The sequence below is a fragment of the Battus philenor genome, unplaced genomic scaffold (assembly GCF_028537555.1).
Source record: "Battus philenor isolate CCGP_79_NKW_IND1 unplaced genomic scaffold, ilBatPhil1.0.hap1 SCAF_26, whole genome shotgun sequence".
Taxonomy (NCBI): domain Eukaryota; kingdom Metazoa; phylum Arthropoda; class Insecta; order Lepidoptera; family Papilionidae; genus Battus; species Battus philenor.
In genome coordinates, this window is record NW_027181689.1 from 2,999,844 (window position 1) to 3,247,157 (window position 247,314).

The 247,314-nt window shown below is 32.7% G+C and overlaps 1 protein-coding gene across 1 annotated transcript; it reads right to left on the minus strand.

Annotated features, from left to right (window-relative positions):
- Window positions 1-40,481: 40,481 nt before the first annotated feature.
- Window positions 40,482-157,239, minus strand: LOC137925125 (zinc finger protein rotund-like). Its single transcript, XM_068768508.1, has 6 exons — window positions 156,965-157,239; window positions 91,108-91,204; window positions 87,851-87,978; window positions 42,738-42,858; window positions 41,825-41,967; window positions 40,482-40,553 (listed from the first exon to the last, which is right to left on the minus strand). Exons 1-6 carry the CDS (start codon window positions 157,142-157,144, stop codon window positions 40,482-40,484), a joined length of 741 nt encoding a protein of 246 aa, XP_068624609.1. The 5' UTR covers window positions 157,145-157,239.
- Between the last annotated feature and the right edge of the window lie 90,075 nt (window positions 157,240-247,314).

Below are 247,314 nucleotides of genomic sequence, written 5' to 3' on the forward strand. Positions count from 1 at the left end.
AGGATTAGTACGGCGACGAGAAATTAATTTGAATGTCAACTTTTTTGATTCTTAATTTTTGTTTTTATACAAAGTTTATCAAAATATAGCATGAGCTTAAAAGGATGGAAGAGGACAAAACCATAGATAAACATAGAGTCGTCTGTTATTTAATATCTCGTGTGCGTCTTGTCAATGTCGTTATCCCGTCTTCACAATCAGCCTTTATGTGATAGTCTTCTGCCTTAGATTTCCAATAGAACTGGTTAGAAGCGGTCTCACACCGGTGATCATCTGTACATCTTATGGCTGAAGGTTCTACGCTGCTCTCACAGATGTAGTCTGCACTTCAGAACCTCAACTACCGCCTTATCGTTCACATACTATGGGTGGTGACTATCATTTTCACATTATTATTTATAATCCAATAATAGCCGGTTAAATCAAAACTCGGCAGTCTCAGCCAAGCAAGAATAGGTATAATATATATAACTATTGAGTGACAGTCCAGACAGGTAAAGAAGAACCTCGAGAGGATCGAAAAATGGTAAGCTTAGCTTGGATTTGCTGTAAATGCTAAAATAGCATTAACCATTAAATGCATGACTTTTATTTTTACTTTAAATAAATATATATCTTGCAGATACAGATGTAAACTACAATGCAGGGAGAAAGAATATGTATACACACACACACCTTTATATATATATATATATATATATATATATATATATATATATATAAATATATATAATATTTCTTATACTTTTTTAATAAAAAACCTTATGTTGCCGATATACAACACTATGCATTTACTTTTAAGTGTTACAACTCATTTTACTCATTCTATGTCAAAGTGGTATGTTGCATTTTTTCAACATTATGCGTTTAAGGGTTAATATGCTACTATTTATATTTTATATATCTGTATATTAGGGAGACCGGAAAGTAATGTCGTTTCTGTCGATTTATTTAACAGAAAAACGGAATGATTTTTACTGCTTCAGCATTGAAAATTTGTACACTGGCAAAAGGTTGTTGATAACGAATGTGAATTTATTTATTATTTAGAATATCAAAAATAAAAACTTGTCAAAAATTTAGTCGTGTGATTTTAACTAAAAGATACGACATTACTTTCCGGTCCCCCTATAAGAGATTTTATCTATATACCTTCTCATCGTGATATCTCTTGAACCATTAGGCTTAGACATTTTAAATATAGGTAGAAATATTCCGTTTTCCTTTCAAAAGTAAGTTTAGACCTTATATTGTCAAATATCATCCTCACTTATTATATAAGTACTGATTTATTCGATTTTCAATTTGTTATTGACATCCGTTTACAGATCAAATCTTTCCTGTCTGTCGCGTTCATTGACATTCAGTTTTTTTTTTTAAATAAAGTAACGACGATGTCTTGAGTCTAGGCCAGTGATAAAAATATATTCGGAAAATATAGTTTATATGAGCTTAAGATGTTTATAAGATTTTAATTTAAATTATTATATCCGTTTGTCATTGAGCTACATTTAGATTTGTAATAAACGTCTCATTATTATTATGAAACAATATAAATAAACATATATTATCATACATTATAACTACATTTAATCCATCTGACCTTTTTTATTTTAGATTGGATAAATATTATACATAGTGATTAATTGAAACTAAACTTCCTGGAGTAATAATTAAAGAGATATTAATTATTTCATTATATATTTCTAATATTTAATACATTCATTATTTTTATTTAAATTCATTTATTATTATACTGATTATTAAAGAAAAGAAAGAAAGTTGTCGGCTAAAAGTTTTAGAGCCTTTACAACTGTTTACAATCACTTTATACAAAGTGATCACTTTCAAATTTAACAGTAATGCAATGGGTCAATAAATTCTGGCAATACAAAGCTGCAGGGACGTATAGTAAAAAATAATTAATTTTATTATGTAGTAAACCGAATTTTAAAATCGCTTTTTCTTTATCTTTGGCCAGAATAAAAATAAAAATATGTACCTAATACCTTTTAATATATATATAAATTAACTATAAGAAAAATAACTGTATAATGCGACCGAGCCTTTGAGAGCCACCATCCACTTGTTGTGAAGGTGTCTAAACTAAATATTTTTTCAGCAACGTTTATAAATTTCATTCACTTTCTGCCTTTTATCTAATTTTTATCTAATTTAGTACTATAAGTCGTTTCAGTCCATAGAAGCCCTCTGCAATGCATAGGCTCTAAAGATATATATGGGAGATATACCATAATCGCCACGGTTGTCTTGTGGGTTGGCGATTGCAGTGTGGTATTATGGTACGCACAGGACGCTGCTACCAATCCTCTGGAAACTCATTTGAGAGCAGTGGCAGTCATATATAAGATTGTATCCAAGGAATCGAACCAGTGATAAACAATCGCGAATCTCAAATCTTCACCTCGGGAATACCACTATTCAATATTATAAGTGAAGACAAAACTGTTTACATTATTACTAATGTATTTCAGTATTCCTTTTTTGTTATTAAGATATTAAATTAAAATTATAACAATTACTTTAAAATACGTATTATTTTATTTTGAAACGTGACAGATAAATATATTTTAACTATACGAAATATATCAAAGCACCTACCGCTTCGTTGAAATATAATAAAACAGATCAAAACACGCATGATTAAAATGTATAGTTTAATAATGAAGTACGTATGACGTAAATATTGTGCAAGGCGATACCCTGCCAAGATGTCACGTGACCTATTATACGTGATGTAACTGTCTTTGAAATCTTTACTATGACATACATCATATTATCTATATGAAGTGAGTACTTTAAAATATGTTATATCAATTTATTTATTTTTCATTAAAATGCGACAGACTAATATCTTCTGTCAGTATAACGTCTGCACAGACAGATAGTAAACATTAATTTTAATATTTAGTAATCTGAATTACGAAAACGATTTTTCTTACTGTGTTACTATTACGATATATGTTATTTCTGAAATCATTATTAGGGAATATGCTGTCCATAAAAGTGTTTTAAATTTATGCATTTTTAATGTCTAATATATAGGAATAAATCGTATTTAATCTCTGGCTTAACCAAATTTGAGAACTTCATCGATTTCGTTCGTTTCGTTCCTCTTTTATGTATAAGTTCTTCAATACTCTGTAGAAGGGTTGAAGTTTTAGCCTACAGCTGCCCACTACAAGGCATAGAACTACACTAAAGTTTCATGTTTTACAATGAAACATTTATTGAGAATATACAGTATTAAATTCCAGATTGAATCTTTGAATTGATTTGGTGTTCCTGTATTTATTAAATAAATATGTAATAAATTCTTTACAGAACTAGATATATTGGTCACGTGTCTTCATATTCTCTTCTTTTTTCAGCCGATAGAGGCTTCAAAGTATAAGAATAATAAGGTTTCCTACAAAGATATCTATGGCTGGGGGTGGAGGGGGGGGGGTGCGATATATCATAATCGCCACGCTTGGTAGGGAGGTATGAGATCGCAGTGTGGAATTATGGTACGCAGAGGACGCAGCTGCTCGTCCTCTGGAAATTCGTTTGTGAACAGTCGCAATCCTATGTCATTAGTGCATAGTGTGAATTATATAGGATTGTATCCCTGAAATCGAATCCGCGGTATTACGATTGCAAGTTTTAGTCCTTTACCCCTGAGCTACCACTGCTCAATTCTGCTTTCGCTTTGTTTATGTACTACGTTAATTTCTTTCCGCGGTCTATATTTATAATTTTTTTATTAATTTACTTCAAATTAAATCAATTAATAAAGTGCTTATACCAAAACATGTAATAATAATTTATTTCTTGTATTGGAATTCGGCAGTTCAATAACTGCTTGCAGTACGAAGTCTGGCAACAGCTAGTTACTCATACAAATATGTCAATTATTAATAATAGACTATTAAAAATTAAGTGTAGTAAAAAGTGATAAATTAAGGTTTAACTTTAAAAATAAGCGATGAGTGATAGTTGGTTTCAACTTAAAATTTTGTGACAATCACGTTATATCGTACAGCGCTGATTATCATCGAATATGAAGAAACATTATTATACCGAATTCTGGTATAAATGTCCTTGTCTTATTTACTTTTTTGTTAAAATAAAGTTATAATTTTTATATTACTTTATATATATTTAGCCTCACACAAACAGTATTCGCGAAGAAGTGGATGGCTCATAATGACCGCTCGAAAAGCTTTCAGCCACAAGAGCCGTCATATGCACGAGCGATGTGCTCCGCCAACTTCAAACGAGCAATTCTTCGGGCTACATCGATGACCTTGGTTCTTCTTTCAATGCTCTATGGACGCCTCTAAAAATTGACGTAAATTAATTCGTATCAAGTATCGACGCCCGTCATCTATTGGCATGGAAGACTGAGCAATTATGATTATCTATATTAAATGATATTAATGTATATCTGTTCGTCATTTATCCAATGATGTCATAACACCGAACTACAGCCGAACCCGGGCAACTTGTTTATATTTAAAGGCGGGACTTAACTGTGGAAATGTTTGGAGAACTATTTCAAAGGCCGACAATCACACCGAATCGTTGTTTAAATTTAATCAATAAACATTTCGATGGAACTTATCAATATTTATTGGTTCGTTATTCCTGTTCCAAGCTGATGTACGTATGAAGGTATCGGACTGTACGTGGTACTGTACTGGTACTGTACGTGTAGGTAGAAGTCAATGTGAGTGTGCGATTAGGGATAGCAGCGTGGAGTACTTGGCGATTGAAGGTGTGATCCGGTTCCTACCACGGATCGTCCTCGCTGTAGGCGGTCGTAGAAGCGGCAAAACGAAAAAAAAAATGGATGTTTACAGAAAATGATTACCCAAATAGGTACTGCCGTAAATTTTTAAAATTCGAAGTAACAGTTAAAAATTGATTATTGTTATATATTTTTTTAAGTAATATTTTTATTGCTGCAAAGGACGGCCATAAGGTGAAAAAAGGTGAACAAATGGTCTTGTTAAGATGGTCGGAAAATACTGTATGTAAGCTGCGTCAAGGAACGAAGCCTATGAATAGCAATGGCTGAAATTAAGATGGTGATGAAAAAGTAATGGTAATTGTAGTGACATGTAATACGAAGCGTTTTCGCTAGAATACTTCACACATAAATTATTTAGTTAGTGCATCATTCTAGATTTTCTATTGAATTACTTCTCTTTGATCATCTATTAAATTCATCATTAGCTTTTTTATTTTCTATACTTCAAGGTTATTAATATTATAATATGATATGACAAGGAAACTGCTCATTTGGTATGGGATGATACAAGATACAATGAAACCCAAATTTCCTATCGACCAATGATTTTACGATATACTAAATAATTTCGGAGCGTACTGGATAAAATATTCAGTAGTAAATGAGTTATTTTAATTAGTAACTATTTCATTTCATATAGCTTCAAGGCAGAAGACAATTTTTAAAGAGCTTGTGTGTATTAAAAGTAGTCAATACATTTCAAGCGAACGAACAAAGATTCTTCGCTTGCTGCCTGTAACGCTACGGTGTGACATGCAGCCAGCTGATGATGACAGATGCTTGACGGCTGAGAGTATTATTTTGAATGATTTTCCTGCACAGGTACCAGCATAGATCGTGAGGTCAGGCCCGACCTGTGCTTGGCCAAAAACGTGTTGATAGGGCGACCACATTAATATAACTTCTGTAATAGAAAACGTCACGATGTATCTAGAATTTTATAGACTTTTACTAAGGGTAAATATATTTTAAGCATGCTCTATCTCTAATATATTCATTAATATTAAATTTCATAGATAATTATTTAAATTACTTGCTTAATAATATATGTGAATTAAAACAGTAAAAATAAAATAATTCATATAATTAAAGTAATATAAGTGGCGGTGAAGATCCACGTGTCTACTTCGATGCCGAGGGAAATGTAAGCCAGTTGTCATATAGTCATCGTCGCTTTAGTCCATAGACGTCCACTGCATAGGCCTCCTCCTAATATATCTATGTGGGATATAATATGATCGCCAAGTTTTGGTAGACGTGTTTGCGATAACCGTGTGGTATTACGGCACGCAGAGGGTTTATTTGTTAGAAATAGAAATCCAATATAATCAATGCACAAAGTGTGAATTACAAAAATTTTATCAAAGGAATTGAATCTGCGACCTACGATCGCAAATTAGTACTAGGCCGCTGGGCATCTACCGTGTGTTGTGATCTATGTGTTGTATATTACATATGTAACTATTCTCGCACAAAATTTAAGACATCGGCTAACTTTCTGATGGCGTTCAAATTCAAATACAAACGCGCATTGACAATTTAGTTTTTTTTTTTTAATTTAAAAAGTATTGTTGACAAAGTGGCCGATACGGAGCGTTCTCATATGAAAGCTACGAAGTTCTTATGTGATCCGTATGAATAGAGGCAATCCGAGGCCATCGCTCTAAGCAGGTGACGTACGACTCATACAGAAGATCATAGGTACGTCTGTCACTTCCATGAGGCAGGCAGGGTAGCAGAATACTTCGTTTATGTATATAACTCGAGGTAATTGATGAAATTAGTAATCTAATGTTAAATAAATTATAGATAATGAAATAGGCCCCCCGATAGATTTACAATAAGCCTGATAAGAATCGGCTTGTGTCCAACGTTTTACAAAGAACTTAGCAGTCTCTCTACATTGTGTGTGGAACTATTGCGCTTGCTGGTCTGTGGTCTCCAGTTCATAAATATTAAGGCTCCAGTGACATTTGTTACAATTACTTTACAATATAAACATTACGTATTCACAATTATTTTGAAATGATTGTACTAAAATATATCTTAAACAGAAAAATTATATTTTAATTATTCAGAACGTACCAATTTATTTTTGGAATTTTATATTTTCTTACGTAAGTTAATTCGTTATAGGCGTAAAAGATTAAAGACGGGCATATTGGCTGCAAAAAGCTCTAAATGCTTTATACTGATTTACAATCACTGCGTAAAGTGATGACTCTGAAATATGTTATATTAATATTTTTTTAAATTGGAATGTAACAGTCCAGTAACTTCTGACAGTACAAAGTTTTCAGGGATAGTTTGTAAATATTAATTGTTTTTTAATAAATAAAATGCTTTTTGTTAATATTTTATCACTACGTAATTATTTTTTCCTTATGTTATTGATTTTCGGATAAGGTTTATTATACATTAATAGACAGCAAATGAGTTATAAATTTAACATTTGAAACTTTAACACATAACCAATCATCCTGTATATGATCTTCGATAGTAATCTAGAGCAAAGCTGGCACATAGGCACATGCGCAGCAAATTAACTTCGTCACCCTTACCATTGGGTACGGTAAAAATCTGTCTCAGTAATCAGAGGAAGTATGGACACCTCATCTTACCTAGCATGGAAGCACATATTACTACTAATGCCTACGCGTCAATCACTTTGATTGAACCGACAAAAACTTTGATTCATATTCATAACGCTTGTGTTAGGTACAGTCGGGGTAAAAAATGCTTATGTGATTTTATTTTGGTGATTTTTTCAGATTAAATTATCCTTTAAGGGATTTACAATATTTGAAGACCTGAGAAAAAGACGTTCAACAAAAACATAAGAAATATACTGAAGAAATCTAAATTTTTTAAAAGGATTGATTTATACATCAACTTTTATTGCACTTATTCGAATGATTAGGTCCACAAAACGAGCATTTCTTATCAAAAGTACTACAGGCATGGTATATTCATTGACAAAATGGTTATTGGCAAAATTTACATACGTACTTTTTTGGTGATAAGGCATTTTAAGCGACTTGTAAGACTGGCACCAGTTTCGTCGTGACTTACCGACTTAGGTGCGTACTATCACTAAATTGTTAGCTTACAATTAGTTTGTATCACTGTCTCCGATCATACTAGATAGAAGCGTTGCTGGAGTTTCTTCCGCCACTTCTTCTTTCAGCGCTAAAGCTTGCTGAAGAAGTAGTAACGTAAGCCAAGTATAGCTTCCGACCAAGTCGAGGGTCGGTCCACACGGACGCCGTGAGTGACAGCTCAAGCCGGGGTCCCCTCGTGGGTGCCCTTGGCCCTAATCACTCCATGGGGTGTTCATCGCAGCGATCTAAAAGCTCCGCGGCCTCCCAATCCAGTAAAACAGTAGCATGCAAGGGCTCGAGCCAATATTACCCCAGTAGCCTTCGTTACTTTAAAAGAGGTCTAGGCTAGGCCCACTCTGCGCTGTGGCTCCTTAAATCTGTAGAAACTGCTAATGTCATTTGGGCAGCGGTGAGAGTCATGCTGAAAATAAGTATATATAATCTGGTTTGAATATCGCCGCTTCTAGTAATGACATTAAGCTTCACAAAACAATTCGTTTCATGTGAAGGGGTAAAATTAAGTGTCATTATTTATAGACTTTGATTATTTTAAGATCTACAAAAAATCGAAACCCTAGATACCATAGCACTGTTTTACAGGCTGCCTTTATCTATCCAGTAAATGATTTTTTTAATTTTTAGTTTAATGGTAAAAAACACTTCAATAGGTACATTGTCAGATGAAATAGGTTGAAAGAAGATAAAAGAAATATAAAACTTATTAGTCGATCTGTCTATAATGCAAAAAATCTACTTAAAATATAATTTATGCTTTTGATAGAATACTTATTTATAATTATGTGCTATTATTATGACTTTTGGTACCAGGTATAAGACGAATTTTATTTCTGTAAAATCTCAGAACGTACACGATGAGAAGAAAGATCAAGATAGGTCTAATGATAGAAAACTTTCAGTAACAGACGGCATTGTAATGGTTAGTCTATCGACGCTAGGGAGCTACTTGTGAAATATTTATTACTTTTAAAAAAGAACAAAAATTCTTTTTTGTATTCTTATTTTAAAAATAATAGTGTATTTTTTTCCATAGTTTTACCAGTTTCCAGTTTTCACTCGTCGATAATACCCGCTTAGCACTAAGACACTGGGGCGCCCGAAAGCGCCTGACCACGGCTTGGTCGGATGCTATTTTTTGGTCAATATCACTACTACCACTTCCGAAAGCGTTAGCGCTAGGAGAAGTGGCGGAAGGAACCCCAGTCTATTCTAGTATGATATTAGGTTCCCGTCCCAGGTCAAAGTTATCGAATAGCAAATTATTTTATTAATGATAGATGCTGGAAGTCTATAGTAAAGCGTGTTCATATTTAACAAACCTTCCAGAAAGTTCTCTATCGAGTCTTATACCGACTGTTCATTATAACTTGTGTGCTTTTTGCCTCAATAGTACACAGTTAAATGTCCATATTCGCTAATACGATGTATTCGATTTGTTGCCGACGCGAGGCGCGAACAAAAAACCGCCTGTTTTCAAACGCGTTGGCAAATTAAAGAAAACATTATTGAATTTTTTTTTCTATTCACATACAAGACGTGTTACAGAAGTGGCACGGTGAGTTATGTGATCATCACGTAATTTATAAGATCGATTTGAGAATTGAATTCGTATATCGATTATTGATAATTCTAATCGATTTTTCAATTCGCATTGGTTTGTAAATTTGCAAATATACGTTTAAATAAGGTATTTAGTGAATAAATTTTTTGCGCTGAGCGTCCGTGAGTGTAGTGGTTTTCTTAATGGTTAATAAGCAAGTCGGAGGCAATTATTTCAAAAACCTGATCCAGGTTGTGGCTTTCGCTATCTCATTAGGGATCCCACCTTTCTCGCTGGTGTCACTGCTTGGCTTCGCCTCTCTCCCCGCGACTTATCTGTAATAACTGCATGTGTAGATTGCTTTATTATATAATAAAACTAGTCCCTGTGCTCTGCCTGCTTCGTGTGGCCCGTATTGCCTTTTTAGGTTGTTATTTCATAAAATCCATTCTTGGTTGGTAATTTTAATATGCCCAAAAAATATCCTGGAAAAGTTTTATGCCTGTAAGAGCTAAAGTTTTAAAATGTACTTTTATTAATGAACGACTGTTCAACCTCTCTTGTGGGTAAAATTTCGTAAAATTCAATCTTAGATGATCTCAACTCGCAATTTTCCTATAAAATTTCAAGTGTACCCCATACTTCCACAGATATCAGGAAAGTGTAAAAGCTTTATAGGGGTAAATGTATCTAATGAAGTTAGTATGAATCATTCACGAAAAGGTAAAACAATTCTGTTATCATTGTTTTTCCTCACAAACGGTGTTTTTCATAGAAAACGAAGCCTTTGTCATCTCTGAAACTATTGATTTTTTTGATTAGGTATATTATACGTTATAAAACAGCAAATGATACATTCACTTCTTTTTAGTTTTTACACCTATTTTCAATCACCATGTACATGGATCATTCGTTCAATGCAGTATTAATATTTGTAGAGAACTTGATTAACTCATTTAAATCGTTAAAAAAAAACTTAAAAATGTTATTGTTAAACTTTATCACTATACGATGTAAAAGTTTTAATACTAAACGCGATCACTACGTTTTGCTACTATTATTTTTCCTATTGTATACATACCATATATAAATTAAACAAAAAAAAAACATTCGCGCCATCTTACAACAATCAAATTAACCGTGCACAGATAAAAAAGTCCAGAAAAAAAATTAAAAACAAACCATAAAGTCAAACAGAGCTTTAATCGTTGTCAAACGAAAAAAAAACACGAATAAATTAAACGTCATAATAATAAAAAAAACATGTATATAACTGTCACCGTGACTCAGAAAAGATGGATTCCAATAAAAATCGTCCACAGAACACAAATATAGACACAATGACCCACTGTTATACGTAATAACCGAATTGGCATCGCGTTTTTTCGCTGCGTTTTAAAACAAAAAAACATGGCGGATTAGTAGAATGCGCGCAACGTAAGGAATTGTTACTTTTTGTCGAGTTGCGTGAATATGATAACGAAAGTTTCTTTATTTAATTTTTTTTGTGACATGTTACGACTAGGGTCACCATGTTTTATGAAGACGCGTTACTTTTATTTTGTCACTATATTTTAAATTCTTCGAAAATTATTACAAGAGAAATAATTAGAAGCTAAAATTGAAAATATGGTACAAAGATACGGATCATATTTTGTTTGTAGTAAAAATAAAAGAAAGCTTAAATAAATGATCTTTAATTATTAGTAGCAATTTTGTAAAACTATATACAAATAAGGATAAATAAAAAAGGATATATAAGATAAGATATAGGATAAGATTAACATTCGAAAAATATCTGGGTGTGTGATGTCGCTCGTTTAAAACGTAATAAATTTAAAAAGTTCGTTAAAAAACTTTCAAAAAATCTTGTAACAATGTCAAGAATTTTTGTGTGGTAGTCAAGATTGGAAACGAAACTTTTTGCTATTTATTTATTTTTATTTATTTAATTAATTCATTTACGTACACCAGCAGTAAAAACAAGTTAAAAGAACATTGTAAGTCGCTGTATAAATAAAGGTTGTTGTATGTGTTTCTTTATAGGTTCAATTAAAAATTTACTTCATACAATATTGTAACAAAGAAGTCAGACTACGTCAAAACAATAATAAAAAAAGATTGATGACTACAGTGTTCACACGTAAGAGGAAACCTCTGGCCTGCGACTTTAGACACCAAAAGACTCTTAATTTAAAAATGTTTCCACCAGCGCGCAATTTTCTTAAAGACTTTATGCGTAAAAATAGTCAATTAAAAATCTGTTATGGATGCAGTAAATTATTAGGATGATCTCTAAACATTATAAAAGAAGATGAGAAAGGTATAAAATAATACATAATATACATAACTTTTATATGTTTATCTCCATGTTTTTATAAACATGGTCACCCTAATATTCGAATAAAACCGATGTACGTAATCTGGTGCAAGTTATTTTTTTTGCTTTTACCGCAAAAAAATGAATTATAATTAGTTGTGTTGATTTATTGCAAGAGTTTCAAGTTCGAAATGTAATTTATAAGGTCATCCGGTCAACCTATGTTTATATTCTGTAGTCTTACGTTCGTGAATATTAAACTGGTTTTGTTTTTGAATATTTTTTTTACAACTTGAGACAAATTGATTAAATGACGAAGTTTAAGAAAAAAACGTCGATTTAGATGTTTCTATTTAATCATAAAAAATAACATAATCGAAAAATACGTGAACGAAAGAGATTTAAACACGTTTTTTTGAAACTAAGATAAATGAATGTTTCGTACATTTAAAAATCACCAAACGCTTTTGTCTACATATAACGCCATCGTTATTTCTGCCATAGATCGACGGCTACTGGACATATACTTCCATCAAAGTATTCCAATAACACTGGTTAGACTAGCATCACATGTTTCGGTGTCTTTCGACCAAGGTTGTGTTTCCACCTTGGTGAACATGATGCACTAATCTGTGATCACTCAAGTCGCTAGCGGCTATCAGCGTTATAGGCTTTCTCTCTGCCACTTCAACTTCTGGATCCGCTGGGTAGAGTCGGTCACATTCGTCTATAGATCTCTTTATTCCTGATTCAATTCCTTGGGAAATCCCGATCATGGTCCGTTGAGTGAACGTGAGTTTGTCAATGGGTTCGGTTTAGTCAGTCTTGTTTGTATTGGACTTGACGCCAATTTAGATCAGCTTAGCCAGACAGGATTTAACCCGAGACACTAGGAACCCTGTCAATGGGGTTAGAGTGATAGACGACGTTTCCTTGCCATAAGTCATTACTAGTAACACATACATATTAATAGTAGACTTTTATTTTAGTACACTGAGGAATATTGGGCGAAAATATGTTACGTAGTTTACCGAACGCTATTTAGCCGAGTTGAATTTGACAATGCAATGCTATACAATCCTGTTTTATATATTTAACAAGTCATTGTCATCATTTCAGCATTAGAACCTCATCTGTTGGACATCGGCCATCACCATAGATTTTTAATAGGACCGTTTGATAGATACCAAGAAGTAACAAGAATTTTTGTATTTTTTGAAACACGGCTTCAATTAACAAGTGATTATTACTATTTCAGCCGTGGGACTTCAACTGCAGGACATTGGCTTTCATCGTAGATTTCCTAAAGCACCGGTTAGAAGAATCTAGAGTCTTTCGACGACCTTAAAAAGGCCGTTTGTTCAATTAACAAGTATTTATTTAAGTAAGACCAGCACAAAGGCCCCTCGTCCCCGGCGACTATTTGTAGTGATGCTGTCGCGCATTTAGTAAACGCAGAAGCATTGCTATTAACGTGTTTTAGTCGTAATTCTAAGGCGCTTCAGTAGCGGTGTCAACGCGGTACTGTATCGACGAGTACTGTAGCAACGAGGACATAACAGGAATGACTAAACCGCGACTGAAGCGCGATTGTATCGTGTTTGCATTGCAACTAAATCGTTCGCCACTACACACACCTAACGACCGCTTCACGTTGCAACTGCATACAAAAAGTCGCCGGGGCGAAGGAGCCAAAGAAATAATAAAAATAATTGAATTAAAATCATATAAAAATCCTAAATGTACATATTTACGAATGGTCAATAAATCAAATTGTATTGAACGGCTAATATTAATTTGTGTAAAATAAATCATGCATGGAACAGGTAATGCTGTGTTTAATTTGATTGCATCCTAGCAAAGATTCAAGTTATAAAATAAAAAATAATAATTTGTGACCAGTTTTGACGTAATTACATCGCGAATTATCTGCGTCCACAGTTTCATTCGGCCGTGACGAAATTATTTTGGTTAGTTTGTGATTTGATTCAATTCATATGTGCGCACGCTTCCTTGTGTGGGTGAACTCGTAATATACGACATGTGTTTGTGTTGACGGATAAGTTTTGATTAAAAGAAACGATTTATATGAAATATATTTGCTTAATTTTTTTTGATTTAATAGCTTTCATAGCTAGAAGATCGCCGGAAGCTGGTCGCCATAGACAGAAATACAAAAGATTTTCTTAAGATCTTAAAAAATTTAGCGTAATTACATTTAGTTTGGGGTGTTTATATGAGATCTGTGACCAAAAAAGCACAGTGTATTAACAAGTTAGCAGGCCACAGATATCTGCTGGGATCAGTTAAGGATTGGAGACCACAGGCCGGCAATCAGAAGATTATGAGACGTAAGATGTTCATCCAAAAGGAGGACAGACAATATTGTTAATGTCTTCAGAATTCGCTGGATGCAGTTTACAATTCATCTATTTTGTTATTTGTAGCTGAACTTTTAACAAGCAGTGAACATTCTGCAGCTAAAATCATGATGTAAAATAAATGATAATCACAAAAAGGATTAAAATTATATCCGTTGTACTACATACATGAAACTTTTTGATTTCGTAGGAATAAAGAATGAACGTATTAAAGTGAAACTAATATAAAAAAATGTAACACATTGTGGTGTCTTGAAAAGTGTGATGTACGTTTTGTGACGGCATTTTTAATTTACTTATAACAATTTACATAAAAATTCGGGCGTATATATGAGTTATAAATTTTCAGGTTTATTGATAATTATTGTTTTGAATGTTTTTATACTAAAAAGCGTAGAGACGATTATGTTCATTGTTATATGTAATGTGATATGTATAACGATTTCAATATGAATTAAATAATTTTTTATCAGAGGTGTTTACTACTATTGTTAACCTTTTATTGGCGTTGATTCCGGGTTAAAAGCACCAGTTAAGGTAGGTCGGAGGCCTTGAGTTTAAAATCGGCTTATGGTACGCTTCGACTAATCGCCTCTGGTACGGCTTAGCGGAACCGATTACATCTGCCGTGGTCTTCTGGAATTCGTGTCTACAATATGATAATTTTTGGTAAATAGGTATTTTCATTTTTAATTAAAACATCTTTATTTACTTAAGAGTCTTTTCGTTTCAGCCTATAGACTCACTGTAAGGCATAGGTTTTCCTCAAAGTTATCTTTGGAGATATACCATAACCTCCACGAATGAAACTTGTTTGTGAGCAGTGGCAATTCAATATAATTAAAGCAAAAATAGAGAGTCGAACCTGCAACCTACGATTTAATATCTCAGTCTTCGACGGCTGAGCTACCATTTGTCTAGAGGTCTTTATGCTTAGCAAACTATTGTCATTACCTTTAAAAACCCATTTCAGTATTTTTAAATATTTAATCATAGAGTATTTGTGAATTATTCATTATATTAGAGACTAAATCACAATTAAACTGTTTCAAACATTCCAGCGCATCTTAAGTGAAATGTCTTTTACTTAAGTGCGATTTTAACGTAAGTTATATATTTGTTTTGTATTTATGGGAAACATACAATATTTTAACTTTTATAAGCTTTATGTCTAAGTTAAATTAAAATGTTTACATTTTTTATTCATAGATTTAAATTTGTATAAGTTAAACATGACAACACTCTTCTCTTGTGTCCTGTTTTCGCGGCCTGGCCTCCGCACCAAGTTTATTTTGCTTGATGATATTCTTACTATGAAATCAAACGATATATTGATGGTAATAATTTATGCATTTACAATAATTATAATAAATTAAAATGAAAATTGGGAACGAGAATGGCTATACTAAAATTGTAAAAATCTCTAATTTATTATTAAATTCAAAACATTAAAAATAAATTAACCAAAAAAGGTAGATAAATCTATAAAAGAATATTTAGATGACAACAATCTTTGGCAATGATGTCGCTTGATTATTTTGTTTTTATTAAGGCTATATGTAACGGCTTTCCTTTCGATATAACCTAGTTCTGAGGCTGTGATGATGACAAGGATGGGGTCATGTGTGGGACAGAGTCAAGGATATTACGGTGGTATCGTGGATGGTGTGCTTTTAGTGAGCTTTTGGCTCTTCTGAAAACTCCACAATTATTGCCTTTAGGAAGATTGAAACAACCTACCGGCGTGTTTCCAGAAAAAGGTTTCTTCTGGACAAGCGTGTACCATGTTAGACTTTGTTATCGCTTAAGATCAGGCGAGACAAAAAGCAAATGCTTCGCTTATAAAGTATAAAAGAAGGTATATAAAAGTATGGCGTGACATGATAGTAGTGTACATTTCTGTCTAATCAACTGCTCTTATATATAATCATCAACGAGAAATTAAATAACCTTGAGATTTAAAGTAAAACCAATTAACCTAAGCTATTTTTAAGTAACCATGCTTAAATAGATTGATTAAAATTAATTTTCATTTGACGCAGATTATAATAAATTTAATTTTATTTAATATTCAATTTCTACCCTGATTTAAAATCAATGTCCATCATAAATCAGACTATCGCATTATATAGGATACCTAGCAATAATTGCTTTCACTAAAAATCAGGTTTAGTAAATATAGTTTGACTTTTGATATTTGAGATACGAGGAGATGCAAATTAAAGCATGTTTGAAATATGGCACAAGATTATAATTTTGGTTTTGATGAATTAAAACTTAATTTAAGTTATGCAGATACCTTACCATTTAAAACTATTTTTGCTATGAGCTTTGGAATGAATTATACTCTGAATTTTATTATGAGATCAAACCCGAAATGAAGAGATTCGTAGAGGAACGATAGTGGTTGACATAGTTCACGTAACTTTATTTACACCAGTGTTTCCCAACGCAATGCCCACGCCCCACAGTAGGGAAATTGGATTATTAAGTGGTTCAATTCGAAAGTTGACTCGACACTAGTTTGACCGTTTCGCTTTAATATAAAAATATTTATGTTACGTAGGGGGTGTAAAATTTTTAGCAAGGTTTTTCATTGATCTAAGCTGTCATTTCAGCTGTAGAACGATCACAGCTGGACTAAGCTCATCCCCATAAATTCTCAATAGTGGGAAGCGGCTTGAATACAGTATTTTCCGAGGAGCTTAACAATGTTTGCCCACCTTGTGGGTGGACGTGTCACGCTGGACTTGCTGGACCATCTGTTCTATGCACAATATGTGCTGCAAATTGCCACTTCGAATTGTTATCCACTGATTTATATCGGTAATTTATATTTGTTTACCTCTCTTCATTCCTGCTTCGACTTCGTAAAGTAATCCTAGGTATAGCCGTGTCAATGACTCTCTGAACGACCGTGGGCTTGCTGATGAATCCCAGACGTGGTGAGGTATCACCATCATAATTAAAAAAATAATAATGATTTTAAAACGTATTTTTGTTACAATAAGATAATTTATTTGTAATTCTTCGCAGCTATGGTCATAAAACTATGAAATTCATGAAAAATATGTATATATATTTCTCTTTTAATTTACGCCAGACATTATATTCAGAATATTAAACACTTTAATAATTAATGTGCATAATAAATTTTGGTCGGTATACGTATAAGATAAGATAATCCGCATATATTTGTGACACGATGTTGAACACAGAATTTTATATTGCGAGTGTATGATAATTATTGCAACGTTCCATCATATTCCATTTACGTCTATGTAAGACTAGTGGCGAGCAAACATAAGAACAGCAGCGGGAACAGTGCTGCCAGTTGAATCAAACAAAAACAAACAAATGAAAACTTAACACCGCAGAGCTAAAGCAAACGCGGAAAGGCATAGCCGGAAAAACCTCCGAAGTAGGTAGCGATACTCGACGTCTAGAACGCGTCAGACTTTAAACTCGACAACAAAACGTTGCAAGCGCCACAATAACGCAACAATGTAATATCAATCTAACTATAACTGCGTATGGTTTAAAATTGCGCTTTGCTATACACAAAATAAGGCATTATAAAACATTGTGATGTAATACGTGTCCGCCACAAGGTCAACATAGACCGAAAATCAGGTTTCTCCCCCCCTCGCCTCCTCCCTTCCGTACGGCTCGGCAACTGTGCGCAAGCGCAGCGTCATGGGAGGCGCCGATGTGCGTGTCTGCGGCAACACCAAAATTAGAAATCTCTTATTGTTATTTTTATCTATTATATTTATTGTTTTATAATAGATGATTTAATGAGTATTTTAATATTTGTTATACCGAATACATAAGTAAAGGTCACGGAAAGTCGTTGAATGCAGGTAGCGCAAGACCTGTCATTGTCGTGATATTTGGAGGAGGTCTATACCTTATGCTTCTATCGACTGAAACGGTGATGATAATGACTTCTAGATGAGTTTTAATGCAGCACCTGTATCATGTCAAGCTATAACAAATGCACAGATGATATAATAATCGTGTTGGTTTAGTACGTCAGTGCACAAATATCTTTGATCTTTATATATGCAGCCATGGTAGGAGCATGCTGCTCGAGTCTGACTCTGTCAGAGGAGGTTAAAGACCGTTACATTACCAGAACTAGCACGGTGGTATAGGCAAGATATTAGACATTTAGTACTCCCTAAAGATATTTCTAATATCAAATGATTTTATCTAATATAAATTATAATCGCATCAGTATCCCTTTTCCTCCTTAAAATATTCGTTATTTTAGACTTGAATGGAATTTAGCATTTTAGAACATGCGTCGGATTTCCGTGTAGCAGAATTTCGATTTTTAAGTCATTAGATAACATCGTAAGCAATTTTTTTTCATCATTTAGTTTAAAAAACTTATATTACCACATTTAAGTATCACAATATTATTTATGCAGTATTTTAAAATGTATATATTTTTTTATGAAATATCATTTTTAATATTATAGCAATTCAGATCAATATATCAGATTTTATTTAAACACGTAAACAACTATACTATAGTAGTAAGGTACTTTCAATAATAATGTTTAATACCGTATTAAATCTCCAACAACTTGGCCGTTGGCGCCAAAAAAATACTTATCAGTCGTTCTATTAATTTTTTGAATCTTTTAATATAATGAGAGACTTGCCGGTGTAACGCACACTCGCCTATTCGGAATTCGTCAAAATACTCTTTGTCGACTGCCACATGGCTCGCGAGTCATTCTTCATACCTTCCCGTCGGTGTGGGTGTCCCGTCTGTGTTCAACACAATAGAGAAGATGCTGTATGAGCATGTGTGCGTTTCTGCGTCTGCGGCGCGGCGAACAAACTTTTTGTGTCGGTTTTTATTTTGGAATGCTATCAGTAAAATTAAGTAGCGATTGGAGTGTTTTATGTATTAATTTGCACTATAAATTTAACTATAAAGAATGCGTATCTCTTTTTTATATTTCTACAATAAATTATTTGGAAACGCAAAACATTAGTGGATAATAATATGGTTTCTAAATAATACAGTTAAAAAACAATACCACAATAAACTATATTTCAAAGATTAACTTCCAAATATCCATTATATTATTATACTCGATTCAGTCATATATAATATAAATGATCTGTAATTAATTTAAAAAAAAGAATTAAATCGAATAACTTTTCAATCAAATATGAATTGCAATGCTATGGCCATCTATCTAAATATGGAGGAACTAAGTTCAAGTTTCTAAAATTTGTCAACAGATGTCAGTGAGCGCGTTATAAATCAATAAGAATAAATATCATCGAACTTTTACGGTTCTATTGTGAGATATATTAATGTTTAAGCAGATAAATGAAATTTTAAAATTATTTCTACTTTACTTACTGAAAGATATGTCAGATTTCTGGTAGCTTACCTGAAATATAACAAACAAATAAATCAATTTTCAAATGTATATTCTAATGTCTTTTACGTATTTATTGAGTGATTTTTTGCAAACTTTTTTTTATTGCAATTATTTACGTTTACCCATAAGTTTTAATAAACTTGATGTAAAATATACATTAAACAATTAAAATGAAGCACCGAATATTGAATCCTAAAAAACTGGACTAATTTCATTATTAATTCATTGATAACTAGTTCTAAGTCGGATCTAAAGGGATGAAGTTTTATTTTTTTAATAAAATTTAATACAATATAATAGGCGAAGAAGAACTTTCACCTATAAACTTTATTTATCATTATAAAGAACGTATAAAGTTGATGACAAATTTGTTTATATGAAAGATATCTTTTAAATACACATGGTGTTTTAATAAAGTGTTCAGAAAATTCATCTAGCAAGGACATATTTTTATCTCGTTAATATTTCACCTTCGATCTTTATGTGGGCAGTTATAAAAATCGTAAAGATTGATAGCATCGAGCTACAAAAGATATTATTAAAAAAGTGTTATAGATCAGAGGATAAATAATGCTGAAAGGCGACTTGAAACATTACTTTTATTACTGAAAGCAAATGTCCAGTGTTAGACAAATTGCAACAGCTCTTGGTATCTGGTTTTTAACTTTAATTTTTAAAACGTATGTCATAGATACGGCGTTAAGTCATTGTGTTTCTTCAAAGAAATCGACGTTTCAGCCAATAGACGCCTATTGCGAGGCATAGACTTCTCGCAAATGTATCCTTGAAGGTATTTAATGGAATCAGGCGTTACCTTACGGAAGTCCATCCTAAGTAAGAAAAGGACTAATATTTAGCCACCTCCGCACATGCAGTGGTAGTTGTGCAACAAAGTGCACCGCCCGCCAGTCCCCTGATAAATGCGTATGCGGCAAACAATGCGAATTACACAACTGCCACCGTCAAATCACTCAACACGTGTTTCACCCCTCCACGGGGCATCTTCAGGAGTTATGTTACACCGATTAGTGCCAAACAGCACTAATCGGTGTAGCACGACTACCACTGCATGTGCGGAGGTGGCTAAATATTGGTCCTTTTCTTACATCTTTGAAAGGATTTATCATAATCGATATGCTTGGCAAGCGATTTGGCGCTTGCAGTGTGGTATAATGGTATGCAAAGGACGCTGCTGCCCATTCTTTGTAAACTTGTTTGTGAGCTGTGACAATCCTATACAATTAATGCAGAAAGTGTGAATTATATAATATCCCGGGAATCGGACGCTGGGCTACCACTGTTCATTGTAATAGCCTATTAGTATATAATTATTTTGTATAAAAATTACATTTTTAAATTTTATCGTTATATTTCTATACTGTGTCATTTATAATAAAATATGTTCTGTGCATACAATTGAAACAATAGTCTATAGACTACACGAATGTTTCTATAGCTTTTGGACGAATACAGCCTACCTATGTCATGATAATAATAAAAGCAAACATTAATTGAGGGCTCAGAACATACAAACACTCTTAAGGAACTTCTTTTCTTCGCGTGTAAAATGTCTAACCGGCATTCCCACCATATAGTTTAAAGAAGTCCATTTGCATACGCCGAATTATTAATTTCTTTGCTTTCCGTCTTTCTCAGCCCATTCACCCTACAAAACTTTGAATAGATTTAATACAATAAGATGCCATTAAAATAAAAGATTACGCTGTATCGTCAATTTGCATACCGTACATAGATTGTGAGAAAGGTGTCTCCCAAATAACGGCATTGGCCCTACATTTTTTTTTAATATATGAAAGCAGATCTAGACAATGCAAAAATTGTTTTTATGTTTATCGCTCTCCCATACAGGCGGTTTTTTACGTATTTGTTTTTTGCTTTTAACTTCGCACGGAGATTTGCATAGCCAGTTTGGTCGCCCTTCCTTATTTAGTTCGGCACGGTACTTTGCATATTAAAGTCTAAGACTGTCTTTTTGAGTATGTGTGTTTACTTTGGCCTTTATCTTTAAGACACCGGAATTTTTAATTTCGCTTATAAATTCTTGTGGGGTCAGGTTTTTTTTCTATGGGCATTGTATGAGAATTGTTAGTATCATTAGTGCCGCTTTTGCAATAGTGTGAGAGGATAGCATCGGGTCGGGAGAATTCGTAAGGTGAATAATTAAAGTTGTTCGGAACAAGAACTTTGTCCCCACAAACAATTTCTTTTGTATCTCTAATTGAATTCCGGTTTTGGTGCTCGTCATCGTTGATTATTCTTTGTTTGATGAATATTTAGGAGTGGATTTTTTTTATCTTCCCATTATATCAGTGTATGGAACAAAACATCTGCTTGGGTGCAATTAAAAAAAAATCGTGAGAACCCAGGGTAGAGAACGTTATAAATAATTAGCTGTATTGTTATTAATAAATTATTACACAGTGTTCGCAAAGTCATTTCTGATTTTTTTATCCAGGTTTTACAGCCCAAGTGGCACTTGCAGATTCGGAAGGTTTGAAGAGCAAAGCGTAAGCGCTTAAACCTCTGGTATCGAAGCACGAGAACTACTTAGGGAGCTTCGCCCTGAGTTGTTACATACTAGTTTCACTAACTCTCTTCATAGACTGGCTGGGCTCAAAGGTCAACTTAGACTGTCACTCGTTGACAATACACTTCTAGCATTCCGACTCCAGAGCGCCCGAGAACCTCAATTTGTTTTGTTGTTATTACCTGGCTAACATTATCACCGCTTTGAAAAGCGTTAGTCCTAAGAGAAGTTGCTGATAAAACAGCAACGCTTCTATTTAGCACGATCGTCGGTTGACGATCCCTGAGATACACGATCCTATCTTTATTCTGATAAGCTTGCTTGAATCAAACAAAATAGACAGCATTTTTTTTAATCTTGCGAAGTATAAAAATGATCTACATAATACTTAATTGCCAGTGATCAAATTTTGAGTGGGTTCCATAGTAGGTAACGGAAAGTTCCTGGTAGCACAAAACCGGAAATCGTCGTGATATTTGAGGAAGGCCTTGCACATCCGTCGGCTGACATGTTGATGAAAAAGTCATCGAGTGTTAAATAAAAACACATCAATGCGAATAAAAATATGATTGGGTTCATATTATGATAATGCAACAATAAACCAATTGCTCTTTTTGATCGCGCATGCATACCCTAACCCTTTGAAATATAATATTGTATTTCATCAATGGCAATAGTAGTGAGGGCTGTGTGGTGAAAATCATAACAGCTATTGATTTTTTATCGATAACAATAGTTGACTTTGACGCGTGCCCGATAATGATCTATACAATGGCTTAGTTTGAAACTGGATATATTTTTTTGCGACAACCACCGTTACGGTCGGCAACTCGCAGAAAAACTCTCTCGGTAATTGTCGCGTTTAGATTTAATAATTCGCTTCTCATTTTCTAGTTATTTTTTTATTAAACATCTATTTTACCACGGTAAACGGTTTGTTGAATGGTTTTATATTGAAGTGTCGTGTTAAGAGTTAGAATTCCATTTATTCTCTGTTATTAATTTATTCAGATCGCTTTGTATTATGATTATATAGCTTAATGTCACGTTAGATTGCAATTTGCGCAATCCTTTTTTTTTTCTAAAGTTGTATCTCTTTAGTTTCAATTGACTTTATTCTCTTCTTATATATTGTAGTTGTAAAAACAATATACACTATATGAATTATTTAGAAATTTCACAAATATGACTTTCATAACTAGTTCTACTTTACTTGTACTTTTAAAAAGTTTGCTATACCTATATTTTTATTACTCATCCGTGGTCTTTATAAAAGATAAACGATTTGTCTAATTTTAAACATTAAAAACTAAACGTGTTAGTTACAAACTAATGGTAAAATGATAAAAGAGCACTTCCTTGGTCTCTAAAATATTGTGTAGCATTTATTTATTCGTATTTATGTATTTCTGTATTTATATATAAGTATTTCGTATATATGTACGTGTGTATAGTAATGTATATATTTGTATGTATGTACATCCTAAACTGCCCTTTCATTCATGTCTCTCATCTCCATTCAAAGGTTATCTGGTGTAGATCGCCTTGAGCAATAAGACCGCCTTTTGTACCTCTTTATAAAATGTTTCTATTATCTTTTAGGTATTATTTATGGTGTACAAAAAAGTGTGAATAATAAAGCTCTCAAAAGTCCTCCCAATCCAGTAATATTGTAGCATATATATCTGAGCTGACGCTACCTAAGGAGACAAGAGATATTAGGCTAAGCATAGGAGGGCTACAAGAGATATTAGGCTAAGCATCCTCACCGCCCTGCCTCCTCGCACTCGCGTAATCTGCTAATGCCTTTTAGGCGGTGCAAGTCAGGTAAAAGAACTCTTAATAATTTAATAGAGAAGGCTGTATTAGGTTATCTCTATGAAAGCGAATCAGGAATGAGGAGCTCCGTAGACGAATGAAAGTAGCCTCATAGCCGAGTAGGCGGGCAAGTTGACACATCAACTGGCGAAATGATATGATAATGCAGTAGGCAGGTCATATGGCACGCAGAATTGATGTCTGAAAGGGTTTCTGCAGAAACCATGGACCAGCAAACGTAGCATTGAACGTCCACCCTAAAGACGGTAGATGGTAGGTGACCAGGAGTGGATGTTCTATGGCTGAAATAATGAAGATGATGATCCACCAAAATTGAAATCCATCACAAAGTTATCAATAAAAGCATAAACAGAGCCAACTGTCAAAGCTTCTACACATGCCAACGTTGGACGAAATATACGAGGGGATCGTACAATATACTTCGAGTACAGTGTAATGACGCTTTTCGTATAATTATGAGAAAAAAATCAGATACTCCAGCGCCAAGGGCGTGTTTGCCGACGCCAAGGTTTCTGATTACTGCGCAATCTTACGTTGTTGAGCAGCTAGTGCCTGAAATAGGCTATATAACATTATAACTGTGGTCGCGTGGGATGTGTACGAAAGTGGTGCTTTCTATCACCATATACCTACACAAGAGTGTAAACGGCAATAAACTACAACTATTTATGTTATTTATTCAATGATGTAGCATTATTTGTATTTGTATTAACTAGACCAATTTTTATTTTAATTATAATTATAATTCTGATAATAATTTAGTTAATAATATGGATTACAGTTGTATCACAAATATGGGAAGCTTCCTAAAATAAAAATAATTTAATTTATAAAAAAAAATGACTTACTTTTACTCATTTCTAGGTAAAATGAAAAAGCTTTAAATATTTCTTAATTAAAACCATTCGTTTGTTAATTTCAATCGAATGATTACACGAAATCGGATTTGCGATAATCCTTAAAAAGGAAATGTTAACCCTTCGATTGGCTTCAATGTGCCGTTTTGTCCGCCGCATTTGCCCTTCGATAATTCAATATATTATACGATTATTGGGTATTGATGCTTTGTATTCGGCGCCAAAGGGTTTAAGTGCCTCTTGTTATGGTTTCTTTGCATTATATCTAAATGTACTGTTTACTCGGGGCGTGTCGTCATATTCCTATGCTAATAGTTGGATCTATCCTATAGTTAAGATTTCTCATCTTAATCTTGTGTTTGGCCTTATGTATTGACGAAAAGATAGTCATCTTTGACGAACTAACATTTGCCATGTCAATATTTTGGATATATAATCTGATATGTTAGAATAAATCATAACTTGTTCACTCAAAAATTATCCCATTTTCCGTAAGTGCAAACTTTTGTAGGTTTTACAAACTCTTCACAACCGTTTAACTCAATGTTTCTTAAAATTTAAAAGCAGAAAATGAATGTCACCATGAATACTTGGTAATATCAATGTAGATGTTTCGCCGGCAACTAACAACAAAAGTTTTTAGTATCCAGAAACACAAAACCAACCTCGAACTATAGGTAACCGATTTGCAGAATGCAACAACAATCCATTTGATGGAAAAATATCCGAGTAGTTCATATTTTGGAAACTCTGGAAGTGCTTCCAAAAAGGATCCTTATATTCTTTTGTTAATATACTTAAATAAATTAAATATTGGTATTTACATAATAAGTAATGTAAGTATAAAATGCTGTTGCCTTACATGATCTTGTCTATTAATATTTTAAAATATGTTATTAGTTAGGTAATATACGTTATTAGTTAGGAAGGCCGTTTATTATAATTTTTTTATTAATATACCAAAGTCTAGTTAAAAGCTAGTATAACAATAGCCAGGCTGTGTGCGCATACAATAGTAAAACATATTTAAATTTGTACAATGTTATAAGAAACTTTAAGCAGTAGTAGCACAGCGGTAGAGCACTGTGACTTGCGATCATAGGTCGCGTGTTCGACTCCGATATATTTCTATCGATAAAATTTAATAATGTTTTTAATATAAAATAATTATTCGTTAATACGCCATGACAGTGAGTAGTGGTATTCCCATGTCCGATCCCCGAGATACAATCTTACATAATTCAAAATTTATTCATTAATTACATTGGATTGCCACTGCTCACAAATAAGTTTCCAGAGGATGGACACCAGCGTTCATTGGATAGTATAATACCGATTACGGTATCCAGAGAAATCACAATAATGGTAAATTTCCAATAGATATCTTAACGAGAGACCTATGCCTTGCAGTGAGCGATTCTGGAATGAAGCGACAAAGTGAAACTCTTAAAAATTTATGTTTTATCGTAAAAAATGTATACACATGCGTGAAAGTAAATTTGGGAATATTTATCCATCATTGATAAATTTATCTTCTTCCAACAAATGATTCTCACGGCATCTATTAGTTCAAACACATCCGTTTGCTAATCCCAACAATTTCCATAAACCTACATTCAGTTGGACCAAAATTTAGCAATGACAAATTACTTTAAGTGCCGCTTAGGTTCCTATTTGCGTTCTCACATACAAATTCTATCAGCCATCTGCCCTTATTACGGCCTTATGTTTTATTCAATAATTGACAGGCATTAGAATTATTATGCAAAGTAATCTACGGATACATTGTGATAGGCTATGTTGATGTAATACCATCAATCTGGAATTTTGATTTATGCCTAGATGCGGAAGGGTTGTGGGCAACATTAGTTTTGTCGATATCGATACATTTACTTTCTAAAATATTAATTACCAGTGCGATATTATTAGCTCCTCTAAATAAAAGTTTATATTTGTGTACTTATCAATCAATGTTTTATTTAATATTTAGGTAATATGATAAATAATTAAACACATTGCTAGGTAAAAATTATCGATTTTTCTTAAGGAATATATTTTTGATTTTTAATCGCACATCACTTTCTACCGGTTGGAAATTTGTGAGGGGTGTGTTAACGAATTTTAATATGTAATCATAGAAAAAAAAATTATAATTGAATATTTTAATTTGGGGCAATTTAAGTTTGCTATCAAAAAAATTGTCGATTTTATCGACGAATGTAGAAAAGAGTTGATCGTTCTTTCGTAATTTTTATCGAAAAGACGAGGTCATCACTAAATTGTATCATCATGATGGATTATCTCCCTTAAGACGTCATCACAATACCCGCTTCGCACCGCAACGCTTATTACCGAACAAATGCATTGTCATTCGTACGCTGTTTAACCTGCATGCACCCTTTACTATTTTTTGCACGTTCTCAAAGGGTTCGGCTTTGGTTTTTGGTGCGTGTCCGGAATCAAATATGGAGAATTATAGAATCTATATATCAAGGAGAATCATTTATTATATTACATTTATTTTGTGTACAAGACCACGGTGCACATATTCACCGGATATCCCAGTTTGTCAGTTTCAGTTGTAGGAAAGGATAGAGGATATTAATATTCCTTCGCTAGTTAGTCAAGAGAGACGACGCCAGATCTTTCTGGAGTACTACAGGAGGATAAACGGAACAGTAATAAAAAGGAATAAGACTTAAGTAAATAGAATAGAGATAAATATTTCATATAAATTGAAAACACGAAATGAAATTTGTGATATAAAAATATTACAGTATTCCGGAAGAAAGGCGAAGAAAGATAGAGGTTGTATAAAAGAAGGAGAACAGAGAAACGAATGAAAGATATCAAGAAAAGACAAAAGAGAGTTTTGAGAGCAAAATTTTTTAAGTAATAATCGTAAATAATGTCCTTGTTTACACATGGCAGGTAAGCACGAGAGGTTTCCAAAAACAAAACAAAATTTTTTTAATCTGTGAGACTTCCACAGCTGAACACGCCACTATAGATTTCGCAGAGAATTCTCTTGGAAGTCTAAGGTTGGTAGTTATCTGTACCCAGCAACTTTTGACGACCGCAACAAGGTGGTCTGTCTGTGGTCTCCACCCTAAGACACTAAAGCCCTGGCAGCCAATAGTCCCGTACCGCTGTCATGTAATGAGATACACGATACTGGCAATATATTTCTATTTCATGAGAATAAAAAAAATAATTTCCTCTAAGTACCTTGTCATATTATTTGTGGCTTTGAGTTCGACTTTTGATTAAATTGTAATTTATTTTAAAACAACTAATGTATCTTCAAGAATGACTTTTAAAGGGTCCTCTCGTTTGGACATTCGATTTTCTTTCCCTACTTACATTAACTGTTCTTGAAAACTGCTTCCACACTGCCTCTTGTCAGGTCAGTATAAAAGGTTTACTAACTTCTCGTTAACTGGTTTAGTTAAGTTTGTTGTTTATGTCATTGTCAAAAATATATTACAAAGACTACATATCTTTTTATAATACAGACAATCATATTTGACATATTGAAAGGGTATACACAACAAAATTGTTGACGTTGAGAATAAGCATCAAGACGATGGCCGGGTCTTCCCCTTTTTCTCGGCAACCGCAAAGCGCCTTATACTTCATCAAAACGATACTTCGAAAGGATTAAACAGACAACTTTTGTGTTTCAAGAAACCACATATAAACGGTTTGAAGCGACGAACCGCTTCAGAGATATTATTTTTGAACATCCTACAAATTTCTGTATTACAACCTTCATTTGTGAAACCAATAACAGGCGCCATACTTTCATATACCACCAGGAAATTTAATGAGATTTCCTCTTATTTAGATACGAACTTACTCTGCACGAGTTTTGTGATGAAAAGTAAACTAAGTCAAAAAAAATTATGTCCTTAAAATCATTTCTAATTCTTGTCATGTTATATGACATGCTATGAATTTACTATCTATAGCATTTGGCTAGGCGTTTGTTTCAACCCAAATTATTTTGAAGGAGGTTTTATGGCTCAAACTCGTCACGACTCGGTGCAAATTTATGAAAAAATAGCCCAAAAACTCGACTCATATCGTTCGCCAACCACCGTATTCGCCTGATTAGGGTCCGCGCAACTTCTTGTATTCAGCAAACTCAAAAGTCTAAAGTGGGGTCGCCATATTGATACAAATAAGGAGATAAAAACCCAATTGAGAAGGTTTTGAAGGTTATACCCGAAAAAGGCTATTCCGACAGTTTCGGGGACTGGAAAAAACGTTGGCAAAAGTGCATTTTATTGAACGGAGATTTCTTCAAAGGGGATGAAATTGTTTTGGAAGAATCAATAATGAATTTACATTTAATGTAACAACTTTTCCTGGTTTTTTGATCACATTATGAAGCTGTTTTTGGTGCAAATGAAGTAAAAATATCCGTGAAAATTTGTAATAAAGTGCTACCGAAACTATTGTACCGCGTCTTAGGTATGTACGCGGCGAGACGGGGGGATTATCGGCCGCTCCGTTCAATCAATCTGCCGGTAACGCTCGCTGTAGCGGCACATGCTCTATATTCTTCGGATCCTACCGCCGTGCTTTCCTAGGGCTTGAAACAGCGATTTCGGTAGCACTTTAGCTAATTATTGTTTTCTAATAATAGAAACACATAAATCTATCCTAGATTTAGGATTAAGTTAAGAATAACTATCTTCTAAGCATAGAATTGATAACGTAACTACTGTTCACAAATGGTGATACATATCACAAGACAACATATATAGAGATTAAAAATAAGAAATAACAAATCCGAATTTTTTGGATGGATTTTGATAAGACATTTCTTAGTATTTAGAACTATTAAGTGCTAATACAATAATTAATGTTATGTATATATTATTTATAACATTCAGCATTTTACACCTCTTTTTGAACAAAAAAACAGTTGAACTGCCTAATGCGGGTTTTCATGTACTTTAATTAATCGTTATGTAGCATTTTTATCTGTTTCACACATATTTGCTTTTCAATACATATTTAGTAAATTATTATTTATGCGTTAAAATTTAAATTCTTGAAAAAAAATTGTGACAGAAATAAGTACGTGTATATAATAAAATCCTATTTCTTAGTTTTACATCTATAATTAAAAGAAAATTATTAAATAAATTTTATTAAAGCGTTAAAGAGTTTTTAAATAATTAAAATATGTGGAACTTGGCTTGTTGATTCATTTACATGATTTTTATTATATTGTACGCATCAAAAATTGCTGAATTGAATTTGAAATTTACAACTATTGAGTTTCTAGCCTTCTACTCAGCAGGTAAACATTCAGAGGTGATAGCTTATTATTTATAATATTAAAATATTCGATAATTCAAAAGCGTTTGTATATGCCTACTTAAACAAACTTTTTTTTAATTTTAAATAAACTGAATCCCTGGATTCTTGCGCATTGAATCTGTGGTGGTTCCAAAAATGTTTTGATCTAAGCGTTCAGATCAAAATAGGTCAATTTTTTTTGTGACCATTTTTAAGTGTAATGTAGTTGTAAGAACAATAACTAAAACCAATACATGACAATTTGTATTAAAATATTGATAATTAAAAGCCTAACCATATGCGTGTAGGTTCGATAATTCAAAACAAATATGATATATGAAAACAGTGCGGGTTAATTTGAGTCAAGACGTTGCGGTCTGCGGTCGGAAAGGCACCCCGACCGACCCGAATTCGTTCTATGACAGAGGTCTTAACCAAAATTAAATTCGTAAGTAATGAATATGTTTACAAAGCTATCACAATGTAACTTTAAGTGTAGGCTGCCTTTACCGTTACAAAGTGTGTAGTAACATTTTCTTTTAAACCAATTATTATCTTTATACAGTTTACTTGATGCAGTTGTAGTGGGAATTTATTGGGTAACATAAAATACTTATACAAAATCGATAAATTAATAAATAAAATAAAGTTGATATGTACTAGTTATCTATTTGTGTGTGTGTGTTGTAATAGACCAATCATGTTATATTTTCCGATAGTGACTTGTTACTTCGCGGATGGCACTGTTTATATGCAGATATTAAAAATTTTCCAGCGCTTGCCCCAACGATCACCTTTTCGCATTAACATAATAAAGTACGTTATCCGTCACGATTCTCGAACACTAACTACACAATTGCACACTTCCGTTTTATAAATTCATTGTATTTATTGCGTTAAATTCTCGTTTCTTTTTTTTTTTGTTTCTCGCCCGTCAGTTTAATAAAGCGTTTTAAATTAACCACAAAGCTTGTCTTGATAAGCTGCGCTGTTTAACGGTCATAAGGGAAGATTAAATATGAAAACGTTGTTGCACGCTTGGTCTTACGTTCGGCCGCACGGTGGGGCCATTAAGTTAGATCCAAAAACCTTATATATCACGGTTTAACTACGATTTAAAATAGTGTAATTATTAAATAGATTATGATAGATCATTTTTTTTTAAAATGCAATTATTTACTATAGTCAAATAAACTGCTTGTTCTCTTTCTATTTTTTAGACGATCGCGACGATAACTGTTTCTGCGCTGTCTGCATCTAGCGGCTTCTCGTTACCTTTAACCATGTCGTGTCCTGTTATCTGATAAGGGGCCTATCAACGCTGCATCTACAGGATCGTGGCGATATGTCCCGCCTTCTGCCATATCATACCAGCAATTGTTTAAGATACGTCAGTGACATTTGTTTTATTTAGTGTATTTCCTAATTTGTGATACGATCTTGCAGCGAAACTCCGAGAATAAGTATCTCCAATGCTCCCTGGATGAGCCTGATGATTATGAATTTCATCGTAAGCGACCACGTCTCAAATCTGAATGACATCATTGGCAACAAATATTGGTAACAGACCTTCGGCCTTCACATATGGTGGTAATACTTGTTGGTGAGTATAAGTAATGACCTTTTTACGCAGTTGAATGTAAAAATATTTTAAAAGTGTGTTTGATGTATTTAAAATGTGCTGTTAAATATAGGTAATATTATATTCTATGCGAGAAATTTTTAATTAAGCTGGTATTCTTATGGTTGCGTTGCAATATATCTGTAATAATGTTTTGTTTGTCCGCAGAAACATTCAAAATTACTTAAAAAACAGTGATAGACACGGTGTTATTAAACAAAATAATAAAAGAATAAGCAAACATAAAACAACAAGTAATAAAAATAAGCCGTTTGCTCCTAATTTTCATCTCCAAATTAAAGAAATCGTTTATGACACAAGGTATACGCATGTACAGTAAAATTCCACAATCAATTTCGGATCTGCCACTGGAGATATTTAAAACCATTATTTTTTTTAAATGGCATATTATTATATTAAAGAACTATACTGATGTTAATGCGTGGAATTAAATGTTGTCGATGCTCATTCAGGAAGCTAATTATTGATAAGCACTGTTCATAAAACTATTTGTAAAGAGCAACTGTTGAGTTTCTCGCCGGTTCTTCTCAACAGAACTGCCTTCCGAGCCGGTGTAAGCTTTCTATAGGGATAACAATGCTGAACTTTTATATTAATTGATGATTCGGAATTGTAATAGCCTATTCGAATAAATAATATTTTGATTTTTGATTTATATTAGTGATATCAGCAAGACAGTAGTGGCGCACTCTTAAAAACCAAACGCGCTACTTAGGCTATTTCTTTGATATATAAATAAATAAAATTAAAAATTAATATTAACGAAATTCCTCTCGGAGGAATGCTGAGGAGGTGTTTATTAAAAAATAATGAATGTTTTCTAACTATTGCTCTTTTAGGTATAAAAGTTAGTAATTTTTTTTTTTGGCAAAGATATTAGTAATAATGGATTTTATGAAAATACACAAAAGACTGCGAGTAACGCGAAGCGGGTAAGAAGGTCCCTTTTCTAATTTTAAATAATTTATAAAAATGATTACATTTTAGTGGCCTCAATTATAATGCTTATTGTTCGGTGTCAACTTTTAATTGCAAGGAAGCGCGTGTGCGCAGGTACCACCTGCCACCGAGCAGTCGCATGCGTCGCTTCATTAAATGCATTTTTAATATCCTAACGGCGACAAAATTTGACGCGGCAAATATATTTAGCGTTGTTATTGAAGTGTTACCTAGTGTTAAAGTTTCATTCATAGTAATGTAGTGCAATGGTTGTCTAGAATACTTTCTATTTCATCTTTTGCATAGTTCATCCTATTTATTTTTCTATATTATAGTAATATACATTAAATAATAAATAAAAACTAGGTGGTAAGTTTAATATCCGGTTGGCGATATTTTTTGTGTATTGTAAAGTTTTAAAACATCGAGAGGAAACTGACTTATCGAAGAAGATAAATCTAAAACCAATCATCAATATTATAGATCAATCGGCAATACCTCTACGGAATTGGTTACTGCTTGTATATTATTTTTGAGAGGATATTTATGTCCCAGTGGAAAATTTACGGATGGATACTTTACGTGTGAGGTATGTATGAATGTATGTCATCGAAAGACGCAAGATTTCGTCCACGATATATACATATATAACTAGCATTTACTTCTTATTAATAGAGAAATAAATAAATAAAAAATGTTAGCCATTTCGCAAATTTGCCGCGCCGACTGTCCGCGGCGACGAGACGTACGACCGGAAGTGGACGTGATTTTCGTTTCGTGAAAAATTGACGACCATAAGTGCCCATCCAACTCACCGTCATACCAAAAACAAGCCAACCAAATTTTCGACTCTATTCCGAGAGCAATAAAATAGATTATACAACGCTTCAAATTGGACTATTCGAATACATTACTGATTTTCATAGAGCGCCTACAATTTTATATTTGCTAACGGCATGTTCGTTACCGCGTTGACTTAAGGTTCATTTTCAATTGATTTTGTTAATCATTCGGAGTTGAGTGCAAATGCAGGGTGCTTCATATAATGATAGGAATTTGCTTGATCGTTTGCGGAGTAGTGTGTGTTATTGAGCACATTTAGACTCTACAAAGTAGTCGGGGTGTTGATATAAGGGGTGAATACACCGGAAATTGTCACGTAATAACATTTGTCTATACTTTAATAAAGGACTGGCTAAACGCCATGGGTCGAAAAAGGTAAGGAAGGATAGGAACGTTAAAAAAATAAATGCGTAGAAGATTGTTAAAACTGCTTTTTTGTCTAAGCCGCCGCGACATGTATGCCGAAATATAATGACAGTAGACGCGTTGATGATTTCGAAATGTAGTGTTATAGAAAAATGCTGGGTTTTCCTAAACGTATTTAAAGTGACTATGTGCCCATCATCTACTAGTCTATAAAGTACACCTTCAGTATTTTGGTCACATTGCCCGCAAAGTGTTAAGAGTCTTATTCTCTCCCTACTCTCCCATATTCCACAATTTCTTCAATTTTTTTTTCTATTAGGCTTCATTTTAATCATCACACTTTCCGCAATTTTACATATACATTATTAATTTTCGTTTTACATAATTTCTATATTCAATTTACCATTGTTACATTTTTTTATGCAATACAAGCTTAAGTACAGTTAAAATCTTTAGTTATTATACTTATAACAATTGTTTTCACCACTATGTTGCTTAAATGTTACAATGTGTTATCCTATGGGAGGTACCTATCACTTTGTGAGAATAAAATGTAGTAAAGAAATATTAATACACCAACTATAACTACAGAATTTTTTTTTATATATTTATCTATCTGCCTCGTAACTTAATAATTTATTTAAGTATTTATTAGTCTGTTTTTTTTCTATATTTATTTATTAACAATCTTAGTAGTAGCGGACTTAACACCTTTAGCCTCTACCAGCCAACCCAAAGTTTTATTGTTGTAGCGAGCTATATCTTTCAGCGTCTGATAGTAGCTTCCTTTTTCGGACCGTTCCTTGGATAGACGGTAAACAACAAACGTATAAGAAAGATAATTGTAATTCCATTGCGGAGAAAATAGATAAATATAAACTTTTATCGACTTTAATGACGATAAGAAAAGTCTTGGTGTTTATTTAAGTCCGCGAATTCCGATTCGCGAGCCTAGAGTTCGGCGAAGCTGTAAAACCCATAAAGGTTAACAGCACATCACGGAATATAAAGAAAATCTTGTAATATACTGTTAAGAAGCTTTGACTTCGTACAATGGTGGCTGTGTTTTTTTTTTCGTCAAACATTTTGGCGTCGGGCGGCCATTTCAAACGGAAGACGCGCGGTCCAGGCGGGACTAAAAACTTTTTGTCGGTCAGGATCAATAGTATGACAATTTTTGGTATTTTTATGTATTAATTATTATATAAATACTATCTGATCCCGTAAACGTTGTTTTGTCATGTATGTTATTTCTAGGAAACATTTAAAAACAAATAAAAAATAGGGGTTGATCATATGGGGGTGAAAAGTTAGGGTTGTATGTATTTTTGTATGTTGTATCATAAAAAAAAAATTGTCAAAAAAAAATTAGAGGTGGAACACCCTTAACATTTAGGGGGATGGAAAATAGATGTCCGATTTTCCGCCCTGGCCGATATGGGCGCAAAGATTCACGAAAATCGGTCGAGCCGTTTCGGAGGAGTTCAATCACGCACACCGTAACACGAGAATTTTATATATTAGATCAATTAGTTTTGTTGATTCTTAAGAAACTATGGCGATAAACACGCGTTAAATCATAATAAGTATTTTTAGTAGTGCCAACTGAAAGCGGTCTGCTTTCTTGCCATCTATCCACCTTGTAGGGTGACTTCCTTTGCTACGCTTGTCTGCGGTTTCCATTCCAGAACTGTCCACTGCCACAACAACAAACAATATCGGGGCCTCGGTGGGCACAATGCACCACACAACCATCACTCGCCTACGTTCGATGGGCAGGAGAGGTCGGTGTCGCTCGCGACCACCGAGTAGTTCTTCGTAAATTCTGCATTACACTTTATTCATTACACTATACACCTATACGGACATCGTCCCTCATCGTGCGAACGTCTTCGATGTAACTAGAACAAAATCCACCAGGTCCACTGTTTCCGCGAGCTTAATATCAATGTATGACTCATTACATCAAATGCACTGCCAATTCAACTTGCTAGGCCACGGGCCTGGGCCACGTTGGTTACTTTCGTTCCTTATTCGATTTTGTAAAGAAATATCATGTAAAATTTTCATTTCTGGACTTCTGTTAGTTACGTCTACATCTAGTACAGAATGTAGGAGATTTAAAAAAAATATGAGAATAGTACTTTTGAGTAATAATAATTATATCATATATGCTAGAGATAAAAATGTAATATTTTTCTAAAACGAAATGTTTACGACATCTGTCCTGTCGGCGGTGCTCTAAAGCGTAGCATGCCGGCGGGGGAATGCGAAAATTTACACAATCGCAATAAGTATTAGCCGATAGGACTTTTTGTTCCGTCGTCTGTCCGTCCGGCAGCGACGTCCAAGATTTTTGCGATGACATTCCGCAGCTCCCGGTTTTGATTAGAAAGCCATGTGCCATCTCGTAGTAAGCGGTAGGACCGTTCGATTCAGGACTCTCGATTTTAGGTCGTAAAATTTTATTTCACTTATAAATTTACCTCGTTCTTTTTATTTTTTAATTAGAAAGGGACGGTTGCGGTATGGCCGGCGTCCGTTTTTATCTGGTTCTGGAAGCATCCGAGTGTTTTCGTGGAATTTCGGTATTCGCTGCCGCATCAGAATCGCTTTTAAATGCGACCTAGTTCCGATGTAGTGGATCTGGAGTATTTTTAATCGATCGTCAGCGATACTTTCTTTTTACAGGCCGATATGTGGACCTGCATCATTAGACTGCTACCGGTAATGTCTCTATGCTTCTCTTTTACCATTGTTTAAATAATATCTAACACGGTATAGTATTGAAAATATTTTAGAAATCACATTAGTTATTTTATTCAAATGGTGATTTTAATTTACATCGCATACATAGTTGATACGCAAATGCTAATGCTAAAACAGTAAAAAAGACATATTTCATGCATAAATTCAATTTAAAACCAACAAACCTTTACTAACCCAAATTATTACAGATGCATTTAAATATTTAAAAATGTAACTATCTCCAAAAAACAATAAAGGGTAATTTTTAGTTAAGGCGCCAAAATAGAATAATTAAGAGTTTATGTTAAATAAAATTAATAAATTTATGAAATAACTTCAATAATATAAGTTCTAGAATATAATATATCGTATATAGTAATCTTAATAGGAAAAGGGAATCTAGAGGCTGTCTGTTAGTTTTAACCATATTGCAGGTTGAATCCACATTACATGAAGATCAGAACACGTCATCACTTCACACAATTATCATCATCATTTCATCCGGAGTATGCCCACAGCTGGGCATATGCTTCGCTCATAGATTTAAAAAAGTACCAGTTGGAAGCAGTCTATATTTACGTTTCAAGACGACTCTAACAGAATAGTCTGTTCACCTTATAGATGTCCAGCGTTGGGCTTGCCGGTTCGCGAGCTCCATTCTAGAATCGGCCATCTGTTTTGCGTGCTCTTTGGCACGGCCACTGACACCTTAACTTGCCAATCCACTGGGCTATATTGGTTAATTTCGTTCTTCTATGGATTTTATCATTGTTGTTTCGATTGCATAAACGAATCACGACCATAGCTCTCTTTGTGGATCCTTGAGAGAATCCAAACTCGTTAATGAGGTCCTACATACAAACGATAGAGAAAAACATTTTAAAGAAAATGCATTGTTGTATGTACATACAGTAACAGACACTGAACTCTGGTGGTTGACCGCAGAACAGACCTCTCTGATAGGACTATGATTCGTTATTTTTAAATGTATATTTACCAATAGCGTTGAATTATTACTAAAAGCACATTGGAAAAGCATTCTACTAGAGTGAGACGTAACTATACTTGCACATGAGAGTAAGAGTGACGAACTTATTTTGTCATGAACAAGTGCTATTTCCAAATGACATGTAACTTTCGAGTCAGATTTTAACAATAGCTCATGTATCCTCTGGAAACTTGACTGATAAAACTCTTTGAAACGCCGTATTTTTAAATATAATAACTCCAGGCAAATATAATTACGTAAGAAATATACAAAGCGTTTAAAAAGCTAATAAACGTAATATATTACTTTGAATCAATTAAATACATATCTGGTGACTAATAAAACAAATAAAAAGGTAAACTTAAATTAAGAACAGGATACGATATCAAGTCGAGTGAAACTTCTCGAAGGTGTAAAAGCACATCAGTACACCTTACAAGGCGTTGCGAAGCGCTTAGCGAGTGAAGAATAAAATTAAAAAGGTAATATGTTAATGTTTAAGTTTTAATTAGACAATGCGTTAGTCCGCTAAACGTATTACGGTCGGCAAAAAAAAAACTAACGATAGAGAAATAATTGCGTTTTGTTCAGTGCACGCGAACTGTACGGTAGACAAAAAAATATCAGAAGATTTAATGCGTATTCAATTGTTTTATTGCAATAAATTATGTTTAGGTAAAAGATTGAACTTTTTATTGGATTCATTTTGTAAAAAAAGACTTATGTAAGAACACGTGAGTTGCACTATTTAAAGCAAGAAATAAGAAAATAGTAATTCCATTATCAGTTCTATTACAATTGGCAGGACAAAGAAACATGGCATGCCTTAGGGAGGCTCTTACCTGAAAGTTGTCTGTACATTAAATAAATAATTAAAATTCAAATTAAATAAAGCTTTATAATTATTATCAGAGCTATAACTAAAATAAAATTTTATTAAAAGGAAAAGAAATATGTCCTGGCTATGTGACAAATAAGAGTGGAAATTATAAGGGAAGATCTTAGTATAGTATTGTTCGAGAGAATATGAATGAGTACAATTTCTAGTAAATGAAGGGATAATCTCTTGATCACTGGAAAGAAAAATAGACAGCGACCACGAGGCCGTAGACCCATGCTGGTCCGAATCCTGCTGGATAACATAGTTGCCGAAGAAATACTAACCGCGGAAGAGTGGGACAGATAGCGTGATATAGAGCGCCACAAACATTTCAAAAAGCGTCACGTTCCTCAGCAGCGAGGGATATGGTTTATTTAGAAGGAAGAGATGATACTGCAACTTTATGAGAAAACAAGAAGACGGAAGAAAAGAATTCCAAACCTTTTTTCTAACGAGGTCAAGATTATAATAACGAGAGTGCTATTTGCATATTTACTTGAAGCGAATATTATAGAAAAGGCTTTTAAAAAACATTTTGCTAATCGTCCAATAAGACCGATCGAGCAAAAAGCCACTGAGGTCTTTAAGTCCAAGGTCGTTTATGAACATACTCTAGGAATGAAATAGACTTGGCTCCGAGAGACCTTGGCATGGGTTTACGTTTAGCATGATAGTTATGGTGTCCGTGAGTGCAAAGCTTGATCCGATCGTTTGCTAGTATTCCAGTCGGATTATCGGCAGAAATTCTTGATGATACCTTAATATAAGTTCAGTCGTTAACGTGGGTGAAAGAGACGGGAAAATACACGCACATCGCAATACTTTAAATCTTATAACTACCTACAAGTAACTTAAAGAAGCCGTCTCCATAATTTCTTAGCTTAAAAACACTAGTCAAATATGATACCGGTTATTCTATCTTTGATCATAATTGATAAAGTGGTTAGAACAAAAATAGAAAATAGCATTATTTCGTATAAAAATGTTTGTTTTTTAGTCCAATTCATGTACTTATAGTGGGTAATGCGTTCAAAAGTTATAAAACTTCAGTCGATATAATTAGAAGTTAAATGATTCCAACAAAAGGTTAAACATAAAAATGCTATAATATTAACGGTAATGAAGATGGAGTCATCAGTAGAAGGTTAGTCGTCATTAAACATAGGTAGTATAAAAAAGTCAATAATCAACATATAAGGTTTGAATGGAGGTTTTTAATTGCTTATATTTTAAATAAGCACGTCTGATAAATATGTATATAAATATATGTAATTATGAAGTATTTTCGTAATTAAGAAGTCCAAATTAATAAGTGGTAAGTAAATTAGGGAATAATTATGAACTACTAAATTTTTAACCTGGCGTTTGTTGTGGTTGCTTCTCATTGAAATCGCAAATTAATAATAATTACAAAAATATATTACTAAGTATGTAATGTTGGTAATTTTGTCGACAATCCTTAATAAAGATTATAAATTAAAATAAGAATTATTCTTTACATTTGAACCAATTACACATTTTATTTCTAATATAAATAATACAAGCTTGTGAAGTTTTTCTCGGAATATAATAAACTTTTGCACATGTAAAGAAACGCGCTGAATATGAAACTGTGAATTATTTTTTTTGTAGACCCTACATGACACAGTTGACGAATTGAATTTTGATGAGTGACAGCCGGAGTCGGCGTTCATTATCATTTTGCCGTCGGTCCGTTCGAGCGGCCATCTTTGGTTTTTGAGTCAGATTTTTGCCGCGCTTTTGTAAGCCACTTTTGGCGTCTATGATTGGCGATTTTTTTTTAAGAAATTTACACTTTATGTCGATAAATTCGGTATAACAAACCAAACCTTCAAACAGAAAAAATATTAAAGAAGGATTTGTATTTGATAGCGATTGGTGGTAGAAAGTAACTTATCAGCATTTGATGGCTAGTCCAAGTCCTCAGTGAGGCAAGGTGTGATGCTCGTGCCTGTCAACCAGTACAGCAAGTTGAAGGAGGTCTGCTTGCAATGCTTTTGCATTCATCTTCACTGAGTGGGCACCTTTTTTTGCTATCGGGAGGATGGGGAGGAGAAATCTTCCGGATGGACAGAATACCCTGCCCTCTAAGGGCAGGACAGGGTTTTGTCGGATTCCTACCCACTAAAACTCGACCTCTGTTCGATGCGGGAGACCGCGGTATCTCCTAGTTAGGATTCACCACGATGGGTTCGTCACGATGGCTGCAGACCTCATCGATCCAGCGTCCACCTTAGAAGCACAGACATCTCTTCCAACCTAACTTTTTGACCAATTTTAACCAATTTCATAAATAAACTGTTCGCTTTTGACAGTCCTAAATCCATAAAATTAGAGGTTATAAAAATTTCGCTATTACATCACTTGTGTAATCATTATTTCTATGACTAGGTCGTAGTAAATAATCATCATAGTTGTAAGATCAATAGATATATTTCTTAACCAGAGAACATAAGTTTCATACTGCACATATAAATAAAGAAGAAGATATAAGAGGAGTATCGGCCCAAATAAAACCGTGAACAAAAGAAGATAAATGTTTAAACATGAACTATTGGAGATAACGAGTTCGATTCTCGAAATGAGCATGCATAATGTCACGAGTTACACTAGATGAATGAAAGCATCAAGGGAAGACATGGCATATCCTTTAATTTAAAATCGTAAAGATGAATTTGTTTGTTTTTCTCATGTGAATTTTATTCATTGTAAATTTTTTTCTGTCTATTTCAGAGCAAACTCGTTTTCTATTTTCCATTGACATTGAAAATACTAACAAACAAGTTCTGGAATGGTCACTATTGTACTCCGCGAGCTGGAGAAGATAGGGAGCAAACAGCTTTTTGGCCTGAACCACTTTTTTGGTTTACAAGTTTGAAAACTCCATCAGGAGCCTTTGGACGAACTGCTATATCCTACTTAATTAGAGGATTTGGCTTGGCAAATCTACGTGAAGAATGTAGTTTACTGTAAATGTATATAAATTATTGCTTTTACTCTTATAGAACATTTGTGACATAGAGCATTCAAGAAGAAGGTGATGGATATTGCCGAATTAGTATTCTTTTATTTAAAACGTAAATGCCTCGTGCGTTTCCTTCCTAATAGATTATAGTTCTTTTTAATTACATCTTAGTAAGGAGTAAACAATCAGTAAATTTTTCAAATAATTAAGGACTTTGTTGATCCTCTATTACTTAATGTATGAATAAAAATTATTTTTACTAAAGAACTTAAATTAAACTAAGCGTACCTGAGGGCACATCTTGCAGTGATACTTCCTCGCGTGGGCATGTAGCGGCTGCAGCTTCGTGGGACCTTTGCCCAACGGCTGTGGGACCACCAGCAAGCCACTTCCAGCGTTGGTACCGCCCACTGGGGACGAAGACGATGACCCTGAAAGGAACGGGCCAGTTGGAAATGTTTGGTGATACTGAGTACATAAAAACAATTATTTCTTAATATGAATATAGTTAACGCATTTTTGTTCTAAATATACCGTTCATAGAAAAGAAGTTATTGTACATGAAAATCAGAGAAGCGCAGAGTTCAGACATTTCGAAAGTCTTGTATTCGGTTTTTAGTTCAGTTGATATGCTTATATTAATTTGGAAATTCATCAAATAAAGAGAAAAGTTAGACAGTTTTTCTTATGCAATTTGATGTTAATGTAAAACGAATACATGTTTATTCAATATACTCGTATACATATATATTATATTTGCAACATGAAACAGCTATATCGCTTACAGTTGTTAAGGTAATCTGGTAAAGAAAAATAATTTGAATCATCGTCATTCCAGCCGTAAGACGTCCACTATACGACGTAAGCCTCCCCCATACATTTAGAAACGGCTTGCATACAGCGTTTCCCTATAACAATGACAAGGTTCTCTGGATACTTCGTGTGTGAATGCTTTACAGTAAGTGAATATTATGCCAGCTGACAGCTGCTCATTGTAAGATCGCCACTATGAGCAGTCTGCTCGCATCTTTACACTTCCCGTGTCTATGACTACCATCGATCCACCTAAGGAGCCTTCTCACGTCACGTCGTTGAATAATGTTCCGAAACATAGATCTTTAAATGTGACACGGATATTTAAAAAGTATTAAATTGTAAGACCTACGTTACAACGAACTTACTATGCCTTCAAAATACTGACCTGACCGCCCCGGACCCAGCCCGGCGCCGTACAGCATCTGACTCATGGACTGATGGTGACCAAGACGGTCGTCCGTCTTCTGGTGACCACTGACCGTGCCGTCTCCCGTGCTCATCTTGGCCTGGAACACGGAATTTCATTATAAATCAAAGGTGCAAAGTACATCTCTCAATCTCAAGTATATCTGTGTGTATTAAATACAATTATAAATTAAAATAATCACTTCTACACCCATAAGTGACAGCTAGACATAGGTCTCCTAATAGATTTTCATAGGACCTGTATGAACCTCTCCATCTTGACGTGTATTCTGAACTGCGCTTGGCAATCCGTGGTCTCCATTTCAAAACCTTAAGGCCCCATTACCTATCTGCCAATTCTACGTGCCAATCCGCTGGAGCTTTGCCGATCACGTTCATCTACACATCTCCTCATTCCAGCTTCGATCGCTAAGATAAATCCTGCGCTTAGACCGTGGCTTGTTAAGTGACTGTGACTTTGCCAATGAGGTGCAGAGTGAATGATCACATACAATATCCTAGATTATGTATTTCAAGTTACTTCCTTTTTTGAGTTACAGTTACACCATATTAATTAACTATTGTAAATATGTCGTATGCCTGCGACAATAGTTTTTGAATACTAAAGTTATTAAGTTTTATATACACAATAGTTTTTACGTAGTTTTATATTCATTGTAGCATAATATTGTATCATACTAAACATTGTATTATAATAACCTTATTAGTAAGCGGAAATAACTGATAATGCGTTTACATTCTCAAGCATTATAATAGTACACCAGCACGAGATATGTACTGAATATTATAACTTTGTAACATAAGTGAGAGAAAGGTCATTGAGCTCTGAGCTACCTCTCAAGTACTTTTAATCACCCTAAACTGTTGGAATTGGGATGAAGAAGTGTTCGCCTGAATCGTAATTTTAAAATCTGGACGATGTTAGGGCGCCATTAAAAACAAACAAGACTTGAACGTATAAAAAAATAATCATAATAAATAGTTGACTTCAACTTAGTGAATAGTTTACGGTCTAAGTTACAAGCACCGTAACAAGCTAAAATAAAATTCGGATATATTAAACGTAAATTAAAAAAAAAAGGTACAGACAATAAAGTCTGTAGAACATAGATTCTAACAATAATAATAACAAAATATCCTAAGCCGTTGTTCGTCGGAAAATGTCATAAGATATTAATAATTATACGAAAGATACATTTGCGAAGCCTCAGGGAGTGGGCTTCGCTTTGATTTTCACCCGACATAAGCGAAAGGAAAAAATGTTAATAAATGGACTTAGAACAGGAATACTGTTGTGTGTAGTTGTGCGTGTTTATTATAAATATTAATACTAGTTAATAAGGAAATTAGTTTATATTATATATAGTTTATATTATATTTCATTTATTGCTTCTTTTAGAAAATATATCTCTATCTTCTATTATAAGCTTACCATGTTTATTATTATATACTTTGGAAGTTCCTTGATAACAGTTCGAATGTAGTTTTGAACCCGGAGCTGTGGTTGTAAGTTTACAGTCTTTAACCATTGTAAAAAGACCGACATTGCCCAGCGAATTGGCAAGTTGAAATCGCAATGAGTAAACTACATGGTGCATAGGAATGATAGCTTAGAAGCCTTAAGGTTCTGGAGTTAAGATCACGGAACTGCAATCTAGGATAAAGGATGTCAAGAAATGGTGATGATATCGATGAATCATTACAACACTTTGTAATTCGTACATTTTTAAATGCATATTAATTAGAATAATATTGAACAAAAATATCGATACTAAAATCCGTTACAAGTTTGACACTGGTAAAGAATCAACGCATGGGGCTGCAACTCGCAAATAACGAATGGGAGTTGAATAAAGGGTTGATTAACAGTAGTGGTCAGTTCGCCAACGCGGTGGAGATAAGAGCGGCTAAATCATCCGGAAGGATGCTGCCGAGTTATCTTAATAAGCGTCCCTAAGTAATGGGAAGGGCTGAGATTTATCTCGTCGCCGTTTAGCTAATTCCTTACAAGGTTTTTGATGCACTATTTTTTTAGTATACTTTGCTTACGTTTGTTGTTATGTTACCTATTTTTAAATTAAGATCATCAAACAAGCTTATGATAATGTTTTTTTTCTTGCAGCCAGTACTGTAGGTATAGGCCTCCTTCAAAGATCCAGTGACTTTCAGAGACTTTAATAATGTCGTCGGTCTACCTGGGGGGGGGGGGGGGGGCTGCCCACGCTGCGATGTGCACCGCCTACTGCCACTTAAGACGAACAATTCTTCAAGTCAGTGATCTATAAGGTATGAGACTCACGCGACTTCAAAAACTGGTTGATTGGTTGTATGTATAAGAGCTTTAAAAGGGTGTATAGTACGCCTTGTTTTAAAATCAATGTTATCACAAATAATAAATAACGTAATAATAATATAGTTAAAAAACCCTTAAATCGAATACTACATATTGAATTTATTTATTGTTTACTATCTACTCCTGGAAACTTTGTACAGCCAGAATTTGTTGCCTTAACGCAATGCAAGACAAAAAATGACTGTATTATGTTTCAGTGTAACTATTTTATACAGGTTGATGGAAAATAAGTTGAAAAGTATTAAAGTTTTTTGAGCTATAACATTTATCTCTTCAAAGCTATTGAACTTGTGAGTATATCTGTGAGGAATAAGACAAAAAAAAAACAAATTAAGGACTTTATTTCAAATCCTATTTTTTACATAAATAAAACAACAATTTAGTATTATTGAACTATCTCAAGTGGTAACTATCCTTAGTGGTGATGCATATGATACGAAGGAGGAGGAAGGAGGTATGTCATGGCTATGCTCTCGTCACGAATACTTTAAAGATATAGGTTATATAACATTTAATGTTAACATAAATATGGAATCCTCGGGAACGTGTTAACTCTAAACTGCGGAAGCGATGGTTTAAATTAAATTTCACATCCCGTCGCCAGAGGTCGCTATCTGCGCGAAATTAATTCGCAACGAGATCGGCATCGGGGGGTTGAAATAGTTTGTGATTTATCGCGTACTCTTCATTCGTTACATTAGTTTGTGAAATGGGTACCACGTTCACACGCAAATGTACCGAATTTCTATATGAAAATATTTCGTTAACTGATTAATATTGTAATAGACTATGGTCTTCGGAATTATAGTGGTGGGTACGTGAAACAAAGTCTAAGTCATCTGGTAGTTTTTTATTGTTAGAAAAAACTACTAGTATAGATCGATTCAAAGTTTTGATGTCAAATTAAAAAAGCGAGTTAAGAAATTAATGCCAAATTATCAAAAGACTGCAGTAACAGAATTTTATTGCTTTTTAGCCGAGAGACACCGAAGACCGTTCTTTCTCTACCGTATGGTGCGACTTCGCTACCTTATGTTGTTAGTCTACCTAGTGGCCAGTCTACTTACGAGGACGTAACGTACATTAGGAGCTACGGCTCTACCTTAGTAGTTATCTAACAACCTAGAAACGGCTAGATTAGGGCTTTGAATCTCTTAATCTTGAAACGAGTAACTTCAAACAGGTATGACACTCTTGAATCAAATGAATATCGTTTAGTCGTTACAAGTCCGGCATAATATTTTCATTAACACGAAATGGGATGGTAAATACTATATAAGATTTAAGTATGAGAAAAAAGGTGTTAAAAATTTACAATGTAACAGTATAAAAGTGTCTATAGGTTTTAATAAACACAAATGAAAAAAGTACATAAAAAACTATTGCTTATAGCATTAAATAAGTTGTACTAGTTTTACTATGATATATAATATTTGTATAATATTGATTTATAAAATAACAATACATTAAAACGTAACAAGGAGTCATGGCAAAAACCGCATTAAAGTTAGGGTGACAATAATTTAGTTAAGGAGGTCCGAGATAAATTAATAACGCACGGTTGGTCCGGGCAGCGTGGTCACTGAGTTATGACTGTTTCTCCTTTGGTCACATTAAAATATCGGTATTGAACTGCCCTTTGACTCGAACTGATTTCAGGCGGTGGATATATAGAACTGTAAGATTTATGGTGGCTGAGAGTTTATTTGATATGTGGTTCGTACGATCGTCTAGCGAATTTAGTTTTGAATATTTATAGCGTTTTACGTTTTATTAAAATTGAATGTGAAAATTTCTGTACCGAAGTACAAGTTTCGATCGCAACTTTGTAAAATGATTTAAATTAAATATATATATATATATATATATATATATAAATATATATATGTGTGTGTGTGTATGAATATTACAAGAAGTTACAGGTGTAAAAGCTTTAAAAGAATAAATATACCTAGGTAACATCATTTCTATCAATTAATGTATGGTATTGTTTTGCTGGCAGATCAGAAATGATGAGATCTACACAAAAACTAAGGTGACCGACTTGAAGTATTGGTCGTCTGAAATAGCTGAAGGTTTCTCGAGTGGCTACCAGGAGCCGGTAGACGCGACGTGGGATGGCCTCCCACTCGGTGGACCGAAGATATATTTAAGGTTCTGGGGAAGTCACTGCATGCGGGCATTGATTCTTTCCAAATTTATAATTCAATTATAAGAATTATGTCATCTATGTGACTACCATTTTGATTGCAATCTTCTAAGCAAGTGCGAAATTTTCAAACACTCGACGAAAAAGTGATGTTTTGGAGAGGCTGTGCATTGTAGTGGGTGTAATAAAGATAAATTAATAAATAAAAGAATAACATTTTTTTCCATATTAATGGTAATCTTGTGACTTTCAGCGCAGTATTATATATTTAATACGTAATAAAATCGTCGTTAGCCGCGGCTAAATCCGTAGGTATGTACCAATAAAGAGATTTCCAACCTAAAGCATTACGTAATAAACTGTAAATCTTGCGATATTCGACGAAATACTTTTATACTGTGTCGTAAAAGAAAAATATCTTGCGTCGACGTCTCGGCGTTGAGGAGAAATTCTTTAATACAGCGCCATCTATCGTGGCTAATGGCGAATTTTGACATAAACTACCGGGAACTTAGATGGACGTGTTTTGCTGTTTCAGTTTAAAGATTTAGGGGTGAAAGCGTTAGATGAAAGCACTTTTTAGTATTTTTACTTGCATAATCACGGTGCTTCGGTTAATATGTACGGAAATTTTGTATTTACACGAATTGCAAAGGGAATACAGTTGAAACATTTCAGTAGAAAGCATTGTATAAACATAGTTTCGTCAAATATGCTATTATATGAATCAGTCATTGAGCAGTAATTGATGCAGAGTATATTTATGTATATATCTTCATAGCCTTTGTACGTTTTGCTTTGCACGCACTGCTTTTTGTGGGTGCTATTTAAATTAGTTTTATTTTTTAAATCTGGTTGGACTAATGTCCGTCCGATCGTTCTTACTATTTGAAATAATTGAATTATTTTTAATTTTTTTCTTAATAGAATAAATCGAATAGATTACGGCTTTTGAACATAATATTCAAGATTATGGTATCGCCATTTTGCAAAAATGTGAACGAATATTTTGAAAAAAGAATCGACTTCTGTACATGTGGCCGAGATTGAATATACGGATATTTTTCTCTACAATTATTAAATCCCATTATTTAAAAGATTACTAGGGTGATTGGTTATAATTTTAAAAGATTTATAGTTGTATATGTCTACCACATATGGTAAGTTACAGTATGGTACGCTCTATCCGAAAATCAATATACGCAAAAATAATAAGTAACATTATGATAATGTAGTAAGATAGCATTTATAAGCTTACTATTAGTACATAGTAAAATTAATTATTATTTACTATCTAATCCTGCATACTTTGTACTACCAGAAATAATTGATCTATTACAATAGAAAAATCAATGCGAAATATTTCAGAGTAATCGCTTTATATAGGATGATCGGAAAATGGGTGTAAAAGTTTAAAGATTTTTGTTAATGAGCTATGTAGCCCTTTAAAGTTTTTATAACTGTAACCAATTATCATGTATAAAGAAAATAATTTTCGTACATTTTTTGTATTAATTTGATTTCAAAATGAAAAGATTTTATTACAAAATCAGCGAAGATGTTTTATTAGTAATATGTGTTCTAATCTAATATTTAATAATAAATTTTATATAATGATTAACTTAAGTTTATTGAAAATTAAAATTTTATACGAGATCCCATACCTTGCTATACATTCCGCAGACGATCGTAAAAAATTCCGAAAGTTATATCGTCGGAGTTAGAACTTGCCAATAAAACTACATTTATTACTTTTCTTTTAAAAAGTTTTCGCCCGTGTTATAATATTACGTATACACAACCTTCTAAGATATAGGTAAAAGCTAGCCTTCAAGTCTCGACTTAAATTATGGAGATACATGTATTTGCATACAGTTATATATGTTGAAGTTAAAGCAAGTTTTTCGTTAAAAAGAGTTTAGGATTTATATTTTTAGTAGACGTCTTTTTTAAAACTAACAATATCTAATCTCAAAATGTAACACCAGTTAAAACTGGTTGTTACTAGACATAACGAGTTGATCTAAAAAGAATGAGTTAAAACTGTTTCGATAGTTCATGCATAGAATCTTTCTCGTCTCTGGACACCTGTATAATCATGTTCTCGTATCGGCCATTGGACGTCCACAGTTGGACAAAGGACTCTTCCATAGAATTTTTCAATAGCAGCAGTTGTAGTCAAAGAGGTTATAGCTAAGAATAAACCATAAGCTTAAATACTCTTGGATAAGAAATGCAAATAACAATTATCAAAATAAGGAAATAAAATTTAATGAAAATAAAAAAATTGAAATAAAAAAATAAAATTATATAATTGTAATAAACATGAGTATATAATGTAATATTAAGCTATATAAAATTTGTGATTCATTGTAAATAGCGTGACTCACTGATAATAAAGATAATAAAGATACATAGACTGTAGTGATTGATGTTGTGATGAAAAGTGATGCGAAAAAGAAATGCGAAGAAAAAACGAAAATTATATAATGGTGTAAATGTTAAGGAATGAAAATGTAAAAAGAAAAATGTTAATAAAAAATAAAAACCCCTGTTCCCAACCAAATAGGGGTGAAAGCAGAGGTCTCCAGGAGGAATCGGAAGTTAGATATATAAACAAAAAGGGGCTGATTAAAAGCGGTCTGAATTCAGCGTCTCATAACTTTAACAAGAACCTTAAAGCTGCATAGGCTTTCTATTAGGCTGTTAGGATATGTATGCATACTGTAACTTAATCTTGGCAAACCGCTGGACTGGGGCAGTTACTGTCGTTCGTCTATGTATCTCATCAATCCTGATTCTTAGAAATCCATTAATAGGAACGAGGTTTAGACTAACCGCTCTTTACACTGGATCTCCTTAAAAGAACCTTCCGTCAAGGAAAAACCTTTTTAGTTAATACTTGCGACTTACCACTATTTTTAATGAAACTGTATATAGAACAGGTTCCAGTTATAACATACGTTAAATATATGCAACAAATAATAATAAAAAAGCTATTTAATAAACTATAGTAAAACATAATCTAAAGTATAATATACAAACAATTAACTGTGTTCATCAACTAAATCTATTTGCATTACAATCTATAGTGAATTGATAGTTATTATGCATAATAAAGGATAACTACAATCATCTTTACTATGGTCATTTTTATGTGAAGGATATCTCTGATCATGTTTCTTGAAATCTAAAGATTGATTACTCATTTTTGCGTTTCTCTCTTTAAAGAAACTGTGTATAGATGAACTGTGACCTTTCATATTAGAAATCTTGCATATTGATGACAATGCGATATTTTGTCTGCAGTATAAACCTCTCAGTATTCAACTTTAGGAATTGTCTTAAAAGATCTTAATTACAGTCAAGTTTATCTTGAACATTATGTTATTTGGAGATAGATGTTGGTTCGTTACACTATCAACGGGTTTCTCAAAAGAACTTTATTGATTTAATAAAAAATTACTATTCTATAGGAAACATATACCTAAAAAAAAAGAAATAATTAGGAATAAATGCGTAGTGAATTCATCTACGGTGTGGGAAGGCGTGCGAGTTAAAACAGCGAAATCTATCTACACGATGGGTTTAAACTTCTTTAAACCTGGCCAAGAGCCCCAAGCACCATATTCAGCCTGTCTTCCTATAACGCGGTGATCCCGCATTCGCGCTATATCTTTGGAATACTAAGAAGTTAAGTTTCTGTAATATTTATGTTGATCCTTAAATATATAACTAACATTGAAGATGTCTTTAATATATTTTTAAACATTATGTTAACAAATTAAGTTTAGCTATTTATAATATTTATACTTTTGACTGAAGATACCTTTTAAGTTCACTTTGTATGAAATAACTTTCACAGAAGAATTTATAAAATATATCATTTAATCATATACAATATCAGGAATTTGAATATAGCACGCAGTTAACAAAATAAAGATGCAGGTATAGAAATGTCTATCGCAGTTACGTGAGATATACTAAGCTTTCAGATTTATTATTACTTTTCTGTTAGATATGCTAAATCAATTGCCGTGTAGTATTAAAGAAATCTGTATAAATTTATCTTTCTAATATGAAATAGTAGGGTGTAAAACAGAGTGTATAAAAGACTTGTTTATAATAATACGGTGATATAGGGTTCTTTTATACAATATTCTATTTTACACCATATCTTTTTTCACCTTGTCATTACATGACTCATAATTCTAGTTATTAAACTGGCTATGCTATATAATTATGCCTTATTATGACGGCATAGGACTTTAAGATTCTGGAATAAAAATAGCGGACAGGCAAACGCGGCATTCGCAAACAAGGTGAATAGGAGACTCGGCGAAAGTCGATATTATTGTCCAAACTGCAACGTGTTCTTCTGTTTTAAACCATGTTTTAAGATTTATCACACAAAGTTGAATTATTAATTCTTTTTTTAAATTAACGATTCTCTTTTTTATTTTTCTTTGAAGTTTAAATTATGATTCATATTTGATTTATATTATAAATAAAAAACTTAAAAATAATTTGCTTTTTTGACCTAATTTTATAGAAAAACCGTTATATTAAGTGGTTGTCGGAAGACGCTGTTTGCATGTCGCTTCCAGCCAGTCCCATGGCAATTATCTAGGGTAGGCTTTAGTTCAGTAGTGGACGCCTTACACTAGAAATTATGATGGTGATGATATATAGAAAGTTTACAGCAAAAGGAACTAACCGCAATTTGTTTTAAAATTAGAAAAATGCAACAAAAAAATACCAACTAATCTATTGACTACGAAATTGAAAAAAAGCATAAGAAATGTGTAACAAATATGTATACAGTGTGCAACAAAAGTTTCGATCGCTACGACATACTAATGTACATCGCTCACCTCGTAACCTTGTTTGATGGCCATGGCGCCCCGTGGTCGAGACCACGCGGCGTATTCCAGGCCATCTTTCTGTTGGCAGTGCTGTTGAAGAAACACATTATTTACTTCTATTTTCACTTTAAAACACATTACACTAATTGGAACTATTTTATTTACAAGTCTTTAATTATGGATGTTTGGTTATAAAAGCTATAAATTTCTCAACAAGTGAGCTATACATTCAACCCTTTAAGGTTATATATTCTATATTTAACTGTCAATTAATTGTCCCGCATTTTATATTTATATACATTTTATATATCTTACTTAAAGATGTTTTATGTGAATGTACATAAAATTTAAACTTAGCTTAAATATAACCTTGAATATTGAAAATCTTTATTTAAAAAAAATCTTTAAAAAGAGTGAAAAGATCAAGTTTGTTAGGAGATACTGGGGCTTCTCCATAACACTAAAACGGTTCAAAAAAAGCATTAAGGCAGTTACATAAGGTTGGTTGTCTTAGCGTTTTGTATTCCCTCATAATCCTATGTGTTAGTGTACCAATTTTGGGAGGAGACGGAAATATATGTATACAATGTTTTGACCCGTATACATTTGTATTCAACCAAAAACCTGCGCCTTTAGTGTTGGTGAGTTATTTATATATGAAACTACTATTTCTAGTTTTCGTAGAAATACCAAAGTTTTTATTTAAAAACCCATCTGCAATATACACGTAATGTTTGTGAAGCTAACACAATAGCAATAATTCTCCATTATTGAAGATTCCTAATGCCCTATACGGGGCCGTTACAGTGGTATGGCGCATATATATATGTACGTATACTCATATATATGTCGGGAAAACGATTTTTATATCCATGACCCGGACAACATATAAAATGTTAGTCCTAAACTTATCCGCCATCCTTTTCCGACGTGAGATGAGTGAGCGAGAGGGTGTTATACACGTGTGACGCAGATACGTGCATGTATGTGGTACGTCGGCGTGCGAGAGGCGTGGAGACGACGTTATCTAATAAATCTGTTAATATTTTTAATTAAAATATTAAAACCTGATTAGTAAACCAGTGGTTACATATATCAAAAAGTTCATTCGTTATGCTTCTGTAAGTTTAAGGGGGTAGATATGTATATATCATTATTTATAGTTCAATTTATGACATTCACCTCAATAAAAAAAATCAAATAATTTTGTAGAACCTCATTATAATTTAAACGTAAATAATTTGAAGTTAAGAGGAACTTTATGAAGAATTGAAAAAAATAGACATGCACAATGTATTCATATCGAATAGATATTAATAATTGTATAAATAATTTAAGACATTTAACCAGTCAGCAAATATCATATTTTACATTTTACATGAGCTTTGCGAATTTAAATGAATAATAAAAAATTGTAAAGAAATAGAATTTTTTACTAAAGAAGATTTTTTTTATTTTTTGTATTTAAAGCAATATTTGGATTTTGTTTGTTCTTTATTTCAAAAAACTTTTTCATATAATTCAGATTTTTAAATACAAAATTTTTATCCACCTGTTATTCTTACTTCTCTTCATTTTCGTATTGTTGTTAAATCAATCTTATTATAAATAGCTTTCATAAAAAATTATATTTAAAATAAATATGTCTAAATCTTTCATATAATGTATAGACTCCACAGCGTTCTAGTTTCCAAGAAAAACTCGCGACGCCGTGTATTTTTCTTACGTCGCACGTGTGTGCGTCAACGTGTTCGTGTGTGTGGACGGGCGTGCATGTGTGCGTCCCACGTCTTCGGTAGTAAAATATTATGCTGTCGGGTCTAGAAATAACATTGTATAGGTAATCAATAACAGAACAATTTTTATGTTAGAACCTGAGTTTTCCGAGCGTCTGTGTGGTTACGAATTTAACTATAATACATCTTTACTTTAAATTTTAAGTGGATTTGCGTGCAATTGCCGATAGCACTTGTATTATTATCATAATTTCAACCGGACATACGATTCTTCCATATATTTCCAACAGCGTGGGTTGGAAGGTGCATCCAGGGTCCTCTGTACCACTTGCAGGTGGAAATACTACGTTGCGCTTGCCAATTCGTGGTCTCCTACCTACTGCCACTTGAACTTATTAATCCGCTGACTTATTTTCATTTGTCTACATGTACCCATATTTATAAAATTATATAGTAGAGAGAAATATATATAATAAAGTAACAGGATAAGACGTCACGAAACATAAAACGCGTGTTAACCAACCTAATTCCCATCGCTTACTAACTTGGGGCATAGTAAAGGGGTGGCAGTCTCTTTTACTTAATTATCACTAAAATAATATAAATTAATTTATTTTTTCTTTTTCAATGCGACCGGCCAATAACAGCTGCAGTGACAGATAATGAATATTAATTAATTTTTACATGCCATAATTCGAAATTTGAAAACTTCTTTTATTGATTATATTGTCATCACACTATTTATTATTTCTGAAATTATTGATTTTTGTACCAAGTACCATACATTAACCGCCAGCAAATGAGCTATATATCCAATAATTAAACCTTATAATTCTTTATTCAATCACCCTGTATAACACACGGAGAAAAAGAATGTTTTGACTGTTGAAAGCTAAGATTTTAATCATATAAATATATAGGTTTTGTTATGACATAACCCACTGCAGTGGTCGAAATAGCAATTACAATAATAACTTCTAATTAAGATTTTTCTTCTTAGCTGTATGTTTTTGGTAGAGCGGTTGTCAATACGCGGGTTGTTTCACATATTTTCCTACGTTCTCTACCGTTTCGATCTGTTGTCTTTCGCCACAATCACACTTGTTATAAGTCCGTTTAACTATCCGTCTGTTTATTAACTACTATCAGTATTATATCAGGAGATGCTTAAACTTACATATATTGCAATTGTCTCTAACAATATCTGTTTTAAAAAAAATAAGACGCATTATGAAGCAATTGGCACAGTTGTTTCATGCCATAGGCACCCATTGTAAGGCATTTCCCTCCCCTAAATAGATCCTGGGGGGTTATACCATAATCGCCACGATTGGCAGGAAGATTGACGATTGCAGTTTAGTATTATGGTACGCAGAAGATGCTGCTGTATCCCCTGGATACTTGTGAACAGTGACAATCCTATATAATTAATATATTCCAGGAATAGAATCCGCGACCTACGAAGTCTCAGTCATCCACCGCTAAGCTACCACTGCTCGTTCCATATGTATTGAGCTATATATAAAATTGTCAATACACTTTATTACGGTATTTAACTTGTAATTGATAAAGTTTCCTATAATTTGTAGTTATTCAAGTCACTAACATAGTTTACTGACAACATTATTTGTTTATATTTATTTTATTGTAACTAATGTACGTCTCACTGTACTTTTACTTCATTAAAATGTCTTATACTTATTTTTTAATATCGAATGACTAGCTGTTTGTGTGTTCTTCATAAAAAATATTAATGTAAAAAAAGAGTTTAACTAGAAGGACAAAGTTATGAATAAATCAATTTTAACATATTTATTTAGAAAAAAAAAATATTTTATTTGCAATCCAGCATTTTCACTAGAGTTTAAGAAATCAGTGTTAAGATAAGGCTCAGCTTGCGTCGTCACTAAGCCTCGATCAATCGCATACCGATGTTGCTATAAGTGATTAATATAAACGTATTAATATACGTAATGCGTATTAATGCAAAAATATAGTATTAATTTTAAAACGTAATTAAAGTTGTAAATAAAATTTATCACCTATAAATTGTAGTATATTATTTTTAAAAGTCAAATGTGACGAGAGAATTTTGTTTTTTAGTTTCAAAAATTTTAGTTCCTAGCCAATGCACACGAAAATACACTGCGCTCCTCGAGCAACATTATACTGAGATATCCGACCCTTAGTACCGACTTTATCCAATTCTTCTTTTCAATACAAGCTATTCTTCTCTGGAAGGAGTGCGTTCCCTTGATATTAGGATGATTAAGAATCGTTGCGCATTTAAAACGAAGCTTCAAGCTGACGGAGTCATCACGGTAGCTGGATTTTACTAAATATATATATTTATATATATATATACATATATATGTGTGTGTTTATATATAACTATGTTATGTAGTAGCCATTAGCATATTTATATGTGTTTTTATGTGATTCTCTTCCTTCTCAATTTGATTTTACTTTATTATTCTATTTCTAGTAGTTTCATCTTCCTTTATCAATTTATTTCTGAACCGCTCAAACTGTTAACTAGCAGAGAATGCGTGTAAAAAGTTATTAAATAATAATGATAAAGACGTTCGGTGAATCATACATCCTGCGCTCTATATGGCTTGTCTGCTCTCAATTCAAATTGCATGTGTCCCGAAGAGAGAGACCAAGTTTAAGTAATTCAAACTATCACTGTTATCACACATAGGTTGTAGCTTCATCTTAACTTATAAGGGATACTTATGTTTTGACTTCACGTATTAAATTAATTTTAATATGTATTACTTATAAAAGGATTTATAAGTCGTTAGTTGTACCACGAGCGCGTTGTTACGCCAACAATTAAAAAGAAAGAAAAGACTTTACAAAGATATTCAATATATTTTTCTATTCAATTTCTTCGTCTTCCCTCCAGCGTTCTACAATTTTACGATTATTATTTTTATCATTTTAACAATTTATTTATTATTGATTCTTATTTTTTTACTATTTATACCGCACTTAATTTACTTTTATTATATCTCAGCTATTTTAACACTCTTAAACGAATAAAGGTTGGTAGACTTTCGTTCTTTGAAACTAAGGGATATTGGACAAGAAGATGTATTATTAAAATGTATACACACAAAAATATCGTGTACAGAAAAAAATATAATGAAATTTTTACTAGCTTTGATTGTGGTGTTCGAAATTTAAAATATAGTTTAATAAATAACCGTTATTTTTGATTATGTTTATTAATTATTTTTGTTATTTCGATGTCTATAGGTGTAGAAAGTAAAAAAATGGACTCTGTGTTTGGCACTAATCGGTGTAACATAACTCCTGAAGATGCCCCGTGGAGGGTTGAAACACGTGTTGAGTAATTTGGCGGTGGTGGTTGTGTGATTCGCATTGTTTGGCGCATACGCATTTATCAGCGGGCTGGCGGGCGGTGCATTTTATTGCACGACTACCACTGCATGTGCGGAAGTGGCTAAATATTGGTCCTTTTCTTACTTAGGATGGACCTTCGCGGGGTAACGCCTGGTGCCATAAAAAATAGATAATAAATGTATTTAATGGTATTAAAATGAGATCATGTAAATTTCTGTAATATTTAATTAATACATAACTAAATATCATATTGCTTTGTCGCAAGTGTGACGCTTTGTTACTATGTAGCGAGTACAAACACTTAGATAATTCCACACTTCCGCCCCACTCGCAGCGTACCCGGGTGACAAATGGACGGTCACCGTAAATTGAGTTTGGATGCCTTGCAACGTTTAATCATCGTTTCCCCGCGCATCTTGCATCGATGTTCAGAGTAAAGACTTATTTATAAATTTTCACTGAAATCTACAAAAAGAAGAATTACAAAACGATTGTACATTATAGCTATGCTGTTTTATTCATATACAGTTTCTTGTATATTATAATAAAAAAAAATATAAATAATATTTAAAATAGTTTATATAGCAGGGTTTACCTCCAGGCGAAGTCATCGGTTGAAGTAATTTCTACTAGACAATGTTAGTTGAAGATAGATATAAAGGAAGGAGCATCTTAGGACGTAAAAAGGTACTGCTTACTTCAGAAAATTATTCACTTAGTATATACACATAGATGGTGAGCAATGGTAGCCTGGTAGTAAAGAATAATAATAAAGTAATAATTAAATATATAATAATAAATATATAATAATAAAATAGATAAAAATAAAATAGTAATAAAGTAAAGGAAGAAAGAAGACTTGCGATCATCGGTTACGGGTTTGATTCTCCGGATAAATAGATATGAATCACACTTTGTTCATTGGTTAAATAGGATTGCCATTGCTCACACACAAGTCAGAGGATGAGCAGCAATGTCCTGTGGATACTGTAATACCACACTGCGATCGTGATTAGATTAAAACAAATCTGATTTGCTATAAGTTTATTGGATTCTAATATTAATAACAAAATATTATTGCCAATGGAAACTATTCAACGTGTCATTTAAAATTTTTATTGCCTAGATATTTTCAGTGATTATTTTAAATGTAATAAATATATTCTTTTAAGGAATAAGCTCTAAATTGGTTAATAATAAATCACAGTTTTCGGTATTCAGAATTTAAAAACTAGTTTGAGCCATCGTCAATGTCTAAAAGTTTGTTTATTGATTAATTGATCATTACTTTCTTATATAGTCCACTTCATGACCACGGATCATACATAAGAAATTTACGAGCATATTTGCAAACTTTGCTATTTATATTATTTGCAATATATCTGCGAACTCATTTGCGAATGCTACACGCGTATAAAGAGGAGAATGTAAAGCTTAAAAAATGCCAATTAACATAATCCAAAAATAAATTGTTTTAAAAAATAATAATTAACTTAATAATAATATAGTTAGAAAGGCGTTTACAAAATTGAGTTTACTACAAATTAAAATTAATTATTATTTACTGTCCCCTGTCGCATTCTATTTACTTATAATATTGTAATTTAAAATATTTTAGAAAGATCACATTATACACTACAAAGATAAGATAAAACATAAAATTTGTTTATTCAACATTGAAACTTTAAATAGAACTCCTATAGATTGTCAACTTTTCTTTTAATCTATTTGATTTTTGACATAATAAAAGCCGCCTTTTGTGAGGATATTTAAGGACGTATAAGGAGAAATAGTCACTGATAACCCTAGGTTAGAGTCACTGTAGTTTCTTCTGTCATTTCTTCTGCCGGGACTCCATAAAGATAAAATTCAATTATTCAACTTGGATTTTTTGGAATTTTTAACAGAACTATGACTCTGCCCTGGTTCAAAAAGAGTTACACTTGTGGAGAAGAAGCAGGAAGAAACTCCGAAATAACAGATTTTTTGGTAAAATTTAATACAGATTTATTTATACATATATACTTAATTAGATATAGCCTAAATGAAATCAAAATAATCATGCGATATCACTGAAAAAGTTTCTTATCATTTAAATATTCGTTTATCAAAAAATAGGTTTTTTTCGTCCGACGATACCAAATAATTTTATTTAAAGCTTTTTTTGATAAATATGCAATCATAATTTTAAATCTTTTGCACCTATATTCATCTTGTATCACTCTTAAAGCTTTCTTTAGTGAGAGACTTTTGTGGTATGGAATCTACACTCCCTTAGCGCCTAAAAGTATCCCCTTCAAGTCTCTACGCCTTGGCATCACTGGCACACATCTGTCAGCGTCACTGGCAGGGTGACGCCTCTCGCCCCAACTCAGATGCCATTAATGTTAAAACGGGGCGCAAATCCTCTTCGCACTGCATCATCATTCCTTATTTTCTCGTCTCCGAATACACATGCAACATTGGCACTTAATTTCTAAATTGTTTCATTATTAAACCTTATACACATAAGTACTACCAATAGATGGTATGCATTCTGTAATAAAATTTAGTTTGATAACAGTTAGTGAATCCCGAAACGTCCTCGACAACCCACATCAGAAGAAGACGTAAATCAAAAGCAAAGTTATTATGGAAATTAAATTATCGATTGTTAAAAAGAATTATGGTACAATTTAAAATATATTGCTGTTTTAGTTATACACTATACAACATATATTGCATAAATATAAGCAATGTATCGTACTCAAATGATAATTGTCGTATTGGGTTTTGTGTTGGAATACTGGCATTCCGTCATTTTAGTAATTCTATATTAAAAAATGAACACTGATGCTAACAACATAGTTACGCATACTGACCCAGAAGAGCCAAAGACATATATATAAAAGGGTGTAATTTCATCAAATCAATTCTTGGTAGTTTTTAATATCTCAAAAAATCCTCGGCAAACTTATTTATAGCAAGTATTGAATAAAAAGTTAATATTATCACTCGAAAATATTCAATATTTTAATGAACGCCTCTTAACGCTCTTGCGGATTGAATTTCCCAAAATCTTCTTAGTTGTCCTCCAACGAGAGAAATGAATCTACTAATTGTAAGTCTCTAATAATGAGTCAGTACATATCCAAATCTCCTTCATATATATCTAAACATATACACATACATAGATACTCTAGAACTATGTTCTTCCGTCCCTTGCGAAAACACCCACAATATATTTTCAAAAACTATTTTCATTTATTTTTAAGTAACTATAAATTTTGTTCTCTACTTTTCTCTAATCATTTCATAAAGCGATCTCGAAAAAGAATTCAAAGAGCCACACACACTTCGCAAGCTACAATCGACCTCTGATCTAACCTGCTATTTGCGAAATTTTCAAACGAAGGAAAATGTAGTTCAAGCTGTGATCTATGTATATTATATTGCTAGTTGTATATTGTAGAAAGAAGCTCTAAGAATCACTTAAAATCAGGTGAATTGTACACTTCATTTCACTATTTGAGTTATGTCTCTAACTTGAGACGGCGCCAGTATGTCTGCTTCGTTCGATAACTTAGAAACACTATTCCTCAATCGTTTACATCGATAGAATATTCTAGAAAAAGATAACTTCTCGTTTTGATAAAATATATTAGATACAATAATGTTTCAATTCGCATTTTACACGAATCATTCCAAAATTTAAACTATTTATCTTAAGGTTTTATTTATATATTTACGAGCTTATTTGACATTTTGTAAGCGAAAAAAAAATTGATTAGATTTTTATACATTTGCAAATGGCATATTATTTAGTCAAGTTAAATAACTATTTATTTAACATTCTCTGAATTAGGTCTTTTGATCGTGAGTCTACCTACTGGTTGGTTGACAATTGCGTGAAACATGAGATGAAGAAGGGAAAGCTAACTTTAAGTTAGAGTTTATATGATTTCCCAGATGTGTTGCTATTTTCTATTAAGATGAGAGTGTAGTACCATTTTTTTAAAATTGAGCAATAGAAGCTTTCTAAACATTATCTGTGATCCTGTTAAAATGTGTACCTTGCCTATAGATGACGTAAAGACAAGTGTGTCCTAAGTTTAAAAGTTCACAGATTGAGTCAGGATATTTCAAAAATAAAATGACTTAAAGTTCGATGCATTCGCGAGTAAATCACACGCGTTCCAACCTGATAACGATCGTATATAGCGGTCGCTGCGCGTGACATTGACGGATATCCCGGTTAGAGATTATACCCGGCTTTTGTGACGGATGCCGCCGAGTCCGGATTATCTGGGGGTGACGACGCAGGGATAAGGATGGGAACTTAAAAAAATGTCGTCGTTAGCGTCCACGAACCGCCATTTTACGTTCTCAGATTTTTTTTTAATTTATTTATCAGTTTAAATTTACGGATGTGATTTTAGCGTTTTGTTGGCTGTTACAGTCTTCAGCGTCCTTCTCCTTCTTAGAAATAAGAAATAAATTGTACATTAAAATGTCTTTCATTTATTCCTATATCCCCAAAATGGGGCAGAAGGCGTCCACAGAACGTCGCTATCATCATTCATTCCAACTGCCTTCACTTCTGCAGTGATCGTCCGTCGCTCGGTTTGCTTTTGGCGGCCACGTCTTAGCTTTCCTTGAGGATTTTATTCTAGGGATTGCCTCGGTATGTGGTCAGGGTCCCTTCGGAGCGTGTGGCCTATCCAGTTTAAATGTCTTTTGTATACTTTAATAAAAAAAGGTAAAGTTAAGTTAAAAATTGTTCCACTAAATACGCATTTAATAGTTATTTATTCATTAATGTTTGGAAATTTGGACACAATTTGCATAGTAATTTTAATTATAAACTTAATTATCATGAGTTATCACGGGCAGTGCGGATAAAATATTCGATCACTAGGTTTATTTAATTAATGGATTGTTAGTAGTGTAATACACCCTGTGTAAGAGTGACATAGACGTCCTTAGAGACAAGGTAAATGTAGTAATGAACCCAGTTTGAATTAGCGATTGTCATATACAGGGTGATAAGTTTTAACTACAAATTCTTTAAAAGGGTAATAACGGTAAGCTTTTTAGTTACCAATGCTATTTTGAATGGTGTATCACAAATATAACAAATATGGTTTCAGGAATAATAAAAAATGTATTCATATTAGAGTAAAAATTAAAACATGTAATGTTTAATTTTAATGTGCAGTTATTCGAAATGTGAACCTGTACACTTTGTACTGTCAGAAGTTTAAAAGTAATTATTTCATATCGACCTATATATAAAAGTACTTAAATATAATAATTCGTTCTGTTTTAGTAATATTATAAAAAAATACATCAATATATTGCAAGATCTGTGTGAAATAAATGAATAAATATGTATGTTTGATTTTTAATACTGCGATTGTCGGATTCCTCACGATGTACAGCTTCTCCTTTTGTGAACGGTGTTTTGTGATAAAGTTTACAAAATAAGCAGCGGGAATCAAACCGGAAACCTACGATTTTATGTCTTCATCTTTAACTACTGTGTAACCACGTTTTTAAATTGATCTTTTCAAAGATTAAATTATGTGTGTATTGAAGATATATATGGGAGGCGCATATGCAGCAGTGAACGTCCGTTAATTATGAAAAATATAGAGAATTCAATTTCGTGTCCAATGGTAAAGAAAATTAGCCAGAGTGATTTGTTTAATGCGTATTACAATGTAAGATAGTGACATTTAGTATAGAACTAAATGGATATGTCTCTAAGGTTGTTCCACAAACGCACGTCTCATCAAGCTAGGTAAAGCCGAGTATACACAGAAATAAATTAACGCGATGAGTCGCCGAGCGTGAGGCGGTCTGTCTTAGCCTAAAGATGGATGGCTGCGTGGGAGACAAAACGGCGGTCTCGCTACACCGAAATTCGCATTTAATATACTTTTGTTCAGATTTTAGTTTTGTATGTATATTTTTTCTTTATTAATCAAGAATTTACAGTTTTAAAGCTACTTTGGAAACTGTTATGTATACATTGTTTTATTTTATCAACAGCAGTTTTTCATATTTATTGTCTATTTCAAAAAAAGTAAAACTTTTTGAAATCAATAAATAGTCATTATATTAAATGAACCTTTAGTTAGAAGAATTAAGTAATAATTATGTACTTTAAGAGGAATATTTAATTATAGCTTTTAGACTAAAAAAAACTAAAATAAATATAATATAAATAAATTTCTTGGAAAACGAATAAGAACAATTTTTCAGTCAGAATTTATATACTTATTATTAGAAAAATATGCCTGTCGTCCTTTACCAAAATATTACTAAAATTGATAAATAACATATTAAAATAAACACTTTAATATTTATCACAAAGGTTTGTGGAAAAAGAAAAACAAAATCATGATTTAACAAAATTTGAATAACATTTTTATATTTTAAATTGTTAAAAGCATTTTTAATGCTAAATGATACACTTTATGGCAAATATATAAATACATCCCTTTTGACTCCAAGAAGTATACGATCATTAATTGGAAACAAAAATTTATATTTGTAGGATTACGAATTCGATGTAGACGAACGGCACCTTTCCTGTCTGTCTTGGGGTAATTATTAGGTAGCATTTTCTAAGCAATTGGCTGTTCACTTGCCTCATACCGTTTGTACACAATATACAGATATTCGCTCGAATGGTTTTTATTTTGAGATGGCTTCTAAATGTAACATAATTTTGCCTTTGTTTCGACGTTAAAGACATTTTGTTTAGTCACATAAGTACAGTATTAACTTGACATTTCTGTTTAACGAACATTTTTCATTTTAATATTTCTTTAGGTATTAAAAGCGAGATTCGAAGTAGTTGAAGTGTATATTTACAGGCTTTTACAATGCTTATGGAAAGTAGGTCGTAATAAAGTTTTTAAAAACAAAGTAATAGAGAATATTGTAATTGAAATTCGTAATTTATTGGTTTATGTTTTAAGCTCAATTTGATTCTAGGTTGTATAAAATGGGATGTTTAGATATTCTTCCAATTGTGTATACATATGATAAAGTACTAAAACAGACAATAATATGTATTACTTAATTTTTAATAAGAAAATCTTGTTAGATATCATTTCTTAAGTTACGACACTTTGAGACTGAAATATGGCAATTTTTTTAGTTATAAAATTTAATAACGGAAACCGCTGTTACAAATGATGTTTGGTTTAGCCTAGGTGATGATGATATGGTCACTTTTAAACATATAGACGAGTATGGCAAGGTTATTTAAATGCAAATCAGTCGAAATTCAAAATACCTTTATTTAAATAGGTATTTACATGCGCTTTTGGATCGTCGATTATTTTAACTATAAATAGTAAGCTACCAGCGGCTCAAAACGCTAATCTTTTGAGATGTGCCGGCAGAAACTCAACAGTTGGTCTTTTAATTTTTTTCATGTGTACATTATAATATCAAATAATGTAAATGAGTCAACAAACCAAGTACCAATCATTTTATTTATTGAAAACTTTTGAATGCTATTATAGGATTTATTTCATACTAATTTTTACACTATTAAACGGAAGGTCTTAGATATTTTGTGAACTTTATTACACCCATACCTTTTTAGGATTTTTTTACTTTTTGAAGACAAATTAAAAATTATTCATTGCAATACAAGTTTTGGTAATTAAATCTACAATAGATGTGACAATGTTTACTTTTATCAATTTGAAATGTAAGATTTATAGCAAATTCCATTTAAAGCAGCGATATATAGGTGTTTATATCGGACGTACGGTTACAAATAATAAACGTTGAAGTAACATATCGCATCTTAAACCTTTTGAATATGTATTTATCATCTATGGAGGTATTGGGATCAGTTACCGCAAGACCATTAATCGTCGCGATCTTCAGGTGTGCCTATTTCTTGCACTGGACATCTATCGGCTGATATGATCACTAAGATGATGATCTCTTACTGGATAGAACTCTTATTAATCGCACACTTACTCATATCATTCCTAACTTAACTTAGCCGTTGACCAGCACTTCCACGTTTTACAAATTTTGACTAACATCTATACGTTGGAAGAGAGCTCAGTGTTATGACTTTTGGGAAAGTCATGAGATATTTTATTACGGTTTACATATACATTACCCTATTAGAATTACATCCATTATAATACCAACAAAAGTAATTTATTTGTGCAGTTTTATGAAAATTATTTTTAATGTTCTATTGAAACCGTTGTCGATAATACCTGGTTTAATAGTTTTAAATATATAAGTGTTGGTTTTTTAAGTAAGAAAAGGACCAATATTTAGCCACTTCCGCACATGCAGTGATAGTCGTGCAACAAAGTACACTGCCCGCCAGCCCGCTGATAAATGCGTATGCGGCAAACAATGTGAATCACACAACCGCTACCGCCAAATTACTCAACACGTGTTACACCCCTCCACGGGGCATGTTCAGGAGTTATGTTACACCGATTAGTGCCGAACACAGAGTAAGCTCAGTTCGTCGCCGCTTGTTTTTTTATAAATTTTCCATACAAAGTTAAAAAAAATAGCGATCTCAAAAGGATTGCTCAGATTTTACTACCGAGAGACGAGTGTATTCCTGACACTTCAACTATAGGCGTGAAGTGGTTTTGGCACTCCGGAGTGAACTTTGAGACGAATGAGGTTCTCAGACATAAGTACTTTGAATAACTTGTAGTTTTCAAAAACCTTTAAGTTCTTTGGTTATTTAGTAATTATATTGCTTTTGTACCAGTTACTAATCAATATATATGAAGTTATCTAAGTAAGTAATAACTTCTTGCTGTACAATGTTTTCAGGGATAGATAGTAAAAGTTAATTAATTTGAATAAATAGTAACCCACCCTTTAATCGCTGCATATATGTGACTGTAATTAAATATTTTAACATGCAAGTGAAAATATTAAAGAAGGTAGCAATGAAAACAAAGTATCAAAATCCCTTGTAATTACTATCCTTTGTAATATTCGCTACCATACCACGATGTTGAATTCTTAATCCGCAACAACACAAAAAACCTCTCACTATTCAAGACACGGCTTTATCTTTGGCCGACAAAAGTAACGCTGACAAAGGTTAAGCAAGTAAATCTTCTTAATTAAAAAAAAATCTCCACGAGAAGTTTCCTTTGACGACAGACACTGTTAGAAAAAAATGTAGCGGTTAAATAACCCTTCGATATTCGAAATTATGTTGTCGTCGTATGGAAGCCCAATGACAGCCGGGGTTATTTACGAGTTTATACTCCGTAGCATAGATTTTGATACTTTAGTAATCTACAGAAGGTTTAAATAATTTATCGAAATTTTTTACAGTTATTTTTTAAAGTATTTAATCACAAATTAAATCTTTGAATTCATTTGGTGTTCTAGTATTTATTAGGTAAATGTCTGTCTAACTTTACAGAACAAGATATATTTGTAATTTTTTCTTCTCTTTTATTTTTTCTGCCAACAGTCGCCCATTTGAAGGCATAGGCTTCCTAAAAAGACATCTTTGGGAGAATATATCATAATCGCCACGTTTAGTAGACGGGTTTGCGATCGCAATGAGGTATTATGGTATCCATAGGACGCTGCTGTCCATCTGTTTGTGAGCAGTGGCAAAGTCAAAGGAATCGAATCTGCGACCTACGATCGCAAGTCTCAGACCTCTACCGCTGGACTAACATTGCGTATGCCACGTGTTTTGGGTAACATTAAAAATTGTCAATACATTTATTCCATAGTCTTCAAATGATGATAATATGATTAACAATGGTTTCTATAATTTGTTGTTATTGGCTAGAATTTTATTTATTTCAATTTAAACATATTCATAACTCAATGTTATAACCCGATTTAATGTTCTTTACTTATTTTTTAAATTGTCATGTAAACGTCTTGTACTTATTTTTTTTTAATTTAATGATTGGCTGTTTGTTGTTCCTCATATAAAAAGATAAACGTAAGGAAAAAAGTTTAATATAAGTACTCAAATAGAAATATAACAATGATAACATTCCAATTTAAAATATAAGGAACGATAAACTTAAAGAAATACACTGCAAAAAATATTTGACCTCAAATTTTTATTTATCATAGAAAAGTTGATTTTTTTAAATGATTACTTAACATGATAATAACAGTCGAGATTAACTTTACATAACAATATAAAGTTGTGTAAATTTAAAAAAATCTTTTAATTTCTTAAAAGGATCAAGAAGGTGTGTAATTCTAGAAAGTGTGTGTTCGAGTGTTTAACCCTGCGAGATCAGATGCAATGCACCTTACCCTCTCACCCCTTAACAAATAATTCTTTAGGAAGAATTTATTTCCCCAATAATACGGCGCGTTATGTAGTCCCGCTTTGTGTGGAACATCATAATATTGCATTGACACGTTATTTATAATGTCCTTAAATAAATCGCACAAAGGACCTTCTGTAATCAATGGATCAGAAGTTATATAATGATTTAATATTTATAAAATTTATTAAACTGTCTTTAGATTTATAACAGGTATTATTAATTTTCAATGGTATCGGTTGGAAGCGGGCTGCGTCCAGCGTGTTTCTGGGACTTTAAAAAGGTTGTTAGTCCAAAGTAAGAAAAGGACCAATATTTAGCCACTTCCGCACATGCAGTAGTAGTCATGCAACAAAAAACTTAATGATGAGTGATTTGACGGTGGCGGTTGTGTAATTCGCATTGTTTGCCGCATACGTATTTATCAGCGGGCTAGCGGGCGGTGCACTTTGTTGCATGACTACCACTGCATGTCTACTAAATATTAGTCCTTTTCTTACTTAGGATGGACTTCCGCAAGTTAACGCCTGATTCCATTAAATAGTTATTAGTCCACCTTGTAGATGAACATACCCTGTGCATGCCGACTCGTGGTCCACTATTAAGGTTCTGGGCACTAATGGCCATCAGTTCTGCGCGCAATATAGCCTGTGCACAGCCACTTTATCTAGGACTTCGCTATATTTCTTTTAAGGCAGCGAAACTCGAAGGCTCGCGTAGCCTCGACTCGGGCTCCTACACCTTACTATTTAACGATTTGGGAGGCCGTTGAGCCTTTACGTTCCGTGGATTGGCATAAGGGCCCTCATGAAGGGACCTCGGCTTGAGCTGTCACTCGATGTCGATAATACCGTCTTAGCACTTTGATACGAGCGCGCACGAGAGGGTTGATCTATGTCGGTTACTTCAAGTCTATGGTTAAGGCTTATATTCAGTGTTGGTCCCATGTCTTAAATTCTTATTTCAGATATTTTATGATGTTTATTGTAGGCTGTTAAAATTTCCTGAAGAACTAAGCTCAATCAAGGTCTGGAAAGAGGATAGAATTGTATATAAGCCTAAGTGTCTTTGTCAGTTACATTTTAATTTTACTCACCACTATGTTTCCGAGATTTTTTTTAATGTTATTAATGAGTTCTTTATTAAAACAAAATTTCGACTAAAAATTATTTAACGAATAATTTAGCATTATTTTAATTATTATTTTATGGAAAGGCCTATGTCTGGCAGTGAACGTGTTGAGGCTTATATAATGATTTCACCGTCGTTTTCGTTTCCTATATATGCATATTGCAAGGCATCGGCCCCACCTCAAGATGCCTATGAAGGAATATACCATAATCGCCACGTTTGGCAGGCGCAGTGTGGTATTATGATACGCAGAGAACGCCGTTTCCCATCCTCTGAAAGCTTGTTTGTAAACAAATGTTTGTAAAAAAAAATATCCCGGAAATTGAACCTACGACGTACGATCGTAAGTCTCAATACTCTACCGCTGTGCTGAGCAGTAGGCTCAATTATGTTCAAAAATAATAATTTTCTCCAATTTGTTTAACTTCTTCGTATCGTATTTAATTAATGTTGTTATACATTTCGGATATTAATGTATACAATATTTTAAAAATTTACTGTAATGTTTTTTGTATACATGCGTTGTTAATATGCCTTTACTGGTAAAATTAAAAAATAAACATGAAATCTTTTTATTAATTTTACACGCGTGTCAGTTCCAACGCTAAAATTTTTTACAACCATTTTGCAGCTGTATTGGTCAGTATTTATCAATCACAAAATAATTTACTTATTTCACATTTATTCAATCAATCGAGAACTCTATTAAAGGCCAAACTTGGCATTACAAACTCTGAAAAGCAAAAAATAAAACGTATAAAGTGATTTCTTACTTCAGTCAGTCACATAAGTATCAAATATTTTTATTGATGTATCCAAGTAAATATTGAAATGTTTGGTAATCTGTACAAAATTTTCTTTTTTAAAAAGAATTTTCTTTTTGAAATGTTCAGAGTTCTATTCTCAACGGTGTTATGCGAGAGGTAAACAAGAATTAGATTTTCGAAGGCTAGTTAACAAGAACATGTCGCGTGGTATTTGACTGCCATAAACCAAATAAACTTTACCACTGTTGTATAAACTTTTTCTACGCAAACTTCGGTGGTAAATAAAAGGAGTTGTATGATCACAGCAATGGGAATACCGGACGACAGTTGAAGAATGTTTTTATGACTACTACCTGACAATAACAGTAAACACCTGTCATGAAAACGGGAGAAGAACACGTCATAATATACTTTTTTATATTTTAAAAGTAGGTTTATCTCACTTTGGTATTTATTGGCACGTTGATAGTTGCTCAGGAAATCATGAGTGCTATCAAGCTAGGGATTTCTCTGCGATCGAACTAGGATTAAAAGGATTTGTAGACAAATAAAAGTAACGGATATAGACTATCCGATTGGCAAGTTGAATTGTCAGGCCATATAGTCCGCAGAACAGAGCTGCTGGAGCCTTAAAGTTCTGGAGTGGAGACCAAAGACTGGCAAGCATGGCATTGGATGTCAACGTCGTCGCGTCCAACTGTTCCTACCGGAAATCTATGAGTGGTGTTATGCCTAGCAGTGGTGGAGAAGGTAGTAGCGATGATGGAGTAGAAATTTACATTTTATTTTAATATTTCAATTACAATTGTGTACTACTTAAATTGTAAATGTGTAATATTTTTTAATAAACATACAAAAAATTAATACGTTTTAAGAATAGGAATAGAGTCATACTGTGTCAAAAAGTATATTGAAATTGTCATATAAATTTATCTGCATTAGAAAGGAAAATATCAATTAAAGTAACATATTTTAGAATAATCACTTTAAACAATATTATTGGAAATAGCTTCAAGCTTTTCACACAAATGTGGTTTACATTCAACCCTTTAAAACTTTTGCAACTATAATAAATAGGCTTGTTGATAATTTTAATTAATTGAGTTTATTCACAGATTGCCTTTAATTCTTAATTACGTATACGAATTGGCAGCGCTATAAAAAGTACGGCATTAAGGCGCGGGAACAAAGCGTGGCCGGTACGATAAACAATGAAATTAGCAGTGCGCTAGGGTGTTCGCGATTAATCCGCCAAATTAGACGGGCCCGGAGTGAAATCGATTAGGGCCGAAACACACGGGGGCAGACGATTCGCAACGACGCTGCCTCTCGCCCAAGATAAACATGCCCGCCTTTTTTTTCGCCACGGCAAAGACATTAAGCAAGGATGCTTTTAGGGTGACCAAACATAATGTACATGTTTTAAGACATGTGTAGAAAGCGTGTTTATTTTAAGATATTTTTTATTTAAAGCTTTATAATTTACTGTACTGTCTTTATACACATTAGAGACAAAAAGTAAAACATGTAAAGGGATTCAGGAAAATTATTTTATCAATTCCTCATCATCATGTCAGCAATGGGATGTCGAATACTGGACATATGCTCCCTCTCCTATAGATTTCCAATAGGACTGTTTATAAGACGCCTGCATCCAGGGTCTTCCGATTGTCCAAACAGGATCGTTTGCTCACCACGCCTTACGCTGCGTTTGCTGGTCGGTGGTCACGACTACAGAACCTTAAGGTCCTGGCAGTCACCTATTGTATATTGCCTCATGTGAAGTTTTTGCTTTTAGCCTTGCAGCTTTTACAGCTTCATCGGAAACGAGTTCACTAAAAGGAGGGGTCCGTGAATTATATAAAATTACAGGATTCGAGTTTCCGAACCCGTATCACTCGGCGGGAAAACGAGGAATTCACGTAGGTAGTGGCCGCGAGATAGTAGCAGCGGGGCTCATCCAGCCAGCCCTCGAGGATACAAAACCAGCGCGACCAGTAGGCCGGCAGAAGCAGTCACCTGTTTTGATGCTGATCAAAACAGTCTAATGCTTTTCGCAACTTACCTATCATAATTACTATGAAAAAATCATTGAATGACAATTTCTGGCAAATTAGTGTTTTAATTAGTGAATATCACTTAATTTTTGATTTGTCGTTCCAGATATCAAAACGTATAATATGTTTCCTAAGCAATCCTGATAGGCAATTCGTTTTTATGTCTGCTTTAAAATCGTACTTGTACTGTACTCGTATTATAGTTTTAAGAAGTCATAGAAAATGAAACTCCTTGAAACTTAAAAAAACTCGTATAAGTGTACAGGTACAAACAATATATGCTACTCAATTTTGCGTCGCATAATTTGAAAGAAACTAGAATTAGAAGAAGCCTCTTTGTAATCTTCCGCTCTGTTTTGATAAAAGTTGTTGATGGCTGATACTCTTTGTCGTTGCGTAGCGCTATTTATATCAATGTCTTTTTTAAAGTATCAATAAACATATACATTAAAAAACCTATGTTGATTTTTTTATTAGCAAATAATGAAAATAAATTATAACACTGGAGACGATTGGTAATGTGTATTTAAAAAAAAAACTTTTCGTTATCACATAGATTATCATTACCTGTATTTAAAAAGCGAGTCAAAGAGCACTATTTATCGCTAGTTGTCTAGTATATATAATATTTTTAGTTGTATATGTTATATATGCATTTATGCTTATATTATGTATATATAATATTTATTATGCTTATTTATGTAAGTATATAATATGTAAGTATACATTTATGTTCATGTTAAGTATGTAATTATGGTCAAAAGTCGTATCTATTGTAAATATTTCAATTTAATTATTGTGCACGTTGTGTCTGCCTTACTTTTTATGAATCTCCTTCCGTAGGCCTACTGGAAGAAATTTCTGGTTAGAAATAAGTAGTGCCTGTTGTGTCAGTTATATTTGTATTGTTACTTTAGTGTTTTTATTGTGTACAATAAACTGTTAAATAAATAAATAAATAAAAATAGAACGTCTTAAGGAAAAGTCCTGACTAATATACGCCAGTTTCCGTAGTCACCCTACACTGGATGTCATTAGACGGAGCGGAGGGGGCGTCATTACGGCGATGAGTAGACCAACCATTAATCTTCTCGGACCGGTCTCCCGGCTGTCAAAATTGTGGCTACCGTCACCCGCACGTAGGCGCGTAGATGTGTACGTAGCGCTGTCCGCTATTGTGGCCGACGATTGTTTTCGGTGAATGAGGCGAAAATGTTGGCGCCCCGATGTATCAGATCGAGTTAATAATTCAATGCGCGAGTTATCTCGACTTGACTCCGAGTGGCGATAGTTAAGACGGTTTGTTGTTGTATTTTGATATTATTCTAATTATGTGGAGTTGATTTTCTCTAATTAAATTTTAAAACCGACGGAATTTATTTTAAAATACTAACATTGAAAGATGTATATTCCTGTATATCCTGAAAGATTTTAAAATTAATATTTTATTTTTAATTCGTTATTAGGCTTTTATTGCAACAGGGACGATATAGCTGTGACGTCAACCGATCAGCATAAAAGTCTGTGGGTTTTTAAAATACGGATAATCTGCATATGGTGGAAAACTGTGGACTTTGGCTTGCGCTATGGATTGTATCTTTTTATCCGTTAATTACACTGGAAAGAGTAGTAAGATATTCAAAATAAATTCTTTGTTAATATACACCTTTCTTATTTGTTCCCCAAGCTATGTGTGGATGTTTCATTTCTGTTGTATGGATTTTTCCAGATTTTATTTTGTTGGTTCTTATTCCTTTTTTTCCTCACAAACTATTTCTCTTTTCCTCACATCTTACACATAGTCTGATATATATTTTATGCATAAATTGCGTAATGATGGACCTAAAGCATTCTCTACAATTCTATAACGACCCATAGATATCCAGTACGTAGCTTATAAACTCCCAAAAAACAAAGTAATGCTATACAAAATAAATACCAACCGTTTTATCTAATTATTAACAAATAATTATTTAAATAGGTTGATGGAATATGAATATGTATTACACATATATACTAAACTACATGATATACATTTAAAGTGAATATAATTTTGTTAATAATTCCGCTCGTAACCTTCCAACAACTGCGCATTGTCTGTCGACTCATCATATTATAGTAGATGATTAAAAAAAAACATATCGCCAATATGTTTCTTATTTTTAAACATGGATCGATTCGAAGTTGGTTTATTCCATATTTAAAAAAATTCAAGAGGATGGAAGCAAAAAGGAGATAAGTATGTTATGTGTTATGTTATTAGATCAAATCAGGAATGAACAGTTCATTAGAAGAAAAAAAGTACCCATATATTGGTCACTTTTGATCAAAGGATTAGTAGATTGAAATGGCACTGGACAGGTCAATTAGCGTGTAGAACCAATGGCCATTGAAGTCGAAAGGTTCTAGAGGAGAATCCGGACTAGCAAGCGCAGTTGGGGGGGTCCTTGGGGGAAGAAGGTTGCTTCTGACCGGTTTTATTATAAATCTATGGTGAAGGCTTGTCTATGTGTGGACGTACTGCGGCAGAAATGATGGTGAAGAATGATGATCTACGCTTTGATATAATCGGTTTAGTACATATAACCTAAATGTATCATATAGTGTAAAATATTTTTTATCAAAGATATATTGTAGGGAATAAATTTTACTTAATAAATTGCCTCCAGCTACCTTCAAATCAGAGAGGCGTGAATATTCAAAATCCGATGCAACCCTTCGCCTCACCTGGCTCAAAATATAATTAATATCGAATATAAAGCATCAAATTCATGCGAGATCAACCGTAAAATCTCTCAACCCTGGCAAATGGATTCCTAAAACGTAACCCTAACAAAAACTTCAATAACTCATTCACCATTGCTGCGTTACTCCTGTAATATTATTCAACTATTACCATTGACCCAGCAATGGATAGTTACATGTATTTTTTATAAACAGTTAATAATGAAAAAACGCGTAGGGCTAGCGAAACAATGGAGGATTTTGTTTCTCAGAGAGATTGTGACAAATGATTCGTACATTCGTCTTATTCAAATATGGCGATGTGCATAATTGATTTTGACGTCGTGCAATTAAGTCGTAACAGATTTTTGAAGGTTAATCTGTATTGTGGAGTTATTAATACGTTTATGTCGCTTCAATGAAATCGTTTGCGTTCTGTGAGAAAAATTTAAATAGACCTCGCGGTTTAAAAAGTAATAACGGCCAGTAGTAAAAATAAAATAATTAATATGAAACCTTTGTGATCATATTATCATATTTAGACTTTTTTATTTTGATTACTACTTTAACCATATAGTGATATTACTTCGTAATAGTTGTAAGTGTAATTCATATTCTATGACATTAAATAATTTATAAATTAGGTTAGTTTTAAATTTGATTCTTAAATTTAAATTGCTAACATATTCCTTAATTTCAACTGACTCTTAGTCCTTTCAATACGAACTATCAACTTTTTATACAATTGAAATTGTTTTTAATAAATTTGCACGTTTTGCAATTTTACTTAAAAACTTGGAAGCATATATCCTAGAGTTTCATTGGGCAATTTTTACTTTGTAGCAGATCATAGGACTCATTTGCAATTATTAGGCGGGTACTACGTATATATAGACATATACATATAACGATAAAATTTAAAAAAAGGGTCATATACTGGTTTTGCATTTTAAAAGCACGCATAAAACAGAAAATATTCTTATTTGTACAGCAAATTAGATAAAGCAGCCGCAGAGGACTGAAGTCGCAGTATCGATCCCCGGGGTACAATCTTATATAATTAATAATTTGTGCATTAATTCTATAGGATTGCCACTGCTCACATACAAGTTTCCGAGAATGGTCAGGTTTTCTCTGCGTACCATAATACCACACAGGGATTGTCATCACGCCTGCTTAGCTTGGCTTCCATGGGTCGAAACGATAACTTCAACAAAAACAATGGATATAGATTAAAAACAAAAAGTTTATCAAATATAAACAGTGAGAATAATTAATATAAATATATTTTTAATAAATGTATTAATATATTTTGAAATTAGAACTTAAACGAGTTTCTTTTCTATATTATTATTTTTTTTACTACAAGAAATATATTTTTAAATAACATTTATGAATAATTGTGAACCGAATAATAAAATTGGGATTTCTTATATACGCAGGTCGGTGAAGGCAGGCATTGACTTCGGTTAAGTATGGCACTTAGTGTTAAGAGAGCTTTAATAAACTCTTTAAGTAATAAAATAAATGTGGGAGTATATGTGTATTTATTTATTTGAATTCAGAACGAAATGACTACATGAGATGAATACAATAAAATAACATTTTATGTAATTTATATTATGACTTTCGTATAAACAGTCCACAAAGAAAAGTATTGATTCTAGAAATTAATTTGAATTGAGATATAAAAATGTTATCGACGAGCAGTGTCGTTAGTTCTAATGATTAAAAACTGCGACTTACAATTGAAAGGCGCGGGTTTGGTTCGCAAGAATCGAACATTTTTGTATAAAATCTCCGATGTTCGCAAAACTAAAAAAATATTATGACTAAAGCATGTCAGGGAACGAAAAATACGAAAATAATTACTTGTTCTAGTTGATTAAGTGCCACTCACCTACTAGGTAACGTAAAACAAAATATATGATGTGAAAATTACACAAGATAGGTTTATACATATAATAATAAGCATTTAAAAAAATTAGCCTTTCCTTTGCCTTTAAGATAGGATTTTGTGTAGCATCTCTTAATTATTCGTATTTATATAGTACCTTTCCCACGTAAATATTCATATATTTACACAAATACATACATACATATATATAAATATAAATATATATATATATATATATATATATATATATATATATATATATATATATATATATATATATATATATGTATGTATATTAATGTATGTATGTATACTCTAAACTGCACATTCCTTCATGTCTCTCATCTCCATCCAAAGGTTGTCGTTAAAATTAGAGTTTGTATGGTAGTGCTTATAAAAGTGAATTTTCTAAATGTTTATCACTTTGAATAAAGAAAATAATCGATGTAACCCGCAAATTGAATTGGCAATAGGCAGATCAATTAGCGTAGAACAGGCCTCTTTGACCTTAGTGTTATGGAACCACGGATCAGTAAGCGCAACCGACCTTATTAAAGTCATCGGAAACACTATTACATAAATAATTGAATGTAATAGTCTCTTCCGACACATGAAAGAGGTTTGATGAGAGGCAAGATAAAATCGTCGGAAGATACTGGATGCAGGCTTCGTCATACCGAGCCTATTGGAAATAGCCCAGGTTCAGCAATGGAATACCTACGGCTAAAATGATGATGTATATGATGAGCAATTATCTGTTATATTACGTACTATATATTTCCGATAAATCTATTAATGATGCAAAAATTCGAGCTTTAGTAAGCAGCTTTCAACCGTATTTTTTGGAATTGTATGAAAGAGGCATACGTCAGTGGACGTCAGGTAAAAGAAATGGTGACGGTGATGCAATTTACAATAAGAACGACTCTTACATAAAGTTGATAGAAATCTATTTTTGGTAATGTAGTGAGGGATAGCAGATAAATTAGTAAGCAGCATTCGCTTTAGCCGATGATCAATGAAGTGAACCTATCCTACAATTGGATCGCCTTTTGTTTTCACTACAAAAACATTTAAGATTCCAAAGCCGCTCGAGAAGGACCATACCAAACCACAGCGCGATCGGATTTTGTAATAACGATAAACATTTGCACTGTTACTATATCTCTACCATTTTAGAAAACATGTCGTGAAAAACAGCGTAATAAATTCGTACGATTCAGTCATTTAAAGGGAAACTTATCTGTACGTGGCAATATCGCAAATATACATTGGTAACACGATCAATGGTACACACGTGGCCAAGAGGTGATGGACCTGAATATCTTTCCTTTTCAACCTCATGTATGTTCAACGAGGTATTAAAACATCCGATTCCTTCAGAGAATAATAAAACAACGATACAATGTGATTGAGACCTAGGTTCTTGATTTTCCTCAATTACTTTCAAAAAAATTCCAAAAAAAAAAAAATGGCTGAATATACATGGAGATGAAATGGATGGGTATTCAGGTTCCCCACCCCTGGGTCATGTTTGACCAAACGATGATGTTACAATCGGTATAGTTGGTCATCTTTGACTTTACTTAGCTCGCGAGTGTGTGGACAAATTCGATTAAACCGAGTCTCAAGTTTGGTCGAATTCCTCGTAGAGTTTTTGTCGGTCGGATCTCCGTTCCCGCGGTCCCGCTCCCCCCGTAGTAGCTGTGAGTTTTTTTTTTCTTTGTCTTTTTTATTATTTCATTACTGTATGGGATCTCGGCAGACATCAAAATATCATTAGCAGGGTTCTGTACAGTGGGTTATATTGCCAATTTTTTTCTCGTAACTCAGAAAAAAAAAGTCGACTCCTGCCGGCACCTATGTCGCTCTTATTGTGTTTTGATATATCAATGCGGTATTGTAATCGGATGTAACTTTATTTTTTCATTCTCTTGCGAATGAGATGTATCTTTGTTGTGACGCAATGGGGCTATTTATCTAATTCAAATATCTTAGTTGAGATTGTATTTTTTTATACTTGCAATCAATAACCTGAGATATATCACATTGTAGTTTTCCTCTTATACGATTTCTCCTCGTACTAACGTTAACTAAAGGTAAATTCAAACATTAAAATATACTGTTTTGTTTATCTCCTTCGTAAGCATTATATCATGGTAATTTGAAGTAGCAGTGAGCAGGCTTCATAGTACGTAGAACAGATGGCTGCTAGTCTTATTGCTAGTATTATTCCCACTTTGTGCACTAGATATGTATGACTGTCACAGCTCAAACACAAGTTTCCAGATGATGGGAGCAGCATCTTCTGCGTACTATAATATCACACTGAGGTCGCCAACTGTCCTGCCAGGCGTGGCGATTATGGTATTTCCCCCCGTAGATAGCTCTGGGGAAGATCTATGTCTTTTAGTTGGCTTTTGTGGATTGAAATGATGACAAGATTTTCTTCGATAAATCTCTCAACGACGCTAAAACTAGCGTGACTAAATAAATCCGCAAAAAACTGTTAATTAATCATTAGGATTAGTGAAATTTAATTAAATCAATGATAAATCGTTTTAATGAGCCACTTTAGATGCACCGATATCGTTTGCAATTGTAACGAACTATGTTTCCTACTTTTACGTTTTTGTATACATTTCTTTGTGATTTTTCAGAATTGATTTATACACATTATAGGTTAAAAAATAAAGTGTATTTTCCTAATGAAGAATAACATGAATAGTGTCTATAAGTAACATGACATTGACTATTTTGCGATCATCGTTCGTCCGGTGTGGAGGTGTTTTGCTGTCGTCGTTTCCGCCCATAGATGCCCACTGTATTGCATATGCCTCTTCCAAATATATCTATGAGGGATATACTATAATCGCTACGCTTGGCAGGCTGGTTGGTGATCGGAGTGTTGTATTATGTTACGCAGAGGACGTTACTGCCCACACTCTGGAAATTTGTTTGCGAGCAATGGCAATCATAAATATAAAAACAGTTAATGCTAAAAAAGTGAATTATATATAAGACTATATACCGGGAATGGAATCCGCGACCTGCGATCGCAAATCTCAGTCCTCTACCGCTGAGCTACTACTGCACAGGAAGGTGTTAAACCCTTAACTTATTTTAGTCAACGTTTATAAATTGTTTTTTTGAAAAAAATTTGACTTGTACAATTGGAAAACTATCTATATATATAGCATATATATATCGGGCGCGGAGGTTTTAAAGATCTAAAATGTGACTTAAATACAATTAATAAATACATATTAAACAAAATAGTGTTTGTTTGTGATTATTATATAGCTAGATAACAAACAGCCGTATGACACCCACAGTTGGACATAGCCATTCATCACAGATTCCTAATAAGACCAGCCGAAGGCGGATACAAAGCGGTCTTTTGACGACCTTAATAAGGTCATCGGTCCGTCTTTTTTGTGGGCTGGAACGCTCACCTGTGCCTGCCGCTCTGTGGTCTCCACTATATAACCTTAAGGCACTAGCGACCATATGTTCTGCATAATAAATGTCCTCCCTACTGCTACTGCAACTGCAACTAGCTAATTCACTGTCTCTCCTTATTCTTGATTCATAATCTATTTACCCATTGTCAATCTCACAGATTCAAATCATGTCCATATTTAAATATGATCTAAATCTATACAGCGGTGGTTTTTCTCAAGAAATTATGTTAATTTTATCTCTGAGAACAAAACTAAACGATCACGTACACACTTAAGGATATATTGGAAATGATTAATCAAAACATACCGAGGCATCTTGCCTAATTTACCTAATCCATCAATCCGTGCAAGTGCCGTAACGGCAAGAAATTTTGCACTCTATTATTTATGCAGGATGCTTTACATTGTAACAGAGCTTCAAGGAAATAGATTGTTAAATCAATTTGAATCTTGCGTAATACCAAATTAGGTGCAATTTAGAATGACGTAAAGATGCGTTAGAATAGGGTTGTCCAAAAGATATTTGCATATTTTTGCAACGCCGCGGGCGTTTCGTCTATTGAATCGAGTGTCCTGGGAATATACAATAGAATAACCAAGGATAATGATATTATAAAAATAAATTATAATGCTTATGATTATAGTCATAAGGTTGAAATAAATGTTTTTGACGGGTAAATAAAAACCGATTTGATAGTTGGTAATGACGCGTACCGAATCGCTAAACAGGTTTTGTCTATTTAGTATACGACTCGCGAATTCTTTCTTTTCTCTTTCGTCTAGTTATAAATGATCTAGTTCGGAATCGGGATGCGCATGCAAATTTTAAAATTTTCGTGGGAAGGTTATCGGAGGAGACCATTTCTCTTGCATGCAGTGAATTATTCATGTTACATTCAATATAATGATATTATGGAATATTTTTAATCATACGCGGTTATTAATCAAATTTATACCAGGAAACTAACTGACAGAAATCTCTTTAAAATTGGTATACTTATATAACTTAAATAAAACAAACTTAAGACTCGACTTCGAGTTAATAACGAACTTATAATCTAATTTGTACTCAAATACAATGAAAATGAAAATAGTAACACCTCGAAATTTTTGATGCTTGTTTCTTAATATTTACAAGTGTTTCAATAGCCTCTTTTTTGACACGTTCTAAGAATTTATTTTCTTTTTTTATTTTGAAATAAAAAAAATGTAAATATGAATTTTTGGCAGTACATACAAATATTTCATTTTTAGCGTAAGTTATATAAAATAATATACCTTAATCCCTATTTTCCTTGGAGCCATAAATTTAGAAAAAGTTTACCGATTTCATTGTCTTTTTTTAATACGTTTTTAATATCTCGTAGATTGTTCTAATGGAAAAAAAAATAATCATTGAAATTACTTTCGATTTGAATATTCATCGTTAAAATAAAATACTATCTGTCTAGTCAGCTAGTATACGAGTACAATAAAATAACTTAACCTGTAAGAAGTTCAGTAACTGCGTTGTGACATAGTAAAATATAAATAAATTTAACACTGGTGTCAATATATCATAACTCGTACGTAAGTAATTTAAAAAATTAGGAGGCATTTACATGTGCATTGAGAAAAGCTATTCAACCAAATAGAACAAATAAATAGGTAAACCGAAGATAAATTGAAGATCCGTGGTACACCTTTTCGTTGGCTGTCCTGTGTTTGGAGGACTCCGCTCTGATTTCGAGGTGAAGATGGGGAAGAAGATAGAAGGTAACATTGCTTTTCATATGGACGACGACTACTTGAGATCAACATTCGTACAGTTCTGCAGAAAAGTGGTGCAGTCTCCAATAAACAGAAATAGGTTATAGTGCCGTTTAAGACTCCGAGAAAACAGGAAGTAACCTATGAAGCCTCTAGAGACAAAGTAAGTTGTAAGCAAAACAAATTGCAACTAAGGTTCTTCTGTTAGTCTAACCTAAAAATGGTAATATGAATATTAATATAATCATATTAGAAATATTTAAAATGTAAATAGTTCAAACAAATGAGTCAGTTAATGTGATAACTAATAAAACTGTAATCTGGGAAGTAAAAACGGAAGGAAGTCGAAGCAACGAAGATATAAGTGAGAAAAAATAAATTTAATGATGAAAGAATAGTACAAAAGAAAATAATAAAGAAGGAAGAAGAATGTAACACACAAACAGTTAACACGATATACTTGTTTACTCGAATCTGTAACGTTTCGTTCACAAACATGACAAGGGGCATTCCCCCTTCCCCCTAGAGGTCAAAAAAATCCCGACCGTAGCCATTTCCATGGCTCTTGTGAACTTGTCAATGGTCATCATTATCGCTTCTAATCTCAAGATATAAATAATATATATAATTGTTAAAAAAACTTCGTCACTAGTGCATAATGATGTCTAAGCTGTACCATCACAAACTTAGTAATACGAAGTTGATATTCAAGACTTAGATATCAAAACTCTCAAATAAAACCGTGGTAATTGAACAATCTCTTTTTACTTTTAATTAAATAATATATCAATATTTTAAATAAGAATGAGTGTAGATCAAATCAAAACATTTTAGACATGTTTCAAAATCCACAGAAGCATGAGGCTTGATTTAGACATAAATTCTATACAGTGTAATTAATAACACAGATATTTAATATATCTTTATGACGTCTTAGTCAGAAAAAAAAACATTATTGAACTGCATTCTTTGTGGTACGATAAGAAACTGTGACAAATATCTTGTCTAGAGTAATTATACCTGTATTGTACTATTTAGAATAAAAAGTAGAGTGAATTAGTTAATAATTAATAAAATATAAATCCTTTATTTGTTCTTCCAAATCAATTTCAGCTCCTTCTTTTTTTTCTGTTCTTTGCTCAACAAAATCACCAATTCCAAAATCGAAATATTCGCTTTTAGTTGTTAACAAAAGCACGTGTAGCTCTGAGATAATTAAACCTTTTGAAACATACGCTCGGCAAATATACAGTCCTACCAACTTAAGAAAAAATAGAACTGCCTTTCTAATACCCGGGAGCTTAAAATGAAATTTCACCTTACTTATTGGTAAATATAGCATGTGTGCAAATCAAGAGTTCAAACGGGGAATAGATATACATGCTTATGGTTGATTATATTATTATTTTGGTTTACCTATAAGTTGGACATACAAAGTTGTTAAGATCGCTTATGTTTAATAGTGGACGTTCTGTGATTGAAATTATGATAATGATTAGGCCACCAGGCAGTAATGTCAACAAAAAACTTTAAAGTTTTTTCAATACTTTCCTATTAACATGTATAAAGTGATCACTTTGAAGTATGTTTCATTGATTTACATTTTCTAATCTGTTAATTTCTAGCTTTACGAAATCTGTAAGTATAGACTGTATAAAATATAATTTTATAACATTGTAATCTGGTGGAGAACTTATTTTATGTTTTCTATCGTGTACAATAAAGAATATTAAACAAATAGACAAAATTACCCGAATTTTAAAAACACTTTTTCTCATTATATTATTATTACGTTATTTATTATTTCTGAAAACATTAATTTTTGGATAGGGCGTAACATATATTATTTGACACCAAATGAGCTATACATTCACCCCTTTAAAACTTTTATCCTTGTACTATTACATGACTTGAATGCCATGATATTGGATGAGGGTTTGTTTCTAGATTTTTTTTACTACATTGTAGTGCAAACTCATTACGCTAAGTAAAAACAAAGTAGACAGGTGTAACATACAAAGGTCAGGTTATTTACTATAGATCGTTGACTATCTTTAATAGCTCTTTTTAAATAATATTTTCCATTTGTTTTTAATAAAAGATAACCTATCACCGAGCATTTAATAAGAATGTTTATCGGTTAACGGTTTAACAAAAGCATATTCACGAATCGAATATCTTGAATTAAATGAGTCGTATGAAAGCAAAAACTACAAATATGTACTGCCAGAAGCTATTCGCCTGATGCAATCCAATATAAATACTAAATTAATGTACCATATTTTAGAGTGATCACTTTATATAAAAACTTTGTGATTTATTAATACTGACCCGTGAAACTTTTAAACGATAACATAGCTTTTCCCTGTGGTAGAGGACTGAGACTTGCGAACATAGTTCACGGGTTTGATTCTCGGGATTCAATCTGACATAAATCATATTGTGTGTATTATGTATGATTTCCTCTACTCGCAAAGAAGTTTCCAGAGGATGAGCAGGGACGTCCTCTGCGTACCATAATACGGGAGGTGGGCTGGCGATAGCAATATTATAGTATACAGAAGACGCTGCTGCCCATCCTCTGGAAACTTCTTTGTGAGTAGAGGGAATCCTATATAGTTATCAGACAAAGTGACAATTATATATAAAAACTGTATTACGGGTATGGAACCCATAACCTAAGTAAGAAAAGGACCAATATTTAGCCACTTCCGCACATGCAGTGGTAGTCGTGCAACAAAGTGCACCGCCCGCCAGCCCGCTGATAAATGCGTATGCGGCAAACAATGCTTTGGCTTGAGGAAGTGGCTAAATATTGGTCCTTTTCTTACTTAGGATAGACTTCCGCAAGGTAATGCCTGATTCCATTAAATACCATAACCTACGATCACAAGTTTCAGTCCTCACAACGAAAGCTTTGTAATTTTTTTTTCAAGCATCGCTTACTTTTGTTTTCTTTCTCATTTTTGAAATAACTTATATATCTTTTAATTTATGTTGTAAAACGTATAGCATACTTCTCTTCATGTTGCGTTGACAAATTGCAAGTTTTTTTATTGTTTTTACTAGCGGCAACACCGCCTTTTTTTCTTTAAGTACAATAAGGTCGGTAAATGAATAAAGAACTCTGCAATATTAAGATCGTATAAATTGACATATAAATTATAGATGTCTGTAAAAAGATATATTATGTGACCATAAAATCAATTACATGTGTTTTTTATATAGAAAACTCAGCTACATAATATGTTTAATAATTTATGTCTTCATGTGTAATAACATATGTGATAATATTATTGTACGTTTAACATTAAATTAACATTTATTAGTAATAGCTTGTCTCATGTAAGCATATGAATATTGTTGGGCATTGTTGGCCTTCCTTGTTTTTACAACTTCATTATTCTCAGTGTCCTAAGTAAGAAAAGGACCAATATTTAGCCACTTCCGCACATGCAGTGGTAGTCGTGTAACAAATGCACCGCCTGCCAGCCCGCTGATAAATGCGTATGCAGATTTAGACTCTGTGTTTGGCACTAATCGGTGTAACATAACTCCTGAAGATGCCCCGTGGAGGGGTGAAACACGTGTTGAGCAATTTGGCGGTGGCGGTTGTGTGATTCGCATTGGTAGCCGCAAGGTAACGCCTAATTCCATTATATATCAGGGTCCTGTTTGTGTCGGACTACGACGTTAGTGTGATCAACACAAGCGTGACCATATTACTGGGCCAGTGTATCACAAAAAGGTAAATTTCATCGCTGTATATTTTTAATAAGTCTTAAATATTGTTACAGTTGGAAAATAAATATGTTTTCAAAGCTATCAGATTCAAATAATCTTTGTTCATACATGGATTATATCAGTTATTGGTTAAGGTATGAAGTTGAGTGCACTTAGTTCGAATGATGAATTCACTAGATCTGAGAACAGGTGAAATAAATATGACTAGACTATTATTTAAATGATTGGAAATTACATACTCTGTGATTAAAATTTCAGATGAATTGTCATTTAATATTCCCGGAAATTGGAAAGGTATGTTTTATTCCCTAAGTTGGTAGATCAGTCTATAGCTTTTGCAAAGTGTCTGTATTTCAAACGTTGGAATATCATTTGGATCAGCCCAAACCATTTTGATGGATGTTCTATTGCAAAATCTGAAAAAGCAATAAAAATTGGGCTCGTGTCATTCCAAAACTACCGTATTCACATGATCTGCCGCCGTGCGATTTCTGGTTATTCAGCAAACTCAAAAGGTCAATGCGAGGACGCCGTTTTGACATGATTGAGAAGATATGTATAAACCGAATCGAAGTTTTTAAAGGCTGTATCGAAAAAAGGCTATTCAGACTGTTTCGATGACTAGAAACGGCATTGGCAAAAGTGCGGTTTATCAGACAAAGATTACGTGAAAGGAGATAAAATTGATTTAGAACAAATAATAAAGAATTAACATTTTATTAACAATTTCACCTTACTTTTCGATCAGAGTATTTAATAAAAATTTAAATAGCCTTGAGACGTACATATCATTCATGATGTGTGCTATCTTCTATGAAATTATTTACAGTGTAGTAACCCTTAGTACTGATGCCAGTATAATAATTATGTTTTTTTTAAGCTGTTAGCCAGCCATAATCGATAATTTCTGAACGTTTTTTCAGATCGATGAAGTCGTGTCTTTTCAAACGATAGACACTCATAGGCCTTCATCAAAGTTCGCCACGATGACCGCTTTGCTCTACCGTTTCCAGAGACATCCGCGACTTTGCCTAAGACGTCGGTTCTCTCAGTAGAGGCCTATCCACGTCGCAAAATGAGTAGTTGACGCACGAGGTTACACGGGCAATATTCCTTGTCCACTGCCACTACAAACGAGCAATTCTTCGAGCTGCCGATCTCGCAGTGAAACTCTGAGATTAGCTCTTTCCATTGGTCTCTAGGTGACTTTGTGCCTTCTTATCAGGCTGTAAGTTATGTTAGGTACACTAAATTAGTATTGTATACCTTGTGAATCGACCTTGTGTATCATACTAAGTATATTGACACAAATTTAACACACAGACATAGAAATGTATGAAAGGAATATAAGATCATACGTCTAATAAGAATGCGTTGTTTCGTCAGCATTCGACTTCATTCCTATCAAATAAGAAATCGCTTATAAAGTTCTCATTGAATTGAATTTTATTTACTTATATATGAGTAAGTATTTCATGATAGAAACTAAATTTTTAAAAACTAACGGGTGTTCTCAATGATACTAATTGTAATAAACAAATTAACACATTTAAATCAAAAAGATGTAAATGTAAGTTTATTTTTAAATATTAGTATAAATTGAAAATAAAAAAAGCATTTTATGCTTGTGTCGCTTTGTTAAAGTTTATAGGAAACATTTTACGTTGCTTTCGAAGAAAGTTCGAAAAATAAATGATGATTTAATTAATATTTAACTTCAAGGGAACTCAATACCACCTTACATATTATAAGTTAATAAATTCAAATGGCTTTAGATATTATAGAGATGATCTGTACAAAGAATTATCGGTATTTGGTCGCTTAATTATTCCTAATAATTTATGATTTAAAAACCGTAGTATATTTTAGATTTAGTTTATTTCTATCGGCATATAATTAACAATATAAAGTACACTCTTCATGGGCAACCTTTTGTGATTAGAGTCAGTGACACTATCATTATAAGTTTAAAAAGAATAATAACTTCAATCAGAATAATATTTCGTTGTACCAAAATTGAAATAAAATATTATGCACGTCTGCTTATCAACGGTTTTAATCGTCGCTTCGGTCCATAAATGCCCATTACAAAGCACGTTCAAAAATATCTATGAGGATAAACCACAATGGCCACGCTTAGCAAGCAGGTTGGTGCTTGCAATGTGGTACGCAGACGTGTCTGCCCATCATCTGAAAACTTATTGTGTGAGCAGTGGCAATCCTATATGATTAATGCACAAAGTGTGAATTATATAAGATTGTATGTCGGGGATCGAACCCGCGACCTACGATTGCAAGTCTGCTCTCTACCGCTGCTTGTTTTAATTTATGCACTAATTTTAATATTTGCTGTATGTTTTTCAAGTTACGTATAAAGATATATCGATTTCTCAGAACACTTAAAGAAAATGCTCCGTATGACTCGATGCTATACCGTCATTCATACTGATCCCTAAATTTGTAAGAAAAAGAAAAGAATTTTCTGAGTATTAAGTGTTTTAATCAAAACTAAATTCACTTATCGAACGTAGTTACAAAGTTTGAGACAAGACGTTAGATGTAATATTTTTTGGGATATTGTATAGGTTAGCTAGATTTGTAAAACACTAAAAAATTGAATAAAATCGTTATTTATCTTAAAAATAAAATAAATAATAAAATGACATAGTCCTGTCATCAAAATACGAGGTAGCCTGTGTTTATATTACTCTCTAAATCTAGAAAGGTGATAAAAGAATAGTCAAATGTACTCACATCCATGCCTCCGTTGTTCCATGGTGGCAGGGCGTAGTGGGAGGGGTCGTGGTGGCCCCCTCCCATGTGCTCCGCCATTACTGACATCCAGTGCACGAGGCCCTGCGCGCCGCCGCCGCCAGTCGTGCCTGTGGGAGAATACCATTAATACCACCAAGACATGACTGCACCTAAATTGTTCACCAAGAGTATTGTTGTTATGAGACTAGCAGAATAAACGATATAGCCAAACAGATCAACAAGTTGAAGTAGAAGTGGTTAAGCTACGTAGCGCACTTAATAGGTAGCCGCTAGGGTGTTGTAGTTCTGGAGTAACCACGAATTGACAAGCTCAGAGTACGAAGTCCGCCTACAAAAGAAAGAGTTAGTATAGTTAAAAAAAGAGAGTAAATAAGACTTAGGGCGCAGGCTGTTTCCAACTGGTCCTTGGTATTGTAAACTCAAAATGTGATAATATAAGAAATACATAAAAACTGAAACCAAAACTGTACTGTGATATACCAAAAGGGTGCGTCGAAGGAAGAGAGGCGAGGTGTGGATGGAATGTATATTAATGGTAAGAGAATAATAGAAGTAAGAAAAGGACCAATATTTAGCCACTTCCGCACATGCAGTGGTAGTCGTGCAATAAAATGCACAGCTCGCCAGCCCGCTGATAAATGCGTATGCGGCAAACAATGCGAATCACACAACCACCACCGCCAAATAACTCAACACGTATTTCACCTCCCCACGGGGCATCTTTATAGTTTAGAGTTATGTAACACCGATTAGTGACAAACACAGAGTGAATTAAACACTTTGTGTTTGGCACAACTACCACTGCATGTGCGGAAGTGGCTAAATATTGGTCCTTTTCTTACTTAGGATGGACTTTCGCGAGGTAACGCCTGATTCCATTAAAAAGTATAATAGAAAATGTGAATAATAGTAGAAGAAGAGTAATAGAGATTGTGACGAAAAGAAAAGAGGATTGATAAGAAAACAAAATATAGAAAATATTTAAAAATAAAAAAGTCAGTGTCCTCAATAATATAAGAGATACAAAAACTAAAAAAAAAAACTGATCCTTGGCGAAATGACGAAGGTCTATATTCAGTCGTGAACGTCCTAATTATGACCTATAATTTAAAATGCTATTCCGCTGTGTTAATAACTAGTACTTTTAAAACATCATATTGTTACACTTGTTTGCTTACTATTTGTTTGAAATTAGATTCAAGATTGACCCATTAAAAATCTACATTTGGTGCGTCTACTTAAATGATCTTAGAGCGCTTCTTGATCCGGTGGAACGTCTAATATAACGTAACATAGCCAAAACCAAGGCTGTCGAGGTGTTTCCCAGGCTTAGTTACGGTAAAGGTCAAAGTTAAACTCACTTAGTATTTTATCATCTACCATCGATGAAGCTATAAATGCCAACGGTCAAACGGCATTTTCAATGACTAAAATAATACTCGTTTTATATTTTTAAATATAAAATAATATGCGCATTTGTCTGAAGCATACATGGTTACCAGATTATGATGGACTTATTTGAAAAGTAACACTAAAGTAAATTGAAATGGGATGCACTTCTTACAGATAGATTGCTAAGACGGATGCTTAACAAGAGATTGTCTAGTTTGAAAAAAATCCCAACTAGAAAAAACTGATCCAAATATTTGATTAGAACTTTTCTAATCAGAGTAAATGTATGTGAAAGCACTAAAAACCACCTGGTTTTGTATTTGTAACAACAAAGTAGTCACTAAACAAAATAAAATATTTTAAAATTAAATTAAAAGTGCCACTACTAGTAGTAATGTTTATGTACCTTACTCGTACTTATATGACAGCGTCAAATATGTTATTATTGAAGTAGTAAATCATAACAATTCCTATTCTTTTTTATTTTTTTCAGCCTATAGACGCCCATTGCTAGCCATTGGCATCACACAAAAATATCCAACGGGGGATACTCTATAATCGCCACGCTTGGCAATAGGAATGGCGATGGCAATGTAGTATTATGGTAAGCAGAGAACATTACTTCCAATTCACTAGAAATTGAATTGTGAACAGTGGCAATCCTATATAATTAATGCACAAGTGTGAATTATATAAGAATGTATGCCGGAAAACAAGTTGCAAATAAGTTCTCTACCACTGTGCTACTTCCCTAAAACCAACTAAAAGTATGACAAAATATTACATAAACAATTTCGACTTGAAATTACTGTTTTGATCTTTTAATGCAGTTGTAACATTAGCCATACAAACTACACTGTATTGAGCAATGAAATATATACGTATGTTTGAATTAGAATTATTCTTATTGGTAGGTTTTTCTAACAAGACGTCTGTTTAACATCTTAGCATCTGTCTATCACTAGGCAGTGCATTCCGTTTCAATTTGTTATTATAATAGTATTACTTTACCAGTTAGACTAACAAATAAGTATTTTTTAATTATCTGTATATAAAGTATTTTTCCACCCGCCAAGTCATAGTCAAAATAATAAGATAAGCAAACGAAAGGCTTCCTCCAAAATGGCGACCAAAAATAATGTTTTAATGAGTGTGCCAGAGCCAAAATACGCCCAACAATTTTTACACAATTTTGAAATATCGCGGTTTATTAGTTCTAATACGAATCCTTATAGAATTTATTTGAATTCTAGAAACTTATTTACACAGCGACAAAATATAATTTGGAGAATAGGAAGTTATGCAAACCCAACAGTTTAATTAGACATTTGAATATCTGACATATCTATTCATAATAGTATTTTTGATCCAGTTCATAATAAATGTGCACTCTTATTATCAAACAGTAATGAATGACAAAATAGATTTTTTTATTATTAATTTTAATTTTTATACCTTTTGTATTTATTCGTATTTTGACAATACACTAATATAATTTTTTTTTACAAAGATATTTGCACGTTTTTTTAAGGAACGCATCTAATGTGATAAAAAAGAGTTTAGTTTATTTTACCACGATTTTTGTATTTCTTAGTATGTTGTAAATGGATCACTACAGAGCAGTCTCGTTTTCTTATGAATCATCTGTTACAATCCTTCCTCTTTTACTTTTTAGCCGATTAACGTCCATTACAGACACTACAGAGGCCTCCACCAAAGTTCACCACGATGTCTGGTCCTGCGCAGCCTGTAACCAGCGACTTCTCACCTTAACTATTACGTCGGTCTACCTAGTGGGAGGCTAACTCACAATATTTAAAGATATTAAGTTAGTAAATCCTTACCAGTAGGCACGGCGGCTGGCTGCGCGGCTGTCTGATCCTGCCCCCCACCACTGGACACCCCTCCACCGCTCCACACAAACGCTGACGACGCACCCGCCTTCTGGAACAAGAGCTCGTGTTACTTCGAGTCACCGAAACCTCACCATAGTCCACTTTCAAGGTTAACATTGCATTTGTCTCTATAAGGTGATTGGTTATAGGAACAAAAGTTTTAAATTGTTGAATATATAGTTTATTTACGTTATTTAAATTATACACTACATCCAAAATTAGTTTATTATTTCAGAAATAATAAACAAAGTAATGATAGCATAGTAAGAAAAAGCGTAATTAAAATTCGGATTACCATATATTAAAATCAATCACCGTTTACTAAGTGTCCCTGTAGAATATGTACTGCTATATGTTATGGGTCTGATGCATTATAATAGTGTCAGAGTGATCGCTTTATACAGGTGATTGGAAATAGGTAATAAACCTATGAAGACCATTCACCCCTTTGTTAGTTTTTACACCTTAGTATAGCCAATCACTTTGTATATAACATGAGCTCATGGTAATTCATCTTTTAAATTTACAAAACTATGTTTTAGCTCAAAAGCCATAAAGAAGGCTATGCTCATTTTTCCAGGAGATCTAATCAGGAATGAATAGATCCATAGACGAATATAATCGATATAGGTCAGAGGATTAGCAAATAAAAGTGGCAATGTATAAGCCACATTCTTTCAGAACTAATAGCCGCAGGGTCTCGAGGTTCTGGGGTGAAGACTGGCAAGCAAAGCGTAATCTGCCCTCAATGTAGACAGAACACCTTGTTAAGTTTGTCGGAAGACGCTGGATGTAATGTGTTTCTCATTCCAATTAGAAATCTGTTAGATGGCTGTTAAGTTCTATATAGAGCCGTATGTGGCTGCGGTGATGATAATATTTTAAATTTAATAAAAAGTTCGAAACTCAGGGACCTCACGATGTCTAGTCGGTAAGAGCCAAGATCTCTTCTATGATAAATCTTGGCTCTACTCTGAATCTTCTTAATGTAAATCTACAGGCGAATGTGACGCACTAGGCGTGGTTTTTATAAATTAACAATTCACAAAACATCGTATTCGCGGAGCTTGAGTTTATCAAACTGTAAAAGTACAACACCGAACACTAAAAAAATATTTGATACTTTACCAATTTTCTCAAATATTAAATAATACGATTATTACGACTTTAACAATTATATGTAATTAGTTTTAACATTTTTACTTTTTAATATTGATAGATTGATGCATGGCTGTGATTCTAATGATGTTTCGTAGTTATAGCATGCTATGATAAACACATTAACCTGATAATAGTCTATTCATTCTTCTCCTAAAGGCACCCATGTATTATTTAAACACTTTTTTCTATCTAAGTATTGAATACCTTCCCCGTAGCCATTTGAAATGACGAATAGAAATGCTTTGTTCGCATGGAAGCGTATATAACAAATGTTTTACTTGGTGATTGGAATTGGTTCGTACAGTTCCTGTACATACTTCTATAAATTAAAAACTCTAATGCTATAATAAGATTTATTTAATAGTATAATTTTTATTTTAGATTTAAAACTACGTAAAGGAAGGTGCTATGATATTTTGTGGAACATTGTTTGTTATAAATGCGTACACCCAGACTGATGTGATTGTCGCTATTTTTAATATAAGATTTTAAACTATTGCGAATTATGTAATCAAACAAGTATTGAGAAGCCACCGTAAGAATACCAATTTTTTTAAAAACATGTTCCAGAGTATCTTAAATTTTTAATTAAATAGCCGGCTCAGCTTGTTTTGTAAAATAAATATAGCATTAATTTTGGCGGCTTTGTCTCCTAATAAAATACCGAGAGACAAAGTGCTATGAAAGTAGCTAAAATATATAACTGGCTATAGATAGCTGTGATAATAGGTTTTAGATCCGCGAATAATTCAAGAAATTTGCATTAATATAAGTTACTTTGTTACACGTCCACAATTGTAATGGTAATAGTAAGGGAGATGTAACATCGTAATATTTCACGATTCACCGTGATGCCAGGTCCGTATCGTTGTAAGAAGAGAGGTCCCATATGGCACCCAGAGCTGACGACCTCCATAGCATGTTCTAGGAGACCTCCTTCCACCTTCATTGACTACTCTCCCTAACTAACCAAATTTGAAATTTGGACGCCTGTTACAGAAATGATTTTATTTTCGCTTTTAAGGAGACTTCTTCAAAGATAGATAGAAATTTCGCTAATATACCTCTTCTACTTCCATCGCATACAAATTCAAGACGATTTTATTTCTCATTATTTCGTTGACTAGGTCCTAGCACTTTTTCATCCCACATTAAATAAATAAACTGTTTTATTTTGGAACATAAAATTAATTATTTTTAATTTCAAACACTATCAACCATTTCTGAAAACTTTGGTTTATATTGTAGCAAAGTCGCAACGAATTCATTTCACGATGTTACCATCGACCCATTGTGTCCAAGGAAACCTATTAGTTGCATTGTATTCTGTTATTGCTCGTGTCTTAATTCTGATTGGTTTTTATTATTATTGAAATAAAACTGAGAATGTTTCTGCTTTCTCTACCAAATAACATATTTTAACAGACAATATACAGTGGTGATTAATATATGATATATCTTATGCAAAATCAATAATTTACGAAATAATAAAAAATTTAATAATAAAAAGCGTTTTTTAAATACCGGTTTCTATATATCTCTGCATAGTCTCTGCAGACTTTGAACTGCTAGAAGTTATTGGCTTGTTGCATTCCGATAAAAAGTAAACTGATAGTAATATATTTTATAATGATTAGAAACAAGTGTGAAAACTTCATGGCATATGAACTATATTTTCATACTTTTAAAGCTTTAACCAATCATCTTGTAGTAGTTAGGGCATTTTGTGACTATCAGGAAGGGTAGCGCAATGGCGTATATAGGTCTATATCTACCATCGTGAATTGTGTATTAAAACCTCAACTATTTTGAACACATGTTTACTAAAACGAAATATCAATATTATAAAACACATAAATACTTGTAGCATTTTTAACCTATAAGAATATTATTCTTATTAGAAATCAGGAAACCAGAAATTTGTTAATTTTATATTAAATATTACAGTACATAGCAATATAAAACCGCACCTCATCTGCGTTCATTTGAAATATGAAACATTACTGTAATTTCACATGTTACGCAAATCTTTTATCAATATGGAGTAGTATGTAAATCTGTTGTTCTCAAGATGGGGAAGCTCTTACTCTCACTCACTAAAATCTCAGATAATGAAAAGTAACTAGGAGATCTCCGATAGAAGACATGTCATGGACCAAGATCCAAACTTCTCAGTAACATGAGATTCCTTCGCGCTGTCGCTAGATGTCCCGTCTGAATTAGTGTTCGTAAATGAGGAAAATCGATACCCTTAATGTTACGATAGATAATCGATACGTTAACCCTGTTTTCAATAATCTCAGACAAATTAAAAGGTGTAGATGTAATACCAATACTAATTTATCATTGTTTCAGTCTGATAACTAAATACAAACCTCATCCGGCGTGTCAATAGTTCCATCAGCGTTATTTTCATCATCCGAAGTCTCCGTTGGAAAGCCATTCGTGAACAGCATATTCCTCGGGTAAAAAGAGTAGCAGTCGGCTACATTTCTTCTCCTCTTACCCAGACTAGCTAGGAAACTCTTGTACAGCTGCGTTGGCAATAGGAACGGAGATCGGGCGTTTTGGAAGCCATCCTTGAATGCCAAATTCTGATTTCTAAAAGGATTACTAAAGTCAAAGTCGGGTAGGAACTCTTTCTTAATGAAATCAGCGACTGGATGCAAGGAAAGTGCATTCTCTGTGTAATCTAGAGCAACGTTTGCCGTTTCATCGCTGGGACTGTTCTCGAGGTCGCTGGTCTCGGAGTTTCCGTCGCTGGAACCGTTACTATCGATCGGTTCCTTATTGTCGTTCTCGTTAAAATCGTCATACTCCCTCTTCATTGCGTAGTTAGTTTGTTTCTTCACGAAAAGATTGGAGTTTGACAGTTTGACGGACATAATTGGCACTAAGTTAATCACTTTACAAATATATATCGCTAACGTTTAACACTACTTCTCTAAAATATATTTTAGAACAATAAATATTTCTTCATGGCTAAAGTTATGTAGGTATTGTTAGGAACTATCGTTGGGTTAGGAGGTGGCTGGACCGTAACTGCAAAATAAATTTGACGTCGAGTTAAAGTTTGCGTAAAATTTTTATCTTATTCATTTAACTTCACCCGTTTCGCGGTACTTTTTAACGCGGAGATTTATTCCCGTTTTATACAGCGGAATGCGCTTAGTAGTTACGACAGAAACTTTTTATTTATAATATTTTATTAATTTATGTTATTTTTTATTTATTTATTTATGACTCTTGAGAGATCGAATCAGAAAAGTACTAAGGTCACCGACGCAACTCGAAGAATTGCTCGTCTGAAATTCTGAGTGTTTGACGGCCGTTGTGTCCGAAAGGTCTCGACGTAGGTAGCTCGACTTCTAAGTTGACCGACGACATATTCAAGATCACGGGAAATGACTAAACGCTGACATCGCAAGACCTATCACCGTGACGCGTTTCGGCTGATATGATGATGGTTTCTCTGCCTTTCGTATCATTTTCAAAATACGCGGCCAGGTTTTTTCTTACACCACCTAACGTCGTTTTAGCAAATAGATGCCTATTACAAGACATCGGCTTCCTCAGATATGACACTTAGCAAGCGGGTAGACGATCGCAATGTGGTATTATGGTACGCAGAGGACGCTGCTACCTATCCTCCGGAAACTTGTTTATAAACAGTGGCAATCCTATATAATTATTGCAAAACGTATGAATTGTGTACAAGATTATATCCCTCTAATCGAAACCGATCGCAAGGAGATTTTATCCGCGTATTAAATCATACTGGTTGTGATTTCTTATTTAGTTCATTTTATTTTCGAATAGAAAATAAATCTTCGTAAGTTGAAACATTGATAATTATTTATACGTAGTATTAATAAAATAATGGATTTAAAATTATGTTAATATGGAAGCAGTCCGTGCCAAATGTTCGTGCCGTTAAGAAATGTTAAAGTTTCAATACTGTTTTCTCAAATACAAATATAAATGGTTACAAGTATCCATGCTTTTAAGTGCTTATGTGAAGATTCTAATGCTAAACACGTAGGTCAATATTTGAAATAGTATATTATGCAATAAGATTTTATATTATCTGTCTCTTTCTTATAACCTTACCTAAATGCTAAAGACCGTACACTTCTTTTAAAAGATTGTCTAGATATCATTGTGACGTTAGTATTATCTATCTAAAATGTGTCTAAAATAAACAACAAATTTGAACTAAAAAGTTGTATATTATAATATAAAGCCAAAATCGTAAGCACCTTCCGATTCAGAACAATGTATTTATAAAGTTAAAAGTAAAATTTGACGGAGTAAACATAGTAATAAACGAAGGTTATCTACACGCGTCATATTCGTTTAGTGACTTTGAGATGAGCAACATGTTTAGTGCAGATATTTGTAAAGGAAATTTAATACTCAATTCTTCAGTTCAATAAACGATTATTTTATGAAAATGTTTCATACTTTGCAATTACTTCAAGTGTACATGTTATGCTATAACTTGAGTAAGATACTACCACAAACATTGTACGTGAACCGCAAACTACATCTTTATAACATTTTATCGGATGAAAAACATAGCAATATCGGAAGTACATTACGAAATATCTTGGAGCCATTCCAATTTCAAGGCGAATGGTTAAAATTTTTATAAGAAATAGACGAAGGCTTCCTACCTCAGATTTTTATGAGGCTGGGAGGTTTTCCGTTCGTATGGTATACGATTTAAAATGATTCGGCGAAAATGAATTAAAATCAATAGATCGGTATATTCGCGGATATAGGTCGATGCGACGGAAATATTCCACGACCTCTCATATTTTCAGATCGGTTGGGAAATATCGAAATAGATTATCGGCCAGACGAGGCTTGCATTGCGTCAAATAGCTTTATAAGGTATTCACAAATCGATACTGAAAGAAGGAAAACTTTTATTTTTAAATATTCGTTACTGACCCGAAATACTTCCTGTTTAAGTAAAACAATCAACTCGAACCTTTATAAATTTAATAAAGTACATGAGAACGTTGTCTTTATTATAATGCTTTTTGATTCACAACTTTGCAAGTTATTTTTTCTGATGCATAAATAAGTAAGTAAATTTAATGCGTTTTCAACACTGGTACAGGCGACTTGATACTGTGATCAAAAAGTAAGATGAATTTATTTATAAAGATATTTATTCTTTCAAATCAATTTCACTCCCTTCACAGTAATCCACGACTGATAAAAGTACTTTTGCCAACGCTTTTTCCAGGTGGAGAAATTGACGGAATTTTTTTTTGGTATAATCTTCAACACCTTCATTTCGTTTTTTATATATCTTATTAAACGACATCGCATTGACTTTTTGAGTTTTCTAAATATTCAGAAGTCACATGGAGCCAAATCAGACAAACACAGTGGTTGCGGAACGCTTTGAGTAGAGATTTTGGAAAAAAAATCGCAAAGAACCAATGCAGTATGACATCGACCAATCAAGATTAGACGCGTTTAAAACACAAAACATGCTTCAAAATGTCTTGGACTGAGCCAAATGATATTCCAACGCTATCGGTGAGGTCTCTAATTGGCAATCGACGATTTGCAAGGACCAAAAATCAAAGATTTGGTTCTTGCAAATCGTCCATTGACATTTTAAACCAACAATGGCTCCTTAGGTCCTTTTGGACCTAGCCAATTTCACCTTAGTATTTGATCACATTATACATGCGAAAAACATGGATTTTAAAAATGGAAGCATGGAACAATAAACGACTGCCTTTGATTTTTTTCTACAAAGTACCATTACATATTATAATTTAGAAAAAAGATTAATGAAATCGGTAAGTCATTAACAAATTTAAATGCGATTAAGAGAAATAGTGATTCATTGAGAACAGTGACGAGTTTGGGTGTTTTACTAATTTCCTTGCAATTAATGCGTACATTAACAATTGATTTCTGGATAGTGTGTACTATAGTATATACTATCCAGAAATCAATTGTTTCAAAAATAATAAATATAGTAATAATAATGTATACATATAGTACTAAAAGTTTTAAATATATATCAATACATATTAAAAATAATTATTGTTTATTATTTGTCCCTGCAGAGTTTTTACTGCCAGAAGTTTTTTGGCCGTCGCAATCCAATAGAGTTAATGTGTTCACTATGTACAATATCATTGGTAATAGGTGTGAAAGCTTGAAAGCTTTTTGCTGACAAATGAGCTATACATTCACCACTTTAAAACTTTTACACTTGTATCCAAATCAACATATATATATATATATATACATATATATATATATATATATATATATATATATATATACATATACATATTTAATTTTTAGTTAAGTACTTTCATAATATTCATTTAGCTAAACATATTTATGTAACGAAACCAAAACTTGTCTTTTAAGTGTGGAATACATTAATTATTGCGACATTTTCTAACTTACCCAGATACTAATGAACGTTGTATTGTATTTTATATTTATATTATACTGTACTGTATTGTAAATTGAATCGGTTCATATAAGCTATGTGTAAAAATGGTGACAAAAATAGTAATTGTATAATTGTTTCCTATCTCTCCGCCGTCAAATAAATCTGTTCAACGAATCAGAGTACATATACATATTGCTTTATATTTATTTGAAATGATATTAGAATACATAAACATAGGCTAGAACTATTGAACCTTTAATCGGGTTAGAAACGGTTTCCACAGATATATAGGATGGTTGATTATAGATATGGTTACAGGTATTCTAAAATAAATATATAATTCACCCCTGATTTTAATTAAAGAAATATTTAAAGTTTAATTAAAATTAAATTATTTGAATTAGAAAGATTTTTATTTATCAAATTTTTATTCTAATTTTCTTTAACATTATTTTCAAAATATATTCGTATATGTACGTACATAAGCTTAACGTTATATACAAAAATTTGGTTATCGGAGTTGCTGTGTGTGACTTGATACTGTGATCAAAAAGTAAGATGAATTTATTTATAAAGATATTTATTCTTTCAAATCAATTTCACTCCCTTCACAGTAATCCACGACTGATAAAAGTACTTTTGCCAACGCTTTTTCCAGGTGGAGAAATTGACGGAATTTTTTTTTGGTATAATCTTCAACACCTTCATTTCGTTTTTTATATATCTTATTAAACGACATCGCATTGACTTTTTGAGTTTTCTAAATATTCAGAAGTCACATGGAGCCAAATCAGACAAACACAGTGGTTGCGGAACGCTTTGAGTAGAGATTTTGGAAAAAAAATCGCAAAGAACCAATGCAGTATGACATCGACCAATCAAGATTAGACGCGTTTAAAACACAAAACATGCTTCAAAATGTCTTGGACTGAGCCAAATGATATTCCAACGCTATCGGTGAGGTCTCTAATTGGCAATCGACGATTTGCAAGGACCAAAAATCAAAGATTTGGTTCTTGCAAATCGTCCATTGACATTTTAAACCAACAATGGCTCCTTAGGTCCTTTTGGACCTAGCCAATTTCACCTTAGTATTTGATCACATTATACATGCGAAAAACATGGATTTTAAAAATGGAAGCATGGAACAATAAACGACTGCCTTTGATTTTTTTCTACAAAGTACCATTACATATTATAATTTAGAAAAAAGATTAATGAAATCGGTAAGTCATTAACAAATTTAAATGCGATTAAGAGAAATAGTGATTCATTGAGAACAGTGACGAGTTTGGGTGTTTTACTAATTTCCTTGCAATTAATGCGTACATTAACAATTGATTTCTGGATAGTGTGTACTATAGTATATACTATCCAGAAATCAATTGTTTCAAAAATAATAAATATAGTAATAATAATGTATACATATAGTACTAAAAGTTTTAAATATATATCAATACATATTAAAAATAATTATTGTTTATTATTTGTCCCTGCAGAGTTTTTACTGCCAGAAGTTTTTTGGCCGTCGCAATCCAATAGAGTTAATGTGTTCACTATGTACAATATCATTGGTAATAGGTGTGAAAGCTTGAAAGCTTTTTGCTGACAAATGAGCTATACATTCACCACTTTAAAACTTTTACACTTGTATCCAAATCAACATATATATATATATATATACATATATATATATATATATATATATATATATATATATACATATACATATTTAATTTTTAGTTAAGTACTTTCATAATATTCATTTAGCTAAACATATTTATGTAACGAAACCAAAACTTGTCTTTTAAGTGTGGAATACATTAATTATTGCGACATTTTCTAACTTACCCAGATACTAATGAACGTTGTATTGTATTTTATATTTATATTATACTGTACTGTATTGTAAATTGAATCGGTTCATATAAGCTATGTGTAAAAATGGTGACAAAAATAGTAATTGTATAATTGTTTCCTATCTCTCCGCCGTCAAATAAATCTGTTCAACGAATCAGAGTACATATACATATTGCTTTATATTTATTTGAAATGATATTAGAATACATAAACATAGGCTAGAACTATTGAACCTTTAATCGGGTTAGAAACGGTTTCCACAGATATATAGGATGGTTGATTATAGATATGGTTACAGGTATTCTAAAATAAATATATAATTCACCCCTGATTTTAATTAAAGAAATATTTAAAGTTTAATTAAAATTAAATTATTTGAATTAGAAAGATTTTTATTTATCAAATTTTTATTCTAATTTTCTTTAACATTATTTTCAAAATATATTCGTATATGTACGTACATAAGCTTAACGTTATATACAAAAATTTGGTTATCGGAGTTGCTGTCACTTTGTGATTATAATATATAACAAAGTCGCTTCCATAATGGAAAATAAAGAAAACCGTCACAATTTTTAAAAAATATTAAAGGTAACATATATAAATAAACTAAATTAAATATGGAACGAAAATTAAAGATAAGGTTGAGTAAGAAAATTATTGTAAAATAATATAAAATAACAAAAGGATAACCGTTATAAATGGTGATGGTAAAAGAATGTAACGAAGAAAAAGAGGCGATGTGTGTAAGGATTTTAAATGAAAGAAAAGAGTGTAGAAGAAAATTTCAAGAATAATTGAAGATACCGTAAAAAAAACTTGTGAAGCACCATCCTTCTTTTACTATAGAATAGAACGCTAATATAAAGTTATAATACTGAAAAATTATAATATTTGAAACATAAGTCCCTGCCTTAGAATTAAAATACGGGAACAAGAGGGCACCAATATATATATATATATATATATATATATATATATATATATATATGTATATGTATGTAATAAATACAATATTTGTATATAATATATTGTACGAGCGAGTAACTTCAATAATTTTTGTAAGCAATGTGCCTTTGATACTTTTTCGACCATCGTTGCTTCAACGAGGAGGTATTTTAACATTAATTTTTTTGTTCTAATATATATAAATTAAAATTAAAAAAATATGTTATATATAATTTTTTAATTTTAATTTCTATTCATCTAAAACATTATAGAAAGGTGTCCTGTCTACAGCTGTTGATATGAATACTTTTAAACTGTTGAAGTAAGAATGGTAACATATAAGAAAGAAATTTTAATAGGCACTGATTTTAACAGTAATATTGCTATATATAATTACTTACAGCTATCCTGCCATATTGTCATCATTTCAGCCGTACAACGTCACCTGCTGAATATAGGCCCCCTACATAGATTTCCAATAAGAACAGTTGGCAGCCTGGTCAAGCGTTTTCAGGCGGAATTAACCTATCCGCTTCCATTTAAATAAACTAGTTAGGCTTGCGACATGTTCCGCGTTATAAAGTTTTTTTTCGTATAATAATTTTTAAAAGTTGCCTAAGTGATTAGTCGAAACAAACATACAGATAGAGAAACAAACATATAAAACAATGTAATTTTGGTATATGTACCAATTTATATTTATATGAATAGTATAAAGCAATAATTTTAATAACACAAACAGATATTCCAATTTTATTTATTTGTATAGATAACATAAGGTAATAATAATTTAGAAATATTAATGAATAAGGTCGTTAAAAGACACTAGATGCAGGCCGCTTTCCCCCGTTTTTATTGAAAATCTATTTGGGAAGCCTAGGGTTGAAATGAATCATAATATTGAATGCATTGATGGAACTATCTCATCATGTTTGTAAGTGAATATCATAATGCATTGGTTAGACACGGTTACACATATAATTAGGTTAAGATTCAATTAATTTCTTGTTACTATTTATCCTCGTATTTACGTTGAAGTGAAATGCTGACATATATAATTACTGATGGACAGATAGATAAGCTAACGCGACCGATATATATATATAATTAGAACTACATAAGAATTACATATCTGGTTCTTCTTGTTTCACATGAAACGCACGTTTACTCGTTGTAATTGAAATTACTAGAATAATAAGAGGTATACGTTACTCTATAAAGTGAAACAAAATGATGTTAAATATAATTTTGTGATTTAATTTCAGTAATTATTCAGTATTTTTAAGGACTTAACTTTCTCTGCTGTCTAAGTGACATTTGCAATTTCAGCAAGTTCGAGGCGGCAGGGCTAAGAGGGTTTCTATCCTATGACCTCTTTTAAGGTAGCCAAAATAGAGGGCCCGTAGTTTCCTCCGTTCAGGCCGCTAAATACTACTATTTCAACGGATTCGGAATTTCTAAGGTAGCACCAAACTGTACTAGACTTCGTATTACTTATATTTTACTTCTAGCTATGCTAATGTATATTCTTTTAAAGGTGGAATACATGCAGTATTAACTTATGAGATAACTTTTAAATAGGATCAAATATTGTAACTTACGTTTTCCTCCGTAAAAGGCATACTAAAATAATATATGGTACAAAAGTAATCCTGAAATTCATTTTTGGTTTCATCATATTTTTTAAAGTTTAATTTTTTTTAAGAAAAATTTTACTCGTCTTATTATTATGGTTACAATAAGTATGCGTCATTGAATGTTTTAATATTGGCAAATTATATAGAAAATGTTAAAATTATTAAGTAAAAGAAATGAAAAATAATGTTGTTTCAAATGGAAAAATGTTATTTTAAAATTAAATTATTCATGAACTTAACGGAGTATATCCTCAATATAAACATTATTTATAATAACCACAATAAATAACCAAGTCGACAATTTAAATTGAAACGTGCACAATTTAATAAATTGGCGTAAATAACTCCGCGGTGAATTGCATTATTTGAATGTCGCCGCCGTAAAAAACACAATATTAAAGCCACTGTGAAATGTGAATGGAGTTTCGTAATCACGAGTATTTGGTACTCGGCACGCAATCGTGGCGTCACACACAATATGCCCGGCAGCGGACGCACACAGACGCGCCTTCATTAACGCACACATTTAAATCACAAACGGTCGCAGGCACGTGTCCCGGTCATTAACAATAACAGTCGACTGCAATCAAAACTTTCAATTACGAATTAGCGCCCGAGCGGACGGTCACCGTCTCATGCCGCCGTAAAATCGTCACCGTCGGTACCGCAACTCTATTTTACCGCTTTTTTTGTACACCACGGGTCCCTGAGCGCGTTTTTTACAACGCGAAACGGGTGAAGAATTCCTTTTGAATCTCATTCGGCGTGTTCGATCGATTAGTAAACTATTTTCGGTTTTTAAATTTTCCGATCGGCCCTTTGTGGAGCCGAAATTGTTTTTTTTATATGTTATATTGAAACCCGGAATTTTTAGAGGAACGTCTAGATGTCTTTACCGCGAGGTATTCGCTATGAAACTCTTCCCGAGAGGTTGCTGCAAGGAAAAGCATTTTCGCAACACATAGAAACTTTTCTTCGAGCGGGCGCGTGTGTGAGTGCTCTACGATAGAGTCACACGTGTCGGTGTACATCGCGAGACGTCGCGCGCATGTGTGAGTGCATGCTGTCGCTGTGAGCGTATTTTATGACTCTGAGTGCATCCCTTTCGAACTGCATGCAATTTATATGTGTGCGCTTTATTTTTTTTCTAAACGACGCGGTTCCATGTGTACGCGGGTGGTACTCACATGTATGTGTGCGATGTTTTTTTGTAACACCCCCAAGGATTTTGAGCCGTGTGTGGAGCGCATACGGGTTGTTTTGGATCGGTTGAATTTAATGTATTTTTCAGTTTTATATCGGCGATATGAGAATCGCGGATGGAAAAGAAAATGTAAGAGGAATAAAAAAATGCATGCATCGTACGTTTTCAGGTAGACACATTTTTCTTTAACCCATTTATAGATGTTTTTCGGTGTGTGTGTGAGCTTGCATCTAGAGGGTGAAGGGGGGTTTCTTAAAAGGGTTGAGGGGGTAGGGGTGAACATATAAAAATGATAACGCATCGCAAGACGGCTGCTTTTATGGTTTTTCTTTATTTTTAAAGTTTTTTTTATATTGAAGCATAAAGGACCGTACGTGTTCTGAAAATTTACTCGCCACTATTTTTCTTTAATAAATTATAGTAGATACAGAATGATTCGTTATATATATAAAAGCTAGAAGTGGAAAATGTACAGCTCATTTAAAAGCAATTTCAAAAGCTTTTATATCTATTTTCATTCAGCCTGTATAAATTAAGTTCGCCGTCATACATTGTATAGGTGTGATAAAATAATTACGAGTACATATATTCACTTCAAAATATTTTACACCGATATAACTATTCTAATAAAATGTGACATATTGTAACTTTACGCAGTGCAGTTTAGAGCAGATAATTGACAATAATTAATTTTAATAAGTAGTCCGAATATAACAACCGCTTTTATTATTATATGTTTGAATCGCTTGATCTAGAAAGCTTTTACATCTATAACGAAAGAACTTGCATATGTAGAAATAAAGAGGTTGAAGTTAAGCAACTGTTCGTGATTTTTTCGCGAATTTCAACTCAAAACGTGTTTAATGATATATATTTTTTTAAATCAATAGTGGCTGTAAATGTTATAACCAGTTACCAAACTAAAAATATAAAGTTATTCTAAACAAAATGATAAAATATAAAGACGAGACAGACTATAAATTCGGTTATATTTTATATTCATGAAAAATGTAACTGTATGAATAAAATATATGAAAAAAACTTTTTTATTTTTGCATAGAATAACAAAGATTAAATCATATAAATCTGTTTACCTGTCTAATATGAACGTCAATCAAAATAAAAAAGCGTATAAAGATGTAATCAAACGAATTATAGTGTACTATAAAGCATTACAATTAAACCATAATCGCGTTATTACTGAAGTTTTGCAGATTAAACAGAAAACTTAATATTGTTAGTCATTGATGTAGTAAAGTAAAAGATCAATAATAAAAGTGATTACTTTAACATCATCGTCCTTGCAGCCGCAGAACGTCTATTTCTGGATACAGGCCCCATAGATTTCCAATAGGATCGATTGGATGCGAGTAACTCCCGTTTTCCGATAATATACACAGTCGTCCGCCCTTGTATATGCTAAGCTCGGGATATCTCGACGAACGTAACCGATGGCTCTGCCGAATTGCAGCTTCAAGTGGCAACGAGCAGGCCACAAAGATTTAAGTTCACTAACCCTTTCGCTCCGTAAACTCAGTTCAGATGAAGCTGTAAAAACCTTAGGGCAGCAACAACATCTGCAGAGAAAATGCAATGCAGGCAACAAAACGCGCAGAATAGATAGCCTCTGGACCTTTTAGGTTCTGTGGTAGAGACCACGGAACTACAAACACAGAGTAGAATAATAACCATAACTAGAATACTGTTAATATGATCATCATTTATTCCTATATCACCAAGAGGGAGCAGAAGGCATTCACAGTACGTCGCCATCCCGAGCGGTCTTGAGCCTCGCGCTTTACTTCGCTCCACGTCATCCCAACTGCCTTCACTTCTGCAGTGATGAAGCCGCTAGGTTTGCTTTGGGCGGCCACGTCTTCGTGTTAATATGATAGTATACATTAAAAACAAGTGCGTGTATAAAGTATTAAACCTGCAACTAAAGATTCTAAGTCCATGTCTTTTCTTATTCTTGATTCGTTCCTTATTACTTATGAGATAATATTCATCTGTAAGCTTTTTGAAATATTGCTTGAAAGAAAAAAGTTAGTAATTTTAATCATTTGGCAGGAAACTGCAATTAATATGTTATCAAATTTAATTTAGACTAGGGGCCGTCAACATTTTTCAAAATAAGTATAATAATAAAATAACAGCGCGGTACGCGTATGTATAAAGTAGGAAAGATAATAAAAAATAAACATATATTAGCGATAAAATCACCATATGAGTTCATATACGCTCGCTGTAAGGTACAGGCCTCCCCCAAAAATCGATACGCTACCTGCAACCAGCGATTACGAGCTATAATATAATATCGACATAGTAATATCATTGATTTATTATAAAATTTTGATAAAATTACTATAGTCACTTTAAAGTGGATGGTAAAAGATAAAGATAATAGTTAAGAAATTGTAACAAAAATATGAGTAATTTTGAAAATATCGCAGAGGCTTCAGGTTGGCTGCCAATGCTCTAAATAAGTTTTTTCCAACTTGGGGCCCACGCCCAATAGGGGCCCATTCGAAAGTGGACTCGACACAAGTTTAACCCTTTCGCTTTAATATAAAAATATGTATGTTACATAGGGGGCGCAAGAATTTTAGAAAGGTTAAGCTGGGGCATGGCACATAAAATGTTAAAACATACTGCTCTAGATTATAACATAAATTAACATATAGCATGTATTCCTTATTTAAAGAGTAGAGCTAACAAGTGTTTAATTTCTCTTTGTAAAAGTTCAGGCAAAACTATTGCCCCAGGTGAGGATCGAACTCACGACCTTAAGATTATGAGACTTACGCGCTGCCTACTGCGCCACTGAGGCTTATATATGGCTGTGCGAAATTTCATCTAATATACTATATTTGTACTCAAGGTTAGCCTTCATATGATAAATCAATAACTAAAACATATTTAAAAAAGCAGTGTTTTCTTTATAAAAGGTGGGATATGATAAAGTAATTTTTTTAAATTATTCTTAGAACCAAACTTAAGTAAAACCGAATCAAGAATGAAGAGGTCCAAAATTAAACCAAAGTAACGGCGTAATTCAACGAATTGGCAAGTTGAAAAAACAGAACTAAAGGTTCTGGAGTGGGAAGTAAAGAGCGGCAAGCCTTTCCAGCCATTCTGGTTTATTTATTAATTTACTTCTATGAACTCGGAGGCTTCCTTGCTCTAAGGTTGCATGAACGCTCCATAGATTGAATAGGCATATTGGCCTGAAGCAGAATTTAGCTATGGGCGGTCAACATATGGTCAGTAAAAAGCCTTATTCTATTTTTAAAAAAGGACTCTTATTAATATAACGTAGTGCGTCGTAGAAGCGAAAAGCGTAACAGCGAAACTTCTGTATAACTTTCTGAAGGATTTAGGGCTGTCAAGAGCGAATATCGGCTCATTTCTGGAACAGGCATCTAAAGCAGCATTGATAGAAATATTTAAAACTTAGTATGTGAAGGAGTCTGGTCGGTGAAGATGAACATCTAATATATTGCAAGGAGGTTTCTCTAAACCTTCTACGCGGGAATACAGTTACAAGCGTCGTACCCGGCAACGTGATGGACTTGGCATTCGCAAACTGAACCCATGGAATGCTCAGAAATTACGTCTTTAATTTAAAAACGCAGTGAGTATGCAAATTTTAAAAGTTAATATCGCTAATAAGTTGTAGCCATCATTCAAAAAATTTCTTTTTGATATTTTCCATTCCGAAAGCTTTTTTTGGTTATTAAAAAGTATTTACATAATACAGTAATACCCCGCTTTACGCGACCCCGTTATACGCGGTTTCACTATAACGCGAATTGCAAATTTCGCGCTCAAATGCCTCAAATTACGCGAAAGAGTGCGTATAAATATAATGAGTCATCAACTTCTCTATGGTGTCTTGAACATCTGTCAAACATTTAAAAACAGTGTTGGGTGTTATGAACGTATTTTACAAGAACGTAAACAAAACGTTACCCAAAAGACAATAGATGTATTTTTCCGTAAAAAACAAAGAGTATGTATTGCATAAAGTGTTCCTAGAATTAAACTGATTGATTAAAATGATTTGTATTTTTTTGTAATAATTTTTGACTATGTTTAATCATAAACCTCGTTATACGCGAATTTCAGTTAACGCGATTTTTTTGGAACGTATCCCTCGCGTAAAGTGGGGTATTACTGTATGTGTAAAATGTTTGGATATGTAACCTCGAAATAACAATGCGATACGTAATAAGCGAGATGACATAGGGAGAGAAAATAAAAAAGAACTTTCTGGAACAAAACCGCCATTACTGTACATTTGACTTCCGGTAATTCGGAGATATATGTGTGGATATGCGTGCGTTGTGATAGACACGCCTGTAGCGTATGCCAATTTTCTTTACACGCTTCAATAATGTCAGTTCGAGACCCATGGCTGTGAGATTGCTTGTGCCGTTATAAACAGCACTGAAGGTTGAAAGCACATACATACATGATGATTTGTTAAAGGGTAAAAACTGTTCATACTACAAAAATCACTGGTTTCAGAAATAACTAACTTATTAGACTGTTGCATCCCAACATAAAATATAATTATGTAACATATAGAGTGATACAGGTTGATCAGAAATACGTGCGAAAATTTGAAAGCTTTTTGCTGACAAATGAACTATACATTCATACTTTACCTTTTGCACCTATTTCTAATTACAGCGTAAATATGTGCTTCACATACATTTGGAAAGTACTTTAATCAAAGTTATCAGTATATGCTTAATTATTAAAAATGTTACTAATTTTGTCGGGGTGGTAATCATAATGTTTGGTTCTCGTTTTCTAATATCATCTTGGATCAGTATATTTCAATCTTTTACATGCCATGTCACACCTTAGCATTTTTAAAATTCTTATGCCTCCTGTAAGATATATTGAAACACTGTCTTAGATGCTCACAAACGAAAAACCGTCTGTTAGGGCTCTGGCATGTGCTATCTTTTGGTTTAACTTAGTTTCTCTACTTAATTATGTTTCTCTATCGCGGGGTTGCTTATCCACTTATAATATAAGACTTCAAGGAATCCGAATGCACTCTGATCTGAGAAAAGGTGACAACGGAGGCAGACGGATTTTTTTGTGATTACTTCCATAAATATCCTTAATTCAGTCATCATTGTCGTTTCAGCCCTTAGACTTACACGGAGACCCACTACATGATATAGGCTTTACAGGAGTATTTTCCTTACAGGAGATACACCATAACCATCACATGTGATATTTTGGTACGCAGACGACGCTGTTGCCCATCCTCTTGAAACTTGTTTGTGAACACTGGCTATTGCTTATAATTAATGCACAAAGTGCGAATTTTCTGTAATTGCATCCAGGGAATCGCAACCATCACCTGCGATTGCAAGTCTGTTTTGTATAGTTGGGCTACCGCTGATTAATCCAGTAGTTATAATAATTCACACATTCCTACATTCCCAAGTTTTCTCAAAAATCATTTAGACATGAGATTTAGTTAAATAAATTTTAGAATTTTTTACATAACAATTCAAAGGCATTACATTGGTCGTGTATTACAAAACCCTACACAGCAACCTGCAATGAGTTTCTAATTTTATTGCCCAGAAATAAAGACATAGTAAGGCTTGTTGTCTATGAATATTTCAATTGCATTTGTAATACTATATTATTCTCTTCAAGACAAAAATGTCTACAAAATAAATTTGTGTCTGTTTGTTATATTATGTTTTGTATATTGTATTGTCTGTTTGTTATATTAACATAAGCGCTTCTTATGACATGTTTAATAACTGTCGATCCTCTTTACAGGAGGATAAGAAATGATCTAGAAACAGAATGAAATAAACAGATAAATAAGTTAAATATACACAAACTGATTAACAACAAAGAAAATATAATAAAATAAAAACATAAAATTTTAAAAATTAAAAAATAAAATTTTAATTGCTTAGTAAGTAATTAAGATAAAGAAATAAGTATATATTATACTTATATTTGCAACATGTCAGGAATAATTATGATGGTTTTACTTTTAAACATTAGATATAGCAGCTGAGTTATGTTCTGCAAACTAGTTCTGTAATCAAATTTATTTCAATAAAAATTTGTACATCCAGGAATGTCCCTGACCACCCACATCAGGGGAACATGCAAGGAAAATAATTTTCGGGGGTTTCTGAATATCAAGAACCTGATTTGTAAACCAATATCTGTGGGGGTTTGAGTTCTCGGGGTAAATCCAGTCCGGCCAAGCTGATCTAAGTTGGCGTCATGTTCAATACAATCAAGACTGATCAAACCAAGTTCTGTGTTCATATATAATTAGTTTTAATGATACTATAATACTTACTTTACATTCCGGTAAACCTTGATTTGAGATACTTATCTATTGCTTGTTTTATATTCAAAGTTACTATAAATTGAGGTAATTTAAAACAGTAGTGCTTCTTTACGTATGGTCAATTAAGTAAATTTAAATTACAATATTATTTAACAGTGTATCATGTAAGACAGAAGAAGTAAGGAATAAAAAAGAAGCCATTTTTATATTTCTAAAATTTAATACTTTTATTAAGTATGAAACACCTCGTTCAATATCTTTCAGTGCCTAAAGACGAAGATCTATCACCAATGTGTTTTAGAAGTGATCTCTTACTGTAGAAAAAACCTGATCATCTACTACAAACCTCATTGATAAGGAGTTTCTCTACGATATCGAATCATAATAAAGATATCTGAAGACTGACGAAAGTAATAGACATTGTCCAGTGGATTAGCAAGTTGAACTGCAAGTGGGTAGGCTACGTAGCGCACAGAACAGATTATCGTTGGCTGCTTAATGTTCTAAAGACCATGGACGTCCCCACAAAATTGACAGATGACCTGGGTGAGGGCGTCAGAAGATGCTGGATGTAGACCGCATCTACCCACGCTTAATAGAAATCTATGGAGGAGCCCTATGTCCAGCACTGGACGTCGGCAGAAATGATGATCATGATCGGACAGCGTGTCGAAGTCCTCTTTCAAAGGCCTCTACGTCAAGTCTACGATACAAAATAGCCCTTCATAGACCCTAAGAGCATAACATCTGCATCTGCTCAAGTTCAGGTTTCCGAGACGACAATACCGCTTAGTTAAAGAACTATGGTTGAAATGATGATGATAGCTACGATAAATGTTTAAAGAAATGTTTTTTTTTTAAATAATTTAAAGCAAAATCAAAAAAGCATAAAGTTGGTAATAAAAGAAGCGACAAAATCCAAAAGCGCCAAATTAATTGCCCTTTACGCGATAATAATGTGTGAAGTGTGCGAAAAAAAAATTTAAACTTGGCCGGGCGTGCACTTTAAGAGTACAGTTGTAAGCAAAAACGCTGCCAAAAAACTAGACAAGCGATGTATGCTGAATTGACGTATAGGCAAATGCAACGACAGAGCCGCACTTGGCAACTGGCTTTATTCGCGAAGAAATTGAATGTCATTATCTAAATTAATATTTACTTTACGCAGATTAGTTTTACACTTAAGATTATTGAAATACATTTTTTTTTATTTCATGAAAATGTAGTTGTTTTAACATTTTACGTTATAATTTGTGTCCGATATAGTTTATTTATGATTATAAGGAATAGTACACATTGAGTTGATGTTACGAGATGAAAATTTGAAAATGGAAATGTATTATAACAGATTATTCGAGTTAGATCTATACCTATCTAAATTGTTGAAATTGTTGCTAAAACAAACATTGGACGGTAATCTTTAGTATGTGTCTAAATAGGCATGACTAGGGTATGCCTTTGTTATTTATGTATTTATATATTAATGATAACAGAACACATTATTGTACATCTAAGCAACATCTTCGGAATTCTTTGGCAAACTAAAAATCAAGGAGCCAAAGAGAATATTATACGTGGGCTTTCTAAGCGAGAGAATTAGGAATGAGGGATTCCATAGATGAACGCAGGTAACCAATATCATCCAAATAGCGTTCAGAACAGACGACCACGGTGGGCCTTATGGTTCTATGGAGAAGACCATGAAACGGCAAGAAGACGGCATAGCGTAAGACGTCCACCCACAAGGTGGACATACGATGTGTTGGAGTTTCATTTCCAAGTGACCGTGGTTAGGCTTCATAGTGCGGACAACAGATAACCGCTGGTACACTGCTCCTGATTCGCAAAAGAGGTAACCACGTGACCTTATATGAAAACCTTAATATACCTCCGTTCAACTTACCGGATCTTCTCGAGAAAAAATTTACAGAAGAATCTTTTGATGAGTTGTCCCGGCACATTGTCCTAAATCTCAAGGCATTTAACGGTCTGTAGCGCTTGGGCAGCGACTTGAAATAAAATAATTTAGCAACTAATATATAATTGAGTATTCCAAATTGTGTTGTTAATATGTATAAATTTTAGCTGTATTTACCCATAAGAGAAAATTGTGTAAGGAAAATTGTAAAAAATTATAAAACGCTGTCGTGCCTCGCAGCTGGGAGAAGAAAGATCCGTATCAAATAGCGGCAACCCTCTCCCAACTGTCTGCGTTTAGTTTAAGTGAAAAATAAATATTGTAAAAAAAAACACTAGCAACTTAGAATTAATAAAAAAAGCTTCAGGTTATGTAGCCCAAGGATGGGCAATTTCAAAGTAAGATATCCCCTACAAGGTTAAGAGACAACCTGGTTAAGATCGACAGAAAATGTTGGATAATGACCGCATTCAACCGATCTTATTGGAAATTTATAATGGAAGCCTTTGTTTAGCAGAGGACGTCCGATGGCGCCTATGTTTAACAAAGAATGTCATACGATATGATAGTGATAAAAGCAACAATTAATAGAAACAATACAATAACAATAAATAAGTAAAGTCGTCGATCTTATTTAATTCCGCAATTTCTTACGTACAAGTTGGGATATGTTTGACGAGCTGCTAGCCATTTTTGGTATGTACACCTTCATTGAAATCGAACTCGAGGAAATAGAGGTCCGAGAGGTAGAAATTTAACTCCGGCAGATCGTATCCCAGTTACAACAATGCCGTTTGCGTGAAGAGGGACTACACCCGGGTAGGTGTACAGTGTTGTTACTGTTGGAATATAATGGGTAAAAAGTCTACTAAAGTACTGTCAAATTTATTCGCCTGTAGCAGTGTAATAAAAAATAAGACGTATTTCAGTTTGACCATTTTCTTGATTTAATAAATCTTTTTGTAACAAACAAAGATTATTTACAAAAATAAGCTATTATTTTTTTATATTCTTTATATATAATTATTAAGATTTACAGAAGATGATGTTTTTGATGTATTTATATTTTCATAGCTTTTTTGTATTTGTTTCAAAGTCAAATTATTGATAGCTACGAGTGAATGTTTTGATTTATTCAGTGGTTTGTATGGGAAATAAAAATATATTTTGGTCTTTTTTATTTTTTTCTAGTACTACTCACCTTTATAGAGCCTAAATGAATATTTTAGAAAATTAAATTGTAATTAAATAAAATAGATTGCGAATTATTATGCATATAGTATATTAGAGTTAATTCCTTCTAGAGTTATGACGCTCGCACACATTTATCCTTAGAAATCATATAATTGTGTTTGCTCGTAATAGTAATGCATATATTCAATAACATTTTAGATATATGAATACCATATTTTACGCAATCAATTACTGTAAACCTGGCGTCTCATTTTTATACAAATATTTTAATTTTTATTTATGTATTAATTTAAATTATTGGTCACATGTAAAAGCTTTAAAGCGATGTATGTATTGCTCATTAGTTAAATAGGCCAGTAATTTCTGAGAGTAGGAGTGCAAAGTCAGTGGTGATAGATTGTATATAATAATTAATTAGAATTTTCTTATTGTATTATCATCCCTAATTTATTATTCCTAACAACATTGATGTGGATGAGGTGAACAATACATTACTTGACTGTAAATATGCTGAAATGTACTCAAGTGGCCGCGAGCCGATAACACCCCCCCCCCTCCCTAGTGGTGGGCCCCCCACTAAGTGGATCGACGACATAGTCATGGTAGCGGGATGTCGCTGCATACATGCAACTAAAGACCTGTCATCGTGGCGGTCTTTGATTGACCCTGATTCCTTGCAATAGAGCTCTATGAGCTGAAAAGAAGAAGAAAAATATTGCTGTACATTCTCTCCCGTAATGCTTTGACACTGTATAGGTGTATATGTATATATACATAACGCCCTGTTTTAATTTTGTGTGAAATAATATCAAATAAAACAGAATGTTTGTCTGATAGTAACAAAGGACTATATATTAGGATAGTGGGTCATAGGAAAGGCTGGTAGCTGATAGCAGCATTAAATACACCTTGAAGGCTTTTCATAGTATCCTGTTTATGATCTACAAAGACATATATCATAAGGATTAATACCTTGACAAAATATAAATGCTGTTAATAAATATGCTAGATTTTTTTATAAAAATAAACGATAATTTTAATATATACTTCGAAAACATATAAAACCTTTTCTCGGCTCATAGATTACATTTTAATATTTCCTAAACATCTTTTTGGCACCGAAGCGAACAAATATTCTTCCGACTTCAGATACTTTCGTTTCATTTTTATAGTATTTCTATAGTTTGACCCTGTTCAAAATGTAAGTCAGCGATGACTTTTCTTCGAGTTATATCACCGTTTTTGTTTCACTTCTTACGACTGAATTTGTTTAACATTCCGTATATGATATTCTAAAGTATAATAAACACAAGTAGCAATCTATGAACATCTTTACTGGTGTGAAGAGTAGTGTCCTATTGCGTTCAGGATGATGGACTTCATAGCCAGTTCAATTATAGGAATAATAATAAATACTTTTCGGTCTGGAGAGATATGTCCTAGATGCTCTGTCCAGTTTTTCACTTTAAAATCTTTCTCATCGTCTTAAACATAGCTCTGTACTTCTCCCATCAAATTCTGATATAGAAGTAATAAATGACGTTATACTAACATTAGGTTTTAATTTTTCCTTAAAAATGCCTATATTATTGTTGTGAATAGAAGCATTTCTTTTTGAAGCAAGCAAAGCAAAATGAAATATTTATTACGGAAACAAGTTTTTTTTACGTATTGGCAACTATAAAATATTTAATGTCATTAAAATAAAAAAGTTATTAATGTAGAATTCCTTTTTCGATTTCAAGGATTTTTAAAGATAGTATAGCTTGAAAATGAGTTGCACCAGTGCATAAAGGATATTTGTGATTTGATCCCAAAATATCGCGCCGAGTTTGCCATGGATTTTCCTCGGATCATGGTGGGTTTGGAATCTTCATAAATTTGAAGGAATTTTTTAAAAGGTGCAGAAGAGCACGTTAATTTATTTATTTAACTCTATTGCATTAAGAGTATATCTTGCGAGTGAACGTTTACCAACTGACATGATGATAAAGATGTCTTTGTGTGTGAAATAAACATTTTTAACATAAAATTCGCGTTTCCTAGTTCTCTATTCCGCTATTAGTGATCGTATAATATTACTCGGTACAAAATCTAACTCAAAGGTCACATATGAATTATGAAGCGAGAGACGTCTCGATTTTTCGTTTCCAGAAATATAATCCGTACAAAAACTTGAAAAAGCCCGCAACGGGCGAGGCGAAGGAAAAGCAAAAAACTGTCCAAACTGCACCTACATACACGTACACTAGCGTACATACGTGTACACATAGGAAAAATATAAAATACGCCGAGTAAAAAATATATAAAAGCAACAAAAATATATTATTCTCAAGACGAGACTGCACACAGGTGGGCCTCGCGTGTGTGCGTGACCTGCTATTGTGTGTTCGAAGCTTGTGGATCAGATGGAGTATCATGCATACTAATTATTTTTAAAATATTCATATTTAAACAGAATGTAAAAAGACGTTTTTCTTTACTTCCTTTTATTTTAATTTTAATATATCTTATAGACGCCCGATGCAAAGCGACTTTTACGACTATGTTGTCCATCCGTCGAACGGGGGGCCGAACTTAGCCGCTTCTACCAGCTTGAGTACCACCATGGTGGTCATCTTACATTGCGCTTAAAACAAAGCGATGCAAAGAATATACTGTTCTTATATTTTTTGTTAAGATATTATTATGCAATGAACATGAATCATATAATATAGTTATATCTTTGTTTATGCCCCTTACATTTTAAAACAATACTTTATATGTTAGGTATATAACTAAACTAAGATAAGTTAAACAAGCAACAAATAGCAAGTTATCGGTGGTAGTGGTCTCTTGCAAGAAGCCTTCGGAGTAAATATTAGTTACAACACTTGGTCGGTGTGTTATGAAATAAAAATGTTAGTTTTTAAATAATCTGAGTGATTGGTAATATACGTAAAAGATTTATATATATAGCTTATTTGTGAGCAAAAAATTAACAAACAGATACCAAAAAATAATTAATTTTAATATGTTGCAATACGAATTCTGTACACGTTTTTTCTTACTATATTATTATTATTTTGCTCATTATTTCTGAAACCATTAATTTTAGAATAGTGTGTACCATACGTTAATTGACGTTAAAGGAACTATAGATTCACTCCTTGAAAGCTTTTACGCGTATAACAAATTACACTGCATTAATTGATAAAGTACTTTAAGAGGACATTGTAATTACAATTGGTGTAATTCTTCAACTAACTAATATTACCATCTGATTGTTCCAGGTGTTAAATGTTTATATGGTGAACTCCATGATTTTGAATTAAAAATTGTACGTCATTGTACTGTTGTAGGCATAATGTATTAGTTACCATCTCTTAGGTAAGTAAGTTTTATTTAATTAATTAATATCATTTGAAATTTTATTTGTTTCATCAATGACATGTGCATGCATCCTTCAATATAATCGAAAAGCAAAGAGTATTTCTAAAAACATTAAAATTAAAAATGTTTAATGTCTACTCGACAGATTTCTCTGTGAACTATTTCTAGACCGAATCTATAGACGATGTTTTCTTAGTGTGCGCGTATGCACCTTCTCGTATGAAGAATTGTCAGCGATGCTAGAAATCAGAGCTACACTAGAAGAGGCCGACTATTTTTAACCAAGCTTTTTGCTCGTGAAGCCAGCAGTTAAAAGAATATTAACTTTACCAGTAAAAACTATGATATATTCATATTAAGAACATTTCTTTTCAAAGAGTAAATGGCACTAGACCCGTTGTATATATAATATATACTATAGACTATATACTATATAGTCATAGATACGTAGTCGCCTCTTTATAAATGTAGATAATGTATAGTGATTGTTTATACCATAAAACATACGACACAAGAGTCTTATTTGATAGAAATTTGAAACCAATTGAACTCTGCTATAATGGCATTATTCAACTTAATATACGAGACTATTAGTTTCAAACACGCTCTAATTTAAGAAGAGGCGACAAAAAATTCAGATTTTTATTTTGTTTTAATTTAAAATTCTTTATCTAACTTTATTATCACAAACACTGTAATAACGATTTTAAATTTAATAACATAAAAATTCTCAGGGATTACCCGGGAATGTATATTGAATCCGCTTACAATTGCCTACAAGAGAATTATTATTATAATTTTATATAGCTCAGAAAAAATATAAAAACTTAATTTAAATAATGGTGTAAAAAAAGCCAAATAGTCAATTTAAATATGAAAGGTAACAAAATGACAACCCACAAGGCGAACAGATGAACAGATGACATTGTCAAGGTCTTCGGAAGATGTTAGCTGTAGACCGAATGTTACAGGTCGTATTCGAAATCTTTTAAAGAGGTGAATGTCCAGAGGTAGACATCTTACGGCTGAAACTATGATGATAATGACAGATAAAAATAATCAAATGGTTTACGTTCCCGGTTAACAATTAAAAGTAATGCATTTTAACATTTTCATTTTGTTTCTTTTGGTCACAAAATGACTTTAACTACGGGAAATAAATTACGTGAAAAATTTCTCTTGTTTTTGTACATGTTATGTTAAACCCATGTTTTAATTGAAAAAACGTCATTTCCAGAAAAGTATATTTATTCTGATATCATCGGAGCCTCCCACACACGAAACTAGTACATATACGGCGTGGCAAGCCGAGCTCATATCGTACTTACGCCCTTACGATACGAAAGCATGAAGATACACTTGCTTGCCAGTATAAAAATAGCATTGGTAAATAAATTAAAATTATAAATATGTTATTCAAGTATTCATCTCTTTATGTTACTATAATAGAACATGCAACCTGGTCCGGAGCAACAATATCTTAATGCTCTATGGTCGTCTATTCACGCTGTGCTTTTCAGTTCGTTGTCCTCACTTTAGAAACTTAAGCTCCCAGCGGCCATCTCTTTTGCGCCTTTTTATATATTATATTATCTAGTAGATTCAGGCGTTACTTTGCAGAAGTCCATCCTAAGTAAGAAAGAGACATATATATAGCTACTTCCGCTATGTAGCAGTAGTCGTGCAATGAAATGCACCGCCGGCCAATGACAAATGATCACTCGATGTTTGGAACTAGTCGGTGTAACATTACTCCTGAGGATGCCCAATGGAGGGGTAAAACACGTGTAGAGTAGATTAACGGTGGTAGTTGTGTTTCGCATTGTTTACCGCATGCGTATTTATCAGTGGGCTGGCGAGCGGTGCATTTCATTGCACGACTACTGCTACATAGCGGAATTAGCTATTTATTAGTCTCTGTCTTACATATATTATATTCCCACAACCGCTTTAACTTGCTAATCTACTGGGTTACGTGTTACCTTCGTTCTACGGAGTTCTTTATGGTAGCTTACTAATTAGGTGGACGTCGTCGATAGATGCTGAAAGCAGGTGGTTTTCAGTATATTAAACCTTCCATATCAATTATTAGACGTAGCATATTTTACATGACCTCTAGGATTGATGCTTGCTTATCCAAGTTCTACTAACTCGATATTAGAACTATGAACATGTAGTAAGCAAATAATGAATTGCACATTGACGAAAGTTATTATTGATAACTCCCGTTATTCTGGCCCGTACTGTAAATGGAATGTCTTGTACAGTCAGAAAGTAAAATATTCCATGAATTTATCTCACATGATTGCCAGAACTGATAAGTTGATATACTTGACTCATATTTTTTTTTGGAGAAACTGTTATGGTGTTTTTCATTAAAACATTTTGAGATGTTTGTATTTTAATTAATTAATTAATTATTTATTTATTTATTACCTCGATTAATATTTCAAAAAAGATAAAAGCCTGGAACAAAAGGGTAGTGGAGAATGCGTTAAGACTTTTGGTCAATGTTATAAGATCTTTTTAAGCATTTTATTTACTTCTTCGGAATTTTGTTTAAATATTTAAGTAAGAAATTTGTAATTTAATTAAATTTTACGTTTCAGATATAATAGCTCCAACAAGATAATGCGCAGGATTTTATTTTATAAACCTGTGGCCATAGGTATCTATCATAAAACTAGCGTCATACTCATCTTTTTAAATTATAGTAAAAAAAAAGTTTTATTTCAATTTTAGCAAAAAAAAAAATTTACTTCTTTTTATTATAAGGTTGTGAATATACACGTCAGACAGTAGTAAACATTAAAGAAAAATAGTCTGCCAGTAATAAGTAATAAACGCGCGCTATAGCACTACCGGAACCGCGGTACCGCGCCTTAGGGAAGCGCGGAGAGATGCCGGGAAAAGGAGCAATAAGACTGCCTGAACATTGACGGCGTATTGATGGAACGGAGCGGCCGATAAACTCCCGTCTTGCCGCGAGTATACCTATAGAGCGTCACAACACCAAAAAGCCTGTACTATTTATGTGAGGCTTTCTTTCCAACAGCGGGTAAGTTATAAAGATAACAAAACCAACGAATTTTAGTAAGCATTTCTTGTTGACGCTACCAGCTATCTCTTGCTATAACTTACAGTTTGGGATAATGCATTAGAGAAGTTCTTTATGGAATAGAATATTCTCATATCTAAGTAGAAAAGGTATTTCATACTCGCTCGTTCATTACAAAATTTATTCTGTAACGTTTCCTGTACGTGTTTTAGAGTTATTCGTATGAATATCACTTACTACATGCTTACTTATAATTCATAGTAACTATCTTACCTTTATCTATGCTGAAATATTGGATATCAATATTTGTAACAAAATTAGTAATTTTTTTGTGGTCAGATCTGTACTTAAAAGAACTGTTTAATTTTTTTTAAATAATTTTAATATAGTATAAAAAATTATTATGTGGTAATAATTGTAAGTGTAGTTAAAAAAAGGCGAGTCTGTATTCGATGTGGGCTTTTTCAATTTAGATTACGTTTCGAACCACCATAGGTTAAGTTACATACATTAAGTTGAAAGACGCCACTGTAAGCGAATACAACTTGATTGTAGATTTTTCAACATGGGTCTCTACTAGGATTCTGTTAATGAAGTGATTCTGTTATGTGTTCACTGTAAATGATCAAATAAGAACAATAGCTTGAATTAATAAATACCAACTTGGTTAGAGTCTAAAACTGAGTTGAGTTTCAATCCTCTCAGTGACCACCGAATCGAAACACAGACCTTGGTCTAGGAAGGTCCCTCAAGTCAGCTTAGTGGCTTTCCACAAGAAATATACAAGATGATTATAGATATAAAAATGTTGAAGGGGTGAATGTATAATTCACTTATCAGTTCAAGCTATAAAGCTTTTACATCTATTTCCAATCATCCTGTATAAAGTGATTAGTCTTGGAATGCAACAGGCCATATATATAGTAAATATATATATATATAGTAATACGAATTTTGAAAATGTTTTTTTACTATATTATTAACATGTTATTTATTATTACTGAAATCATTGATTTATGGATAGGGTGTACTATACATTAACTGACAGCAAATGAGTTATTTATATATTAATAGTTATTATTTATATAGTTATATAAATATTTATATATATAGTTAGTATATTCTTTATAGTGATTTAATAATGTTTAAAGGATTTGCAATGCTAACTTACATAAAACAGTGACTTATTTATAATTTATTAGGTACAAAAAAATATTACAAAGTAAACACAATCAAGGAATAATTATGAATGTGAATAAGGATTTTTTGCTGCACTTAAATATATCCGAACGAGTAAACCGCGTAATATTACATCGTGGCTGCATTAAAAAATAAACGAAAAATATAAAACGGTTCAATTACTTTAGCTTTGACCACATCCGATGCAATATGTTAATAAAAATTAAATCATGACCGCGGATATATTTTTGGCTGTATGAACACGATTTCTTTGACTTAATGAAAGCAATTATAATATTGGGTCTGTTTCATCAAAAACATATTCCACTCAAACTCAACGTAAATACTCTGTACATTATCATCACCATATCAACCGAATGACGCAATGATTTTAATTCAAAAATGAGTTTCGATCCTCTCAGTGATCACCGAATCGAAATACTCAATAAAAAGACAGACCTTGGTCTTTGCTTCCACTTCTAGAAAAGTCCGCTGATGATAGCTTGGTTGCTTCCCATTCTAGTGATATATACAGTATGATTAGTTATAGATAGAAAAGTTTTAAAGGGGTGAATGTACAGCCATTTATCATTTCAAAGCTTTAAGTATTTTACACCTATTTACAATCATCCTGTATAAAGTCTTCTTACTCTATTTCAGCCGATGGACGCCCACTGCAATAGGCTACCCCAAAGATCGTCACAATGACTGTGATTTTAACTATGTCATCCATCTACCTACTCCGCGTCTCCTAGCTCTTGCTTGCCACACTAGAACCTTTCGGCCCCGAAACTCGCACAAACTTTTATAATACACTATCCTATGTTTCTTTTTCTATTAAGTCTAATGTTATAATTTAATTTGAACATCATAATGTGTGCATCATAATTAGCTTATTCTATCCATTAATATTTAATGGAATCAGGCGTTATTTTGCGGAAGTCCATCCTAAGTAAAAAAGGACCAATATTTAGCCACTTCCGCACATGCAGTGGTAGTCGTGCCACAAAGTGCACCGTCCGCCAGCCCGCTGATAAATGCGCATGCGGCTAACAATGCGAATTACACAACTACCACCGTTAAATCACTCAACACGTATTCCACCCCTCCACGTGGCATCCTCAGAAGTATTGTTACACCGATTAGTGCCAAACCCAGAGCCTTTGACTTTGACTTTGTGTTTGGCACTAATCGGTGCTACTACCACTACCACTGCGGAAGTGGCCAAATATTGGTCCTTTTCTTACTATCTATTAATGTTCATACTCATGAGTAAAAGCTATGAAGGATTTATAATAAAAAAAATAAATAACCACAAGGCTTCTATTATCATAACTTAGTCATAGATAGGCTGTATCATTTTATACTAGTTGAACATTATATGAAATAAATTTTCTTAAATGCAGTAATATGGATTTAGATATCTTCAATGATCTAAGTATTTAAACCAAGCCGCCGACACTGTGTTTGCACTGTCAAAAGTAATTGGCTGGTCGTTGACAGATAGAAAAAAATTATAAAACGTGTTTCAAAATGATCTCTTTATCCATTTAATGTCTTATTAAAAATATATGATTACTTACTAAAATAAGTTTTCTAGTTCGCACGCTGCAAGATTGCTTTTGATTGACGTCAAATGTTTGGTAATGAAGCACAAATAGTTTACTCTGTGGCTTAAACGAGAAAAGAAATGTATTATTTTTAATATTAAACGTGCAAGTTTTTCCTATTTTTCTCTCCATAAGAACCTTTTTTGTGATTTAACGAAAATGTGAGAAAAAAAAAGTTAGAAATTCTGCAGTTCTTGAGTTTTATGCGCATTATCATATTTTTCGTTGTTTTTTTTTTAAATATATATAAGGTTGATTGTGTTAAATCTTTAACGGGGTGAATGCATAGCTCATTGTCTGTCAAATGATGTATAGTAATATTTTTTTCAGAATTCGTTTCAAAAATAAATCACATAATGATAATGAAGTTAGAAAAAACCTTTTATTATTAGGATTATTTGTTCACTATCTGTCCTTGCAGACTTTGTACTGCTAGAAGTTATAACCCTGTCGCATTCCATTAGAGCTTCGAAATGATCACTTACAGGGTGTTTGGAAATAAATGTCAAAACTTAAAAGCTTTTTGTTGACAAATGATCTATAGGTTTACCCTATTAAGGCTTTTACACCCATCACTAATAATTTTGTAGAGTTTAGAATAACAGTTATAATTTCAATTACTTTGTTTATATTACGATGTTAGAGCAAAACGAAGTAGAGAACAAAGAGAGTAATGAACGAAAAAAAACGGTAAACAAATCTCGTTACCATCGGATGGCGGTCTCGAAGCAATATCGTTATAGCCGGAGGACGGTGACCACAGGCTAGTTGGCGGCCGGATGGTGGTTCGCTACGCCCAGCAATCAGAAGATAGCAAATGAAAAAAAAAAACAAAAACAAGTGGCCTTATTTGATAGCTTCCTCAATTCCAACAGAGTGTGAAAATTTAACACAAATTTTATAGGTAAGTTAGAATTATTCAAAAATATCTAATTGTATTTAAAGTCGCGGAAATTCGCTGAATGTTGAACGCCCCTAACTATCTTATAGGAAGTTTCTTGTGATTGCAAGATGGGTTATCTATGTATCGTGTAATAAAGGCTGATCGGTAAAAGCTGTAAAGAGGTGAACATTTACTTCTAACTACTCTGTATAATGTGATCACTTTGAAACTCTTGTAGAATGCGATAGGCCAATAAATTCTAGCAGTACAAGATTTGCAGTGCAGATAATAAATCATAATTTTAATATGCAATAATCAAACTTTTGAAACGTTTTTTTTAACTTATTATCATCATGTTATTTATTATTGCTGAAACCATTGAAATTGGATAAAAGAAGACCTATATAATCAACTTTAAAAAGCTTTTATACTTATAACCTATATATAAATAAAAATTAATTGAAAAATTTGTTAATACGCGTAAAAATCAGGAATTCCACAATATTTAAAATTTTCTTTCACAATTTCGTTAAAGCAACCGAAAGATTCTTATGGAGAAAAAAAGAAAAAAATCTTGCGAGTATAATGTTGAAAACAACATTTTTCTTTTACCGTTTAAACCGCAGAGTAAATAAACTATTTCTAGTTGTCAAGCACTTGACGTGAATCAAAAGCATAAGCTTATTAAGCCGTTATTTTGACATAATAACTTAAATCATACAGAGTGCGAACTAGAAAACTTATTTAATCTTAAATGAACTATACATTAATTCTTTTAAAGTTTTTGCACCTACGACTAATCATCCTGTGTATTCTATTACATATTCGTGTTTATGCTACGGGGACGATACTTTAGGCCATTAGCTTTACAGTATACCTATGAGTTTTTTTTTTGACAACCTTCATTCTTTTTATTTCCAAACTCTTCTTTAGTCCTTTATAAGATCGTTCATTACTCTGTTGTCCTTCCCATTCTCTTCTATTCCTTTCCATAGCTTACCTATCATACATCGTCTCTATTCCTACGCCTTCCCTAAAAAATACTGTAACAATTCTAAATTTTAATTGTTGATCTTCATTTTAAATTTTTTAATTCTAAGGACTGGCCATAGCGCGTGTTTCTTTCGCATAACAATGGATAGGTGTACTTTAAAATTTGGTGGTGAACGATAAACTAAAGGTGTTACTTGATCTGATGCTCCTAGAGGATTGAGACATTAGTGCATAAGGTCATATGTGTTATATGAACTCAATAACAAATTATAGTAATATTTTTTTGCTATACCCTTCGAAACGAATGACTTTTATTATATTTTAGAAGTATTAAATTAATTCCCACAGATTCAATATTCTAACAAAACGCACACGCCTCCAGTCTCCTAATGCGCGAGAAAAAAAAAACCGTTTCGCAACGAATCGACGGCGAAACGAAAGACCAATTCATTATCCGTGCACCGTATTACGCCGGACAATCATCATTAGCTCTCATAAGTTCCGAAAACAATAACGTTGGCCGCAGAAAAAAACATCAACAACAACAACAAAACACAAAAACCATTACTGGCTGAAAAAAGGAGAACGCGCGCCCGACACGAGAGGAGGAAAAAAAAAGAGATTCGAAATTCAAATCTCGGGCGGAAGCCGCCTCGTATCGGAGGCGGAACGAATCTCGGTATCATTAAGGTGCTTCTTTTGTACGTATAATTTGAAGGCGGCCGATCTTTATTAGAATATTTGTTTTGTCGCCGCTTCAATGATGTTGTTACTGGAGTAACGCCACCGCTGTCGTGTGGGAGAGCGTTAATCAGTTTACGTACAGGAGATTAATGTTTTCATTATAATGCTTTCGTTAATTAAAATAATTATACTAATAATGATTACTGTAGACAATGATATAAGCACGGCCCCTGGTAACCTATATTGGTTAAATAGTACTTCGGAAATTCATGCGATTTAATTATTGATTTTAAGCGTAAAATTCTAAAATTACTGAAACACAAACCGCATGTTTGTGTACGTTTAATTGTTACAATTCTAAATTGATCTAACAGTTACAATACAAAGTTTATTTCAGAGACCTTTACTTTCGCATTCCTAGAGTATACTAGTTTTCGTGCAGTTTTTTTTTCACTGATTAGAAATTCACGAAAAATGTTTCAACTTCCTGGAAATCGAACCCGCTATTTACGATCGTGACTGTGATTTATGTTATTAACAACTTGGCTATGACCTCAAGTTACCTATGGAAGTTTAGCACTCACATGAGAACGTTTGGGATTATAAGCCACTACGGCTACAATACGTTTTAGATTTTAAATATTTTTGTACGTTCAAATTCAAATTGGAACCCGATTTATATTCGAATGTCGTCAATGAGATAGTCTCTTCCGTCGTATTTTGGTTAAAATCGGATATAGTACACGATTTTAAATAGTATCTGTATATATGTAATATAAATATAAAAACCAGGAGTGATCGAAGTGGTACTTCGCTTTTTATTTTGCTCAACATTAAGATGGAACGAGTACGTTCACGGGTGGGTTCTTACCTCCACCCGTAAAATGCGTATTTTACACATTTCGTAAGATGTTAATGTCTTCAGTGATTCTGTATATAAATAACACATATTCCTGAGGATATGGTAGTAAGGCCTATGGCTGAAATTTTGACGATGATATCTTCTAGAACGGTCTTATTTCTATTAAGGGGACCAGAAAATAATGTCGCTTTCTTAAGTTAAATTCACACAACTATATGTTTTACAGGTTTTTTTTTCTTTTCTACAATATATTATCTTTTGTTATCAACAACCTTTTACTATCTAGCTTACAAATTTTCATAGCGGGAGCGGTAAAAATCAATCAGTTATTCTTTATATGTCGACAGAAATGACATTATTTTCCAGTTCCCCTAATATTTTCAAAAATACAGATATGTTGTCCCACAAGAATTTACTATTCTTTGAGAAATAAATACATTTAAAGCCATCACATGGTAAAGAAGTACTATGACATTGTTAACGTAATAAATAGGATTAAATTCATAGGATTTTTTTACATGGTAGAGATAGATGCTTTAGAGAGAGAAAGCATTCTTTAATCTGTGGGAGTATTTAGGCCTGCTAAGAACGAAGCTCATTCATGGAACAGGCTTTCGAAGCAGCACTGTTGCAATAATTTTAAAACTTTTACTATGAATCCATCGAATGGTGAGGTATAAAGTTTTTTAATTTCTAATAATATTTAGACATTAAAAATTGAATTATTTGTAATTTATTTAGAAGAGATAAAAGTTACTGGTAATTTTTACCAGTAATTTCTATTATACATACCTTCCCATTATATATGTCATAGACGACTATGTGAATGACTATGACAGTCGGTAATATGTAGTTATCTAATGTTACCTTTCTAATGTTTACGCTAATACGACAGAAGCCTCTTAATAAAGAGTAGACGATTGATTCACATAATTCATTATTTACTGATGTCAAAATTTTAGATTTTTCTGCCTGATTATATAACACTGCTTAACAAAATTTAAATATGACATTTTTCCTATGAATTTTTACAAGCGTAGTTTCTTTAATTCGACCTCGCATCGACTCTGAGGGCCTAGTACTTTTTAATTCGTATGTTAGGTAACTGTCAAAACCAAAAAGGTTTTACAATGTTATTTACCTGTCATGTATTGTTTATAATTTGATGGTAACTAATATAATTACGGAAAATATGGTCATTATTTTAATAGTATGTCGTGTTTAACATAGACCATGTCCACTTGTGGACGTCTTGTAGTTCCCTATACAAGGACCGATAGAAAGCAGCCCGTTGAAAGGAAAAATAAATACCAATGTTGCGTTCGAGGTAATATGATACCCATATCTCAGTATTTCACTACGTAGTGACTGCTCTCGAACTGGAATGCGATAATACAGAGAATAATTTTAGTACAGTAGAGGTATACGCCACAGCAGTTCATAAAGATCATACTTTCATTATCATATAAGTTTAATTATGACATAATTTTTTACTGTCAAAAGTTAAGTCTCTTGCAATTCAATAAATAAATAAAACGTAATACAAAATGAAAACTTTACTTGTTAGTTAAATGTATTAATAATAAAAGACGATTAAATGTTAAATAAAAAATATTTAAAACAACAATTTTTTCTTTTCTCGTTCAAACCACAGATTAAATTAGAACACCTAATAAGTACTTCCCGTCCAAAATAAAAGAAGATTATATATGTTATAGAAAATATTGTTAACAATAAAGGATTGCTAAAATTTAATCATTGTACGGATCTTGCAACATACGAAATATAAAGTGTACTAAATAGCTTGATATAGTACCAATGACCTTTACAAGGTCTGTTCAGTTAGCGTTAGGTAATTCCCCCGCGTCTCACCCCTTTTTATAAAAAAATTAACACAAAAGCCATTAGTAAGAATAAGAAATCTGTATTCCGTTTGCTTCGTTCATATTCCATGTACGCATTCTGATGAGCTCATATAAATTGATCCGCTTCGTAAATTACAACGGTCGGTTGTAAATTTTACTCGCCTCATTAATTTAATAATCGGAAAACATTTGAATTTTGATACTAGTATTACTTAGTTTACTGTATTACTACTATTAACGGTTATTAAAGCCTAATTAATCAAACTATTTAGAAGCGTCTACAGCGCAAATATTTTTTAAATTTCTTTGGCATAATGAAAAACGCGAAATGACGAAGAAAACGAAAAGTCTAGATAGTCCTAGACTATAGAGATATCTGAAAAATCATTTAAATATTAACTAAGCCTGATATTTCTGAAGGGGAGACTACAAACTGGTAAGCGTACGACATCCTCCTACAAGCGAAGGGAGTAGTGAAGAATTCCTCAAAGTTGTCAAAAGACGTCAAATCTTCGCTTCCAACCGAACCTTTTAAAAATCTGTTGGAGAGACTTTTTTCGCTCGGTATTAATGCAGACAGAAATCATAATCAGTGATCCATGCAAAACTAGGAGATATATAGCTAGTAATATACCTAATCTAGCCATAAACTTTGTTATTGGGTGTTTACATATATTTAAAAAAAAAAACATTACTTTGAATTACAAACATTAGCTTCTACTATAAAAAAAAATAGAATTCTTGCCGCCATTACTATGTGTTTTTTATTTAGAAATTATTTGTTTTGAAAATGAAGTGATGGCATAAAGAGAATAGGATTGCAGTAATTGCACTGTAAAAAGTAGGTAAGTAGCCAGACATTAGATTAGCCGAATGTTTGTGTACCGTACCATCCAAAGGTACACAGAAATGTATACTATGTATGTATACCATGCCCGTTGATGACCGTGAGAGATCAGGCCGACCGCGGTCTATTCGAACAAATCAAGCCGTTAATGCGATCAAGGCCACAATTTATCAAAATCCCATAAGGAAGCAGATCCAAATCCTTTCCAGAGAAATGAGAATACCACCGAGGACACTTTCTCGGATTATCAAACAAGACTTAGGACTAGGGGATTACAGGAGATACACAGGACTTACCTTAAATCAAGCACTAAAACAAAGAGAGTCGAAAGATCAAAATAGCTATTACTTCGATACGCGGATAAAAACACAGAAAATTATTTTTACCGATAAAATTTTTTTTACAATCGACTAGCACTACAACAGACAACACGATCGAGTGTATGCACATAGCTCTAAAGAAGCTTCCGAGGTAGTGGTCAAAGTTCAGCAAGGTTATCATCCAGCATACATCATGGTTTGGTGGGGTGTCTCCTACCAAGAGGTTACAAAACTCCACTATTGCAAAAAAGGAGTGAAAACTTGAGCCAAAGTGTATTAAGATACAGTGTTAGAAGTTATAGTTAAGACTCTCAACAACACTTTATTCAAAAATGAATTGTGGACATTCAACATACATTGCACTACTCAAATTTGGCTTGAGCAAAATGTAAACAACTTCATAAAGGCTGTTGAATGGCCTTCCTCTAGTTTGGAATTAAACCTTTTGGACTATAAACTGTGGTCAGTGCTAGAGGACATGACCTGCTCTAAGCGTCACTCAAATACTGAGTCGCTCAAGAAAACTGCCGAGGCAGCAGTGACCTAGTTTCCAATGGAAACTATTCGTAAATCCATAGACCAATGGTCCGTCAGTTTTAAAGCGTGCATAAAAGCTAAGAGTGGACACTTTGAATAATTAGTTTAGAACATTAAAATATCTTTTTCACTCTACATAATCACATATAAAACTTTAAAATATATATTTTTTAGAAATGATCGTATATTTACTTTGTAAAAGAACTTATTTCTAGACTAGGTATAAAGGAAATATAGATTACTAATAAATAACGCATCTAATTCCGGTTGCAATGCTAATTAAATCACAATCAATTATACAATACATTTGTATTTTTCTACGCTCAATAAACTCGTTAAATATAAAACAATTTAATTTATTTAACATGTATATACTTGTTTTTATAAAACTGTCATTAAACAAAAGATTAAATGTATAATATTAATTGTGTACGTTAGAAAATTGCACGAGGTGATTGATCAAAGGTGTAAAATGCTTAAAAGAAATAAATAGTTTGATTTGGATATAAAATACGGTAACTTAATGGAAAATGGTGAATTTAAAGATTCGTAGGACATTTTTAATAACAACATTATTAATGCTCTATAACTTAAAATATTTTATAAAAAATAGTGACAATGAACATGAATAAAAATAAAACAAGAAATAAATATAAACACGGAACGCCTAAATTTCGTCTTCAAAAACTTAATATATCCTTCACGTATCTAATTGTACGCAAATATAATAAAATTCCAAAAGATATATTACGCTATTATTACTTATAACGTTAAAATAATCGAAGATTCAAAAGCGCTTGCAAATGACTAGTTGAATAAAGGTATTTTGAATTTTGATTTTTTGTAAAGTCCTTGGAAATTATTTTACAGCTTATGGAGTTTTCATAGTTCTCAATTCGCATTTTAATAATGTTCGCTTGCTTAGATCGTGCGTTAAGATTTTTGATTTTCTCAAGTCAATACTAAGGGTCGGTTCTTGGTATGTCACCAACCATCAGCTTTTTTAATATCAGGTGTGATACGTGGTCGAGCTTTTTAACCACAGATTTCCCTAGAATATAGTATATAGAAATATGAGGTAAGCAATATCTTATTATCTAAAATGATAAGTAAAGATAAAATTCATTCATTTAAAATTAGATCTTTCATAAGAATTGTTTTGGACTGTCAACTTTTTTAATCTATTTTATTTTTGACTCTTCTCTGCTTTTCAAGGTGTTATAATTGTGGAGCAGAAGTAAGAAGACTCTCCATAACAAGACATTTTCTAGTAAAGTTTATCGAAACAAATTTATACATATATATATATATATACAATTTCCTGAACAATTTTAGTACTATAATTGTACATATACATACGCTTCCATCCGTGATATTTCTGGAATAAAATAATCAGTTTTTTGATTACCGATATTAAGCGGTAATTTTTTAAAATTTCTGTTTATCTTCTGTGTCTTCTTTCCAACTGGAAGACACCCACTGAAAAGTATAGGCCTTCCTTGCTACCTGAATCGAGCAACTTTCCGCAACCTTATTTATATCATAGGTCCTAGTGGGGGGCCCACCGACTCCGGGAACCCCGCTACTACTACCCGCTCCTACTTGCCACTACAAAACCTTGTGGCCCCAACGGCTGTATAAACGATATGCCCCGCCAACTGCTAATTCAGACAATTTTTATAGTTAATACATATTAGATAGTATAAAAAGGATCCACAATTATTTTATAAAGTCATAACCACTTATAATATTTATCCATATATTATCTATAACATAAGTAAGATGTTATTAAATTAGAATAAGATAAATTACATTTAGACGAGTTTTTAATTTAGTTAGATATAATGTAAAAAAATTTTGGATCCACATCAGCCAATAAAATTTTATTCTCAACATTCCGCGGGCTTGAGAAACCAAAAAGAGTGTAGAGAACACGACATTAAGGACCACTGTTCATCATTATTTTTGATTGTTGACATTTGTTGATCATTATAATATCAACAATTATTAAATTTATATTATTAACATTAAAATCCGTTACAAGCCGTGAGAATCACAAAGTACCCGACGAGGCCGTACCAACAGTCAGACCGATGTGACTTATGACCCGCCACAAAGCAAAGAAACAAAACGGTCAGTTGTTTGTTTAAATTGTAAAGGCCAGTCTCGGCCCAGTCCCGCCCACTTCGGCTGGTCGATATGATAGTTGATGCATTTACGATGTCTACAGACCTCAGACCTCAAAGACTTAGCAAGAGATAGAGCTGTCCAAATTTAAACATAACAAAATATTGATTTAAAAAAAAAACTTGTCTAGTCATTCTATGAACCATCCGGTGAATTTGATGTATCCATCCGAGCCGAAATTCATAAGGAAGCTTTCGAGGACGGTAACTGTAAAAAGGTTAATGCTATGTTACCGGAGAATCTGTAAACTAAATGGTAATCAGCATTATTCGTGACTAAAAAATTTGTGCCTTAAAAGTATGAATACATAGCTCATTTTATGTCAATTAATGTGTTAAATATACACTCTATCCAAAACAATCGAAGGTTTCAATTACAATAAATAACTTAATTATAATAAAGTACGAAAAAGCGTTTTTATAATTCAACTGACTACTTATTAATAACAATTATTTTTTACTCTTGGTCTCTGCAGACTTGGTACTACAACAAGTTTTTGGAATGTCGCATTCCAATAAAAGATTGTTACATATTTCAGAGCTTTATACAGGATTATGGTTAGAGGTATAAAAGTTTTAAAAGGTTGAATATATAGCTCATTCACTGTTAATTCATTCATGTTAATCCTTTCCAAAAATAAATGGTTTCAGTTATAATGAATAACGTAGGATAAATTCGTATTAATTATCTAATTAATGTACATAAAATTAATCATTTTTTCTGTGTCTGCAGACTTTCCACTACCTGAAGTTATTTACCGTCACATTCCAATAGAAACATTAAATAAATGCAACAAATTATAGAGTGACCACTGTATTCAGAATGATTGGAAAAAAATTAATAAAATTAAAACTAAGAATAAGCTATACATTCATTCCTTTGAAGCTTTCACATTTATAACCTTTAAACTTTAACCTGAAGCTTTTACCATTTCTATTCAAATCATAAAAAGAAAAAAAATGTCTATAAGTTCTTACTTTTCATTGTATTTTTTTGAATGATTCAATGTTATTTATTATAGTAAACGACTGCTTTAAATAAAATTATATTTTACGTATGAATTTATAACAAAATCATGTAACTAACATTGATTAATTACAAAATTAGGTAGAGTTACATCATCGACGTTCATCATCATTTCACTTGCCTTTTCAATAATACCAGGTGAAAATGGCATTTACGCAGTATTCTTCTACGACCTGCACATGGTAGTTTTCGTTCAGCTCTACGATCCGTGGTCTCCAATCCGGAATTATAAGGCTCTGGCCTGTTCTGTTCTGCGCTCTATGTGGCATGTCAATTGTCACTTCAACCTGCTAATCCATTTGGCTATGTTAATTAACCTCGTAAGTCTACGGATCCCTACAATTAAGAGTATACTTGAAGTTGAAGTCGAAGAGTAGAAGTTTCAGTGCAGTAAATCTTCACTGGTAACTATTAACGGGTTAAATGCAAATATGAAATTGAGCAATCATCGAACATAATCTGTACATGAATAGTATGTTATTAAAAGTGCTCTTTAAATTTTTTAGTACATGCGATTTTTCACAATGCTCCAAGGTGCAAATAATAAGAGTCACAAAAGATTTATTAATGGTTATGCGTTCGTAACAAAGCCCTATAACGCATCGAGTGGCCCGCATCGAAACATCGCCAGTCAACCCTTGAATGGCCAAGTATTTTTACAATCGTGGGCGTGGGCACGTAAAATACACTGTTGGTCACAAAACGAACCATTTATTGCATTGTTAAGTTGCCAGTTCGTTACATTGGCAATAAATTACCTCTCGCTTCGTGGGATACCGATATGTAAATAAATGTTTGATGAACGATCCATTCCTTAAATTGTAAATTTTGGATAATCAAAAGAAATTAACTCTTTGCATGTAAAGTAAAATTACAAGAGTTAAAATACTTATTTACTGTTGCTTATCAATAAGTTAAAATGTTTAAAAAACTTTTTAACACGATAATATGTATATAAAAAAATCGTTTTTGTAAAAAATATCATCATCATGAAAGCCGATAGATAGCCACTGCAATGCAAAGGCTTCTCTCAAAAATCGCGACAAGAAAAAAGAAGAAGAGATACTTGCGATTAAATAATGACCATTTTTTAAGTCAATAAATTAAAAATCCCATCTAGTTATTGAAGAAACTTGAACGGCTTCTTTGAGATATAGCAGTATCAGCTAATAAAAACAATCAAAACATCAGCAACAGCAACTGCAAGCAGAAGTTCTTCAACCAACTAGAACTAACTGTTCTTCTCACCTGAAATCTCTGCCGCTACATTACATATTACATTTATTTACATTTCAATTTTATAATTTTTCCTTTCTGGTAATTCTCTGTTTAGTTTTTTCTTCATTTTCGGTTCTTAATAATTATTTCTTTCTTTTCTATTATTACTTCTATCTTTTATATTAAAGTATTAATATTTTTCTATTAATTGCATTATTATATTATATAATATTAATAATAATATTAACCACATTGAGTCTCTTGCGATCAGAAGATAATAACTCTAATATGAATACTCCTAGGATAGTGTATTATAGCTATTTCCATAGAATTATGTCATATAATTGATGATTTATGAGAGAGGTGCGGATTTTCATAGTATATTTGTTTTGAAAAAGAGAGCAAACGGAGAAATTTACGGCCTAGGACCGCGGATCTCCCAGAGAAAACAGTTGAAAGAAATCCTCACAATATGTTTAAGATAATACTTTGTATGTTTACAATAATTATATTAAAAATGTATAGGGGACGACTATAGAGTTGTAAATACAAGGCACCATGAAAAACTGAGTCTTCGATTATGAAAAATATCTAATTCATTTTGTAATAAACGATATCAGACTTATTATTCGTTTTAAAAGTAAATAGATGGAAAAGGCGTTTCGTTTAATAAACGAATATTTAAATGACAAGAATCCTTGGCAGCGATGTCGCTAATTATTTTGAATTTAGGCTATACCTGATAAAGTGTATATGTTCAAATCTGTATTGGTAAACTTTATTAAAAGATATTTTGTTGTGTAGTTTCTTTCTGCTTCTCCACAACAATAACACCTTGAAAAACAGAGTAGAGTCATAGCTAAAATAGATTTAAAAATGTTGTCGATCAAGAAAAGTCCTGTTAAAAGTTCCAACGTTAAATAAATGAATGTATTCCATGCTATGATGAAAATTTCTTCTTATTCACTCTTAATATTCTAGTTCTCGATGATGATGATTACTAAATCTAGATACCTAACATATCACACTATTGCCTTTGGATAGATATATTTATGATAGTTATCTTTGGTAACCTTGGACGGACAATTTAACTAGAGACACTCAGACCAACATTTTCCAAAATTTTGTAAATATAGTCTTAGATGTTTATTATTTACATGTACCTAATGTTGGTAAATAAAATAGTTTTTTTATTATCAATTGTGCACTATGCAATGTGTTTAGCCTACGTTTAAATAGAAGCTAGAAATATTGGTTTACTTATTCGTATAAGAAAAGAAAAAAATCCAATTGATTACACCGTCGTTTCAGTCAATAGATGCCTACAGCAAGGTATATCCCTCCTCCAAACATATTTATGGGGGGGATATACCATAATAGATATGCATGGCAGACGAGTTGACGATCGCAGTGTGGTATTATGGTACGCAGAGGATACTGCTGCCCATTCTCTATAAACTTGTTTGTGAGCAGTGCACAGTGAATTATATAAAATTGTATCCCGGGAACCGAACCTGCAACCTACGATTTCAAGTCTCCATCCTCTACCATTGCGCTACTACCGTTCAATTTATTTATACGTAAACTTTCATTCAATGATCATAGAGTAAATTTAACATTTTTTTGGTCTTAACACTATTTTTGAAACTTTTGTTATTGAAAAATATTTCACACATTTCAGCTAACATTAACTGATTTTAACCGCTCAGTTTATCAGCCAGAAAAGAGAGTAACTGACATAATCCAGCAGACAGGCAAGTTGAACTGGCAGTAAGCAAAATTTATAGCACGCGGAATGAACAATCGGTGGAACCTTAACTTCCTGGAGAGGAGACCACAAACAGGCTAGCGCGGCCTAGGATGTCCACCACAAGGTGGACATGGCCGCTTACATCCGATCTTATTGGAAATCTATAGAGGATGCCTTGATTATCCTTTATTTAAAAAAAAGCTTTACGAGCACTCAGTCGTAAAATCTAAGGGAAAATTAATATTAACGCCATCTATTAACAAATGCTATACACTAAATTAAGTCTAGATAAGTTATCAGGTTTTCGCGTACTTAGACATTTTGCCTAATGGCAATTGGCAATGGCCTTATCGCAATTTTTTATTATTTTAACACAATTATCGTTATGTTTATTGAAATATTTTATATGTCCAAAAACAAGGATTTGTTGTTATTGTTTTAAATTTTAATTGAATTACAATATTTTATATATTACAGATAATAAAAGAATTATTTTGATATATTTTTTTATCCTCATATACACATCATATTATTTAAGCACGTCACGATTAAGCAACAAGTTGCTATCACATGATTAGATTTTCCATATCACGTCAATAAGAAATCAAAAACGTAATTAAGAATCATTATCTATTCTCATTTAAAACAGCACCACTTACCTAAATCACATCTTGCGTCTCACGGGGATAATAATCTTATAAAATAACCAAAGAACGGAGCGTTATTAAATTTTCCCACCAAAATTCACAGCTAAGCTAAAACAAAACCGCAACATTAAGTGTTTACACACGCCACAGATATAAACATAACAGTAATCACACACACCATTTATATATTCTTCGAAGAACTAACTGGAAACATACCAGGGAACAGCGAGAGTCGCTGGCAAATTAAGTCGATACGTAATTAAAACTGGCACAGCGCACACACACAAAGGATCGACATAAAAATGCGAGAGTGAAAAAAAAGTATAGGTTTAAAATTTACCCGGTATAAATTTGTGTTTTTTTCCCTTCACCTACTTATGTATGGGGACATGCGCAGTAAAGGGTTAAGCTTTATAACCCTGAAAAATGGAATGGACGCTACTTAAAATCGTTTTCCTATTTTCTTACATTGCTTTTTAAAACGTTCAGGTTATCATGTAATTGTGTTCTCCCGCATACAATGTGGCGCTAGTGTAGCTATCGTCAATAAAATTATTTTCTAACCTAGACGTATGCTGGACAATACTTCCTTTCAATTGTGGATTCATTTGATATCACATTACAATTAAATGCAGTGACGTGAAATTACTCCACGTGATAGTGTAATGTTAAACTCATGATTAAATTTTGAACGTGTGCATATATTCGTAATGTTAAAAACATCGTTAACAAAAGTCTTGTTTTCTTTGTTTTATCAATATACATATATTCGTTATATATGTAATAGCTTTAAAAGGGTGAAAGTATACTTCATTTGTCAGGAAAAAGCTTTGAAATTTTTACACCTATTTCCAATCTCCCTAAAGTGATTACTATGAATTATATTAAAATAATTTATTTTGTCTAAAGAAATGCGACAGGCCAACGACTGCTGGCAAAACAAAGTCTACAAATATAGATAAAAACAATAACCTTTTTTTAATAAACACGTTTTTTCTAAATAAATTGTAATTACTATATTATTTTTTAACCTTTTTTGACACGGTGTACTATAAATTAATTAACAGCAAATGAGCTAAATACTTTAGATATGAATAATATTTAATAAAATAATAAATAATCATACATTTTATTTATAGTATCATCGGAAAAGATAAAACAAAGTTAGCAAAGACAACCAAGTAAATGTAAAACGCAATTGTTTTAAAAAAAAAGCTGGTTTACATTAAACAATTTCGTATTCCTTATTTTACGCTGCCTGCTATTAGATTTTAAACATGTAAACATTTATTTGTTAAACGAAAAATATTATTATGTAAAAAAAAATCTTTTTCTTTTATTTTGCCCAATATACTAGCAAGTAGCCGTAGACGGTTACCATCATCACCATTTCAACCATAGAATGTCCAGTGATGGACATAGACCTTTTTAACAGTTATAGACAATAAAAATGAACTTCATAAAAGCCTTTAAAAATTGTTCTCTCATTGTCTATAATTCAGGCCTCGTTGTTTCCAGCCAACTATAATTTGAAGTCTTCAAGTTAAGATTGAATAGGTTTCTTCTAAGTAAACAGAATCATAGACCTTGTTAGCGCTTAACATCAGGCGAAACAGACATCAAATGCTCTGCCTATAAAAATTAAAAAAATTTATTGCGACTTTAAATTGTATATTCTATTCAGACAGAATTCCAATAATGTAAAGGCATTAGTATTAAAAAATAAAGCTTTTTAAAATGGTAATACGTTATAACAATTTTTATTTAATGCTAATGTTTCCGCTGAAATTAAAAATGGCTGATTATTAACGCAAATGAAAATTCATTACATTCGTCGTGTTAATTTTAGATGGAATTTTTTATAACAGGGGTGTGTTACGCCCTCTTTCTGTTTTTTCAGTAGCGTTTCAGGAGAGGCTTCGTGAAAAATTCCACATGAAAAAATCGTTTGTGAAAATACTAACAGATGGCGCCGGCTCTAGATCACTTATTAATGTAGAGATGTCACCTTAATCATTTTGAAATAAGGAAAAATATCATTTCTTATTACTGTAATGATGTATTTCTGAACAATGAAAAAAATGAAAATTAAAACCTTTGACAACCGTGCATAATTGCAGTGCAGTTGATTTATGTACAAGATAATTCGATATTACTGTAAAATAAAAAAAACAATGGATTTATCATAAAATACTTGTGATTTAAAAAAAAAATTGTTAAATTTTAACTTGTTTTTTGATAATCGAAAACTACATAAGTAGTAAAAAAAACCTACAACAAGTCTGGAAACAAATTGCTTGATACCTTCAAGTTCACTCCCAGGAAGATGAAAAGTAATTAATAAAACCTACTCAGTTTGTAGGAGACCCCAACCAACTACTTTTCATTGAAAAAATACTTAAAGAGGCTCTGGCTAGGAACGACAGGACAGTACACCCTGTGTAACCATAGCGCCAGCCGCAATCGGACCGATTTCGGATAGCTAGAAGACTAAATGTGAAATAAAGGTGGAATTATGAAATGTTTATTATAGATTATAAAGAAAGAAGTTTGATTTAACATAGTGCCAAACTAAGTGTAAAATATACAGAGTCAACTTAAAATAAATACAATAGATGTAAAGAAATAATTACAATCAGACGTGAATAGTGTGTATAATGCATAAGCATATTTATTTTTCAATAATTGATCGCACGCACACATATTGTACATATACTTAGTCTTACCATAAAAATTGCGACAAAGAAAAGTAACATGCTCTTGTTATACATATAGAGTGTATTAGATACATTAATATTGGTCTTCATTATCTGCAAAATAGCCTTTTAAATGTAGAGGATAGTTATCAATAGTAGTAGCCCTATTTCTATTAAACAATTCTTCACTGCCAATCGTATGGATTATGGCTCCAAATTATCATGGCGTTTAGTGCAAGCCTAGCTCTAAATCTGACCATAAATCATAATCAAATGGAAGAACATCAGGACTAGATGACGACCAGTCTTTATCTCAGCTTCTTCTGCTTTATGATCCGGCGCCTAGTCTTGCTGATAGAATCATTCTTGGTTATTGAACAAGTTAAGGGGCTTAACTACCTTCTCCAGAATCTTGATACACCTGTGCGGATAATTTGATAACTTTTTCACAAAACTTTGGTTCACTCACCCCTACATAGCATCCCAACAAACCATCACTAAAGTCGGATAATCTCCACGTTGTACTCTGAAAAACTTTTTTTAATTTTTCAGCATAAATGCGCTCATTTCGTTTGTTAAAACTTTGCTCAATTATAAACATTTTATCGTTCGTAAAGAAAAATTTTCTGTGAGCACCCTTTGCTTACCGCTCAAGTTTTTTTACTTTAATTTTACGACCCTATGCTTTTTAAAATTATCATTTGAGAAGTGCCGAATGCTGCAAGTCCTACGTCATCTTTTAAAATACGCCACCTGATTCTAGGTGCAAGGTGCATCCATGTCCCGTGGTAAAAACCCAAATGTAAATAATTAAATGAGTGATATAAGTAAGATAGAAAAATAGGAAATTAATAAATAGAATAACATTTAGTAATGACCATTCTTGTCATAAAAAATTGTCTGATCACATAGACAAAAAGTTATAACGAATTGGCAGTTAGGAAAATGTAAATAAAAGTAGCAATTGAAAAAGTGTAACCAAATATAAAAAGTCTCTGCCAATAGGCGGCAGAGAAATTCAGATGACTAAAAAAAACTAGTTCTATTCAAATCAAAAAACGTTTGCAACCTTTGTTTTTTCTATCGATTTGATTCTAGATTCTGTTAACGATAAACTAGTGATCACTATGTATAATATAAAGTGAACAAATAAAGGTGGTGGTCTACGTCTAGCAGTAGATGTCGTGCTGAAATGATGATGAAATATAAGAGTTTCAACATGTATACGCCATATATCATCGTATTATAAATATAATAAAAAGATTTATATAAACATTAATCATATTAGGAAAATTATTATAGAAAGCACGCTACGACGATGTTACTTTCACATGCGATACGTAGATATAAGTTGCAAGATGTGACAAGGCGTGGCGCATTGAGCGAAAAAAACTTGGCAGCGATTTTTCACCGTCGTTGACATTCCCTGCGACTTCCACCCCCGAGAACTGTCTACTCGGATTGTTTTGATGGATATAGAGGTCAATGATCTGGATTTTTAAAACGAGGCCAACAGTTACGTAGTATTTCAAACCATCTTATATTTTTATTATTTATTTAAAATGAAATTTAACAAAAAAAATGTTATTAATCGATTTATTTATTTACACTAACAGGCGTTTTCTAAGAGTCAGAGGTAATTACTAGGCAGGTGTCTAAATGTTATGTTAAAGTTAATTAATTATATGAACATTTGCTATGTATTCGAGGTATATGTTACTATATAAGTACTTATAAGAACATACCTAAATAGGAGAATATAATATATACATAAATAACACATATATGTCCACATAAATATTCCTGTTATGGATTAGAAATAGGTAACAATACATCATCCACACAGCTGTACATATTTCAGTCACTTAAAGGTATATTATAATATATAATAATTAAAAGTTAAAGTTTTTGTGCAATATTTAAAAATATTTAATTGATTTATTCAAGGTATTTCCGCACTTACATATCACTCCGTGCCATCTTTGTTTAAATTACTTTGAAATATATAAATACTATATGGGTGGTGTCATCATCATTATTATTTCAGTTGTGGGATGTTCACGGGTGGACATAGATCGGATCATAGGAAGCGGTCAGCATCCAGTGTCTTTCAACGACAAGAAGGTCATCCGTCCACCATTGTGGGTTATAAAAAAATATAAAAGATGAAATAAATTTCTTCAACATTGGTTCTTTTAACATAACTCTTATTGATCGTCAACTTTTTTTTAATCTTTTTAATTTTTGCATTCTCCAGAGGTCGCATCTTTGAAGAGTAATATAGATTTATATACTTACACTTTACTAAATATAGCCTAAAAAAATAAAAATAATGAAGCGACATCATTGCCAAGGATTCTTGTCGTTTAAATATTCTATTATTGAATAATAAGCCTTTCTTTTCTGTTAATTTACTTTTAATATGCGCTTTGAATTTTGCTTATGATAGTCCAATAATATTTTGTGGAATATTATTTAAAATTTGATTCCGTTTATTACAAATGAACTAAAGAATTTTTTGCAGTCGAAACTTTGGTACAGTCAGTTTTTCAAGGTGCCTTGTAAATACATGATTCTAGTTATTATAATTAATAAATGTTACCATAAACACATATGCCATAAACTGTGATATAGTACGTTGTTGTTTGATGCTAGTTGCTTGTACGTTGGAATGAACCTATATATACACAGATCACCCGGTTGCCAAATGTGGCGATTATGGTATGTCCCCCCATAAATATTTTTGAGGGAGGTCTATGTTTTGCAATAGTCTATGGGCTGTAATGACAACGATACGTAGCTCGTAAAAATATAAAAGAACAATATGATTTGTAAAACTTATGTCATTTTTAATAGTTTAATATTTTCTTGTACATTTAATTCACCTTTTAAAACTATTTAAAGGTCTTTCTTGATTTTAGATCTTTTGTATGGAATTAGTATATTTGTTTATAAAATATTATAAACAAAAACAAAGTAAATAGCACTTGGTACAAAATAATGAGAACCATATGTGTCATATATTAATGATTTATTTGATAACTTTCAAGTTGCCGTCTAAACGAATGACATATCAATGAAAAAGCGATATAATAAAGTCTTTATAATTTTTACGAAGTCAAAGCACGCATCGCTTATATTTACCGCTTAGCACGTACGGCGTTTAGCGAGAATAACTTAATAAAAATTATAACCGGCGTTAGATCTTACTGGCTTTTGCTAATTAACTCAAACGTTTTTGTAGAACTCGCCTTAATTGGTGGCAAACGGTATCTGGAAAAGGTGCACGAACGTTTCGCATCGAACCTACCAACACCTTAAGATATCGGAACATAATTAAACGGTTATTTGTGTTAATAATAAACTATGATTTATGTTGACGAATTCGGAAAAAAATAATATCTATTGTCAATACTGAAAAACACAACTTATATGTAATTTCTCATTTCTGTACTAGATGGCACTGTTTGTATTTTACATCGCGCTAATGTTTTTACGCAGTCGGTATCATTAGATAAATATTGATTTGTATTCTTTGACTGGGGTTAGGCAGGCAATAGCAAGTGATCAAGTTAAACTCCGGTTCTCTCGGGCGCCCTTAAGTAGGAATGCTAAACGGGTGTCTAGGGTCGGCGTTAGCCGAAGTCCCTTCTCAGGGGCCCTTGGATCTCCAGATCGAGCGCCCGCCTATATGATACGTAATACTTAGCGGCCTCAGAATCAGGTAATACAGTAATATGCAACACACCGAGCCGAGGTTCTCGAAGAGAGCCTTCTAACTACGCTACCCATAAAAGAGGTTTAGTGTAAGCCCTGGACTAAGCCTTGGACTCTGCCCCCTACACATACTACTTGGGCAGTAGTGTGGTCCAGATATAAAAGCAATTCGTCTTAAATACTATCCTCTTGGGATGTATAGATGATCACGTTTATCTTCTGGAATCTGGCATTGTTATCAAACAAATTCATGGAAATGTTTTCTTTGAAAAATCGCGTAAAGGGTGATCTGCTAAAACAGTTTGTACCTAATCTAATAAATTCATACCTTTTAAAGTACTTAATAGGATGTTGAGTAAACTTTTTTAAAACTTTATAAAAGACAAGACATATAAGGAACACAATTATAAATTATTTGTGTCTTGTACTATATGGTTTGTTCTTTTTTCCAGACGATCTCTCACAGGGGAGGATCAATACCAGCAGAAACTATAGTTAGTAGCGGCCAAGGTAGAGCTACACTAAGTAAGAAAAGAACCAATATTTAGCCACTTCCGCACATGCAGTGGTAGTCGTGCAACAAAGTGTACCGTCCGCCAGCCCGCTGATGAATGCGGCAACTACTACCACTGCATGTGCGGAAGTGGCTAAATATTGGTCCTTTTCTTACTTAGGGTGGCCTTCCGCAAGGTAACGCCTGATTCCATTAAATAAAGTAGGGCTACACTACTTTAAAATAAGTTTTAGGCTCAGTGTCCTCTTCGCCACTTTGGAGTCGCAGAGTCTGCAAATATCACTAGAATATGACATATGACACTATCTAATGATATTTTTGGGACATCTTTAAAAGACATATTTACAACAGCCATAACTTGGTTTCTTTCCTCATCTATGATCCTCATATCTGCTGAGCAGAAAAAAGAGAAAAATCTCTTTCTTAACTATCGGAAAATTTATTTACGATGTTTTAGCGAATCAACTTAAAACCCCGAATAACTTTTAAAGTTGGGAGTCCTTTCACTCAAACTCTTTAACAACGTATGTTTTTGTATGAGAAGATTGTTACTTATAAAAATAGACATTACATAGACCACAATCATAAATCACTTATCATTAAAAGTCCTCGAGGACAATTACATGTCCGCTAGTCTGATCAAGTAAAGTCTGTAACAGAGATTCCTTTTACAACTGCCCTGAGGTAAGTAAAAGTAAGAATAGGATATTTAATGCTAAGTTGGCACAACTATCAATCAAAGCATACAGTAAAGAAAATAATTGTTATACAAAATCAAGCTTGGCCACACCTTCGCGTGCGTCACCTTGAGATATGATATTGTGTGGACCATTACCTGAATAATAACACTTGACACGGCATCATTAAAAACGTAGTAAGGTATTGTTAAATCTTTAGATTATTCCACAGATAGTAACATTACAAACATGTAAACACAATTAATTGAGTAAATTACCTTACTCGGCATGTTCCGTATTAAATAAAATTTACGAAGCAATAATTATGTTTACACGAACCTGATAATGTTTTTTCGTATATTAGTATCTAAATAGTAGAACGTGTTACTCTAATAACAATGATTAGTAATATAAGAAATAGTAAATAGAGAAGCCTTTGCATAAAAGTAAATCAATCTTAAGTAAGAAAAGGACCAGTTTTTAGCCACTTCCGCAGATGCAGTGGTAGTGGTAGCTGCACGACTACCACTGCAAGTGCGGAAGCGGCTAGAAAAGGGTCTTTTTCTTACTTAGGATGGACTTTAAGAACCAGTTAGATGCGGCTTACATCTAACGTCTTCTGGAACCTATTAACCAATGTCGATAATACATTGAACGATTGTTAGAAAAGTTTTTGGTTTTTTAAATTACATGATAATCTTTGTCGCCAATAGGCAGAGATTTTTACTATAAGTGAAATTTTTTTCATAGCTATTTTTATTTACATTCGCTTTACTGCTTATTCGTTATTATTTTTTATCTAAATTACCCGTTGTTGTTTATTAATTCCGTGTGATACTTATAAGATTGTTTTTATTAAATTTTACTCTATTTACATTAAATTTTCTACTATTCTATCTTAATTACATTATTCATTTCTTTTCTATGATTCTCTTAATGTTTTTATCTATCTATCATCTATCATCTATCATCAAAAATAGATAGCATTATGGTACATTATTCACCTTTGATTCTTTTTATTTTTGTTTCAATTCTTATAGTTATTCTATGTTTATCTCTTGGTTTGTGTGCCTGCCATCTATTGTAGAAATAGATGACATTTGGTGTACCAAATGTCATCAGTCAACAGTGTACTGTTAAACCAAATTTCTTTTTATATTATCTAACATCTATAATTTAAAAAGATGATCTATTTTTGTTGATTCTATGTTTATATTACGTTTCACGATATTTAGTTAGTCTCTATGGGTTAAATTAGACAGTAAAACGACACGAGGTGACGATTGACTGTGGTTGATTCATGTGATTGCATGGCAATCAAAATATGCAACATTCCCTATGTGTAGACCAAGCCGGATTGTCTTCCGGTCGAATCAAGATTTGAGAATTCTCCGCTGTACGACTTATAGAATAAACGTTATAAGAACATTGATAAAATTAATTTTAAAATATCATTTTCCTATCGATTATTATAATTGGTTACAGGTGTAGAAGCTTTAAAGGAATGTGAATAAGTAGCTAATTTGCTGTGAATTAATATATTTCACATTTAATCAGTACATAAAACGATTATTCTGAAATATATTAAAATAATTTATTTTTTTCTAATGCATCAGGCCGATAATTTCTGGCTGTAAAAATTCAAATGGGCAAGTTAGTATAATATAAAACATAACAACGTACCACACACACGCAAAACAGACTACGCAATTATAAGCCAATATATCTCGTATGTATACTGCTAGAGGGGCACCATCGCCTACCTAATTTGAGACATGAGTGTCGCCACATCTTTTTGAGGTATTTACGAAAAATTATAAAGAGTGTTGTAATAATTAATAATGCAACGTAGATAGGGTAAAGACAATATAGAAAATGGGATTAATATAAATAAAGTGTAAGAGGCCTGATATTAAATAAAATTGTAAAAATTCAAAATGTGATAGTAAAAAAAAGTAAAAATCGAAATTGAAACTGTACTGTGATATACCAAAAGAGTGTACCGAAGAAAGAGAGACGAGGTGTGAATGGAATGTAAATAAATGGTAAGAGAACGAAAGAAGAAGATTAATAGAGATAGTGAAGAACGGAAGAGGAGAGTGATAAGAAAACAAAGTGAAACGAAGATTCAAAATTAAAAAGTTCCTATCCTTAATATGATATGAGAGCCCACTAAACGGGACCAAAAAAATGCCGCTTCTAACTAATCGAATTAGAAATCTACCTGGGACGCCAAATTCCAGCAGTGGAAGACCTATAGCTGTAATGTTGATGATGATGAATATTCAAATTCGCTGATAACATTTTTTTTTCAACAAAATGTTTGTATGTGCGTAATTGAATTCAAATTCAAAATATTTTTGTTCGAGTTGGCATTTAGAGTCACTATTGAATAGTAAATTATGTTTCATATGTAAGCTGACGGCTCGGAATTCAAATCTGTTGGGAAGAACTTACCAGAAACGATACATATTCTCTTTTTAAATATTTTTATTTATTACCGCAAAGAAAACTTAGGTGAACAGCTCTCAACCCTCTGTCACTTCCAATACGCGAAAACTGAACTATGTGTAAACGCTTGTTGATATAGACTGAGTGCTTATTGTTTTATAATAAAACAACTTTAAATCATTTAGACATGTGCCGTTTTTGTTGGTTAAATTAGGATTTATGTATACTTTAATCATTTAGAATGCAATAGTTTCGCTGAAAAACGGTGTCGTGCGACATTTTTGTCATTTGGTTAGTCCATATTCATTTATGTATGTTAATATGATAGGAATTGTAGTTATTGATATGCCACAAATGAGTTTCGACTAGTGATTAGTCGTATTTGGTTAGTACGACCTGATTACACATTACGACCAACTTTTTTTTCTTTATTCTAGTACTGTTGTCTTAAAAGGCGCCACTTACAGTCCCACAAGTCACTTGACTGCGTGTCTAAAAACGTATCGAACGTAATTTATTTAGTAGAGTATAAATCTATATTAGCAAAACAATTAATCACTTATCGGTAAACTGTAAGAGAAAAAAAGGAGACAAGAAGCAAAAGTAGAAACAGATTTCAACTGTTATCACATATACATACTATGGTCATACATGTGAATTTGCTTATAAAATGTAAATAATTTATATATTTTTCGAGATTAATTTTTTCTACTTCAAAATAATCCCTGTTGGATAAAACGCACTTTTGTTAACGCTTTTTCCTGTCCTCGGAACAGTCGGTATAGTTTTTTTTTCGGGTAAATCCTTCCGAAGGATGTGAGTCGAGTTTTTGGCGCTTTTCAAAAGAATAAGCGATTTTGGCATCTATACAAAACACCTTCAAAATGGATTTTGGATTGAGCCTAATAATATTCTACTTTTAACAAACAGACGCTCGGTAAATATTATTGACAGTCCTAGAAACCTAGGAAAAAAAATTACCCGCCAAATGTCGGCTGGACTCGGTGTAATTTGTTGAATTTATTTTTGTATGTTTTTTCTTGTGATCATGTTATATATATTCTGGTAACAAATGTCGCATTAAAAATGTAAATTCTAATTAAGAATTTGAAGTTCAAGGATGATGTCATTTTAATATTAATTGTGTTTTAAACAACATGATAAAAGAGAAGTGATAACCACGGTACTGCAAAAGAAGTAGTAGTAGACAGAATAAAAAGTTGGAGGATGTCATTAGGAAAATATTTGGTGCAACATGGATTCGCATAACAAGAGATAGAACGGAATAGAAAGCTTCAAAGTAGGCTTTAGTCGGAAGACAAGCTGAAAGGATTTAACGACCGTTTGTCGATATTTATATAAACTTATTATTAAAGCGATTTTCATCAATAAAGGCTATTAAATAAAGCAAAGACCCCCTCCAAATATAGCCATAATGACAGATTTTTCTTTGCACGACCGGCTACTATCCGCGACTTTTATACTATATCTTCGGTACACCTATTCGGAGGCCTTACCACCACTGGAGAAACTTATGGGCGAACGGCCGGTGGTCTGGAGATTTATGTGTTGTTATGTATCTCGTGTGGGTCTAGCTATTCACGCCCTCCTTCATCTTTCATGCCACAAGCGCTGAATAGTCTCGGACTCGCCAATGTTACAATTTTTTTACGCTGTCATTTTATTGTATTGACATAAGAAATATTAAAATATCAAGTAAAGCTAATTCACTTTTAAAGAACTACGAGGAAAGTCCTCATGAGTACATCGGCGAAGTGAAGTGAATTTATCACTTGAGGAATGACAGCAACATTGCGACCCTGTAAGAAGTTTCACATATTAATGATGGAAGCGTGCGGTTGAAAGAACAGGGTTTGTCTTTTAAATTAATTGTCGGCGTTGCGTCTGCAAGGTGGGGGGGGGGTGACCGTGTAGGGAGGAGGTATGAGTAAGGGGGTATGGGGGGTGTTATGGGGTCGTAAGGGCGGTAAAGGGGCGTCCACGATTGCGTCTGACGTTAATAAGTAAGTTAAGTTGCGACACTTTCCATCGAAAATTATTGACGGTCAAAACCGTCATTTAGAGCGCTAAAATGTTGCAATTCTAATTTAAATAAGTAATTAGAATTTATGACGTATATTTTATCGAGAAAAGAATGAAAAGGCTATTATATTATAGGCAGAACAAAAGGCCGCAGATGCCTTAAGGTTCATAAACCTCTGACCAGCAAGCGCTGCGATGGACGTCTATCTCCAAGGTGGACAGATGATAAGAACGATCGGAAACCTCGGATTTTAATGTTGATGATACCATAAATATTTCCGAAGTCATCTCACCAACAAAAATATTTGTTTTCATTGTCAAAGTCAAATTAGCTTCATTATATAAGATCTTTACAATCGTCTATAAATATCAGCTTAAAATTATGTTTACCTTATTTCGTAATCTGCCGCCCATGAAGAAGAACTAACAAAAAATCCGATCGGGACTGTAATTTTTTTTGATGATTTATAACAAAAAAATTCCCTTAAAATTAGAGCAGTTTATTTCCAAATTTTTATCGCGAAGATACTCTGAAATGTGCCTTAAAAATTTCTTGAATTTGATAAAAGATAAATTCACCAAATCGCTTGGTAATTTATTATAGAATCTTATACATTAACCTACATGTAAACTGAATCGCAAATATTCAATCGAATTTTGAAATACGAAAGCAAATATATTTTTACTTCTTATTTCTAAAAAAACCCTCCAAGACAATTAGTTAGGACGTCACATTTAGGCTACCCCGCACAATTTCCCCGGGACATCGGAATCATTCGAGACGTTTGTCTTGATGTCTTTATCGCCGCTCTAAAGTATAACGTGGTAACTGATAAAATTAAAAAAATTGCGGAAACTTTTTTTGTTTAATTTTGTATTAATTATTATATAATATTTATGCAAAAAGATATAGTATATATTAATTTTAAAATCCTTAAAGGAAGCGTCTAACCAATTTGGTGTGAAGTGATTTAAACATCACATTATAAGAAAGAAGTTAAAAAAAACTTTTCTAATTTAAAATTACTTTTGCAATAAAAAAGCAAAACATTTAAATTCGTTCCAGATATTTTCTTTCGGTCGGATTAATCTATCTTTTTATTTCGAAATGCGACAGCCAATAACTTCTGGTAGTACAAAGTTTGCAGGGCAGATAATAAAAGATTATTTATTTATGTACTATTATAGCATATATTACTCTTAGGCGTAATAGTTCTCGCGGTCAGCCAGATTATTTTAAAAATATTGTCATATTATTAAATCGTGTTCAACTTAATTTAACGTAAACAAATCTCGTCGTATAACTGCAAAAATAATTACGTTTTAAAATCTTAAAGATTATATTTAATGCATAAAGTTTATTATAACTTTAATAATTATCATTTGGAAAAGTGAGTACCAGTTTTCGGTGCAAAATTTTCTTTTGGTATATTTTAAAGAATGTTACCTATGATCTATTTTTGTCAGTCAAACAAAATGTTTGCGGCATAAGCCAAAGAAATACAAATTGTTCTCGCTGGTGTTTATTCTTTTACTCGGTCTTGCGGTACCCACCCTCGTGAGCGTATCGTTTGATTAATGACGTCACAGCCCCGGGACGTCGTTACCCGGGCACTGTACCGATCATTTTCCCCGGATCATGATCATCCCCGGATAAATCGTCGCGCGGAATTGCTTTCGTCCACGTCTATAAATACGAAATTAATTACCTATACTTTAACTTTTACAATTTTAGTGTAATAAAATCACGTACTTACGTATTATTTTAGTAAAAAAAAAACTTCTTGTCTTTTGGTAAAAGTCTTGCTCGCCTATATATCTATATGACTTTAATTACCTTAAAACTAAAAGCCTAACTTCGCTAGAGGTACATCTTGCTTATTATATTACAGTGATGCATGTTATTGTAAAACTATGTACACAAAGCTGTGAACAACAAGTATAGAGGACGTTAACTTAAAACATAAAAATAGGTTGGGTAAAAACTTTTTTCGCATTTTATATGAAAATTCGAAACAAATTTTTAAAGTTTATTTACATTTAACTATAGTATACAGGTGTTATGTTGTTTAATGACATTTTGCTTTTATGATTTTTAATCAAAAAAAAAAATTGGATCGAGTGGTTTTTCAATTAGAAGTTAAAATATTTTTAATAGTTTATCGCTAGTTTATAGCAGGATTTTTTTAAAAAAATTATGAATGAAGAACTCTGTTATAAGATTTTCTTTATTTAAAGTGCTATACCTTATGGACATATTTTTTTATTTGTTAATGTTTTTATGCTACGTGTATGCACCAGTTTCATATCGATTACGTACTATCATATTTTTTTTTTAGTCTTTAAAGAAAATCAAAATGTAGAAGGCTCTCAAGGAAAAATTAAGAATGGCTATAGACAAAAAGCATGTGTCAAAATATAATGATTTTGACGAAGATATCTAACATGTTGTTTCTTAATCGATATCCTATAAGATTAAAGATTTTAATAAAAATACTTTTCATCCTATTTGTTACATTTTAACTTACAATAATCAATAAACATTCTCGGTATAATAAAATATATTTATACAGATATCTTTTCTTTTTAAGCTTTCATGTTCAAAGAGTCAATTTAAATACATAATATTAATTCACAAGTCGCATTAGGTTTGCTATCGCCTTGGTATAAGTGCATTGTTTTCCGGGTGTCATCGTGTAGTAGCCTTCGTCATGGACGCATGGAAGCTTCGCTTTGTTTTTGCATACAGTCATAGACGTAACACTTCGTCGTTCGTCATCGATACGACTACAATGATGTCATTATTCTGTTCGAAATCATAGTTTATCTGTCCATGTTAGTCTTTTATTTACAAAAAAGCGTTACCGGCAACATGTATGTTTTCTTTTTTTAACTCTGTCTACTACTTGCAAGTTCATTAGTAGACATAGTTTATTACTAACAGTAGAATTGGCTCTGTGGTTTACTAGGGACCGCATCAATGCTTCGTTTTATGTTTTTCTCCTATATTTTTGAATGAAAATCTTTCAAACAGTTTACGCCCCTACAATTTTTTTTTATTATAAAAAATAAAAACTAAAAAAAAACGTATATAAGTGGACTGTAGATGTAAAAGCTTTAAAGGGGTCCATGATACGTGATTACTTAGAATTATGTTGTAACATTTTTTTTTATTAGAATGCGACGGGCCAATAAATTCTGGCAGTAAAAAGTCTGCAGAGCAGATAATAAACAATAATTAATTTATACACTATTATAGTATATACAGTAATCTGAATTGTGAAAATGCTTTGTTTCTATGTAATCATTGCATTACTTATTATTTTTAAACTTAAATTGACAGCAAATGAGTTATGCATTTTAAAGCTTTTACACTAATAATTAATAATTAATAAGTCTGTATAAAATAATGAAATTTAACACGTTGACTTTTCATATTTCTTATTAAATCATACCATAACATAAATTCATAAAATTTTCATAAATTTAATATGACATTCACTAAGTCCGCGTGGTTCTATAGGATCCCAGAAACAAACAAGGAACAGGATTATTCTGAGGCTATAAACAAAACCATTCGATACAAATCTCTAGAATGTTCCGCTACATTGAAATTGCCAACGATCCATCTCACCCAGTTCTTGGAAGCGAACGGAAGTGTTACGTGTATCAGTACGACGTGATATCGAGGCGGCTAATATCACGTGATATAACAACATACAGAATCGACAAAGTTACGAGAATTTCTTTCCACGTTGTATTATTGCCCAGAATTTATAACATAGTGTTACATTCGTGTTAGAATGCTCCGTGTTACTGATCATCTCCACAATACTTATTAGAGATAAATTCATATGCGTTCGAATCTAAATTCAAACTCCAATTTAAATTCGGACACTAACAGTTAGACAGTCGCTGCCATTGTTTTTAAGTGAAAATTACAATTATACCACGATTGTAAATATACTCTGTATATATGTAAATACACAACCTTTATTACCCCTGGCTTTTAATTTCTTAGTCATCAAGTACAGGGATACATTTGGAATTAAGTTGTAAATAAAACACAGGGGTGTATTTCGATTATATTAAATTCACTCTCGACGTCCAACTATAGCAACGCGATGCTGTCGCAAGTTTCCATTAAACCCGCCATTGTCATAGCGCGGCTCGCTCAATATCGCCTGGAGACGAAGACGCACAAACTTTCAGTCTAAAACTCATGCGCTGTGCGGTGAATACTTTACCAGGTATTTACATTGTAGATGAGAGCGATAGATTGGGGTTGTGTTCTTCACTGCCCCCCGCATAGCGCGTATAATATTATAGTATCCTCATCTTTGTTTCAGCCCATAGACACCCACTGCAAGACATAGGCCTCCACAAAGGTTTCATTGGAGGAAGCAGCAGCGTGGGGTATTATGATACGCAGAGGACGCTGCTGCCCATACCCTGGAAACTTTTGTTGTGAGCAGTGGTAACCCTATATAATTAATGCACAAAGTGTGAATTGTATAAGAATGTATGATGGGAATAGAACGCAAGACCTACGATCACAAGTCTCATTTTTCCACCGCTGAACTATCACTGCTCTATTTTGTAAATTATATATCTATTCTAATTTCAAATAAGTGATGGTACTTTTATTCACTTAGTATCATATATTTATAACTTGTTTTGAGTGTATGTATTACATCAAGTATAGATGAGCCAAAATCAGCCCCATGCTCTGGGAAAAGCGTACACTAAAATCAGACTGGATTTGTGATCACCTTCACGACTTAATACAGTAGTAGAGTAATTCATTCCCAAGCTATATTATCACCTAAAACTCTGTAATGCAATTGAAGTTTTTCTAAAGGGTCTTGTTAAATGTGTTTAAATTTATTACTTGATAATTACATGGCATTGTACTGTCAAAACCGTACACAGTTACATCATAATAGCTCTGTGGTTAGAATATAGTTTATTCATTTCAATAATACAGGAGAGGCGTTTGTCTTTTAACACTGCTACTGGCCAATAACTCTTGTAGAAATCTATCAGAACAGGTAGTAAGTCTTATTGGAAATCAAAGGGAGGCTTTTATTCAGGTGTAGACGTCCCCCAATTGAAAAGATAATAAAACGAATCAATCACTCTTCACCACCATCAAGTCAGTCGATAGACGTCCCCAACAAAACATAAGCCTTAATAATTAATAAATATTTTTTTCTAATGCGCTATGATTGGCCAATAAGTTTTGTGGAAATCTGTCAGGGCTGGTACAAATTAAAAAAAAAATGTATTTGGTGACGTCATACTAATGAAACAGTTTTAACAATTTGTAACGTATCTATCGCGACGAAACGTAAATGTAAATACAGAATCAAAACGTAATTTATATCGGATAGTGTTGAAACAGAGTAAAGGTTGCGCGTGCTCAGTGGTTATCTTGAACAAAAAACCGAACAACCTGCTCCGACGTTTACGCACGGCTGGCCACAGCGAGCCATGGATAGCCGCAGCTAGCTATAGTTATCCATCTCTAGCCGCACTTTTTCGGACGCATCGCTTCTTGATTGACTTCCTCCCGATCATAAAAACGATCACGTCTACCGCACGTGAACAATCACCCAGTTATCTATTGACTTTGAACCGCTATTTTCATGAATGACTAACCGCTTGAATGATAAACATTTTAATGGACGATTGACGAAAACTGGTTTTTCAATTTAATATTATTTATTGCAATGTTATAAATATAGCCTGCTATAACACTAATAGCGCACTGTTATGTAAATTGCGATTTTGATTTCAATCGCTTGTAACGTTAATTACGATTTTACACGGTGGACCAGAAACACGACATTCAATTTTGGGAAAGTTTTTTTTTACACACAATCTGCTTCCAACAAGATGACGCAATATTTGGTATATTCAATGAGACTTTGGGAGTTGTAAATGAAATTTTGTGGAAAACTGATTTCGCGTCGAGAGTGCCTTCCGTGAGCCCTGATATCAGACCACTGGATTTTTTTCTCTGGAGGTGCCACAAGCCTTTACGCCAATAAACCAGCCCCAATTGTCCACTTCAAAAACATTGTTCACGAAGAAATTTCCGCTATGTCACCTGCGTTTATTCACTAATTTGCGGTCTAGACTAGAGGAGTGTGTACAATTAGCGTACCATATTTTATAAATACATAGTAAACTACCTTTAGATGTTATATTATGATATAACATTATGTTCCACGAATCTAAAACACAACTTAATATAAAAAAATTGTAAACATTTCTCCTCAATAACAGATTATTTACTGGGAAATAAATACAAGTTTGATAGGAATACTTTTAATGAGTAATTTAAAACGATAAAAAAAAAATTATCTTTGCAAAAATTATTTTTTAAATTTACTCGTAATTAAAAATAACTTTTTAACTTTTACTGTCTACATTTTTATAATTTGTAACATGATACCTAATGCCTAATGCTAATTTAAAGTAAGAATCATGTGTTTACCATCTCATAAATTTTCTTTCCCAAACTTTGTCTCTTTAATATTATTTTTTTTAATTCGTTCAATTTAATGATCCGACCGTTATATTAATAATTCTATCAGACTGTTTATATAAAGGTATTCGATTCTGTAAACCATTCTCCACCAAGGAAACCTACAAGATCCATTAAGAGACGTAACAGTTGGTATATCTCTATTATTTATATCACCGTCAAAGTATTACGTAAGAATAGATGTTTTCCGTTTTAAACTACGCCGCAGCTAGTAAAATTACCATCCTTTTAAGATTTATATCTGGGAAATTGTCGGTTACTGCTAAAGGCATATTTGATATAAAATTGTCTGGCATTTTCGTTAGGTATACTAAATTAAAATTTATTAATATTAGGACAATTTAAAATGGCAATGTGTACCACAGCGAGTAGAATAAATAGCCGCTTGCGCCACCACCAAGGGTAGCATAAAACGTCCAACCATAAGATGAACAGAATACCTTATTAAGATGCTCGACGCTGTTACGAGAATTTGTCGCTTTCCACGGGTCCTGATAGAAATATTCAATAGGCCTATATCCAATTACGACCTATGGCTAAATGGCAGTCATCCACTATCTTTAATAAGACGCTGGTTCTGTAGATTACCGTTGATAACTTCTTACAGGCAAAATAAAAAACGCAAATACCCAAAAGTAAACAATATAACACAAACTGACAATGTTTGTAAAAATAAATACATCATCTCGCTTCTATATTTATTTAACAAAAGATTTAACGAACTGCTTATCACAAATGCCATCATCATGTCAGGTGACACCCACTGCACGGCATTTGCCTCTCAAGCAATATCCCGCTACCTTTCCTATGCCGTCGGTCTACCAGCTTGTGGTCGCCACTTATCAAACCTCTTAATACTACTACTCAAATGATCACAAAATAAAACTACTGAGTTTGTAGTGCACTCTTCTTATATTATGATGCTTTTGGAACCCTTGTTGATTTAACAAGCATTCTATTCTAGAAATAGTAAGTACGCTTTTAACAGCCAATTATTTTAAAACTAAATGTCATGTCAATGTACTGGCTTTTTTAATTACTCTTACTACTGCATTATAGACATTTGGTCACAAAAAAACCCAGCTACGTATGTTTTAGACTCTTGGATGAGAATGTATTTGGAACCATTACTGCTTAATTTAAAGTTGAATGAGGTCCTTATATCACATTAGGCTCTTCGAGCATTCCTCTCTACACATACACAAGAAATATATGTATATAAGTGGAAAATCAATTGAATAAAAAAAGGTATTTAGTTATATTCCTTGTATTTACTTCCCGAGCTATTGTGAATTGTTCTGTGTTACTTATTTCTTACTTTTTTGGTCTTATTTTATGCCAGTTTCTGCATGATTAGTTATGATGTCATATATTTAAAAAAAATATTTGTATAAAAACGAATCATACCTTAATAGGCGGCGCATAGTCGACCGCCATCATGCAGTCACTATTAACACCGGCTTCAGTCTTTATCATGGGGGGCCCGTGGTGGTACAGCTGCCCCATCTGGTGATGGTGCATGCCGCTCTCACCGCGACTGTACCACGTGGTGTACATACCGCAGCTTTGTTCACAACAGTCACTCATAAATACCACATTTTAAACACAAAGTGTAATGCACACGACTGTACTTTAGTCACAATCACCTTTCACTTTTCATCGCAACTGTACCATTACATAGTCACCGTAATAAAATTATTAAAAGTTTTATCTTTTATATAGTCTTTATTTTGTTTTATCTGCACTTCAAATTAATTAAAGTGTATTTAATTTTCTATGTAAAAACAATTAAACATAAATTCAAGTGATTTAAACCTTTCGCTTCGCACTGGATAAATAAAACTTTATTCTTTTCCCAATAAATAATAAAGCACCAATACCTCAATTAAATTGAACCCGTTTTATGAAATAATTGATTTTGAATCGTCGATAAATTAATTATTGCACTAAGTACACTTAATTATAAATATATTTTTGTCTGAGTGATTATCGGCTGAGTCAGAATTAATCATGTTGCTCTGAAATTTATTCCCCTGCATCTGGAACAAGAGAAAATTTTAATTAGACAAAATGATGGTCACTTGATGCTAACCTAAACCTATTACATTTGACTTCATGAACAGATATGATAATCAGAGTATAGAAAAAGCAAATGATTAAAAATTATGTCAAATGTATATATTAATATGGATATGTCTAATTTCCGGAAATTAAAAACTTTAACACGATTATATCAAGGTGATAAAGTTTCTTCAAGGCATGTGTCAGTACAAGAAATGGTGTCAAATATGTATCATATGGACATGCCTGGATTCCGGAATTTCAAAATCTAAACACGAATATATTAAAGTGGCAATGTGTCTTAGGCGCATGAAGGGTACGGGAAATTATGTCATATGTTTATATAAATAAGGACACGCTTGGATTGAAAATAGAAACTCAAAGTAATCGTGCTAGAAATGTATGTAATGAAAAAAATGAAATGGATATTGTAATATGGACATGCCCAGAGTCGAGAATTTAAAAATAACATCTCGAAGTTATTAAACTGGCAAAGTTTCACTTAAGCGCGTACCTTCCGTCTATAGATTAAAAAATAAAGTTTGTAAGCATATTGCGAATTTTTACACTGATCCAAAAATGATGTATTGATTATAATTAATACGTTTCAATTGAAATATCAATACATTATTAATCAATTATTATTTTATAAATATAAATGAGCATTTTCAATATGTCTTTATTTTGGAATTTCGAAAACATTAAGGTTACAACTCGAAGAAATAAAAAAAAAACACATTTAACTTTATTATTTATAATAACAGTAAATAAAGTCATATCCACGCTATGACTTCACAATGTATGTAATAAAACTAGCAAATTATTATGATCATTGGTGATAAGGTATATATATGATAGTATCCGAAATCCCTTCACCTCAAGTCACTCTATGTAGTATGCCCCTAAGCAGTCTAAGAGCTCAACTCTGTCTCCCAATCAGGTCACTATATAAACCGTAAGACGTTCACTGCTGAACATAGGTTTCCCTTATAAATTTCCAATAGGATCGTACATAATCGTCTGTCCCCCTTATGGGTTGATTTTATACGCTTCACATGCCGGTATGAGGTCTGTATTCCAGAACCTTAAAGCTTGAGCGAACTATATGGCCTATCCAATTCCACTTCAACGGGTTAACCCGATGTGCCAGGTAAGTTTCTTTCATCATCTACAGCTCTTATTTATAACTCTAACTAGTAGAGAATTTCTAATAGAATTAGGCATTACCTCGCGGAAGTCCATCCTAAATAAGGAACGAAGGACTAATACATAGGTACTTCCGCTATGCAGCAGTAGTCGTGCAATAAAATGCACCGCCCGCCAGCCCGCTGATAAAAGCGCGTGCGGTAAACAATGCGAAACACAACTACTACCGTTAATCTACTCTACACGTGTTTCACCCCTCCACGGGGCATCATTAGAAAATGTTAGTCTGTGTACCTACTGCGCACGACTACTGCTGCATAGTGGAAGTAGCTATATATTTTTCCCTTTCTTGGTTAGTAGAGAATTCTCGAATATTCTTTCCATGGCTCATTGAACAACTGTGATCTTGCCAATAAAGTCCGAAATGAGACACCAATTTTCAGTGCCGAAAGTCACTTTATCTTGTGGAACATTAGACAAAAGTTTCAAATATTTTATCATTCGTAATTTAAATTCAGGTTTACACTTCTTGTGTTTTTTGCGATAATTCTAATGGCTGCAAAAAGTTTTTTATGCTAATAAACGACTAATTTTAATTTCTTACTCGTGTTGATTTCGCTTAAGGCTTTCGTGTTTAATAGTAACCTTAGGTAGGTGACGTGATGTAACAGAACGTAGCCTATCATTATAAATGCATTTAAAGATTAATGTCGGTTTGTTCTGAAGCCGATGTTGTGCTGAGTAAATGAGATTATGAAATATATTGCTTCCGCTTTGTACATGGATTGGCTTTATAGCTCGAGTTCGCTTGCAAAATGTGCAATCGAAATAAAGGCTAATTAATAAATATTCTTACAGGTATATTTTCCTTAATATCATACATGGTGATTGTAAATATTTATAAAAGCTTTAAAAGGAGGGGGGAAACTATAGCTCAATTTCTTTCATTCAATGTGTGGTACACCCTATCCAAAAATCAATGGTTTCAGATATAATATATATCGTAAAGATCATATAGTAAATAAGAAAGGACCAATATTTAGCCACTTCCGCACATGCAGTGGTTGTCGTGCAAGAAAGTGTTTCACCCCTCCACGGGGCATCTTCAGGAATTGTTACACAGATTAGTGCTAAACACCGAGTCCTGTGTGTACACTAATCTGTGTAACAACTCCTCCAAACACGTGTTGAGTGAATTTACGGTGGCGGTTGTGTAGTTGGCATTGTCTGTCGCATTCGCATTTACGAGCGGGCTGGCGGGCGGTGCACTTTCATGCACGACAACCACTGCATGTGCGGAAGTGGCTAAATATTGGTCCTTTCTTATTTAGGATGGACTTCCGCAATGTAACGCCTGAATCCATTAAATATTTAAGATCATATAGTAAGAAAAAAGGTTTTTAAAATTTAGATTACTATACATAAAAATCAATAACGATTTAATTCATATCTCTGCCGGCATTAGTAATGCCATAAGCTATTAGCCTGTCGTATTATCTTAAAAGAATAATAATCTATTTCGAGTGAACATTTAATACAATATATTTAAAAGTAAGTGTAAAGGTTTTGGAGTTACTTGTTGAAAATTGACTTATACAATCAAACCGTTAATATTTTCCATGCTTACGAATCACCATATAAAAGCTACGGCTCAACCAAAACCGCTGTACCTCGTCTTAGTAAAGCGCGGTGAAGTGGAGGCCGTGAAATAAGGACGGCGGCTGACGGAATGTAACGGCCGATACTACCCCCCCGTCTCGCCGCGTGCATAACTAAGGCCCGGTACAGCTAATTCTGTAGCATTCTAATTCACGGACATGATCATTTCAAGCATCAATTTGTATCAAATAACAGGCCAAGTTGGGTACGAAAGGGGTTTAGAAACTCCAAAAAATTTCCTCCTACACAAAGCATAACGTTTTCAAATACAATTGAATTTAATCTAATGAGTCGAGAGCTTTGGCAGGCTAAATAGTTCAAGATGATAACACCACTATCACTCTTCCACTTTATGCTCGGTAAAGCTGTATATGCCGATTCCAATTTCATAGTTGAAAATCAAAATTTATTTATTCAAATAGGTATTTACATGTACTTTTAATTCGTCGATTATTTTAACATTATAAGTAGTAAGCTACCACTTAGAACGCTGATTTGTTGAGAAGAGCCGACTGAAAACACAATAATGGCTCTTTTAAAACAAAATTTAACAATTTTTGATGTATACTTTATGATATCAACCATGTTAGCATGTCTACAAAATAAGTTCCTCAAATTTCGAACATCTGAAACTCTTGAATACTATAATAACATTTATTTAAAAACATATCTAAGGTTTTAAATTTAACTGAGAAGGAAGGTCTAAGATATCTTGTGACGCTTTATTATATATGTGTACACTTCTTTTATTGCTCCAGTTATTGGGAGCCTGTCTTTTTGTCCTATATTTATCTCTTTTTTATCTTATCTCCTTCTGTTATGGAAAAGGGAACTTCACAACCTTCTTTTTATTTCTTTACTCCTCTATCAGTCTTCTTAAGTTCGTTTATTCGGTCTTCTAACTTACTTCACGTGATCTTACATACTCATCCATTTTTAGTTTCCTCCTATTCATCACCTTTCACTCTTCACCTCACTTCTCAAGTTTCTTAGCTTTTTTCAAAACTATTATACCATTTTTACAAATTAAATTTACGGATATTATCACAATTCTTCTTCTCTTTGTTTGTTTACATTTTTAATTTCTTTCTATCTTTACTATTTTACCATACTCTTATTTTCAATTTTTTAACTTTTATTTTTAATTTTTATCAATTGTCACTTTTACATACCTGTACACTTAAACACATAAAGGATTTTGCTAACTTTTTCGAGACAAAATTTAGACGTTAAGAGTTTATTATTATTTCTTGTATTTAGCATGTCTGCAACTATTTGTTTTATAAAAGATTTAAAATTTTGGGAGATAAATAATTAAACATGTATAGAGTAGCGACCTTTAGAATACTAATTTCTTTATAAACATCTTGTTGCACAGCACATTTTTGTAAAAAAAAATATAATTAGTATAAACTGCAGTACACCTAATTGACATATATTTTTATATACATTTATAATCGATGATGGGATAAATCGGTAAAAGCTTTAAAATAGTCAATGTATCGTTCATTTATTTTCAATTAATAAATGGTGTACTCTATCCATAAATCAATGATTGTAGAAATAATTAATGACGTTATGATAATATAGCACTAAAACCGTTTTCAAATTACGAACTGCTTTATAAAATTTATTACTGTTTACTGTCTATCACTGACTGACTTTGTTCTGCCAGAATTTATTGGATTACAGTCCATTGGAAAAAAATAATTAACGTTACATGTTTCAGAGTACTCACTTTATACAGGATGGTTGGAAAGAAGCATAAAAGCTTTAAAGCTCTTATATCTACAACCAATCACCTGTATATAATAGATTGCCACCTGTATACTGAATTATCAAGATATCTTTATAACCATAACACATGAGATTCAATATTTGGCTGAAAATTTTCTCTTTTCGCCTGTTAGAGATTATAGTTGAATTTGAATTTTGTGAAATTTAATTATTTATTCATTTTATAATCTTTGTAAAACTACAAGGCTTTAATAAATATAAAATTCACATTTTTTTATTGATTTTCAATAAAATTTTTAATAATACTTGACCATTTCTTTGAGCAGTGGTAGCCTTGCGCTAGAACACTGAGACTAGTGATAGTAGATCATGGGTTCGATTCCAGATACACTCTTATATTCAACTCACATTCAGTTCATTAATTATATGAGTTATCTACTGCTCACAAATAAGTTCCCAGAAGTTAGGCAGCTGCGCCCTCTGCGTACCATAGTACCACGCAGGGATCGCCAACACGTCTGCTAAGCTTGGCGATTAAAATACATATATTCCCCCAAAAATATATTTCGGGGAAGTCCATGTTTTTCAGTGGGCGATTATGAGCTGAAACGAAGAATGAACGAGATATTTTTTGGCATGTTAAAAATGACCAAGAATCAATTTAATGATATTACACTCATAAAAGACAGTACGAGTCACGAGAAGCGTGCGGAGGACAGGTAGTGTTAACATATATTGTATATTTTATTCTATAACAATATTATAGCATTTTAATTCATGACACGAGACGTATAGTATATGTAGTAATTGTTGTATTAAGTGATTATATGTCAACAGTTGTACTATATTAATATTCAATCATGTAATGACATATGGCAAGAGATATTAATTGAAAAACGATTCATTTAAAATTATAATTTTGAAATAATGTTAACGGAAACGTTAGAGAATCAAAATTCCATTTCTATTGCAAGCCTTTAAATGTACACGAGCTGAATTTATTTTGTTTAAAGATAAACTAGTGTTAATATTTAATTTGATTTAATTAATATCGTAGTGCTCTGTTCAAGATACTTTGTGTATTTTGTGAACTGTTTTAATAATAAACAAACCACACTATTATGCAATTAAACGTAAGACAATTCTCGCGGTTCGCGTGGCCAAATAGGACTGGTAGTCGAGTGCAGTTAGATACAAGGCTGCTTTCTCTACGCTGCCAGCGACACACATCTGTACCTTTAACAATAAAGTCCCACATCTATCTTTCTATCTCTATTTAACCCTTAGAAGCCTGATTTACGAAAGTGATTTTTTTATTACTGTGTTTGCTTGAGGGTCTAGATGAAGGGAAAAATAGATTTTTTTTTTAATTTCGTTGGAAAGAATATTATACAACAGTAAAACACGTACAACCAACCTATAAAAAAACTAATAGTAATGTAAACATTCGGTTTAAAAGATTGGTATCAAAATTGAAACTCTATTATTAAGGGTTAAATTATTATACTGTAAGTAAAATACAGGATGATTGTTTATACCTGTAAAAGCTTTGTAGTGATGAATGCGTAGTTCATTTGCTAGCAAAAAGCGTTAAAACTTTTACCATTTCCATGCCTTTTGCCCATTTCTATGGTCATTATAAAGTAATCACATATGAAATATTTGTAAATAATGTAATAATGTTGCAAAACTTGCAGTCATATAAAGGTCACACTCAAAAGTTATATTAATCATATTTTAATTTAACAACGACAGTTATAGTGCTACCGATACCGCTGTACCGCGCCTTGGATATTCGCGCGGTGAGACGAAGGGGGAGTATCGTACGCTTCGTTTTGTTAGTCCGCTGTGACGCTATTGGTCTTTTTTCCTAGGCCCGCACTTCGCCCTGCTTTCTTTGTCACGCCTTTATTCAGGCTTCATAAAATAATAATTCCTTTGTGGGTAACTGTGTACAGCACCTAAGAACTTTATTAAAACTAAAATTTAAAAAAAAAACTTTTTTTTTAGCAAGAAGGATTTTTTAAGTTAAAATGGTGCGTACTCGAATAATTATTAAAGATGATGTAAGTGTCCACGGGAAAAAACTTGTCTGAGCTTGTTGTGGGTTCTTTTCATATTAGGTCGCGTTTGGAGCCCTAGTAGCTAAGCTAAGTTGAAGAATGTCTTTAAAAGAGTACAATTTGATTCAAAATTGAAAGAAAAACAAACAAATCGTCGCTGTAAATTCTGTATGAATAATAATTTTAATAGATAAATAATATTCTAATTAATATATATGTACACATCTTAAAATTATCTATATCAATATTAAATATCTGCCAGTCAAGAAATAAACAAAAAATCGTGAAGTTTAAAGAGGTAACTTCCCTAAAACTTAACCGCATAATCAAGTTGAAACACAGCCAACTACATACACGTCGTTGAATTGCAAATCAGTGTACTAAGGCACCATAACCGGTGTTAACGTGTATATGCCATAGTCATACATATCATACAGTCGGGGTTCAATGACCGGTTCGCCACGCCCCTAAGGCACGCCCACTGGATGCTCCGCCCACTCGCATTTTCGTTGGAAATTTCGGTTGGTCGGCCATTCATTTCGGATGCCTACTTTTCGGACGTCATTAAAGTAACAAGGGAGTGTGTGTAACAAACTATTAATGGATTCGGATAATTAGAAGATACGGTCACTTCATAATTAAATTACGTTCTTCAAATGCCTCAAATAATTTGTATTAATATAACAGCAACAACGAGAACATATTTAATTCTGTTTTCAAATGAAAAATTACATTTAAAATATAAATATGAATTAGTCATATAGAAAAACTTACAACGTTGATAAACTATATCGAATTTAAATATACATTTATCTATATTTTTATCCTTTTCAACTAAATTATATGTTTGCAAATTGTCTTTTAGATTTTTTTTAGACAAAAGTCACATCGTGGCGTGGTGTTATTAACAAAAAATCATTAAAAACTTTTGAAATTCTTCCTTAAATGTGTCTTCTGTAAAGGCATTACACAAAGTAATTGGTTATATATATCAAACACTTTGCAGTCGCGAATATATATCTCTTTTGTCAACAAATATATAAAGTAATTAGTTTATCTTTTTCTATCAAAATGCACCTGATTTTTAGGGCGTTTAAACTTATTTCCAACCACGCTGTATAACCTGAGATGTAAATATCTTAGTTTTAGACCATAGACTGCAAGGCATGTTTCTCCTCCAAAAATATGTATGGGATATAGCATAATCGCCATGCTTGGCATGCGTGTTGACCACTGCAGTGTCGCTGAAGACACTGCACCTCATCCTCTGGAAATATGTTTGTAAGCAACAATACTATATAATTGATTGCACAAAGTGCACAAAGCGTAAATTATATAGGATTGAATCTTCAAATCAAAAAAGAAAGTCGAACCTGCAACTTACATTCGTAAATCTCAGTCCTCTAACGCTAGGCTAACATTTTTTATTTATAGTCGCCAGCCTATAATGGCAGAGACCTAGTACTGCCTCATTTATAGTTTTTTTTTAATTTCCTATTTATTATTTTAAATTACTTAATTTTACTTTTAATAATTATATGTGCAACTCAATTTTACTACCTGCTACCGTTGCTCTCTCAGTAGATATAGATAACATAATTTATGTCAGTGTGATCGCGTTATAAAATCAATCAAGAGGTCAGGGTATCTTGAGGTAAGTTAGTACGGCTAACTTGATTTAAATTGCCCTTCATAAATATGTACTCAGAAGGCTGGCTATTGAAGGTTAAGTTTGACTTAAGTTTCTAAACTTAAAAACATCGTCATCGAGAACTGGAGTAATTAAGAGAATTGAGTTGGGGTTGTGAATAACAACGCGTCTATGGAACCGTTGGCCCAATACTGTAATACAATACAAGGTAGTGGCCAGAGCAGAAGCCTCTGATCGAGGCAAATGTAATGTCTGAGTGAAGTAAATGTGATTTAATCCTAAACAAAAACAGTTACTAAATTGATTTAATTCACGTATTTATATCTGCACAATTCTTATAATAATAGCTATTATTATATTTACGAACACACAATATACTTACTCGTACATATTGAAAGATTCCATTCTTAACAAATCGTAATGTAAATGTAACAAATATTTATGTGTAAATGTAAATTTAACTAAGAAATTTTCACTGAAATTGATTAGCTAATGGAGAAATAGTCACAGTTGATTTTGTGCAAATGATAAATCAACAAACATATAGTTTTAGGCATAGTGTTTTATAATACAAAATCTTGATTAGATAATATATTAACCTGATAATGTGTCTTGTGACAAAATATATGTAATGATTTATGCTAGAGCTAATAAAAAAGTGGTTTTAAAGTAATTTTTGATCCTTTAATTAATATGTAAAATTAGATTAAATATGAATTATTAAGTCCAACTCTTCGAGTATATATACATTAGATATTAATGACATGTGAAAATATGGACTAATAATGATAAAAGAACACGTTTTGAGAGAGTCTACGACAGTAATAATAAATTCAAAATTTGTGACGTCATCAACATGCACTGAGCATGGAAAACTATACGCGTTTGCAAATGGTAGTGAGAAAATAATCTTACAACCTATTTATATTTTCTTTGTTAGTGACGTAAATGAAAGCCTTTCGTGGTCTATCTAGTGTATATTACAGAGGCAATTTACAAAGAAGGTTGACCAAACAACAATGATGTACAGGGACTATCTCTGTCAGCTTCCTAATTCAAATCGTCGTAAAAATTTGTATTAGAATGAGAAATTATCTATATATATATTTTAAATAGAAGACATTCCACTCTAGATGTGCTGAAAGATTTGAAAGATTTTACCTGTGATCTGGTCACCAATATTATAAATAATTCACAAATACTCTAGGATAAAAATAGTAATAATTTTCAAAGGTAATGAAAATAGTTTGCTAAGCACAAAGTCCTCTAGAACAGCGGTAAAGGACTGAGATTTGCGATAGTAGGTCGCAAGTTCGATTCCCGGGATACCAAGTTATTTAATTCACGCTTTGTGCAGTAGTTATATATGATGGCCACCGTTCACTAATAAGTTTCCAGAGGGTGGGTAACAGCTTCCTCTGAGTACCATGATACTACATTGCGATAGCAAACCCGCCTGCCAAGCGAATCGATTGTAGTATATCCCTCCATAGATACTTTTGGGAGAGGTTTATACCTTGCAATGGGCGTACGCACTGAAAAGATGTGTATCCAGGTGTTTCCTTTTTCTTATTACAATAAAATTTCTATTGATAGGAGTCTGTTAACATTTTTACTTTTAAATATGAATAGATTTTGACAGTTTGTGATTGTATGAAAATAAACGGAGATACGAAATGTTTATTTTACAACTTATTTACTCTAGACGACTTACTATTATTGACCAGGTGTCAGTAACAGGTTGTTCGTGTATTAATTAACGTAGTTGATTAAAGTACTTTGATATTAATTTTTATTTTAAATATATATTGCAATACCTAATCCACTATGCATATTTTTAATTTCTGCTCTTATGCGTTTATGGTATAACGTCCTATAAACATCGTTGATGCGGCATATTTTGCAATAGGCATTTATAGTCTGAAATGACGATGATATCAAATTAAAATGAGCAATTTTAAATTAACTCTAAAAATTATTGACTGCCAGTAATATGCGGCGGTTCCTATTGCTATCTTTTTGTATTCAATATCTAAGAAGTAGTAACGTTCGATATTTAAATCTTCTTTTGTTCATCTAGTATGTAGTACAGCATATCTTTTACCTTTGCCTTTATAGTTGAAGTCTCCTATCTTTTGTCGTTCTTTTTGATCCCCGCTAAGGGGACCTCTTGTACCCCTATCCATCGAGGGACAGGGACTTTGTTTTTATTTAATATTTTTTTCAAGTAATAATTTTATTTTCACGCTCTTCTATCTTTCCTCCTATGATCATTCATTCCTTAATTTTCTTTTTTATTACAATTCTTCTATCTTACCATTTCATATCCATTTTACCTTTTATTCCATACCATTCTTTCTTCTCCTCATACCCTAACTGTATCAATTTCTTTGTTTTTATTCCATACCACATTTTTTATCTATTCTAGGTATACATTTTTATATAATCTTTTGTCGTTATGTGCGTAATGATTTATTTATTTTTATAATGCAAATATTTATTTTATATTATTCGTCTCTTTCATTTCGTTAACACAAGGAAACTTCTCTTATAGAAACAATAGATACCTTTGTAAACGTATTTGTTTACAATTTACCTTTGATATTGAATTTTGTCATCATATTTACTTTAAACCGTTAAGTAAATGACACACTTAAAGTATCTATCTAGAAGTATCAAAACTCTAGTTAATTGTTATATTTAAAAATGATTAAACCATATGAAATTGTTGTATGTATTATCGTTATTATTGAATTGCTTGAATATCTAACTATAAATGATATAATCAAGTCACTTTCAGATATGTTTTATATTTTCAAGATCAATTATACTTTTATTGAGATACCAAAAAATATGACTCATGAAATAAACAACATACAGTTCTTGAAGTAAAACGTGTAAGAAAAATAGATAGGCATAATAAATATGATACAAAAAATAATAGATAGCTTGGTAGATATAATTAATATTTATAATTAAATCCAAAGCGAATTGCACAAAACGATTATTGTGAAATCAACAAATGAATTACACAAAAGACGACGAGAAATTGTTAAATGTTTTTCAACCGTGCAGTTTTTAAACGAACATTTAAATGCGGTTTTTATTTGATTTCCTTCTGCTAAACGGTGGTAAACGTTTCGCGTGCAGCTATTTGAATGTGAGCGTAATGAAAAACAAAACGTTTATAAATATCATTCTCACTTTTCACAATTCGACGTTGAATATTCATCGGGGATGTCAGAACATTCACCTAAGGATTCATGTTTCAAGCCTATGTTGCCACACGATCTAGTTTCTATTCATACGTTGATATATTGCTATATCATTTCACTAATATTTACTGCATTGTTTATAGCCAGTATTTTAAAATCATTTATGAATCTTTTACAAACACACGTGTTGTACGAATCTCATATGTTTTTTTTTTTTTTTTTTTTTAATTCTAATCTAATGTTTTATTCCCGAGTGGACAAATTGTTTTGAATTGTTTCATCACATTATCTGATTCGTAGTCGTTAGTTCCCTCTTTGTTGACTACACTATACTACCTCTCGACCAAAAATTGCGTAGTGGAAAACGATACATGGGAAGGTATGTCATGATAGTTGTATGTATTAAAGTTTTTTATAATTATTTTGTAAAAATAGTGGACGTCCATAATGTATTTACAACGCAACGTGAAAAACTGACTGTACCAAAGTTTTGACTGATGTAAGTCTCTAATTAATTTATAATAAACGAAATCAAAAAATATTACTAGACTTGTATTAACAAAATTAAAAACGCACATTAAATATAAACTGACGGATAAGGCTTATTACACAATAATCGAATATTTAAAAGATAGGAATCCTTGGCAATGATGTCGCTTGATTTCATTTAGGCTATATCTGATGAAATGTATATTCATAAATCTCTTTTGTTAAATTTTATTAAAAGACGAGTTGTAGTGAAGTTTTAACACTTTCAAAAGGAGATAAGAGTAAAAAGTAAATAGATAATAAGTTGACGATCAGTAAGATTTCTGATAAAAGTTCCAATATTGAATATGGATTATATAAGCGTTTTTACCTGTATTACTCTTTAAACCAAATTTAGTTTTATACATTGACTATATTTTCGGGGTTTACCAAAAAAAAATGTTATTTATAATACTAAGCAGAACTAAAGATCTAATCTTCACATACATATAATTAACAAATAATTTTAACACGAAATTATCAAAACATTGGGAACCACTAAAGATATACCTTAACGTTATAACCTTTGTTATTCATAAATAGAACACTAAAAACATTAATAAAAAAAATAAACGAATTTGATCTTTACCTTCAACTCTATTCAACTATATCACCCTTATATAATCACTTTTTATAATATTCTAATAATACATAGACCTAATATTAATTAACAATAATTTATACACGCATTAAATTGTGTATAGATTTAGCTGTCAAATTTTTACAGTTCAATATGTAGTCGAATACCGTTTTCTAATGCGTGCTAATTATTATTTTTTTAAGTCATTTAATGTCTCACCGAAATCGTGCTTAATTAACAACATATGTCAACGTTAATCAGAACTTTATCATAGTTTTATCTGGTTAAATAAAGTGCCTATGACAGACTGTCATTAGTAATATTACACGAATAAATAACTGCAAATAAATATGTAACTTTTTAAATACCTACGCCGCCCTCGTTTCGTCGTATCCCTCTTTACTGAGGATCGTGATCATTAAATGTGTTCTTCTAGTCTCCTTTTCCATCATCCGGAAACCAGATGACAAAAGAGTAAGGATGAATAAAGTCTACTCAGTCGTAAAACAGCAACTCACCCAAAGATATCTATGGCAGGATATACCATAATTGTCACGCTTGGCAGGGGGATTAGCAATCGCAGTGTGATATTATAGTATGCAGAGGATGCTGCTGTACATCCTCTGAAAACTTCTTTTTAAGCTGTGGCAATTAATACACCAAGTGCAAATTATATAAATGATTGTGTCCGAAAATTGAACCCGCGATCGTTGGTCAGTAAGTGTCAGTCCGTTACCACTGGGCTACCACTCAGTCAGTGCACAAATCGATATTGTTAAACTTTTTTAAGAGAGTGTTGTCTTTGAGTATTTCCTGCTTCTTCTCCGCAACTATATTGCGGAGCAGAGTAAAGAATAAAATAGATTTAAAAAAAACGTTGGCGAACAATAAGAGTACTGTCAAAAGTTTGCATCTTGATAAATAAGTTTTATCTTATCTTTATCAATTAACGTGTAATTTTGTTTCAGTGACCAAGACGGACAAAGTCCCGTAAAAACGTATAGTGTTCACGTTCCGTATTACTACGGTCAAAATACTATTGCATTAAGTCATTCTTACGATTTAAATTCGGACGCCACCAGTGAGTAGTTGCTGTCGTTGTGTTAGTCGTGTAAATTGTTAACTGTAAAGTCTCTTTGTAAATGTAAACACACTGCCCAATAACATCTCCATCAAATATTTAATGGAATCAGGCGTTACCTCGCGGAAGTCCATCCTAAGTAAGAAAAGGACCAATACAACACGACCACTCGACTCTGTGTTTGGCACTAATCGGTGTAACATAACTCCTGAAGATGCCCCGTGGAGGAGTGAAACACGTGTTGAGTGGTTTAACAGTGGCAGTTCTGTAATTCGCATTGTTTGCCGCATACACATTTACCAGCGGGCTGGCGGGCGGTGCACTTTGTTGCACGACTACCACTGCATGTGCGGAAATCGGTAAATATTGGTCTTTTTCTCACTTATCTCTATCAAAGTTGTCGCTTTTATGTGCTATGATGGTAGCTTACGCTAATATTGAAAATCTGCTGTGGAAGGAGATGAAAACCCATCACCAATCATTTCCCGGGAATACCCTACGGAATGTTGGATAAATAACTACATCAGTATAGTGCAATTTATATTAAACTTTTGATGAGATCTTAGCCGCGATACCAGTAAGCATTTAATTCAATTAAATAGATCACTACCTATATATGGATTATAATACTCGAGAGTGTTTTTTTATTATTTTTAAAACAGTAATTGCCACTAAGCTAATTAAGTCCCTGTACATCTCTCACGGGTTGTCTCTGATCAGGAATGTTTGAGTTGAGTCATAAATTGTCGGCACTTTTATATCTACGTACAGACTGATCTGAAACTTCTTGGCTTATTAAGTTTATTATTAAATAACACAGCCTTAATTCTAACAACGAGGTATTGGGCATTAAGTTTGATATTTTGCCGTTTCAGCCCACAGACGACAACTGCAAGGAACAGGCCTCCCCCAAATGTACTACTACTACTGATATACTGTAATCGCCACGGTTGGCGATCGCAGTGTGGTATTATGGTACGTAGAGGACGTTGCAGCCTATCTTCTGGAAACTTGTTTCAGCACAGCAAAGTGTTAATTATTCCATTGTATTCTGAGAATCAAAGCTATGGCCTAAGATCGCAAGTCTTGCCCTCTACCACTGGGCTACAACTGCTTCATGCCATCCAAATGCATGCTAAATCAAAGCTAATCCTTTGCAATAATAGAGGATAGATTTTCATGCCCATTTAGCCAAAAAATAACTTTAAGTTATTTCTAAATTCAACTATAACCCAACGTGTTTATGAATAATTACTATTACATAAATTAAATTTTAAAAAATTAAATAAACCACTACCAGCAGCTTGCTGTATTCAGTTTGGCGTTGATTTGTGGGACATAGTCCTTTTTGTTCGGAATTAAACCAATAACAATAATTCACAGTTTTTAACCAAGATTCCCCGAATGTTGATTGCTTTCTAACACGAAAATATATTTAACGCTTTAATAAGCAGTTAATATAAACTGTAACCGTTTTCACAGGCGATTTGAACCTACCAGCTCTGTAACGGAAAATGAAAAACCAAATGAGAATGATCCGTATATCACTCTCTAATAACGTTTCAAATATTTTCAAATAAAAAGATTTATAAATAGAATCCTACGATACCCTAATGTAAACGACGAAAAATTGTGCTAAAAAGTTCGTCTAACTTATATTTTATAAATACACAATAAATGTATGTGTATCAATATTTAATTAAATCAGAGTATATTTTTTTTATTTTAAATAAGCACGCCATCTGAAAAAATGCACAAAAAACCATTGTTCAAATTTGAATATGTTTGCCTGTTGTAGACGTACATAACCCTAGCAATAATCATATTGTTTTGTAGATAAGCCTCAATAAAACAAAAAAAAAACAGAAAACATAACGGCTTCCTAAATATCAATAATATATTTTTAGTGATATTTATAGTGATATTATAGAAAAAAAGGTAGTAAATTTACGAAAAGTTTTTAGCATTCTATCCCTAAATATACTCGTACATAAATATATTACTGTATTAATTCGATTGCAAATGTTGCACGTTCTCAAAATCGGATTGTGTAGTCTGAGGTTCGAATTGTGTCGTGGAATAACAAAAGCTTTTATTCTTGGAAGAAGAGATTTTTTTTATATTCTCTAGTAAAAAGTGACGTATATTATCTGTTTAAACTTTTGCGCAAGGTTTAATAATTATATTAAAAAAGAACGTAACTCATATATATTTTTATTTACCTTACTTGTTCTATATAAATCGATTGGTGCGTGAAACGAGACCGCAATAGCTATAGCGGCTATTTACGTACTAAGCCATTTTTGTTATCTACAGACACGAATATTTTTCCAAAATATTTTCACGAAAATCTCTCTATTTGGATAAACTGTGGTTATTGTCTTATTGTTACAGATTAATCGTTATAATCTTTTTAAATATAATTGCACTAAGTAGAATGATTTAAGTTTTTTTAAGAAAAAATACCTTAATTTATTCCTAGAAGTAAAACAGATGTAGTATTGCTAAAATATTTATATTTATTCGGTTCATTAATATAGAAAAGGTAAATTAATGTTTAGAAAATCTATTTTTCTTATATAACACGAAAGTTACGGATATAACCTAGTGTATTGACTAGTTAAAATGGTAGTTAGCAGGCCACAAATTGAAGCAAACAGAGTGTGAACACCACGTAACGGCAAATGCAGCATATGACTTCCGCCCGCTAGATGTCAACTAGTTCAATAGAAAATCTATGAAAGAGGCCTATGTACAGAAGTGGACGGACGTCCTGCAAATGACGTTGAAATTTTAATTTCGCTCTTTTATCAATTATCTAAATGTCTGTCAAAATTAACGAAGGCATAATATCAGGGTACGATTCGTGACATGTCTGAAACTTTGACAAAAATTATATTTCCTTGTTTTCCCTAAGTTATAATATTGAAAAACTATTCATAAAATTATAAGACATTATTGTGAAAAAATATAAGTTATATATTTCCTTTAATAGTAAAACGCTGTCGAATAAAGATAAAACTCTGAAAAAAATATGTGTAAATAAAGTCCCTGTCCCAAACTAGATAGGGGGTACGAGAGGCTCCCAATAGCGGGGGTCATAAAACAAAAAAAAAAAAGAAAACAGTAGAAAGTTAGGTCTAACCTAATTGCATTGATAGAGAATGGATGAATGGTTTAAAAAGCGAAGAGAAAGATAGTATGAATTATGGAATGAAAGAGACGGAAACATAGATATTGTGAGATATAAAAAGATAATAAAAATTATTAAAGGAAGTGAAAAATTTAATAAAGAAAATAAAATCCATGTTCCCACATAAACAGGGGTGAAACGAGAGGTCCGTACATAAAAATAAACAGTAGTACGCATCATAAACTAATTTATTTTTTCTGAAGTTCATTTGTTAGAAAAAAATATGTGTTTGTAAACTGGGTATAAATATTAATGCTCCGATAGATGTCTAGAATCTAAATGAACATCTGTTTATTATAATATTAATCTAATAATGTATTCTTAATGATAGTCCTGGAAGCATATGCAATTGTACAACAGCCTTAGATGCTTCGTGAACTGAGAAATTCAGAAAATTCAATTCAAGATATCTTTATTCATGTAGACTTACATGCGATTTTGAATCGTCGATTATTTTAACATTATAAGTAGTAAGCTACCACCGGCTCGGAATACTAATCTGTTGATCTGACCAGAAACTTAAAAGTTGCTATTTTAACACGTTCACTGCGGGCAATATTTTGAAGAACTTTCTGCTGGTGCGGCTGAGGTCGAATCAGCCTCATGCTGAACTTCCTAGTAGTGTGGTTGAGGCCTTTTCTGCCCCATGTTCATTAATATTTTTTTACAATATTGAGTCAATGCTTCGCAGACATAAAGAAAGCTATATTTGTCTTTGTCATACCTCATACGGTTGAGTGTAAACAGCCGCCGCACTAGAGAGAAAACACGAGTTTTACGCGCCGCACCAGTGCAAAGTTTACCATGAGGCTGAATCGACCTCAAGCCGTAGTGAACGTGTTAAATGAAATTTAAAAATTTCAATGTTTACATTTAATCTTTACTATAGATTCCTATGTATAATACTATAGTTTCCGCCGAAATATAACTTATACAATTTATTGTAAATTATGTAATTAATTTTATTTATTTATCCGCTAAATAAAATAGCAGCTGTTAAATGATTAAATGAGCACACACATGTACAAGTTAATAACCTATACACATATTACAGGTGCAAAACAGCATTTAAATAATAATTTAAACAAATATACAAACATAATGATGTACTAGTTGTGCCTGCGGCTTCGTCTGCGTGGAATTCAACAATTTTTTTTTTAGTTTTGTTTTCGCTTAATAATGTTTTTAAAATAAAAGAAGCCTAGGTTACTCATTATATCAGCTACCTGCCAGTATTAATCCCGTCAAAATCGGTTTAGCCATTTCAGATATTAACCGGTACGAACAAACAGATAGACATGCAGACGAAAATTAAAAAAATATATTCTCGTATATATACCGTATATATATTTATAAGCTTGTAATTAAAAGCGGTTATTTTAATATTACAAATAGACATTCCAATATTATTTATTTGTATATATATGATAACAACATGTATTCTTTTTTAAACAAAGAATTAATCACTAAAATAATTTAAACAAAATAAAAATATTGTTTATTGGTTATAGGTGTACAGGCTTTAAAGGGGTGAATGCATAGTTCATACGCTGTCAATTAATGTATCTTATGGTATATCCTGCTCAAAAATCATTGGTTTCATAAATAATAAATAACCTAATAATAATCAAGTAAGAATATATATATATATCAAAATTATTAATTTGATAAGTATATATATATATATATATATATATATATATATATATATATATATATGTCTGTTTGTACTGTCAGAAGTTATTATTCTGTCGCATTCCTAAATAAAAAAATAAATCAACGTAATATAATTCAAAGTGATCAGTTTATAGAGGGTGATTGGAAATAGGTGTAAAAGCTATAAGCTTTTTGTGAGACTAATGACCTATACGTTTATACCTTTAAATGTGCAAAAGTCTTAAAATCGGTCTGTATACGAAAATTAATACTTTATATCTTTTAATATATCTTTATTTAATTTCTTTAAAGTTGCATAGAGGAACAAGTTTAATTTAATTTATTATAAAACTATTTTAAAAATACAGATATAGGTTGATCGTAAGAGATAGCATTAAATCATTTACATACACAAAATACCGTTTGTCTGATCATTTGATTTCAAATTTGTTCACGTCTTCCAGCCGCTCTTACTAGATATCTATGGTGGAGATCTTTGTCCACAAGTGGACGTCCTGTGAACCTGATCATAATGAAAACGAACCATATTGCGCTAAAGATAAAAGATAAAATTTATTCAATATTGAAACTTTTCATAGAATTGAATTCATAAAGTTGAACAATACATATAAATTTTATCAGATACAAACTTAATGAAATCGAAACAATCAAATAACATTATTGCCAAGAATTCTTGTCATGTAAATATTCGTTTATTGAATAATAAGCCTTTTCCGTTAATTTATTTTTAAAAAAACGTATTTATAAGTTTAACTAAATTATCTCAATAATATGAATAATTTTAATGATTACTTTTTGTTATAATATAGTTTTAAAATTCAAATATATTCCGGGTAAATAAACGAGATCGATTGTATTTAAATGTTGATTATAAATTATCTTAAATAAACGAATAGTCCAAACTGGATTTACAGAATGTTTCACTACAAAACCATACATTACTTCTATCAAGTTTTAAGCCGAGCTCCGTTCAATATTCATCAAAATAATTAAATTATGTATCACGATATATGATCTCGTCTAACTGAGATCAATTACAAAATTATTACATAAATTTATTGTAACCATATTTAATGTCATTTCACAATTAATTTTTCATTTCAGATTAGATATTTTGTAGTTTCCGTGTTTATGAAGATTTGAATGCACTAAATTCAAATTGATTGTTAATTTTTATTTGTCCAATGTTTTTTTTTTCAGCCAATACACACCTACTGCAAGGTTTAGGCCACCCCCAAAGATTGCGACTTCCCTATTCCCTTAATTAAGTATAACTAGGTCTGCCTAGTGGAAGGCTTGCCCACGCCTCATCCACTGAGCTGTGATCATCACTCGAAAACCCTTAGGTCCCAACGACCATCAGTTGCACGAGCGATGTTTCCCGTCCACTGGCGCTTCAGACGAACAATTCTTCGAGCTACGTCGATGACCTAGGTTCTTTTGCGAAACTCCTCATTTTTAATTCGGTCTCGCAGCGAAATGCCTACCATGGCCATCTTCATTGCTCTCTTGGTGATCTAGTGACTTCTAATGCGGCTCATTACATAAACGACGTCTCGGATCCGTATATCATCACTGGCAACACACAAGTACTGACTCTATCATCAGACATTGCGGTATTTTGGACTTTGAGATGATTTAGAGCTTTCTGAACGAATCCGAGTTGTGTTCGGTGATTCGTGTTTTTTTATTATTGTGCAATTATTTTTTAGCCAGTATTAAACCAATTGAAACATTTTTTTAATATTTATGAATTATCTGTAACGTTTTATCCGAAAGATATTTTATTAATTCAAATAAAAAATAACAAATTTTTATCTTAGAGAATGGTTATCGTATGTGAAAACCTTTTTGTGGTTTATATATATCCAAAAATAAAAAGTTTAACTTTTGAGTCTCTATTTTAAAAAAAAAATATATAAGGAAGAAGCGAAACTGAACGAGCCTTGTAAAATGATAGAAACAATTTTGTTTACTAGGAAACTGTTATTCATTTATCATTAATCTAGACTTTTCTAGAATCTTCGGAATCTAGAATTTTCGGGTTAAATGTCGTCCGTCGCTGCCGCATTAATGCCTTGTGAAAATCCTAAAAAATGTATCATTATTAATCTATCTAGGATATGCGGCTAGTGTTTATTTAATTCTATAGAAGTTTTCGTGTAGATTCGTCTTATGTCTGAAGTTTAACCTAGTAGGTCTTTTTACAACCTTTGAAATAAAATGTTCAATATACCAGTCCACCGTCTAAGGCGCGTAAAATATTTTAAGTTCAAATAAGTAAGGAGGAAATTATTTATATTTAAATGTTGTGTTATCATAGAGGGAGTTATAAAGTTTCTTTCTGCTTCTTCTCTACAGCTATAACACCTTGCGAAGCAGAGTATAGACAAAAAAAAATAGATTAAAAAAGTTGACGATCAATAAGTGTTTTGTAAAAAAGTCTTATTTCAATGTTGATAAAATGAATTTTATCTTTTATCTTTACCTTGTCATATAATAAATTCCCAAAATATTTACTTTAATTACTAAACAATTTTATCAATACAGTCTATATATTTTTAATCTATTCGCCAAATATATATTTTTTTTGAGTACATTTTCTGTAACCTATCTGAATTTTGATTCACGCACACAAGTCTTGTTCTATAAAAACATGCTTGTTAATGACTTTACTTAATGATAATTTTATTTTCACTAATGTAATAAAAATATTTTAAAGTTAACATAATTTTTTAATAAATAATACACTCTGAGGTAATATATTTGAATGAACACGTAATAAATTTAGAAACTTTATTAAGTAACCTTTTGTAAAAAAAGAATTTTTAGCGATAATAAAGCTTAGGTTTGAACAACTCTACTACTATATGTAGGATATGCAAAAAAATGTTTGAAAAAAATCACTAAATTTGTTATAGGCTCTTTTCAGATCAGAACACGTTAAAGTCTTTTGGCAAGCTTTAAGTTTGAACAAACTATTATAAATGAGTTCAATTTTATTCTAGTTTCTACTATCATAGACTCTTCTGGAAGTTTTCCAATTGTTAACTCGTCGTTACTTCATTTCAACCCATACACGCCTACCACAAGTCATAGGCCTCTCCCAAAGATATCTAAAGGGGATATACCATAATCGCCACGCTAGAAAGGCGATTACAGTGTCCAGACGCTATTGAACATCCTATGTAAATTTGTATATGAGGCGAAACCCAATAAAATTAATTCACAAATTGTTAATTAAATGACACTGTATCCCTGGAATCGAACCCATCACCTACGATCGCAAGTCACAGTCCTCTACCGCTGTACTACCACTGCTAATTATCGATGACTCACGATTATAAATAAATTTTAATTATCTCATGTAATAAAGCTATTTTACTTTGACTTGTATTTATATGAGTGATCACTTCATATAGAAAATATTTATTACATATATGAAGATATATCGTGTCATATGATTGTAATAAATATTAACAGGTTACTGTTTAAGATTTTACATTTCAAACTAATAATAAATAAAATAAAGTGCATGCTTTTCTCAAGGAACTTTACATGTACGTCTTTACTTTTTAAAAGCTCATTTAATTTTTTTAAAGGATTACATACTTAACACATTTTTATTACTTTATTTTATTGTACACTCTAGAATATATATATATGTTGTTGCATAAAAGTTGCATAATAGTAAAGAAAATTGTACAAAGGGCGGTCTTATCGCATGAAAAATTTTTTTTCCAGACAATTAAAATAGAGAAATATTAGAGGAATAAATGACGGTCAACTAATATGTATAGACAAAACATACATACATAAATATAGTTTAAATTTATACATAAATACTTATAATAGATACACTATAAATACAATAATAGATAAAAACATCGAACTTACTTGGATCGCACTTGCCTCAGAAATATAAATATAAAAAAAATTAATTACAGGATAAATAATCAATGATGTAGTAAATATTTCCTAGCCATAATATATTCTCTTTTACTATATCACAATATGAAATACGTTATATAAGTGTTAATTATTTATTATCAAAGTTTAATTTAATATATTTTAGATGTTTCGATTGTTTATTATTAAAGGCTACAGTTACACAAAATAGGCCAAAATGTACACATTTAAAATATGCAACCAATCGTACAATATTATGAATAATAAAAATATATAGTATGTTTTTTTTTTGCTAGAAATAAATACATGTCGAACACATAACTTGCTTTACTTATAAGAATGCCATTCCGTTAGGTTATTCACAGTTTATTTAAGCGTGTTGCTCTTTCAGACATTTGCAGGTCGAAGTTGTTTCAGTACATAAAAGCCTACTCCGAGGCATAAGCCTCGCTCAAAGATATATATGTAGAGATATACCATAATTGCCATGTTCGGCAGGCGGTTTGGCGACCGCAGTGTGGTATTACAGTACGCAGAGGACACTACTGGCCATCCCCTGGAAACTAGTTTGAGCAATAGTATTCCTGTTTAGTTAATAGACTAAGTGTAAATTATATATAAGACTTTATTCCAGGAATCGAACTCGCGATCTACGGACGCAAGTCTCAGTCCTCTACCGCTGAGCTACCACTGCTCTACATATTGTATATATATGTATATGTTACAATTTGAATTTACATAAATATACAGGTTGATTGGTTTTAGATGTGAAAGCTTTAAAGGGATGAATCATAGCTAATTTGCTGTTGAAAAATGATAATTTTGTAAGGAAAATCATTTTTAAAATTTGTATTACTGTACACTGCAAACTATACCGCCAAAAATGTAACATATTTCAGAGTGATCACTTTATACAGGATGGTTGAAAATAGATGTAAAGCTTTAAAGCTATTTGTTTACAAATGAGCTTTATACCTATGATCAATCACCTTTTGTACTTATCTAACATATGTGTTAACAATTACTTTTATAAATTAAATCTTTTGTTTATTGAATTTATGTACATATTAAATAAATTAAATTGTTTTATGTTTAACAAGTGTATTGAGCGTAGAAAGAGTAAAATACAAATTTGTTTTATATTTTATTGTGATTTATTTAGTATTGCAAACAGCGTCATGCGCTGTTTATTGGTAATCTATATTTTCTTTACATACTACCAGCTGTCCCCCGCCTGGTATACGAGGCCTTTTTTTGGGTGTAATTAACAAAATCTATTATCGGTAATATTTAAAAGGCTAAAGGAAATATTCTTGCCAAGTTTAATACCTATATGATCTAGGGAGACGACCAACAATCGTTACGTATTCCAAGCGACAGTTCGAAAGCTAACTTGTTTACATCACCGCTAGATAAACGCTTTTCCTGCAGTGGGACTATATTTCTAATAAGACTTGTCGGAAGCGGCCTGCATCCTGGGTCCTGTCCACCTTACGGATGGACTTCGCTTGTGAGTCCGCGATCTTCACTCAAAGAATTTAGATCTCAGCGGCTATCTGCGTGCTATGTGGCCTCACTGCTACTTCAAATTACAATAGTTACTTTCGTTCGCCTATGGAACTCATTATTTCTAATTCGAACACGTAAATAATAGCCCTCTGCATGGGTCGTTGAGCAACTGTGATCATACCGATAAAACCCGTTGGATATTATTGTATTAAATACATATATTTATTTAAGATAGGAATTTTTATATATTTGAGAAATCATTTACATTCTTAAATATTCTTTGCTTATTATATATTTCAGCATAGACATAACATATATTAAACATATTTATTTCGTTATATCTTTATTTATCGTTAGTTTCCTTGGCCATAATCAATATATTTTTGCACATCTAAAAATTTTAATTGTTAGATAATTTAATACGGATACGTATGTAGTACAAGAATAAATGAAATTAATTCTTTCTTGTAAGCCATAATTTGTACAATCCATTTTGTACGAAATTTAATTTTAAAAAAGTTAAAACTGTTTCAATAAATAACGTTAACATTATTTTCAAAGATTAATAATATTTAAAAATGGAACAAAAAGTGAAAAAACGTTAAGATTATTTTTAAATGAAAGACCTTTAATTTCGAAACATACAACGACAATTAAAACAACAAGAAATTAATTGATTATTTCTTTAAAAGGCTGTTTGATTTGACAGATAATAAACGAGGATTAAAAAAAACTTTCATTATTTACTCGCTGTCTTCAGCCACAGCTCCCTTGTGCGTAGTTTTAAAAAAAACATTCTGCATTCTGTCATAATGTTTAAATTTGCCGAGAAAATTTTGCGATTGCATAAAACCTTTATATTAATTTTGTAAATTAAATCAAAAGGAATTTCTTTTTTATATCTGAAGTACGTTACGTAATTTGCACGTTTATTTTTTAATTTTGCTGTCCAATTAAGTTAAAACCAATTCGCGAATGTATCTGTGGATTCTTTGTTCCATATACGGACTTAAAAATGTTTTGTTTTTATCACATCGCAAAATTTATTGCGGGATATAACAAAACGGGTCCTGTTGGTACGAGCTTACGTTTAAAATTAACGAATGACAAATTGTATTCCGTGAAAACAGATTATATTGTGGAATGATTTAAAAGTATGCAGATTCCATAAATGATTGATCAGTCTTGATTCATGGCGGCGTTTCTGTGATTTTTGATAAACACTCAAACTTTTCGTTAGTGGTTTAATTTTCTTAAATCCATTGCTTATAAATTAATCAATTTGCCATATCGATAATTACCTTCACAGAACAAAACAAATATGGTCACTGCACAAGCACATCACAAGAAAAACGAACCGTTAAAAAAAATGGTTATCGTGCAAGCGAGACGGATATACCGCTACGGTGGTTACGTGTCATTAGCACCACTGATAAGGTTATCGTCTGGGACCGTTGCCAAAAAACGTCACCGGCACTCATAGCAACGGTCAAAAAAATCGAGCGGTTTTTTTTGTGCGTTTTTTTACCCGCCGCGTTCGATCGCACCGGTGTGTACGACCCGACGACCGCGCACGATGTCTTTGCGGCGACTAAAAACTTGGGACTGAAAACTCGTAGGCGTTCTGCATTCGCACGAGACGGGCTTACGGTGTTCAGTACGATAGACAGGGATGTCAGACCGTGGGCGTGGGCCGTGGGTGTGGCCTAAGTTAGCTTAAGCACCGACTCGCGGTACATATCGGAGCCGGCCGTATATTATGCGATCCTGCCGCTTTTTGCGCCGAGTGCATTGTCTCCGATGCATTTTTTTCTCGCAGCATGATCTATAGAACGGTACGCGGTTAAATTCGCCTCACCATCTCGTATGTTTGAGATTGTTTAAAGGATGAATTTAGCGAAACATGTTGTTTTTCTTTTTTGTGGATTTCATTACGCCGACGCAATGACAATCAATTCGCGCTTATTAAATTTTCGGCTGCTCTATATTGCGCAACATTATTTGTTAACCAATTAAATTATTAAATCATATTTTCAGCGTAATTACGAACACGCACATAAAATCCGGTGCATGTCGAAATTCAAAAGAGACACAGTACTTATTTCAGAAAAATAGCTTACGGTAGGAATTTTAAATTTTTGTCGCTATAGATTTTACATATCTAATGCTAATTGATAATCAATGTATACATAATGTACAAAAATAATCTGTTTTGTTAGTATTTAATAATACATAATTATTTATTTATTGAAAATGTATTTCATTATCATCATTTCAGTCGTATGACGTCCACTGTTAGGTCCAGTTTCTCTCATAAATCACCAGCTGGTCCAGTTGGCAGCGATCTGCATTCAGTGTCTTCTATCGAACTTACTAATATGATTCAGTAAATGCAAATGGCAAAATAAAAATTATGTTTATACATAATCTTTCTTTTTCACTTAAAATTATTTTGTTCATACGTAATAAATCTATATTTTTTTTAATAATTAAGTATAATAAAAATTTATGGATCTATATTTATAATAATTTATTATGTTTTAATTTCTTATATATTGGATACTTATCTTCAATGAATGTTTAGTAAAGATATTTACTTGAAACGAAATGTTCAATTTTAATTTACATTTAAAATGAAAAAATGCACTTATGGCCACATTTGTGTCTGGATCCATCAGCCAATAAATGGTATACAGGATGATTGAAAATAGCAGTAAATGTTTTAAAGGGGTTAATGTATACCCCATTTTTCAATTACGCCCTATTCGAAAATCATTGGTTTCTTAGATATCAAACATTGAGGTTTTTTGACCAATAACTCCGTTTATGCCGATATGAAAAAAATACTTAGAAAACTCAACTGATTTGTATTGGTAAATCATATTTAATTACACAAAATTATTAAAAACAAACTGTCATTAAGTTGTTCAAAAGGCAAGTTATAAAAATAATGTTTTTGTTTAATTGTTCTAATGATAAAATAAAACGTTTGTATAAAAAGTGTACAAATCACATAGATGAATTTCCAGTTTTGATAGCTTTAAAATTCTCTAAAATTTTGCATTACATGTTCTAAAAAAACTTTTGTTTTGTGATGTATTTATTAAAATTGTTTACATTTATAACTTCTGAATAAATTGACCTATGTCCATCATTTTTTTAATCATTTTCTTTGATATGCCGTTTAAAGTAGGCGTGCGAATGGAAAAAAAATATTTTCGCAAAACGCATACGCCATTTACAGTTTTACCGAGATTGACAGGCCAGGGAGCAAGGATACAGCCAAGATCTCTTTTCAATAACAAAACACTAGTAATTCCCGGAAGTTCTGGGTCTGGACATGATATTTAAATTTCGTATTTCGAATATCTGCCGAACACAGAGCAACATGGCGACGCAAAGCGAGAACAGCGGGACCACCAGAACAGTCCGAGGCATAACCACGATCACACAGACAAGAGTGCACGACTGAAAAGACTTGCAACCAACAAAACGCTGTCTAGTACATTGGACTATTTTTAGCATTAGTCGAAAAACCTTCATTTTGATTATGTTCTGTTAAATGTTTATCTGTTATAATGACAACACAAAAATAAAATACAAAAACATTTGAAAAATAACGAACCTGGAAAATTATTCAATCTAGCTAAATACACAAGGCAATATTAAAAAAGTAATAAGTCACCAACATCAACCTTTAGTAAATATTTTTTTTAAATTATATCCGTTCATTTGAAATCTTGTATAATTAACACTTAGCGCATAAAATATATAAGATTTCCATTGCTCACAAACAAGTTTCCAGAGGATGGGCAGCACCTTCTTCTGCATACCATAATACCACACTGCGATTGCCAACCCACCTGCCAAGCGTGGCGATTAAGCTATATCCCCCTATAGATATTTTTGGGGAAGACTTATGTCATGCAGTGGGCTTGTTTGAACTGAAATTACGACGAAACTAAATATTGAAATCACAAGATTCGTTAACGCTAGAAAAAATAAATCATCACTTATTCTAGCAAATGAATATTATAATAAGGATTTATCTCCTAACATATAATACACCTATTACTGTAATGTGGGTGAATCTAATTTACATATATAGGTTTAGGGTTTCATAAATTTTAAGGCTAAGTGCCCTCTACGCCATGCCCCATCGAAACCTCAAATTTAAATGGTAAACCAGGACAAGAAAAACAAATACATAAATTCAAATCAAATACTATTATAAAAAACGACACAGCTGGTAAAATATGTGACGGGATTTTGCTTCGGTAACTTCACGATGCAAGAATTAAAAAGGTATGTAAATATTTATTAACAGTTACTACTGCAGAAAACTTTATTGTTAGTAAAATAATAGTTTCACAATAATTATAAGTGTAAAGTATATCCTGGTTGCGACGTTACACTACATAAACTCAAAATAACTGTGCATATTCCGCACGCTTTATTAATAACATTTTTCAAATCGGAAATAACTTGGGAAAATGCTGTTTGTAAAATCTATATTTTAAGCTGATCAAAAATCGCCGCGATAATAGGTCTTTCGCTAACCACAGCCTGCGATTTCCCACGACCTTAACTATGATATCAGTTCACCCAGTGGGAAGCCTACCCACGCCACGTCTACCTGCTCATTGTTGCTACTCGAGAACCTTTCAGCACCAACCGCCATCGGTTGCACGAGCTATGTACCCCCCACACTAGTGTTAAGTTACCTTAAGGTCTAACATATGGACTGGCAAGATATTAAAAGACGCTGAATTCCGGCTAGTTCCAACTTGTCCGATTACAAAAATCTGAAGAAGGCCTATATCCGTTAGTAAATGTCTTGTAGCTGAAATTATTATCATAGTGATAGCTTTGTGGAATATTCGATTTATTCTTCACGGTATAAAACCTGCAATTTTTGTGCATATTCTATTCTAGTAATGTAATTACGACGTCCTTCAAGTCAGAAACTACTATAGAAACCGCCATGTTATTATAATTCCAAAATAATTATAAGGTACTGGAAACTTCGTGTTGTGATTTCTCAACGCAAGAATCAAAAATTTCTTTATATTACGATCATCAATAATGTACGTAATACGTCTTTCAAAGTCGTAGCTATAAAAACTATTAAGTAATTAGGTCCCCCTATTAAATATTTTTACATGTCGTGCAGAGGCAGTGATACACAAACAAAATAATTCTTTTTTTATTACTCATAACCGACGCAATTTCCACGTGGTAGCTTCAATAAGTTCGAAGTAGTAGACGGCTAAACGCGTTTAACATAAATTTAATTTAAATTAATAATTTTTAATTGTGCTAGAGAATTATATACATTTGCATAATAGTAAAGTAAAAAGTACAACAGGCGGTCTTATCATACGACGCAATTTCTCTCAGATAACCATAGTATAGAAACAGTGGAAATATAAATATAATACAGATATAAATCGTGAAATACTACCAAAAAAAAAAACCGTATGAGTTTTGAAGGCTCTTTTCAGGTTGGTCAGCTCTAAAAATAAAGAATAGCTCGTAACGTTATTCTTTGAGATTTTTCTTGTGCTTTTAACTTTTTGGTAGGAAACTGTGTATTTCAGCCCATAGACGCCAGCTATAAAGCACAGGCGACCTCCAAAGATATCTTTGAAGGGATACACCATAACAGCCATGCTTGACAGGCGGGTTGACGATCGCACTCTGATATTATAGTAAGCAGATGACGCTGCTACTCATCTACTGAAAATTTGTTTTTGAAGAATGACTATCCTATATATAAAAAGCTCGAATTCTGAATTATATAAGATTGTATTCCGGGAATCGAACTCGCGACCTTTGGGGGAGGCCTGTGACTTGCAGTGGGCGTCTATGGGCTGAAACAAAAAATCAATGGTATACCTTTCCATAAAATAAATAGTTTCAGAAATAATGGATAACATTGTAAAGATACAATAAAAAAGAGTTTTTAAAATCACCAGATGCATATTAACATTGACTATAGTTTACTATTTGTCCCTGCAGACGTTGAAATGCCAGAAGTTATTGACCAGTTTCATTTTCAATAGTAAAAATAGAATAATAAGACGTTCTTCAGAGCCATCAATTACTTAGAAATAGATATAGAATCTTTAAAAACATTGTTAACAAATTAGCTATATATTCACATACTTAAAAGCACATACTTTAAAGCTTTTATACGTGTAACAATTACCAATTACCAAATATTGTGATAAGTTTTTCATTTTGTTAAGTTACCGTTCGAACCTTCGCTTTAAACTTACAAAGATTCTTACCCATCCTGTTTATAAACACTTACATGTATATTGCGTAATGGTAGACTACAAACGCTTAACGCCTTACAGACATTCTTTACCAATCAACCCTCTATAGTGCGGAAATAACCAATAGACAGGTGTGTTGAAATAGACGGGAATATTTGTGGTTGAATGTTTTTGTACAAGCGTAAATGTATAGCTCATTTACTCTCAATTAGTGTATGGTACACCTTATCTAAAAATTTATAGTTACGGAAGTAATAAACAGCGTAAAAATAATATGATAAAAATATGCATACTTAAAATACGAATGACGAATGATAAATTACGAACTTAAATAACGAACGAGTACGAATAGCGATAGCCCAGTGCTAGAGGACGACGACTTGCTATCGTAGGTCTCAGGATCAATTCCCGGGATACAATGTTATATAATTTACACTATTTGCAGTAGAAAGGTTTGCCACAACTCATAAATAACATTTAAGAGCATGAATAGCAGCATCCACTGCGTACCATAATACCACACTGCCTCTATACATATCTTTGAGGGAAGCCTGTGCCATGTAGTGGGCGTCTGTCCGCTGAAACGACGACATCGATGTACTTAAGTAAGAGTGTATACTGTATACATATATAATACATATAAATATATGTGTAATGTACCAATAAATTAATAATAATCATGTTAATTTTTTCGTAAATACATCTCAGACCATTTATTCCAGATTAAGGATGAGGACGATATACGGAGTCGGATTTATAAGAAGAAATATCTAGTAAAATAATTATTTAGAGATCGTATTAATCTAATTATTAAGTTCTATTGCTTGGGAATCCCACATAATGTTATCTTACATAGGCAAGATTGCGAAGTCGCTGATTCGTTGCTCGCGATCTTCGGGAACAACCCATGTCTTGCAGTGAGCGTTTGATGACGATCATGATGATGCTTATAGACCCGAAGATTTAATCCTGGTCAAATAAAAAGGCTTTGATCTTCTCCATCGCTTCTCCACGACTGAGGATTCTTGCCAAGCATGTCAGTATCTGCTATCATCTTTTTCTAGACTGTTCTATTTTGCAAAAATATTAAGAAACAGTGCACAGTGGTCAATTCGTCGCGTCAATCCATCGTCTAGGATACTATCCTTTTACCCTCCACATTACCGACAACCATTAGCCTTTATTGACCGTGCTCCTTCGTGCAATGAAGCTGAAATAACAAAGCACTCTGAACAAGCAGATTGCGGATAGTCATGCCTTTATTCTGAGCTGAAAAAGACATTAGCATACCTTCAAAGAATACTAAGCTAACATATTTTTTAAAATGCAGTTAGTTAAACATATACTATGATAGGCAGCGTCTGCGACCGTCGATTCACATTTACTATGTATAAACAATTATTAAAGAAATATCCAGATGAAGTTGTTTATGTTTTTCTCTGTATATTTATTTGGAATGTTGACTTATTATTAATTAAATTTATTTATTATAAATACATATTCGATATATGTTTCAGTAACAGTAACATTGTATATTTGTTTCTTTTTCTATATATGGGGTTAACGAAGTGGTTGATATAAATCCTTGTGAATCGAAAGTTTTTTTTCATCATCTTCATCATATCTGCAAATAGACGCTTACTGCAATGCATAAACCTTCGCCGGGTCGCCTCAATGACCCGTCTTACGCTGCTCGCATTCAACTTCACTTAGAGTAGGACCTACCAGTTTCAAGAATCAAGAAAAATGCTTCAAAACAAAGTTTAAAATAAGAAATGGACCAATATTTAGCCACTTCCGCACATGCAGTGGTAGTCGTGCAAACAACCGATTAATGCCAAAAAACAGAGTCAACTCAACAACAAGTCTCTGTGTTTGGCATTAATCGGTGTAAAATAACTCCTGAAGATGCCCCGTGGAGGGGTGAAACACGTGTTGAGTGATTTGGTGGTGGCGGTTGTGTAATTCGTAATGTTTGCCGCATACGAATTTATCGGCGGGCTGGCGGGCGGTGCACTTTGTTGCACGACTACCACTGCATGTGCGGAAGTGGCTAAATATTGGTCCTTTTCTTACTTAGGATGGACTTCCGCAAGGTAACGCCCGATTCCATTATTTATTTAAGGTTTAAAATATTTTAAGAAAACCTTTAAAACTATTTAGTAATCGAACGCAATTATTCTTGCCGATCACAGATTTTTAAACGGTTTTAACCAGAGAAACTAGATTAGTAAAAAGTACCTAAAAACACCTATCACACTAGTATTTTCATTACCTAAACAAATTAATTTCTGGACAAGTTTTCTTTTGTCCTAATAAAAGCGCAATAAGCACTCGACAATATGTTTACGTCCGACACATTCCAATCAACCGCAACGAATGATTCTATAGTTAAACTAAGCAGAATTACTACATTTATATCATTTGTCCTATTCGTTACTTGCTAATTTTTGTTTTAAACTGACTGCCAAACAAATTTAGTTTTATAAAAAGTTAAAAGCCTTTCGCAGTTAAACAGAAAACAAAACGTTTTAAAGTAATCATTTTATTCATTTACATAATGTTCTTATAATAACTGGCCCTTACTTTCAAAAAAAGTTTTCTATTTCGTGTTGCGAGACTTTAGTTATATTTATATGTGTCTATATGCAATAAGATACTTCGTTGTTTCAGCATATAAACGCCTACTGTAAGGCATATGCTCTACCAAAGGTATCTATATATCATAGTTGCCATGCTTAGCAGGCAAGTTGTCGAAAGCAGTATAGTATTATGATATGCAGAGGACGCTGCTGCAAATCCTCAGAAAACTTGTAAGTGAACAGTGGCGATCCTATATAATTAATGCATAAATATGAATTATTTAAGATTGTATTCCTGGAATCGAACTACCAGAGCTACACCACGAAAGCCTCCTAAAGGATCTCGCCTTGGACTGTCACTCGTTCATAACACACGCTTAGCATTCTGAAACAAAGGCACCAGAAAGGGCCGTAATACATTAGGTGATTATTTTCTATGTATATGTGTTAACACTATGGCTAAAACTAATAGAGTATTAGTGAAATGTCATCTAGTGTACTCCGTTGCACTTCTTTACAATCGTCTTTAAGTAAAATAGCGATCTTTTTAAAGCGCTAGTTTTGAAATTATTGGTTTATAAAATAATTTATGTTTTTTTTTTGTTTTCAAGGTTTTTAAATCTGTAGGGAATATAACTTAGTATAATATTAACGAAAAAAATAGTAAGAATTAATACAAACATATATCACATAAAAATATTGTAACGATCGACTATTCAGCCTGCGCCAACTACGCTACACTGACTACAGTTCAAATTTTACAACAAGTTTTCAGCTATTTCCTATGTAAAAAGGAAAATCTCCTAACAGTGGGAGTAGAAATAACTTTGTTCCTTAAAGATAATATTTTCATGCCGTAAGAGCAGATGCAGGGAAAAATATTCTCGGAGGATTGGCAGCAGAATCTCCCTTACATACGTGAAGTAAAAATGAAAATATGAATAAAATCTATAGACGAGAACTACGTCCAGCATACGTGCACCTGCACTGATGATAAAGTAAAAATTTCTGCATTATAAAATAGGGAGGTTGATTAATATTCAGTTCTATAGCAACGCGTCATATTAATCCACAGCTTAATCATTCCAATAGCAACGACAAATATTTCTCTTTAGGTTTCTATGGAATGAAATATTCTATGAAATCTGTCGTAAGGCAACTTATAATCTCGGAGAAATACCGAGTTTTGTAAGATTGGCCACAAAACTTCTTAATGGTCTTCTTTAATAACAGGTTGTCAAATATCTCCCTTTCGCTTTTTTGCTCTTTATTCAATGCTTTATAAAAAGTGTTACAGTGATCGGATTTAGTTCAAATATGCGCCGTTTTGTTCGATAATCTGTTTCCATCTAGACGGCAACTTCATAATACCTCCCTCGTAAAAGCCCCCCTCCTTATTTGCGAAGAACTCGGACAGCCACTTTTCACAAACCTCTTTTGAGTTCAACTTTACACCACCAAGGGCGTTCGCCATGGACAGGAACAGGTGGTAATCACTTGGCGCTATGTCCGGGCTATATGGTGGATGTGATAAAACCTCCCATCCGAGCTCCCGTAGCTTCTGACGAGTCATCAACGAAGTGTGTGGTCTGGCGTTGTCCTGGTGGAACACTACACCCTTCCTGTTGGCCAATTCGGGACGCTTCTGGTCGATCGCCTGCTTCAAGCGGTCCAGTTGTTCGCAGTAGATGGTAGAATTAAGCGTCTGGCCATATGGGAGCAGCTCATAGTGGATGATTCCCTTCCAATCCCACCAAACACACAGCAAAACCTTCCTGGCCGTCAATCCCGGCTTGGCCACTGTTTGGGACGATTCACCGGCGTTCGACCACGACCGTTTTCGCTTGATATTGTCGTATGTGATCCATTTTTCGTCGCCAGTCACCATCCGCTTCAAGAATGGGTCGAGTTCGTTCCGTTTCAGCAACATATCGCAGGCGTTGATTCGGTCCAGAAGGTTTTTTTGCGTCAAATCATGCAGCACCCAAACATCAAGCTTTTTTTTGTATCCAGCCTTCTGCAGATGGTTTAAAATGGTTTGGTGACTAACTCCCATCTCCTGGGCGATGTCACAAGATGCCACATGCCGGTCTACTCGATGTAGTCCATGATTTGATCGGTATTTGTCGTCACAGGTCTTTCGCCGGCTTTCTTATCCATGGTGTCGTTTTCGCCGGCTCTGAATCGTCGAAACCATTCCTCCGCAGTTCGAAGTGATAGAATACCATCCCCCAAAACACCATTAATCTCACGGAACGTTTCTCTAGCGGATTTGCCTTTAACGAAGGAAAACTTTAAAATAGTGCGAATTTCGGCGTTAGTGAACTCCATGTTTACACATCTACAACTGTTGAACGCAATATCCAAACTAATCAACTTGCCAGATACGAGCTCTGTAGCGCTTTGTACATAGCCGCGAAATTCAAAAGACAAAAAGGCGGAAGGGAGATATTTGACAACCCTTTATTTCAAAGGAACCTCAAGACTTCATACGAAACCCATTAGTATAGCAACCTGAACAAGGCAACATTTGTAACGGTAGCGAAAGTAGCTTAACAATGGCGTTATTTTTTTTCACACAATATTTCCTTTCAGGGTTCTTTTTGGTTAGTAGGAATCCCACATAACAGAGTTATTCTTCCCTTGGTGGGTAGGATGACACCTAGGTGATCGATCTCCGTACCTATGATATGGCACCTATATCCCACATCGAGCACGCAGGTGCCCATCAATACTTAGCCGAGGCATATTTCGGTTGCAACCTGTACTTCTCCTGACATCCTTGAAATGCCATAGCAACACTTAGTGTTGATACCTTCCGCGAGTAGCCCTTACATATCAGTAATGACACTTGGACTTTGCCAAATAGATTTTTTTACTAGTAATTACACCCAGCAATAATGGTATGTAGTTAAATTTAAAAATAAAAAAATAAGTACATTATTTTTTTAAAACAGCTATGATTTTTAAGTCGAAGATTTTCGATGGTCATAGATTTTTTTAATTAAGTTAGCACATAATCCCTATTTAAAAGGTTATACACACTATTAATGTAGTAAGTGTAATAATAATTCCAAAAAAATACCACTAGGTACTTGAATAAGAACGAATAGACGAGATGTCAGTGTGGAGTACAAGTTCAAATTTTATCATTTACGAGTTTTATGATAATTTGTGAAAATAGCACATGTACATATTGAAAATAAAACATTATAAAAGTTAATTATAACTAGGTGTAAAAGCTTGAAAAGGGTAAACAGAAATCAATAGTAACAGAAACAATTAACCCTTTCCACTCCAATGTCGAGTGTCACTCGACACTGATTTTGTTCCACAAGCTCCACTGTTGAGTGATACTCGACATGGCGTAATACTTCTTTTTGCGGAAAATTTTAAAACAGAGAAGATTTTTGTTACTAAAATGTTTGAATCACGAATGAATGAAACATATTCTAGAATAGCAAGGTACTATAATTCAATTAAATTTTATCGATTCTACATAATAGCCTTGGAGTGGAAAGGGTTAATAATATAATGATATTATAGTAAGAAAAAACGTTTTCGAAATTTAAATTACTACATATGAAAATTAAATGTTGTTTACTATCTGTCTCTGTAGACTTTATTCTGCCCGAAGATAAAGCCTATCGCATTCCGATAGAAAAAATAAATTAATGTGATATTTATATAATACTATAGAGTGATAACTTTATATGCGATTATTAGTAATGAATGTATTTTACATTTTTATTCGCATATTAAATGTGTTAATATTATTAACACATTTAATATGCGAATCATATTAATTGTTGACTTTAATAATTACTATATAAACAGATACAGAACTTTTCAATATTTTTATTTTCATTTATTTCATATACAGTGTAAGTGAAAGTGTTAACCACATCGTGTATACGAATCAAATAGTCAAACGTCGAGTCTTTTGTTCATAGATCTCATGTGCGTCATGTTACGTCCCATCCGCAACTCATAGCCCTCATACATTAGGAGACGGCTTTCGCTTGTACGTGTACTGTGGAAGCAGTGAAGTGTTATTAATCAAAGATATGTCCTGCAAGTAGATTAGCTCTTTGCTCCTCATCAGGTGAACCGATGACGTAGTCAAGATAGCGTGAAGTAGCTGAATACAGGCTGCGCAAGACCTGACATCGTGAAGATCCTTGGAGGATGGATGCTATGCAGTAGGCGTCTATCAGCTGAAAAGAAGACGTGAAACGTACATATATGTTAATATTCACAATTTCTTAACAATCCGGGATATCAATGTTATAAATATAGAGCCATTATAGATATATACAGAAATTAACTTGAAAAACAATACGACTATTCCGTCAAATAATAATACAACAGTTTAAATGCCAGTTAGCAATGACCGCAATAACTGAAGCCATTTAAGGAATTTATTGCTAAATATATTAGTCAGTAATGATGTGCGAGTTTAAAGACAATATAGTATCCCTGAGGATTTGGCGGTGATGTCTCCTACACTCTTATTACTATTTTAGACTTATGTTACTGGCTTGCTTCACAGATAACTAACTGTTCTTTGTGAATCAATTGTACGAGAAATGAGGATATACGCAGAAGCACCAAAGTCACGGATGTAGCGTGAAGAATTATTTGTCTAGTGTGCCAGCGCGGGTAGGGGGTACATCGCAGGTTTAGCTGACTGCCACTGGGTCCGAAAGGTTTTTCTGAGGTAATCTGACTAGAGCAGGTTTCTACAAGGTTGAGTGACGACTTGGTCAAGGTCCCGGCACGTCGCTTTTCAGAACAAGACCGGGATCATTAGGGTGTTCTTGGGCGTTCGTTGGGGAGACCTAAGCCGTGCAGTGAGCATTTTATCAACTGAAAATAAGAACAAAAAGCTTCAAAATCTAAAGCATCTAAAACTTTTACACCTATTTCTAATCAATCAATATACTCCACAAAAATGTGTAGTTAGTTATATTACATTTCGCATACCAACCTTTCCTGCACAAAAATTACACGCCAGGAAAATTAATATATTAAGTAAGGCGTCGAAATGTTTAACTACTTTTTATATTATAAAGGCGAGCACTTGTTTAACTTTAGATATACTGGTACTGCAAATTTTGAGAACGATCGTCGACTATATTGAAGACTACAGTACCAATGGGTCTCTAATAATTATTAATAAGGAGGCATTTTATGCTTATGCAACTTCTATACAAATTTTCTACAAAAAAAAAACACCAAGCGTTTCAATGTTCAGCGTATGTATTATTTATACATATAGTTAAAAGCTACGCGAAATATTTGGTCACTTGTGTGTGTAAAGAGGATTAAACCAGAAGACAGAAATAATAATTAATGGAATCAAAATGGGCTCCACAATGATGACATATTTAAATGTAAAGTACGTGTCTATAAGGATTACATATGCGCTTCGATTTAAAAATAATACAACCTCCGTCCAGTTTCGTTATTACTTTCACAAATAACTTTATACAGTGGTAACAATTATTTTTTTAAGATATTAGAAATTTAAAGTTTTTAATTTTTACTCGATTTACATTTGTATCATATTTTAATGAATTTTATACACAAATTTATCATAGTATAATAGTTTTGTAAATAAGAGAGTTTATTATACAAATATATACAATTGCTTATAATCATTAATATGATCATTCAGCCGCAGCTCGTCTAGAGCTGAAATTAGGCTTCCAGTAGTTCGGTTGGAAGCGGCCTATGCAGATGCCTTACGGTGTCCACTCCATAAACTTTCCTTCTGTCTATCGATAGCCCCTTCAACTCGCTAATCCTCTGAAATATGTCGGTTGCTTTCCTTCGTCAACAGATCTCCTCATTTATGATTCGATCTCCAAAAGAAAATTGGAGCACAGCCCGTTGAGTCACTGTGACCTTGCAAATGAGATTCAGAGAGTTGCTAATAAATAAAAATTCAAAATATCTTTATTTGAGTAGAAATTTACACTTTTGAATTGTGAATTATTTCAAGATTATATGTATTAAGTTACCACCGACTCGGATCTGCTGAGAAGAGCCGGCCAGAATTTCAACATTTGCTCTTTTTAAAAGAAATTTAACTATATTTTATGTGTATATTATTATACCTTGTAAATTATTTCCTCAACAAGCCAAGTTCCACATATTTCGATCAACTTAAAAACTCTTTATTCATATTAAAGATATTTCTTAGAACTTTATAACATATGCGTACACTTAGTTCATTTGCTTGAGCGGGATTTCCGATCCGTGTTATAAAATTGAATATAAAAATAAATCGTCTCTTGGGTGTTTAGGTCGAATATGGTGGTGGTGGTGGTGGTGGTATAAATACCGCTGTGTGAGTGTGAATATACCTTTACTTGGTCATCGGATGGAGATTCAGGTCTACTCATTAGCTATTTTTTTTCGTGATTAATGTTTCCTATTCTCAACTCTAAGTACTGTATTCGATATTTTGAGGGACCATCGTGTATTTAATATACTATTTTGCATTACTATCAGTCCTTTTATCGTATTACTTTCATGTGTGTATTTAAATTTATTTTTACTTATTCAATATGAATACATTACTGTTTAAATTTATATTTTTTATATTATTATTTGTCTTATATCTGTATCTTAAAAGTGGCAGACATCTTATGCTACCTTATTTACAGTAATTTTTTTTTCTTTCCTAATTTTCATGTTGGTATATCAAGTGGCCTTAACTTGTTATATGTCGTAATTATTTATGCGTGCTATTTTAGTTATATATGTATATATATATATATGTATGTATATATATATATATATATATATATATATATATATATATATATATATATATATATACTACTATTTCATTTCATTATTACTAATTTATTTTTCATAATAGTATTCTAATAGATGGCATTAGGATGATGGGATTATTTATATTAACAACACAGAATTTTTTATTGGTTTATTTTCAATTATTAACATAGTAAGATGAACGAAAGCAACCGAAACAGCCCATCGGATCGATCGATTGTACTTCATAAATCATAGAACGTTTTTAATACTCAGGATGCAATATAACCCTACTCAAGTACACAACTTTCTGGCGACTTCCTAAAACTCTATGACGTATGTTCTTATCGGTTTCAAGATGGAACACAATTAAACACAACAATAGTTGGAAAAGGTAAAGAAAAATATGATATAGAAAACAAGCAATGAATATTGTGTTATAGATATGAGTTATAATAACAAAAGGGAATAAGGGTTATTAAGCATATGAGGTAATATATGAATGGTAATGGAATGAAAAACAATGAAAGATTCTGTGAGGGAAAAAAGAAAGGAGTGAGAGAAATTGAAAAAGAAGAAGGAACAGCGTGGAAATAAAATTAGAAAGTAAATAATTTTTTTTTTAAATTGTCTCAGCGTACCCAAGATATAATGGCTTCCAATAACGGAGGCCATTATAAAAAGTATGCTTTTTTGTAAAACGAATATAAATAATCATAACAAAAAATATTTCGTTTCTAATTTGTTAATAACTTTTCCCACATTTTACGATGCTACGAAACTCAACATTTGTATAATATATAATGCGGCTACCAGCAATGGTTACATATCTCAACATATTCTGGCGGTAAATAATTATGGAGAAATAATATTGTACCACTTAATAAAGGAAGCCATATCTTTTTATTCTTTTCAGTCGGTGGACGCCCGGTGCAAAACTTAGTCCTCCCCCAAAAAGCTCCACGATGCCCGATCCTGCGCTGCTTGCATCCATTGACTTCCCATCATCTTAACATATACTATTTGTGATACTACTACGGTTCAAAAAATTCAATCTTACATAATGTTATACTAAGAGCTTATTCAAATCATTAAAAATTGAACTTACTCGACGCAGCCTACAACTGAATTAACCTATGGATTACTGCAATAAAATAAGGTAATTAATTGTAAACAATGATTTTTACTTTAGTGTTATTTTATTTGAAATTAATATTTAAATTTTTTTTTTTTTGATTATAGAAACATGGTTGCAAGCAAATTCTAGTATATAGAATTCTCGTGTCACGGTGTGCGTGAATGAACTCCTCCGAAACAGCTCTACCTATTTTCGTGAATCTTAGCACGCATATCGGCAAAGGTGGAGAATCAGACAACATCTATTTTTCATCCCACCAAATGTTAAGAGTGGTCCTCCTCTAAATTTTTTATTTATTTTTAGACATATTATTTATAATACAGCATACTAAAATACATACAACCCTAAATTGTCACCCCTCTACCATTAACCCCTATTTCTTATTTGTTAATTAGAAACTTTTTTTTTTTTGCAAAACAACGTTAGCGGGATCAGCTAGTGTTAATATAAAATTAGTTTAAAGTAACTCTGAAAGATTGATCTGATTGAGGTTGATGAAATTGGTCTGCCGTTGAAACTAAAGTTTACTGTGACTCGTTATAAAGGCAGTTTTCATAACCGACTGATTTTAAACTTGCAAGTACATCGAAACAATTATGGCAATGCGTTACGTCAATGAATTCCCCCATCATCTTTCCATTGGGCAACAAGGCACATGGATTCACGACATCTATTCACGGTCGAAATCTCTTCAACCTGCGAACAGCTAAAGTATGGAAAACCTACCAGCGTCATTGTTTCCAGCAGACCATAACTTGGGAGTCTCAAAGTCAAGAGTGAATAGGTTTTTTCTAAATATGTAACATCGTAGACTTCATCATCACTTACGTTCAGGAGAGACAGAGGTTAAGTGCTTTGCCTATAATCGATAAAAAAGTTTAAGAAAAAGAATGTTAGTGTCAGTTAACTTCTGCACACATTGTTATAATTCTTACTCAAACAAAAATATATATAGATATTGTTTGGAATAACTGTAATAAAAATTTTTGTTACTAGTTACTAAATTACTATGACAGAGACTATATAAAAGTGTTAATGATTTAACACGTAGTGAAGGTTGCAAGATGTCGCATCCTTGGGTTCCCCCCTATGCCTTGCAATGAACATCTGTCGGCTGATATGAACATGAATTAAATAAATAAAGTAGTCGTATAATATTTCGATTTGTTATCTTTCCCTGTAGATTGAGACATTACATTATTTAACAATCGTGTTCGTCATACACTCACTTGCAAATACGTTAATCCGAATCTGAAAAAGTGATCGTCCTAGTTTATACCGTTTATACCGGTACCGGTGATAAGCGTTCCTATAGTTTTAACATAAGGCGTTCAAGAAGACCGTATGGTGTTAGCCTATAGGAGTTCGGCATAACCTGTCGTTGCCCCAGCAACAGAAGAGTATCCCATGCAGGATTTCTCGACAAGAAAAAAAAGGAGATGAAGTTTTCGTCAACCTATCTTCTGTTCCAGTCCTTATACATATCTTAATTATAAGTCTCTTACAGTCATCGGTTATGTATTTTTTAAGTTTGACATCTTATCGTCAAATATCCGGTCCAGAGAGACAAAAGTCTAAAACCAATGATGACATAAGACATAGAAATGAGGTCTCTTATTCTGAGCTGAATTTGCAAGCTCAAAATCGCTCAGCTGTCTATTGAGAAAGCTGTGCATAGAATTTAATTATGAGATCAAAATGAGGAAACCGTAAATCAATGAAAGAAGACGACATAGCCCAATGTATTGGGAAGTTGAATAGGCAGTAGGTAGCCCATATAGCACGTAGAACAGATGGCATCTGGAGCCTTAAAGTTTTGGAGTGGAAACCAAAGATGAGTAAGTGCTAAGTAAGATATTCGCCCATAAACAGAACATACAGTCTTATAAAGCCGTAGGAAGACATCGCCTCACTAGTGAGTAAAGAGAAGTGTCACCACACCTTTTTGGATCAACTAACCTACCCTAATAAAGGTTATAGAAAAACAGTAAAAAGCACTTAATAAAAGGAAGACCAAAAAAATTATAATAAAAAAAGTCAGTGATAAAATAGTTGATAATAATAACGTAAAAAAGTGTGATATAGATAGACAAAATTAAAAAGAATAAAAAATAGATAAACTATTAAATGAATGATAAAAATACCAAACGTAAGTTTTTAAAATCAAGGGGAAAGGCGAAGGAAGTGAGGCAATGTACGGAAGGAAAGTAAAGAATATATATATGAACCACGTGAAAATTATAATGTCAATAAAAATCCTGTCCACCTGTGATAGGGGTTGAACGAAAGACCCCCTAAAACGGGGCAATTAAAACTTGAAAAGGTCGTCGGAAGACGCTAGATGTATCCAACTAGTCCGATTAGGAATCTATAGGGATTGCTTTTGTTTAGCAGTTAACGTCCTGTATCTAAAATAATGATGATGAAGCTTATCAAACATTAATCATTAAAATGACAAGTTTACGTAATAAGATTAAAATCGAAAATTCTAATATCAAAGTGGTAATAGTTCTAAATGAATCCTGGGTAGATTTAATGGTAATCTCTTACGCCAGGTCAATTCATAAAAAGCCAGTTCAAGCGATATAAAAGCTTGAGGATCTTTCAATAATAATATAGTATCATATACCGGCCCAAGTCGAGACTTCCGAAGAATTTATTGAGATTTACTGCCAGAAATGAGGTCTGGTCTACACCATCTGTGCCCTACAACTCTCAAACCCGCAGAACCAATGACAATAGGGCAACAGTGATCAACCGCCAGAAAAGAAAAGAATTAGTTATTCATTAAAGCTTTAGTTAGAGCTCCATGCTAGGATAGGTAGAATCTGTTCGAACGAGGAGCGTCCAGTAATAGATCAATAACTTCACACAGTACAAAATCTGCAGGTACAAATAGTAAATAATAATTAATTATAATTTGATGATATTCGAATTAGAAAACCCTTTTTCTTTAAGTACTAATTATCATTATGTTATTTTTAACATATGAAACCATTTATTTTTAGATAGCGTGTACTCTACATTAATACACAGCAAGTGAGCTATATATTTACCTCTACAAAGCCTTTACATCTATAACCAATCACTCTGTGTAAAATCCTGTTGATTATGCATTATTATCGACTTATAATAATCCAATCTAAAATTATATTATGTAGTTATACAAATTTGAACACGCTTTTTATGATTATATTATCATTGTGTTATATAATTTTTCGGAAATAATTGACAGAAAAGAAGATTTACTCTATAATAATAATAATAGAAGCGCTTTATTTCATTACATTAGTAGTACTAATTTTTAAGTCATTTGTGACTTAAAAATTAGTACTTAATTTTAAATAATAGTTTGATGATTTTGAATTAAATTAGTATGGACCCCCTCAGAGTAAAAGCGTCCTTCAAAGCTTTCCATTTTACTCTATCCTTGGCAACTTGGAGCCACACGTGACCAGCCGTGGCCACGATCTCGTCGGTTTACTCGTACATCCCCTCTCTATAAAAGAAATATAGTACTCTTTAAAAGCATATACACCTAACCAATCAGCCTTGTATAACTCTAGCTACGGCTGTATTTGATGGTTGCTGGGCGGTTTTAGCCTTTCTGTTTTTTATAGCTTCTTTGAACTATATATATATAAATATAAATATATAGACACCAACATTTACATTATAAACTATAGTTCACGGACCTATGCGAGCTCCATTTCGACAAAGCTGCACAAAGCCAATAAACTAATCAAAAACTTATGTATACAGATATGTCTACCTATTTAGTTACAAACAATATATAGGTTGATTGTTCATACTCCCCACTCTTACTACACGGTAATTACGTGCCTTAGAAAAGCGGACTAAAATTACACGTGACATGAACAAGTACATAAAATCATGTGAGATGAAAAAATTACCAAAAGATGAATATATTACCAAAAGACCATGCAAAAGAATTAATAGTAGATAATAGTAAAGAAATTCATATTACATAAATGTTTATAACACATTAACAATTTATTTTATAACAAAACTACATACTGTTGTATACAGACAAAATTTATTCCATAAAACATTTTAAAATACAAATTTAAATGAGGAACAAAAATAGCTTTTGCAACTATTCATCTGCTATTTGATTACAAGCGTCCACATTTACGAACTGGACCAAGATTGCTATCATTAGTAGTTACGTCATATATGTCTAGCACGACTGTTAAGTTTGAACGTTACAGTCTGTTATTAGCAGCAAAATAGTTTCACAAAGCGTAAGAAAACAAATAAAAGTTTACAGCACATTTCACCATAATTTTAAATATTTAAATGAAATATTTTTTACTGAAGTTTTTCTTTTTAATATTCATTATTGTATACGTATAAATTTAAACAATCACATAATAATTAAGAAAAAAGTGCAATGGGCGGTCTTATTACACAAGGCAATTTCTTTATGTTTAGACTATCAATAAATATATTTACTCTGATAAAGAATTTTTATTAACATCCATGAACCGTGTTATTTCAAAATTTTGTAAAAAGAGTCTGAGAGCCTGGTGAGCCTGATGTTCAATACCTGTTAATTATTCTAAGGTACACTCTTTCCCAACGTCGACGGATTCAGAATTAACAAATAACGTAATATGGTAAGAAAAGCGTTTACAAAATTGAGATAGTTAAAAATACTACGATAGACTTGTACTGTCAGAAGAAATTCGCCGCATTTAAATAAAAAAAAAAAAACAGTAACGTTCTTCAGATTGATTACTTTATACAGTGTGGTTAGAAATAGATGTAAAAATTTTAAAAGTGTGAATGCACAGTTCATTTGTTAACAAATGAGGTAAACATAAACATTTGCAATGAATCACCATTCATATACTAACAAATTTTCTCACATACAATATAAGTAAACTTTAAGTTTAAAATAGTAAGTAAAGCCGAACTTGACAACTGAAAACAAATAATTTTCTTTTTGTAACAATGGTACCAATTGCCTATGTTATCAACTGCCCGTCTAGATAATATATTATATTCATTAACTATTCTGTCACAAAATGATTAAAGACTTCAATTAATTATAATTGAATTATAGTTTAAATACGATGCAAGAGATTTTGAACTGTACGTAAAATTGGTAATATTTTCTTACGTTTTATGATTTTTAATATTTCAGATCGTTTATTTATATTTGATTTATGTTAATATTGTTTAACTATCACCATAATTATTTCAGCGATTAAACGTCTGCTGCATAATATAGAGCTCCCAGTTAAATCTACATTCGGAATATGGGAAGCAACTTGCACCCAGTGTCTTCTTTTTGTTAAGGTCGTCTAGACTCCAGAATCTTAAAGCCTCAACAGCTATTTGTTCTCCGTGACACTACCACCTCAACTTACCGGTTCAGTGGCCTATGTCTGTTATGATCGTTCGTCTACGAATTGTTCACTCCTCAGTGCTGATTCGACATCGAATAGAATTGCATAGCATAGCTCTCTCCTTAGCGCATTGAACGGCTCTGACTTTGCCAATGAGTGAGATATCAATTTCCAATGTCGTAAGTGACTACGAATACCATACATTAATAGTAGACTTTCGTCTTAGGCACCGTAAAATATTTGACGAAACGATGTTTCGTATAACACTAGTTTGAGTTAATACAGAGATGTGTACAAAAATATAAAATACCTAAACGAGACGCTGCAAACAGTGGACAAATAAAGTGTAAACAAATCATCGTGTATTTGCAAAGCCATCACGAAGATAACTCACGAAGGAAAGGTTTAAATCATTGGACAGTGGCAACAATGTATATCCCTCACCTCTAAGTCGATTTAAAATAAAAAAACGTACATTTTGTACAGACGTACAATTTACCATACTTATATGGTTAGTATTACCTGGCTTCAGTGTTTAATCCTCACAATTCATGTAAAACCAACAAGTTATTTATTTAATCAAAAAAATATATATTTTACTATAGTCTATAGTCTAATTGGTTATAGGTGTAGAAGATTTGAAGGGGTGAATATATTGCTAATAGCTCTAAAACTTTTACACCGATTTCCAATAATAAGACAATATAAAGTAATCACTCTAAAGTTACATTTTTTTAAAGAGGAGAAAGTTCTGACCCGAAAGTTAATTTCGTTGTAGTCCATCTCTTGCAAATGGGTCATGACTTCTACTATATGTTATACTATATTATTAGGGAAAGGAATGTCGTTTTTGTCGACATATTTTACAGAAAAACCGTTAGATTTTTACCGTTCCGGCATTGAAAATTTTTATACTAGATGTCAAAGAGTTGTTGATAACAAAGGTGAATATATTGTTGATTAGAACTAAAAACTTGTTAAAAATGTAGTCGTGTGAATGTAACTTAAGAAAGCGACATTACTTTCCGGTCCCCCTAATATATTAGGAAAAGTGTACTTTCTTATAAATTTTCTTATGTGTGTATATTTCAGGGTGTACTATACATTAAATGATAGCAATTAAGCTATACATACCAACTAATGCTTTACACCTATATCCAATAGACAGTACCACCTGTGTATATACACCCTTAGAAACTGAAAACAAAGCAGTAGATATGTCTTTAGACATTCATTCACTTTGTTCCTGATCTTGATGGAGCCTTTTTTAACCATATAACCTAATATTACGTTCGAAGAATTGACTATTCTTTATAAATTATCAACACTCTATTCTCTTTAAAGAAAAAGTTTCTACTGTCATTTGCTATGAAAATGACTAGCGTACAGGATGTTCCAGGACTAATGGATAATTTGTTAGACGGTGGATTTTACAGGAAAAGCAACACCGCAGGCAAAAAATATAAGCTCATAGAATACGTTTATAAATAAAAACTTTAATTATTTTAAATGACAAGTTCATCGCCTTCGTAATATTACCTATAAGACGTCTACAGCTGTATACAGGCGTTCCTAATAGATTTCCAATAGAGCTATTTTGTAACAGCCTGAGTTCAACATATTTTGACGACTTTAACACGATCGCCTGTCCACCTTGTAAGTGGATATTGTACGCTGCGCTTGCTGTTATAGACTAAACCTATAGTAACTATAATCCTACAAAAAGCATACGTTCATAACTAAAAGCAGCATTTATTTTTTAATTATTTTCGTTGAAATGAGTCTCTTCAACAGTACATGTCTTGTTTAAGACACATTCTATTTAAGTCCCAAAGTATTTTTTTATTGTATTTAAATTATTTCAACAGGGGACATTTCTTTTCAAAACAATGAAAAGTTTAATTGATTTATTTACTTAGTCTTACATCAAAATGTTTGAAAATACATACAAAATTATTTAGCCAAGCTTTAAAATTTAACAAGACAACCATCGGATGACATGCTTAATAAAAAAAATAGAGTGACTAATCATCAAGTGAATAACTTGCGTATAATTTTTTCTTCTTAGCTTTAATTGACTACAAATGCAATGTACTTTACTTTGTCCTTTTCTCATGAATGGTTGTTGCCAATTATGTTAGTTTTCGTTACCAATTTTCCCGACTTGTCTGTTGTTGCACACTTTTAAAATTTAAAAGTAATTCAAAATAATTATATTCGAAATTCAATGTAGGTCTCTTACATCTCTCTCTCTCTCTCTCTCTCTCTCTCTCACGCACTCACTCACTCTCTCTCTTATTTTCGCTGGTATAGGCAACAAGGTTCCAGGTATTGCCACTACTTTCATGATACCTTTTCTTAGCATTTGTGGTTTTCTGGTACCATTGTATCCACTCTAACAAGCGCTTGTACCAGGAATCTTGGTTTTCAATACTGTCGGCCCATTTCCTTTTGACTTTTACCCCTCTATGGTCGATATCTGTAATTTTACTCGATTTTTGACTCACTTATGGTCCCTTAGAGTTATACTGCTTTCTATCTATCGGCCATTTCCAGCCGTCTTCGGTGGTATATACATAAAAATACAGGGTGAAAAATGCAATCTCTCTTAAATATTTTTTTTAATATAGTGAAATGACTCATTATTGTAATACAATAATCATTGAAATTGTTTTCACATAAATTCATTGTTAAATTATGATTAGAAAAACAAAATTGTAGGTGAAAAACATAAATTTCCACATAACAAAATATAAAATCACAAGTAAGACGAAGTACTTTTCATTGTGAAATGAAAATTTCTATAGCCCTTTAATAGATGCGTTCGTGTCGATACGTCGAGCTCTGTGCCTTTTAAGTTATTAAATACAAGCCATTAATATCACGTGATAAAATGTATTTTAACGTCTTACTCCAACGCCATACCCGCGAAATACATTCGCTGGGATACCTCGCGGTCTACTCTGGCCTTTTTATTCCGCATTTATTTTGGCTCAATAATTAAATTAACAAACAATCAAAGCCTCAGATTCCCGAAGGCCGGAATTTTATGCTAAATTTTAAATTTCAAATATCGAAGAGACCGAGTTCCAATTTTCAAATTTGAACTTGGGATGTCCAGTTCGGATGATGGGCAAAAACTGACCGCGCGTTGCCGCCCGTCATCTGCGTAGCACAGTAGCGTACATGGAGAGGCTAACTTATATAGAAATTTTAAATAAAACTGTTAATTTACTATATGACGTGGCATCAAAATGGCAATCTTTTTATTTTAAAATCAATTATTAATGCTATGAGTGTACAGTTATGAAAATTTCCAAAATGAATAAACATCTTTCCGAATTGTGGTCACTATAACAATAATTACATTATTTTTATGAATCGATACATATTATTATAATTAACGTAACAATATATTATAATTATTTTTTTTTAGTAAAATGATATTGATGAATAAAATAAGTTCTGCAAAATGTATTTGACGATTGTAATCTTTAATAATTATGAGTTTTATACTGAATATGATGATGGTCATCTTTTACTGGTCATCTTCTAACCAAGTGTAACATTATTGTGTACGAAATAACAACTCATCGAATTATAAAATGTAACTACGTATATCTTCAATGAAAACTAATGTTATAAATAAAGTAATTTATATTAAAGCATCTCCACAGACGCCTTTGTGCAACTGAAATATGCCGCCTAGCCGCGCAGACTATCAGCAAAAAGAGCCTCCTCACCAAACGCTCATTTCATTACATACGTTCCAAGATAGAAAGAGACGAAGCTCGATTAACCAGCACAAAGAGACCTACTTTATCCAGCGCAACACTTTAAAATACTTTACATATAAGATCCCAAAGAGTTCACCTCCAACTGGTTATTGTTATAAGAAAGCTCGCAGAAAGCTTTTTGTCTTTGTTTATTATTGTGTTGCTGGAAAGAGAAAGGTAGATCTGCAGAAGGGCTAATGACAATTCACAATATTTATGCACAGAGCATGTGCTGAATAATTTCAGAATGGACGCGGTTGTGAGAAAACATATTTTAGTCGAGAATCCTCAACGCGTACAATTTTGATGGGTCGTTTTCTTGTTTTTCATAGGTATAATCCTACCGATTACAAAACATATATTTTTATTATGAACCTATAATAAGATTATCACTTTTGAATTCGTACGTATACGTTAATTTGTAATTTGCTACTTAAGAAGTATAACAATTTATAACATAATTTATTTTTAAAAAAATATTTACGATATCGACAAATTATACGATTTTTTGTGTTATTTTTTCTATCCAGATAAATCTATTTTAACTGAATCAGTAACAATATACCGGCGAACACTACAGACGACGAAATGCGATGTTGCAGATCGAGACTAACCTCGGTTAATGTGAGCTTCTAGAAGCTCATCAACTTTTATATTTGATTTGTGTATGATGGGGCCTCCACTAGATGGTCCGAAAATATAGCGTAATACCAGTCATCTGGGTGATCATTGAGGGGAGGCCTATGCCTTGCTGGACATATGCTACTCCCCATCCTTATCATTCCTGCTGAAAACAGTTGGAACCGCGTCCAACGTCTTCTAAAAACCTTAACAAAGTCATCTGCTAAATTTGCGGGCATATTTCCTACGCTGCGCTTGCCAGCCCGCCTTCTCCACTATAGAACCTTAACGCTTTATTAGCTATTAATAAGTAACAAGCATTAAATATAGCAATATTCAATCTAGCTGAGCTTTAGCCAATAGAACTACGTAACGAATTTCGAATTACTGACGCGAGTAAGATAAACAGATCCGGTGAAATAAGTATCAACCTATAAGTGTGAACTAAACGCACACGAGATAGAATCAGAAAATACGATATCCGTAGATGAAAGAAAGAAACCGATATTACCCACCGGATTTGCAAATTGAAGTTGCGGTGAACACGTCATAGAACACATGGAAGGTGAGTCTTTAAGCTTCTGGAATAAACAGCAAACGTAGCTCAAGATGTCCGCCCACAAGGTGAATAAAAGACCACGTTAAGATCTTAACAATGCCCTTGGATACAGGCAACCTTCAATCGGTACTATTGAAATCTATGAGAAGGCCTATTTACAGTAGACGTCCTGACAGAAACTATGAAGCTCCTTCAATGTTCTACCAACCACATTTAGATCAGGTTAAATGCCAACACGTAAACAGTATTAATAAATGATAACTATAAAGGTATTTTTAGTTCAATTTTATAGCTTAGTGGCTTACTCGATGATCATTAATCGATTTTAACTGAATAACTATATTAAATAAACATACTATTTAACTGATAATTCACATTTCTTCATCTTGTGTGGTATTTAAATCGTTATAATTCTCGCAATGTTTTATTATGGTTTCATTGGATGACAGAACAAGTTTAATTACTCGTCCCTTATGTCGTTTCTCTTTATAATTACAAATATAAAACATAATTACTGTCCAATTCTAATTATTTATTCACTAGTTTGTATGCTAGAGGAATATTTCTCGTGAGCTTTTTTTATAAAAGACTACAAAATGTATGCACAAAATAAGTCGCCAAAGTTGTTGCTATATGCAAAAGTAGACAAAGAAACAGAACATTCTAATGCATTAGGAAGATTTTTATGTATAGATAAAGTGGGAAATTAAAAGTTAAATAATGAAAAAATACTTTTCAATACTCTTACGTTTGACGTCAATCAAAACAATAAAAAAGACTTTCACTTGTTAATCGCGTTATTATAAGTCTTGTAATTTACAAAATAGAGAAATAATTTTATTAATAATTGAATGGAACAATAATATAAATATAGTTATCACTCTGAAAAACTATTTATTTAAATAATTTTATATCAAATTGTGACATGCCAATTACTTTTAACAGTACGGTACATCATAATTAAAATTAAAATTGTCTATTGTTTTTTTTTTTAAATTAAGACGCACATTTGTATCGTCAATTATTTTAACATTAAAAGTAATATGCTACCACCAGCTCTCAATGCTGGTTTGTTGACAACAAGAAACTAAACAGTTCTCCTTTTATTAAATCAACATTATGTCATTGCAATAAGTATTTTAAAAAGTAATGGTATTATAACGTATAAAAATCTTTTTTATTCAGCTCCAACATGCGTTTCCAAAGATATATGTGAAGATACATTTTAATTGTCAAGCCCATCTCATCCTCTGGGAAACTTGTTTATAAGTAGTAGCAACACTATGTAATTAACGCATAAAGTGTGATATATATAATATGTTATTCCAGGAATCGAATCCGTGACGTACGGTCGCAAGTCTCGGTCTTTTATCGCTGAGCTATCAACAAACAGAACACAATATTTGCACAATATTAATCAAAATCTGGTAGAAACTTAATCGAAGTGTTGTTTTTTAAGCCAGCTTCGAATTAAAATACTAAGCGCTTAATAAGAAGTACGTTCTAGTAGCCCTTGCATCTTATCATCCTATTAAACGTTCATCCTAGAAATTAAGACCTTTGCGACTTCCCTATTGGTTGATATATGTAATATGCCGACTCGTGTCGGATTCCTCTAGTATTCCTGAGACTTGGTTGCTAGAGAGGAAGTTTATAACTCCGAGAAGTCAAACCCAGTACAGCTTTGAATGTAAACAAGCTAACAGATTTAATTTGTTCCGAGAAAGTGTCTAACGATCTTCATTAATTTATTAGCAATTTAATGAAGAAGTAATTTCTTTTAGTAGTAAGTAATTTCAAAGGCTTCAAGAAAGAGTCAATTATATACTGATAACATATTATCATCATTTTAGTTTTAAGACCTCCACTAGTGGACAAGACTAACAAACTAAAACTCTCTTGTAAATTTCTATCGAGACTGATTGGAAGCGACTCGCATTTAGCATGGTCCACTTTATGGTAGAACCTTAAAAGTCCAGCCTATGTGTGCTCTATGGCCAAACCCCTGTAACTTCAACTTGTCAAACCGCTGGTCTGTGACGGTTACCTTCGATCGTCTGCTTACGTATACATACTCCTCGTAGAGCTAATTATTATTGTTTCTAAATCCAAAATCTTGTGTTACGGTAAAAACGATTAATTTATAAATATGAAAAAAAAAACATAGTTTTACATAAGTTTAGGTAAACATAGATTTTTTTATTAAAAAAAATAAATAAAACGATTAGAAAAATAACCGGAGTGAATAATTTTCATTACTACGATTTAGGATTTCATAAGCTTACCTTATATGTGATAAATATTCAATAATTAAATCATTTTCTAAGTATAGATATGATTATTAATTGCCAGTAATTATATAAAATCAACAGCTTTTAGTATTGACCGTAATATATGTTACACAGGGTGATTACATTTTTGTATATGAGAGCATTGTAGAGGTGAATATATAACTAATTTGCTGTTAATAACATAAAGTATATGCCATCCAAAAATAAATGGTTTCAGATATAAAAATTCTATTCATTAATTATTAAAATTAATTATCGTTTTTTATCAATCACTGCAGACTTTTTACTGGAAGTTATAGGCCCGTCGCATTCTTATACAAAAATAAATAAATGTAATGTAATTGGAAATAAATGTACAAGCTTCAAAAGAGCTGTCAAACGAGTTATGCGTTTATACATTTTTCACACCTATAATCAAACATCCTGTATAACATATATGGTACAGTCAGCATGGCATTGATCCACATTACAGCTGTTCACGTCTGTTTGTTTACGTGTACAGATAGGTAGTGTCTTACAAATATTTCTTATGACAAAGTTCAAATACACTATAACACAGTTTAATTTTGATAAAAGCTACAATTTGTATTGTTAGGTATATATTCCTTAATAATTTATTTTTATTATTATTTGTCTAGATTCATAAACAGTGACCACTTTTGTACGTAATAAGATAGAAGAGATAGAATAAGGTAGATAAATCATATTTTATAGAAAGAGATTGACTTAAACTTAAAGCCACAAAAATCTCAGATGTGTTTTTCCTTTGTCACAATATTATCAATAAAAATCTTTTAAACCAGTATTTCCCAACGTTTTTTGTACCATACCTCACCATAAAATTCTTATTTCTTTCTACATATCATATATAATTGTTTTTTATATTAAAGCAAATCAAAATACCCCTCTGTGGGGCGTGGACCACAAGTTTAAAAACAATGCTTTACATTACAAGAGGACTAAGTACTCAAGCCTTTGTTCCGTAAACTTTTCAAATTTATTAAATGATAACACCTTAATAAGCTCGAGCTTAACCGCTGCAAATTTCATTTAACCTAATTTACTATAAGTGACTAGTGTAATGTTTTGTTAAGCAGCAAGCACTTGTGGGGCAGCGGTAGCCTAGCGATCGAGGACTAAGACTTGCGATCATAAATCGCGGGTTCAATTCCCGGGATATAATTTCAAACAGTTCTTAGTGCATTTTTTAATAACACTTTGTGCAAAGGATTGCCACTGCTCATAAACAAATTTCCAAAAGATGGCCAACCCGCCTGCCAAGCGTGGCGAGTATGGAGCATGGATATATTTAGGAGAGGCCTACGCCTTGCAGCGAGCGTCTATAGACTGAAACAAATCAAAGCTTTAATGTGATGTCTGATAACAACAATAACAAGAAAATAAAAATTATAATAATCTAATATTTTTTGGTTTTTTCATATTTTTATTTTGGTTCTGTTTTTGCGTGGTTAATTTCAAAACCCGTAGAGGCGTCACAAGGGTGATAAATGAAAATCAGAAGTGTGATGTGGTTTCCACCACATCACAAAGGTATGCCATCCACCACAATCATAGTCGCAACCAGCCGTTTGGTTTTTTTTTTTGATCGTTTCATACTTATGTTGAGACTGTGAATAAATCGTTTTTCTTTTGTTTTTCTTAAATGTCGTGTTAGACCAAACTAATGACACAAAAAATAAGTAAAACCATTCATTGATTCAATAAAAACATTGATTGATAATTGCACCATTCATAACAATGTACTTCTGTTACTTAGGGAATACGTAATTGATTCTTTTAGGAATGAATTTTAAATAACTATAATTGTAATCGTAAAATCGATTGAAGATAATTTAGGTCAACTTTGACCTAATTTTCTTTTTATTTTTTATTATTTTTCTGGTTTAGAGACCACAAACCGACAAGCGTAGGGTAGGTCGGAAGATGCTGAATGCTGGTTGCTCCCAACCAATCCTATTGGAAACTTCTAGAAAAGGCCTATGTCCGACAGTGGATGTCTTATAGCCAAAATGATAACGCTGATTATCTTTTGACTATGATTTTTTCGAAATAAAGATTTTTTTTTGATGAAGACTCGATACAGCGTTTGCTGGTGCAAGGAAAAGTGGAAGGCAAGTGATTTCGAGGACGCTCTACACCGAGATGGGTAGAAATTTTCAAAACTATCACTAATACAAAGTAAATACAAATTAACACCGAGATACATGCATGACGCCGCTTAGCGAGGGCAGCGGGGGCACCAGAACATACAGGAGCATGACCACAACCACTCTGACCAGAGTGCACGAATGAGAAAATTCAAAATGTCATTTTTCTTTAAATATTTTTTTAATGCAATATTCTTTAGTCTTTTTACTTCCGCGCTAAGTGTTCTACAGAAAGGGGCTGATACAAGGACAAAATTTTAATTTTCAATTTGCCTTCCAAAAGAAAATCAAATATAACAAAAATCCAAATTTTAATCATGACACATTTTAGGTCTAAACAGTTTTTGTTAAAACTTTATTTACACAAAAAAAGCAATTTTTTTACTATATTAATAGATTATCTAATAAATTTTTCCGACAAACGTTATCGTGTCTCAACTATGAATAATCCATACATATCTAATTAGGATTTTTATTAAATGTTACATCCTGTAGTTGACATACTTCATAGATCCATTTTAGGCCCGGCAGATTACCTTTCATACCCTCTTTTTAAAAGGCTTGTGTCATAACAGATGGATTAAGGCTTAAAACTCTGTTACAAATAATTATTATTACTACGCAAAAGCATAGCATACAGGGTGATTAGTTATAAGAGTAAAATAATGTATGTCCAATAACGTATGGTTCAACTAATTCCTATGCGGCGTGGGTAGACACCTTACTAAGTAAACCGACGGCATATTTCAGGTCGCTGGAAATCGATGGAAGGCGAAACAAAAATCCAATCATCGTGGTGATCTTTGTAGGAGGTCTTTGGGCGTTTGTCGGCTGATATGATGATGATAATAATTATGAAACCCTATCCAAAAATAGTAGTAAACAGTAATGATAATATATTATGGGGAACGGAAAGCAATGTGGTATCAGCGCTTGTCGATATTGATTGTCATTTGGTAACTTACCAGCTTACTAACTTACTAGCGCAAAAGGTTGTTGATAACGAAGGTGAATATATTGTTGATAAGAAATAAAAACTTAATTATAATGTAGTCGTGTGATTATAATTTAAAAAAAAAATTCCGGTCCCCCTAATAGTAAGAAAAAGTGTTTTCAAAATCCGGATTACTACATATTACAATTGTTTATTGTTTACAATCCGTCACTGCAGTTTTATTTCTTGAAGCTATAGATCTGTCGCATTACAATATAAAAAAAATAATAGTAATAATAAAAAATTATATTCGGAAGTGACTACTTTATATAGGACAATTGAAAATTAGAGTCTAAAGCTTATTGATGACAAAGACTGTTTGATGTATATACCTTATATAATGTATATGTATAACCGTACATCCTGTATACTGTGTTGTGAGGTTGAACAAGAAAAGTTTACACTGTCTCATGCAAGCCCACCTCGTACAAACGCCCCAATAGATTGCCGTTGACGCGAAAGTTCGCCGTTTTGTGGGAATCGATGGTTTTTCTCATTTCCATTGTAACACCACGTGGGAATTGTGTCCCCGCCAACTATGTTTATGAGCTTGTTATAGAATTTATTGCACCACTCGGAACGGCTTGTGGTAACACTGACGTTAAAATAGAAGCACACACTTTCGTTGTAAACGTAACTTGATATTGCTGCAATGGTATTAGTGGCTACTTTCGTTTACTCAGATGTAATGTATATAAAAATATCATTCCATTGAAATAAAAATCAAAACAAGATTGTGATGGTAATGGTCAACAACAATTTTGTTTGTTTATTTTTGGTACAACTATTACTTCTAAGCGTTTAGCGTGCGAAAATGAGCCACCATCCCTGAACGTAATTGTTCCATCTTCGACGCCGAGATGTATTTATTTATTTGAAGAAACTATATAAAATCGTGTACTATTTACAATTTTTACCACTGCCACACGACTGTTTCACAGATGGCTTCGAAATTCAAATCGGCATTCAAATATGAATTCTACCGCTCAAGAATAATTTAACACTAAAAAATATTATGAACCTAGTAGCCCATACAGAACGTTCTTACTTGAACGCTACACATGCTTTATTTGAAAAAACAATTTACTGCACTGTAGAATCTAGAACAATTTATATATATATTTATAAGCGCTTACAACGCTTTACTAAGTCCAACTCAAATAATTTCTCTCGACAACGGACTATGGTAAACAACGTTTGAAAATGACGAAGAAAATTGGTTTGGATGTAATTTATAGGTAAGACATAACTACAGCTACTTGAGCCAAACTAACTTAGGCAGTGTGGGTAAGCTCTCCGCTGGATGGATCGACTTCATAGCTAGGTTTACGGGAAGTCGCGTGATGCGGGGAGCATAAGACTGGACATCGTGGCGAACTTTGGGAAAGATCGGTGCTTTGCAATGGGCGTCAATTACCTAACAGAAAAGAAGTGGAGTTGCTACAAGAGTATTAAGTTTTATTAAGCTGTAAAAGTTATGGTTTATACGGCTTCCACATCTGTGCTTGTCTCTGTCAAACATTTTTATTTACAAATATACTCTAGGCTTAATACCTCTGACGCAGCGAAGAATTATTTGTCTGAAATGGCAGTGTACCGACGACATGGTCAAGGTCTATCATTGTGCTGATCCTTGGACGACGCCTATGTTTTGCAGAAAGCGTCTATCGCCTGATGATGAACAAGCGCCTTCAGGGCTTTGCCACCTCAAACGCGGTAAACGCCTACGAATAAACTACGTTAGATAAAAAAGTTGATTTCTTTAAATCCATTCCTGACATTCAAGAATCTAAAGGCCCTCGTGTGATGTACATTTTAAAAGGTTTAGGTAGGAAATATCATCATAGTAGAAAATTTGGAAATTTTTGCGGTATTTCCGTATAATGATTACTTAGATGACATGAATCGTTACCTTTCAGATTTTTCATCCGTATGACGTATAACAGTGTCAGTTGAATTTAAACCATCAGTGGCAGACTTGTAATAATACCAATAATAATGTAAGAAATAGAACTTCTGTGTAACTCTCTTTAACACTTCTTACCAGGCATACGAGTATGAAAATAATTGTAAATTGAGGTATCGTTGTTGAAGCAATGTTTTTCATCGAATTGTTATTCGTGGATTCATTTGACGCGCTTATTTTTCGCGCACGCGACTCGACTATTTTCAACACGATCTGTCTCTTTATGTGCAAATTACAATGATAATGTAAACACTTTTAATGTAATCGGATATCGATTCTAGTTTTTTTTGGTAAATGCTTACCATTGTCTATTGGACATCGGACATCTATAATTGTCGTTTCATGACGGCGTTGTGTTCAAAATGGTTTTAACATTACTGTTGGGATTCAAACTTTCTATTTGGAAAATGATAAGGGACATTGTCCACAAAGCGTTTCTTTGATGTCACATATGTAAGGAATTTCTGATACTAAGCTATAATTTTCTACTTCTATTTTCTTTTATTTATTTATTTGAGTATAAATAAATAAATATTGCACACTAAAACACTACATAAAAAAACGAAAACGAAACGTAAGAAAATAACAGAGATAATAACGAAAAAATCCATTTATATACAGTTACAAGAGGTTGTATTATTGCTCGAGGCGATCTCTACCAAACAACCTTTGGAAGGAGATGAAAGAGTGGACAGTTTAGTGTGTACATAATAAATATATATATATATATGTGTGTGTGTGTGTGTGTGTGTGTGTATTACGTGGAAAAGGTAATACATAAATACGAATAAATAACAAATGCTACACAGTATCGTATTTTAGAGGCCAAGGAATTTCATTATTTCTGGGATCGAACCTACGATTCCTAAGTACTTAGTGGCTACTTATTTTTATCTCAACTTATTTTAATTTTTTTACATTTTTCCACGCAACGCAGCATAGTACTGGTAATGCTTAAGAAGACAAGTTTGTAAAGGAAATAATTAATTAATTTATCTATTTATTTTAAAGAAACTTATAATAAACTAGTACCAACCTCTGACTCAGCATTACGGTGTCAATTTCTTATCGAAATATTTATATATTTTTCTGTTGTGAAATGCAAAGATCGCCAATTAAACAGGTGGTAGGATAATATTTGGCCTTACCGACAACCGCTCGTATCACCTCCGGCGCAACATGCAATATGATATACGTTTAAGATGTGCGATAGTGATGGGCTATTAATAAAATGCTTCACGGGCGTTCTTGTAGCGTAGATAAGTACAATGATCAGTGCCCACGTTAGACATTTCCAGCGGTTAGCGCTAAAAGCGTCGGTCGACAGCACCTGACCTTTCTCGTGACTTGAACACCTGTTTTTTTACACTATCAACGGAATTAAAACTGCATAACTTTTATAACAAATGTCACCGTTTCCGCTTCGCCCTTGTGATAGCGTCAGACTATAGACGGTGTGGAGTAGTCATTGAAATTTTTTTTCTCCTATACTCTATACTCCTATAGTGTTTTGTGAAGTTGGTTAATTAAAAAAAGTATGTGATAAACGTTTATTCTTCACATATATTTTAGTACTTAAATTCATATATACATGAGAAGATTATCAGAAGAATACTATAACAAATTGAACTCTCAGAAGGGATCTTCTGGATCTAAGAAGGACTCCGGAAAAATTTACAGTTTTTAATTTGAAAATTAGAGCAGGATAAAAACATACAATTTAACATATAGAAAGGAACAGGAAATTAAAAAATATATATATTATCATTATTCATTTAAACGTCGTATCTAAAATAGAAAAAGGACTAAAAGAGATCAACAAATCAATTTATAATAGCTATAATATTTTAATTCTATTACATATTATATTTATTTATTTACACTTTAGAAAACAACTTAAAAAAGAAATAATTCACATAGAGGTACAAGAGGTGGTCGTATCGCTCGAGGCGATCTTTACGGGACACCATTTGGAGAGAGATGAGAGAAATGCAGGAGAAGGCAGTTTAGGGTGTACATACATACATAGACAATTATCCAAATACAGTAATATTATGTTGCAATAAAGCCCGAAACACAATTTTCACGTTAAAAGTGAATGTAATTAATTACAAAACCCCCCTAAAGATTTTAGTTTTGACATTTTCAATGATGTATTTTGTGATTTAAAAAAATGCCTCAAAAATAAGCTAAATATGTTCATAGACAGCTCCATTCTCTCTATGCCCGATCTATCCCTTCCATGGATCATAACGCAGAACGTTACGAATAAAAACCCTGCAAAGCACGCCACCGCATTATGCAAGCTGACAACGATTGCATATGTATGTACTTCGGCATCGTTCGACCGAGGACCAATGTGCTTATGACCTCAGGTCTCCAGTTCAATTCCGAATACCTACTATTAGAAAGATATTATTATATTTCTCCCACAAAAAATGACGAAAGATATCGGTAAAATAATAGAGAGCTCCCTGGTCGTTGATTTTTGCCACCAAAAACAAGATTATATGTTAATACACCATCTGCTCCCTGCCGCCTCAAATCCGCGATATCTATAAATGTCAATAGAGCAACAGTAATGCACATCCATCATAAAAAATGAAATATTATTTGACTGAAGGGATTGTTAACTTGACTGATATATATAACAAAAAATATTCAAACGTATCGTAGTACATTAAAAACCTGTAACAGAACTGTGATATAATGTTAATAAAATTAAAATAAAGAAATAAGAAATGAACTAGATAAACAGAATGTACCTATAGTTATTCGTAGAGGCGACGTAAGTGAAGCGAGGAATGAAATAAAATGCAAGAATTTGTGACGAACAAAAAAGGGATGATATGAAATTAATATGGAATGAACGATGCATCAGGTATTATTAAACTTCACTAATGACGACTACTACCAACTGTGTGTCTGTTTTTAAAATGATAAACTTTTAATTTAATGGATATTTAATGGAATCAGGCGTTACCTTGCGGAAGTCCATCCTAAGTAAAAAAGGACCAATATTTAGCCATTTCCGCACATGCAGTGGTAGTCGTGCAACAAAGTGCACCGCCCGCCAGCCCGCTGATAAATGCGTATGCGGCAAACAATGCGAATAACACAACTGCCACCGTTAAACCACTCAACACGTGTTTCACCCCTCCACGGGGCATCTTCAGGAGTTATGTTACACCGATAAGTGCCAAACACAGAGTCAAATTAATCCAAGTCAAATTATAGTAGTAATTAGAACTTTTATTCATTTATTTTATTTTACATTCATCTCATTCAGATTAAAATTGCTGGTTTGGTCACCGTGATATATAAAGAGATTGTGCGAATTTATAAAAGGGAAGAGATCATGTAAATAATAATACTTACATGATACAGAGTGCACTCTGTTAAACTTTTAATTGTTACATAGAACTGTTACGTCATTTCATCGACGATAATTCATATTTTTGAATTAGATTTTTTCTATGATGGAATGTCACTTTTATCCTATTGGCATTTATAGATTTCGTAGGTTTGAGGCGGTAGCAGATGGCATATAGCGTAAATCTCGTTTTTGGTGACTAAACTCACAAGACAGATAACCGTGAACTGTTCTCCACACTATTTTATTACCGAATTGGGTCATGTGTGGATATAAATACGTACTTACGTAGTACTTTTATACCTTTCGTAAATTTTAGTGGGGCAAACACATCGATATCTTTGCTTTGATAGGTAGTCGGAATTGAACTAAAGTCCTGCCGTCATAAGCACATTGACCCTCCGTCGAGCAATGTAGTGAGCAAGTAACTTATTTGAAACCTGTTTAAAAGAAAAGATTTATTGAGATGCAATTAACACTATAAACAACACATTGAAATTAATACATGGGTAAAAGGAATACTATGAGAAATAGATCACTCGTCGAAGCCTCGGATCGACAGTCTTCGGAAAGCTCCGTAATATCTCTTTACAAAATACCGCAATGCCTTTGAAAGTCTTTGATAAGTGTTTGTTCCCGGCGGTGACTTGTGGATCCTAAAGGTAGTCGCTGACAAAGGACCTTAGAAGTCTCGAGATCACCCAGAGAGCAATGGAAATAGCTATGCTCGGAATTTCACTGCCAGATCAAAGCAGAAATGAGGAGATCCGCAAAAGGACTAAGGTCACCAACGTAACTTTAGGAATAGATCGTCTGAAGTGGTATTGGGTGGGCTACATTGCTCTTGCCACCTGTGGCCGTTGAGGCCGAAAGGTTCTCGAGTGGTGGACAGAGTGGCGACCACGGGCTAGTAGACGCTACGTGGGCAGACCAACCACTAGGTAGACCAACGACGTAGTCAAGATCGCAAGAAATTGCTGTTGTGATCGATCGGATATCGTGACGATCTTCGGGGGACTTCTATAGCTATGACGTGTTTTCTTTGTCACTCCTAAATCCTCTTCCGTGTAACTAAAGAAAACCTCGCATTCTATTTTACAATGTTTAGATTGTTTTCAATATATATATTTAATATGTTAAGAAAAGGACCAATATTTAGCCACAACCGCACATGCAGTGGTCATACCGATTAGTGCTCTGTGTTTGGCACTAATCGGTGTAACATAACTCCTGAAGATGCCCCGTGGAGGGATGAAACACGTGTTGAGTAATTTGGCGGTGGCGGTTGTGTGATTCGCATTGTTTGTCGCATACACATTTATCAGCGGGCTGGCGGGCGGTGCACTTTATTGCACGACTACCACTGCTTGTGCGGAAGTGGCTAAATATTGGTCCTTTTCTTACTTAGGATGGACTTCCGCGAGGTGACGCCTGATTCCATTAAATATTTAATATGGTATTTTATTTCATCCAATTGTGCAGTCTATTACATTTCCTCGTTTGTTTTGAGTGTGTAGTGTTGCCCTTAGGATTATTGTTAATGATAACATCAACATTCAAAGTTATTGTATTAGTAAGTATATGCTAGAAATAATGTAATGTGAGATTTTCGAGTGTTGGTATTATTAGGTGTTCTAACACATTACCATAGGTTATATCATCATTACCATCACCATCAATACTTTAGACTGGAGATGATCGATTGTAAAGGTTTTTAAATATAATTAAGGTGCTAGTGCACGACGTTGGAGTGAAGGGATAAAGCGTTGAGATAGCACACAGTCTTACTAAAAGAGAGGTTTATAATCACACGAGAAGGTAATAACTGATAAATCAGTATTATGTTTATTTACATTACATTTCGTAATGAAACATCTTGTTACACATTCAAGCACGTAGAAGTTGTGCAAATTGTGATTTTGTTAATAAAAGAAAATAAATATGAAAGTAATAAACTAAGATGTTCATGGTACAACAAGTACATGGCTAAAAGCTGTTCCGATACGGTCTTAATGAAACTTAATTTCTAAATGCAGCGTAATGTCTCGGCCGATATTATTTTTAAATTACGACGTAACATACAAATGTAATTTTCAAATAACTTCGCGGTTTTTTCATTTACTCACGCTCGCGCTATTACCCATAGAGCACAGAGTATAAATGCACAGAGGTAGCGGTAAATGTAATAAAATTGTCAAACAAAATATTATAATTATTGCAAAATATCATGATCATACAACACACAACTTTGGACGTGAAACTTTTAACCTAGTGTTACAAACATTAAATAGCAGTGAGTTTCTAAATATCGTTTAGATGTTTGTGACTGTAGGCCTGGAATAATGTATACGTATGAAAGGAATAATGTATATATATACATATATGTATGTGTGTGTGTGTGTGTGTGTGTGTGTGTGTGTGTGTGTATGTGTGTGTGTGTGTGAGGGATGTAGTTTGCAAACAAAATTCGTAGAAAATCTCATTTAAATATTTATTAAATGATCATTCTTTTTTACACTAATTTGTCATCTTCAACCAAAAGTTACCAAAATCAAAAATATGCTTAAATAAAATATAATCTAAACCACAAACACACACACATATATATGATAAATTTCCACATACGTACTGGGTATATCGACATCTCTAGTATACTATGAAAGCTCTGCAACGCTTAGAGATTTGAAATTTATTAAAAATATATTCTTCACCAAGTACATGTTATCTAAAAACATATTCTACAAAATTCTGCCCACAACACAATTCAACACATAACAAAAAAACCTTTGTATATTTAAAACTTGCTTAGAATTTTTTTCTTGCATTCACTTATTTACTGAATTATGACGATATCTCTGAAAATGTAACACTTAAAATTTTGGAAAAATTTTCCTTCCATCAGCAAAAGATTTGAGAAAAGTTCATATAGTCGCGAAACAGGCGTGGTATATCTAGATAAGAGTAAAAAGAATATAATCTCATCGTAAAATTTTTCCCTCTTAAAATCATCACTTGTCTCTTCTTCGACATTACTTCTATGACGAAAATAAATTTTCCTCCGGTTTCTATCAATACTCTTCTGTCGTTTCATTTTATAAATAAATAAATTAATTGGTAAATTTAATATAAGATAAATTACTTGCACGTATCTTTACGCTATAATATATATATATATATATATATATATATATATATATATATATATATATATATATATATATATAATACTTCTAACATATCCATAAACAATATATTCTTTAAGCTCTGTCTGTTAATTACTCTGTGCTCTATTAACCACATTACTAATAAACAATAGGCGAAGTACTAGAAACCTGGGCTAGTATGAGAAAATCAACTTTCTAAGAAGTGTAATTATAGTTGAAGCACATACATTAGACCCTATCGTCTATACATTGGTTTCACAGACGTAATTTCCCATTGCCGGGGCTCGTTGCATACATTCGCAACGGCGTCTGTCGCTTAGTGTTTATAATATCACTGGCAATGTTAAAAACGGATGTACATAAATTGAAAAAAAAAAAATAAACCAGCATGTAACGTCACGATAAAAGCTTCAAATGATATTCCATGTATTTTTTTTCCAATCGTATGTATTTTAAATTAGCTAATTTTATGAAAAAAAAAAAAAAAACATTTTTTTTCTCTTTTTTTCCGATGACTGCCAGGAACTGTTGAAGGAATTTTTAAATATATGTATATTTAAGTATATTGCATTACTTTATATTTACGATACCGATATCTTAACTTCGTATTGTTTTTATTTGTGAAAACTTTTAAATTGCTTTCTTATATTTAAGTTCTCTTATTATTATTTAAAATATATTTAAATTTATAAAGATAATAAATTAATAATCTTACCAATCCTGGATACAAGAAGTTTTATTCTTCTAGTATATTCACCACGTGCTTCTTTTTACGTACTTTATTCACGAAATAAATTATAAGTTATGCGAAGTAATGTTTCTAATCGCGCAGCTACAAAGTACAATTGGAAACAACGCTTGTCCTTGGTACTTCAAAAGTTTATTTATTTATAATCATTATAATAAAAATATAAGGAATATTTTATTTAAGACTATTCGTCCTAATAGATATTATATACTGCTAGAAGTTATTGACCTGCCGTTTCTCTATAGAAAAAACTAAATTAATTAACATATTTCAGAACGTAATATGTTCTCTTTCGACGGACCTCATAAGAATGCTCTAGGACACCCAGCATTGAAGAGGGATATGTTTGGAGTATCGCTGCGAGGTCGAATCAGCAATGAGGAGATTCTTAGAAGAACCAAGGTCATCGAAGTTGCACAAAAATTGCTCGTTTAAAGTGGCAGTAGAGGGGATGAGGGCACATGGCTCGTGCATCCGAGGGTCGTTGGGGCCAAAATCCAAGACCGGACATCGTGGTAATCTTTGCTGATCTAACGGCTGAAAAGAAAGAAGTAAGTTTGTTTACTTTTTATGTTATAAATTTAGATGTAAATAAACTTTGCGATAAATTTTGTGATCAATCAATAATGACCTCATGCGGCTTTTAAAGGACAATTTTTTTTAGGTTTTTAAAGCTCGAATTTCACGGAGAACTCAAATGCGCAGTTTCAAAAATCATTATATTTTGATGAAGATATAGATTGATATGAAGGAATTATGAAATATAGGGCTTCATTTTCATAAATGCAGATTATATTTAACTTTATAACGTTATTAAATAATTACGTGACATCATCTACTGTTTTCATATAGCAAACATACGCATATTCCTTCAGAGAAAACCTTATCACTCCGTTGTCATTGTTGAAGTGATTTCTTTAACCAAAAAAAAAAACCTAATTAAACTACTGTATTATTCCATTACAAATGGTCGAACTGTACCGTTTGTCCTGCAACCTCAAATGCGATTTGAGCACTAATCTAGATCTAGACAAAAAAAAACAGAGAGAGTCGCTCGACCCGCCGGAAACTTCTGGTATTTAAGAAATTATGAATAGGTCCAATATTTAGCCACTTCTACACAAGCAGTGGTAGTCGTGCAAAAAATGCACCGCCCGCCAGCCCGCTAATAAATGCGTATGCGGCAAACAATGCGAATCACACAACCGCCACCGCCAAATTACTCAACACGTGTTTCACCCCTCCACGGGGCATCTTCAGGAGTTATGTTACACCGATTAGTGCCAAACATAGAGTGTTTAAGATCAACATTAAATATTTAAGAAATTGTTACGTTTTTAGTCGAATATAAAAAGATTCTTCCAGTATATTATGTTATATTTGTCATTTCGGCAAAGTTGACTCTAATAAAAGAAACACTACAGAGGTCATTTCTCCAATGTACAGGATGATTGGTTATAGGTTTTAAAGCTTTAATAGTTAATGTATAGAAAAATCTTTAAATCTTTAACTCCTATTTCGAATCACCTTGTATATAGTAATCATTCGAAATTTGTTACATTAATTTATTTTTTGCATTGGAATGCGATTGGCAAAGAACTTACGAACTGGCAGTTAAAAGGCTTCACAGACGGATAGTAAATAAAAATAAATTTTAATAAATAGTTGTTCGAATTTTGAAAAATTCTCTTTTTGATTATAATATCATCACTTTAATCAATTATTTCTGTCGTAATTGTTTTTGGATATAGTGTAGTACACATTAATTGGACCCTTTAAAGCTTTTACACCTAAAAACAATTACTATAACAAATAATATAATACTTTTACACAGTTTGTAAAATTTTAATTACAAACATCGTGTCGAATGATATGTTGCATAACAATAAATGTAATTATTACGATGATTTTAATTGATAAAGAACTGTCTGCGCTGGTGAGAGAGATCAAAATGCAAATTTCCGATTACAGAAGCTGGAAGTGAGTGTTTATTATTACATATACCCTAAATATAGGTGCGAATTGTTTAAAGCTCTTTTTATTATTATTAACTATTATATGGCTATGCTTTTAAACTGTCGTTTCGGTTTGAATTAAATATATAATTCGAATAATTATTTTGTATTTATTAATGAATATATACCAGAGTTTCAGACTCTGGACCTTATTGGTAAGTTCAGAGTAACTTGAATTATCTCTACAAGATTGAATGTGCACATTGCAAGACAAGAACATTGTCCGAAATGGCAAATTGAAGTGATAGTCGGTAGACCACGTGGCCCATGATACCATGATGAGACCATGGATCGCGCAGCATTTTAAGTCCCCTCACAATGTGTATATACGACCTTTTAAAAGTAGTCGGAAGATGCTAGATACAGGCTGTTTCCGGCCAGTACTATAGGGAATCTATGTGGAAGCCCTATATGCATTAGTGGACGTCTTAAAGTTGAAATGCTGTTGATGATAAAAAATATAGTTATAATAGTTAAATGTAGTTTAGGTTTAACATTTTATAATATTTACTGTAGAGCGATTGACGAAAGTTCTCTAAAATATACGTACATATATATACATAAAAAGTAAAAATATTTTGAAATGATAAAGTTTTTATTTTTCTTTAAAAAAAATGTAGCAATTAGTCGGCTATTGGTTGCAAAATTTCCACAGCAATAAAAGATACTTTTTTTATTAAATCTTGAAAGAATCCCTAACCTGTTTACATGATATACTCGGGCCGTAGTGGTAAAGACAGTAGCCGATCATCTGTCATGTCATATCCCGAGACTTATCCCGGGTTAAATCTTCCGTGTGTATGTCGCAGTGACAAAAACACTGCATTTTTAAAAATTGCTAAATTTTAATGTTTTCAAAACAGTCATTAATTTATTAAATTTAAAATAATATCATAATTTTATTTTAAATTCATTAAAGAACGTTTTCGTCGATAAATCTTTTCACTATCGTTTGCCGGCGGTTACAAAAGTAATAACATTAATAAATTATTTAAAAGATAGTACTTCATTAGTGAAGGATATCGATTTAAGATGTTTATTAATCAGCAACCATTTAAGCAAACTAGATGATAAAAAATTATAAAAAAGGTTTACAATACAAAGCGGTTATAACGAAGACTGCATAGAGGTAACGGCGCGTGAATGGTAGGTAACCTTTTCTTTTTTCAGTCGTTCGTGGATCATGAGCCGCTCCGCTCGGTTGAACGAAGCCGCTGGTTTCTTGACGGGCCAATTAATTTCATATACTAACTTACTATCTACTGTACATTATTCCGACGAACATTTCTTTGACGAAAATTCAAAGTGCGTACGTGTAAACACCTGTTTACATACACTTTTGAATTGTATATTACTTTAATATGTAGTAGTATGCTAGTATCGGTTTGGAATGCTGATCTGCTGGGAAGAGTCGGCTTGAATTTTAACAGTTGCTTTTTTTTTTTAAATCAATTAATAATGTATAACGAACACATTATAATATCAACTCTTTACAAACATTATTTTAAAACCTGCTTTTTTCTGCTAAATAGCAGAGATATTTTATATACGTTACACTTATTATCTTTGCTTTTTTTACATTTTTTTCTTACTGTTAATTCGTTATTTAATTTTTTCTGGTCAAAACGATACCTAATCATAACTTCTTTATTATTTACCTAGACTTATAAACCTAATTGAACACTTTCCGCTCGATTAAAAATTCTTGAATGCTATAATAAGATTCATTTAATAATATACTGTTAATTTAAGATTAAAAACTAAAAAAAGGTGAGTCATATCTTGTGGAACTTTATTATGAACGCGTATACTCAGACCAATGAAGGATTTTTTATCTTTCTGATGACGAAATTCAGGCGTTATGTACGAATTTATTTTTATTTTTAGTCACAGATGTAGACAAGTTTATAACTTTAATTATTACTAAGTAATTATAGTTTTTCTCACATTTATACAACCAAAAAAATTACATATTAAATACGGGTTAGCTATTACAGTACAAACAACCATTTTTTTTAATTCGTGGTATATTTTATCAATTTTATAGTTACCATGTCTCTGGGCGGTGAACTAGACTAGACTAGACGACTGTAGCCATGTCGTCTTGACTAGAAGTAGTGATTACGATACCACAATTCCCTCGAAGAGCGTCATTATTATTTTATTGTTATTATTTACTTTATTGGAGATAAACAGTAACAAAAGGCAGTTAGGAAATAAAAACTTAGAAGCTTAGAAATATAAAATTAGTTACAACTGATTTATAGTCAAACAATGACAAAACAAATAAAAACATTGCTAAACAGGGATCAAAGATACAGCACATTCTACATATCACACCGCAATAATTACGAGTCACAGCAAGCCGTCACGTTCCAATAATAATAATGTCATATACGCTGATGTAAGGCCAGTAAGTCCAAAAGGGATATTAATGTTCTCTAAAGGGAGATTTTCGGTAAAAATTCTATTCGACCTGTTGTCCATTGCAATATTATGAGTGGATGGCTTACGCAACACGTGCTTATTATTTCAGGTTAACAAAAAAAATTTTCATTAATGCACTTCAAGTCATGGGCATGTTTTTTTTGGTGGTCACAAAAGGTTTATAATTAAGTTTACGGAGACGGGTAAACATTGTGTGTCCTTAGCTCAAACCTTTGGACAGCGACTAAAATAAAGGGTTTCCTTCAGAGCCATGGCTCGGGTCAAACTTTTTATAGAAAGTCTATGTCAGGCATTAGACGTCCTGCGGCTGAAATGATAATGATGGCGATGCTTTTCTGTGTCTAAGACGGAAGACCCATGACAGACAGACATGTAGTTGAAAGTGAAAGTATGTATGCGTTAATGTCTTCACATAGTGTTGGCTCTGTAACAACCGTAAGCAAAATTGTTGTATTATTACAAGAAGAGATCATGTAAGTATTATTACTTACATGATCTCTTCCCTTTTATAAATTCGCACAATCTCTTTATATATCATGGTGGCCAAACCAGCAGTTTTTATCTGGATGATATAAATGCAAATTAAAATAAATGAATAAAAGTTCTAATTACTACTATAATTTGACTTTGATTGATTTGACTCTGTGTTTGGCACTTATCGGTGTAACATAACTCCTGAAAATGCCCCGTGGAGGGGTGAAACACGTGTTGAGTGGTTTAACGGTGGCAGTTGTGTTATTCGCATTGTTTGCTGCATGCGCATTTACTCGTATCAGCGGTCTGGCGGGCGGTGCACTTTGTTGCACGACTACCACTGAATGTGCGAAAGTGGCTAAATATTGGTCCTTTTCTTACTTAGGATGGACTTCCGCAAGGTAACGCCTGATTCCATTAAATATAACTATAATAAGCACATAATATAAACATAAACAATTTTTAATCTATTTATATAAAATGTCGCAGCACAAATGGTCGTACCATTTGTAATCGTTGGCATCTTGTTAGGGAAACAAGAACAGTTAGATATGCGTTGCAATAAAAATGCATATTACATATTTCGTTACACAGATAATAAATATGACTTCATACATTGTAACGGTTATTTTGATATTTACATTTGTTTTTTTTAGTTTAATTTAACATAGCTTTAAATATTATCTCGAAGTTTTCTACAAAATCTTTTTTTCATCATATTTTCAGTCGTGGGAAGTCTACATCTGGAAACGGAAACCTTATAGCCAAGCAAACATTGCCAGGCTTGTGCGCCAACGTCGTGGTTAGACATTCTATGCTGTGTTCGCCAGTCCGTAGACACTACTCCAGAACCTTCAGGACCCAGCGCTGATCAGTTCTGGGTCACTTTGTGATCTGCTTACCGCAATATAAAACCACAATATACATTTTATTAAATCAAAAGTAAATTCCTCAGTCTTCTCCATATTCAGCTACCAGTCTTAAACATGGATATTTGAGAAGGATGATCAAAAACGTATCGATGAGAGAAAATGCTTAATTGTTTATTTCTTTCACTATTACCCAATGCCAAAAACTTTCGTATAAACATTATTGAAGTTTTTTGGTCACATGTCCATAAAGAAAGAACATAGTTGCGAACAACTGCTTGAAATTGGAATGAAGTCGATGGTAAACATTCGAAAGATCGTAGTCCAATCAGATAATCGAATCAAATCGTTAAGACTTTTAACACCCAATTTTATGTTGCGGTCTATGGTAAAAAAATAGGAACAAATGGCGTAGCATAATCAACATAAAAAATTACTTCAATGATCCCGTTCTTTGGTCATCATGAAAACGATTCGTGGAGGAAAATAAATTTAGTTATACAAATATCAATTGAAATCAAATCAAATTGTTTCTATGGTAAGGTATCATTTTATAGGGGAAAAACATCTGTACTATTAATAGGATGTTTAAGAAGATTCGACCTTTTTCGTTGTCCTCTAGAGAAAAAATAAAGGCTACGTAGAATTTTTATTTATCAAAACGCACCTAGTGTTCCACTGTAAAAGGAGGATCTCAGGAAAGACACAAATAAGTACCTCTTCGGGGAAGGCTTAACCTCACTGTACCTCTACACGATATCGCTTTGTATTAATCGCCTTTCCTAGTTTGCGATATTTATATATTTAATATTATGTACGGTAAAGTAGAACTTCCGCTACAAGCAAAAAACTAAACGAGTATTAACCCAATTTTCAAAATCAATTTAAATGACGACCACTATCAACACCAAATAGAAGGTAATCAAAAATAAAACGTAAATCGAAATGAAGATTTATTATTACTAGGATTATTGAGTCTATAATAAAGTCGTACTTCGTATAAACACTGCTGCCATCTGTAGGACAGTTCGGCAAAATACCAGCTGGAGGCCCATAACTCGGTAGAACGAAGTGCTGTCCTACTAATAGGTGATAATAAGTTAGTTTCTAAGAGACGTCTTGTGGTCTTAAACACCACCCGCAAGTTGCAAGTCTTTGAATTTTTTTACAGGATTCATTTTAGGGAATATCCTGCCGAACTTAACGGCCTTATCCCACCATCCCCGTTTCTCTATGGAACGACTAAGGAGTCGGTCCACTATTCCACTATCATAGTATAACTATACTGTGATAGGGGAATAGTGGACCGGCGAAGGAAACTTCCTTGGAGTCATACTGTTTCTTTTTTCCATAGAATAATAAGCTAGGTTTCTTCAGACTCTGAGTGAATACCTATTGAGGCCGTGTATTTAATCTTGGATCACGTTGTCAATTTCCATCAGGCGAGTTGGTGATCAAACCTGGACAAGTATGCGCTTAAAAAACCTTATTTTCTCAAATGCTGTACAAGAAATTTAGTTAATATAAAACCAGTGTATACAATAACAATAGATGTTCACAACATTTTTGACTGTATTAAGTAAATTAAAAACTGTTTCTCCTAATTGAATCTATATAACTTATATAATATAAGTTTAAAAAAAAGATGACTTCTATTACTGCATTGTACTATTACTACATTATACTAGTACAATTGTTTGTCTATGCGTGGGTATTGATATGTAATGATGTCATTAATAGTTTTTCAAATTTAACATTGAACGAGTCGGTCACTATAATTGTTAAAGCGAAACAAAATAGTTAATGATTTATACTGTTACTTTATTGTATACACAATTAACTGCTAAAAGCTCATGCAAATGTAACCACCGACAAAACTGTTGCAAAAATTATAATTATCTATTTATAACACTTCGCTGTACAACCCCTTCGCCGTCGAGCGATAAAGATGCCCTCTTATCTGATAATAGCCACGCGAACATTCTACGTACTTTACATATTAATGAAAAATAATACGCTTTTTTTAATTAACTGATAAAATGCTAATAGCAGAGCTTAAATTAACAAAAAAAAGCTATAAAAAGCAGCTTCTCCCCGCGACCTTTCGTTGTTACGTGATATGTCGATATGGTCTCGACTCGAACTCACGAAGCGTGGACAACAAGGTGGCTTCAAAAAAAATTTTCGCGCGCAATTACCTATACGAGGACTGTGAGCTAGTAGCATTTTTTCCTTTTTTTTAGCCTCCTGTTCGCTGTTGATGCTTCTTGAAAGACATGGACAAGAAGTAATTTTTTTGTGTATTTATCGGTTCGCTGATGAAAACATGCAGAAAGAAACTTTGAAACAAGAAATTAATATATAACTACTATGTTACTTGTTTCTTTCTACTTTTACTTTTTTGGTTTTGATTAAAGAGTTCTACCCTTCAAGATGGTATCTTTTGAAATAAGTACTTGTAAATACAAATCTAGTAAGCACTTGTTCCATATATAAATTGTTAGTTCTCAAAAGATTCGGTTTCCTCCCAATGTTTTCCTTCACCAGTTGTGGACATATATGATACAATACGTCAGCGTGGTCATTCGAAAGTCCCATGATTGTTGGGAAATAATTATAGTGAACAATATTTTGTAACCACCATGTTGTTAAAAACTAATTGTTGACGTTCACATGAAAGTTTTGTTGGTGTAAAATAAATGAAACTGGGCCGAAGGACAACTCGTATATATAAGAGTACATCTCTTGTCTCTCTCCGTATGTAGTGATTTATTACGATATCTCTAGAAGTATCAGATTTAGAGACATGAATGAAACTTGGTAGGAAAAATTATTTTGTTAAAAAGAGATCAGCTAAGAAAAGATTTTCAACGAAATTATACACACAAAGGGAATTACATTAAAAGATATGCATATTTTCAAACTATGGCTCCGATAGATATAAAACTTGGCCAGAATAATTTTTTGGGACGTCAACAGTTACGCAGAATAGATTTCACGAATTAAATCCTTTGTGGATTCGAGGCAGTGCGAGCTTTGTGTATTTATTTATTTTAAAGAAACTTACAGTAATAATACTACAGTTAAAAAATAAAAATAAATAACGTAAAAAGCATAATGTAACAAAGGGCCTTCTTATTTTTTTAGTATATACATACCATATAATTCAAAAGAGAACCTCATTATCTTACAGCTAGAGAACCAATCACCAACCAAAAACCTTTTAATTTAAAAAAGAAATGGTTGACTAAACAGGTTACTATCAAAAGATTCAACCGCAGCGTTTGGCTTCCTTACAGCTATTATGAAAAATGCATTATAATTGCGTTGTTTTGTACTAAAATTACCGTTGTACTTCAGCACGTGTCAAAAGCATGTGACCTGCATTTGACAGCTGCGTGCGCCATTTTGATTTCTAGTTTTCACTGTATTTTTAAGCGGCCATTATTGCGACGCTATGGGACAATTTAATCGCGAATTCTGACAAGCGCCCGCGAGAGCGTCGCATGTCTGTCAAGCTGTCAGAGGATCGAAGATTTTAGCGACGCGCGGACGTCCCGGCCGTGTTCATCTGTGCTAAAAACAGAATTGATAAATTATTAAAACGATCGATTAGAATTTAAAATTTTCATTTCAACGAACGACATATTAGAAAATCTCGATTGAAGTTATCGACGTTGTGACTTTTTTTATTATAATTTCGGATTCCAGAGTCGTTAAGTTTTCTGTATACAATGATTTGTATTTCTTTATTTATATGTTAATCTCTCGGTGCCTAAATATGAAGGCCTATAACTATGAAAAGGGTTATGCTCGTGATTTATCAACATGATCGAATTTGAAATAGAAAGAGAAAGAAAGATAGAATAAAGAAAAAGAAAACCCAGTGGATTGGCAAGTTGGAGTAGCAATGTGCAGGCCACATAGCCCAGAATAGATGGCCGTTGAGGACTTACATAGCAACCATAGTGTAGAACATTTACTCACAAGGTATACTACAGACCTTGTGAGTAAACTTTGTTGAGGTCGTTGTAAGGCGTAGGACATAGACTGCTTCCATTCTTCTAATACAAGTCAATGGGTATTGCCTGTGTCTAGCATAGAACTGAAATGATGGTTATGATGTATTTATAATAATAAATCTTTATGTTTTCTTGCTTTAGAAACACGTTACAGAAATGAGACGATGTTCGCTCTTAACAAAAATCATTCATCGCATTATAGAGAGATTTCACTGTCACACCCATCGCTTCCTCGTCGTGGATCAAAGATTATATTTGTGTGGTCTTTGGATAATTTTTTTTCTAAGGAAACGGTATGTTTTTTTTAATATTACTGGTTTCAATTTTTTTGGCAGAACATAAACGTCACCGGTCTCTGTCACCATTCTAAGGGATTCTATACTTTTTCTCATATGTCTTAATTACGTGTTCAATAATGAGCTGATTCTATAGTAGGTAGAGGTTTTATTAATGTTTTTATTTTAATTAAAAAAATATTATTCCATTCGTCCTTCGACCGCGTTTTAAATCTCTCGCGGAATCTATACGAACTTAGTGCCACGACTGAAAGGTATGATAGTATAACAATTATATTAATTTATATACGCGATGTGCGGTTGGTGATAAGAAGACCACCCATGCACGTATTTGTTCGTTCTTCTATGGCGAGGGAAATAAAAGCCAGGTGTATTCGATGTAATGTGTATTATAAATAGTAAACGACTATTTAAAATCTTTTGCTATTTACAATTATGACCCTAACACACTGGCATCTTACTGATAGCGTCTAAATATTTATCTTTTAATTTGAATTTGAAATAGCAAGACTAATTTAGTTCTAAATAATATTGTAACCTTATTGGCCAGTGGCACGAAACTTTTTCACATCGATACAGTTCTATTATTATGACTCTTGCAACAAAATCAACATTCTCAAATAGTACAGTACCCGGCGGTAAATATTGCACATCGAACTTTGGAAAGAAATGAATGGCTTATTTTGGCATCGTAGAGCGTTATCTCTGTCGCATGAAATACAACGACTAACAAAACGTCACATTGGTAGTGTGGGACAGAGATAGTGCTCTACGAAACCGAAATTTACTGATTATCTCTTTCTAATGGTCGATGTACAATTTTATAGCCGGGTACTGTACACGAGCCTTAATCCAGTGGCTGAATGCGGACTAGCGAGTGTCACTTGTCTTTTAAATTTTTAATCCTACGTCAAACCGATTTAATCACGACATCTTCCTTTGTCGTTCTTCATAACGGTAAATTAATTTTAGATAAACAGCATTTACTGATTTCCTACTGTCTAATATTACTGGCCTATAAAAATCCAGTAGGTAAATAAAATTAATAAAACTTGATATTCTTTTTATAAATTACAATTTGTTGCAAATATTAAAAAGCGCTGTTTTTTAGTATTGCATTGTAACACATGTAGAGAATTATTACATTTTTATATATATTTCTTAGTGTAAAACACTTAGCAATACTTATAGAGTTTTACTAAAATTAGCATAAGGTCCTCTTAATTCATTGGATGATTTTTCTGTTTGTTTTAAGGTCCTTTAAAAGGGATAATTCATAATAGAATATATACATTAATAATATACTCCACGCCTATTACATTTACAATTTATAAATACTTAAAATTGAATTGCTATTAAATAAAACAATAACACAAAAATAAAGTTTCAAATTATTCATCGTTCGTACAAAATATTAAAATCCGCTCTCCACAAGCCCCCATTTTGGTTAAAAATAATTAATTAATATATTTTTCATATCATCAGCAAAATCTGCAATAGAGTAGACAGAAATTAATATATTTTATATTCTAGTTTAAAATTATAATTACAAAGTTTCAGTTTTTGACAAATCTTGATAATTATTTATGTTACATACATGTTGTTAGATGTATAATTATTATTATTGCTATTTTAACCTATAGATACCTACTGCATAGCATAGTCTTCGCCCCAAAAATATCTGTAGGGGTATATACCATAATTATACCATAATAAAAGAAGAGCGATCACAATGTGGTGTTATGGTACCCAGAAGCTGCTGCCCATCCTCTGAGCACTTATTTTTGAGCAGTGGCAATCCTATATAATTTATGCACAAAGCGTGAATTACATAAGATCACATCCCGAAAAGCGAATCCGCGACCTACGAACGCAAGATACCGTCCTTACCGCTAAGCTACCGCAACTCAAGTAAAATATATACTTCCCTTCAATGCAACATTTCTAATTCTGTCTAAAATTCAATATTTCTATCGAAATTATGTATGATATATGGTGAAACATATACTTTTCCTTTCGAATAGGCTTTACTAACATTGATATCTATATAGATTTAAATATTTATGTGTACATTTGTTCATATTATTATTAGCTCTAATTTTCTCCATATAATTAAAACTGCCACGTTGGGAATATTGAATCTTTAGTAAAATATATTTTTTACATCCTTGCGGACATGTACTCCAAAACAACTTTTATCGTTATACTTCGTTTGTATGTTTATTGCAAATATAGGAATGCCCTTTGTTCAAGTCACACACTATTAAATAAAACCTTTTTCTACATAACCCCTACAAAGAAATGAAAAAAAAATAATGTCAATGCCCTATGTGAGTTCCCGCCAATTGAACAAATGTAACTTAAGCATCATACCATTTGTTATAGAATTTTGATACTTAATTTGTTTAGTAATAAAGAAGAATATCGCGTGCGTAAAGACAATGGGGTTGGGTTTTTTCTAGTGTTAATTAGCGTGGAGATTTTAATAGTCGATGGCAATACGCTTATTTGTTGGGAAGCAACGAGCGTGTTCGTCTGGGCGTGGATAAAAAAAACAGGGATATACAACATTTATTTTGCAACATTTATTATCTTTTTTTCATAACAGAAAAAAATGTAAAATTTAAGTTAAAAGGACAGTTTTCAAGATTCTTCACGATAGAATCAACGTTCCGAATCTGGGATTAGGCTATGTCTTTTTCAACCGATGAACGCCACCATCACATGATCCAACGACTTTCTGCCACCATAAATACGTTTTCGGATCAAATAAAGAATTAATTTATAAATGGAAAATATTATCTAATTTGATATTAGAATATAGAATAAAGATAATATTTTTAGCAAGTGTTGATTTTTAATCATGTCTGATTTGAAATTCGTTAAAAAATACACTTATTAAATTATATCAAAATCAATTTTACGCACATAGGTGTTTTTTAAACGACGGGTAGGGCCGCTATCTGTACTCAACAGATTTGAAGGCGACCGAGGTCTTGATCGTTTTGGTAGACGCTCCACGATGTGATTAGGCTTAACCTATATGAGGGTAGAGGGTGGGGGGTGCAATAATCAGAACTAATCCTATAGGTAATGTTAAGTATTTTATCAAGTAATTTTTATGTATACAATTCACACAAACACTTCTTTCCTCTCAATCAAAAAGTAGATGGGCAGAGCTTTACTGCCATGTTTAAAATAAAAAAGTAATGTATAGTTAATGTTTATTCTTAAAGTCAGTGACAACATTACAGTACTCATTATTATATTTCATTTCGTTAATTTACTGAATAGGTTTTTACGATGTAAAAGGTCATTGCTTATGTATAAACTTGTGTGAATGCATAGTTCATTTGTTGTCAATTAATGAATGGTACACTATGTCGAAAAATCCATAATTTCAGAAATTATAAATAACTTAACACGAGAAATGCTAATTTTAAAATAAATTATTATTTACTATCTAGGCGAAAGTTATAGGCCTGACGCATTCCTGTAAAAAAATACTTTTAATATATTTCAGAGGGATCATTTTATACAGTTTGATTGAATATAGGTTTGAAAGCTTTAATCTTTTTTGCTGACAAATATTTTCATCCCTCTAAGCTTTTGAACCTATAACCAATCACCCTGTATAAATAATCCTCGGATAATCCCTGGATTAATGTTTGAAATAAACATGTTTTTCAGTCCAAAATTAACCATCTTTCTACTTCACTAAAAAGTAAGTCAAGAATAAATTTTCGCGGCTACACTGCGACGTCATAGACTAAAAAAATATAAACATCATCAGTACACAAACAAAGCAAAAACACGCACGCGTTCACGAAATTCGATTCAGTGCAAAATACGAAGACCGGGGGAATTAAAAAAAAAAACTTAAAATTATAATACAAAAAATGGCGGAGTGTAGCGCCCCTGGGTTGTGAAAAAGCGGCAAAGTGGAATGAAAATTACATATGGACGATGAGAAAAAGCGAGAGAAAAAATTGCAGTTAACGTATTCTTAGTGATAAGCGCTGCACGCAAACGCCGCGCTTAAATTAAGCGTGGAGATGGCTTAAGAAATAAATCAATTACATTTCACATATTCACTACAACGCGACATCTTTTACTTATAACGAAAAACAAATTATTTTATTTAAGACAGTATAGTGAGTTGATGAAAAACATTATAAAATATAAAAAGTAATATATACCTTAACACTCATTCCAAAAACATCAAATTAACTTATTTATATCTATAACTTACACTTCCACATGCATAAAAATATCTCTTAGCTCTTCGAAACCTTTGAGAAAAATTTACATAAAAGAGGTTTTAAGCTTAGTACCTCAAGTCTATGGAACCTGTAAATGCTTATAATGCAACAGTATGAAAAGTAATATCTCACTTGCAGGCAAATAATTTAAAATATATTCAAAAAGTACTGTAAAATGAAAACTAATAAAACCATATGCCCAAACTATTACTTAAATAAATTTTTGAAATTATTTTTAACGACTTTTTCATAATTTTTTCATCCCTAGACTCACTGCTGATCATATGCCTCCTCATAGATTTTTAATAGGTGCCTGTTGGGTCTGCTTCTAGCGTATTCTGACGACCTTAAGAAAGTGGTCTATCCACCTTCTGGATGGAAGTCTATAAGCTGCGCTTGCTTGTGTGTACTTCAGAACCATGAGATACCAGCGGCTTTCTGTTCTGCGCACTATGGTCTACCCACTACTACCACTTTCTCCTCATTCCTGATTCAATTCTATCAAAAAATCCCGGGCATAGCCCCCCCTATAACTTGTTGAGTGATTGCAAATTTATTAATGAGGTCTACAGCAATACACCGCATTGTAAAATACAAAAATATTAAATATTTTAAATCCGGAATTAAAAATAAATAATCCTTTTCCATATAATGTTAGCTCTCGCGACGCAGCCGAGCTCGGCTTCTCAGCGCAACGTACGTATCGGCGTTTTTTCGTTCGAACCCGCCAAGCGATTTATTATAATATTATATTAATTATCGCATAGAGGGCGCTCTGCTAATGTGGCATCCGATAAGTATGGCCGCTTTGTTAATTGTCAAGCCGTTCCCTTTGGAGCGCCGGTTCGGACGCAGGACTGTTACTCGTAATTGCAGATATAAGTTGATAAATTTAATAATATTATATACGTCTAAATGATATATATATAGATATAACACATCGTAATTTAATTGTCGATTTGTGAAATAATTTATATATATAATTGTATCATTACCGTTATTCTTTGTACTAAACTCGCCGGCCTGTATTGCACATATAAGGTTACGATTGTTTGTTTATAATTTTTTTTCAGCACCCCACTACATGAACCGGCAACATAAGGACGTTGGTTGCAAGCAGGCGTAAGACCGGTCATCGTTACTAGTTTTGGAAGAAGATTAGGCATTGCAGTGGGCATTTATCACCTCACATGATGATGAGAAATGGTGGAAGAGGGAGTAGTGAACAAAAAGTACAATATTTACTTGTACATTATATCTAGATCTAATCTTCTTCAGTTTCTTTATAATTCAAGCTCAATATCAAAGTTTTTTTTTTTTCAAATTGTTATTTTGATTTTAAGTTTTAATACCTCAAGCTATATAAACATTGTTATAGATACTAGCGCCTTTGTAAATAAGAAGATACATTGAAAATATAATAACAACAAAATTCATAATTTTATTGACGAAAATCACAAAATTTAGTTATCGTATGATGTCTTCTAGACCGGACTTATTCCTTTTCTAAAGAACATTGAAACGTAGAGTATTTTAGAGGTATATTGAGTTTTGTTTATCTAAATCATAGTTGCACAGACTTATTAAGACTGGGGCCAATCGGGCAAATCATGAACTGATGGCGGGTCGGCCGCCAGAAGCTTAGGTAATTATAGACAATAAAGAATTGATAGCAATTTATTAAAATTATTCTGGAATAGAATCCAATATTTTTCTAATGTACGAGAGTATTATTTTTTCTGTCGGCGGGCCACCGGTATTCGACCGGCGGGCCGCGGTCTGTGCATCCATGATCTAAATAAAATGAATCACTTTTTAAGCAAACCGCATGACTTTTGTATGACGCTTATATGAAGTTTATATTGCCAGAAATACTTGGCTATATATACACCTGTAAGAATCATTCATGAAGGGTTCGCTGAGTCACGTGATGTATGAGTGGTTCATTGTTGCGACGTTTTTAATGCGGTTCAGGCGTTATTTGCAAAGGTGTGATAAAAGTCCTTTAGTTTCGATTCAATCCTATAAAATTGCAGTATATAGAGGTCCATGCCGAGGCTCAGGTCTTGAGATGTTGATGTTGAGTGGATTATATATTTAACCCTTAATAGCCTAATTTACGAAAGTGATTTTTTTAATATTACTGTGTTTGCTTGAGGGTCTAGATGAAGGGAAAAATAGATTTTTTTAATTTCTTGGAAAGAATATTATACAACAGTAAAATTCGTACAGCTAACCTATAAAAAAACTAATAGTAATGTGAACATTCGGTTTAAAAGATTGGTATCAAAATTGAAACTTTAGGCTATTAAGGGTTAAGTGCGAAGAGTGCGCTTAGCTTAGAATTGATTACAACTTAGATTTGCAGATTCCGGTCTGCAAATGCCATTTGGACTGCTGTGACTGTCCGGATCAAAAATAAAATTAACGTTCAGCTAGACCCCAGCCGATTGTTGTTTGTTGTTGAACCTGTTAATCTTAACCTCTGAACTTACGGACTAATCAAATCTTCAGTTGGAGCATCAAGTAACCGACGAATATTGTATCGAGAAATTGACGCGCATTTGCATAATAATCATTGGCGTTGAAATATGCGTCGATTTCGTTCGTTATCTTTCGAAATGCGACACTGATTAAATATTCCGCTTAGTTATCAAAACTAGTGATGCTCACTGCATGTTTTTTATTTAAGGGTAGTCGGGTAGTAGAAAAAATTTAAATTTGAAATTCGAATTCTGGCACCGGACAACATCAAGAAATCGACATTTCTCTCTTTAATTTTATTATCTTATTTAATTTTAATATGTCAATAACGAACATCAACTCGTTTTAGGCACGGGCTTATAGAGCAGCGTTAATAGGATTATTCCTTCAATGTGGTTATGTAGGGAGAGGAGTCTGGTCGATGAAGGTGAACGCCAATGTATTGCAATAAGGCCCCCTTTACCCTGCTACTGGTACACGACCCACAGATCGTCAGTACTGAAATCGGCACCTCTCACGGAATCCATGAAATTCTGAAAATTTACGTCCATTATCAATGCTTGTATTGATTAAGGCACAAATCGACAATTTTGTAAATTAAAATCTCTTGATCTACTTACTCACAAACAATAAAACTTTTTTGACTAACTCGTTGTGGGTTAAAAGATATCTTTTAAAATAATTTTCCATCAGTAAGTTCCGACAACTTTTTTTGGAATTATTTTCACTGTATCGTCATCGAGACCTCTGCCATATTTATTGTTTTAAATTTCCTAATAATTTTTTATTGAAAAATTCCGAACAGTTTTTAACTAAATTTTATTAACATGTCGATATATATTTTAACAAGGTAATTTGGTAAAGGTGTAAAAGCTTCTTAAAGGTCAATGCGTAGCTCATTTGAAGTCAATTATTAGATGATACAGCCTAACCAAAACATAATGGTTTCAGAAATAATAAATAACGTAAGGATAATATAGTAGGAATAGGAAACTAAAAAATCAGATATTTTCTTCGAAATCACGTTTTCTTAAAAAGCGCCATCTATTACTATTTGCATATATTTCCACCAAAATTATGTAGTTGATAATTAACGTTTCAGAAATAATTTTTAGTCTATAACATGCATAGCATTGTTTAAATTCTAAATTATAACGATAACATGGTTTTTAATAATATAGTCTGGTGAATAAAATGATGCGAGAGTGCAAAAAAGAGTGATTTTTATTACTATTTTTATTAGTAATTTATATTTATAATAATTTGTCAATAGTTAATAATGGTTATAGCATAAATTACCCATTTGTGTAACAATATTATTTTATAACAGAGAACAAAACATGTAATAATTATACAGCGCCATCTGTCAACTACTACCAATACTTTTCAAAGGCATGACGACAGCTAACACTGCAAAGGATATGTTCTTAATTTTCTTAAGATACACTAGATGGCGCTAAAATAATTTTAATACTATAGAAATATTAACTGCGTTTAGTTTTAATCTTGACTACGTTCATTCGTTTTGTCTGTCATCACTTATAACAGGAATAATACAAAACATTTTTTATGTTGCTATTATAGACATAGTTATACATTACATTGTTATATTTAATTTAAAACGAGGAACTATTCAGTTTCTGTTTAGCTTTTCTCAGCAGATTAGCATTCTAAGTCAGTGGTAACTTACTACTTTAAACTTAAAATAGTTGACCATTCAGAAGTATACGTTTACTTGAATAAAAATATTTTGTATTCGAATTTGAATAAAAACTAGTAGTAAAAGAATACTAATTAGTTTTTCTATTCCCCGGTAGAGGGGAGTAATGCACGTTTTTTGTTTCACTCTGGTGATCAATTATTATTTATATTCTTAATGTTTATCTACAATTTAAATAGAAAGGGATTTCTATTTTTCCGTATTTGTTATGGTACAGTACACTAAAATACGTTCTTTAATTGCGCATCAATATTGTTCACATAAACGACCTTAATGCCATACAGGAGTTGGTTTTGCTATAAATTTAGGTGGACAAGAAAAATTTATTTCGGATTTTATAACACACATCCATGTGTTGTCTAAATTACGATACTACTTTCATCACATGCATAGAAGTTATACATTAAGTTTCTAAATAAATTAATACTAGTACATTGATACTAATATATAGTTTTAAATATATACGAATGGAGTATTTAACTTTATTTAAATATTCAATTTGTATATATTTTAAGCCATGTGTTATTTTTCAACACATTATGTTATTTTTAAGTGATATCTGTACTCATACTTATACTACTGTATAACTATCGCTACGTTTCAGATTAAAGAGTGATGTATAAATGTTGAATTGTTGAGATTTTCACTAAGAACTTAATTTTCCAATAGATATAGATGGTCCTAGAATATAATAAAATGTAAGATACAAGAGTCTAAACATAAAACTATGAATGGAGAAGAAGGATAAAAGGCGGAGGTTGAATGATAATAATGCTTAAGGAGTGACAAAATTTTATGGTGGGTGAAGAAAGAAAAGGCATGAAAGATACTGTAAATGAAGAAAGAAGACAAATGTTGACTTAAAAATGTAAGTAAAAACCTATTAGAAATTGTAGCGTCCCTGTCTCACACCAAACACTGGGAAAGATAAAAAAAGATATAAGTACCATTGACTCGTGGTAAAACCAGAACTTTACCGTGCAATCCGTAACATGAAAGCTAATACTCTGTTCAATAATAAACAGATCTCATTCAAACCTAGATCGGATCTTATACTAAATAGAAACGTTACAGGAGTTTCTTCCGTCACCTATTCTAGCGCTAACGCTCTTCAAAGTGATAGTAGTGTTATGAGCGTAGCAATAGCAACCTACCAAGTCGAAGAAGTTGCAAAAGCCTTCGGAGTAGCATCATCTACATTAACAGAAACGATGCATGGATGACCTTAAATGGATGGAGACTTAAATAAATAAATGAAGAGAGATGCCCCAAACCATAATCAAACCAAATTTTCCGTTTGCAAAATTAATCAAATGCAAAATGGTTTTATGTAATAATCTTCAACGGCCATGACTTGACGCACCACGAAACTCATATTTCGTGAAATTATTCTTATAAAATGATTAATTTTTTATAATTTTCGAACCTTTATCTTTGTACATCATTAAAAAGTTAAATGCTTTTCACATTCCTTAATTTATTTTGGTTTTAAAACTAAAACTTTTTATTGAAAAGCACATTAATAAATAATAATTTTTGAATTAATAACGATATTAAAATTATACATATTTTACAGTATGACTCAGTTTTCACAAAAGTTTGCTTAATGGTGGTATAATAAATAGAGTTGCTCCATATATTGGCTTCGCTTAGCAAAGTAAATATTGATCCTTAACAAATAAATCCCTCAATGCTTATCCTTAGGCAGTGGTAGCCTTGCGATAGAAGGCTGACACTTTCGATCACCGGTCGCGGATTTGATTACCGCGGTAATCTTGTATAATTCACATTTTGTGTATTAATTATACAGGATTGCAACTGCTAACAAATAAATTTCCAGAGGAATGGCAGCGGCGTTTTCTACTTATCATAATACCATACTACGATCGCCAACCCGTCTGCTAAACGTGGCGATTATGGTTTAATTAAATTATTATGGCTTAAGGAAACATATTTTTTTAATTCTTTAAAAGAACTGTAATGTGTCAATGACGTTTAAAAAACTATGTTCAAGGTTGAAATAAAAACAAATACGTAAATCATCCTTTTTTATTTTTTAAAATAATTATAGCTAACCGTTTCGGCAATAATAGTTACTATTCTCGTTTTAATGACACAATAAGCATTTCCCGTTGTTATAACTAAAACTTTTAAAAATTAATGGGTTAATCTTTTGTTCGATAAACAGTTAAATTAGAAAAAGAATAATGAAATGACATCGTTTAAAATAATTCAACACTAAAACTTAACTATTATCTACACAGCAGTTCTTACGTTACATTGACTACGTATCAAGTACAAAAAAAAATAACTTTTATATAAAAAAATATAATATTCAATAAACACATTGCAGCATCTAACTCGGAAATAATTAGTAAAATAAAACATGGCATCAATTTATATCTAAACATTAAACATTAACTCATATTGCGTAAATAACTCTATACAAAAATACTAACTAAAACAAAAACGTTGAAATGTCAGGTTTCTGTTATCTAGTTTATTTTATTTCAAAACGTATTCACTTACAACAAGGCTCAATTTGCCTTAACATTGATTAGGTAGGTGCAGTTCACTCAAGCTGCCGTCACAAACTCGACCTTATTGCGTAGGTATTGAATCTATTTTAGAACGAATGCGACAACTTGAGCGCTCTCCCTGCGTATTAATAATATCACGTCACATCTCTAAAATTATATACAGAGTGTTTTATTTTCAATACGTTTATATAAGATTTGCCAAACACGAATTTTGACTTCTACCTAATCGTAATTCTTTAATCTATATTCCTAATACGAATTTTACAATTTTTACGCCGAAATAATTTAATTTTGAATGTATTTTTTTTTCTATACACTTAATCGTTTCCAAGGATTAATTTTTAATTTACATTTTCGAGTGTTCACATTTTTTTTTACAGTATTTTTCATATGAATCGAAACCATTCGCGACACTATCACAATTAGAATAAGAAATTTACAAAAGATTGATAAAGTAAAACAGAGACTAGAATACAACGATTCGAATAATTAATTCAAAAATTGTTTACGAAATTGTTTTAAAATATCATTTTTGTTTTACGAATAAACAAGTACGTAATGCATTTGAAAATACATGTAAAATAAATTACGATACAATTCAAAAGAGATTTTACGTGATTTATATGACAAAGGAAAATACGTAACAACGCAAATTGCCTTATGTGACATTATGGAGGCTAGGCATACAATAACGTAGAGGAAAAATAATGCGCTGTCGACCAATTTTAATTATAACCAAATGTGTTTTTCGAGATGAATTGTTTTCGTGATATCGAAATTATTGTAAATAGTGTTTTGTTTTTCGAAAAAAATCGATTTTCGCGGTTAGCTTTTTTTTTAAATCATGAAAAATGTTTCCGCTTCAAAATGGCTGTGACACGAATGAGGGACAGAAAGCGTCCGCATTAGAACAACAATATAGATCGCTTTATCTATGACATTTAAGTTACACAGACTTTTTTTTTGTATTTATTTATTTTTTATTTCGTTGTTTACTACTTACGTAACATAGACTAAGCAATCAAAGTGTATTTATCGATAAAAAAAACCTAGTCTATGTTTATCGTGGGCCCGTTTATAAAAAGTAAACAGACGTTCTTTATTTCTAGTAATTTTATAACCGAGCCCATGTATTACATTACATTAATTATACTAACTTACGGTACGAGATACATATGCTAAATACTACGTGAGTGATAAATCGAAAACCTGGCTATCCTGTCTACACTTAATATTACGAATAAATGTGTATATTTGACTAAATATTCAATGAAACAAGCCAATTCAAACAACAGAAACGACGAAGCGTTAAAATTAAAACTTTAACAGTCAATTAGGATGCTTAATTCAAATCAACGGCAAGTTATTTATTAAAAAACTTAACAATCAACTACTGTAACAACTTCTGCAAACGAATATTGCAGGGTGCGAAAAAGAAAGTTATTTGTCACATCTTGCAATGTTTCATAATTTGTAAAAGTTAATACAGCATTTATTAACTTGAAATAAAGAATGTAATGTAATCGCAAGAGTTTTACTGCGACATGATTTACAAATAGACAAATATACAACTGACTGTCTAAACTAAACAACATCAGTTGTATATGTTTCTATATATTTAGATTTAACTTCCTACATTAGGAAATGTAGGAAGGATAGAAGTTCCAACAATATATCTAGATTTGTAATTTTGTTGAATTTTTTTATTCATTTTCCATGTAACAAATTTTGATTTAATTTTACTAAATACATTAAAATAAATTGTTCATGTCACATCGAAGTGATGTAACTCAACTAACTTTCCGATTTAATAACACAACATGTAAAACAATTATCGATTATTGAATATAAACCGTAAATCGCCAATCAAACTACAACGTTAGGGGTGCCACAACCATTTCTAGGGGGAAACAAGCCGACAACGCATCGTGGTATGGAAACCGGTGGATTCGTTCTCCACGCGGTCATTCTGACAACAAAATCCATTACTATTGATACTAAACAAAACAGACCTGAAGGAAATTCTCACCGAACTCAAATTAGACTTTCCCTCAGACCCGTTTTCCAAGCGACGCTGTAATCGCAAATTTATCATTAGTTAGGCTTTATAATATTATTAAATGTACACAGCTTATCTAAGAAATTTTTTTATCATAAAATAAATGTAGAAAAAATTTTCCATTTTGTATCTTTTTTTTTCACTTCAACATTAAAAAATTTAACTGTCGAAAACTTAAAAGTAACCTCTGTCAAACTCTCAGACACGATCTGTTATTTTTTTTTTATTATTAACTATTCCATTTTCGATGATCACAGAATACGAAGCAACCGTGCAACCGATTCCGCGCTTCTATAATCCTATCTACAATTTTGGTTTAAATTCAAAAAATCCTATAGTAAAATTTCCGTTTCGTCGAAAATAGTTTGTTTTTCTATTTCACTTTTTACAAATATGTTTTTTTTTACAGCTACAAGAGCGCCGCGTCGGGTGCACGGATGGGTCGTCATGAACACTTTCTTGGAAACGTAACTTTCGCTCTAAACAACTAATGTAGGATACACGATCCGTGCTTTCATCTTTTGTACAAGGAGTGCGTCGCTGGCGCCGCCTCCTGGCGAGATGCTCCATTAATTATAACTTTAAAAATACCAAACGTCCATAAAATTTTCCTTCTACTATGACCTAAAGTAAAAACAATACCATTTATACAATATTCATAGGAACTTCTTTTGTTGTTATATTAATTTATTTATATATTAAATTTATGAGGAGATTATTTTTTTTACATAAATAGC

What these genes read in the sequence shown, in the direction of transcription:
- LOC137925125 (XM_068768508.1), bottom strand. Translation starts at nt 157,144, where the DNA reads ATGAGTGACTGTTGTGAACAAAGCTGCGGTATGTACACCACGTGGTAC. An exon ending in GGAACAACGGAGGCATGGAT is followed by an intron (nt 42,859 to 87,850) that starts GTGAGTACATTT and finishes TCCGTGTTCCAG; the next exon opens with GCCAAGATGAGCACGGGAGA. An exon ending in GCTGGGTCCGGGGCGGTCAG is followed by an intron (nt 41,968 to 42,737) that starts GTCAGTATTTTG and finishes CGTTCCTTTCAG; the next exon opens with GGTCATCGTCTTCGTCCCCA.